The sequence below is a fragment of the Cupressus sempervirens genome, chromosome 7 (assembly GCF_028749045.1).
Source record: "Cupressus sempervirens isolate cs-2001-9-10 chromosome 7, ASM2874904v1, whole genome shotgun sequence".
NCBI classification, from domain to species: Eukaryota; Viridiplantae; Streptophyta; class Pinopsida; order Cupressales; family Cupressaceae; genus Cupressus; species Cupressus sempervirens.
The window spans coordinates 876,743,143-877,031,500 of NC_143124.1; the positions used below are offsets into that span (position 1 = coordinate 876,743,143).

At 36.4% G+C, this 288,358-nt stretch overlaps 2 protein-coding genes across 5 annotated transcripts; both read left to right on the forward strand.

The window, feature by feature from the left end:
• The first annotated feature begins 242 nt into the window (after window positions 1-242).
• Window positions 243-226,248, forward strand: LOC149550258 (Transducin/WD40 repeat-like superfamily protein). 4 transcript variants are annotated; one of them, XR_016354185.1, is made up of 12 exons: window positions 243-545; window positions 24,526-24,622; window positions 35,579-35,640; window positions 61,021-61,077; window positions 85,434-85,493; window positions 111,410-111,466; window positions 112,629-112,671; window positions 143,326-143,403; window positions 210,759-211,110; window positions 211,235-211,391; window positions 225,656-225,823; window positions 225,929-226,248. XR_016354185.1 is itself a non-coding variant. In XM_089793350.1 (11 exons), exons 1-11 carry the CDS (start codon window positions 453-455, stop codon window positions 225,743-225,745), a joined length of 1,146 nt encoding a protein of 381 aa, XP_089649476.1. In that variant the 5' UTR covers window positions 243-452; the 3' UTR covers window positions 225,746-226,248. The 4 variants fall into 4 exon arrangements, 2 of the variants coding, with proteins under 2 accessions (XP_089649476.1, XP_089649477.1); XR_016354186.1 differs by having other exon boundaries at window positions 210,762-211,110; XM_089793350.1 differs by having other exon boundaries at window positions 225,656-226,248.
• On the forward strand, window positions 67,037-69,790 carry LOC149550259 (uncharacterized). Its single transcript, XM_089793349.1, has 5 exons — window positions 67,037-68,173; window positions 68,302-68,598; window positions 68,710-68,834; window positions 68,929-69,205; window positions 69,313-69,790. Exons 1-5 carry the CDS (start codon window positions 67,250-67,252, stop codon window positions 69,697-69,699), a joined length of 2,010 nt encoding a protein of 669 aa, XP_089649475.1. The 5' UTR covers window positions 67,037-67,249; the 3' UTR covers window positions 69,700-69,790.
• Window positions 226,249-288,358: the final 62,110 nt, after the last annotated feature.

A 288,358-nucleotide genomic window follows, 5' to 3' on the forward strand; every position in this document is an offset into this window, starting at 1 on the left:
ATATCCATCAAGTTGTAATAGGGCAAATTTTATTTTCTATCATTCGTGCATATCTACATACAATAAATTTGACCAAATTTATATAAATTCTTAATTTAAATAATTTAATAAATATAAACAAATTTAAATTTAGAAGTAATAATTTTTATATTCATATATTATAAAATGAAAATAACACGCAACTGCTAGTTTATTATTATTATTTTTTATGATAATATACTTTGATAAGATTCACAAAAAATAACTTGAATCTAAATAGCTAACATGATTTTGAATTTCGACTAATTAGTAAACACAGTAAAAAGTGCACACACAGAATCCTGAGAGTGTCGTAAGAGTACCGTTGGACTGCGCTCAAAAGGTTTTTAGTAAGCAAGGTGCCGTGTATTTCAGGGCGGAGGTATTTGAATGGATATTTGAGTGGCCTTTCTATCCATGCAGTGGAGTGGGCAATGGAGGCAACTAAACTGCGAGGACATAAGCGATCCGTGCTGTGCTGTGAATCATCCCGAACTAATCCCCATTTGATAGCTTCTTCCAGCGAGGTAACCAATTAAATTACTTCTCAATTTTATTTTTAAAGTAACGGATTGTGCCTTTGAAAGAAGCCATCCATCGAATCATTTCAGTAATTTGATGGGGACAGCCGATTCTGTTCTACATATTACTTCGCATTCAGGCAATGATTTCAAACCCTGCGACCCCTGTGAACGTGTCAACATTTCTTGAATATGAAGTGCACATTTAATATATATCATTCGTGGATTTTTTCCAAGTTTTATATGAAAAATACAAGATTATTCTTAATTTTTTCCAGAAAAGTGGTTCTGGAAATAATTATGTATTTCATAGTACTCAAGGAAAATAATCCAATAAGGAAGCAGTACCCAATGGTTGTACAGGCATTTTAAACAACATAAACCCTGATTTTAAAGACATTCCACCTAGTATTTCTATAAAATGTATCCACTGCACTCCATTTCTGATATTGATTTTATCTAAGGGAAAGAATCCAGTACCTGAGTGTGTTTCAGTTGTTGATTTAATACCAATACTTGTTGATTTAATGTCCAAAATTTTTGACTACATTGAACCAATAGTTGTCACTTCAAAATTGTTATTGTCGATGATGACTATAATGGAATGAAATGAATTTCTTAATCTAAAAAACAACCAATCATGTGATGCTCACCAGCTGTACAATGATGAGTCTCCTTGTTGTACAATCATTGGTTGCACTTTTTTTGGGCTGTTTCAGACACCTTGGCAAAAAGAATGCTGATGTAGCATCATATTTGATGATGTTGCCCTGAAACCTAGTTATAAGCAAGGAGACTTTCCAAGCAAGCTGGTGTAAAAAATTGGGAGTTATTCAAAATTTGTAATGTCCCCTGTTGGACTTAACTTAGTTTATCTTATATTTCTTGATTATGTTTTGCATTTTAATGTCTCTCAATAGGATTATTTATTAATTTTATTAGATTTAAGTTATTTGTACAAAATTATTATCATCCATACCTACCTTATTACTGCTTCAACTTAATGAAGGAAGGAGTAGGTGTTATTCAAGTTGCCTAGGCACCAACTTCTCAATGGATTACCTCAGAGTTTGCAGGTCCAAGTCCATATCATGAAGGCTTACAGAACACTGATCCCTACCCTTATTTTAGGACAAAAATCCATTGCTTGAATTTATACAAGTCCCTCCTTGGTAACATCCAGACTTCCACTCAAGTAAAATAGTATATAAGATTAAATATGATCTCTCTCTCTAGAATCTATATATATGATTACAAATATTTATTTATTTATTCAAATATAGTCATCACTTATTAGTCATGGTTTCCGGCTGCAACATGTACCTGATATAATAATGGTTTTCACAGTATCATCTTTATTACTGTGAGCACTGCCAATATGTTTTACTTTTGGAATACCAAATAATAATTTTTCTTGTTCCTTTATCTTAAACATCACCTTTCTTTATTCCAGTCCATTGACTGGTATGCACTACTATTTATTCATGCATATTAATCCTTCTTATCTTTCTTTTTATAAAGAATTACAGGCACTTTATATTCTCTAATTCTTACATCACCTTTCTTTATTCCAGTCCATTGACTGGTATGCACTATTTATACATGCATATTAATCCTTCTTATCTTTCTTTTTATAAAGAATTACAGGCACTTTATATTCTCTAATTCTTTTTTCAGATATAAATAATGATTCTCCTCCAAATTGATTATATATTCCTGTTAATATAGATATATCTTAATACATATTATTAACCACCTCCATTGTGTGTGTGTCTTATCTATCTATATATATATAAAAATTAACTTTTAAGTATATTTATTATAATATAACCTCTTACATCATGTATCCTCCTTTCCAATTCTGTTTAACCATACACATTTATTTCTATATATTTCATCTTTCCTTATTCTGCAATGTGATCGATACTGAGCCTATTCTTCACCATCTCTTTGCTGGTCTGTGTCTATTGAATGCCAACTGTCTGCCTTTGAAATCATTGAGTATGCAATGCAACATCGAATAAGGTAGGTAGGAGCCACATAAGCTGTCTGCTATCAGCGATACTCAAAAAAGTAGTTTTATATGTACTCTTTGATTCCTATGTGCTCCAATTCCTTTCTATAACCTCCCTTATTCTCTCCTCCAATCTCTCTCCAAGTGATCAGGATTGAATATCTCTTTTACTTAAAGATCATGCCATTTGGGATATCACATCAAGGAAGACTCGTCTTCTATAACCATTATCTCGTAATGGGTAATTGGTCCTCTTTAAGGAGACGATTTTAGTTATTTGCTAAATTTGTATTATTTAGTGGTAAGAATTAATCTAAGCTTTGACATGTAGGGTGTTAATATGTATAATGACCATCTTTAACGTATCATGGTGACATAATGTATCGAGACTATATTGCTGAAATCCTTAATGTCTAGCATTTAGCCATGCTTAGTAGTCTCAATAGAATTATGATTTCATGGTAATCAATGTTACCAATCAATGATTTAGCATGAGCACTCATTGTTTCTTCCACTATCGCAGGCTCATCCTTTAAGCCATATCATTGCCCATATCTATGAACCATTGCGAGTAATGAATGAACCATATTTAACGATTGTAGTATCATCTCGTACATTTAATGTTCCTCTATTCTGATCTCCTCTTGAATAAAATACTATTCCCTAAAGGGCCCATTTGGTAGTCGGAATTCGATGGGAATAGGAAAATTTGATTGCTAGAATTTGGAAATTCAACATTTGGTTGTAAACAATTAAAGTAGAATTAGAATTTATTAATTCTAATTTTAGCCCAAAACGAGCATAGTGGAATTCCTACTCAAAAGGTGGAATAGGAATAGCCTATTCCTATTCCATTTTTTTAAAACCAAATTTTATATCGTGTCGGGTCCGGCCCTAGTTGTGTAAGCCAAATTATTGGAGGGAAGTTATTTTTTGGTGAAATGTGGTGAGACACGCAACGACAGAGGCATAGTCGGGGAGTTCGGACAAATTTTTCTCAAATGTATTGAGCAAGCCCAACTCCAAAAAGACTCGTTAATGTCGTTTGATGCTCAAATTATTAAAATTAAAAAAAAACTTATTCCAATTCCAATTTCAATTCTTGCAACCAAACATAGAATATGCATCTTTTGACTCCTCTTCCAGTTCAACCAAACAGGTCCAAATGAAAGTCTAGAAGTTATTTAAGAATGCAAGAATTCTAGAAGTGGGCTTATTCTGGCATTATTGAATGTCGCATTCAGCAATTCCTGCAACCAAACGGACCCTAATTGTATTTCAATGATTGCTAACATCTTTCCAACTCACAAGATTAGTGCTCATTGCTTATAGTCATTGTAGTTCACATGTTTGTGTTTAGATTTATGTGTATATAGTATTTAGTACCCGTCTTTACTCTATTATATATTGTCATTCTTATTATATTTTGATATAATAAATTATATAATAATTTGTTTTTCTTTATATGTTTATTATTTTTTCATTGAACTATATTCTCACGAGGACATCACAAAATTTCCACTTTGAATTGTGCAAGTTAGGGTGCTCAAATAGTATGTCCTCTCTCCTAATTCCTATAAACCATAATAATAAGCTAACCCAAGATAGGAAAATGATGTGGGGTAGTGCTCTAGTGGTGACATCACATCATCAAATTGATCTTTTCACCTGAAACTGTAGACTGGATTTTAGTACCACACATATTGTCTCTGTACTTGACTCTATTCCTCATGGCTTAGTCAACATAGTTATAGCTTAGTTTGTTAGTGTATGGGTCAATGGTCATAATACAATGCTGTTTTTTACATTCACCAGTTTAAACTCTCCTATCACATGTGTGATATGAGAATGAACTGTATTGATCATTACATAAGCTATAGTGTGTCTATTTTGCATCAACATTGCTCCAATCTCATCAACAAAAGCATCGCATTTTAACACAAAAAGGTAGTAAAAAACGTGGATTAGCCAAAACAAGACTTGAACTCATTACCTCCATCTTTTTAAAATTTGTGCTCCATGAGAAGGCCCTCTTCATCAAATTTGTTAATGGGATTGCAAGTTGTTAAAACTCCTTGACAAACCCTCTATAGTAGTTACAAAATCTAACAAATTACCTCAAGTGGAACAAGGTCCTAGGTCAGGGCTAATCTTGAATCACTCTCAATCTTCTCCTCATCCATGCTAACCCCTTGGGCACTAATCTTATGCTTCTAAATATAATATTTCAGTTAAAATAAACCCACATTGGATGTCTTTGCATTGAATAAATGCTACTCTGGTATGCCAAGAACCTCTTTGATGTGCTTCAGGTGATCCTTCTGTGTTTATGTGGCAATATTTCATGAGAGAAAACCAATACAAATTTCTTGAATTGCAAAATAAATATGTGATTCATGCATGATTGGTATTTGATGTTAGATTTAGGATCTCTGCAAATTTAATAACATTGTTGTAATTCTATGTGTTTCAATTGCAGATTTCCAAGATATATAAATATATCTTCTAGAGGCATGTCTTGTGAAGAGACATATCTCTATGGTTATATATATTAATTAATCATTAATTTTATATATATATATATATATATATATATATATATATATATATATATATATATATATATATATATATATATATATATATATATATATATATATATATATATATATATATATATATATTAGAGTATGTCTAATTAATGATTGCCAATAACCACAGAAGGATTAACTCTAGGACAGTTCAATCTGACAGAAGCTACAACTTAACACTCCCTCTTAGCTTAGGAGGATTGTCATAGAATACATTATCACGATAATCTTAGAATGTCATATTAAAGACATCAATATATATTTATCACACTATACGTTATCCTTTGATAATACAAAAAAAATCTTAACCATATCATAGTTGTGATCTTCCTATTTATAGTAGACATCACTTCACAAAATGTATCAGTATAAACATGCCAACAATAACTGATTCTAATAATGATATGTATATCAATTGTTTTCTATCACAACTATGAATTAAATACAATCGAGGTTATCTCAACACTCCCTCTTAAGAGATGATTTAAGTAATACCTTTTGAATCTAAGTCTTCCATGACTTTCAACAAATTTGGGACAACAAATTAATGTAGTCTTGTCATGATAATAAACTTAGATATTATGATATCCGACTTAGTTTGAGACAACACTCGAATTAATTATGATATAATTCTATCATATTTATATATCATACAAAGGGTTAGTAAGAGTAAGAATCATGACTCTTCATGAATATGGCCACATAGATCACGTCTATTCTTTACCCACTAACTAATTGATTAGTTTATTTAACATCTCCTTAATTATATCATCTTTTAACAAGATCAATCCATAAAAATACACAAGGAGTTTTATAAAAGGCTAAACAAGAACAATTTTAAGGAGAGCGATCCGCATTAATATTACAATCAAGATAATAATCTGACTGTAATACTAATGTAGAGCATTATATCCAAACTGATATAATCATGTCTAAGCATATACTTCATTAGACATTAAAACTGATTGAAACTACATTCAACACTCCCTCTTTAGCAATGAGGGTTTGAAACATCTTTATACTACTAGGTATGAGTACCACTCAAATGTGGTTGATAGAATATCCACCAGTAATTTCAATATACAGAATTGCTAACCTCCTTGATACTCCCTCTTAATCTAGGGAAGATTGATATATAACACATTATTCTCTTGAGTATATGAAGAGATATGATCTTAGAATGATATTCCTAAAATGACATATTAAGAATATCAATATAAATCCATCAACACATGTATATATCAACATATTTAACATATGGAATTTAATTCAATTCACTCAGAGGTTAAATTCCTCATTTCATTGTCACAGTTCAATCCGACAAAAGCTACAACTTAACACAAGTGCATTATTTGGCATGACCATGAGATCATAATATGCCCATAATGACATCTAAAAGTGTTTTTGTGTACATTCTCATCTTTGACCTTTATTTGATTATACCCCGAATGCAAATCCATTTAGGAGAATTACTTTGCACCATGAAGCTCATCTATCAACTTATTGATCCTGGGTATGGATACTTTTGATTTTCTTCTTGTTGAATGCTCAATAATCTATGCACATCCTCATAGCGCCATCATTTTTACTGTACATAATCAAATGCTGAAAGCTCCTATCTGGTGGTAAACCTTGAGGAATTTTACCATACAACCTTTTATGTATATCTAAGATGGATTGAATGCCAATGTGATAAGACTTGTCATTCTTGATGGACTTGTATGTGTTATCAAACTCTCTACTACTTGAGCTACTTGTTTGAAAATACTATTCGATACTCTTAGCTTAGCCAAAACAACCATGAGGCCTCCATTGGATAGGGCACCGCTAGATTTGAATTTCAACTTCATAGTCTTATAATTTTGTGCATTCACCTAGTGAGTGCCAACCACTCTCAAAACCAAATCCATCTCACCAATGCCAATCACATAGAAAGCATCTCACGTCTTATGTCCTTCTAGAGTGTTCTTCATTTGTTGAATTCTTTGATTGCACGGAATAGTGAAACCATTAGCCATTGTGTAATTAAACCCCTCAAAATCTTTTTTATCAAGCCCATTGAATCCTCATTGAACATCCATCAATGAACTTGTTGGTTCTCCTACAATCAAAGTTGTACCTTGAGAACTTGTAAAATTCGTCTAACTTGAAGAGTGTGATATCTATGTGTTTTGAAAAGTTGGCAAGCAAGCCCCTTGAAGCATCTCAACTTATCTACTTGTCATGCTCGATCTTTCATCCACTACAATCTCAAGCCGAAAGTCCGCAACCTTTATTGGATACTTTCATAGTGTAATGTGCCTATCCTTTTCTCAAGCATCTATGTCTTTGATCCCATGGCTTTGTACATGTGAAATGCAACTACTTCCTTTGAAGGTCATTCCTAATCCTCCCTGCTTAGTTTTAAGGAGGTAATCCGATGGGTTCCAAAACATCCTTTTAGAAGGTCCCCTATGTTGTCCTGATGATGCATTCCTAAAATAGGACTTGTTCTTGGTTGTTCTATCTTCCAAACTTAGGCTCAAAAGTTCTAACGAAGCCTTGAAGTCACTTTGTCTCTTAGTAAACAAGAATGTGTCCTCTTTCTAATATTTGGCACCATGGTTGAAATGTGTTGAAATTTTGTCAATCACCCTCAATTGAACCATGCTATCTCAAGCTTGTGAATGTTGACGTTTGGTAGCTTCTATCGGATTAACCTATATATAATTATATACGAGATATAATTTTTATATATAAGTTTATTGTTATATGAGAGAAATTAATATTATATATATAAAAAACAATGATTAAATTTTATTATATTAATTATCTCATTAACGAATAGACATGTCCCATTCATGACTTATTCTCAATTTAAATAAGAGGTCGCTGCCATTTGGAAAACACATACCAAATATTATGGTGGTGCTTAGTACATTTGCAACGATCCCAGAAATTCAACATGGTATCAAAGCCAAGTTGCAATCTACAAATGTAAGAAAGGAATATAGGGAGATATTCAAAATATAAAAATAGTTATTAAAGGAGCCATAGTTTTAACATACAGACACCATTGGAGATGGTTATGATTGGAAATGGTTATGTGCTTTCTAGTATGGACAAATGATTGTTTAATTCACATTTGCGTGTGTAGAAGGGTAGCGTTGGAGAATATGAATGGTCATGCCTTACGCAAGGAAGGAGCATTGGGCAAAATATATAATGGAGACAATGTTTTTGGGAGACTTGTATCAAAGGAGTTTGAAGAAACACATGTGAATTCAAATTGCTTGACGGATAGTTTGAAGTGTGCAGAGGAGTTGTGTTAATGCACTGGCAAACATGTACACTTGTTATGGAGGCAAAAGCATCACTTATTATTATTTAAGTTCTCCTTCTTACTTATGATGCAACACCGCCATCTTCAAAGAAGAGTCATATAATGGAATATGTAGTGATTATCTACCAAATTTAATATAGTCAACACTTCTATACTCCTACCGTAACACGTCAAATGAAAACAAAGAACAAGCCATGACACATATTAACTTGTTGTGCAGCGATTCTATTAAGGGTGGTGATTATATTAAGGAAATCTATCTCCTTGCTAAACTGTGATTACTTTAATGTGAGAGATCATCAATTTTTTTTTATTTGATAAGAATATCGATTGGATAATAAACTTTCCCAAATGTTAGATGGTTGAATCATGCATAGAGAATTGAAAACAGAAAAATAAAGAGAAAACAAATGAATGTTGAAGATTTGAATTTCAAGGGTGCCCACATGGAAAGTACAGAGGGGAATGTCAAAGGTTTTACAACTACATATCACCCGATGCGTATAAAGGAGGTGACCCATCATAAGGTGTAGCATAAACAAACGAAGATCTTGCGCTAAAAATTATGAAGACATCAAATTTGACTATATGGCATCCACACAACTCTTGAGTATAAGGATAATCAAAAGTATAAGGGACGTAAGAAGAATTTGTAGGAAGACAAACCATCGAACGACAAGAAACCCATGAATCGACAGATAAAGGACATGATAGTGATCGATGATTTACTATTATTTGGAGGAAAATTAAAACAACAAAACAAGAGGATCGAGTGATAATACTAAAGGTGAAGGTAAGTGGGAGGTAAGATGTTTGTCAATGCACTCTATTTCTATGAACACGAGTACTAATTACTATATGATAATATGTTATCTATATATAGTTGTTATTGTTTACCGTACGGGTAAAATAAATCAACTCATACAGACAATGGAATAGAATAGCAGAATTATATTCGCATATGCCAGACATACATTATGCTTCATAAGATAAGATCGATCATAGAAGATGCTTTACAATGATCCCAGACGGGATAGTATGGGTAAAATAAATCAATGCATACAGACAATGGAACATAATAGTAGAATTATATTCGCATATGCCAGACATACATTATGCTTCATAAGATAAGATCGATCATAGAAGATGCTTTACAATGATCCTAGATGGGATATAAATACTATCCGCCGAACCTTCCCGAAGGAGTTCGTCGGCCACAAACATTATGTTTGCTACAAACTATTTACTCGTCGGCTACAAAATACAAAACACCGACGACAATCCTTCCGTCGGCTACAGAAACACCAACGAGACCATCCAGTCGGCTGACACCATCCCCCCCAAAAAGAAAAGTCGTCTCCTGACGACTAACAAAATATCTGAGACAAATTAATAAACAAAATACATTAACGGACTAATTACAACAAGATAAATCTGCTTCTGACACATCACTGTCACCTTTGTCCTGTGCCTGTAGCCTCTGCTAACACAACACTGCCTCCTCAATGAAGCTGACCTTGATAGCCACCTGTGCTGCTTTCTTTGTTTTCAATTCCTCAGTACCCTGAGCCAAGTGTCGTTGCACTGCCTCGAACTGGATGATTAGCTCCTTTCGAGCTCTCTACGCATCCACCAAGACAGCCTCCCGGCCAACACCTACTCGTAGTGCCTCTGGTACACAGAAAGTCCATGCCTGCAGCAACTTCAACTCTTCTCAACTGGTTAGACTCCCACGACTGATATCCGCAACGACTGGGGGTCCAGGGGGCAACGCCCCCGGCGGGGTCGAGGGGCAGCGTCCTCACTGGGTCCTGGGGCAGCGCCCAGGTGCGCTCCCTGTCGCAGTACAGGGCGGGGTCGGGGGGCAGCGCCCCTCGCCGCCAAGACCAAATTAGCACTCTGAAATGCATAGAAAACTACATGGAACACATTGTTTCTGTCATTTTCTGCCGATTCCACACTCTTTTTGGCAACCACTGATGCTTCCCCTTCCCTTTGGCATCATCTGCTACTCATTCTGAACTGTTTCAATCTGTCGTCGTTTTTTTTTTGTAAGAAAACCCCTCACAACCATCTTCTACACAAACTCGAATAATCTCTCCTCTGCAAATGAGAAACAGAACTTCAATAATCTTTCGCTGAAACCTGAGCTTCAGATCTCTTGACATACAAACAAACCCTTCCTGAACTGGAACAAAAACTTTCATCCAACAATCCATGAATGTTCCCCCATGTGAAGTTTTCTTGCAACGAAGATGGCATGGAATAATAACAACAGTATATTGTTTTTTACCCACGGTAATTAGATTGAAATCCGCGGCCTACAGATAATGCCGCGGGAATAGGTCCTCCACCAAATGCAACGAAGAGAAACCCGCGGAAGATGTAGAATTCGTGGCTTGACAACCCCGCAGAACACCTCCCGCGGAGCACCTCCCGTGGATAGGTGCCAGCGGCCAGATGCCTGCAGAGCACCTCCCGTAGATTTTTTTCTTCTAATTTTTTTTTCTTCTTTTTTTTTTTTCCCTTTTTCGACAAAAATAAAAAGACAGCACCTCAATTTTGCCTCCAGGCGTTGCCATTCTGCAACGACTACGACAAAGGAATCATCTAATCATTCTGTGACGACGACGGCATCTTCCTGGCACGGTAGGATTCGTTGACTGTGTGAGGTACCTCTTGCCCATCCAACATCCCCAACTTTACCACTCGATTGTCGCCGACCTCCCGGATCTGATATGGTCCAACCCATCTTGCCTTAAACTTTTCCTGTTTGCTTTCATTCTGATCGTCGTACTTGAGTACCAACTGCCCCGACTGAAACCTGTTGAGTTTGTCATGCCACGCCTTATGCTTGTTCCGTGTCACCTACGTCGCCCACTGTGCCTGCGGTCGTCGCACATCTAGCTTATTTCCTTGCTGTTGGTACCCTTCAAGTAATTTTATGGTGCGATGCCTTCTTTTCTTCCTGTGCGGTCCGTTCACCATGTACCGAATGGTGGGATCTTTCTTTTTTCTAGGTTTGGACTGTATGTTCTTCCCCTTAGCTTCAGGCGTAACCGCCTTTCCTTCTTCCGCTGCTCTGTATTCCTTCAGAGACTCATTTTCTTCTTTTTTCTCACCCTCGTCGACCCTTAGCATATTACAACTCGGAAAGAGTTCGTAGTCTTCTATTTGCTAGTGGTAAAGGCCATTCACTGAGTCTAGGTTGTCATCATTTGATCCCCCTTCTAGTCTCAATATTCCTTCTTTGTTCGGTTCCATTCTCCTTTTTCCTTCGTCGTCATTTCCTTTGTCGTCATTGTCGCCTTCACCTTCTAAGTCTGGCGATGCTGCTTCCTCACCTACCATTTGTGTGTGCAGGTCAATTATGAATCTTTTGCCTCCGCACTTCATTGATAGGGTATTTCGTTTCCAATCATGTTTTACTTTTGTTTGCACCAACCAAGTCCGTTCGAGAATAGCATCATATCCTTTTCTTTTCAATGGAATGACCACAAAATCCAATAAAAATGGTTGCGTACCAATGGTTACCGGTTGCGCCCTCAAGGTTCCTAACGGTTTGATCCTGTGCTGGTCTGCCGTGAGCAATTGAAATGTAGGTGGCCATAGCGTCGGCTTTCCCAACTTCTTCCAAGTATCCTCTGGCAACACATTCACGCCAGACCCTCCGTCGACAATTGTGTCTGTTAGAACAGTTTCCAAAATCCCCATCTCGACGACCGTCGGATGCCGTCTGGATGTGAGTGCCAGCAGCATTGGGTCTGTTGTCATCACTTCTCTACTGTCCCTTCCTGTGTCCTCTGTTGCTTTTGAAAACGGTGTATGGTTCAGAATGGCTGTCCGTAACTGGAGCATTGTGAGAAGGAGGTCACTTATCTTGACCGGTATCTCCGTTTGTAAGATCTGCCGTACAATGTTTTGTTTTGCGAAGTTCCTTGCCAAGGTGCCGGTGATGTCCTTCAACTGAGATGTCCCTGCTGACGATGCCTTTCCAATTTCCGCTTGCGCTTCTCCCAATTTTCCTTTTTCCTCCGCCGATAGTTTTGCTTGCCTCCGCGTAATTGCCAGAACCTCCTCTCCATCTGTGCCAACAGTGATCAAGTTTACTCCAGACTTTGGGCACCTGGCATCTTCGTGGTTGCCGGGTCCGCACCATCTACATAATAATTTCGGTGTGTTTGCCGTTGTACAATGCCGTGCAAAATGACCCCACAAATTACATGCTCGGCATTGAACAATCGGCCGTCTGTTTGCATCATACTGGGTTCGACTTCGGCTCCCATTATTATTGTTATTGTTCGCATTGTTGTTATTTTGCCCTCTGTTATTATTCCTGTACCCTCCGGATGTGGCACCTGCGCTATTCGTATTTCCGCTACTACCCGATGGGGAAGCCTCTTGCGTAAGAAGCACCTGCGGAGATCCTCTGGTCTCATGTTAAAGGGGCACTCCTTTGTTGAATGGCCCATGATTTGACAAATGTCGCAGAATTGGTTCTTTGGACAGGATCCTTTAGTGTGACCGTCGCTCTTACACTCCGTGCACCACAGCTCACTGCCTTTTGGCTCCTTCTGCATGTTTTTAAACTCCATCATGCAGATCATGTCCTTCTGTAGGGCGCGAACCTTCTTACTGTTGCCTTCATCGTCACTGCTATCACCTCCGGCAGGCTCGTCGTCATCCGAATCAGATGAGCTAGTCTTTGTCTTCTTATTTGTCTTCAGCTCACTTTCGAGGTCCAATGCTTTGTTATAAGCTTCCGTATATGATGACGATGGCACAATTTTCATTTTCCTCTGCAACTTCGAGCGCAGGCCTTCCACGAATCATCTTTTCTGAAGTCCGTTCGCCGACTTACTTTCCATTTTGTTTATCAAGTCTTTTAATTTCCTGGCGTAAACATGGATGGTTTCGTTCTTCCCCTACTTAGTATTGAAGATCTCTGCTACAATTTCATTATCATCCCGCAACAGTTTAAATTCTGCCAGAAACTCTTTTTTAATGTTATCCCAATTGTTTAGCTTTTGTGGATCTGTATCAGTGAACCAATCAATTGCTACGCCCTGTAGGGTGGCCGGAAATTGCCTCATCCGGTCGTCTTCATCAGTTATCCCATTTGCCTTCCAGATCGTTTCACATGTTTTGCAATGTCGAATGGGATCAGTCGTACCATCGCCATTGAACTTCGGCAATTTCTCTTTTGGTCCTGCCATCACAATTGGTTTCTGTGGTCCTGCAACACTGGTGTTGTTCACTCCTACATCAGTGATCTGCACTCCCACACTGGTGGGACTGGTCTCCCACACCGGTGGTCTACACTCCCACACCGGCGGACTGCACTCCCACATCGGCGATCTGCTCTTTCACATTGGCGGTCTGCACTCCAACACCGGCGGTCTCAACAACTGCGAAACTTGGTGAAGAAAAAAGATCTCCTGAAGTTGTCTCCCATGGAAGTGTATCCTGGACGAAGAGTTCACTCCACGCTCTTGCTCCGTCGGCACTCCTAGCCGTGCGAGTCGATGCTCTTCCGTCTGAATTCTCTTCCCTCGGCGAACAAAAATTCAAGAACTCCTCCCGTGCTTCTTCCACCAACTCCACCCGCTGTCGAGTCTCCTCCAACAATGCCTCTGCGCTCCTGTTTCCATTGACAATCTTCTGGAATCTCCTTTGGCGATTTGCCTGCTGTGCCAGAATTAAATGTTCTTGTGCAGTACGGATTCCATTTTTTCCCTTTGCCTTATTTCGATCCTTGTTAAGCTGATTTGGCATTAATCTTCATTCCTCCCACCTTCCAGGTTCATAAGGCAACAATGCCAAATGTTTACCATACGGGTAAAATAAATCAACGCATACAGACAATGGAACAGAATAGTAGAATTATATTCGCATATGCCAGACATACATTATGTTTCATAAAATAAGATCGATCATAGAAGATGCTTTACAATGATCCCATACGGGATATAAATACTTTCCGCCGAACCTTTCCGAAGGAGTCCATCGGCCACAAACATTATGTCCGCTACAAACTATTTACCCGTCGGCTACAGAATACAAAACACCGAGGACAATCCTTCCATCGGCTACAGAAACACTGACGGGACCATCCAGTCGGCTGACAGTTATATGTGATATAATTTAATAATGAACAATTTATTAATATGATTATGTGTTATCACTCAAACTCTTTTGTGCCGGTTCATGGATTGCATGGAGATTAAGCCCTAGTGTGGGATGAGAGATGTAAAGATCTCCATCCAAAATAATTAATGTAATAAGAAAACTGTTTTCAATTACAATCATAATGTCAATATAATTAAAGATTAAATAAAAGGGTATTGATGCGCAAATAAATAATCATTATCCCTAAGTATCTTATTTATTTAATCACTATTTGTATTTATATTATAAGAGTTATTTGCCTTGATCTTTTTCGAGAATGTTCTTGCAGGAAAATGAGGGAGATTGAGATTCACAGGGAGATTGACATTTTAGGCAACCTTGAAAGAGAGGGAGCAAATAGAAGATATGATTCAGTCAACCTTTGGTGATTTCAGTCATATTGATTTAGAGGGAGTAAACCATGTTGTGATGGATTTTCCAATGATCAATAAATTTTAGCAGTCAAGAGTACTGTGATTCATGAATATATCTCGTGACTATGTGATTTTAATGTGCCTACCCCCTGTGTACATCATGAGGAAGTGACGACTTCTAGATGATGTCACTTGTATTTGCAGAAGTTACTGCAAGGGGACGATCTTACGATAACTTGTATTATGAGATCAAACAAATTGAGTATATGGTGAATGTCTTGTATCTCAACATTTTGGAAGGCCATTACTTAGAGTATTTGGTGAATATCATTGATATTTTGGGAGGCCAATACTCTTGATAACATATGTGATATCAAATCAGATTGAGTATTTGGTGAATATCATATGTTGATATTTTGAGAGACTAAATAGTCTTGATATCAAATGTGATATCAAAATGATGGATATCTTTTGTTCAAAGATATCCTTAATCTTGCTAACTTGATATTACTTTGAGGTAATTCGTGTGTTTATCCTCCCTAGCTAAGAGGGAGTGTTGATGTTTGGTAGCTTTTGTCCGATAAACCTATATATAATTATATATGAGATATAATTTATATATATAAGTTTATTGTTATATGAGAGAAATTAATATTATATATATATAAAACAATGAATAAATTTTATTATATTAATTATCTAATTAACGAATAGACATGTCCCATTATCTCAATTTAAATAAGAGGTCGCTTCCATTTGGAAAACACATACCAAATATTATGGCAGTGCTTAGTACATTTGCAACGATCCCGGAAAATCAATAGTGAACTCTCTAAAATACACCTTAAAATCCTTCCTATAAAGCCTATTTATGAAGTCTTTGTGTGATTAACCCATAATCCCACCACTTGTGTTGCACCATCGAAATGAATCATAGCAATTGATAGCTTCATCTTTTATCATATGATTGAGTGAAAGGTATGTCTCTAGTGTTTAAATCGTAGCAAATGCAGTGATATGTCCTGAGCCATCAACATTTGGGAGTCAACTTACACACCCTTTGTTGTAGATCTTTGTTAAATTATTGCATTGGTTGCCTCACTCTCGATCTACTTCTAGCATTATGGAATTGTATGAATAATATTTGATGTGTAATGTAATATGCATCCCAAAATACAACTTTGCATTGTGGGAACCCTTACTAAGTTGAACAAAATTTTCATCACAAATCACAAGTTCAAAGAATAGGAATTTGGTCAAACACTTGAATGAATATAGCATTAAAAAATCATCTTAGTTTCTAGAATGATTCTGCCAAACACTTTGCATACTACACAAGTAAATATCTGTTCTAGTTTGGAAGTGATGATTGGCTGTTATCGAATGGAAGAAGAGATAAGATAAGTTTATTAATGTCCAACAAAAGGCCAAAAAGGGTCAAAGCGACTGCCAAATACAACAAGAAGGTGGCCAACCTATAGAAAGGACACCAAATGATGTCCAAGAGAAACAACACAAACAAAAGCAGAGAGAAAGAACCAGAGGAAAGAGAGAACACTCCTAAACCAAAAAACCACTAAGGGTTCCAAACAGCCTTGAAGAACTGTGGAATCAAAGGGTAACCAATAGGGCCAGTCAGAACCTTGGGCTTCCTTAAGGTGATCCGTAGAGAGGACTATAACAGATAGACACAGTCTTGGGCCGCACAGATCTAGAAGAAGGGGCGATGTCCAGTGGTTGCTTGGTACTGCGTGCTGCATGAATTCCTTTGGAGAAGGAAGTAATAAGCTGACTAGGCAGAGACATTGTCGGGCATCAATGCTAGAGTGTGTGATCCCGAAGCTCAAGGGCTACCTGATAATACAAGGAAAGGCACCTCTAGTTCGTAAATCTGAAGAATGTGGAGAGTGCCCTTCAAGATCTTACCAGTGAATGCATCCAGTTTGCTAACCAAGTTTGTTCAGATTTTGCATATATGTCAAACAAATTATATGGAAGAACACTAATCAAATGACATAGCAATTGGCTTAGCTGTTACCTAATTCTAATGTTAACTTCTTCAATTAGAGGTCACCACATACAAGATTTCTTTCATTACAATCAATATGTAAAGTGCCTTGACAATTTTTGAAGTTTTATCCCTGTTTTTTTGTCTTAGGAATTTTGTCAAACACTTCCCTTGCAGCCTCAGTTTGCTGATGTTTGTTGTTTTGCTATGATTTTTGAATGCCAATGATATTGATGAATACAAATGATTGCAAAATAACTAATTGGAAATCAAAGTGATATGCAACTTCTTTTTATTATTTTCCAAATGCAAGTACATGAAATTCTGATGTAAAATGCACACCTACAGCCAAGAGGTATTTTCACAAACACTTGGTATGCATCCTATGACTATGCAATGAGACGTTTTTACAAACATTTGGCATACAAACTGAACAGCTGAATTAAGTTGATTTTCCTTCAATACTTCAATGTTCACAATGATTGAATACTTTGGTAACAAAAAGACATATATTACTTGTCAAATGTATCCATCTACAATTGCCAAATGTAAATACCAAAAGAACCTGGAATAAGTAGCTGAGATGACATGCTTTTTGGCTTTGCTTTTTCGGATTTTCTTTTTTGGATCTGCTTTTTCGGACTGCTTTTTTGGCTTTGCTTTTTTGGATTGCTTTTTCGGATCTGCTGCGAAAACTGAAACCTTTCTCCTTGCCAATTGATGTCAAAACTTAGATGCACGGGTTGAACAAAAATCACTGAATATTATCTCTCAATTAATCACAAATGAATTGGCTGAATACCAATTCCTCCACTTCCAACTAGGGTTGATATCTCACAACCGAAATTGGCACCTTAGAGTCTTCAAACCCTCAAGCAAGTATGCAAGCACTAAGGCTCTCAGCACAGTAGATGAATATGCAACTCAAGATGTGTAAAATGACCCCCCAAAGGCTCCTTATAAAGATTTCACAAGCAACTCCAAGAAGCTTCTAGAGGAATCCAACGCTTTATTCTTTTAAGTGACTTTTTGATATTTTATTATGTTAGTCATTTTAATATTAAATCAATTAAATATAAAGTTACTTTTTAATATTTCATTGTTTAGTAACATTATAAGTAATTAATTTAATATATCTTTTCCCCTTTATTTCTTCCTTTTTGGCCTCTGGGGAAAATAAAGGCTAAAATAAAATAAGTAGCTGGTGCCTGTCAAAAAGGGGGACATTACACAATACATGCAAAGATATGAAATTTTATAGAATAGAAGAAACTGTAGTAATAATGTTTGCACTTGGTAAATTATGACAGTGCAATTCTAGATCTTTGTCTTCTCAGAAGGAAATTCATATTTAGAGAGCTTGTGTTGCCTAGATAATGTCATGACAAGCTTGTTACAAGATTCAAGAAGTGTTGGCAGATTAACGGATTTCCGGATGATTGATTGATAAACAGAGGAACAAATGTGTTCCTTATAAAGAATTACAAAGACGTTGTTTCTAAAAGAAACAACGTAGACTGAAGACGGAATTAGAAACAAAACTAGAGATAGGATAGGAAACATTCCTATCTGGACTGAAGAAAAAAGAGACGGGATAGGAAACATTCCTATCTAGACTAAAAGACGGACTATAGACAAGTAGTTGACTATTATAGAAAGTATAAGATATTATCTTAATACCCTCCCTTAATGGTCAACGTACGGATGTTGGAACATTCTGTGATAACTGAGACCCTCCCTGGATCTACAGAATGCTGAAACCAAGAAGCTTTGCCAGAAGAGTGCTATGACTCAAAATAAGTTTCAATTACAAAACTTCGTTTTTGTGGAAAAAACGGTAAAACCCAGAACCTCACGCAACCTTGCGTATTACAGACAACTTGAAATGATTTTTGAGGAGAAAATCAACAGACCCAGAATCTCAGAAACAAAATTAGAAGGCGTAAAATGCAGCTTCGCCTTGATAAGGAAGCTCGACAACTTGTGCTGTTGGCTGGGAAGCATTTTGCCTTGCTTGGGCAGCCAAACGTTTTCGGCACTCAAATTTCATATGGCCGAACTTGTGACAGTAATTACACTGTACATTTTGCTTCGTAGAGACATCCAAGGATTGAGCAGAAGGTTGATGCTGGGAAGGATGAGAAGACTGATGGTTGCCAATGTTCTGTTGAAAGGATTTTGCAGCAAAGACTTGCTCAGTGGAGGTGGAACTGGAGCTGCTACCAAACTGTTGTTTCCACCGATCTTGCTGAAGCAGCAGGGTGCAAAGATCAGTGAACTTTAGATCAACAACAGTAGATGTGATGTTGAGAGTCTTGATAAAATGCTCATAGGATTTTGGTAAACTCCGAAGAGTGATTACCACAATATCCTCTTCCTCCATCTTGCGACCGATGGCAAGTAACTGAACACGGATTTCCTGAATCCGATTCAGGTGTGCCTGGAGCGAGGTGCGCTCATCCATGACAATAGAAAACATAGTGTTTTTCAAAAAGAATGCTCTACTCTTGTCGGAAGTCTCATGAAGACCTTTTAGATGTGTCTAGATTTCGGTAGCTGTCTTGCCAGATGGAATCTGAGAAAGCTAGTCATCAGCTACGGATAGTTTGTGAAGCATTATTGCCTCTCGATTGTTCAGATCCCACGTATCTTGATCAGGACCCGAGAAGTCGGACGCTGCGTAACACCCAGAACAAGTTGATTGGTGTTTCGATATTCGAAGATTGCGATGATGCGCTGCTTCCAGGTTCCATAATTGCGACCATTGAATTTGGAATTATGCTCGAGCAAAATATTTGTCAGAGATGCCATGGCACGTTTTTCAATGAAAAATTGTGAAAATCTGTGAAGGCACGTTCTTCGAGGCAAAAATACGAAAGACCTAGAGGAATCAGAGAATGACCTAGAAGAGAGCTCGAAAAACCCAGAAGGAATCTACTATTGTTTTTTGGATCCGCTGGCTCGAAAATTGAGGCACAAAAATCTAGGCACCCAGAAAAAACGGACAACCCAGTTGAGTTCTAAAAAAACCCACCAAGAATCTGCAAACAAAATATTTTTTCGACCCCAAAAATTAAGGTTTTGAAAAAAACGGCCCTGGCTGAAAAAGGCTTGAAAAAACTTAAGATTTCTTGATAAAAAATGGCAGATTTTTCTTCAAGGATCGATGTGCATGGACAAATGGGGCTAGAGTGTGCTGAACAAACACAGGCAGACCCGAGTTCGGGAATTTCTCTAGGTCGAAAACCCTAAGCGGGTTTTAGAGAAATTCAACAGAAATAATTTTGAAAAAATTTAAACAAATAATTTCACGAAGAAATTATAAATTTTTTCGAAAAAATTTAAGTAATAGCTCTGATACCATGTTACAAGATTCAAGAAGAGTTGGCAGATTAACGGATTTCCGGATGATTGATTGATAAACAGAGAAACAAATGTGTTCCTTATAAAGAATTACAAGGACGTTGTTTCTAAAAGAAACAACGTAAACTGAAGACAGAATTAGAAACAAAACTAGAGACAGGATAGGAAGCATTCCTATCTGGACTAAAGAAAAAAGAGACGGGATAGGAAACATTCCTATCTAGACTGAAAGACGGACTATAGACAAGTAGTTGACTATTATAGAAAGTATAAGATATTATCTTAATAAAGCTACCATTCCATGAGAGCCTAATGACAAGCTACCTTTCCTTTAAGCTCTTCCATCAATGTATGAGAGGCATGATGATGTTGTCACTCGAGACTCCGTGCTTCAATGTGCTCAACAACGTATACAATATAATCAAATGCACGAGGAATGTGAACTCGATGATGACCTGCGGGTATTAATTCCTCCACGGGCTTCTCTACCATTAATTCCTTATTGGACATGGCTCATGCAAACATCACCAAGATAATGTTTTTTCCTTGACTTTATTTGAACTTCACAATATTCAACCTTCTACAATGCATAGGAGAGCACTCAATAATGATGGGATATCACAAATTCAATGTTTAATCACAATCTTTGCCTACAACAATTTTTTCAGTGACAATATGACGAAGTGGGCCCATGAGGATTTGAGACTATAGCTAATATATTTGTACAGTAAATAATTACATTCAAGAAAATTTTGCTTCCAGACAGCAATCAGGACTATAGCTTCAATTTAATTGGACTCCATGGCTCCTATTAAGATCCCAAATCCTCTATAATAGCTCCAGACAGATAATTAGACTTTACAAATTGAAAGCCACTATTAAAAAAATGACTAAAATAAGAAAGTAATAATATGATTCCACAGAAGTTAAGCTGTCCAACTCCCTCAAATAATCATCATTAATATTAAAGTGATTGCGACTTAATATTTCTTCATTGACATAAAGTCACTTAATCTGCTTAAGTAAATAATTAAATTGTTATTAAATTTGATATAATCTGACAACTTAAAATTTAACTATCTATCTAATGTCCCAAAGACATTATTCACCACTTCTAGATTCAGTCTTGAATAGGCATCTATGCTAGTATTATAATAATTTTATGTAGGATTCAGCACTTCCTCTTCTTGTGTCTTCTATGTAACTTTTGTGTGTAGATCTGATGGAATTGTTGGAGTTATTCATGTTCTGCAACATTTGGAGTATAATTCGTGTTATGATTTTTAAGATTTGAGTTGCTACCTTCTATGCAACTTCTGTGTTTAGATCTGATGGAATTGTTGGAGTTATTTGTGTTCTGCAACATCTGGAGTAGGATTGGTGTTACGATTTTCAAGATTTGAGTTGCTGCCTTCTATGCAACTTTTGGGTGTAGATCTGATGGAATTGTTGGAGTTATCCATGTTCTGCAACATTTGAGCTACGATTTGTGTTATGATTTCAAGATTTGAGTTGCTGCCTTCTATGCTACATTTGTGTTTAGATCTCATGGAATTGTTGGATTTATTCTTGTTCTCAACATTTGAAGTAGGATTTGTATTATGACTTACAAGATTTGAGTTGCTGCCTTCTATTTAAGTTTTTTGTAGATCTGATGGAGTTGTTGGAATTTGCTCATGTTCTTCAACATTTGGAGTAGGATTCATGTCATTTTCTCATACTGTTTTGTAATTTGCTCCTTCCTTTGTGCTATTTGCTGCTGCCCCTGCATGAAGACCCTCCATTCTTTATCATTCAACATCTTATCATCCCCTCCTAGGATCACCCAAAGGCGACCTAGGGCTCTGATTGGCCCTATTTATTGTCCTTCGGCTTGGAAGTTCTTCACTGCGGTGTTGGAGAGTTTTCTCTTTGCTTTGCTTCTTTTTCCCTTCTTTTTTTTTGTTTCTTCTTCAGACACCTGTTGGTATCTTTGCTACAGGTTGGACCCTTATTTTTCGGACTTGGCAGTCCCTTTGACTTTTTCTGATCTCTCGTTGGATTTAATAATTTTTTCTTATCTTTTCTTATCTTACCTCTACCTCCATTTCCAGACCCTAATTGGTATGACTCAGCTTGTTCTCTCTCTCTCTCTCTCCATGGCCCACTGATCACTTGGGCTCTACTACACACACAACCACAATAGGCTTGCAGTTTTTCCAGCTTTGATACCAATTGAAGCAACTGCTATTCCAAAATCCTGGACTAATGGTGAATATGCCCTTTGGCATTCAAAGTTGTGTTTTTTACCACCAGAGTGCTAGAGTCGAATTCCCTTGTGGACACGTGTTCCACCCCACTAGAGGGCTAGGAGTCGAATTCTCTCTCTCTCTCTATGCCTCCTCCTCCCCTCCTCTCTCCTATCTCTCTCTCCCTCTCCCGCCCCACTCTCTCCATGGCCAATTGATCCCTTTGGCTCGGCTACACACACACACCCAATAGGCTAGCAGATTTGCTAGCTCTGATACCAATGTAAGCAACCGGTATTACAAAATCCCCAATATGCCCATTGGCATTAAGAGTTGTGTTTTTTCCCCACTAGAGTGGAAGGAGTCAAAATCCCTTACCCCACCATTTGGTTCGGTATAGGTCTGTCAGCATGATGGACATCTATCAGGTTACATCATTGCTGGGATTTTGTCCAGCAGGGGCATTATATTCATGTATCAATTCAAATTTAAATATCATACTTCAATATGTACTTTTACTATTTAGTTGTATATATTATTTCATAAAAATAAATTAATAATAATGTATTGACATTGTAGCATATTAATAATAATTAGATATTTGTAATTCTTATATGATTTTTGTATGTGTACTTAGAATAGAGTAACTTCCCAATTTGTTTTGCTATACTCACACATCATATCCTAGTACCGATACCCTGACCTGGTTGTGATTTGGTATCTCGGAAAAATCACAAATAAACCTAAAGATTTTCAACTGTTAAGCATACTGCCTGCATGGCCCTTGCTACCTATGGTGTCATCTGCTATATGCTAATCCCACTTTTGTCTGGGGAATTGAAAAGAGTGACATAGTTGCTCAATCATTGCAGCTTTCAATTGTGACAACCTGGTGCTTATAAATAGCCTTAAAGTTCAAGTTGTAAATCAGAAGTATTTTGGAGTCAGATCCACAGAGAATACATTATGTCAAATTCTTTCTGCTTCTTTTAAAACTACTAGCTCTGTTGTGTGTGTCCCTTTCTTTCACATACTTAAATCTTTCCATACATTTTCCCCATGATTGAACATTGCCTACTTTTGAGGTTGACATCTGCAAACAGTCGTTGACATGCTCTCTCTTTAAATAGGTAACAATTTTTATTTATTTCCTTACTTATGTTTGTGTAAATTCATGAAGTCATATTTTTCATTCGTGTGTACTTTCACATTTGATGAAGATATATATCATGTTCTTCCATATGGCTTCAATCGTTGTGAACTGCATCGGTTGTTTCTGATCCAATGCCTATTGAAAGAAAGATTGCTATTGCTATTGGAAATCTACAATCAGCTGTTGCTTGTCTCATTATAAAGAAGACAAACATGGTAAATATGTTTAAGTTTCAGAATGTCTTTGCTAGTTATTTTATTGTGTTGGCTTTACCACTTAGAAGTGCATTTGAGTGGAGTTGTTTGTCTGTCTTCAGAATATTTTTTTGAATTATAAAGAAACAGCTTGACTGATAATATGTTATATGGAAGTACTCTAAAATGATGGATCAGTTTGACAAATACTTTCACTATTGCTTATTTTCTTAGTAATCTAGTTATGCTATGAGATGGTTTAATCACAATCTTAGAAAACTTATAAGCAAGGCTATAATTGAATTTTGGAGAGTATGTTTTGATCATTAATAATAATTTTTGGGTTCTAGTTTCAAGCTCCTTTCTGTTTAGAAATAAAGTGTTCCTTCACTTTCAGGATTTTCTAATTTGAAAAAAGAAAATGCTGGTTCAGTTTATGGTATTAAGGAGCAAATTATAGCTTTAACTGTTTCCATTTTCAATAGTGGGTGGACTTATTTGTGTAATTATTTGTGGGCAAGATCTCACTTGGTATGAGTGGTACTTTTATAACCGAGTGTATACTATACAGGATGGGAGTGTTCGCATCTTTGATTTACGGTGCAACGAAAATGCATGTGCTATTGATCTTGGTAGTGAACCGGTTGCTTCTATTTTATTCAAGCCAGGTAATACTTAATAAAGTAATAAATGCAAGGAGAACTTGAATATATGATATCTTTCATGTTGTTTTAAAGGCATATCATTTAAGTTACTTCTCTTTTGTGAATCTTACACTATCTTTCTTATTGTTTAATAGTGTCCCACTAATACCTCCACCTGACCCTGAAACTACAAGGCTAACTCACAACACCTGCACAAACATATAATATAATTTGGTTGCCCAACATGATTGGTCTAGCTTAGCATTCAAAAAATCACAAGTTCGGAATTTAAAATTCACCAAATTCACATATTTTGTTTCATCCTTGTTAAAAAATAATAATTTTCAATGGTGGTAAAGGTTTCAAAGGTCTTAATTTTTGTTTTGCTGCTTTTTGCCTCCAAATCCCTACAAGCGGCACTGCCCCTTGACCTTGTTTGTGGTATAGACCCACATGAGGGGCACTGTCTCTTCTCATTGGAGTCTCCAGCCTAATTAGTTATTGGAACATGTCAAATAAAAGACTTGGTTACAATGAGGGAATGATGGAGAATTGAGCTTAGCTCTTAGTGTGGCTACTTTGATGTTACTATTGCACAACTTGCCATAAATCTTTTTAGATGAGGCAACTTCTATACATGACATGGCTAGTGAAGGTTGCAGGTTAATTGATTCACATGTGAACTTTTTTTCTGGTCTATTGTATGTATGAAGTTCTAATTTAGCTTTACATATGATGGAAATTAGTAATATGTTAAACAAATTAGTAATGCAATAATGATTACCATTCAAAATATTGATTATCATATGAAATGTAGATATTTGATGAAGTTGTCCTATCGCCAATAGACTAAGATTCTAAGATCTATTAAACAAAAAGAAAGTTGATAAAAAAATTGTTCAACAATATAAGAATTAGTGGGAATTTTACAATAGTGAATGTTCCATTCCCACTTGAACCATGTTTAGAGGGGAGATGTTCCATTCTCAAATAATCTAAGAAGACAATTTATGAACCTTCATGTGCAGATAAGTATTCTTATCTTTTACATTTATCTACTCATTGTAGGCTCTTTCCTATTTGTAATTCTATACATACTATAAGAGTTATTTGCCTTGATCTTTTCTTTTATGTCTGAGGATGTTCTTGTAGGAAAAGAAGGTTGGTTCTTTACACATGCTACCAAATATTGTGCAGACTCAATCTTATGATAGTATCTTCAAAGAAGTTGTGATCTAGAATTCAGTAGTCATCTGATGATTAGGCTGGATAAAGTGAGGCTCTTGAAGCGAATATCCTTGATGATTGAGATTATGAGTATTCTTCTATATAAACAGGGATTTTGACACTTGTGCAAGGAGGGTAGAAGGTTGATATCAGATTGAGAGGGAGTCTGACATTCCAATCAGAAGCAACCTTGAGCGGAAAAAGGTCAACAAATTGAGACGGAGAAGTTTGAGGTGAAATTCCTTGTAATACATTCTTCATGAGAGAGAAGCTTGAGGTGAAAGCCCTTGTTCCACCCTTTGACTTGGTTCATGGTGGATATATTTTACATATGTGGATTATGTCATGAAAGGTGACGATCTTTCATTGATGTATTTGTGAGGTCGCTATTGTAAGCTGACGAACTTAACAATGGCTTGACTTGTCATCATGATTGACTACATTAAATTGCTGTCCCGGAGTGCTGGATATCATGATAACAAACGTATCATGATAGACTAAATTAAGTTGCTATCTCAAGTGCTGGAGATCATGATACTTGTCATGATGGAGATCATGGCATTTTGATTACTTGTTATGTGATAGACTACATTTAGTTGCTGTCCCGGAGTGCCGAAGATCAGATAACTCATATTTGCCTAAGATATAACATATTCTTTTGATAGGCATCATCGATTTGTTGCTAGTGCACATACCAAAAGAATATAAGTATATGATGAACATCATAAGTTTGATGTTTCTTGTTGAATCATACTTCGGATGATATTGAAAGATAACATCTTAGTTAATGGATATATATTGATATCCTTAAATATGCCATTCCAAGAATATAATATTGAGATGATGTCTCTCTATATGCTTGAGAGCATAATGTGTTCTATAACAATCCTTCCTCGCTAAGAGGGAGTGTTAATGTTGTAGCTTCAGTCAGATTGAATTGACCTAGAGACACTTATTTTGTGGTTATTTGTAAGCAATCTGGCTTGTCTCTAACTGAAATAACTGATGGAAGTAAAGCTCTTTTTATTTTTGCAATTTTTGAAATTTTTCGACTTTTTGAATTTTTTGGAGTTGTATATATTTTTTTGAATTTTCTCCTTGGCAAAGATAAATATCGACTTCTAGAAATATTGAAATGAAAATATAAAATAGAACTATGAATTTGAAAATCCACTTTACAAACTCAATATGACAAATAGAGTTCGGAATTACAAGTTATAGTATTGGCATCTGATTTTGGCTTTTTCCTTGTAAGTCGTCCATGCAAATTCCTTCTCCCTTGAGTTAGCCACTGCTTTAATCAACACGCATACAGTCTGCAGTCAGGATTGAAACTAAATTCCAAATCGCAGCCGTGAATAATTATCTTCAGTCCCCCTCTGGATGCAAATCGATCCATAATACAATCAACCACACTTATAAATCACAGGGTATAAGTGAGCTGCGGCCAATGGGCATTAACGCTGGAGAGAGTAATTAAATTGCAGACCTCTGAAAGCAGAAGATATGGAAACAACAAACCACCAGTAAAAGATGAATGTCATTCAGACTTCTCACCAAATCTCACAGTCTCTTGTCTCCACTCAGATTCATGTATAATCATAGAGATTTTCCAATTATGTGAATCACAATTTTCCAGAGGCTACTAACTTTTTGAATGGAAATTGCTAATTGATTTTTCCCACAAGATTTAAAAATTCCAACTCCAAAATGCAACACTTCACAGTCACAGATATTACAGTAGAAAAGAAAAGCAAATTATATACCTCAACATAATTTGCAATCACCAAACTTTAGAAACCATCAGAAACCCTTAGCTAGATAATTTACATAAAAGTTATAATATTCAAGATGATCTCTCCTCAACAAAAAGCTGAATTTATAACACAAATTGAGCCATCCAGCTTCACTCTCACACCTCCCGCTTAAAGGCAACTTTATAATATAAAGTACTATACTTATTAAATATGAATTAGATCATCATTAAGTCAATAAGCATGCCGATAAAGACTTCAATAAAGACCCAGAGAGATCAAATATGTGGACCCAGAGAACCATCCTGCCTGAACTGCTCAATCCAAAATAGCAACTGACCAACAAAGACTTACTAAAAATAATAAGTCCAAAAATAGCAATCTCGAGACAAAGACCCCCAAATCCAGACATCAACTCATGAGGGTCGTGATAATGCGCTGACAAATCCACATTCTGAACACCTGCTAAATCGGGGACATTATAGTCCTCCCTCCCCAAGATTGCTTGTCCTCAAGCAATCGAAGTCTGGAATTCTGTAAAATATCTTCAAGCTCCTAGGTAGTATCCTCATCCGGAAGGTCTTGCCACTTAACCAAAAATTCACGAATGGTCCTCCGTCGCAATTGCCTTTCTTTAATATCAAGTATTGCTTCTGGAATTAATTCCAATCTCCTTTCGTCATCCAATGGAGGCAAAACAGGAGGTCTCACATGAGGACCCAATGCCCCAGGTGTGAAACATGAAACACATTATGAACTTTGCTATCATTAGACAACTGCAACTCATATGCTACCTCACCAACCCACCGCACAATCCGAAAGGGCGATAAATTAAGTTTCTTAGCTCCACTCTTCTTGATTGAAGATTGCCGATACGGCTGTAACATCAAGTAGACCATGTCTCCTACCTGATAGGTTCGAGCTGTTCTCTTCTGATCAACATACTGCTTTTGCTGATTCTGAGCCCTCTGTATGTTATCTTTCAAGGTCCTTACTACATCCTAGCTTCTTGGCTGTCATGTAGCAACTCCCCAACACTTGGTACTCTGCTACCACCACATAACAAATCCACAAAATTGGGCAGATCATAACCATATAGAACTCTGAAAGGTGACATCTGTATAGTCATGTGATGAGTGGAATTATAACAATATTCACATAATTGAATCCATTTTGCCCAAATAACCTTCTGTTGAGAAGAGACATAATTCCGCAAATAACTCTCAACCCACTTGTTTACTATTTCCATTTGGCCATCCGTTTGCGGATGATAGCTGATGCTAGGAGTCAACTCAGTCCCACACAATCTAAAAATCTCTCGCCAAAAATGGCTCATAAATCTACTGTCATGGTCACTCACAAGGGTTTTGGGTAAACTGTGCAACCTGAAGATCTCTTGGAAAATAATTCAGCCAACTGCACCGTTGAATAGGTTGTGGTAATAGGGAAGAAATGAGCATACTTTGTGTGTCTACCTACTACCACATAAATATAATCTTGCCTTTGGGCCTTAGGCAAGCCTACAATGAAGTCCATGGAGATTCCCTCCCACTTCCCTTCAAGAATAGGAAGTGGCTGTAATAAACCAACATGATAGGTGTGTTTGTGTTTGTTTTGCTGACAAACCAAACATTTTCGAACATAGTGATGAACATCATCCTTCAACCCTTTCCATGTAAATCTCTCCTGAACCTGTTTATAAGTCTTGAAAAAGCCCGGATGGCCAGCCATAGGAGAATCATGGAATGCCCGTATAATAATCTTATGCACCATTGACTCTGGAATCAAATAAATCCGCCCCTTGTAGATAATCAACTCACCTGAAAGTGAATATTTGTCATCTTGAATACTACCATCCAAAATACCTGTCGTCCACTGATCTCTGGCGTATTTAGCTATAATTAAATGCCTCCAATCCTCTGAAATATTAGAAACTACACAAAGGTGAGGTCTCCTTGAAAGAGCATCCGCAACTACATTTTGAGTCCCTTTGATATAGGAGATATCAAAATCATAAGACTATAGCTTGCTGACCTATTTCTGTTACCTTTCATTCAGATCTCTCTGTCCCAAGAAATGTCTCAAGTTGTTATGATCAGTTTTAATGCAGAACTTGCTGCCCACCAAATACTGCTTGAATTTAGCCAAAGCGTGCATGATAGCTAACATTTCTTTATCATAAACGCTGAAAGTTTTCTTAGGACCCCGCAATTTCCTGCTCTCAAAAACAATGGGATGTCGATCCTGGGATAAAATGGCACCAATACCCTCTCTAGAAGTATCACAATGCAAATTGAAAGGCCTGGATAAATCAGACAAAGCCAACACTAGACATGAAGTCATAATAGTCTTAAACTTCTCAAAACATTCCTGTGCCTATGCTGACTATTGGGAAGCACCCTTATTGGTCAAATTTGTAAGGGGTGCAGCATGTCGTGAGAAACCGGCCACAAACCTACGATAAAAAGGCACAAAGACCAATAAACCCTCTTAATTGCGTCAAGGTCTTTGGTGTAGGCCACTCCACAATAGTACGGATCTTATCCGAGTCATTACGAACTCCATCAAAATTGATAATATGTCCCAGATAAAGAAACTCTGTCATACCAAGAGCATACTTAGACTCTTTGGCATACAAGAAGGCTTGATCCAAAATACCCAAAACTGTATCCAGATGAACCACATGATTATCCCAACTCTTACTATAAATCAGAATGTCATCAAAGAAGACCAACACAAACTTGCGAAGTTGATTGTGGAACACCCTGTTCATAGTAGATTGAAAGGTGGCAGAAGCATTGGTGAGACCAAAGGGCATGACCAAGAATTCAAAATGCCCACAGTGACATCTGAATGTTGTCTTCTCAATGTCCTACTCTCTAACCTGGATTTGATGATAGCCATACCTAAGATCAATCTTCGAAAAATGCTTTGCCCCATGCAATTCATCAATGAGCTCATCAATCTGCGGTATGGGGTACCGGTTTTTTATGGTTCTCTTATTTAGCATTCGGTAATCAATGCACATCCGAAGGGTACCATCCTTCATTACTAGAACATCTAAAGAAGCGAATGGAGACTTACTTGGCTTGATATGTCCCTAATCAAGTAGCTTCTGTATGGTCTTCTCGATCTCATCTTTGAGCCTCTTTGGATGGTGATATGAGGTAATCATAATAGGCTTAGTGCCTTCCTCCAGCTCAATAATATGCTCAATTTCGCGATCGGGTGGCCTACTAGGAGGTAAATCGTTAAACACCTTAGAGTGTTTAATCCTCAATTGCTGGATATTAGGATGATATTCTGCCTCCTCAATATTCTTTTGAGTTGGCATAATTTTGCACTCTATTGCCCGATCAACAATATCCTCATGACGAACCAAGTGCTGCATATACCTAAGTGAAATTTGCTTCAGCCAATCATTACAGATTGCTTTCAAAACTTGGGGCTGCCCGTCCTTAATGAATCTCATCTCCATCTTTTCAGTGCTCAAGGAGATGTCCTTAAGTGTGTGTAACCATGCCATACCAAGGACTATATCTGTCGCCCCCATGTCCACCACATAGAAATCTGTAGTGAAACCATATGTATTAAGCCTCGTAGGAAGATCTGTAATCATCTTGTTACACTTCAAAGTGTAACCATCAGCTACTTGTACCCGTAGGCCCCCAAAATCCTCAGTCTACATACCCCTCCTGGTAACTAAATGAGCATCAATGAAATTATGAGTAGCTCTAGTATCAAACAGAGCAACAATACTCTGTCCAGCTATGAGCCCATGGATCGGAAAAGCCCCCACTTTCCTCATACTGGATAGGTAAGCTACTTTGAGGTTGGAGTCGTCCACCTCATCATCTACATCATCACTCCTATGCTGATCCTGATCACTAGCCCCAAATGGCTTCTGAAAATCAGTACTGTCTTCATCATCATAGAACCATTCCATCATCCTGTTTTTCCCCTTAGGCTTCATGGGACAGTCCTGGTTAACATCATAGGGACCCCTGCAATAGAAACACAACTTCCTCCTCCTCAAATCATTAATTGTTTCCCATTCCAAAGGTGTTGCAGCAGGACGCTTTCCCTCAATTCTCTCCTCTCTTCGGGTAAGTGTCCTATCATGGGAAGACATAGCAGGCTTTGAGGCAAACTTGCCTCTTGGCATAGAGGCTTCTAAATTATTGGCCTTTTTCATGGCCTCCTGTAACCTCCTGTAATGATGGGGTGTCTAATGACTTAACCCACCCTCTGAGTGGCTCAACAAGGCCCTTAATGAAAAGCATAACCCTCCTCTACTCAGATATGTCATACACCATCATTGACAACCTCTGAAACTCACCGATGAATGCCTCCAAATGGGTTGTCTGTCGTAACTAAGCCAACTCCCTAAGTAAACCTTGGGATCCTTCTTGTCAAAACGTTCTATCAACCTGTCAACAAACTCCTAATATAATATGATTTGGTCATGATGAAGAGATACCAAACCATGATACCACCAATCATGCGCAACTCCATCAAGGTGTAACACAACAAACCTGATGGCATCCTCCTCAGTCATAGGACGCAAAGCAAGGTAAGTATCAAGCTTGTGGACCCAAGCTTGAGCAGTCACTCTACTACTCCCATCAAAATGAGCCAATGTCATCTTACCAGCTGCCTGCTGGAGCTCAGTATACCTGGGCCGCTATCAGTTAGTAGCAGGCCTACCCCTGAAATGCTCACGTTTTTGTGTCAGATATCTGTCGAAACTCAAGTTGTCTTTTAATGCCTGAGGAAGAGCATCCCGCTAATGAAGAAATGGAGCAGTGTCAGTAGTAGTGCTAACTGTATCTAATTCAGGTCTCAGGAAAGTGGGTCTCTGTGGTCCGTCTTGAGCACCAATATAACCTGTCCTGTCTACCCTATCATCCATCCTGACATGATCCTCAGTCCTGTGCCTGTCATCAGCCCTGGGCCCCACATCCACATGTGACCTGTAGGAACCAACAGAAACATCTCGGTCTCTTTCTCTACCCCTATCCCGAGGCATAGCCAACTATTGTAAGGTGTTAGACAATTGTTGGAGAACACCTGTCATCTGCTGTTGCCCAACTGTGATATTTTGGAATGCCTACAAGGCATCTCGGTCAACCTTCGCATCCGTAGCACGTTGCCCAGAACCAATGGAACCACCCGGACTATGAACCATGCCAAACTGAATCTTTGGCTCTCCCTCTTTGGGTGATAAATTTTGATCTCGTTGGTTGTAGTGCATTCCAGGCACAAACCTTCGATCACCATACATACATCAGGAAGCAGAAATAAAGAAATATGCCTTTAATAATTTCTGAGCCCAAGTCCTATAGGCTGGCAGGAAACCGCTGTGATACCACTGTAAGCAACTTGGCTTGTCTCTAATTGAAATAACTGATGGAAGTAAAGCTCTTTTTTTTTCGCAAATTTTGAAATTTTCAGACTTTTTTGAATTTTTTGGAGTTATATATATATTTTTTGAATTTTCTCCTTGTCAAAGATAAATATCGACTTCCAGAAATATTGAAATGAAAATATAAAATAGAACTATGAATTTGAAAATCCACTTTACAAACTCAATATGACAAATAGAGTTCGGAATTACAATTTATAGTATTGGCACCTGATTTTGGCTTTTTCCCTATAAGCTGTCCATGCAAATTCCTTCTCCCTTAAGTTAGCCACTGCTTTAATCAACATGCCTATAGTCTGTGGTCAGGATTGAAACTAAATTCCAAATCATAGTCTTGAATAATTATCTTCAGTCCCTCTTTGGATGCAAATCGATCCACAATACAATCAGCCACAATTATAAATCGCAGGGTATAAGTGAGCCATGACCAATGGGTATTAACGCTGGAGAGAGTAATGAAATTGCAGACCTCTGAATGCAGAAGCATGGAAACAACAAGTCGCCAGTAAAAGATGTATGTCATTCAGATTTCTCACCAAATCTCACAGTCTCTTGTCTCCACTCAGATTCATGTATAATCACAAAGATTTTCCAATTATGTGAATCACAATTTTCTAGAGACTACTAACTTTTTGGATGGAAATTGCTAATTGATTTTTCCCTCAAGATCTAAAAATTCCAACTCCAGAATGCAACACTTCACAGTTACAGATATTATAGTAGAAAAGAAAAGCAAATTATATACCTCAGCATAATTTGCAATCACCAAACTTCAGAATTCTTAGAAACCCTCAGAAACCCTCAGCCAGATAATTTATATAAAAGTTATAATATTCAAGATGATCTCTCCTCAACAAAAGCTTGAATTTATAACACAAATTGAACCATCGAGCTTCACTCTCACACCTCCCGCTTAAAGGCAACTTTATAATATAAAGTTATAAGACTTTATAATATAAAGTACTATATGTATTAAATATGAATTAAATCATCATTAAGTTAATAAGCATGCCGATAAAGACTTCAATAAAAACCCAAAGAGATCAAATACGTGGAACTGGAGAACCATCCTGCCTGAACTGCTCAATCCAAAAATAGCAATTGACCAACAGAGACTTACTAAAAATAGTAAGTCCAAAAATAGCAATCTCGAGACAAAGACCCCCAAATCCAGGCATCAGCTCACGAGGGTCGCGAAAATGAGCTGACAAATCCACATTTTGAAGACCTGCTAAATCAGGGACATTACATCATTGGTCAATCATAATTAGACAAACCATCTTATATCTACTTATATCTATTATTTATGTATTATATATGATTATATATATAGATATAGTTATTTATATTATTGTTAATATATTGTTTAATGACAATTAACTTATAATTTACCATATAGAGACATGTCAAAGAGACATGTCTCCTCTTCTCATATTAATATGAAATTCAGATCTGCATTTGCAATGCACAAAACTAAATGGCAGCGTTATTACATTTGCAGAGAAGTTCCTATAAAAATCAACATAGAAACCAAAAAAGTGGAATTAGTGTTGGATAACTTGGGAGCCTTTTTACCCTTGTTTAGGATCAACTAACTTTGAACATGTATTGGTTCCCTTTTAATACACCTGAACCAAGAAATAGGTATATTACTTTGCATAAAAGAAGAAACAAGATTGGCCGGAGTGCCCCGCCCCCTCCCCATCAAGGCATGGGAACAACAATAAAAGTTTTAGAAGCCAAACTATATCTCCATTGTGGAGAGAAGGTGATTTAAATATCTCAGCAAAGGGAGTAGCAGGCTGATAGTATAATTGTTTTCTTTAATATACTAAATCCACGGCCACAAATTATCAAGTTATTATTTGATTAAACTCCCAACTAATTATACCATTAATTACAAAGTTCAGCAGAAAATTATGGATTTACATTATTTTGTAGATTCTTTGTATGTTTAGTCACATTTTCAATGGATAAAAACTGCACAAAAGGCTACTATCTTAGTGTTGTTAACTGTATTTTATTTTCTTTTAAAAGTCATTAGATAGGGCTAATGGGCATTCTTCCCTGCTGCACCATTGCAATTTTGTCGTGTGATGCATGTGATAACACTCTTAAATCTGGTTTTACTCATGCCATTTGTAATCATCTTAAGTGTATTTTAATGGACATTGTAGATGCCAATAATTAACTTGACATTTTGATTTTAGTTTATACATACTAAAATTTGTTTTTTCTTGATACATTTTAATTTTGTTTTGTTTTGGTAGGTTTGGACCTTTCAACATTGTAGAGTATATCACACTCTCATTTGCATCTCTTTTTATTAGTTTCTGTTATATATTGATCTAATACAATTTCTTTCCCCCTTTCAAACACAAATTATATGACATCTCACACAGGCTTTCCCGAGCTTACATCTTTCACATTTTGCATCCCAAACCATTTGACATCATGTCTCCTAGGTTTCTTTTTTTCAAATATTGTGCACTAATTGTGTCATGAAATATATTTTCTTTACATAATTGAATGTTACTCGTTTATCCAAGAGAAATGATCACCACTGTCATACAGGAAATGATGATATGCTGTATGCAGCATCTGGTAGCTCAGTAAATTGCTTGGACTTGCGAATGGTATGTATTTAACAAATTTGGTCTATATAATCTTGAATTGAGGTTGTTTTCCAGAATTGCTTATGCTGTTGTTTTGCAAGTTTTAGCTTTACTTTTTTGTTGTATTTGGGATCTCCTCCTGAGGTACTTAATGTCTAGGAGGATCTCACTTCTCAGCCACTATAATCATGGACATGCATGTAGTCTTATATGTACCCTAGGTTTTTTTGAAGCAATATTTTAATCCCATGATGAACAGGGAACTATAATTGCACCACATTCATTTACTCAACTGCTGATAAAATGTGTTTTCAATGACAAAATATAAAGCATTTAATCAAATACATATATTTGCAATGATATTTAGATGAGCATATTAATGAAAACTCAATTCTATGAAAATATCGTGACTTGCATTAAATTTCAGAGCTGATATAGAGTTTGGACAGCAATACAAGTAACAATACGCATCTGGTCAAATCAACTCAAATGACAATACAAACATACCCATTTCCTTCTGTTGTGAATAAGTCCAATATAGGACTGAAAATAGCAATGTGTAGCTATAAAGGTGTCAAAATGCGTGCACACCCTCACTGCTCTAATTTCAAATCATCACCTATGAGTAGAAGACTGTCAACGAGTAATGTCAACGAACCTTAGGTGATTTTCTCCATAGAGCCTATGTCTCTCCCCAGATGTTGTATGATTTGGCATGGAAAGGGCAGTCAACAGCCAGTGTAAAAAATTGATTCAAATTTTTCCAAATCTGGTAATATGTCCTTACAAATCTACCCAACCCTTTTTTTCTTCAAAGACTAGCATACAAACTGTAAATTCTTTTCAAAATAAGCTTTTGTGTATTTCTCAAATGAAATCACCCACAAATCAGCCAAGAAATATATTTCACTTCCATAGTTGATGTCCTTCTATTTCACAATAATGGAGATATCCTAACCGCCTATGCTATATTTCATTTGTGGTAGAGACATCATGGACTAGGGCTTGGGGTTGATCAGTGCATAGTTTGTATAGACTTCTAACTTGAGCCCCTATAGTTTTAAGTTTTTGGGACCACACTTGAGTTTGAAAACTGCCATTCAGCCCAGGGTTAGCAAAGGGATGGGCTCCCTTCCTTGCCATGTTGGAGAGATAGTGTTTGAAACATCACTTTTAGGCACTACGTCCAAGTTATCACTTTTGGACTCCTTAGTTAGAACAAAAGTGTTATATGGTTCGGTGGTGTGGGGATCCTCTCTTCTGGACTCGGATTGGGCCTTGATTGAGCGGGTCTAGACTCTCTTCCTTTGGTGTATCATTAGATGTCATCGGTCCACTCTGCACAGTGCTATTCTCACTGAGTTCAGGGCCCATCCCTTTAGACTTTGGGCCATCTTTGATTTGATCTGGTTCCTTTACCATCTCCAGGGATTTGCAGATTATACGGAGGGTCGCGATAGATACTCCCACCTGGCCTATCACTCTTCTATTGCTGTCGTCAGTTCTAACCTTGCTGCTAGGGCCACTACTTTATTGGGCTTGGTCGGGATCGAGGTGGATGACCTCTCTCTCTTCCATTTTTTGCTGGATGCTCTCACACACCTCCCATCAGAATAGGAGTTGAATAGACATGTCAAACTCAACATTTATAGACAATACATTATAACGACTTGGAGTAACTCTCTTGTGGGTTGCGCTCGTGGATGGCCTTTTATGCTAAGCACTTCTTGTATATCCAAGATGGGACTATTGTACGTCAAGGCTACTTGTCTCGACGTTGGAGCCATTCTCTCTATATCTCTCTGGGCTCCTTTAGAGTTGGCTCCCATTGGCTTCAGAGTTAGACTGATCTTCATATGGACAGAGATGATTGGATTTATCGCCTATGTACCTTGGTTGAGGTGAAAACTGAGACCCACTTCATTTTCTGCTATCCCATCTATTACAAGATTAGAGGAAGGTTTCATTGCTTGTTTAGAGAGTGCAGATCCCTTTCAACTTTCGTTAGTTACATGGATCAGCATTGGACATAGCTTCGTGACTACACTCTACAACTCCTATTCCCCCAGAGCTAGGCCTCGGATCAGCTTATCACTGCTTTTTTCTCAACCATGTCTCCTGCTTGTGGCGTGAAGTGGCTGCCCAATATTCCTATCTCTAGCCACACCAAATTTGCAAGACTCCGCAGCCGGGTTCACTCGACAATGCCACTCTTCTAGTGGTACTCTGAGATGGCTTGGGGTTCTTGGTTGCCCTAGAATTTATGCATCAGTGGTGGACTTCTTCCCACCTAGAAAGAACCTCTAGTCCTTTCCTTGGTGGTTTTCTTCTATTTTTCTCGATCACTCTTTCCTGGACATTGTTTGAGAGCAGTCAAAGTGGAATAGGTTGTGGTGGAAGATCCAGCGGATGGACTTATGGAGGCCAAAATGAAGATCAAAAGATTGATGAGGCTAGTAGTAGTAGTCAGAATTATAGGGGAAACAATTTCAATTATTTCCATGATCAAAATAACTGAGATCAGAGTGGAAGAGGAAGAGGACAAGGATTAGGAAGAGGAGGCTTTTGTGGAATATGTTTTCACCGCGAAGGTCACAGAGCATTTGAATGTGCCCAATGCCAAGGAAGGACAGATAGGAGAACTGAAGGCTAGAGAAGAGTTGTGCATGTTGATGAAGATGCTAAATCATCACATTCTGAAGATGTTGAAAGAGAAGTCCTAGTTAATATAGAAGAGTCATGTTGACTGGTGAGAATGAACTTGACCAAAGGAGGTGCTTGTTTCGTACCAGGTGCAAGTTGAAGATAGGTGTTGCGATGTGATTATCGAAGGTGGAAGCACTGACAATTTGGTGTCAGAGAAGATGGTTACGAAGTTAAAACTCAGGAGGCAAAAACACCCACACTCATACCATATTGTATGGGTGTAGTTTGACTACAAGGTCATGGTCAGTGAACAATGCCTAGTGAAGTTCAAGATTGGAATCTACCATGATGAGGTACTATGTGATATCATACCCTTGGATGCATGTCATATGTTGCTTGTTAGGTTGTGGTAGTATGACAGGCGTGTTGTACATGATGGTCATGTGAATACCTATTCCCTGACAAAGGATGGAGTGCGACATAAGCTAAAGCAATTGAAGGACATAGAAGAAAAGGTGTGTAGTAATGCTAGAATAGAGCTTTTTGATGGAAGAAAGTTCCTAGAGAGTATGAGGCATGAACATTGTGTTTTGCTATAATTCCAAAAGATGGCAAGAAGTAGAAGAGGTACCTACAAAAGTCGCAGGTTTGTTGGATTAGTTTTCGACTATTGTATCCAATAATGTGCCTGATTGATTACCACCAACGAGGAAGATCAATCATTAGATGGACTTGATTCCAGGAGCTAGTTTACCAAATTAGGCAACACACAGAATGACACCAATAGAGAGTGAAGAGTTGAACAGATAAGTACAAGAGTTGTTGCAGAAGGAGTTGATTTGAGAGAGTTCGAGTCCATGTGTTGTACTAGTAGTGTTAGCACCAAAGAAGAATGGAGAATGAAGGATGTCTACAGAGTCTAGGGCTATCAACAAGGTCACAATCAAGTACAGGTTTCCATTGCTGCAAATGATTGATATTATGGATTGTTTGAGCGGAGCTAAGTATTTCAAAAAGATAGATTTGAAGAGTGGATATCATTAGATTCGGATAAGAGGAGATGAATGTGTATTAACTATTTAACGAAGATGGTCGTTATCTATTATTTGTCATGTGATGTTTAGCAGTCGCTTGATTTTGGAATCATGGCTAATAATTAAATTCTTTTAAATGTAAATTTGAAAATTATTATGGAACTTGTTATTATTGTGGAAGTATTGCACAGGAGAAGATGAATGGGGAAGCATTGCTAAATGGGATCAACGGGATGGGATACTAGCTTAGTCCAATCATTAGGTTGACAAGCATGACCTTAAATTGCCTTGGTAAGGACCTAGCAACTTGAACTTCAGGATACAATTGAAGGACCTGCATGAGCTACTAAGTAAACATTTTAAACATAAAATAATTTAATATAATATGTACCTCAAAGGATTTTGATTGATTTTTCCACCACATAAATATAATAAATACCTATATATGTACAGATAGATATAAGAATAAAGTGGCACCATAATATTATTATTTCTTTTATAATAGTATGATGCCACCTCTTAAGTATATTTACGTGCATGTAAATAGATATAAACCATAATTACTTTCGATTTATAACCTTCAAATCTTTTTCCATCTTTTTATTTTTCATTTTCTTACTTGAAACCGATTGAAACACTTGGCATATTTATTTGACGTCCAAGAGCCAAGACACTTCTTTTATGTTACAGCTTCTTGGAAGCCAAAGAGACCTATTATCTCTTTATATTTTGAAGTCGAGGGAGACGGAAGACATCATTTTTTTTCCATCACCCGACTTCCTTGTTAAAACATCCAACTTCTGTGTTCATCACTCGTCTTCTTCCATATTACTGAACACATTTTTCATAGCACTGGATATCTCTGCAGTTATCAATTAGTAACCATTGCATTGTTCCTTTCCACGATTTCTTTATTATACTGTTATTCTGCTGACATCGGGAGCCATCTTCATATTGGGGATTAGCATTCTAGATATTTACAAGTCAAAGTGAGGTGGGTTGCTGAGCATCCAACGAGACTCCATTCCTTTTGCAGATTATTCCAGGTTATGTGGTTATCCAAAATCCAAAAATTGCAATATGATTTCCTTATTCAGTTGTTACTGAAATCCGATTACCGTAGCAGTAAATTGTAGTTCTATTCATCATAAGTATCATCGGTTAGAACCTCTTTAAGAAAGATTTATTTATGATGTTATGAAATCATGATTTAAATATGCCATTGGAAATCAGAATCAAATGATATTTCTGAAAATCTTAAAGAACATATTCTTTCAAATCACAGATTGTGATAAGCTGGAAAAATATATTATTCATGATTTAGTTGAGAATCAATGGATAGAGCCGATTGCTCTGAGATTCTGAGCACATAGGACTCACCGGCTGGTATAGCCATGGAAAAAGTGCAGAGGTGAGATGGAATCTGCATTGACATGGAAATAAAGTTAGATATGATACAATAAATCAAAATAATTTTATTTAATAGCTCATGCTCGTCCATATTGTTGTTCCCCTGTTGTCAAGTCGAGTGGTGGTGATCGGGTCATTGAACCCATCAAAAAACCTTGGCCAAGGTCGTTTAAAGGCATGTTTGCCATCTATGATCACTTGATGTCAATGGAGCTAGTTATTCAGACATGTCCGTCAATAATTGTGCGGACATTCTAAACACCGAAATGCTCAGGTGATTGGACTAAAAGTATCCCAAGCCCAATACTGGGTCAGGGAGGGCCTTCCTAATTCAATAGATTGTGTGGAGATAAGTATGGTCTGAGGTTGGGAGGTTAAGCCTAAGTGAATGCTTCTCCTCTTACTGAAAGCCGAGGCTTGCACAACCAACTAAAGACTCACCGGATATTACTTGTATGTTTTTCTTCTTTTCATGTTAAGCATTTACTTTACTTGTATGTAGGGAAAGATAGTTAATCGTTATTCCAGTTATTACACTTGATCATTGATACAGTTATTATAGTTATTTCTGTTGATCATTGTTACAGTTATTTTCAGTTAATCGTTATTCCAGTTATTATAGTTGATCATTGATACAGTTGTTTCAGTTGATTGTTATTATAGTTATTTTAATTGATCATTGTTACAGTTATTTCAATTAATAGTTATTACAGTTGATCATTGATTCAGTAATTGCAGTGAATCGTTGGTAGTTAAAAGCAGTTAATATCCCATGAAAAGCAATTCAGTTCTTTGATCAATAATTTGCTTGGGAAAACTCTTTATTGATCGACTCATTTTGTTATGAAAAACCGTTTGTTACAGAATGAAAGTCTTCCCTCAAGGCAAAGGAAGGATTGTAGGAGTGGTTACTTATGCCTTTTGGGCTAATCAATGCACTGAGTACTTTCATGTGGCTCATGAATGAGGTACTCGAAGAATTTCTGGGTAAGTTTGTCATTGTTTACCTAGATGATATTTTGATCTTCTCTAAGACATTAGAGAAGGTCAAAATATAGTTATGAAGAAATGTAGTTTTGTGAAGAAAGAGTTAGTGTTTGGGATTTGTAGTTTCAACTTTCAATAGAAGGTCTAGATTTTAACAAGGTGTTTCAAGTAGATTGTGATGCTAGTGATACTGCAATAGAAGTTGTTTTGAGCCAAGAAGGTAGAGTTGTTGCTCATATTAGTGAGGAGCTAAATGATGCCAAAAGAAAATATTCCATTAATGATAAAAAATTATATGGTAGAGTTTGCGCATTGAAGAAGTGGAACTATGTTCTTCCTAAAGAGTTTGTTTAATATATTCATCATCAAGCTTTGTAATATTTGAATAGTCAAGGAAACTTGAATCATAAGCATTTGAAGTGGGTTGAGTTTTTGTAGAGTTACACTTCGGTATTGAACCACAGGAGTAGGAAGTCTAACAAGGTTGCAGATACTCTTAGCAGGAGACAAGTTCTGCTGATGGAGATGCAAATTGAGGTGGTTGGGTTCAAGGCACTTGAGACTTTGTATCCAGAGGATTGTATTTTGGTGAAGCTTGGAAAACTTGTACATAACATGTTACACTTGATAGGACAAGGTGGTTGAATTTCATCATTCGGGATGGAATGCTATTTAGAGGAAGTCAAGGATAAGCATAGTGGAGGATTGACTGGACATTTTGGCAGAGACAACCATTTCTTTGGTTATTGAGAATTATTACATTCCACATTTGTAAGATGTCAAAAAGTTTGTACAAAGTTGCAGAGTATGTCACATGGTAAAAGGAGTGAAGCAAAATAAAGGGATGTACCAGCCATTAATTGTACCAGAGAAGCCATGGGAGGATGTCAAAATAAACATTATTCTTGGTTTACTAAGGACATAGCGAGGGCATGATTCGATTTTTGTGATGGTTTCCAAAGATGACACTTTTCATTCCTTGCAAGAAGAGTAGTGATGTTGTCATGTGGCATAGTCTGCTTTTAGAGAAGTGGTGAGACTACATGGTCTACCAAAGAGCATAGTTTCAGATCGAGATACCAAGTTTGTGGGTATTTCTGGTGCATATTGTCAAAGAAGTTGAAGATAGATTGGAAGTTTAGCTCATTACATCATCCATAGATTGATGGACAGACAAAGGTTGTGAACAGGAGTATGGGAAATTTGCTGAGATGTTTGGTTGGAGACCAAAAGGATGAGATTTGATTTTACTGCAGACAAAATTTGTATATAATAAATTTGTTAACAGGAGCACTAGTAAATCCCATTTTTAGATTGTATATAGGAGTAGTCCCAGAAATGCTTCTGAATTGATGAAGTTGGATAAACAAGAGATAAGTAGTGTTGAAGTTGAGGATTTTGTAGAACACTTGAAGAACATCCATAAGGAGGTGAGGAAGTACATCACAAAGATGAATACGCAATACAAGGCTACAACAGATGAGGCAAGAAGGTATAAGGAATTTCAAGTCAGAGATGAAGTCACGGTTCATTTGAGGAAGGAGAGATTTCCAGTAGGTACATATAACGAGTTGAAAATGAAAAAGTTTGGAACATGCAAGATACTGAAGAAGCATGATTCGGGAAGTGTTCATGATGTAGAGTTGCCCATTGAACTGAATATTTCACCAATATTTAACATTTCTATTTTGACAAACTATCATGAAAGAGGCATTAAAGATGAAGTCATAGAAGTGCATTGGAGTATTTTGGCAACTACTTCAGCTACAAAGGAGATTGAGGATATATTTGATAGTCATGTTGGCAAAAGCACAAGGAACATAACATATGAAGAATATCTGGTCAAAAGGAAACAAGGACATGTAGAAGATTCATTATGGCTCACAACGGAGGAGGTTACCCATCTGGGTTTTCCTCTGAACAACTGAGACGTGACAGGGTCAATTCTCAAATTACCTTGGGTGTCTGATGCAAGAGCATCCTGGGTGCAAGGGGAATCTTGCATCACCAAAAAACATTTCTATTTCTGTCTTTTGAATAAGGGTTGTTTAAGTGCAAAGTTGCTATTTGTGAAAGCTTACTATTTTTAGTAAGTTGGTCATATAAGCTCAGAAAGTTCTAATTTCACAGATCGAGGTTCATCTTAGATATATCAGCTTGCTAGACGAGTTTCATTGACATATCGTATGTATTGGTGAAGTTATTGCAGATTTTCAATATGATATTTTGGTATAAAAACTTCGAGCTCAGTTTTGAAGGCCTTAGAAGCTTCAAATCGAGGTCATACATTAGAAGATAGATGCTTGCACAAATAGACATTGTAGAATAGGAGTTGCTGTTTGTGAAAAGGCGTTATGATAGCCAATCGGGTCAACAATTTGGAAGTTATGGTCCCCAAAAGTTGGGCTACCCAAAAATCTTGAAAATATAATTTGTAATTTTTTTGAGCCAATTCCATGTAATAAAATAAATACAATATTAAGGTTAACCTCAGAAGTTGGGGCTAAATGTCTAGAACCTTCTGGGGTAGTGAAAAATTGCCTATATAAGGAAGACCCATGGGTTGTTGAGGGTAGTTTTGGGTGGTGGTTCACAACTTTGTCTTGCTGAATATTGTAAGGAAGGTGCCCATGTCGCTTTGCATATTGTATTTCTAAAATCTGTAATTCCATACTTTTCGAGATAATAAGAAGCCCATTTCTGTTATGTGTTTTTGTTATTAAGGGGAGTACCCTTCATCAATTTTTCTTATCTTCCGCTTGTTGTCATCGTTTAGTATCTCATTTGAAGATCAACATATTCCTTGAAGGACATGTTTGTTGCTTAGAGATCTACATTCCTCCAATCTTGCCTTAGCTGCTCTTGCAGTTTTTGGAAAGTGGGATCTCGCTCTTTGCAAGGGGCTTCAGTTCTTTGTAATAATCCCTGCTGGTTATAACTTTATCAAATACCACAGTTTAGTCTTTTGACAATACATCAAACAATTGGGACGGAAAAAACTCAAATACCAATGTCAAGAGACTAGGTGGAACCCCACTTTAGATTGGATGATATTACACAAAGCAAATTAATATTCCAAATAACTAAGTGTTCAATCAAATTTCAGAACAATTCAAGTTATAAGATTTGAAATGGGCTAATGTATTAAATTATTGATGTGTAATTCCTGAATATGCTACTTCCCTAAGGCCTCGTTTGGTTGCAGGAATTGGGCGGGAATAGGAAAATCTAAATACCTGCATTTGGCATTTTGTCGTTTGTTTGCAAAATACAAAATTGGAATTAGAATTCGCTTATCCTAATTTGGCCCCAAAATGAGCATAGCGGAATTCCTAAAAAAAGCTGGAATAAGAATAGCTTATTCTTATTCCAGTTTTTAATAAACCCAATTTGATGGATCTTCGGGTCCATCACTTTTCCATTTGATTGTATTTTGCCACTCAAATGTATTTTTAGACAAATTTCTTCATTCATCATAAGACATAAACTAGGTCAACATTATTTTGCATTTAATATGTGTTTTTTTAAAATGACAAAAAACACTAATATCAGATTTGATATCTTTTCTAAACTTTCATAAAACTATCTTTACAAATAAATCTTGTGTTTAGTCTTATTTTTTAAAACTATGTTGAAAGATTAGTTAAATAATAAATATCATATTAATGATCTCGACTTGTTTGTACTTTTATTTTCTTTAATATATTTAAAAATTAAAAGATTTTAGTTTTGATCTTATACTCAATAAAATAATTTGATTTGATTTAGAATTAAACTTATAATATACAATATAAGATGTCCTTTCAATTTTGATGAATTTCAAAGATTGTTGTATATTCACTTATAAAGTCAATTTCAAAAAAAAAGGCTAATTAAAATAATTTGGCTTTTAAAATAAATATTAAAAAACCAATTTTTATAAATAAAATAACTTGTTTATTTTAAATACTACCAAACTAAAAATAATAATTTAACTATTAAAATTTTAAAACAAAACTTATTCCAATTCCTATTTCAATTGTTGCAACCAAACATAGAATATGCATATTTCGACTCCTCTTCCAAGTCAACCAAACAGGTCCAAATGATATTCCAGAACTTATTTTAAGAATGCATGAATACCAGAAGAGAGCTTATTCTAGCATAGATGAATGTAGTATTCGGCAATTCTTGCAGTCAAACGGGCCCTAACTGTGCTGACAGATGCACATATAAATCTCCCTTTTGCTTATGTTAAGTACTTTTGAAATTCCTTGGACTTTGAAATATAGTGTTTATAAGAAAGGAACTTCATAAATAAATTTGAAACAAATACCAGTAATTCTGGACATTCAACTTCACAAAAATAATTGGCAAATGTGTGTTTTATTTGGCAATACAAAACTTCTTACATGATCAAATATTTGCACCAGATTTTTGAAGTGCTTCTCTAGTATAGATATTTGCAGCCTTCAATTCCCTTTCTTAGCCGCTGTTGTAGGTTGTGTAGACCCTGAATACAAATCACAGTAGCCCTGGGAGTGATTGCAATCCAAGAATGCTGCAATGCGCCCCCTTAAAACACAACCATGGTACTTTGTTTTGAATGCGGGCCCTAGAATATGAAACGGTAGGCCTGAAGAAAAAATCGCAGGTGAGAAATTATGTAATATCCTCCCTCAAACTGAAATTACAGGCACCCTTTCTGAAGCAGAATTGATATGAAACCCCAAATCAATCCTTGGAAATCTCAGAATTGGCATTAATTTTCTTCACCTACTTAGTCAATAACTCCAGCAGTAAATTCCCCTTAGACACAGTAAAACAGTAGGAGAAGAGAGAAATTGTATACCTCAACACAATTGCAAATGCAATCCTCAGAAATAAATCTTAGAATTCTGAAAACCCTAGAAATGCAATTTCCTTCACAATAATAATACTCCCAGCCACAGACAATATCAGTAAGGGAGATTAAATGGAATCACTTTACCTCAGCAGTAATTTGAAAACACTTCTCAACTTACCTTATACCTCAGCGAGGGCAACAAGATTTAGAACCTCAGAAAAGCCACAAAGGCAACCATAGCAAATAAATATTCAAGCATGCTTTTTTCCAATGAAATGAGTTACTATTTATAATGCTCTGTTGATACAAGTTTCCAAAAGAACTCAACTTCAAAAACTGCGAAAGTTTCCCAAAAGAACTCTGCTCTTGAATCTTTCGAACAAAACACCTCTTTAAATATTTATTACTTGTCTTAGGGATATAATAAATGACCCCTTCCAATGACCCTCAATTTAAGTGAAATTATAAAGTTAAATTATAACTTTATAATAAGCCATGCAATGATTTAATAATAATTGGGCTACTAAAAATATAATAACTCTCAAAATACTCATCATCTAAATATGTCGTTTGAAGAGGAGTCACACCTATTATTTCTCTATGTGACCAAATGCATTTTCCAAAAATAGAAAGGGTCCATCTCAATCAACACCCAACTATTCCACAAATAGTAAGTACACAAATCTAAGCCCAATGAAGTCCAATCTGAGCCAAACGAAGACCAACATGTAGCTCATTGAATTGTGGAGAAGACAAGACCCTCCCAAGCCAAGCCACTGCCTCAAAAGACCCTCTATCCACAATAATTATCCTACGAGGATCACAATAATAGACTAATCCATGAAACTATGATATTGACAAAAATGGGGGCATTACGTTGTTGGTGGAAATGGTGACATCAATAGTTCGAAGCTTGAACACTAAATGGTTTGACCTCTTTGTGACAGAATTGTCACTGTGGCCATTTCACTCTCCATTTGATTTACTTTCTACCTACTTCCATATTGTTTCCTCCATGGCTTCTTGTGACCATTCTCCTTTGATTATGGCTTCATTGAGTTGCCTTAACAATATGGTGATTGCAGCGTTGGTTTCCTTGGGCTCTTCCATGTGGATTCTATTTGTTGAGCGACAACTCCTTTTGGTGTAGACTAAGTTTGTTTTGCATCAACCCGACAGGTTGGCAAACTTTTTGGTAGTAAGTACACAAATCGAAGCCCAATGATGTCCAATCTGAGCCAAACGAAGACCAACATGTAGCTCACTGAATTGTGGAGAAGACAAGACCCTCCCAAGCCAAGCCATTGCCTCAGAAGACCCTCTATCCACAATAATTATCCTACGAGGATCACAATAATAGACTAATCCATGAAACTATGATATTGACAAAAATGGGGGCATTACGTTGTTGATGGAAATGTCAACATCAATAGTTGGAAGCTTGAACACTAAATGGTTTGACCTTTTTGCGACAGAATTGTCACCATGGCCATTTCACTCTCCATTTGATTTACTTTCTACCAACTTCCACAATGTTTCCTCCATGGCTTCTTGTCACCATTCTCCTTTGATTATGGCTTCATTGAGTTGCCTTGACAATATGGTGATTGCAGCGTTGGGTTCCTCGGGCTCTTCAATGTGGATTCTATTTGTTGAGTGGCACATCCTTTTGGTGTAGACTAAGTTTGTTTTGCATCAACCCGACAGGTTGGCAAACTTTTTGGCTCGGATATCATTGTAATGTTCTAGGTCCGTACGGTATGTAGGAAATTACCCAACCCTCTTTGTCACCACTTGTGCAAGTAGCATTAGTTGTACAGTTTATGGCCAAGTGTGGAGGAGTGTAGGTAAATTCACATCTATACGAAAGAATGTCGTATGGTGGCAAGTTCCTACCAACACGGTAATGATGTCGTACATGGAGATGGCTGACTCCTATGGTAAAATGCCCAGCCATACGATGATTGTTTGATTGCTTGCCTTGCCCTCACAACGTTTGTTATGATGTCCGTACGACCCCAATCTGCATTCTTCATGTTTGCATGGCCTTTTGTGCAGTTCTTTCTTTTTTATGTCTGCTTGATGGTATTCGACTTAGAATGCAAGAGTTGATTATATAAATATTGATTTTGGAATTTGAGTACAAACTTCAAATAAAAATTTAGGAATAGGGTGAGGAGTGCCTCCCACTATACGGCAGATGCCAAGTATGGAGGATCTTTCATCCCCAAAATGGCAGAAAAGCTGAACACCAAAGAGAATTTGCACATACAAAGAAAATACCGAATTTGCATACCTACAACAATAACTAACTCGGCCTTAGATATGGCTCTGAGAAATTTCTTGAAGGATTACAGTTGTGCCAACATGGCCAAAACATTAGCAACTAATAAATTAGAAGGGATCCAAGAAATAATAATATTAAATTTTGGGGACACAATTAATATTAAATTGATTTATTTAATTATATGGGGGACATTACACCTCAATGCAAGTTGCAAGTTAAAACTTGAAGACTTGGAATATTGAGTCCATCTTCTGGTTTATTACATATTGTCGCCTACAAGCCTGATGGATGCTTGTAATGAACCCAGCTGGGCTCACACCAACAAAACTTAGGGAATGCGTAATTTGGACGCTTTATAACTGCAACTTCCTTGTTTCTGATTTACCACACTTAAATGTTAAAAGATAAAGGCAATTATCTCTAACCAATGATGCCGACGATAAAATCAAATAGGATTCACAAGTAGAGATTTGTAGGTTATTTGTTATGCAAAATGAAACTGAATATTGAACAGAACACCAATTCTCTGACTACTGAAATTTATTGCAAATATTGTTTTTTCCAAACTAACAATGAGACCACCAATGCTAAGAGTCAACTCTGCATAGCATCTAATCATTCAATTGACTAAATCATTAAAAGTCTTTACAATAACATTTAGGGAACCTGTATGGGCTGAAGGTATCTGATGTGCATGGACTCCACCAAGTTGCAGCTCAATGATGAATATATTGGCACTGGAAATGCAGTAACAATACCGCTCAATCCAGGAGTTATCAGCATGCAATGTGGATGCCAATAGTGATGTTTGAAACCATGAATTCAATTCCCTGGACAAGACTGAGTCAACCTGAAATTTGCAGACAGAATAATGCTGAAAATGCAGTTACAAAACCTCTGTTATAACCGCCCAGAAATTGCAGAAGTAAGGCATTTAGCTACAAGAAAACACATGCCTACTAGCAGGGATTAAGACACCAAAACAATGACCTCCAGATGTCTAGTTGCTAGGAATATGCAATGCCAAATGATAGGGCCTCCAGATGCCAATGTGCAGATTAAAATGATATTGAACAGCAGATACTTAAATCTCCCACAATAATCAGAAATGTAAATGCCTAGCAACAGTTATAGCTATCACTCAGAATTCAAAACACACATACAATTTCCCCAACACAACTACGCCAGACAACAGGTAGGCATTGGTGCACAAATGCAGACCCAAAATTTAGTTTTCTTAATCACCAAATTTACATCACCAATCCCCTTTCCAACTACAGGAAGAACAGTAGGAAAAACGCAAAAGAACAGTAGGAAAAACGCAAAACATGCAGATTTGGATTCGCCCAGCAGCAGTGCAAATTGGGCTCACAAGCCAATATATCAAACACCAATATTCCTCAGCAACAATCCCCTTCTCAGCTACAGTGATCATAGTAAGAGAAGATACTCAAATCAGACTCCAGAAGCTCAGATCAAATCCACTATACTACAATGGATTGAATTCACGAGACTCAAAACCCTCACAAGAGATAATAAAAAGCATTAGACAATTGGATGATCTATTTGCTTTATGAAGCCATCTTTTTATAATGCCACTTGGCTTCACCAATACACTTTTCATTAAGGTTCCTTCATCAACACACCATTCAATATTTTAGAAGCTTCCAATTAATTCTTTTAAATAAATAACTTTTAAGCACATAGCTTCATGTAGACAATTTTCACTTAAGAGGCTTCTCAATTGCACTTTCAATTTATAACTTGAAATAAAATAGTCTCTTAATAAATTAAAGCCTCATAAATAACTTATTATATGAACTCTTTGAACATGCACAATCCACTGTAAATGAAGATCAACTGCCGGCGCCTCCACTACACTGCTAAATATAGAAACCAACTCAAAATAGACTTACTAAAAATGGAAAGTATTCCTGAGAGACCCTCCAAATATACTGTTGGCTCAGGAGGGTCGCCATGATGAACTGACCTAGCCAACTGCAAGAGCCTGCTAAAAAAGGGGACATTACAATGTTTGTAATTCACATCATTGGCTTTTCACAAATAGTTCCTTGATGTTTTTAACCCAAATATCTTTAATATATTGTGACCTTGTGATGAGAGTGAGAAAATGAATTGGGGAACCTATAGATAAGCTTGTACAAGTGGGTTTTACTAGAAATTGTAAATCACCGCTCATCGACTTCAATTATAATTGATTTGTCAAGTTCCCTCTGTTAGAAAGGCCAGAGTTGACGTTGCACCAAAAGATCGACCTATCGATGCTCGATACAACCAATAGTCTTATAGAACCATAGGAGGTGGTTAAGCCATGTCGTGAATCCTGTGAGGGATGCTGGCCCACTACCAACAATCCCCCTCCTAGCGTCACTCGTTGTAGCCTGCAGGATTCAAACCTGTGCCCAAGCTTTGATACCAATTGTTAGAAAGGCCAGACTTGCAGTTGCACCAAAAGATCGACCTGTCAATTACTGATACAACCAATAGTCTTATAGAACCATAGGAGGCGGTTAAGCCATGTCGCGAATCCTGTGAGGGACACTAGCCCATTGCCAATACCCTCATATATCTCATTTCCTTTTTATAAAAGGCATACAACGTATTTCAAAAGGTTAATTATTTGAAGCTTGTGTTAGAGGTGATGTTGTGTTGGCTAAATAGTTTGTAAGTCACTATAACCACAGCTTACAAAATGAGAATTTTAGGCAACGATATAGTGAGTCAAGTCTCTCCTCTTAGCAATAGGGGAGGCTCCCTTCTTACCATAGGTGACTACAACATAAATCTAACTGGAAATAACAAATGGGTGATTTGCGAGATTATTTTCTCTTCTTTCAAGAATGATCTCTATACTACAACTATTTGCAATTTATCAAAAGGAATCTACTGCTACTGTAATACCGGTGGCTTAATAATTGACATAAGAACAACTTGAAGGCAACAATTATTGTTGAATTTATGTGATTGATGGCAAGAACCCAAAGTGTCTTTGATCAACTATTCAGATATGAAATTATATACGAAGAAGTAAAGATCAAAGTCTTTAATTCTTAGTACTTGCAACCACTATCAAACTATATCAATCTTGTTTTTGAAATCTCAAGGTCTTTCAAAACAAACACTAAATTCTCAAATGCTTCACAAGGAAAGAAGAAACAAAGATGAATCAATCAATGCAACATAAGAGACAAAGATTAACTCCAAGTATCACAACACAAAGTTTAGGGAAAACTTGCTTCTTTATTCACTTTAAAGATATGCAACAAGAAATACAAAGCCTTCTAGTCACAAGCCCAACCTTTTCCTATAAAGAAAAAGATGATTATTTACAATGAGCTTTCTCCTTTATATAGGAAAAATGAAGATAGAGAGGAGGAAAAGTGGAACAACCTCAACCACCTTGACTTATCTCTAACTAACTACTTTGACTTTATTCAAAGTTGCATGTCTAATGCAATTGCAACTTAACTACTTGAGCTGATCATATACGTACATGTTATCCTGTATTTACAACATAGATGCTCTTTTCATGTAGCTTTCCTTCTATTATTCTACTTAAAGCATATGAAAAGTTGAAATGTTCACAGAGTCTCAACAATCTTTGCAAATTTTTGTAGTGAGGTCTGCACAACTTCGGCATTAGACTCACCGGTGTACTTAGCAACCATTATGATCCTTCGATATGAGCTGGCTACCTCTAAAATTTTCTTTTTGCTTTGTAGCTCATCTAGTGAACACTTCCAACTTGGAAATGTATTCATTATACTGTGATTGAAATAATCTGCTTCAAGCTGTAAGCGAATTGCCTTAGTGAGCCTTGTGAGAATATCCTCTTCTTTTTTGAGTTCTTCATTCTCAGTGATAACTCCACATGACAACTTCTTATAGCATTCGCTGATCATGTGTTCTTATTCACCAATCTTTATCACGGTTGCGTCTACATCCTTCTTGAGTTGTTGCAGAACTTGTTCATTGTTAATCATCAGATGCTTGTAATCATGATATGTCTCAATAAATGAGATGACTTCATAAGAACATAAACCCTCCAAGTCAAACTCCATCATACTCTTTCAAGCACCAATTTCCCCATCTAGAAATTGTAATTATTGTTTAATTGACTCTTGAATATCACTTAATTGAGCAAGGACTTCCTTTCCCTTCCTCAGTATCCTGTAAATATCACGAATGAGTTGATAACCTTGTGATTCGATGCTGGTTGCCCATTCATCTACAACTTGTGCCTTTCTTTTGATCTTCTCGGTACATATCTAGAACAGATTCAATACTCGAAGAAGATTTCTTCAGTTACTTAATGATCCCTAGGAGACGTGCATTCTCCTCCTTGAGTTTTCTCTTCTTGTCCCATAGTTCATCATTCTTCTGCGTTAGAAAGTTAACAGCCTCATGTATCCTGTTGATAACCCTGCTTGGTTTGTTTACCAAGTTCTACTCTTGCTGTAATCAATAGTTATCATGTCTTCAGTAGATTTCTCCACAAGTGGTTCGTCTACTTCAGCATACTTATTGTGATTTTCATCAACCACAACTCGAGAAATTGTCTTGGCTTTTTTATTCTTTGGAATCCTTGGCTTGGTCACTTGTTTGTTGGACTCCTCAGGTGGGATTCTGTCTTTTTCTCTTTCTTTCTCTTTTGTGTGACAATACTCAACCATGGAGGAAGATTGAAAGAAGATGTATTGGCTGAAGTGTTAGTCACCATAGTTAACTCTGGATTGCTCTGCATGACAGTAGTGACTATAGTAGGTACCTCAGTTTGAATGGCCATAGGAGTAGGGCTATTATGTGTAACTTCAGTCATGAATTGCTTAAACTGAGTTAAGTCATATCAAGCAATGATGTAGAACGAATAGTGGCAATAGGAATTGACAAAGAGTATGTATCATATTGATTCCCCCCTATTTCTAATGCAGTTGCAGTTGAGGATCATCAAGAGATGGATTCTTTGTGGAGAATACATCCATAGCCATGCCTAGGGGTGAATCATGAGATTCGTCTGATACTGGTGCTGAATTTGGAAGAGAAGTTGCAGCAAGAACCTCAAGAGGACATGAATCCAGTAGGGAAGGATCCTTTGATTTCCTCGCTTCATCATCTCTTGAGTCAACTTGAATTGATGGAGTTTCAATTCCCTTTACCTCAAGTACTCTTGAATCCTTTCCTTCTTTGATAGATAGCTTGGGCAAACTATGAATAGGAGGTTCAAATGTAGACGAAGATGTCCCATCTTTACCTTTACCCTTTATTTCTGACCTCAAACCAATCGAGCTAGTAGGATCAAAGTCTTTGCCAGGTTTTAGTTTAATGCATTTGAGACCCCTTCTTTTCATTCAAGTGTTGGTATTAGCAATAATAGACTGGAATCTATCCCAAATTGAAGTACTTTCCTGACATGACCAAGTAGGAGGAAGAATGGGTAACTTCTCCACATCACGCTCAAAATATTCAGGATCTAGGATTTGATCATCAACCTTCAAATCTAGGAGGGATTGATACCAAGTTGAAATCTACAATCTGCTTCACAGTTAATCAAGTGTAGGTCTTGTGCCATATATCTACCTCAGTTCGTACATCAATCCAGAGATTTTCCAGACGATGTATGTGTAATAATTGCTTCCTCATCTTGTCATGTAGCCCTCTCTAGTCAAAACAATTCCTGGCTGCAAATTTCTTCAACGTGATCCTTTGAAGTTTACACTCCATGTTCTTTGCTTTAGGGACAATATCCAATGAGTACCCACCAATCTTCAATGGGTTACGTAATGAGATCCCTACTCCTGGTCGGTGCAAATGAGATTGATAAGCCTGTACTTCCATGAGTTGTCTTGCCAATTCCATAAGTATAATTTTATTAGTAGGGTACCTTGGCAACGTGTATGGTTCTCCTTTGAGTATTCAACTCGCAGATATGTGAAGTTGGGAAACTGTAAGAACATACAACCATACTCATTTACCTTGTTCCACTCTTCATCAAAGACACACTTGTTTGGGAGTTCTTTATTGAATAAGCACATGAAATGCCCAAAGAAAGCATCTTGAACCCTTTGGAAGTGTTCCCAACTTTGCTTCCAAGGCAACTGCTCATTGTACTCCCACACATGAACTATAGATTTGTCGTTTTTTGTTGATAAACTAAAAAAAGTACCCAGGAAAGCATCAATATATACCACGTAGGAATTCATGTTGAACACACTAGTAGACAAAATGTTCACCAACTGCTCACATATTGAATCACTCACTAATTTAGCTCAAAACACAATTTTTTTGACCTTATTATGAGTGACATGTACCTATACATCCAGGGTTCGGAGGTGTTTGAATCCTTGAGCCTTGCCAAGTGACTGAGCAATGTAATGAGATCATTGATTTCCTCCTTGAAATCACATCGGCGCACGCCCTTCATTGGCCATCTAACAAGGTTGGGCCTCTTAGTGCTCGGCCAGTTATCATTGACGAACTTTGTAGAATAAGCTATATCCTCGTTCCACTGCTCCAAATCCTTTTGTTTTGTGATGTTGGTAACAATTGGAGTATGTGGAACATGAAAACTACAATCAATAGTTTTAGGGTCAAGACTAATGATAGTATTGCCATCCTGATCTGTGATGGTTTGAGAAGGTGCATCAAAGTGTTTAGCACATGCAAGAATGAATTCCGACTCCTGTATTGCTAAGGGGAAAGTAGACAAGAAATGAATATGATTTCGCTTAATCCATGTCATATTCTCAATAGCTTCAATATCAACTCTTGCCAAGAAATCTTCAATGTTCATTTGAGATATTTTAATATCCCACACTTTATCATAGTAGGAAGTTACTAGTGATGGTAGAATGGAATTATGATACTGATCGTATTGATACTTAATCTTCTTTTTGTCTTTGCCCTTTGCTGGAGTAGGTTCTCTTGACATTGCAAAATGGTGTCTGCACAAGCATCACATGAAAATCCCATAATATGAGAACATCTTCATGCGAATGATCCATAACAAGATTTTGGGTGTAAAAACACGGGTTTTGAACAAGATATGTAAAAGGAAAATGAATAGAATGATTAAGGACAGAGAATGAACGAATGTGTCATGCTCAGAATGGCTAAAACATGTGTAAAATAGCCAAGAACGTTTTTTTTTGGAGTGAATTGCATATGTGACCAGCAAGCTTAGAGTTGAGTGAGCAAGGAGAAAAACAACACATTGAGCATCTCATGTTTTAACAAGTGCAAAATATGAAACTCTATCCGATAAGCATGTGGGCGAAACTTCAACAATAGGGGAGCCATATGGAAGTACATGGAATGCGTAATGGTGAGATTTTGACTTGCATTCACATGTGGGGTAAAAAGGAACTTTCTTTTCCTTTAAGAATTTTACGCCCGATTGCATATGCTTGTAATATGAAATCTTGCCCATGTGACTTGGAGAAGAAGACGCAAGATAGGAGCAACTTCATATACACAAGAAATATGCAAATCTGAAAATGGAAATGAAAAAGATTTACAAGAATATTGAAAACAAATATATACAAATGCCTTTAGAAAAATAACCAAGGAAGTTCATCTCAACTCCACTGTAACAAACGGATTTTTATAACAAAATAAAGGAGAACTAATATCTGGTTTCACATAAGAATGAAAGAGTTTTCCTCAACTAATTATTGAAACAAAATATCTTGAATCCTTTTCATGAGACATTAACTGAAATAATTGAAGTAACAATCAACTGAAATAACTGAAATAACGATTAAGTGATATAACTGCAATAGTGATCAACTGAAATAACTAGAATAACGAATAACTGAAAGAATTGGAATAACGATCAACTGAAATAACTGAAACAACGATTGATTATCTTTTCTTGCAAACAAGTAAAGTAATTGCATAACATGAAATAGAAATGAGGAACATACAAGGAGTATCTGGTAAATCTTTAGTTAGTTGTGCAAGCCTCGGCTTTCGGTAAGAGGAGAAGCATTGGCTTAGGCTTAACCTCCCAACCTCGGACCATATTCATCCCTCCACAATCTATTGAATAGAAAGGCCCTCCCTACCCCGAGATCAGACTTGGCATACTTCGAGTCCAGCCACTTGAGCTTTCCGATGTTTAGAATGTCCGCACAGTTATAGATGGACATGATTGAATAACTGACACTATTGACATCAAGTGATCATAGATGACAAACATGCCTTTAACAACCTTGGCCAAGGTTTTTGGATGGCAATTACCCGATCACCACCGCTCAACTTGACAACAGGGGAACACTAAGTATGAACATGCATGAGCTATTAAATAATTTTCTTTTTTCAAATAATTTAGAATTGTTATGTCATGTCTGATTTTTATTTCTTGTTAATGCAGATTTCTCTCACCTTTTCATCTCTTCCTTGGCTATACAACCGGGTGAGTCCCAGGTGTTTGAATCTCAGAGCAACCAGCTCTTTCTGTTGATCCTCAACTGATATAAGAATATTATATGTTTCCAGCTTATCACATTTCTGTAATCTGAGAAATATAACTTTAAGACTTGTAGAATAAATACCATTTGATTCTGACATTCAATGACATAATAAAGATATGATATCATGTCATGGATACTTGGTTTTGACTCATCATAAGCAGTTTTGTCCTAAAGAGAAACTAACTGATGATATTTAAACAAAGATGATTTAGAACATATTCTAAAATTGTATCTTACTGCTGTAATTTCAAAATGCATTAGTGTAATATCCCCGTCATAAAATAGTTTATTAATCATATCTTTGTTATTGGGCCAATTGATTTAAAATATCTCGTACCCATTTTTATTTTTTGTTTCCGTTGTTTGTGTTGTCGTCAGCTATCTTTGTACACCCTTGGAAAGTTTTCCCTGACGAGTATTTAAGCACAGCTTGTAGGTAGTCATTAGGTATGCGATTTGGATTATTTCTTATGTACTGCGAATTCCCGTTGAGATTCTCTATTATTCGCGATTTTGGAAGTGAAAGATCTTCCCAACTTGGTTTGTCCGATTTCAGTTGGATTCATCCCTCACCCTATTCCGTTTGTGCTGTTGGCTCGGATCTGGAAAATCAGAGCATCTCAGTTATTTGTTACTATGATATCAACTTGGTAGTAAATTGGTTGTCTGTGCGTATTCACTATTTGTGTGTATCTATTCAGACTCTGGCTTCTGCAAGTTATTTGTGTTTAATATATTACATTTGCATTCTAAGCGGCATTAACGAATTCCTTGCATCACCTCAACTTTTCCGCACACCATCGATTACACACAACACGCAACATTACCCATTCGTATAGCTATCAAATTGTCCTCGTGCTTCACTCGTCCCATACTGTATGCCCAAGCTCATAATCACACTCACCACGGGCTGTTTCTCCTTCCTACCATACAACCTTGTACCGTATGGCCAGCCACATTCCTCCTCCGTATGGCCCATATCCTTCATTGTATGGCCCACACGCCCCTTGACACACCCTGTACGGCCATCTCCAAACTACCGTACAACCTTCAAGCCCATTGTACAGTCTTTATACATGTTTACTCACCGTACCTAGCTGCCCATCCTAGACCCTAGCTGCACATCCTAGACACCGTACAGACGTACTTCTTGTTGTATGGCTTCCCTGCAACCCCTTCTGTACGACCATCAGGCACTCGGGCAATTGGAACATTATAAGTAGTATATGAAAATAAAACATATTATAATCATTGGGATATGGGGGCAACCACATAACCTAGTAAAATTTGGAAATATAATTGAGTCCTGGCTAGATGCTATCAATTGGCCCCCTTCACGAAAGAACTTTGGATGCTGACTTAGTGCAATTTCTAATCATGTGCGTCAACAACAAAAATATATAATGAAAGGGAAGTTATCGTGGTAGAATTGTTATGCAGGGAAAGAACGAACAAAAAGATGTCAGAGGAATCCACTGTAAGAAATAATGCAGAGGTATATATCGTCTTGGTCTCTCATGGCTTCCATAATTTAAAGAGGTATTCGATAACTTCATTACTTCCAAGAAGCTGTAACTCATGAAGTAAAGACTTGGCTTCTTGATTGCAAATATTTTGGTTTCTAGTAAGAAATTGAATAAATATGGATTTGAAGGTTATAAATCAAGGATAATTTACAATATATTTATCTACTTGCACATAGATGTATCTATGAGATGACATCATATTATTTATTTTATCCAAGGTGGTATCTATTATTATGTATATCTAAATACATGCTTTATTTGGAAGATTATTTTATCTTCTTGTCTTGTATAAAAATAATATTATGGTGTCACCTTTATTTCTATATCTATGTGCACATACATAAATATACGTTATAATGTTGTGGTGGAAAGGTCAATCAAAAACCATTTGAGGTACGCATTATTTTAATTAAAATAATTAATATTTTAAATGTTTATTTAATAGCTCATTCGGGTCCATCGATTGTATCTTGATGTTCAAGTCGCTAGGTTCTTACCAAAACAGTTAAAGGTCGTACCTGTCAACTCGATAATTGGACTAAGCTAGTATCCCATTCCGTTGATCTTGTTTAGCAATGCTTCTCCCTTTCATCTTCTCTTGCAACCACCCGTGCAACATTTTCCACAATAATAACAAGTTCCATGATAAATCCAAAATAACATTTAATTTAGATAAGGAATTTAATTATTAATCATGATTTCGAAACCAATCAATTGCTAATCATCATATGACAAACAATGGATAATGACCATCATCATTAAACAATTAACATAATGAATACAATGGATGTATTTAACTACCCTTTTCACATGATTATGAAAGAAAATCTATTCAATTCAACGACTATAAATAAAGTTAAATTAGGTCAAAATTTGGGATGTAACATACCCTCCCCTTTCAGTTTTTCATCATCCCCGATGAATGCCACAACAAAACTTAGAATTAATAACTATTTAGACCATTACATTAATAAAAAGAACTAAAAATTAAAAGTTCAAGCTCTAGCCCTGGAGAAAAGATGAGGTATTTTTGAAAAATTTCATGATAGTCTTCCCAAGTAGCATTATCCTCTGCATACTGATCCTAGTGGACCTTGCATTGAGTCACATCTCGATTTCGTAAGTGTAGCTTATGCACCTCAAGTATTCTGAGTGGTTCTATTTCCACCACCCCTAGTTTTTGTACCTGTAATAGGTTCCAATCAATTATATGATCATGATGAGGGATGTATTTCTTAAGGTATGACACATGGAGGACTTCATGCATCCTTGCAAGAGCTGGTGGTAGTGCAATTTTGTAGGCTACTGGGTTCATAATTTCCAATATTTCAAAGGGTCCCACATACCTATGGGCCAACTTGGCATTCTTACTAAACTTGATGGTACTCTTTTGAGGTTTTACACTTAATAGCACCTTTTCTCCCACTAAGAATTTGCTTGTAGTTTTATTGATTGAAATTGAGACTATAAGAGTAGTCTTGCGTTATTTCTCCATGAATGTGAGTGCTTTGAGAAATTGTTCTATAAGTACCATGTGCATCAATCAATCAGTTCGGAGATGTCCAGTTTTGTCATCATCCTTACCCTGTATAGGACCTTTTTAGAGGATTTTCTGTACAGCTGTGATTTATTTGTAATCTATCTTATTGTGCAAAAGCTGATTGCATACTGCATAGTGATACATTAGATAGTTTTGGAATAAAAGGTTGGTTAAGTTGGCTTGGCCTAAGAAGTTAAGAACCATATGTACAGCAGTCAAATGATCTAATCTTGTTTACAATAAGTCCTTTGGCTTGGAGAACCAGCCTAAGAATGGAAATCCGATCACTCAACTATATATTCCATGATGACTACTGAAGGAAGAAAATTTCTAAGTTGAAAAAACTGTGTCTAATACTATATTTTCCTTCAACATTGTTAATATCTACATAAGCATCTGCTCGTATGAGTGCATATACTTTGTGAAGGTCTGTTTCCTTAACCTTCCACAGTATGGAAACATTTTCTGTCTGTCTCGAGGCAACTTAGCTTTGTCATTTCCTTATTTCTCATTTCATGAATGTGTAATACTAGTGTTGCATTATTGAACTTTATAAATTTAAATTTCTGCATTTATGTTTTTGTTAAATTATATAAAAGCTAAGAAGAACAAAAATTAAATTTTAAAAATCTATCTTTTGTGTATGCCTTGAAGGGGTCTTCGGATCAGCAATTGCAGAAGTACACATTTAATACAGAGGATATAAACCAGGTACGCTCTTTCATCGTATCAAGTCATCCGTCTAATTTGTATTTCAAATACTATAAACATATTCTTGTTTACTTTGGAAGGGTTTAAGGAAAAGCATGAAGCTATGAGCATATCTTTTCTGTTCATGTTCTACACATTGGTTTTGGATGAGCATGAAGATAGAAAGTTCCAACGTTAGAATGCAAACTAGTCTCCACTAAAGTGCCAACTGTTAATTCTTTTTTTGTTTCATTTTTGAAGTATAATATGATCTGGTTGACTAAATATGGTATATCGAGAACAACTTTCAGGAATAATGTCAAACAGCAATGCCTGCAGTGGTGCAAATTTTTGATTTAGCAATCAATATCTCATTGTGTTTGAGGATCCTATGAAGTCAATTAAATAAAAGATTAAGCTGCTAGATGATTACTCGACTATAAGTAGTGCTAATCTACCAAAGGCAGTATCAAGTGATAGCTGAAAGCTGGCTCTGGCTAAGGCATATGGCTATATAAAATATATACGTTTTCTTGCTTCATATGTTTATGTTTTTTGTAGTTCTCTCAAAAGACTATTGATTGCGCATGCAACCATGGTAGTTCCATTTATAGAGGATTGGAATTGAAAAATAAGTGTGTAAAGGGTAGTCAACTACCAAGGTTTAGAAGTTGATTTTTTTTTGTTTCATGGAAAATGTTGTGCCTAGAGATTAATTCACACATATTACATCAAAGTTGAATTTGCTTAATGATGTGAATCATAAAATTTTGTGAAAATATGCTTTATTCTAGTCCCTTAACAAGTCAGGTACAATCACAACTTCTAATAAAATAAATCAATGCAAAGATAACAGGATACAAAATAAAAAGTTGATTTCTTATTTTTGGTTTTCTTGCATTTAATTGAATTCAATGAATGCCCCATCCAAGAGAATCAAGTCTGCATGCACAAACAGCGGTTGATCATCAACTTCGATCCATTTTGGTTATAAATCAATCTCATTTTGGTCAATTGATCATTCCTCTAATACCTTGGATTATCAAGGCATAAATTGGTAAGCAAGAAATGAAAAGAATCGCAACAGAAAATACGTGACTAGGCTGTGCTGGGTAATAACTTAACCTCAATTTTTTAAAACTTGAAGCAAGGATTATGTGCTGAACGTTATATCATTCGCCTGGTCTAGGCTCAAGGGGTTACGTTTTTTGTAGTTTGTGTTCAAACACACTCCAAGAACACTAAAGAGTTGAGAAATTTCAGGGTTGGCTAACACTTTTCATGACTGCGAAAGCAATTTTGCTTCCTAACTTGTAATCATATATCTACATTAACTCCACTCTAATATTCGCCTAGGATATTTGTTCCAAATTTTTCAAAATGTACCATAGAAATTGAAACAAACATTTTGCATAGAACTGATTTCTTTTAAACCAATACAAAAAATCATGTAATATGACTGAAAAAGAGATCTGAATTGAATATGAACATGGTGTCGTCGGTAAATAGTGTAGCCGACAGGTTGATGTTGTCGGTAATTGTTATGTAGCCAATGAGCCCCTTTGGGAAGGTATATGTACACCATCCGAGATGGTGGGAATCACCATTGGAAGCACTATGTAATCTCTTTAGCATATATGCAAATAATAAAAGGAGTACTGCTGTGTTACATGTTTTTGTATATTGTCTGTATGAATTAATAAACCGTTTACCTCGTATAAACATTTGGCGCCGTTGCCCAATGGACCTGGAACAAAGGCAGAGGTGAAGACTAATGCCGAATCAACTTAACAAGGATAGGAATAAGATAAAGGGAAGAGATGAAATATGCACTGCACAAGAAATTTTAATTTTGGCAATAGGCCGAGCGCAGATGCAGGTTTCAGTAGATTACCGACGGACACCGAAGCACCAAGGAATTGTTGGAAGAGACTCGACAGTGGTTGAACTTGGTGAAATAAACAAGGGAGGAATTTCTTAACCTGTATATGCCGAGGTAAGAGAATCCACACAGAAGGGAGTTAACTCGCATGGCTCGGAGTGCCGAGGGAGCACAGGTGTGGAGTGAACTCTTCATCCGCAATACACTTCCGGAACGGACAACTTCGCTTGAGGAAAACCCTTTTTCACCAAGTAATGCGGCTGTTGGAAATAAGATGACTGTCCAAAACAGCACGGGTGTTCAAAATAGCGAGGGTGTGCAGAACAACATAGGTGTTTAGAACAACATAGTTGTGCAGAACAGCGCAGGTGTATAAAACAACACGGGTGTGCACAACAACACGGGTACACAACAAGTACCTCCAACTCGAATAGTAATGGCTGGACCAAAGGAAAAATTGTCAAAGTTTCATGGTGATGGAATGATCGATCCAGTCAGACACTGTAAGACATGCCAAACAATTTGGACGGCGAATGGCGTAACCAACATAGATGAATGGGTCCGACAATTTTCAGCAACCCTATGGGGTGTAGTAGTTGATTGGTTTGCCGACGCGGATCCCCAAAAATTAACTACATGGGCGGGAGTTAAAAAGGAGTTTATCATCGAGTTTCAATTGTTGCGAGATGACAATGAGATTGTAGCAAAAATCTACACCACAAAGAAAGGGAAAAATGAAACAGTTCGTGTATATGCTAGAAAACTAAAAGAATTAATAAATAAAATGGAAAGTAAGCAGACAGATGGACTGAAAAAGCGATGGTTCATTGAAGGACTACGTCCAAAGTTAAGGAAGAAAATGAAGATTGTGCCGCGATCATCATACACCGAAGCATACAATCGAGCGATGGATTTAGAAAGTGAACAAAAAACGAAAAAAAGAAGAAAAGTAGCTCATCTGATTTAGATGACTCGTCTTCGGAAGAAGATAGCAGTGGTGACGAAAATGACAGTAAGAAGGTTCGAGCTCTCTAGAAGGATATGATCATAATGATGAAGGAATTTAAGAAAATGTAGAGAGAGACGAAGGGAAACAAGCTATGGTGCACAAAATGCAAGACAGAAGGTCACACGAAGGGGTCCTATCCGAAAAACCAATTCTGTGATATCTGTCAGATTATGAGACATTCCACAAAAGAATGCCCCTTCAATATGAAAACAAGAGGGCATCAACAAGTGTTCCTGACTCAGGAGGCTTCCATGTCAGGAGGGAGCGGAAACAGAAGCAATGATGATGCCACTTCGGGTGGGTACAAAAATAATAGAAGAGGGCAAAACAACAATACCAACAACAATACCAACAATAATAATGGGGTCCGTAGCCAAATTCAGTACGATGCGAATGGTCGCCCGATGGTTCAATGTCGAGCATGCAATTTGTGGGGCCACTTTGCACAGAACTATACATCAACAAACTCACCAAAGTTGTTATGCAGATGGTGTGGTCTTGGAGATCATGAAGATGCCAAGTGTCCGAAATCGGGAGTGAATTTGATCAGCATCGGCGCAGACGAAGAAGTCTTGGCAATCACCCGTAAACAAGCAAAAATGTACCTCGACCTAACAGAAGAAAATAAGAGATTGGAAGAAGCGCGGGCGGAAATTGAGAAAGCAACGCAGGTGGAGAAATCACAATTGAAGGACACTACCGGTACCTCAACAAGGAATTGCGCGAAACAAAACATCATATGACAGATATTACAAACAGAAGTACCAGTCAAAATAAACGATCTGCTACTCACAATGCCTCAACTTTGACCAACACTCACAAACATTGCTACAATGGCTAAATTACCAAGAGAACACGAAAGGGAGAAGGAAAGTAGAGCAAGTATAGTAGACGAAAGGGCGAAGGAAAGTCGAGCAAGTGCAACGGACCCAATGTTGTTAGCCCTCACATTCGGACGGCATTCGACGATCATCAAGATGGGTATATTAGGAATGGTCCTTTTAGACACAATTGTGGACGAAGGTTCGGGGGTAAATGTCCTACTAGAAGATACCTAGAAGAAGTTGGGACAACCGACGTTGTGGCCACGTATGTTCCAATTACTAACGGTAGACCAACACGGGATCAAACCGTTGGGAATCCTGATGGCACAACCAGTGACTATTGGAACACAACCGTTTCTACTTGACTTCGTCATCATCCCGCTAAAGAGGAGAGGACATGACGCCATTTTGGGCTGGGGATGGCTTGTGCAAGCAAGGGTTAAGCATGACAGGAAGAAGAATACGCTATCAATGGAAAGTAGGGGATGACGATTCATTATTGATTTATACACACAAATGGTGGGCGAAGAAGCTGTATCATCTAATTCCGAAGAAGAGGACGAAGGAAAGCAGCTATTGGAACCCAATGAGGAAAAAGTCCTATGGTTGGAAGGTGGATCGATGGACGATGATTTGGATTTGGTGAATGGCCTTTTCCATTGGCAGATGGAGGATTACGAGCTCTTTCCAAGCTGTAACATGTTAAGGGTCGACGAAGGTGAGAAAGAAGAGGGAAATGAATGTCCGAAGGAATACAGTGAAGTGGAAGAAAGAAAGACAGTTATGACAAAAGCTAAAGGGAAGAACATACAGTACGAACCCAGAAAAAGAAAAAATTCCACCGTACGATACACGGTGAATAGACCGCGTAGAAAGAAAATGTTATGTTGAACCATAGATATAGTAGAAAGGTGTTGGCAGCAAGGAAAACACATCCTACGGTCTGCACAGGAAACAAAGAGGAAGGGTTTAATAAAAGCTTTAGCAGTATGAAGTGAAGGCTCTAAAATCAAGAATACAGTTATTGACAGCAAAAAGTGGCAGCTGATGGAATTCATGGTACCGAGTTTTGAGAACAAACTGGGCGATATGGAAAACTTGAGGGAGAGATCGTGTAATTGAAATAAACTTGATGAGCGACAATTGTAGGCACAAGGGGCCATGGAGGTGACGCAAAATAGGTGCAAAGCGTGGCATGATAAACACCTGAAACTGAACAAGTTCCAACCATGACAGATGGTGTTGAAGGATGAGGGACGAAACAAAATCAAACTGGTCAAGTTTAAAGTCAAATGGGTCGGGCCATACCAAATCTGGGAAGTAGGTGATAACGGAGCAATAAAATTATGGACATTGGACGGGCAGGAAATTATAGAAACGATGAACGGTTCCAAGTTGAAAATATATCATTTGCGACCTGTTCTGTTGTCGACGAATATTGAGTAGTAAAATTCAGTGGAAAAAGAAAAAATAAAAAAAACGAAAAAAAAAAGAAAAAATGAAAAAAAAAGAAAAGAAAGAAAGAAAGAAAGTCACGGTATGGTAACTTAAGTTGAAAGCACATTGTACAGGCGAACTAGTGAACACCGTACGGTGTTTGGAGTATCCTCACCATGTAGCAATGAAGTCAAGGAAGAATACTTAAACCGTACAAAGGATGAAAGCATAACAGGTGATTCATAAAACCCTTAGTTACCGGATTCGCCTGGAAAAGGCCGGATCCGATTCGGATCCGGATCCACGTATGGATCCGTGAGGATCCGGGCAGGATTCGTAATCCTGCTTGTGGATCCGTAAGGATCCGCGGCCCGCGGATCCTTACGGATCCACAGGCAGGATTACGAATCCTGCCCGGATCCTCGAGGATCCACGTGCGGATCCGCGTGAATCCGCAGCAATGAAGGAGGAGAATGCAAAAACGTGGGCCCATTATCATTTTTTAATGTTTTTTTTTTGCCCTAAAGGCCCTAAACCCTAAAAACGACCCTCTAAATCACAATGCAAGTTCATTTGCTCTCTATTTTGCTCTCTCATTTTGCTCTCTCATACTTGCTAGTTTGAAGTGAAGTGCTTGGATTCGAAGGAGATCGGTTGTGGAGCTTCAAATACCTTGCAAGAAGTGTTTAAGGTATGCATTTCAACCATATTCTTGAATTCTTTCATAGATTATTGATTTATTTTTAGTTTTCCAAATTTTCAAGTTTTTATGCAAGTGTGAAGTATGGTTTTCTTTCACTTTTTCTAGATTGCAAGAATAGAACAATGAGTAGTCAAGGCTCAGTGGGTGGGGGTGGGGCTGCATCACCAAGCTTCAAAATTGATAAGGGGTCTCCTTTATGGAGACACACAACAAGAGTTGCACAATGTCCTAGGGGTGGGGCATACATATGGAAATGTAATTTTTGCAACATACAACATAGAAGCTCCTATTCCCGAGTGAAACTACATTTTTTGGGCCCTGCGGGTGAAGGAATTCACATGTGTCAAGGTAGTGATAAGAAGGGATTACCAGCTGCACAAATAGCAGCATTAGCAAAAGAGCAAGATGATGCTGATAGAGCAGTTGCAAAAGCAAAACGTGGTGCTTCCCAAAAAACAAATATACCAACACCATCATTTGATCAAACAAACACAAGAACACATCCTTTTTTGCCTATGCCAACTACAAATGATGAAGATGAAGACCCATCTCCACTCACCCGCAAGAGAGGCCCACTAGATAGGGCATTCCAAATTGAAAAGAGAGACATTGCTGATCACAAAATTGGACGTTGTTTAATTGCAAATGGTGTTTCATTTAATTTTGCTAGATCACCTTATTTTAGGGAGATGGTGGAAGCAATAAATGATGCACCCCATGGTTACAAACCGCCTGGTTATGAGAAGTTGCGCACTACCATATTACATGATGAGAGGAAAAATGTAGAGGCTCAACTTCAACCAATAAGAAATTTTTGGGTTCAATCGGGTGTGTCTATTATTTCGGATGGTTGGAAAGATTGTAGAAACCGTCCATTGATCAATGTTATTGCTGTATGCCCTAAGGGGGCAATGTTCTTGAAGGTAGTTGATTGTGAAGGGCAAGTGAAAGATGCAGAATTTATTTCACGCATTCTCATTGATGCCATAGAGTCAGTGGGTCCTGATAATGTTGTTCAAGTGGTCACGGACAATGCAAAAGTTTGCAGGGCTGCAGGGATAATTGTAGAGTCTAGATATGATCATATCTTTTGGACACCATGCACCGTCCACTCTCTCAATTTAGTGATGAAAGCAATTGGCACCGAAATAGATTGGGTGAAAAGGATATATGAGGAAGCTGAAGAGATTCAAATGTTTGTGACAAATCACCACATGTCACAAGCAATTTTTAGGAGTTTCTCGGACTTGGAGTTATTGAAGGTAAATTTTTATATTTAATATATAATTGAATATTATTGGATTCCACAATTATTAATTTTTGTTGTTGTTTACATTAACATGTTTTAATTTTTAAATGTTTTACTAACTTGAGTTTAACATGTTCTTAGGTTGCTGAAACCCGCTTTGCCTCTCACACAATCGTCTTGAGACGACTTGTGAAGGTAAAAGAAGCATTGAAGCATATGGTCATTAGCCCCCAATGGGGCATTTGGAAGAATTCCAATACAACAAAGGCTTTAAATGTGAGAAGAATGATACTAGATGAGGATTGGTGGGGTCTTGTGAGTTATGTGTTGGAAATCACCGATCCAATAATGGCAATGCTTCGCTTCGCAGATAGTGATGAGCCATGCCTTGGGGATATTTATGATTCCATGGATAGTATGCTGAAAAAAATTAAAATGGTAAGTTTTACGCTCTTTTACAACAATTTTTTATTTGAGAGATATCTAGATTCTAAAGTTTAAATTGACATATTCACTAATTATAATTATTATTCATATTTCATATCTTAGGTCATACAGAGGAGGGAGAATGATCCTGAGGACACCCTTTACAAGAAGGTGGAAAAAATTGTTCATCATCGATGGAACAAGATGACCACACCTTTGCACCTCCTTGCATATGCTCTATCCCCGAGGTACTGTAGTTCTTATCAAATGTTTGTGCTTATTTTATCCAATGTTTGTGCTATTGATATTTGATAGTGTTAAATTGTCTTTTGTTATCCTCAGGTACTATAGTGCAGATGTACTTCGCCTTCCAGGTAGAGTGCCACCATTTAGAGATGCAGAGGTTGCAGATGGGTATAAGAGGGCACTAGCTAAGATATTCCAAGATCCAGAGATTGGGGCAATTGTGAGGAGTGAATTTGCTGCTTTCAACTCAGGTGAGGATTTCGACCCTATTGCCATAGCAGACCAAAGCAGGATGGGTGCCATCAAATGGTGGTACCTTCATGGGCAAGCCTTCACGTACCTCCAACCTCTTGCCATAAAGGTCCTATCCCAAGTAAGTTTGTAAAATTAAGCTTAAGGTTAACATTCTCAATTCCTTGAATTTATTATTTAATTTATTTATCTTGATTGTTGTATTGATAATTTTTAATTTCTCTTTAGGTTGCCAGCTCTTCTGCCGCTGAGCGGAATTGGAGTACTTACTCCTTTATCCACTCAATCAAACGCAACCGGTTGGCTCCAAAAAAATCAGAAGACCTTGTGTTCATTCACAACAATTTGCCCTTGTTGTCACGGAAGGATCCTAAGTACAAGAAGGGGCCCGAAAAGCTTTGGGATGTAGCACCCGAGACTCCTGATTTAGATATGACCATCCGAGATCTTGCTAGATCCACTTTGATTGATGTGGATGATGAGGAGGAGGATTATGAGTTAACAATCCCCTCTACTACTAGTGGTTTGGGTTCCTCTACTAATACAGATGCAGCACTTGCAGCTCACCAGTACCCCTCTGATGCGGATTTTCTTGAAAATCCATTTGATGATTAAATAAAAAACTTTAGTGTTGACTCTTGACTCTTTTATGAGTAAATCATGTTATAAACTTTAAGTTTAATGATCTATATTTTGAATGTTACAAGCTTTCACTTTCAGTAATTCAATGTGAATGTGTTGATTTCCTTTATAATCGTGAAAATAGATTAATTATCAATGTCATTGATCAAGTATACTAGATTCATACTATGAAATGATTTAGTTTTAGAATTATGTATATTTCTCTTTTTTTTAGTATATATAATGCATATATATATATATATATATATATATATATATATATATATATATATATATATATATATATATATATATATATATATATATATATATATGCACGAATCCTCCACGAATCATAATTGGGAAAAAAAAAAATCCCGAATCCACGGATCCGATTCACGTGCTCGAATCGGATTCGTGTCACGAATCGGCAACTAAGATAAAACCACCGTATGGCAATTTCAGGCAAGCTACACATCGTCAATAAGACCATACGAAAATTGCATGGTATCTGTTGGAACCATAGAAACCACTTTACGATGTAATGCTTGTCTGGTGTTTGATTTGTACTGCGTATTCCGTACGGCTCCTTCTCCGACCACTATAAGTAGCATCTTCAACACTTTTTTGTTTGCAATAAGAGGTATGGGATATGATCTGTACGTAATTGGCCAAGTTATGGTCCTGGCCAATTGAATCATGATTCTTGCTGGTGTTGATGAGAGACATGTATGGCATCAAGTAACAAGTATGCACATAGTTGGATGTACTATATTGAGAATCTAATTTCCGAAGCAGCCTAGAGCATCTTCAAGAGATCCTATGAAGACTGTACGATGCAAGGAATTGAATTAAAGAAATGAAGCCTGCACGGAGTATGGGAAAAGGAAGCAGAGACAAATAGGGGCTGTATGGTGAAATAGAAGAAAGCATAGGGCAGAGCAAGACCGTACAGCGTACGGCTCTATAAGGCAAATCGATCTGAGACCATAGGACATGTGGTATTCACCTAGTAAGGCAAATCGAGTGGCATGTGGCTAGTGCAGAGCAGCTAATAGGGCTGTACGGACGCTAGAGAAGGAGAGAAATTTGTAGAACAGTTGGTTTGTACGGAGTGATAAGTGACTTAACCAAGTCAAGGAATAAATGGAGTCTGCAGGCAAGAGGAAGTGGAAGAAAAACTTAGAGGAAGAATCTATTGCTAAGAAAAAAAAAACGACGATAGTTTAGAATGAATAACGCATGATACTGAAGGGAAGGGAAAGACATAAACAGGTAGTAAAACATAAGCAGTTGTTAGAAATAGTATGGGATCGGAAGAAAATCACAAAAATGGTGTGTTCCATGGAGTTTTGTGTGGGTTTGAGAGTGCTAATTTGGTGAAGACAGTACAGCAACCCCTCGACCCCGTTGGGGGCACCCTAGACCCCCAGTCGGTTCAGTTATCAGTCGTGGGAAGTGTGACTAGTTGACGAGACTTGGAGTTGCTGCAGGCATAGTGTGCCAGAGGTAAAAAGATCAATGGAGCAAGCCTTTGGAGAGGGATGATATGCTTTGAGGCACTTGGAGTAGTTGTTGGATGTGAAGTTGTCTTGGTGGATGCATAGAAAGCTCGGGAGGAGCTGATCATCCAGTTGAAGGCAGTACAACGACACTTGGCTTAGGGTACCTAGAAGTTGGAAGCAGAGAAAGTAGCATGGGTGGCTATCAAGGTCAGCTTGATTAAGGAGACTATTGTGTTAGTAGAGGCTACAGATGCAACGTGGTTTGGAGACCAGTTTGGTGCAGGCACGGGACGAAAGTGAAAGTGGTGTGACAGAAACAGATTTATTTTGTTGTAGTTAGGCAATTAATGTATTCCATTTTGTTAATCTATCTCGGATATTTTGTAATTGTCATTTGGAGATGACTTTTTCTTTTGGGGGGATGATGTCGTCGGTAAATATTGTGTAGCCGATAGGTTGATGTCGTCGGTAATTGTTATGTAGCCGACGGGCCCCTTCGAGAAGGTATATGTACACCATCCTGGATGGTGGGAATCATCATTGGAAGCACTATGTAATCTCTTCGGCATATATGCGAATAATAAAAGGAGTACTGCTGTGTTACATGTTCTTGTTTATTGTCTGTATGCATTAATAAACCGTTTACCCTGTATGGTAAACACATGGATCATTACAATCTTATTTTTAATATAGAAATGCAATAACTGTATTACAAATCCGCCTAACTATGAACTCAGTCGCAAATCCACCAAGAAGTGAATTAGGTTTCTGTCCAATCCACCAAGAAATACTGAAGGTTTCCATCCTCAGGTTTCAGAACTAAAAGCCAAAGTTTCCCAAAATTCTCCAAGCGAAAACAATAATCAAGCATAATCCAATCATGATAAGGACGAGCCTCTCAATATTCTTAATAGCACATCCTTGTGACTCTTCGCTTTCCCTCTACCTATCTCTTCATATTCCTTTTCTTTGTCTCTTTACTTTCCTCTTTTAAATTGAAATGACTAATATGTTTACCATACTGGGTAAAGAAATCAAGCACAGACCATAGATATGAATAGCATAACTTCTTATTATTATTCGCATATGCCAAACAGTACATTATGCTTCAATGATAATATGAATACAATGTTTCCCGAAGGGGTTATAAATACTTTCCGAAGAACTTTCCTGAAGGAGTCCATCGGCCACATACAACATGTCGCTACATAAGAAAAACCTTTCTGAAGGGACCTGTCGGCTGATACACAATTTCTACCGACGACATCATCCCCCCCAAAAAGAAAAGTCGTTTCCTGACGACTACAGAACAAAACTCAAACAACTAATACAATAATATTGATCTACCACATCACTTTCACATTCATCCTGTTGCATCTATAGCCTTTGCTAACACAATACTGACTCCTCAAGCTGACCTTGATAGCCACCTGTGCTGCTTTCTCTGCTTCCAACTCCTCGGTACCTTGAGCCAAGTGTCGCTGCACTGCCTCCAACTGGATGATCAGCTCCTCCCGAGCTCTCTACGCATCCACCAAGACAGCCTCACGGCCAACACCTACTCTCAGTGCCTCTGGTACATAAACACTCCATGCCTGCAGCAGCTCCAAGTCTTTTCAACTGGTTAGACTCCCACGACTAATATCCGCAACAACTGGGGGTCTAGGGGGCAACGCCCCCGGCGGGGTCGAGGGGCAGCGCCCCTGCAGGGTCCTGGGGCAGTGCCCCAGGTGCGCTCCCTGTCGCAATACAGGGAGGGGTCGACGATTGTTTTTTTTGTTTTTTTTGTTTTAGAAAACCTCCTGCCATCCTCTGCCATGTTACGCCAATTCCTTATGCAATAACCTGGAATGCCATTCAAAATCTGAATGCAATAACATGCAGAAGCCGTATGCCCAAACCTGTAGAATCCATACGCTACATTATGCAAAAACCTTGCACCACAATATGCAAAATCCGTACATTAGATCCCTTCAAAAAACTTTACACCAAAATATGCTAATGCTACACTGAAAAATCCGTACACCAAGCCATATGTCGAGTGCTGAGAATGGAAGCCGTACGCCAAATTGGGATTCAATGTCGTCTCCAAAATCCGTGTGACCAACTATATGAATTTCTCATTCATCTCCGTACGCTGAAGAGAACTTGCCAAAATCCGTATGCTGTACTTAGACTTGTTTCCTGTGTTACAATCTTGAAATCTGTACGGTGACTTTACCATAGAAATCTGTACATTGGCTGCTTTAGAAAATCCGTACTGAGGCTCCCAAATTTCGTACAGCAAACAACATATACATGAGGAAATCCGTACAGCGATTGGCTCCCAGAATTCGTACGATGATGGCCATTTAAGAAGCCGTATGTTAGCCGGCTTTAAAATTCGTACGGTGGCTTGGGCTGGAAAAGCCGTATGATGACCCTGACTCAAACTGCTTACTTGGAAATCTGTACGGTGCTTGGTTTCCAAAATCCGTACGGTAGCTCTTTCATTACTTTTTTTTTCTCTCTCTTTTTTTTTTTTTTGTAAATCTTACTTTTGGAACAATTATGTACAATATTTACATATATACAGTACTTATAGTCTTTCTTAGTTGTTCGTCCACGGGGGTGCGTTACTTCTTCCATGGTAGACATTGAACTTCGACTGATTCACTGCATTAGCCACTTCCTTTTCCTCTAATGTCGATAACTTCATCGCTCCATCATCACCAACTTCTCGTATCTTGTATGGTCCTACCCATTTGACGCTAAACTTCCTAAGTTTGACCTCATTCCGATTGTCGTACTTCAACACCCACTGTCCAAGTTGAAACCTGTTCAATTTCAAGTGTCTATCATGCAATCGTCGCTCATCAAGTTTATTTAGGATACATGATCTCTCCATCTGGTTTTCCCTATCGCCCAGTTTGTTCTCGAAGCTTGGTACCATGGACTCCGTTAGCTGCCCCTTCTGACCGTCAATAACTCCTGCACTCTGTGCTACTGCAACTTTTATTGAACCCTTCCTCTTTGTTTCCTGTGCAGGTTGTATCGTGTGTCTTCCTTGCTGTCGGCACCTTTTTGCTATATCTGTGGTTCGACGTAATACTTTCTTCCTACGTGGTCGTACATTGGAATCTTTCGTCTTTTTGGGTTCGTACTGTATGTTCTTTCTTTCAGCTTTAGTCATACCTGCCTTTCTTTCTTCGGCTTGTCTGGGTTGCTTCAGACATTCATTTCCTTCTTCGGCTTCTTTGTGTACCTTCGGACATTCATTTCCTCCTTCGGCTTCTCTGTGTTCTGTCGGACATTCATTTCCTTCTTCTTTGTTACCTTCATCGACCCTTAACATATTACAGCTCGAAAATAGCTCATAATCCTCTATTTGCCAGTGGTAAAGACCGTTTATTGAATCCAGATCGTCATCTCCTTCCAATCATAGGACTACCTCCTGATCAGGTTCCATACTTTGCCTCCTTTCATCCTCTTCTCCTTCGGAATCCGACGATAGAGCTTCGTCTCCAACCATCTGAGTGTGTAGATCGATGACATACTTTTGGCCTTTGCTTTCAAGTGATAAAGTATTTTTCTTCCAATTGTGCTTTGCCTTGGCTTGTATCAGCCACCCCCGACCCAGAATAACATCGTACCCTTTTCGCCTTAGGGGAATCACGACGAAGTCCAACAGGAATGGTTGTGCTCCAATCGTCACTGGTGTATGTCTAAAATGTGAGCACACTTCTATGAGTCATTATATTCAAGATTACTCAAAAATGAGGTCTCAAATAGCGACTCATAGCTCTCTATTCATGGAGTGCAAGGGTTTGTAATGGAGGCCCTCAGCTTGACCTAGTTTGTGCCCATGCAAGTACACCATGAAACAAGAGATTCAAGGGTCCAAAAATATGCATGCAAATGAAAATGAAAACTAATCTAAATGATAATAATGCAAAACAAAGCAAGATCTAATCTATGAAAGCAAATATGACTCTAAACTAATATGCAAATGCAATGATAAAAGCCCATGATAAAAGCCATGGGTGCAAGAGAGAACGAGACAAGAAGATAGAAGTTCTCCACAAAAGCTTTAGCATTCAAAACTTCTTTTTCAAAATTTACTCTCCAATCCTGTAGCATAACAATAGCATCATCCTGGGTATTCAATAATGGGTGTCCAAAATGAGGAGAGGGCTCTCCCTTATAAAGGAAAATATGGAGGTGAGAGGCTTCTCACAACCAATATGGGATAATAGAGTTTGATCCATGTGAGACAAAATTCCACTAATGAGAAAAAATGAGTGGTTGAGAAGAAAGTGGAAAAAGGATAAAGATAAGTCCCACTTAGAGATATGTGCATTTAAGTGTAGAGAAAATAAATAAAATCTTTATTTAATTTATTTCTTTTTTTCAAGTGGGTTTAATTTATTTAATTAAAAGGGAGAAAGTTCTTTTAATTAAATAGGAAATATATAATTAAATTAAAAGAGGGGTTTTTCTCTTAATTAATTAAATGTGGATGAATTATTTTAATTAAAAGAGAGGTTTTCTTTTATTTAAAATGAGGATTTATTTTATTTAATTAAAAGGGAGATTTTCTTTTAATTAAATAAGACTTAGGATAAAATGATCAACATTAGAAATGAAATAATCGAATTTGATCAAGAAAATTGATTTAAATTGATTTAATAAAATATTGCAAACCATTGATTCAAAAAATTTGATAAATTGATAAATTGAATAATGGAGGCCCATAGTCTAGGCGACCATTTTAGGGTGCATACAACTAGTTGTGCTGTGAGGATTCCCAATGGCTTGATTCCATGTTGATCGGCCATTAACAGTTGGAATGTAGGCGGCCATAATGTCGGTTGTCCCAACCTTTTCTAAGTGTCTTCAGGCAACACATTGACACCGGACCCTCCGTCCACAATCGTTTCTGTCAATACAGTCTCGAGAATTCCCATTTCGACGACTGCCGGATGGCGTCCGGATGAGAGGGCTAACAGCATCGGATCTTCTACACTTGTGCCACTTTCCTTCTCCTTTTTGTCTGCTGTACTTGTTCAATTTTCCTGCTCCCTTCCATGTTCTCCTGGTAGTTTAGCAGTGGGAACGATGTTTGTGAGTGCTGATCGGAGCTGAGGCATAGTGAGCAACATATCATTTATCTTGATGGGTATCTTGGCTTGCAATATTTGCCATACAATGTTCTGTTCTGCGCAGTTCCGTACGGGGGTACTCGGCGTGTCCTTCAGGTGTGCCGTTTTTACCTGTGTTGCTTTCTGGATCTCTGCCCGTGCTTTCTCCAGTCTCTTCTTTTCTTCCGTCGGGTCGGGGTACACTTTCGCTTGCTGTCGCGTGATGGCCAGAACCTCTTCTTCGTCCGTCCCGATGGTGATCAAGTTTACTCCCGACTTCGGACACCTAGCATCTTCATGATCACCAGGTCCACACCATCTGCATAACAACTTTGGTGTGTTCGCCATTGTACACTCTCGGGCGAAGTGACCCCATAGATTGCATGCGCGACATTGAACTATCGGCTAAGCATTGGCATCGTACTGGATTCGACTCCTCCCGCCATTATTGTTGTTGTTTTGATCGCGCTGATTGTTTCTATATCGTCTCGATGTGGCACCTTCTGTACTGGTGTTCCTGTTCCCTCCTGACGGGGATGCCTCGTGTCAGGAACACTTGCTGCGGTGTTCTAGTTTTCAAATTGAAAGGGCATTCCTTTATCGAGTGTCCCATAATCTGGCAAATTTCACAAAATTGGTCTTTCGGACATGATCCCTTCGTATGGCCTTCTTTCTTGCACTTTGTGCACCATAGGTCATTGCCCTTAGTCTCCTTGTTCATGTTTTTGAACTCCATCATCCGCAGCATGTCCTTCTGAAGAGCACGGACTTTCTTGCTGTTGCCTTTATCGTCGCTGCTATCTTCTTCTGAAGGCTCGTCGTCATCTGAATCGGATGAGCTGGTCTTCTTCTTCTTCTTTGTCTTCTGTTCACTTTCGAGGTTCAGTGCCCGATTGTATGCTTCAATATATGTTGAACGTGGCACGATCTTCATCTTTTTCTGCAGCTTGGGGTGAAGGCCTTCAATGAACCATCTTTTCTGGAGCCCATCTGCCGGCTTATTCTCCATTTTATTGATTAAGTCTTTCAAACTCCTAGCGAAGACCCGTACTGTTTCATTCTTCTTCTGCTTGGTATTGAATATCTCATTGACGATCTCATTATCATTGCGCAATATTTGAAATTCTGCACAAAACTCCTTAATGTTATCCCAAGTGTTTAATTTTTGTGGATCTGTGTTAGTAAACCAATCAATCGCAACACCCCGTAGGGTGGCTAGAAACTGTCGGACCCATTCGTTTGCATTTGTTATGCCATTCGCTCTCCAGATCGTTTCACATGTTTTACAATGTCGAATGGGATCAGTTGCTTCATCACCATCAAATTTAGGCATCTTTTCTTTCAGACCTGCCATTATCACTGTATGTTGAGGGTTTTGTTGTGTACCTGCGCTGTTTTGCACTCCCGCGTTGTTTTGAGCACCCGCCCTGTTTTGAGCTCCCGCATTGTTTTGAACACCCGCGTTGTTCTGCACACCCGCGCTGTTTCCAACACTCGCGCTATTCTGGACACCTGCGTTGTTCTGCACACCTGCGCTATTTTCAACACCGCGTTATTTTCGACTTCCACGCTGTTTGGTGAAGAAGAGGTTTCATCAACCGAAGCTGTCCATTCCGGAAGTATATCTTGGATGAAGAGTTCACTCCACGCTCGTGCTCCCTCGGCACTTCGAGCCGTGCGAGTCGATCTCCTTCCGTCAGGATTCTCTTCCCGTGGTGTATGCAGGTTTAGAAACTCCTCCCTTGCTTCTTCCACCAAATCGAGCCGTTGTCGAGTCTCTTCCAACAATTTTTCAGTGCTTTTGTGTCCGTCGATAACTTGCTGAAATCTCCTTCTGTGTTCAACCTGTTGTGCCAAAATTAAATTTTCCTGTGCTATGCGTAATTCATCCTTTTCCTTCAACTTATTCTTATTTTTGTTCAACTGATTCAATATTTAATCTTCATTTGCCTGTCATTGTACCAGGTCCATCAAGCAACGACGCCAAATGTTTACCGTATTGGGTAAAGAAATCAACGCACAAACCATAGATATGAATAGCAGAACTTTTTATTATTATTCGCATATGCCAAACAGTACATTATGCTTCAATGATAATATGAATACAATGCTTCCCGAAGGGGTTATAAATACTTTCCGAAGAACTTTCCCGAAGGAGTTCGTCGGCCACATACAACATGTCGCTACATAAGGAAAACCTTTCCGAAGGGACCCATTGGCTGATACACAATTTTTACCGACGACATCATCCCCCCCAAAAAGAAAAGTCGTCTCCTGACGACTACAGAACAAAACTCAAACAACTAATACAACAATATTGATTTGCCACATCACTTTCACATTCATCCTGTTGCATTTATAGCCTTTGCTAACACAATACTGACTCCTCAAGCTGACCTTGATAGCCACCTGTGCTGCTTTCTCTGCTTCCAACTCCTCGGTACCCTGAGCCAAGTGTCGCTGCACTGCCTCCAACTGGATGATCAACGGTAAAGAAATCAACGCACAGACCATAGATATGAATAGCAGAACTTCTTCTTATTATTATTCGCATATGCCAAACAGTACATTATGCTTCAATGATAAATATGAATACAATGCTTTCCGAAGGGGTTATAAATACTTTCCGAAGAACTTTTCCGAAGGAGTCCGTCGGCCACATACAACATGTCGCTACAGAACAAAAACCTTTCCGAAGGGACCCGTCGGCTGATACACAATTTCTACCTAATTATTCACTAAAGTCATTCTAATACTTTAATAAATAATTAAATTAGTTGTCATTACTCATCAAAAGAAAAAATTAGTTGTCATTAAATTTGATATTATTTGACAACTTAAAATTTAATTATTTAATTGACTTCTAATATCCTTAAAAGAGGACATTACATCCCCCATTAAATTTGAAGCTAAATTATATTATTAAATAATATAGGCAAATGTTTTATCTATAAAATTAATAATATAATATTTGATTTAAAATTAATATATATTTTAAACTTTTCAAATTAAAATGATTAAAAATCTAAGTTGCCAATCTTGGTTTGGATAAAGATACGGGTTTGGATTTGGGTTCCCGAATTTGGAAAAGTTTTTTTTGGGTGGCTTCTGGTACTATGAGTATACATATATATTTTCAAATATATAATATATGTATGTATGTTTGTAAATTCATAGATTTATACATTTAACATATTTGATGGTCATTAATTACTAGCTTAAAACTTCAAACATATAACAATAATAAGAAGTTAGAAGTGTGATATCCATAAATCCGAAATTGCTAATAAAATTATAAATAAAATACCTCACATATCATATTTATTCTTTGCAGAAGTCTCAAAATGTCATTACACAATAAAAATTTAAATTACAAACCATATTTCATATTTAATATTTGTTGATTTCTGAGGATCTACTGCAAATGTACTAAGCATTGCCATATTTTTTGGTATGCGTGTTACAAATGGTAGCGACCTCTTATTCATAATGAGTAAAGGATAAGAAGAGATATGTCCCTTAATGGGACATGTCTATTCATTAATTTGATAATTAGTATAATAAACATTTTAATCATTGTTATATATATATATATATATATATTTCTCTCATATAATAATAAATTTATATATACAAATTATATCTTATATATAATTATATATAGGTTTATCCGACAAAAGCTACCAAACATCAACACTCCCTCTTAGCTAAGGAGGATAAACACATGTATTACCTCAAAGTAATATCAAGTTAGAAAGATTAAGGATATCTAAATATCCATCACTTTGATATCAAGAGTATTGGTCTCCCAGAATATCAACATGTGATATTCACCAAATACTCAATAGGGTTTGACATCACATTTGATATCATGAGTAGTGGTCTCTCATAATACATGATATTCACCAACGAATCAAAAGTATTTGATATCACATATGATACCATGAGTATTGGCCTCCCAGAATATCAATGAATAGTGGCCTCCCAGAATATCATTGAGTAGTGGCCTCCCAGAATATGAATAATATTCACCAATTATTCGAAAGTGTTTCATATCACATCTGATACCAAATGACAACGACCTCGTATTTATAATGAGAAAAGGATAAGAAGAGATATGTTCCTTCACGGGACTTGTCTATTTGTTAATTTGATAATTAGTATAATAAACATTTTAATCATTGTTATATATATATATATATATATATATATATATATATATATATATATATATATATATATATATATATCTCATATAATAATAAACTTATATATAAAAATTATATCTTATATATAATTATATATAAGTTTATCCGATAGAAGCTACCAAACATCAACACCCCCTTTTAACTAAGGAGGATAAACACATGTTTTACCTCAAAGAAATATCAAGTTAGAAAGATTAAAGATATCTTTGATCATAAGATATCCATCATTTTGATATCAAGAGTATTATTGGTCACCCAAAATATCAACATGTGATATTCACCAAACACTCAATAGGGTTTGGTATCACATTTGATATCATGAGTAGTGGTCTCTTTGAATACATGGTATTCACCAATGACTCAAAAGTGTTTGATATCACATCTGATATCATGATTATTGGCCTCCCAGAATATCAATGATATTCACCAATTACTCAAAAGTGTTTGATATCACGTCTGATATCATGAGTTTTGACCTCCCAAAATATCAATGATATTCACCAAATACGCTTTGAGTAAATGACCTTCCAAAATTTTGAGATGCAAGATATCCACCAAATATTGTGAGTAATTGCATTCCAGAACATCAAGATCTAGGATATTCACCAAGTACTCTGTGTAATGGCCTTCCAAAATATCAATACGCATAACATTCACCATGTACTCAAAAAATGTTTATAAGGTATGTGCACATGCATTCTCATAATGCTTACCATATAAACATCCACCATACAAAGTGTTGTCTTGCATTTTGTCACCACAAAATGTAGGTAACAGTACAAAACTTTTCAACTTAGTTTCGCATTTCTCTGAGTTTGGTTCATTATTTAATTGGTTAGTATTGATCAATCAGTCGACCCCAAGTCATGTCATGAACTCTTCTACTAAAGGCTTTCATCAAGGCTTTTTAGTTTTTTTGTTTGTTGAGCCTAGGCTTGTGTTTTGAAGCTTTCAACATCCCTTTTTGCATTTTTGAGTGTGTGTTTGTTAGCTTTTGGTCATTTGGTTTTTCTCAAATCATTGCTTTCGGTTTTCCCTTCAATTCGGTCTATCTTAGGGCTTAATCGGAGTTGGCAATCAAAAGATATGTGTAATAACCCTTAACCGGTTATAGTTTTAATAAACGTCAATCTCCTTTATTAATCAATAGTTTGGTAGTTAATCAAACACTTGGTAATCAATAATGTTTTAAAATCTCTCACTCAATTCCAAGATGTGTAATGAACTACTCATAATTACCAATTAAATCAGACTTTAAGTTTCTTGCATAGATGAAATACCAAACCACTGATATATATCTCATTCTTATGTGTTGGCCATATATTTTTGAATGGAAAGAGTTCTTTAATAATATAAAATGCTTAATACCAAATTATATATGTAATAACCCTTAACTGATTATAGCTTTAACAAACATCAATCTCCTTTACTAATCAATAGTTTGACAGTTAATCAAATACTTGGCAATCAATAATGTTTTAAAATCTCTCACTCAATTCCATGATGTGTAATGAACTACTCACAATTACCAATTAAATCAGACTTCAAGTTTCCTGCATAGATGAAATACCGAACCACTGCTATATATCTCATTCTTATGTGTTGCTCATATATTTTTGAATGGAAAGAGTTCTTTAATAATACAAAATGCTTAATACCAAATGAGCAGGCCTTTAACCAAGTTTACCATGAATCAAGTCTACTGATAAGATTTATCAAAATAAACCACTTTGAATAATTCTCCTTTCATTTTGTTTTGCACAGTATTAATTGTCAAATGAAATTTACAAAGGTAATTGACTGAAATTCAGATTCTGGAGCAATATATAATAAAGAAAAGAACCTGTAGATGATTTTATGACCCAGATTTGCAGACAATTAATGACGTCAAATCGCATGCTTGGAAATTGTGACAAACTCCTGCAATTAAATCCAGTATCAAATCGCCTGCTTCAGGAAATTATCTTATTGCAAAATATAATCAAGAACCTGATAATTGACAGCCTGGGATGGATTGCAACACTCAATTGCAATTTGCTGATGGATGCATGCCCAAAGTGCAGACTTGGGCATCCAGAGTATTTCCTGGAAATGCCACCAATTATTTCCAGATCTCTAATGCTCAGGTTAGGATATGCAGTGTTGGTTTCTAGTGCCAATGTTAACCCAAATTCAGTAACTTGAAACACCCAGACATGTAGCTTAGCAATCAGTGTTTAGAATTGCATAACAAGCTGTCCAAGGTGGCGGCGGACTTCTTCAATTTTCTCCAAGTCAAGTGCAATTGATTTCTAAAAAATCCCAACGCCTTCTCAGTCAAAGCATATACAGAAGGAAGACTCAATCAATTCGAACTTGAATCACTCTCAGAATTAATTCCACTATACCTTAGTAGTGGAGAACACCAACCAGCATAAAACCCTTATACTTCAGCAAGGGCACAAAACCAAACATCAGAAATTCTTCACAGGGAACAAAAGTATAAAATCAATTGGATGGATACTTTACTCATCAAATGGACTCATATTTATAATCTTCAAATGGCACAAAGTTTTCCAAATGAACTTCACTTAAGAAGCTTCCCACACAACATTAAATATTATAAAGTGCCATTATAATGTAATTTATTAATTACTTTTGGCTCCGAAAATGACCTTTTCTACTATAACGTAATATTCTGACACATAAGGCCACTATTTCTTGTTCCCACTATTTAAAACTATTCATCCCTATTCCAACGAGCTATGATACTAATGTGACCAACAAACAACACCAACAAAAATAACAACCACATCATATTTAGATGAATAATAATAATAATTCTCCTGTCTTGCAAAAATAGCTAAAGAAGCACCAGAATCGAAATCTGACAACACGAAAGTGATCCTGATGATGAATGAACTTGAATGAGTGATCCCAAAATAAAAACTTAGAGCATCACTCAACTCTTCTAACCCAAGTGAGCTCATCAGAACCAACAGATTGACTTACTATAAATAGTAAGTCTCTCAAATGGAGCCAAAACACATCATAGGCTACTGAAAAGCTTATAACCATGACATCTAAATTAGCATAGTCAGGGACAAGATCCGAATTCCTTGTCATACCCTCATGGTAGTCCATTTCCTTATGTGTGACAATAGGTGAAAGTTGGAGTGTATGAAGATCAAATCCTCTTCGTTTTTGGCACCCAAGCGATTGTGTTTGAGAGATGAATGAATGATCATTAGATGACCAAATGCATTTTTTCAAAATTAGGATTTTAGATGCATTTTAGAATTAAAAAAATAAAGAATGGCACGTGGGGGTTGTTTTTGGGCACCCAGTGCCTTGAGTGCATGTGGGTTTGGCCAGATGTTGCCCAGATTCTAGCATGTAGGATCTACAGGAAATCCAAATGACTGAATTGGAATCTTGCCAAATCCAAGTGGAATCAAGATCTGGACCTATATGTAGGGATCCAATGACTTAGTTAAAAATCAAACAATTACAAATATTGCTGTAGACATAATATTTTATGGGGAATACATCAATAGTTATTAGGGGGACTTTAGCAGGCTCATGCGCTTGCAACTAGACAGATAACATATCAACTATTTCTTGACACGGAAATAGCTTCCTGAATGTGTTCAAATACTTACAACACCTGCTTAGGATCTGTAGAAGGGAATGAGTACTCATCATGATCTGTAGAAGATATACATAGAGACATTAGATATCATTTTGGATCAGAATGATTATTGCTAATGGTTATTATCAAACAGAACGACCATTGAGTGAATAATATTATTGATGGATATTATTGACGAACCTTGAACCACACTGCAGCCATACCCAGGCCCATTACGAATCGGACATGGATCTAGGCATAAACCCTGGTAACCACAAAATGATGAACACTACACACACGAATCCACCACAGATAACTGAAAGTAAACTGCTGTATGTTAGCACCAGATGGATGGAAGGAGAGTACTGATTAATCAGTAAAGCCTAACCAATAAATGCAACAGTAATGACATTGATATAAATGCAAGAACTCGTAGATTTGTAAAAATTGCTGATATAAACACTTGTTATAATGACATGGTACTATATCGGTTGTACAATAGTGACACTATTGTAAACTGAAATGCTGAAATGAAACTACTACACTGAAACACAAACCCATGGAACTTACACAAACTGGAATTTGGAGGTGCCCTACTATCTTCTCTTTGAAATGCAAATTTCGAATGAAACTGCTTCAGAGCACAAGAAGGTTTTCATCTTTTTACTCTTTCTGGGAAACCCAGAGTGTTTTCGTCGTCCAAATATTTTCAGTACAAGGAGTTTTGTTCTTAGGAGAAATAGATGAACATTGGCATGAAAGATTTCCAAAGGTCACTGTTAGCATTAAGTTTGTTTCTGTATTTGTGTGCAAAAATCATGGCACGAAACTGCTAAATTTCAAAATTTGAAATTTAGAAATCTGATACAGGCTAACTCATGCATTCATCTCATACTACATTCCTTTCTCCTTAATCTGGTTACCGTATACACTAGATGGGTAGTTTTGTTCTATCAGTATAAAATCAAGAATTTAATATGATTGAAATTTAAATCTATAATAGAAGAGTGCTTTGTAAAATTTGATTGCACCTTAGCATACAATCCAACTTCTAACAATGGTTTCTGATTCCTGATTGCTTTTGTCAATTTTTATTTTCAACTATGGCTGTGAAATTGGTTTTCTTAAAGACTTTATTTGGAATGTTTTTTATTACCTTATATATGCATGCATTTTCTTCAAGTTCGATGTAAAATCTTGTTTTTTTTAAAATTCTGAACTTGTGAATGTTCAAACATCTGATTCAGTTGTTTTCTTGATCCTTTGTTTTCAAATTCCGATGCAGATTACTTTGAATGGTAAGTCATCTTATCTGGCAGCTGCAGATGACAGTGGAGAAATAAAGGTATGCATGAGCTAGCTCCATCATCTCTTTGGTATGCTATTTGTAAATCTGAAACAAGTGATTTGATGATATCAACTAACTACATTTGTTGTGGATGATGATTTTCTTATGAGTATAGGCATTGGTTGTTTGCATTAAGTAATTTGTAGTGTGATAAAATGTGACTGTCATGTTCCTTGTAATGGACATTTAATCAGTTTGCCAGTTAAGCACGAGTTCATTTTCTATTAGGAAAAGGAATGTACACACGCAGTTTGTGTTGGGAGGACTTGATATAAATTTGCAGTATATGATGCTAAACCTAAATAGAGAAAAATGGCTAAGATTTGTTTTTTTTCTGAATACAAGAAGATAATCTGGGAGGTTTCCCAAGGTAGATAGAATAGTAACAAACATACATGTCAGTTTGTTTTCTGGGAGACTTAGGAAGCTAGGCTAGACCACAGTGTGCTAATATTAATTGTTTGATTCGGATGAGAATAGCATGAAATATTATGTGTAAACTCAACTGCATTTACGAGAGTGTTTTAGAAAGAAGCTGGTCCATTACATTGCAAATCATTTTCTTCCTTTTGAATTAGGATTTTTTTTAGGATGTACCCTTTCTGATTCCTAAAATCTTATAGGGAGTTGTTGTCTTGAACTACTTTTTCTGTTGATCATTGTGGAGATCAACAAACTGTTTACCGTACTGGTAAAGAAATCAACGAATACAGACAACGGAACATGAACAGCAGAATTATAGTCGCATATGCCAGACATACATTATGCTTCATAAGATAAGATCAATGATAGAAGATTGATGATTTACAATGATCCCAGACAGGATATAAATACTATCCGCCGAACCTTCCCGGAGGAGTCCATCGGCCACAAACATTATGTCCGCTACAAACTATTTACCTGTCGGCTACAAAATACAAAACACCGACGACAATCATTCCGTCGGTTACAGAAACACCGCCGGGACTATCCAGTTGGCTGACACAGACCTCAATTCTTGTTTCTTAAAGTACCTACATAGCTAAGGAAATATAAGTTCTGCAGCCTTTAGCTAAATTGTGGTTTTGTGTTTCACCAATAGCAGAAAATGAATGTAGAGGGACATTGAAGTTACCACCTCTGTGATTTCCTTAGCTGTTACATAGTTATTATTTGGACTGAAATTTCATTTTCAGACCTCTGGTTTGGGTGTTGTTTCTACTGTTTGAAGTGTAGGTAAGTTGGGACAGGTGGAGAATAACCTAGTCGGCTGGACAACTTTCTATAGTCTGCTACAGTCATTAAATTATTAGCTGGAGATTTATTATAGACCTTGTTGACAGTCGGTTTATTCTTTTCACTTTGATTATTATCAGGAGTTTTAGAGCTGTTGAGTTGATGTGTGGTGTTGATATATAGCTGGGTACTTCTGTTTGAAAGATTTTGATATTCAAAAAGGGTTAAATCAGTTCCACACATGACTGATAGCTATAACAGACCTGTAATCACCTTTTCTTGTGAACCTATAATTGTTTGTGACAGCCAGAAGTTAGTTGGATTACTACATCCTTTGTGATGATTTCAATTTGTTGGAGAATGATTTGGACACCTTTTCAAGGTAAGGGGGCCTGCTAGTTTGTGAACAGCTGTCATGTAATTTCTCCTTCATGCCATTTTGATGTATGCCAACTTCAATTTATTCTCTGTAAATTCAGGTGCTTAATGGAATGTATTGGTTTATTGCTATTTTATGAAACAATGTCTTATGTGTGACTTCCAATCACAGAAACTTAGCACAACAGTCATGCATTTTGAAAATGTGTGTCAGCATTAAATGGCTGCAATTAATCTCCTTGCACTATTATTTTGTTAGTGTTCCTTTTGGAAAGAGTAAAAAAACGAGAGGGTGTATCATATTTCGGTATCCGAGCTAGTGATCTTGCTAGCCTATTAGAAAGCTAACAATATTGCAGATTCTTCAGTTGTGTGTTTATGGTCAGCAGTTACTTGACAAAGTTGGAAATCTGTACAATTGATAAGCCTTTGTGTGAGATGATCCAAGAACTGGTTAATCTGTTGAAGGACCCATATATTAAAAGGGAATATCTAAAGACTGTTGCAAAACGTAGACGTGGAACCAAGTATGCAAGAAGATGAGCATAAGACTGCATCAAAGAACTCAGGGGGACCCTAAAATTGCAATAAGTGAAGCAACTAGCAAGACAAACACAGTATAAAAGAAATTTGCTTCCTATTTACGTAACTAGGGAAAGCGGTCACAATTGCGAAGAACAAAGTAGGAATGGTGATTGAAGAGGTGAAGACATCAACTACTGAAAAGGAGGTTGAAAAGAAAATGGTACAAAAGGATTAAAGTGATGCATGAGCAAGTGAAGTCTTGCATGATCTCCCCGATAGTGCAAAGTTGGTAAGTATCCTGATTGGGAATTTGCTTAATCAGCAACTGTTTATAGGGCATTCGAAACTAAAAAATGAATGTAGCTGATGTTGAGATAAAGAAGAATGTCATGATGCCCTTTTTGAGTTTAAAGCTAAATATTGAAATTTTCAAATGAACAGCTAGTGATGAGTATATTAATCTTTTTGATGATGAAAGATTATAATATGACTGGAAAATGGCCAAGAAAGATTGAACACGATTGAATTTCAGGCTGAACTTGTCAAGAGAAGTGTACTTTACGAGTGAGTTGATTGTAGTTTTGGTTAATGCGTGATGCATATCAGCACATGTTTAATAAATCAGCCGCTCATTTTGAATTAATTGAGCCTTCAATTCCAAGTCAAGGCTAACTATTCGTAAGACTATGGGATCCAGGCTTATTGATATTTGAACTTGATTATGAGTAGGTTGTTTGAGCGTGGGAAGGGTTTATGTAATGTCCCCTTTCTAGCATTCATAGCATGATGTTGTCGTTAGCCTATTTCCCCACAGTCCCGTAGGCTAACTAGGACATTAAAGGGGATTAGAGGCCATTTGGCCTAGACAGTTTCAGTTGCAGGTCTTTCTGAGGGGTTCTGGGGCAACTTTGGGCATGGCCGGACATTCAGTCACAGTGGTATGTCGATGGTAATTGTTTAAAATCGACAGAAAAATTTATTTATCATTGATAAGATTTGTTATGCATTGATAAAGCCATTTTATAAAGTTAAATTTAAATATTTAACTTTATTAATGCATAGACTATAGTTTGTGGGAAATATTTAAATTAAAAGAGTTCCCTTTATTTTTATAACACATTGGAGACATAAGGTACATAAAGGGAGTTATGTTTTATCCTACATTGAGAAAACGAAGGATTGTTCTCTTGTGAGAACACTATAAAAGAAATGGAAGAGCTTTTTTTTTTGTATGCTTGGATGAAGATTAATGTTATGTTGCTGGATATCTAATTATCGGGCTTGGAGGACGAAATCCCTCTTTGCTAGCATTCTCTTCGCTGTTGGAAGACACAGTCAGGAGGATCAAGGGTGTTTTCACTTCAAGAAACACACTGGGTTTCATTTGGGGCGTTCGCATAAAGAAATTTACAAGGGTTTGAGGTGCAGATCTGAAGTTAGTTATTGCTATAGTGCCGCATGAACAGTATTTTGCTACAGTCGGCATGAACAGTATTTTGCTACAGTACGACGTGAATAGTGTTGGTATCAAGTTTACTTGTTTTTTAGGCTGATTAGAAGTTTGGAGGGCTGCCGACTATATTTGCAAAATACTACGGCAACTAATTCCAGGTTTCTTCTGTCAAATTTTGATACTTTGCATAATAATTGTTGAATACAAGTTTGAATAGTTGTTGCAGCCTTTAAGGCAGCTGTAAGTGCACATCTACATTCAAAAATCACCCTTTTATCAGCAGATTGAAAGAGTTTCCAGATTTTTCATATACTGTTGAATGTGTGCCAAGTGTTTGTGAAAATGTTATGATGTGTATTATGCATTTTAATGTCACTTCATAGTTGTTCGTAAATCTACTCATTGGAAAGCAATTTATTGAGGAAATCAGCTTTATGAGTTTGCATACAAAGTGTTTGACAATATTCCTTAAGTTAAATTTCTACAAGTCAAAGTTCAAATCAGGGGGGGGATATTACAGTGGTATCAGAGCTATAAGTCCTGCCATCCTGTGGAGGTCTTATAGGAAATTTGGAACTGGCGGATAGGGGGAAAGTGTTTGATGAAATGTCAAAACACTAAAATCAGGGCATTTATGTTTGAGCATGCGACAGGGGCCTTATAATTTCCGCAATACCAGAGCAAGACAACGTAGGAGTTCAGACCTGCAAAGCAAACAGTCTAGTTCATCGGTACAGGGGGGTATAGAATCCAGTCATACAGACACAACGGAGGTATTCTTTGATCAAAACAACAATATGGGTGACCGAGATGACAGGAATACAAGATTAGGTGGAGGCGGGAATGCCGGTCTAGAGCCTGGAGAGGAAAGATTCTTACAGTTATTAGAGACCTTGGTACAAGGTCAGCGAGTAGCAGAACAAAGGGCACAGGAACAGAATTAGAGATTGGATCTTATGATGTAGATGATGGCTCGTCAAATGGGGTTGAATGCTAACATGGGTGGAGGAAATAATCAGAATGGTAACAATCAGAATGGAAATGATCAGGGTGGGACACATAATGGAGATGAACAAGTTGGGAACAATTTCGGTCATGCACCCCAGCGAGCTAGGACAGTGAGTTCAAGGCCCATGATTCCTACATTTCCTCCTAGAGCTCCAGAGCAGCTCGTACCAGAGCCCCAGATTACTAATATACAGGACCAGTTGAGGAGAGATTGGGAAGCCGGAGGGCCAAATTTTACTGCTGCAATTACCTTTAGGGAGTATATGGATGTGCGGATGAAACATATGCCACGTGGACATGACAGGAACTAGAGCTATGAGCTACGGAAGAAAGTAGGGAGACTTGAGTTACCATATTATGATGGCTCAGGAAAGTCTACAGCAAGAGCTTGGGTTCAAAAGCTTGACACATACTTTCAATTGAACCCTATGCCCAAGGAATAAGCTATTAAGTACGCAGCAATTCATCTGGATGGGTTAGCACACGAGTGGTGGCATCATGGTATGGTCACTATGGGACATGCACACATTACCTCATATGTGGAGTTTACAGAGAGGCTGATTGAACGTTTTGATAGGAAGGATCCAGAACTCCATTTCAAGGAGTTAGCTCAGCTTAAACAGTGGGGATCATTTGAAACATACATTTCAGAGTTTCAGAAACTTGCAGTGCTAACAGATGTATTTGAACGGAGGCCACTAGTTCTATTTATGGATGGGTTAGCTGATCCGTTGAGAGGGTGGATTAAAGCTCTCAACCCTCCCACTTTGCAGGAAGCCATTAAGAAAGCTCGTGACATGGATTCCTCTTCATCTTCAAAAAATAAATTCCAGGCAAAGAGTTTCCGACTCCTTAACACTAGCTTCCACCGTTCTCCTGGCGGCATCTCCCTTGGAAATTGGGATCCTAAACAAGTGTGCATCCAGAAAATCATCATTGATCCCTTCCGGCGGCTCTCTTGACTTGATTCGAGAGAGTTGGTCGGCAATGGCATGACTTTTTCCTTGGTCGCACAGTAATGGTGAACTCAAGTAGGAGTAACAACCATCTACTAATCCTTCCTTGGATGATCGGTTTGTTCACCAGGTACATTAGCGCCTGTTGGTCCACGTAAAAGGTGAATGGTGTAGCCAAGAGGTAATGCCGAAACTTTTGTACAGTGTACACCATTTTGAGGCCCTCCCTTTTAGTGGTGCTGTAATTCTTCTCGATTTTTGAAAGTAGTCAGCTTGCGAAATACATTGGGCGATCAAGGCCATGGTCGCCAGTTTGCGCCAATGTTGCACCTATGGCGAAGTTAGAAGCGTCCACATGGATATGGAACTCCTTGTCCCAATTTGAATATGCCAAGATAGGCACCCCCAACAATCTATTCTTCAACTCTTTGAAGGAAGTCTCTTGCTCGAAGCTCCAAACGTATGGTTCTGCCTTCCGTGTCAACTTGTCGAGGGGAAGAGCAATTTGGGCGTAGTTCTTTATGAACCGTCTGTAGTATCCAATGTGCCCAAGAAAAGATTTCACTCCAGTTACCTTTGTCGGGGCTCCCATTTCCACAATCACCTGCACTTTGTCCGGGTCGGTCTTCAATCCTGTCTTCACACAATGTGCCCAAGTAATTTGATTTTCCTTGAGGAACCATGAACTAGCACTTTTTAGGGTTTAGTGCCAGCCGTGCTTGTCGACACCTTTCCATACATTCTTGGAGTACCGCCAAGTGGTTGTCCTGTCCATTGAAGATGGACCGATCATCCAAAAATGCTTGGAAGTTGCCTACTGACATTTTGTCAAAGATGTGTAGAATGATTCTTTGAAATGTGGTAGGGACAATCCGAAGGGTATCTGGTTGTAAGCGTATACTCCATCCTCCACCAAAAAGGTAGTTTTCAATTTATCTTCTTCAGCAATGGAGATCTGGTTATAGCTAGAGAATCCATCCATGAAGGAGTGCATTTCATGTCCTGCTACTTCTTTGAGAATTGTGTCCATGAACAGGATGGGTAAGGGATCTTTTATCATGACAGAATTCAGGCACCGAAAGTCCACACATATCTGGATTTGGTTTCTGTCCTTCATGGATATCACGATTGGTGACACCCACTCACTTGTTTGGACTTTGAATATCATGCCGACTTCCAACATTTGTTATATCTCCTTGCCTATGAGTGCTGCGTAGTTCTTATTCATTCTATGTGGTCGCTTCCGCACAGGTATGGCTTCGGGCACCAAAGGTATGCGATGAATGCACATCTCTGGCGGGACCCCTTTTAAATCCTTATAAGTCCAAGCAAATACATCTTTATACTCCATGAAGATTTTAAATGCTGCAGCCTTCAGTACAGGGTTCTAGTCGTCTTTGACAAGTATGTTCCTCAAGTTTTCCGTATCACCAAGATTGATGGCCTCCACTGATGACTCTTCATATCTAATGGCTTTCCCTTTAAAGCGATGGGTGGGACTCTCGTTGATCTCTGCGTTGCCTTCTTTGTATTTCGCAAACTCTAGTGGGAATACCTCCTTCTAACCTTCAGGTTCCTCGATGCCAAGCATGTAAGAATGGAAGATCTCATAGTCTTCCATTTGCCAATGGAAAAGTCCATTCATTGAACTAGTATCATCTCTTGAACATTCCTCCAATTCCAAAATGACTTTGTTGTTCGGATCCATGCAGGCTCTTCCCTCATCCATCTAATGTTCCCCATTTGACTCAGACTCCAATGACAATGCCATTTCTTCACTTACTATATGTTCGGAGGTCAATAACGAATTTCCGTCCTCCACTTTCCATAGACAGAATGTTCTTTTTCCAATTGTGATTCACCTTGGCTGCCACCAGCCATCCTCTTCCAAGAATGGCGTCATATCCCTTTTTCTTCAAGGGGATCACTATGAAATCAAGCACAAATGGTTGTGTCCCGATGGTTACCTATTGAGCCATCAGGGTCCCTAGTGACTTTATCCCTTGCTGGTTGGTGCCGAGCAGGTTTAATGTGGTTGGCCACAGGGTAGGCTTGTCGAGTGTCTTCCATGTCTCCTTAGGAAGGACGTTCACCCTAGACCCACCATCCACAATGGTGTTCATTAGGATGGTTCCGAGGATTCCCATCTCAACCACTGCCGAGTGACGACCATTGCTCACTGTCAGCAACATGCGATCTATGGCTGACCCTCCTGGTAAAGTTGTCTGTTCATTCTTCTATGGTACCAGTGGTAGGTTTGTGTAAGTGTTTAATAATGTCGTCCTTAATTGTGGTACTGTTTGTAAGAGGTCTTGAAGTTTGATGGGGTCCATTTGCAACATCTGGTTCAATAAGTTGTTCTCCACCTCCGTTCGTCTAGAAGTTGTTCCATTGCTATCTTTTCTATCTTTCATTGCCCTTTCTATTTCTTCTTGTTCCTCTTGCAGTCTTTGCTTCTCGGTGCAAGGATCTGGATATGTTGCCTGCTTGGCTTGGTTGCGGGTGAGGATGAGGACCTTCTCCTTCTCAATGTTAAGGAGGTTCACTTGTTTTGGGTAGTTGGCGTCTTCGTGGTCCCTTGGACCACACCATCGACACAATTTCTGAGTGTCACCCTTTGGGCAATCTCTGGCAAAGTGGCCCCATTGGCTACATGCATGACATTGGATTATGGGCCTTCCCTTGGAGTCATACTATATCCGATTCCTATTGTCATTTCCACCCTATCCCCGTGCGTCTCATTATTAGTGCCAGAGGTGGATGGTTGTTCTTGCGTGAAGAGTATTTGTTGGCTTGATGTCTTTGTTGATGTTAGTTTTGTACCACTACATAACATATAGGAATTGAATACTTGATACGGAATATTAAACACTCAACCCTCTCTTGAAAAGTAAATACTCATGAAGAACATGAGAAAAAATCCAATGTACCTTACACCTGTGGATACTAACTCAGTTATATTAATGTGATTTTCTGGTTAATCATGTAGGCGGGCTTATGTTATTCATTCAAAGATGTTCGACTTTTGCTGTGATGATGAAATCTACCTTTGCAATGTATACTAGTGTCAAATGATGTTGATGATGATGGAGGGTATGTCTGCCAATGATGCTTCTCCTTTTCTAACTTTCTTCTTAAATGAACTCCAACTACTAAAGTGCTTGTTGCTTTACCTCTACTCCTATGAATGTAAAGATTAGCAAATGGACGGGGATCAAATCTGATGAAAGCTTACCAGGGGCTCTACGCCCATAGATGTAATTATTCAAGGGAAAAAGACTAGATTACCACACAAGGCTTTCTAACCAGCCGCTAGGATGCTAGTGACCTAGTTTATAAATCCCTATCAAACATCCACTAATATCACCATACAACTATCCATCTATTCATACTCTTTCTTAACAACCTTCTTGAAATGAAATCTACTTTAACAACTTTAATAGAATTTAACTCTAACTATTGGAAGTAGAAACTATGTAATAACACCAAGTGTTCTTAATCACCATGCAAGTCACAACAATGATAAGAGAAGCAATTTTGGTATTATCTTAAGCAACAATTTTCTTCAACCCTTTACAAATGAGAGCAAGTGGCCTTATATAGAGGCCAAAATTACAACCAATGGTAGAGATTAAGAGGCAAAATCAGTGATCTAGATTGAATCCCAGAAACCCTAACTAAGGTTGCCACCCCATCGACCAATGAGAAGACACCATCTCATCAATAGACCAATGAAAAAAAGGAAAAGTGGCAACTAATGAGAAGGCACCAAAATGGTAGCCAATTAGAATCAAACACCTATCCTACCCAAGAAGGAGAATTTTGCCGCTTGGGCGTACATCAAATGATCCTCTAATATAATTCTACCCTTTTCTTTCATCTTTTTAGCCAAGGCAATGAACTTGGCTAGCCTGTTGTTGACTTCCTTTATGGAAGGGCAAGGCGTGTGCTTCATCTTGAGCTTAGCTATATTCATCATGTTGCTTGCTGCTTCCAGTGTTTTCTCATGATCCTTCTTATATTCTTTCGCATATCCGATAACGACATTGAGGGAGGCAAGGGTGCCCAAATGCTTCTTCTTGATGGCAACCTTCCCCAACTCATCCAATCTCGACCCAAACTCTGTCTCATTGACGTTCTCCTCTTTGATAGCTTCAAAATCAAGTGCAGCCCCAACATCGCTCATCATGGTTAAAATGGAAGTGTCAACGTCTGGGCTGTGTTGTGCGATCTCATTTCGTATCTCTTCAAGTATCCTTGATCTGATGGTCAAGGCAACATACCAAGAGTCCATCGTACTCATTCCTCCTTAATCCACCAACTTGATTCTTTCCAGATCCTTCCACTCCCCTTCAAATGTTCTGAATTTGTCTCTAATAGCCACCAATGACTTGAATGTCGAGATAAAGGAAGGCAAGAAATTTTGCCCATCTTGAATTATATCATTTATCCAATCTTTGGTTTCGTGCAGTTGAGCCGATATTTCTTCTATGTTGCTCCCATTGTCTTGCGGAAGGGCTGCCTGATGCAATTGTTGGATAGGCTGACAATCTCTCCAATACTTGTTTTTGGCCTCCGACTTTACAATCCTCTCATTTGCCTTCCTCAACCTTTCTCTAATTGAAACCATGCCTTCCCGGATCTCCTCACATTCCATGTCATCTGTGATTCTTCCCAAGTTATGCTCTACTAACTCATACTCCTGGGCTACAATCTCATCCATTGCCTTGCTAACCATAGGTATAACAATCTGAACTTTTTGGTGACTTTCATCATCACTCCTGATTACCTTTGCCACCATTTTTGCAATTTGTTTCTATTTCTCACTATCTTCCTTTTCCACTAACCCTTGAATATCTTCAACTATTTGGACAGTCACCACCTCGTCTCTTGGCATAAGCATTTGCCTTAACCATAGCGGTGCAGTGCATCTCCCCAAATTTGAATTCAATTTGACTAGCAAAGCATCACCAATGGCCTCGAGCGCCTGGCTTATTTCGTTAATATCAATTGGCCTATCCTCTTCTTCACTAGTGACTGTCATATCATCTCCATGTTGGTTCTCCGAGAGAGGAGAGTACTCGGTACTATCACTGTAACCGCTTGATTCCGAATCAGAGCTCACCTCTACCGCGACCCTTTGTCCACTTGTATTATCCCCTTGGCTTCTAGCCTCAATTATGCTTTCCCTTGACGGTGCTGCATTCCATCTCTTTGCTGGAGGTTCCTGATGTTCTTTACTTTTCTCTACCTCCAAATTTCTCTTCTTGCTCTTAACTACTCTTTGTTGCTGGCTACTGCCCCTACCTTTTTGTTTGACTGATTCTTTTGGACCTTCCTCCGGTTTTATCTTCTCATAAGTAAGGCGTACCTTCCCACTTTGTAATTGCCTTAACTTCTTATTGTACCATGACTAGGTGTGTAGATCAACTGTCCTTGTAACTGCCTCTAAGGAAGGATCTTGATGATCATCTCAATCCACTGGACCCAACTCTATTCCATCCACTATATCATAATCTTCTCTTAGCACATTTTCATCATCTTCCAATTGATTGAGAATATCAAGGCCTCTCCATCTAATGGCCCTTATCATGCCTGTTGACAATCTTGACAAAGCTAGCTTCCTCACATGAAAGTCATTCTGTGCATTGGCCCAAAAATCTTCTATAGTAGGAATATGTTTGAATGTGTTTTCGTGAGATGCCTTGATAAGACCATTAGGATCGAATCCTTGTCTTGCTCTATACCATCCTAGATGATACCATTCTAACTCCTCCATAGTTGCAAAGGCGACAGGATTGGGGCAAGTATCATTACCTATTTCCAATGAGAAAGTAATCCCTGTCTCACCTTTAAGTTTCATCATTTTATCATAATGCTCAAGTTGCCTAACCAACTCCATCAAAACTATCCTATCGGGTGGGTACCTTGGAAGTCTCTTGGGACAAACTGTACTTCTTGCTACTCTAATATATGTGAATTGCGGGAATTGGATGAACCAATTCCCATACTTCTTAACTTTTACTTCCACTTTTGTTGAGAACCTTCTAGCAAGTGTCCCTTGTAATATCCTTACTGTCTTCATGGCGAAGGCGTCATAAAACATCTTATAATCTTTGGTGTTGTGCAAATGAAGCTGTGGATAGCACTCATGCACCAAACATTGCCCCGGCCCATTGCCAATCACTCCTAAGGCCTTAAGTCCAGGATTTTTATATAATCTCGCAATCAGATAGAAAAGATAGGACCCCATGTAGAATTGCTTTTGATTTTGCACTGTCCTAAGTTGCAACTCTAAATTTTCACTTATAATTCTAGCCCAATCAAATTTTCTCTTTTCATTTTCAATTTCATCAATAAAATAGTACATCCAGTTCTCAAATTGCATACCTTGAGCCATGCCCATGATTCGGTTGAGAAGCACAATAAGGTTGCCATACTCTGATTTGAAATCTGAGTTGGTGAGCCTTGACGACCTGGTAGTACCTTGCCTTCGTGTAACCAATTTTGCCTTAGATGAATGAAGTAGGCCTCTTGGCCGCCTGATCCATCATTACCACTGTCATGCCTTTATGTTGGGGAATATTGAGTACTTTTTCGATCACTTGTCCACTGATGTTAGCCAACACTCTCTTCCCTTCATAAAAAATGATGTACTTGGTAACAATATCAAACTGGGATGAACACTCCATTACCAATTCCAGACAAGGCAAGGTAGGAGGGAAAGTCGCCGCATGTGCAATTCTGCTCTTGTAGATCTTTTCCATGGGGGATTGTCCTTCCTTCAATCTATCCTTCAACTATACCATGTTCACCGTGCTGATATTGGTATCACTTATTCGCCTCACTTTCGAGAAGAAGGTGGTCTTAGGCATCATGTTTTCCTTGTCTTTTTTGGCATTCGTTCCCTTTGGGTTCTTGCTTGTACTAACATCCACCATCCTAAACATTTATTTCTGCCCCTTCGTTCTAAATGACATGAACTACACTTATCAATCTCCAACCTTCTTTCTATCGATGGAATGTAGCTTATTTCTGCCTCTCCAAGTCCTATCTCTATACTTATCAATCTCCAAACTTCAATCCTAAGGGTGGGACTACCACTTATTTCTGCCTTTTCGTTACCTTAGGATGGACTACACTTATCAATCTCCAAACTTCAATCCTAGGGTGGTCTAGTTTATTTCTGCCTCTCCAAGTGTCCTATCATAAAATCTTCACTTATATCTCCCAACTTCAACCTATTAATGGAAATGATGAAGTGGTGGATGAAAAGTGCAATAAGAAGATAAGGGAAACGAATCAAGCAAGAATAAGGAATAAAATCCGCTGTTAAAACCAATCTTCACTTCTAAAAATGAATGAGAATTTTATCTTAAATCTGCCTTTACCAATAACCAGGCCTCTTCACATTTAGATCAGATCTTTGAAATTTCAATCCTCCTCTAAAATATGATGCCCTAACAAATGAATTGCTTGTAAAAATCTGCTCATGCCACTGAATTTTGACCTTCTTGCCAAAATTGCCCAAAATGAAAGAAATCACTGCCCTAGGGCAGAAAAATCTGCTCTAAATCAGAATTTCGGTTCTCCAAAATCACCCAAAATTGCCAAAATTCAGACCTTAAATTGCCTTACCAATTCACCAAATAAAATCGCCAAAGGTGAAGAAGAAAATTGGAGGCCAAAGACCTTGTTCATGGTGGATTGAAAAGTAGCTAGCGCATTGGTCAGCCCAAATGGCATGACCACAAACTCAAAATGCCCACAATGACATTTGAAGGCAGTCTTCTCAATAGTTTGCTCTCTAACTCTGATCTGATGGTAGCCGGATCTCAAATCAATCTTTGTGAAGTAACATGCACCATGAAGCTCATCAATGAACTCATTAATCCATGGAATGGGGTACCTGTTCTTGATTGTCCTTTTGTTCAGCACCCTGTAATCAATGCACATCCTTAATGTACCATCCTTTTTCTTCACCAACACGACCGAAGAAGCAAAAGGAGACTTGCTAGGCCTGATGTGACCCATTGCAAGAAGCTCCTTGATGGTTTTCTCGATCTCATCCTTGAACCTCTTAGGATGCCTGTATGGTGTAATCATCACGGGTTTAGCACCCTTCTCCAACTCAATGATGTGCTCAATACCTCTGTTTGGTGGTCTGCCTGGTGGAATGTCACTGAAGACTCTGTCATACTTCACTCTCAACCTCTGTATGTCTAGGTCATACTCTGTCTTATGTTGTCCCTCTTGTGTAGGCGTGAGAGTACATACGACAGCCCACTCAATGTCATCATGTTTGGTTAACCTCTCCAGCCGTTTGAAGGAAATAGTCCTGATGTCTCCACTCTTGATAACTCTCAAAATGTGTTGCTTCCCATCCACTTCAAACTCGATCTCCATGTCCTTAATCTGAAGGTGACCTCTTCCAATAAGCGCAACCACTCCATTCCAAGAACAATATCTAGATCACCCATGTTGACAACATGGTAGTCCGCCTTGAACTTATAGTTGTTCAGTCATAAGGGCAAATTTCTAACCATCTTGTTACACTTAAGAGTGTAACCATCAGCAACCTGTACTCGTTGTCCCTGAAACTCCTCAGTCTTAACTCCACGACGTTCAACGAAACGTGCATCAGTGAAATTGTGTGTGGCACCTATATCAACCAAAGTCATAACTCTCTGCCTTGTTAGAACACCATGCAGTCTAAAAGATCCTTCCTGTTGAATGCTAGACAAGCGTGCCTCTTGAAAGTGCAACTCAGGCTCCTCCTAAGTCTCTAGAGCTTCTGCTTCTGACTCGAGCTCTGCATCACTATGATCAACCTCATGTCCAGAATTATTAGAATCTAAACCCTCGTAGTAAGCCCACATAACCCTGTTGGCTTTCCCCTTAGATCTCATAGGACAATCATGATCTTTGTCGTAGGGACCCTTGCAGTAAAAACATAGCTTCTTCCTATGCAAGTCATTCAGTGTCTCCATATCCAAAGGTGTAGTAGACTTATCCTTGGTGTCACCTTTTTTGCCCTTGTTTTTATCAAACTTCTTATTGTCCTTGAATGAAGAAGTGCTCCTGGAGGTGAACCTACTGGAGGGTGCTGTGAGCTCCATGCTCCGTGCCTTCCTCATAGCCTCCTGCAATGAAGGGGGATTGAATGCCTTGATCCACCCCTTTAGAGCTTCAGACAACCCCTCTGTGAACAGTATAACCAACCTCCTCTCGAACACATCCTGCACCATCACTGATAATCTTTGAAACTCATTGATGTAGACCTCCAAACTGTCTATCTGTCTCAGCTATGCAAGATCACAGAAGAAGATCTCCGGTTCTTTCTTATTAAAGCACTCAATCAATCTATCCACAAAATCCTGATAGGATGTCACCTGATTATGCTACAATGTGACCGCCAATCATGTGCTACGCCCTCTAAATGCAAAGTGGCATACCTGATAGCATCTGTCTCTGACATAGGCCTCAATGCTAAGAATGTATCTAACTTATGGATCTAGGCTTGTGTTGTCATCTGTCCACTGCTGCCAAAAGATGGTAAGATGAGCTTGCTAGCAGCTCGCTGCAACTCATTGTCCTAACCTCCTTTAGGCCTCCAGTTCTGCTTGCTACTCCTCATGTGCTCTCTTCTTTGACTTAGGTAGCGATCAAAATTCAGCAACTCACGAACATGTGGAGGTAGTGCTTGCCATTTTGCATCTGCAACTCGAAGATCATCCTGAAAGTCCTCTGGCATATCGTCCTCTATTGCCTCTTGGGTCACCTCTCTAAGGAATGTAGGACGTGTAGGCCTATTTGCAGTCCATGACTTATGCCTAGGAGCACCGTGTGAACCTGCTACACTCCTGTTATCCTGCTCTGGTGTCCCCCTACCTTGTTCCTGATTCCTCGGCTGAGCAACTCTTTCCATCATAGTAGTCAATGCACATATAGACTGAACTATCTCCTGCTGTCCAGTAGCCATAGCCCGGAAGAAGTTTCTAGCCTCATCCTCATCAGTCCTGGGGACTCTAGGTGGACTTTGTGATTGTCTTTCACCCATAGTAAGCATATCTCTGAATTCCTGCTCACCTTTAGGTGCTGCTCTCCTGCGTGTATAATACTTATGATACCCAAAAGATGAAGAATGCATAAAGATTCTTTACCCAACAGGATGGCAAGAACATCGCTTTGATACCACTGTAATGGCTCTTACCAATAGGCCACTAATAACCACTAATACTACACTGTGTAATTTCGTCAAACACTTGTCATGCAAACTAAATACATTGATGAAAGTAAAAATGCTGAATAAAGGAAATTGTTGTGCAACAAATCTACTCAAATAACTGATGTAAAATAGTGCTAATATATTTATTCAATGATAACCAAATGCTTTTACATATGATATGCGATTTTTAATTCAAAGCATTACAACGTGGCATATTAAAAACAAACCCTCACTGGCTGAATGCAATTGAGAATTTCTTGCAACTACAAACTGGATTGAGCAAATGCTAGAGATTGAAAGCCGAAGACGAAATGATGAATATGCAACTCCAACTTGCCCTCAAACTTGCTGACCATACGACTTGCAAGTACAACAGTACATGTACGGACTGGTACAACACCTGGCAAAAATAAATGCTGGGCTGAAAGGTGCCGAAAAATGCTATGGAAATAATAGCCAGGCTCCAAGGAAGATTCTCCCAGAAAATAAAAATCAAACTCCTAGCCAACAGTGAGATATGAGCAAAAATGTATGTCCAGGTTGAAAATTGAACCCTGCTGGAAATGTCCAAATAAGCCCAACTTGAAGTAGCTGAATACCATTTCCAAAGTGCAACCCTTCAAAGGATATTTCACCTCCTCAGTTATGCAAATCCTTAGGAGACTCCGTTCCTAATGATCAAATGACAATTTGCAGACCAAGATGGCGCCACAAATGCTCAAAGAGGAAAGTAGTGTAAACTCAAGTCATAGGATGTCCAAATGAGAGGCCAAGCGCTCTATTTATGCACTTTTTAAAGAAGCCACTAAGAACTTCTAGGAGTATCCATAAAATATTCTTATGAAATTCCTTTATAATGCACTTTTATATAAAAAGTAACTTTATAAAATAAAAAGTGCAACTCAACTCAAAATTATAACATTTTGGCCCCACATAACACAAAATAAAAATATGATAAACTCCATCTCTCCAAGAGCAAAATAGACCATCCAATCCCTAAATAACCATCAGAATGACTCTCTCATCAAAATCATCTGCCTACGAGAGTCCGTGATAGGCAAATTCACTGAAAATGACATGTCACTAAAAAGGGGACATGACAAAATCCAAGAGATGTTCGAATTTTAGAGTTTCCCAAACCAAAACTTAATTAGATTTCGAAATCCTCATTACATCGTTCGAATTTGGGACATGTGGATATGGTTAGAGAAATGTAATGCCCAAAATGTGTAACAACTTTTGACCTAGCAACTCCAAATGCAAAGGCATACAAAAATGACATCAAGGGCAAAGATGAGCTTGTAAAATGATGAAAAGCAAGCTTGAAATTAAAAACCCTTATCTAAGATAGATTTTTGAAAAGATTTGGTAAAAAAATGCCTTGGAATTGCAAGGTATTTGATAGAAATCAGACCCAAAACAGGCTGTTTTTGTTCAAACGCTATGAAAATAACATATGTAAAAGCTCCCAAAATCGCCACCTATGAGAAAATATGACATTTCTAAGACAAAATGCATTTTTTGAAAGTCATAGCATCAAAGAAATTTATGCGATCTGGGAAAAAATCGCCACTTCTCTTAGAGAGGGCAAAACACATTCTTGAAAGAGAAATACATGTGTTTAATATAACATGTAAACTCTTTAAAAATCACAACTTTTGGCTTGAAGACCAAAACACAATTTAAGAGGGTAAAGGCACATGTTGTTTTTAAAGTATATGCAATGCAAAAGAAAAATGCCACTTTAAACCTGGACGCATTTTAAGAAGGCATTCACATATATATCAAACATATGCAAAAAGATGGAAAAACACCACTTTTTCCTCGTGGACTTCTCAAGTTAAAACACATTTCTCTCTATCATTTACATATATCCAAAACATATGTAGTTGACTCAAAAAACACCACTTTTGCCTTTAGTTTTAAAAGAGAACATATTTATAATTAAAAGCATATATATTTGGGTCCAAAATCTTAAATTAAAATGAATAAAGAGCTCATTTTAATTTAACATTTATATGTAAATGAGATTCGAAAACCCACATAAATGATAATTAAAAACACATGCATTTAATTATTAAAAATAAACTTTAAACATAATCACATATGTAATCATATTTAAAAAGCACACTTTTAATAATGTTGGGACTTAGAATTTATTGAAAGTGGATTTTCATGGAGTATTTTGCATGTGGATATATGCAACATGAAACAAAAATTCCACCTATACAATTAAGTTGTCTTATGTAATTATATTTAATATTTAACTATAGTTTTTAATAAAGTAACATGAAAAATAGTCTTGAAAAAAACTATTTTCATAAAATATAAAAAACTATGGTCAAATCAACTCAGATTGAGGTGAAATTTTAAAATGGACCACAAAATCCACTTTAAATATCAAATATAATCTTATATTGTGCAATTGTAAATAAAAAGCCACCTTTTATGAGGTTTTCAATAAAAATATGCAGTTGACTTGAAAAACCCCATTTTTTCCCTTTAACTTGAGCTAGACAACTCCGATTTCAACCTAAGCTCATTTCAACCTAAGTTAGCTCAAATCGAGCAAAATTCCAAGGGCTATTATCCTAAGGAAAAAACAAAACCAAAGACTATTTACAACACAAAGAAAATAAAATAAAAGACTTGAAAGTTCACCAAAAATTTAGTGTTTGAAGTGTAAGAAGGAAAACTCTTACCTACAAACAATTGGGGATGATCTCGACGGAAAACTCTCAAAAGAATGCATAAATAAGACTACACAAAGAACAACTCGGGGATAATGAATCATTTTCATGATGTCTCATTAATGCATTGAAGCAAAAAGGATGCTCCTACGAATCCATGAGAAAATTTCATAGGGTTGCCTCAATTGAGGACAACAGATAAAAAGGATGTTGAAGGCTTCAAAAATCAAGCATAGACTCAAAAAATAGAGAAACTAAAAAGACTTGACGAAAACCTTCAATAAAAGAATTCATCATATTAATCAGAGCCGATTGGTTGATCAATACTAACCAATTACATAACGAACTAAACTCAGAGAAATGCGAAATTAAGTTGAAAAAGTTTCATACTGTTACTTGCATTTTGTGGTGACAAAATGTAGGACAACACAGTGGACCAAAAGTCAAAGGATGACTTAGAATATGATTGAAGTGTTTGGGGTTGACATTAAGGAAGTTGTATTTATGGTTTGATACACTTGCTTGTATAATTGAATTGCTTTTGGAGTTGACTTTGGTAACACGTTTAGAGTTTTTCCATCAACATGAAAAAGTTGTATAAATGGGGTTGTAAATCCAATTGTTGGGTTGTGATGAGTTGTGCATGAAGGTTATTTGGCAAGCTAGGGTAGAAGTGTTGAAGTAGTGTGGAAGCAATTCATAGAAGAGCTTTGAATATATGAGCATTGGATCTGTCAAGCAGTAAGTGCTAATTTTAGATCACTTTACATGTTGAATTGTAACAAGTTCTTTGAGCTAAATCCCTTAACAAAGTCACTCCTAACAGGGCGAGTACGATCCTAACAGGTCTAAAGATTAAACCCTTTAATCGGGTGACTCTTAGAAGGAGTTTTCAAATCCCTTATCCAGATAACTTCTAATAGAGTGTTTGGTTAGTGCTTTTAATTGGGTTATAGATACTCTTAATCAAATATGCCCTAACAATGTGATGTAATGCCTAACAGGGAAAATCTTATTGCTGCTGTAATGAGATTTATTGGTACTAATTCCCATTTTGGTTTTTCCCTATGACCAATGATTTCGACATGAAAAATCTTGGTTTTTGTTGTGTTGCATGTTGTGGATGTTTGATTTACTTTGCTTTTAATGTTTAAGTTCTATTGCATGTTATTGTGGAAGTTAGTTGTGAAAAGTTGTAGATCTGTGGTTGTATTAGTTCAACCTACCTCTTACTGTCTTATAAAATTAACAACCTGAGCCTAGGAAGCAGGGTTCGCTTCTAGAACCACCAGAGTCCAAGTGTTGTCCAAACTAGACTCTAGTCCATAACCAAGACATTAAAGGAGAAGAAGAGATTATGTCAAATAACATCAACCAATGTTCCAGTTCTTTCGTTGATTCGATCAACAATGAATCCTAGCAAGTTAAAGCATTACAATTCATACATAGTCAATGTATGCAAGAATTGTCCAAGCAATTCATAGAAGATTTATAACAAATCATATCAAAACTCAAAAAGCGACAATCAAATCCTGAGAAGGGATAGAATAAAATGTAATCCGAATGACCTAGGATGTTTAGTTCTATCACAACATTCTTGATTAAGAAGTCAAGTTTATCGTTTATGTGGATTTGAAGTCTCACATGTTTTATTTTTTATTTAGCAAGCCATACAAGATAGACCTTACACAAAATTGTTAATGCTTTTGGTCTTCAGTGCAAATGCAAGGATGAATTGGAGGAGAGTTCTATATGGCTTTTCAGTCATCAAAATGGTCTATCAGTTAAAGAAGCCATTATATTGATGTGGTGGGAGCAAGTGTTTGGGCCCAAGAACAAGGTGATATGCACGATGGAGAAATATATGCTAGGCTTTTAACCCCTGTTATACAAGTCTTTGGAGACACCATGTGGGGTGTGAGCATGGGAAGAAGAGTCACTTCCCTAGCAAACTACAATGTTGTATTGGACAATATTCACAACATCAAGGTGAAGCCCACTCAGGGGAATTGATAAATCTCTTTGACCTGGAAGCAAAAGACAAATGAGAAGATGAAAAAGGCTTGAAGCCTAATTAAGCGGGTAATTGCCAGGAACATGGAAGAGATGCATTTGTGATATCCCCGATATCCATATAATTAACTATAGATAAATAATAAATAAGTAAAAATAATAATGAAATATTAATAATGTTATAGTTATAATTTACTATATAATCAATTCATAATATATTAATATTAAATATGAGAATTAAAATTATAGAATATAATATTTAGATTAATAATCTAAATATATAAAGTAAATATATTGTGCATTATAAGTAATAATATTGATATTAATATATTTGATAGAATCTATTGTTAATATGTTATTAATATAATTATTAATATAGTTATATTATCAATATAATATAGTTATTATTTATGTAAAGACAACTCATAGAATGAAATTGTGTATATATAGAATAAAAAACTTTGAGAGATCATCATGGAGATATGGAGAGATGAAATGAGATATATAAAGTTGGATTTGGAAAAGTTCAATTGATGAATCTCATTTAAATTATGACAAATCCCATAGGGGACAATATAATTGGTAGCAAAGCATGTTCTTGCCAGTCGAAGGGAATAAAATTAAAGATTTCAAATGACAATATAGTGCAATGTGCCATAATAAATAAATTCTGGAAAAAAAAGGCTTAGGACACCCATCATCGTTGACTCGTACTTGTGATAAATCACAAATGAAATCCCAGATCGATGGTAACATTTAAGTTATGTGGTAGGTGTAGGTAGGTCCTTGAAAAAAACCACCACTCTATTTCTTGAGATAATAATAATAACATATTACCATCAGATTACGTTGAAAAAGAATGAGTTTATAAACTTTGTTGAAAAATCCATGTGTGGGAAGGTAAGGAATAAAGTATGGATAGAAAGAAAGTACAAAACGAAGGAAGCATTGGCAGCATAGCAAGGTCAAGGATAATTAAAGGGATCATTATACGGAGAACAATTAACTACATCAAATACAAGATCGAACCGGTAAAACAAATTAGTTCCAAGCACTCCATGCTTTACAATAGTAGACGACACTGCACATTTGAATACGAATGGTCGTTACCCATTCTTAGCATGGACACTTGTAAACATGATTTTCTAAATTTTTCTTTCTCGTTCATAGGTAAGAAGCGTCTGGAAATAGCACAGAGACATTATTTATAACAAAGTTCTATTTATTGGAGACAAACAAGGCAATAAAAAAATATTGAACACCAATAATATGAGCACACTAGAAGACATTCATAAAAAAAATCAAAGAAACACTTAATCAATGATGAATAGAGGTGCCACATAATAAGGTTGCCATGTCATATAAGGAAGATGATACCAGATTTAATATTCAGCCCGATAATCCATAAGTCATTGATTTGTTTTGTTAAGTCAAAAAGGGCTTGGATCCATAGAAACCTTGTGGAAGACCATTGAGTTTGGTGTCAAAGCGACCTATTGTATCTCAGCAATCCTTCTAGGCTAGAGTTATAACCAAGATAGTGTGGCATTTTCAATTGACATAGAGTTTATTGCTTATTTATAGGCCTCAGGAGAGAGAACAAAGGTGTGTTCAAGGAGAGTTTAGTGTAAATTGAACCAATCGGTTATTCAAAAATGGGTAAGGATCAACGTTCCTATAAGAGGCCTTAAGGACTTGTCCAAGATGGGATCAAGTTGCCTTGAGGATTTGCCAAGATGGGATTAAGGGCTTGGATCCCCAGAAAGCTTGATGGACACCATTGAGTTTGGTGCCTAAGCAATTTGTTTACGTCCTAAGTGTTCTTCTCAACTAAAGAATGACAATAAATACAAAATAAAACAAGCATCCCCTAGTAGGCCACCTTGTGTGGAAGTATGGGATTAACTTGGAATAAATTATCTTTTTTCATATTTTCTTGGAACTTATACATACACGTATATGCTAATCATCATTTGTGGTTGCATGATTGTATTGAAGGAGTAATTTTTTGTAAATCTTTTCCTTAACCCGAGACTATTGCAAATAGTAAGTCATTAATCAAGAATGCATGTGTTATATGTCTGCACTGTCTCTACTTCATGTTTTCATGCATTCATATGTCTATTTCATGTATGCTTTGTATATACTAATCATCATTTGTGGTTGCATGATTGTATTGAAGGAGTAATTTTTTGTAGATCTTTTCCTTAACCCGAGACTATTGCAAATAGTAAGTCATTAATCAAGAATGCATGTGTTATATGTCTGCACCGTGTCTACTTCATGTTTTCATGCATTCATATGTCTATTTCGTGTATGCTTTGTGTTTACATGCATTATGAAATATACTAAAATCTTCTTACATCCAATTATATGCTTCGTATGATGTTTCTATATAAAAAAACTTATGAATAAATGGTTTTTGCTTGAGGACAAGCATGGTTTGAGAGGCGAGGACTAAAATATCCCCGAAATCCATATAATTAAATATAGATAAATAAGAAATAAGTAAAATAATAACAATGTTATAGTTATAATTTATTATAATCAGTGCATAACATATTAATATTAAATATAAGAATTAAAATTATAGAATATAATAGTTAGATTAATAATTCTAAATATGTAAAGTAAATATATTGTGCATTATAAGTAATAATACTAATATTAATATATTTGATATAACCTATTATTAATATGTTATTAATATAGTTATTAATATAATTATAATATCAATTTAATATAATTATTATTTATGTAAAGACATGACTCCTAGAATGAAAAAGTATATATATAGAATAAAAGAGCTTTGAGAAATAATCATGGAGATATGGATAGATGAAATAAGATATATAACGTTGGATCTGCAAAAGTTGAATTGATGAATCTCATTTAAATTATGACAGATTGTCATGTCCCCAATTTCTGTCTTTCCTTAGTGACAACATTTCTAGCAGGGTTGGTCTATTATCTGGTTCCCATAGCCCAGCAGAGCGTAGAGGGAACCAACCCTAGGGCTTTGAGAGTCATGCACGAGCTTCCCAAGTAGTTTGGAGCAGTAGACAACAGTTTCCTACAATTTAGGAGGGATTCCTAATTTGTAGGGATTGACTAGGAGTGGTCTAGGAGGCATTCCTATTTTTTAGGGATGGACTGCTAGTTGACCCATCTTGTCCGGCATCAGTCATAGAGAGGTGACAAGGTCAGATTCATGTTTGATTGGTCATTTTGGGACCATTTGGGAAATATTTTAATATATTTAAATATTTCCTAAGTTGGTGATTAAATAAATTAAAATAAGGTTAATAATATAACCATTTTGGAGTAATAAGGGGATTCTGGCTTCAGTTGATCAGGTACACCTATGTGTTATAGCTCATTGGAAAGGTCTTGAATTATTATACATGATTTTTACTATCTGTAGACTTTTTGGTGCCTTCAGCTATGGAATTTTAATAAAGTAATGTTTTTCCTATAGCATGGACGACTTTAATTGGGAAAATGTTATTTTATTATATTTTATTTAAAGGGCAAAGTGTAATTTCCCTTTAGGGTTCGATTTATAGTTGGAAGAGGATATAAGGAGATGGAGACCTAATTTCTTATTATCTTTTGCATATTGAAAAAATTGGTTTTGTGAATTGGCTCTGAGAGAGCAATTCTTCATCCGAGACGCAAACCCCAGGTTCTAGATTGGCTGGGACGTAGCCCTCAGTAGTTATTGGCATTGGATTCTTCAGACAGTGTGCGTTGCTATTAGGGATAGAGTATGCCATTCTTTATTGTGGATTTAGGTTGCAGATTTATGGTTTTAGCGTTGCAAATTGATTCTTTCAGCTGGGACTTGATCCTTGCAGTCTTAGGGCCACCATTTGCGGTAGTTTGGCATCATTGTTGGATGTAAGCTCCTTGGAACTGCATTGGATTATTATTTGGCTTTATAAATCAGAAATCTGCCTGGTACGATTTATAGCAATTTTGATGTGGCTCTATGCTCTTATTTATTTTCAGTCTCCTTTCATGTTTATTGTTCATTATTCATTACTATTGTGAAAACTATCAAAAAACACAAAACAAAAACAAAACCTTCTGCAACTTCTGTCTATTCTCAAAGACCATCAAAGAAATCACAGGAAAATATAGTTTATTAATTTAAAAACTAGTGCAGATCAGCGAGGACATCCATCAGGGATCTTTCACAGATCCTGGTAGGGGACATTACAGCATTCTTTTTTGGCAGCAAATGGAAATCTTTTTACTCCAATTCAGCTAGTGATGGTTTTTGAGATTAGTGGTGGGATTAGATTCTTGTACCACGAACTATGATTTTTTATGCATCTTTTATTATTCACTAATATAGGGAGCTACCCACTATGGTAGCATTTTCCTAAAAAATAAAATAAAGTTAATAATATAAATTTAAAATTGACGAACAAATAAAAATCATATGATAATTTGACATTTTTTGGTTTCAACTTAAGAGGTTGCCAAAATGACTTTCATTACCGAGGTCAATTTTATGCACAAGTAACCATCAAACTAGTGATAAGGGAATTCAATTCAATATAATCAAGTTTTGTGTTGGGTACAAAACAAAGTTAATTACATGTTTTCCACTCTTAATAGTTTGAGGTTTATTTTCTTTCAAATTTCACACTTTAGGAAACAGTATGATTCTCCTACTGATTAAGGAAAAGTCCTTTTCTATTAGGCATATCTTGTAATGTGACATCTCAAGAAGTACATCCGTTTTTAAATTTGTTTCTGCAAAAGGAGAAGGATTAAAGAACTTAGATACAAATGGTGATTTTGTTAATGTCCTTTTTGGCCAGGTTGCTATTGTTTTCTTTCTTGCATGCTGCAATGTGACATATTAATTTGAACTTATGTATGTTTCTTCCTTGAGCGTATTAATTATAAGTCGTTTTGTTTATGTTTTAGTGAGATTTTGAAGCACAAGAATCAGTAATTGTTTTATTTTAGTCCTAGGGCCCTAAAAATTTCCCAACTAAGGTATTTTAATTTGGGTCTCTAGTAGTTCTGCTTCCATCTTTTCACACATTGTCATTGGATCCCTGTAAAGTTTGAACTTATTAACAAATTTCAGAATTGAATTCAGTCACCAGTATCCTTTTATTCACTTCTTGAATAAACTCTAGTTGGAAAGTGCTTCTGATTCCTTGTGTTTCATTGTCTTCATGATTCTTCTCATTCAATGATGCCACTTCTATATATTAAGGGAATGAAAGATAAGTGCAAACGGTTTCCAATTGATTTAGAGGTTGCCAAAGATTAGAGAGTGGATGATGGATATTTTTGAGGATGTCAAAAACATCTCTGGTTAATAACTGAATTGCATTGAAAGCTTTACCAAATAAAAATGTGTTAAAAGGTACTGTAACCATGTTGATCTATCTAATTTGACAATCTTGGTTGCTTTATGACAGGTTATTGACATTCATCAACACTGTATTTATAAAACACTGAGGGCTGTACACACAAATGTATCCTTTTTATGTGGACTTATTGTGTATATTTGTTTCCAACTATGTCTTGGATTGGATGATGGTTGGAGCTACTTCAAGGGTTTCTTGCAAAGAGTATTTCTTCTCGAGTTTTGCTGGTTTATTGAATGAATAAATTTGATTGTTAGCCTTATGGAGTAATCACTGTTCTATCTGTTGAATTAAAATATTTGTGGATTTCTGTTCCAGTAACACATGCAACAAAATAACACTCCTCGTAATTCTCCTTTATGTAGTAATCACTGTTCCAGGAATTCTTCCAATTAAAATATGTGGGTTCCTGTTCTATCAATCACTGTTCGGTCAACATGTGTAACAATAGAACTCTGTTCATATCAAAGTAACAAGAATCGGAATCGGCAAGGCCGAATCAAATCGTGAATCAGCCATGAATCGGCAAATTAAAAAAAACCCTTGAAATTTAGAACTTATTTCATAAACTCTTTTATCGCTGATTTGATTCACCGATTCACAAAAAAGCATTTGGCTTGAATCGAATTGCCGAATTGCGTGAATCGTCGTGATTCTTGGAACTATGGTTCATATATCTCCTTTCGTGAATGCAATACTCTTTCAAAATTTTGCAACTCTTTATTGTTATAAAAATGTCAGGCAGTGCTGACTCTTTCTTTCATGTCAGACCTATCCTCTTCTGTTTCTTTGTTCACAACAAGTGCATGATGTGTGACTTTGGATTCCTGTTCTAGTAATCAGTGCTTGATCAACACATGTAGTAAAATATCTTTATTAATAAATCTCCTGTATGGAGTAAAGCTGTTCTACAAATTATTTGAATAAAAAATATTTGGATTCCTGTTCTAGTGATCACTATTTGATGAACATGTCCATTTGAAAATTTTGGAACTGTATATTGGTATGAAAGATATCATGTGGTGCTGATTATTTCCTTCATGTCAGATCTATCCTCTTCTGTTGTTTTGACAACTGCGCTTTGTTCTCAAATAGTTATTTAATACTGTTGTTTTTTAAGATATCCTGGAGACGAGAGTTTTTTGCTTGTATATTTGCTCTATATTTTTCCTGTGTTATTTTCTTTGATGCATCTCATTTAGTTGCAGTTTAATCATACACTGGGTAATGGTCACTCAGAAATATAAGTCCTTAAGGATTTTGACATCAGATTTGTAGCTGTGTGCAGTTTCATCCAAGGAAGCCATGGGAAGGTAATAGAAATACTTTGTTGAAGCTGTGAGCTTTGATTTAGATGTCATTTTAGGCAAGAATAGCTTGGTAGATTATGCCCTACTGGTAGTTGTCTGTGTAAAATACAGAGATTTCTTTATCAGTTGTTTGATTTGAATTTAATTGAACTCTCTCATCTTGATTGATTTTAATTGGATGATACAGAAATTGTTTCTTAATGTTTATGGAGGATTTGTACAGCATATGAAAATCATGCTTTAACTGATTAAATGTTTTGCAAGATCAACACGCAATAGCTTAAGCGTTTATGGATTTTCTAGTGCACTCTAAAGCTTGCTCACATTGTGCTCATGGGAATAACATAATCAATAAAGCGGGATAATATGCATGGTATTTGTTTATTCCTGGAACTTTATTCAAAGAGCAGAATAAATTTGCAGTAAAGTGAGAGAAGAGATTAAACATTCCACCACTCATTTAACAATATTCAATATTTTGCCAACAAAATATGGGATCTTTAAATATAAAGTTCTAAGGTTATTATCATAGTTGAAAAACTTGGACTTGGCAGCTAGTTGCCAAGGCCCTCCAAAAAAAACTAGGCAAAAACCTGGCAAGAAACTGAACAAAAAAAATTGCTTAGATTTAATAAGAAGTGCATTTTTTTTGCAAAATTGAATGAGGACACACATCTAATGAGTTAGTAAATGAGTAAACAAAAGAAACAAGCCAAGTCTAAATATATTAAAATGCAAATAGGGTGCAAAATGACATCCTCAAAAATATGTTGATGGTTGGTAGCCTGATAGTTTGAAGAAGATTTAAAAGAACAAATTGTCTTTGTAAAACTATAATTAAATACAACATCAAAACAATCTAAATCTTCATCTTCCCCTTCCCAACAACTGTAGTAAAATGGTAGAAGGTCTAGTCTTGTGCCCCCTCACTTGGCACAACCGACTATGACTTAACCACCATCCTAGATGTAGATGGTGTTGGTACTGACAGTGACAACTCCTGATCATCCTCAACCTTCTCATCCTCGGTGTAATCCAATCTAAATCAAACAACCTTCTCCATAGCTTGTCTCGCCGAATTATAGATCTCATCCTTTGTAAATAAAGAAGGTTGTTCTCGTGATTTTCAATTAGTATAAGGATCTATATCATCCAAATCAAGTGGACCAGCTGGTATTTCATTAACCTTCCTTGTGTGCAACCGAAGATTATAATGCACAGCCAAGGTCATTGAGGCGTTTTTGAGGTAACTTGTCATGCATTTTCGCTGCCAAACATCTAAAAAACAAAATATTGGAGAGTTAGAAAGCAAGGTGAAAACATATTTTATTTTTTATCTACTTAATGTGAAAGACTCCAAAATCCCATATATTTATAGCTAGGTTTTGAGTGGTTCTTCCTCTCTCGGTCAAGTCTGAAGAGAATAACTTACCTCATGTATTCTAATAAATTTCCAACTCAGAGACAATGAGATCTTGCACCTCAAGCATGTGTATCATCCTTTATGCACATAGTGAGAATTCTTCATTGGGATCCGAGTAGAATGTTGAGAAGCAAAACCAAGGGTTGAGGATGTACCCTACTATATAAATGTGTTGGTGGAGCTGATTGTTCAGCCTTCTATCAACAATTTCTTATATAGGGTGTATTTGGAGGTTGTCCCCCTTGTAGCAATATTTGATAGACTCCTTGGCCCTATCCATGGCCTCATAAAGTACCCCATTGGGGTTTGATCCTCATCTACCAAGCAAAGAACTTTAACCAAGGGCTCCGATACCTACTACTAGAAAATACAGAAGATTAATCATTAAGTTACAAATTGATAATGAAAGACATGAATACAAAACAATTAAATATTCAAGTTTTCAAATTATCTTCAGAGTCTCTATAGCACTTTGTGCAGATAAGTTATTGAAGACAATTTACACAAGACACTTGCCTTCGTGCTTCGTAGAATAACTTGAGTCTCGCCCATGCTTGACTTACATATGTTTTCTTCAAAGCAATCAATGAATTAAGAATACTTTGCTACTTTAACTGAATGACAACTTGCTCTAATATTGTAGCCAAAGTTTTAGTAGTTTCACCTTGTTGGAGACATTCACGGATTTCAAGAACATGTCATTCTTGCAAGAAACCAAAAAATTAATGGTGTGATTTTTATCATTCATCCTACCATTAGAAAGAATGTTGCAGTTAATTTTTTTATTCTATTCTTGGGCATTCCAACACATTTTTTGCTCTATTGACTACATCTATGAGCAACCTACAAATATGAAGTGAAATTAATGTTAATAACAATTTTGAAAAAAAATAAAAAATTTAAATTCAATAAAAAATTGTTATTAATTGTTATAAATAATAAATAAGAACATAAATTTAGTCTAAACTCTTAAAATCAAAAGCCAACATAAGCTATCAAGATTCAAAATTAAAAGTTAAAAGTTAAAAATTTAAAACCTAAATAAATTGGACTTGCTTCCCATTCAAGTTTGTACCAGAAGGCACCTTGTAGTCTTTTCCCTCTAGCAACCATATTAATCTAATATAGATTTTCTGCCATGTTGAAAAGGATGTTGTTCGACTTGAAGTACTAGAAATCAACACATGCTATGTTTACTTGCTAATGCACCTCCCTATTCCACCTAGTTGCCTCTAATGATTGTTGTGCTCTAAGTTTGTATCCACAAAATATTTAGCTATAGATTGTGCTTGCGGCATGGTGGTTCTCTACTATAAGTAGCAAAAATGATGGCCAAGGTGATTGTAGATTGACAGAAATGTGGTCCATAAAGGGAGCCGACTATGCCCTCAATTGTTGCTTCTTTTTCTTCTTCAACGTTCACTTTAATACTTTGACAGTCAACTATGTGTACTTTCATGGCTAGTTTCACCATTTACCTTTGCAGATTTTTTTTTTGGGCCAGCAAGAACAATATTAATTTCACTTTTATTTCATTTGTGGTCTTATCAGATGTAACATATCATTTTTTTCTACTTTGAAATTAAAGTACATATTCTAAAATTATAACCAAATATTGTAACGGAATGACATGAAGTAATTTAGAAACAATACATCATGAAAACTATTTCTGATCTATACAAGCTATAAATCCAAAACTTAAGTAACAACTATCCCTTTCATATGAAAGACAACTAAATTAACTTCCATTACTGACCTCTATGATTATATTTTAAAGAAACAAATCAGTTTATCCATTTTTATGACTACATTTCAGAGTAATATAAAGGTACGTACAAGTAAAAGATTTAGAATTTCATACATGAACAGAAATATTTGTCAGTGTGTTGTGCAAGCATTTGCATTTGGCAAAGAGGAGAAGCATTAACATAGGCTTAAACACCCAACCGCGGACCTTAACATATTCCCACACAATCTCTTACGAGAAAGGCCCTCCTTACCCTAGGTTAGGCTTGGGAAACCATAGTCCTACAATCCTGAGCATACTGGTGTTAGACTGTTGACTAAGCAGCAGACAACGCTGAATAATTCCTCCATCAACCTTCCCTCTGTCAACTAGGACTCCTGACCTCTAGTAATTATTTATGGCAAGCGTGCCTCTATTCTACTTGGCCAAGGCTTTAGGTGGGCATTAAACAACCTAATCACTACCGCTCGATTTGACAACCGATTATATCTTGGACAACAATGAGATGACTTGGACTTAAGTAGTTTCTTCCTTTAAATGATTATAAGGTTAAGACATTGAATAATAGTTTATTTTTCTTGCAGGAATACCTCTCCTCTTCACCCATTTACACTTGGCTCTTCCTGCCTTGGGTGCATCCTAGGAGACTGTTGATATTGATGGGATCCTTATTAATCAGATTTGTTTGTGAGAGCCTTTTTGAATTTAACCACAACTGGTAAATGTCAAGTATCATAGAAATCAGAAGATACCTCAAGCCAAAGATACAACAAATCTTACAGAACATAAAAAAGTGCTATGCATTAACATTGGCTGAGCATTCCTTTTCAAAGGAATTGTAGCAGTTCCGTCCTTATGGGCATATACCCAATGTATATAGATAGGGACTTGTCATACATAAAGATAAAGAGAGTAGAGCTGATGCTTCTTAGATACGCAATCGAGCTTATGCTACTACTAAATTCAGAAAATTATGATTATAAAAAGTTCTTGCATTGTAAAGGCATAGCATAAAATGTGAATAACGTGCGAAAAGATACATGACCTGAGAAAAAGAAGAACAATGCAATCGCTGATGTGGTAGCAACCACTATGCACGTTATGGTTTCCACCCGTGTGCCTCAATATTGTAGAAGTAGTGTGGTATTATACTCTAGATTATCAGACGGAAAGGTGAGAGAATACTTGGTTTATAGAGAAATTGTAAAAAGAAATGAGATTTTGAAAATGCTCCTTCAATCATGGGGAAGGAAAATATAGCCTCCCACTTTCAGTTACAAAAAGGTCGATTATCAGTTACAAGAAGTCGATAAATTCAAATTTAAAAATTGATGCCGATAAAAGGTGGCAACGCTCATTGTTTTGGAGTCATAATAAAGTACATAATTTATATTTTCTCCATGGTTTTAAACAAATATATTATTTATATATATATATATATTATGTCATTATGCTATTGAGTTCTATCTATAATTGTACCTGTTACTCAATTTTCACACATGTTCAAATGGAGTAAAGCATACATGCTTACTACTTTCAAGTAATACTCAGGATTGTATTAAAGGAAGGCATTTTATTCATATTGGAATAATATACAATGCTTGTATGATGGAACAAATCATGTTTATAAGTATGGAAAGAAGATGCTGAAAGTAAATTTCTCCCACACATTTGACTGTGAGAGTAGTCTCTATTTGCTGCTATACATCCGTACTCTACTGAAATAAATAACATGAAAGAAGAATAAAAGGAGAAAAAGGTCATGGCCACCAGTCATTGCTTGTAATGACTGGTTGAGTTGCATCCATCCGCATACATCTTTTTGTTGTCCTAAATCTTGTCCTTTCCATGCTTCCAATTCCTGCATTCACAAAAGGAATAGGTTAGATCTAATGGATCTAAGCAATGTTGATAACTCACTTCACCTCACATTCATCATCCTAACATGCTACTCATCTCAGCAAAATAAAGACGTACATCAGTGGATAGAGAAGCCAATCACGAAAAGTAAAAGTATTAAAGGGACAAATCACTTCGATTTGAAACCTTTTGCTGATAATAATTGAAGAAAACAGAATAAACGTGGCAAGTGGGATTAATATGTATATCAGGATCAAGAAAATGAAACATTAAAGGGACAAAATAAACAGTTTCGAAACCTTTTGTTTCACAGTGATGTAAGAAAGAAATGAAAACTCAGCACTTGCAATTTTCCTTGAAGCACATTCAAAATCATTCAGATCTGATTAAAGGTGAATTATTCAGCAGATTCCAAGCAAGCTCCAGCAGAGACCTAAATATAAAGAAGCATATTCAAGTAAATGAGGTCAAAAAAGAAAGAGATGCGAAATCAGATCAGAAATTACCAGCAGACATGGCAAAATTTCCAGAGATAAAGTTCACAGAGCAAGAATTTAAAAATAAAAATAAAAATGATATTGCTGTAAAGGTTCAACGTTCTGGAGTATAGGAACTTATGATGATAGATATCCAGAACTTGAAAAGTTTTGCTGCTTGCTTACAAAAAACAGAGCCCAAATTTGATCTTGTATCTGTTGTTCAGGAAATAGAAAAGCAGGATTTTTGATTGACAGTCTTGGTGACTATTCTGCAATATTTCAAAGGGTCCTTTCTGTGAATCTAAGCATGAGGTGGATAAAATCTTACAATGAAAAGAAGATGTATGCTCGTTTGGTGGAACCTGTGATTGAATGGATTGTAAAATGCATTTTCTATCATGCGAATCAGGAGAAGACAATTCATCTTCTTAGATGTTTTGGTATGCAGAAAAATGATTTCAATCAAGCTCAAAATGCTCATCTTCTTTCTGTTGGGGTTCATTATTTGCTAAAGCAGCTACCTGCACTAGTTGTTAGTAATCATGCCATGGTGCTGCTTAAGCTTGTAGAAAATGCTGTGGACCTTTCAATGGCCCAGGTTGCTTGGGTTCAAATTATGTGTGGACCTCCAAGAGAATTTTGTCATGCTGTCTTGAGTGATGTACTGTAGGTTATCACACAATATTTAGATCTAAGGTTGCATTATTAGATTATGGACAAGTGAAGGAGCCATACACTTATAGCAGAAACCCATAAAGAAAAAGATGAAATATGGCGCTCAGATTATGACAACTTCTAGCAAAAAACAAAATTGTAATCTCCAGGCATCCAAACAAGAAGAATAAAGAGAAGAAGAGATATGGCATGCACGGTTGGCAGAACCCAGCAGGAAGAAACATGACATACAACTAATATGACAACATAAATCCATGAGTAAATATGGCATCTACATTATGACAACAACTTATTTCAAAAACAAGCACTTACCAGCAAATAATCTCATGCCCACGAAATAAGAAGAATCTGGAGTAGTGACCAGAAAAGCTCATGCCATGAAGGAGCCATGCACTTAATAGCAAAAAGCCTTCAAGAAAATGTGGCATGAATGGGATTTAAACATCATAAATCCGCAGCCAAGAATCTGTAGTAAATATGGCGTCCAGATCTAAACACCAGAAAAAATACTACCTCCAGGCATCCAAAATATAGCAGGGATGGAGTTTCAGACATCATAAATCTGCAGCTAAAGAGAAAAGAGATATGGCGCCCACGACTAGCAGAGTCCAACAAAAAGAAAACCCACGAAAAGGGCAGATGTGGCTTCCAAATGAAAACAAATAGCCAGTCAACATCCTTAGAAAGTCACTATATTTCATGTCAGGAACCTGTGAATGCTCCAGGCGTCTAAACAGGCAAATATCCGAGTGTAGTGTCCAGTCAAAGAAGAAATCGCAGGACCTTCATGGCGGCTAGGGTTTCAAAACAACTCTGCCGTGTTTTGCCTTAACACAAAACACTCCAAATAACCAAATGACTCTTGCCTTTCCTTTTTTATCCATTACTTAATTGTCTTCTATAAGATTTCGTATCCATAAACATAATAAGGATGTTTAATATTTTTATTAAAATAATGATATAGATTTTATTCATTTAATGTCTATGTAATTATTTTAATAACTTATTATTATTGCATTTCAATTAAATTGTAAATATTATTATTTTTAGTTGATAAATTATAAATAAATTACTAAATGATAATAATTTTAAAATGTAATTAAATAATAAGTAACAAAAAGGGAGAGTTTGATTTAAAAGAAAGCTTGCATTGTAATTTCAAGTTTAACTAGAAGTGTTAAACGGTTGAGAGGGTCTTAACGTTTTTAATGCCAAATTTCAAGGGGGAGTCTCAGTTGCTATTTTTGGAAGCCTAGTTCAGACTCAAGAGTTTGGAGTCAATTATGGAGTTATTTGTGACAGTTTTGGGGTCTTTTTTAGACTTTTTATATGCATGGGTGGTCAAGGCTCAGTTTGAGGTATAGGAGACATATTTTTGGAGCTGTTAAGGGATCTTTATAAACAGTTAACTCATTATTTCGACCCAGAGTTACTGATTTTATGGAAGGTGGTATTGTTTTTTGAGATTGTTATATACCCCTCTTGTTTATCAAGAAAGGGGTTCAGATTTTGGAGAGGAGGATGCTCATGTGATTTTCGTCCTTGGTATTTTTTTTCTCCATTATTCTGAGCTATTATGCAGAGATATTGTTATTTGGGCCTTTGATTGGAATACAGTTTTCATTGAATCAGCTTTGGAGTAAAGAATTTGGTTGTATGCTTTGAGGTGATTGACGTTATTCAATTGTGTTTTATTGATAGACCTTCTGAATTATGTCTCGTTATGCATCTTCCTTATCTGATATCTATTTTCATAGGTTTTGAGCTGTGTTTTCATTATTGATATATTCGATTTTGATTAATTTCCTTTCGTATATTTTCAAATTCTAACCTTCTCTTAAAATATTGATATGAATTAGCAGATCTTTCAAGCTAGGGTTTTGTGATTATTTGTCAAAACTTTCATTGTGTTTCAAGCATAACAGTATTTTGCGTTATCAGTTCTGGTGTATCACCTTATTTTAATCTATTAGCTTTTCATGTTCAAGTTTGTCTTTTTACCCTTTTCCATATAAGTTTTCACGTCTCCATTAGCATAAGTAAGGTATCAAATATATCAGATAGGAACCGGCCTAGAATCTGGATGTTCAACCAGGTCATAGGTTACTCACAACTTTTGGTTGATCCAATGTTTATCCAAAATCGCTGAGGGTTTTAAGACTTCAAGCAAATTAGGGTGTTGATTTTGGAGATAACAGTACCTACATATATCTATACGTGTGTAATTTTGAGAGTACGTATAACTTCCTTTTATCATTATATTCTCTTTAGATACGCACACATATATTTATATATACATATAAGTGCAATTCATAGACATTATTGGAGTATCATGGTGGTATCATATATATATGTAAAGTTTATAATGTTGAGCATGTTGGGTGGATATTTTGTGACTGACAGTTTTGGGTAAAAATTCAATTACAAAATAAGGTGACTAGCCACAGTGTGTGAGACAGAGTCTCTCCTACTTTAAAGGGAAGGCTCCCCCTTCTTATTGTTCCTTGGATCAACTCAAGGTAAGCAAGAAGTTGAGAGATTTTGTAAAAAGGGTGTTACCAATAGTCTTTTTTCTTAACTTTCAAGAAAGAATCCACTTACTCTTGGGGCGAGTAATGGGTAGGGTGAAATCTCTAACTACACTTCTATCTAAAGCTGGAAATGGTGATACCAATAAACTAACACTAACTCAAAGGCTACCTGAAAGTGTACTGGTTTGGCTCTAAGTTTGGTCGTATTTCTATAAGGAAAAAGCTTTACTAATAGGGTACAAAGACTTCTAAAAGTAAAGATATCTTAACTATTTTGCGAATTAAGAAAGAAATATAAGCTACAGACAAAGCTTCTAGCTATATATTTCCACAATTGCTTCTAATCAAAGCTTCGACTCCAATTGCTTTTGAAGAACATTTCACATGACAGAAGAATGTCACATGAGACCAATGCATCTAGATCAAATTTTGCAATTTCATCCCAATCATTGAGGATTTCCTTCAAATCATCTGCTTCTCGAGTCAAAGAAGAGATCAAGTTTTGCTCCATTTCATTTATCTCTTTGACACACCTAAGAACTACAAATGTTTCTGTGATGGCTTGAATTCCTTCAGAGATGATTTCACCTATCCAAGACTTAGCGGCTTCAATCAACTTTCTTTCCTTGGATGTCTGAGACATAATAACAAAACTTTGAGAAGATTGTTGCTGAATGACCTCATTCAAGTGAGAAACCTCCTGTTTAAGTTGATTTTTCTTCTCCCATAATTCGTGATTGCTTTTCGATACATTAGCTAATGCATCTTGAGCATCTTGCAAACAACTCAAGTATGATTGCTTCTCGATTTCAACCTTAGTGAACCTATAATCAAAACAAGTAAGTTCTTCAACAAGTTTGTCCACCAATGGCTCAATAACTTCTACAAACTTGGTTTTATCCAAATCAACTAAGATCCTTGAGACAATCTTATCTTTCAAAGATTTGGACTTAGTTTTCTTTACAGGGCTAGGTGGTGTTCCCTTTTAGGCTCTTGATCTTGGAGAGACTGATAATTCTAGTGGCGATGAGTTTCAACTTCGAACCTCCATGGGATGATTATTGATCATTAATTTGGTATTTTGATTTGGACTCTTGGAGACTTGTAGTTTTTGTTTGCATTATATACTTATTTTGATATCATGATTCATGGCACATGATACTTATTGTAATCATCTTTATGTTATGACCCATATGAATCTTCATTACTATTAGATAGTAGAATCTAGATACTCATACTATTGATCTGAAGACTGATATATAGACTAATATTTATTATTTGCTGATGTTCAATGTTCAATGTTTGTTTGTCATTTGATCACGAATCATGATGTTCCAGTTGAAAACTTCAATGCAATGTTCAATGTTTAAGTTTTTTACATCTTTGTATCTTATATTGTATAATTGTAGTACATCTTTTGATAACTAGCATTTTAAGTTCCATATGTATAGTATATACACCCCTGCTCGCTCTGCCACCCCACCGTCCCCGGTCGTCCCCCTGCCATCCCCAAATCAAGGCTCCTCTGTCCCCCCATCTCAGAAACTTGTCCTCTTGTCCCACCGTCCCCCCATCTCCCAGGGTGGTGCAACTATGCAAATAAGTCATCAATTCTAGGAATTGGATACCTATTCTTAATGGTAACCTTGTTAAGAAGACTATAGTTTGTATACAATCTCACGGTACCATCCTTCTTCTTGACAAACAGCTGATGGAAGAATCGTCATTGATGTCAAAAGGCTTCACTAGTAACGATCAGATTGTTGTTACAAAAATTATCAATGTCAAAGTGATGAAAAGATAAAGCTATATTTAGAAGAATCTTGGATTGATAAGGGAATCATAACTAGCAGCATCTTTATTTCTTACCAACATGAAGGTGTCAAGAATGAAGGGATATATGGAAACATTTATCAGTGTCATTGAAAAGTGTTTTGCAGCATTCAAGGACAAAGAGTATCCATAACGTAATCAAATAAGTCGTCATTACAAACTAATGAGATCACCATGTTTTCTGAGTAAGGAATCTATGTAATTAAAGTCGACAAATATCAATTGCATATGAAGGGTGATTAATATATCCTAAGGCGGCAATATTTAATTACTTGGAACTGTCTTTTATGATGCTCACCCAGTTAGCATGAATCGGCATTGAGTCGTAATAAACCAATACATGTTAGCAATGTTGAAATAGAAAACAGTGATTCAACGAAAAAATAAAACAGTGACAATAAGCATCCTCAGCAATGATTAAAGTGAAGGCCTGATAACAAAAGTCTTCATATGAAATGATATATATTACAAAGAGCAGTAACTACATTGACGGTAGATACAATTCAGTTGCATGGATGATATAATGATTGAAATGGAGTGGCAGATCAAATATACTGACATTAGAACCATATACTGAACATATGTTGAAACAATATGAGTAGTGCCCAGGAGATAATGATGTTCTAAGAATCCTCAAGTTTCTGATTTCTGATTAAATATCTATATGAAATTAAAGAAAAGACGAAAAGAACAATAACATACAAGCATCATTCCTAATTTGCTCTGAATATATATTTAATAGTGTCAATGGTCAAAGTATATGAATCGCCTTCATGCAGCGAACCAGTGTACCTACTCACGTGTCTGCTGGAGTCACTGAATTACAATGAATGTACACATCATTTCAGACAGTCTTCAAATTTCAAAGGTGGAAGTGATATAAAAGCAGCGTAGACACCACATGAAGAAGACAAAGTACTAAAACAATAAAGGATACGTGATCTGGAAAACAAAGAATGATTCATTATGTATAATTATGATCCATACAAAAGCCTTGTAATATGAAGCACTGGTGTAAATTTAATCAGTGAGATATAAATATGCGATAAATGACAAAACAGAACAGCGTACATATTTCTTACATAGCAGCAATAAAAACTCAGTGATGGTAACACAGGAAACCACCTGATAAGGACAGAGATGACTGGTCAATTGGCAAGTTTATTTAATAAATTTGGCTACAGCAGTAATCAATTCTACAGACAGTGATATACATACATGCAAACTCAGAAATGATAGCAATGGAGTGAAGACATCAGTTGAATGCATACAAGATGAGACAAATACCATGATAGAAGAAGATTAATGTTAAGGACAAGAATTTGTTTAAAGGATTGGATAAACTTCTACGATTATGACTACACAATATTATTCATGATGTTTACCGTACTGGTAAAGAAATCAACGCATCCGGACAATGGACCAGAATAGCAGAATTATATTCGCATATGCTAGAACATACATTAGGCTTCATAATATTCGCAATAGTAGATGAATGATGCTTTACAATGATCCTAGACGGGATATAAATACTACCGCCGAACCTTCCCGAGGGAGTCCGTCGGCCACAAATATTCTATCCGCTACAAACTATTTACCGACGACGTTGGCTACAGAATACAGAAACTCCGCCGGACATCACCCCGTCGGCTACATAATACAAAATACCGCCGGAACCATCATACAGACAATGAACACGAACAGTAGAATTATATTCGCAATAGCAGATGAATGATGATTTAAAATGATCCCAGACGGGATATAAATACTACCGCCGAACCTTCCCGAAGGAGTCCGTCGGCGACAAATATTCTATCCACTAAAAACTATTTACCGACGACGTCCGCTACAGAATACAGAAACACCGCCGGACATCACCCCGTCAGCTACAGAATAAAAATACCGCCGGAACCATCCAGTCGGCTAACACACAATATTATTCATGAGAAGGCATAATCTTTATAACTTGAAAAGTCACATCGTTTTATATTATATAAATAATGAATGATGTGAAGTAAAGTTAAAGAAGGTATATCAGAGATATAAGGGTAAGTAAGCGGTGGAATGAAAGAAAAGAAGAAAGTAAAAAGATTAGAGCAAACTGTGATGTGAAGTGTAGATAAAAAGAATTTGAGCTAAAACTAAAAGTATATAAAGATTTTCTTCTGTGGAGTGAAATGATAAAGCAAGGGATATATTGGATTTATATATTGAATTTGAGCTAAAACTAAAAGTGTTGCTCTATTGAAGACAATATAAAAAAGGCTATTGTGTGGATTCAAAGCATATTTACTTATCAGTTTGAAGAGAAGAGATTGTGCTAAAAAGGCATCCATTATCAGTTGAATCTAGTGACATTTTCAAGGTGGAAGAACAGTTTGTGCAGCGGGTCAATGCTCACAAAAACAACATCGTGGGTTGGTGCTTCTAGTAGGTGAAAGCCTACGAAGTGTTGGAGTTGGAGCTTCCAGTGAGTTGGTGCTCATAAACATAGAGGTCGTAACCTCTAGAAGTTTGGAGCGTACATATCATTGTAAAAGAATTGTTTATATAAGAAAGCATTTATTTTTGCGGTTTTCTCCCGTATTGGGTTTCCATGTATATCTTTGTGTTATTGTGTTATGTGCATAATAGTTGATTCCAACATTTAAAGTTATTTGGATAAAAAGTTTTGAATTGGCAAAAGTTTTTATTATATTGATTGAACAACCCCCCCCAAGTATAACCGTGTGCTCTTCAACAAGACTGGAGCTCCCCAAGGCGAAACACTAGGTTAGATAAGTTTCTTATTTAATAATTCTTGTAGCTCGATTAACTTGATAGTGGTCATTCAGTAAGGTGCTCTAGATATAGGTTCTGCCTTAGGTACCAAGTCTATGGTAAAATCGAATACTCTAGACATAGGTAATTCTGGGAGTTATTTTGGAAACACATCTTGAAAGTTTTTGAAATATGGATACTTCTCAAAGGATTCCCTCAATTTTTCTCTAGTTTCTACATCTTCGAAGATGTAGTAATCACCATAAGTAGTATCTACAGTTTCTCTCAAGTCTTCAATTTTTATTGTGAAGATTTCACACCCCTTCTTTCTGCATCTTATAAGCTGCATGGCCAATATCTAGTGTGATTTGACCTCATGCTTAATTCCTTTGATAGTAATAGGGTTGCCTTGGTCATCTAAACATTCTATTGTTTTGGCGAGGCAATCGACCTTAGCTTATATTCATTAAGCCAGTTTATACCCAAGATGATATCATAGGACCCAAGAGGTGCTACATAAAAATTCAATTTTGTTGAAAAATTCAGAAAGTCAACCCAGGCCTCAAACAGGCACTGCTCTACCTTAGCCCTTGACTGGTTTGCATGCTCAACAGTCCATGGATTTGCCATAGAACTATTTCTTATAGGGAGTCTACTTAGAAATTTTGGGGATATGAAACATTTTGTCACCCCTGTATCGATTAATATAGAAATAGGATTTTTGTAGATCTTACCTAGAGTTTCTATTGGGCCCAGTTGCTGTTTTGCTTGCCAATTGTCTAGTGCTGCATGAATCCTCTGTTGGTAGACGATCTCTTGTGGCGGTATGGGGGTCGAGTTGACTGATTTGTACTTGACTTTTTAGGGCACTTGTTGGCATAATGATCCACCACAAGTGTAACATCCTAATGGCGGTCCCTTCTCATTTCTTTATTGCCTCTGTTTCAGTTACCCTTGAATTCTTTACCACCATTTCTTCTAGGCTCTGGTTTATTGGGCTTAAAATTTTTAAAATGCTTTTTATGGGATCTTGAATTTGAGGATGCTACCAAGGAAATAATAATTTGAATGTTCAAATATTCTATTCTTGGGTCTTTTGTTCAGTTTCAATTCTGTGCTTATCCCGCACTATCCAAGTTTTACTAAAGATCATGAGAGGATCAGTTTGTCGGGCATTCCATGTCTTGATAAGTTTGTCCCTTAGTATTACCTTTCTAGTAGGAGTCCATCCGACCCTTTCCTTCTTCATTTGTTGCATGGCCTGAGCTAGGGTTTCATCATCCTGGGGTATGGAGCAATAGGAATACTCATGTTTTGACATGTTCTTTATCAAATAAAAGAATATGGGATGCATTTTTTTTTTACGAGGGAGTCTTCTTGTAATAACCCCAACTGGTTATAACTTCGTCAAACACCGAATCTTTATAATTTAGTTGTTTGACATTTTGTCAGACACTTTGCAAGCAAGCTCTGATACCACTGTAATAACCCCGACCGGTTATAACTTCAACAAATACCAAATTCTTTAATAATTTAGTCATTTGACATTTCGTCAAACACTTTGGACACAAGGAATATATAAATGCCAAACTTTAATTGATACAATTGCAAAACTCCAAACAACCAACAACAAATGTTTTTGTATTTTTTTTGAACATATAAACATTGGTTACAAATGAGAAAAACTGGGAGTAGTTATGCTTCAAGATCCTGACAGCCTCTCGAAGTGCATGAACCTCTACTAGAGAAAGAGTACTATCACCATGCTCATCAACATAGGAGCACCCCAACCAAATGTAGCTAGCATCTGACAGATAGCATCATAATGCTCAAGAGCTGAAGAAATGTCACTATCACTCACCTTTAGCTGACAAGTCACATGATGCCTCTATAATCCCTGACTCCTATGCAAGCTCTTTGTCTCACTAATTGCAATGAGATAGGAAACTGAATTAGAACTCTTCACCTCAAAATCGCTCATATGTGTGCTATGTTCCTTGCACAATTCTATATCCGACATACAACTACCATGTACCTCAACCAACTCCTCATCTGAAGAAATGGAAGCCCTTTTCATATCAATCTCCTCACATGTCTTAGCTTCCACCTCAATAGTAAGATCTAGCAAGCATCGATCCTGGGACCCATCCAAAACCTCCTCGGAGTCATCACCCAAGATCTGACAAGGGGTGTCATACCAATACATCTCATAGCATCATCAAATGGATCTGCATATGTGTCCATACTATTTGCATTGACAACTCCTGACAAAGCCTCAACTACGGACTCCTAACTCTGCACACATAACTAAACGCCAGGCTGCGAATCAGTAACACTAGAGCATAAACCCACATCTATTGACTCTGCTTAAACACCCACATCACCAACATCATAGCTGGGTGACTATACGTTTGTTGATGTGAGTTTTTGTACCACTACATAACATATTAGTAATTGGATATTCGATACAGAGTATCAAACATACAATTCCTCTCTTGAAAAGTTATTGCTCATGGGATATGAGAATAACTCCAATGTTCCTTACACTTGTGAATACTCGCTCAGTTTTATCGATGTGATTTGTTGGTAATCACGTAGGCGGCCTTATGCTATTCATTCGAGAATGACTTGGGTTTTTGGTGAGATGGTAATGATTTTGTATGAGTGCCAGGTGATGTTGATGGTGATGGTGATGGTGGAGGATGTAGCGCCAGGTAATGTTGATTGCGTGAGGAGGCGATAATGGTTCTAATGACTTCTACCTTCCTAACTTTCTTAGAGTGAAATTCGATTACCCAACTACTCACTATTCTACTCCTACTCCTTCAACTACTCACTATTATACTCCTACTCCTATGAATGGAAAGGTTAGCAAATGGACGGGGATCGAATCTAATGAAAGCTAAGTAGTGGCCCCACCTTCACAGATGCAATGATTGAAAGGAAAAATAAACTAGTTTGCCACACAAGGCTTCCCAACAAGCCGCTAGGATGCTAGTGGTTTATTATTGATCCCTATCAAACATCTACTAACATCAGCATACAATTAGCCATCTACTTCTACTCTAACAACATGAAATGAAATCCTACTTTAATTTGAGAGATGAGAATCATGCAATACACCAAAATGATCATCTATAGCCACCATGCAAGTCACAACAATGAATAGAGAACAATTTTGATAGTATTTTGGCAACAATCCTCCAACATAACTCCCTCACAAATGTTACTCTAACTATTTGGAAGTATAAACCATACAATAATACCAAAGGCTCTTAATGACCATGCAAGTCACAACAATGAGAAAGAAAGCGATTTTGGCATTATCTTATGCAACAATTTTCTTCGACCCTTACAAATGAGAGGAAATGACCTTTTATAGATGCCAAAATTACAATTGACGGTAGAGATCAAAAGCCAAACTGACGATCCAGATTGACTCCTAGAAACCCTAATTAGGGTTGCCACCCCATCGGCCAATGAGAAAACGCCACTTCGTCAATGGACCAATGAAAAAAGTGTAAAAGTGGCAACCAATGAGAAGGCACCAAAATGATGGCCAATCTAAAAGACACTTGTCCTATTCTAGGAGAAAGAGAAATTGCCACTTGGGCTTACATTAAATGATCTTCTAATATGACTCTTCCCTTTTCTTTTGTTCTTTTAGCTAAGGCGATGAACCTAGCTAGCCTTTCATTGACTTTCTCTATAGGAGGACAAGGTGTGTGCTTCATCTTGAGCTCTACCGATTTCATCATGCTGCTTGCTGCTTGTAGTGACTTCTCATGATCTTTCTCATAATCCTTTGCGAATCCAATGAAAGCATTTAGGGAGGAAACGGTGTTCAAATGTCTTTTCTTGATAGTAACCTTTCCTAGCTCATCCAATCTCGATCCAAGATTTGCTTCATTGATGTTCTCTTCTTTGATATCTTCAAAATCAAGTGCTGCTCCGATGGCGCTCATCATGGTTGTAATGGAAGTGTCGATGCTTGGGTTGTGATGTGCAACTGCCTTCTGTATCTTTTTTGCCAAGGGGAATTGTCCTTCCTTTAGTCTGTCCTTTACCTGTATCGTACCAACATTGGTATCGGTTATTCGCTTCATTTTCGAAAAGAAAGGTGTTTTGGGGCATCATATCCTCTTTGTCTTTCTTAGTGTTTGTCCCCTTAGGATTTTTGCTTGTACTAACATCCTCCATCTTGTCGCCCTTATATGGGATGGTAAAGTGGTGGACAATTAGACTAGCAGAACCAAGGGAGGCAATCCTTAGACTAGAATGAAAGAAGGAAGTTAGCTTAACGACCCCCTTCAACTCTAAATGATTAAAGTCACCTCTACCAATAGCCGGAGCTTGACTCTTTTGGAATTTAGGATCAGACCTTGAGAATTTCAAACCCTCTTGCAAATCAGAGATTTAAACACTTGAAACTGTCCACCATTTGTCCACAAAAATTTCAGAGCTTTGATCTCAATAATTTCCCAAATAAAATCGCCCAATTTAGGGCAGAAATCGCAGCTTCCTCCACAAAAATCAGAATTTGCAAAAAAAATCTCCTAACACCATGAAAATCTGCCTTCCAACAAAAATTGCCCAAAAGAAAGAGCCAATTCTGCCCTAGGAAAATTGCTTATGAAGGAGAAATTTGCACTTGCAAGAAAAATCGCCCAACAATGGAGAGTTGCTCCAAGAAAAAATTCGCTCAAAACAAGAGAGGACTGCCTGTAATGCCCCCGTTCTAACATGTAATATAAATAAAAATAATAAATTAACCATTATATATAAAGTGTTATTAATAAAATATTAAAGTAATAATATTTTATGTGTAAAATTATATATAATATCCTCGCATTATAATAGCAATGTGGAATTATGAAATTAATTAAATGATAATCTAATATAATTAAGATATGATACTATTAATATAAAGTATTATAATATAGTAATATAATTTATAGTTGATATTTTATTAGTATAATATATATTATAATACAATTATTATTAATATAATATATCAAGCTTATTAATATGAGTATATAATTAATATAAATATATAATTAATAAAATAACTATATTATTGTTACTAATATAATTAATGAAAAGACGTGACTCCTAGGAATGAAAACTATATACATAGAGAAATTTTAACATGGAGGGATATATCATTAGTAAGGAAAAATATAAAGGGAAAAAAGAGGAATGATCCGCAATCTGAGAGCAAAAAGGAGAAAATATATTTACAGTAAGGATATAAACCCTAATGTCCCAAAAGGGGACATTATACTGCCCTTGCCAAAAATCCCCAAACACCAAAGAGGAGAAGATGAGAAGTGAGGAGAGAAGAGGAGAAAGTTTCCTCTTATACTTAACTCCACATGCCTTCCCCAGCTGGCCGACTTGGACTTGGAGGGGGAAAAAAACAAAAATGAAATTATAAATCTCGCCTAACAATAAATGCTTAACCAAAATTAACTTTGCCATGATGAAAATTAAATTTTTTAAAATTGCCAATTGGACCAAAATTACAAAAACAAAATAAATAATGCCTTGGAGGTGCTAAATATTTCCATTTAATGAGGATTTAGTAATTAATACGTCATTAAAATTGGATTTTGGCTAACCAAAAGCCATTTTTCAACATTAAATTACCAATTTCAGTAAATGGCAAAAAGTTTTCCAAGTAATTTTAATCCATTAAAGCCAATTTTTGCAATATTTTGTCCAAATCGATTTTGCTATGTTATTAAATTTTTTGACAAAAGTAAAATCACTTCTAGAGCCTAAAATCGATTTTGTAATTTGGCTTCATCTTTACAAAATTATTATTTTTAAACCAAAGAAAAATTTAAGATTTTCCAAAACTCAAATCTAACAAAATTTCCCTTTTGAAAATTATTCAAATTTACATAGTTATATCCATATTTTCAATAGAAATTGTCTAAGTACAAATTTTACAATTTTATCCTGCCAATGTTACTCTTTGAAATTTATTTGGCCTAAGGATGAAATTGACCACTCTGGAAAATCAAGCTAAAACTCGGGTGAAAATAGATCTAATCTTCTTCCCTCTGGCTCTGAAGGTGTCCTATCACTTAAAATTTTCAAAAATTGAATCAAAATTTTTGGACAACTCAAAAATTTGCCAAGGCGATCAAGAAAAAGGGGGTCCCCAAAGTTTTGGGGCGATGGTGTGAGAACTTCACAACAACGTGCCTCGGTTCCATCTAAGGAATCCACTGCCTCCTGCATTAGCGCAACTCTACGATAGTTGACATATAAGTCTCCATTAACAACTCCTTCCTTAGGAGAGTTTGAACAGCTAGTGACAACTACATCAATCGCCCTTGAACTAACTGTAGTGACTACTTTGGGAGCCTCAACCTACTCAAGCTCAGTGTTGCTATCCACCAAGGGCACTAACACGTCCACATGTCCTTGTGAAATAAGTCCATCATCAACACTATGGATATGACTAGCTGGTGTTGTACTGAATACAGGTACATCTGCATCATGGACACATGTCGGTGAAAACTCAAGCTTCTTTCCCTGCAACCTCGATCTTGGCCTTATAAAGGCAGAAACCATATACCTCACTGTCCTCTCAACTATCTCTAGATCCAACAAGCTTTTTGCCAACCTCTGTTGATGAAACTTAAGTTTCTCCATACTTTCCTCTAAAGCATTCATTTTCGTGCTAACTTCATCATTACTCCATCGACTTCTACAATTGTGAGTCCCCATATGTTTCTCCATCGCTAGAAAATGCTAGAGTGCTACTCACTCCACATGTAGCAACAAATCTGAAAATAAAATAACTTTCCCACCCCACAGGATGGCAGAAAACAGCATTGATACCACTGTAATAACCCCAACTGGTTATAACTTTGTCAAACACCGAATCTTTATAATTTAGTTGTTTGACATTTCGTTAGACACTTTGCAAGCAAGCTCTGATACCATTGTAATAACCCCAACCGGTTATAACTTCAACAAATACCAAATTCTTTAATAATTTAGTTGTTTGACATTTCGTCAACACTTTGGACACAAGGAATATATAAATGCCAAACTTTAATTGATACGCTTGCAAAATCCAAGCAACGAACAACAAATGTTTTTGTATTTTTTTGGAACATATAAACATTGGTTATAAATGAGAAAATATGCATCTACATCAATAAGACATTAGGGCAACAAATTTTGATGTAAAACTCTGATATAAATCAAATTACAAATAATTTCTAAATTCTTACACATGCATTAAAATATTCAAATCTTTTCTCCATGCAATACAAATGAAATATATAGGAACCTGGAAAATTGCTTTAGGAAATCTAGATTTTTACTGTAGCAGCAACGACACTGTAGCGAATTACTGTAGTAGATCACTGTAGCGACGACACTGTAGTAGCGTTACTGTAGCAAGTTACTATAGCAGCAATACTATAACAAGTTAGTGTAGCAACGTTACTATAGCAGCGATACTGTAGCAATATCCAACTTATTCCTTCAATCTTACTCCATGAATCTAGCCCTAGGCCACAAATTTGACACAATGAAAAGACTGATTTGTCTTCTCCAACAATTGCAGCCCTTTGAAGGATCTTTCACCAATATGCTCAAATAGAACACTTGTATGACGTCCTCCCAATACCAAATTCACTGGGTATTTCACTAGCTCAAATGGAGAAACACAAAAGAACTTCGTTCTCTAATGACAAATGTTGAAACCCTTGGCTCCACACAACTCATCAAATGTAAATGACAATAATCAGATGATAAGGAAAGAACTTCTCATGCCCTTTTATTATTTCCTTGCAGGAACTCACTTTTTCTCCCCAATGTGGGATAAAAGATATAGTTCCATTTTAAAATTTTTTCTTAAGTGACTTAAGTTATAATATAATTAATTATATTATAACTTAATAATATAAGCTTAAAAGTTAATATGTATTTTGGCCAAACAAATATTAATATCTCCATTATTACTCATCATCTTCGCACGTTGTCTGAAGTAGGGGCTGACATGACCAAGCCGCATATGACCATACTTCATTTCTAAAAATAGGAGAGGTCCATCTCAATGATTCAACACTTACGAAAAATAGTAAGTAGAGCAAATGATGTCCGAATTAAGCCAAACAAAGACCCATCTGAAGCTCATTGAATTGTGGAGAAGATAAGACCCTTGCAAGCCAAGCCACTGCCTCAAAAGACCCTCTACCCACAATAATTAGCCTATGAGGATCACAATAATAAGCTAATCTCTGAAATTCTGATGCTGCCAAAAAAAAATGGGGACATTACACTTCCGGATATACAACCTGCTACATTTAGATATGTATTTTCAATTATACTAACTTGTTAAGTCATGAGCCCAAGGTTTAGAGTTGAACCCAACGCTCTGATACCATATGTAACATCCGATTTTTTACTACGCTAAAATTAAAGTATATATTCTAAAATTATAACCAAATATTATAATAGAATGACATGAAATAATTTAGAACCAATACATCATGAAAACTAATTCTGATCTATACAAGCTATAAATCCAAAATTTAAGTAACGACTATCCGTTTCATATGAAAGACAACTAAATTAACTTCCATAATTGACCTCTATGATTATATTTCAAAGAAACAAATCAAATTAACCATTTTTATTACTATACATTTCAAAGTAATATAAAAGTACGTACAAGTAAAAGGTTTAGAATTTTAGACATGAATTGAAATATTTGTTGGTGTGTTGTGCAAGCCTCAACATATGGCAAAGAGGAGAAGCATTGACATAGGCTTAATCTCCCAACCGCGCACCTTAACATATCCCCACACAATCTCTTACAAGAAAGACCCTCCCTACCCTATGTCAAGCTTGGGACACCATAGTCCCACCATCTTGAGTATACCGGAGTTAGAGTGTCGGCTAAGTAGCAGACAAGGTTGAGGAATTCCTCCGTCAACTTTCCCTCTATCAACTAGCACTCTCGACCTGTAGTGATCATTTATGGCAAGCATGCCTCTATTCTACCTTGGCCAAGGCTTTTAGGTGGGCATTAAACAACCCGATCACCATTGCTCCACTTGACAACCAATTAAATCTTGGACAAGCATGAGCTGACTTGGACTTAAACAATTTCTTCCTTTAAATGAGTATAAGATTAAGATATTGAATAATAGTTTATTTTTCTTGCAAGAATTTCTCTCCTCTTCACCCATTTACACTTGGCTCTTCTAGCCTTGAGTGTATCCTAGGAGACTATTGATAATCATGGGATTCTTATTAATCATATTTATTTGTGAGAGTCTTTCTGAATTTAACCACAACTGGTAAATATCAAGTATTAGAGAAATTAGAAGATACCTCAAGTCAAAGATACAACATGTCTTACACAACATAAAAGTGCTATGCATTAACATTGATTGAGCAATCCTTTTCTATGGAATTATAGCAATTTCATCCCTATGGGCATACATCTGATGTATATAGGTAAAGATTTGTCATACATAAAGAAAAAGAGAGCAAAGCCAATGCTTCTCAGATATGCAATCGAGCTTATGCTACTACTACATTCAAAAAATTATGATTATAAAAAGACTAAGTTGCCGGTTTGGTTCCAAGTTCAAAGTTCGAGAGCCAGTTCACAAGTTCGACAAAATTTTGGAAAGGGGTTTGGGTTCGTTTGGGTTTGTTAGTACAAAAACATGTAAAATTTTTAAAAAATAAAAATAAATAAATAAATAAATATATATATATATATATATATATATATATATATATATATATATATATATATATATAATTTTTTTATGAAGCATGAGTTAAAATTACAATGTAGCATAGTAGCATAATCACATTTAAACAACAAAACTTTAAAACACCATAAATAGTTAAACTTGTAATCATAGTGATCATACCATCATATAGTAACATAGTTCAATCAAGTTCAAGCATCATTGTTTCACTTTCGTTGTTTAACTAATGGAATGAAAATCTATTAATATTCTTAGTTTTAAGTTCTTCAGTCTTCATCTTCTTCTTTATATTCATCTTCTTCTTCTCTAGTATTACTTGCACTAAAGCCAATGGGATTAGCAGCAAAATCAATAATGGTATTGACATCAAAGTCATCAAAATCATGAGTTGTAAGCCAAGCAGTGGAAGCATCCAAGTCTGCAATCTCTGCACCTACATCCCACTTCTTTGTCTCTCCCTTCTTTGTATTCTTGACTCTTCTGTGAAAGAAGGTGCAAGTTATGCACAAATACTAGGTTCTCTGCTTTTTTCTATTGCAACCTATTCTGCTTCATCGAGTGAATGGAAGAATAGGTGCTCCAATTTCTTTCTAATGCAAAAGAACTAACAACCTATAAAGACAACATAGGGTAAGCAATTAAAAAAGAATTAATTCAATCTTATAAAAAATTTAAAATCACTTTCTAGTCATGATTCTTTTGAAGATAAAGTGAGCTAATAATTTAAAAATAAAACTTAATTGTGATATAACTTTGATTGCAAGGGGCTGCGGATTTTGGAATTTTTGGCCATGGAGGAACCACCAACCATGAGCATCATTACTTAGACCTCTAGCATTGACAAACTCTATGAACTCATCCATGATTACATCTCATATCATCATCAAGAAATAGTCTTCTAAATGTTGCCTAGTACCCATCAGACACTTCCATGTGGAAACCTTCCTACTAGATTACAATACTGTGAGCTATAGTATTTGGGGGTCAAGGCATAGGCAAGCAAATGTAATGGAGTGGTCATTTTGTTCCATCTTTCAAAAATAATTTTTTGCACTTCTTTGAAAAAGGTCTCTTGCAGATCTTGCTCCTTCTCATTTATAACTTGCTTGATCTTCTCAATCATTGAGTCTATGACATCATAGATCTCTCCAAGGCAAGGCCTATCCATGTTAGTGTACCTAAGCATGCTCATAATTGACTCAGTGATCTTAAGGAGATAGTCCACACGTTCCCACCATGACTCAGCCAATAGCTTATCCTTTATTTTGTTTTCCCTTTCAGTGTTCTTTTGCTTCCATACACTCCAATTGTGGCTGATTACCATATCTTGAAGTGCATCTTTCACTTGCATAAGTTGTCTTAAGACGATTACATGTGATGCAAAACGGGTCTCAACAACCTGACATAAATTAGAGCAAAAAACAACTATTAGATACATATTTTAGAAAAGTATACATTGTGCACAAATAAAATATGAAAAATCAGAAATTGTCAAATATTAAAAATTAAATTACTAACTTGAGTTCAAGTTCATTTACCTTCAATAACTCCAATTTTGAGTAGTTTCTGAAAAGAGATTGAGTCATGTGGTGGTTTGTGACTATCATTTGTATGTCCTCAACCTCTTCATACATTTTTTTGATCCACTCAATTTGGTTCCTAATCTTTTGTAGCATAAGCTTGAGTGAATAGACTGCACAAGGTGTCCAAAAGATATGTTGATATTGTGATTCAACCAACAAACCTACTACTCTACAATTCTTTGCATTGCCCGTTATGACTTGGACAATGTTTCTTGCACCCACTTGTTCAATGGCCTCAATTAGGATATTAGCAATAAATGACCCATCTTTTACTTTGCCCTCACAATCCACCGCTTTCAAAAACATTGCCCCTTGAGGGGACACCACAAGGACATTGATCAAGGGATAGTTCTTGGAATCCTTCTAGCCATTTGAAACAATTATCACCCCTGTCTCAACCTATGAGTCCCTTATGGGCTTCAATTTATCTTCAATCTGTTGGACCTCTTCATCCAATAAGGTGGTGCACACTTTCTCATACCCAGGGCCACAATCCCCTTTTGGAGCATCATTGGCACCCCTCAACATGTTCTTCCAAAATGGAGAGCGGACAACATTAAAGGACAACCATTTGCATACAAGCATCTTCCCACCTTGATGTCAGCAATTTCTCGGCGCTTATTTTGCGAAGCAATTTCTAGTGGCCCCTTTCTTTTGTGTACAAGGGGGACAGATTCAGTGTCAGTGTCCGCTGCGATACTAAAGAAGGGGTGGTCTTGTACTAAAACATCTAGAGGGTGGGGCTGTATTTCCTTTGCTCTTTTACTTTTATTGCTACTGAGTTCTGTTACCCTGCATCATTCTCTCTCTTCTACTGCCTCATGCTCTTCAATATATTTTAACACAATTTGATTTGGTATAGGGGCACCTTTTTTGCTAAGGCATTTCTTGACTCCTCTTCTAGTTTAACCACATAAATGACCTACCACACGATAATAAGAACTATTTCTTTCTACACCACATCTCCGACATTTCCAACAGAATGCACCACCTCTTGGAAGGGGTTTTATAATGTCTACATACTTCCATAGAAGAGAATCAGAGTTGGGTTTCATTCTTTATTTGGTGTTGCCTATTGATGAAGAGGTAAATGACATTCCTTTCCCTATGGCAAGAAATTAGATACATGGTCATAATTTATATGCAAGAAAATGACAAATTTTGGAATAATGGAAAAGAACATATATGAAGATTGGAAGAGAAATCGAAAAATGAAAAAACTAGAACAAAAAAAATAGAAAATGGAATAGGATCTTACCTTTTCTAGCCATTGCAAGCTTGCAAATGTGTATGAATGATGCACAAACACTTGAAGAACACCAACAAATCAATCTTCAAACTCCTCCTTGCACAACTAGATGCTTGCTCAAAAACTTATGTGGTCTCCCTTAAGACAAAATAACTTGTTTAGAAACATAAAATGGCAATGAGAGGGAAAAAAAAAAAATTCATAACAACTTTTAGGTTTTATGGACGCCAAAAAACAATTAAATTTTTGCGCAAAATGCACTTTTCCAGCCGCCTGTAGGGCCCAATTTGTTGCTTGTTCGAAAATATGGAGTTGGTTCGCCCGAGTTCGAACCAGCAGTGCAAAAATCGCATCTTGGTTGAACCAAGTTCGAACTTTCCTAGGTGCGGAGGGGGGAGGTACCTGTGCAACTTAGTAAAAAGAAGTTCTTGCATTGTAAAGACATAGCATAAAATGTGAATAACGTGTGAAAAGATACATGATGTAATAAAAAGAACAATGCAATTTTTGATGCGGTAACATCCACTCTGCATATTATGCCTTCCAACCGTGCAGTTCAGTATTGCAGAAGTAGTGTGGTATTATGGTATTATACTCTTGATTTTCAGACAAAAAGGTGAGAGAATGCTTGATTTATAGAGAAATTGTATGCAAAAATGAGAGAGCATGAGAATGCGCCTTCAGCCACGTGGAAGGAAAATATAGCCTTTTGTGTTCGGTTATAAAGAGCTCGATTATCGGTTACAAGAACTCCATAAATTAAAATTTAAAAACCGATACCAATAAAAGATGGCAATGCTCATTTTTTTGAAGTCATAATAAAGTATATAATTTATATTTTCTCCATGGTTTTAAACAAATACACACACACACACACATAAATGTTATGCCATCATGCTATTGAATTCTATCTATAATTGTACCTACATTTACATAGATCTATATGCGTGTCTAATTTTGAGAGTATGTATAACTTCCTTTTATCATTATATTCTCTCTAGATACACACGCATATATTTATCTATACATATAAGTGCAATTCAGAGACATCATCAGAGTATCATAGTGGCATCATGTGTATATATATATATAATAATATTAAGTTTATAATGTTGAGCACATTCACAGTCTTAAAAATGAAAGAGAGGTAATAGTTTTTTGCATGATATTGAAGGTTTAATATTTCTCTTGTTATAAAAATTGACCAAGTAGCTCATGATTGTCCAAGTTCTTCTTTGTTGCCTAATTGTAAAATCGTTCATCAAGGTTGTTAGAGCCCATACCTGATGGTCTAATGAGGGACTAAATTGATGCTCAATTTCCTAGAATCTCGTTTAGCAATCTTCCCCCCCTTTCACCAGCTTTTGCAACCAAAAATGCATATTCCACAATAATAACACGTTCCTCCAATTTAAATTGAAATATCAAAAAAAATAAATAAATGATAACTGTCACAATGGTTAACTACCACTAACCTTTATCTTAAAATATAAGCATTCATTTTTGTCGAAATAACAACAATCAACTAACAAGTCACTTTCTCATGAATCAATTCAGTTATTCATAACTTCTATTTCGTATGATCATGATATCAGAGAGTTTCTAACCAACTATTACATCGGCTATAATATTGTTTTAAAAGATCAAAAATTTGAGATGTAACACTAGACCCTTGTATCATGCTTCGTTATGCCTACAAAGTGGTATTTCAAGCGGTTTATGCATCCATAAATTATTTTTTCACACTTGATGCAAATTACACTATTATGTTCGGGTCCTTCAAAGCATACTTCCAAGGCCTATCTCTAGCCCCTTTAGGATGTGTATCTACATATCTAGATGGATGTGTCTTTTGACACACTAACAAATGCTAAAGCTGCCCCAATTGTAGAAGAATCTCTATTTGCCATTATTAATCAATTATCAACCTACACATACAAATTGAAACCATATGTTAATATTTTAATTAAAATGTTAGCAAACAAACTAAATTAGTTTAAATAATTTTAAACATAGTTGAAACTTAAAACAATGTCGTAAGAGTTTGAAGTTTTTAGGACTTTTGCTTTGAGTTCATTCTTGAACTCGGAAATGCATATGTTTCATGGATGGTGGGCAGAGATAGAACCTCCAAACTGTTCACAATTTTCATGAAAATCTTAGGAGGTCCTAAGAATGCTCACTCACCATAGTAGAATGTCTCTTAGAAATGTCCCTAAAAGGGGACCCCAAGGCAATGCCAAGGTGTCCCCAAAACCCTTTTGATTTTGTAATTCCTTAGTGGTTTGCAAAGCTTGTAACTTGAAAAAAGTACTATCCATCCAATTTCATGAGATTACCCAACCAATTCTATGAGATTTGGTGAATTAATTGCACGTAGAAGTGATTGGTTTAGATGGTGCAGAAACCAACATCGAGAGATGAGAACATTATGCCATTAAAACAATTGTGAAAGCAATGAAAGTTTTTAGACAACTAACAAAGTGAATTACAAAAGATATTGTTGTTGAGATAGTCACAACTTGGCTTATGGCAATAAGACTGTTGCAGAAGGTATCACGCTGACATATTGGGGATTATAACTTATTGATTGCATATATATTAGCAATGGTAATTGTACTGTCCTAAAAAGTTAACACCTATAATTGGTTGCTATATTAGGCCCCATTTTAGTGATTTGAGTGTTTGATGTTCATTATACTTGTTCTTGGATGCTTGTTCTTGGTAGCTTGATGTTCATTTAGCAGTTTGCATGTAGGCACTATCATTGACATTCTACTAGAAATAGAAGTGGTGGATTTCTTTTGGATACGTGAACCACAAAGAGAACCCACTATGCTTTGAACTGTCTCTTCATTTGATTCAAGATTGAAGAGAGCACCTTGGAAAAAACTATGGATATCTTTGCCCTATCCCATTGCAATTTTCTCTCTCTTTTGAAGCTGCAAGTAGGGTATTTATTTCTATTTTTATTTTGTAGATGGTCCTTGGAGGAAAATCCTTAGCAGCATGATAAGTAATGCCTGCAAGATGGTATTCGAGGTGGTTTGTGCCTTCACAATATGTTTTTTCACATCTGATGCAAAAGTATATCTAGGTAGAGTTTGTAGCTCTTGCAAGACAAGGGAATGATGGTGTTGGCACTAATTGTGTAGGATAATTCATTGTGGCAAATACATAAGCTTTTGCACCTAGCTCTTGCAAGACAAGGAAATGATGGTGTTGGCACTAATTGAGCGGACCTTGAGGTTAAGTTAGGTGCAAAAGCTTATGTATTTGCCACAATGAATTATCCTCCACATACAAAGTGAAAGTACAAATTATTATTTTTTATTAAAAAATTAAAAAATGACCTAAATTTGTTTACAACAATATAGACTTGTTTGAAGCAGATAAAGATTTGGAACCTTTAATTAAAAAAGATTTTATTAATAGGGGTAAACTGGGTATTAATAATAATTAAAAAATAGTGAAAAATAATTAAAAAATTAGAATATTTGACAAAATAGGGCGAGGAACCTTGTTATGGGATTTAATTCTATTTAAACTACTTAGTATTAGCATTGATGATGTTTTTGAACCTACAGAAAACAAAAAATGAAGTCAAATCTTCATGAAACAAAGAGCCTTTGAAATTCACTAAAAGAAGTTAATCTAATCTTCTCTCCTTGATGCCAATCATTTGAAATGTTACGCTTAATGGTTGGGAGGGTTTGGTTACCTTGGACAAAATAAACAAAGACCAAAATTGAAAATAAAATGCCCTTTTGTTGGCTTAGGTTTAAAATTCTGAGCAGTCGAGTTTTGGCCAAAAATTCGATGTTGGCAGAAAAACTTGTCATGCAGACAACTCAACGAGTTCTCATTGACTCAACAAGTAGTCTAATTATGTGACACACTATGTTGTTGGGTTTCTCTTTTGTCAATTGAAGCTGATATTAGGCAAACATTTTTTTTTGTACAATTAATAGTATGCGTTGAAGCTTGAGTTTTCATTTCTGGCATGATTATGTGAAAGGTCATTATTTTGAGAAGTTTACAAAAAGACATTTCAAATACACAGGAAATTTGTGTGGTCCTCATCAAGTCATGTTATTTTATGTACCAATATATGTCCTCAAATGATTTCCTATTTTTGATGTGACTTGTTTTGATGGCTATTTGATTCAAGCTTTAGTTTTGGAAATTGCATTTAATTAACTTATTTAGTAAGAAAAGGACTGTAAATTTCCAACTGCTATCTCAACTTTTGAAACTCATTCAATGAATGACTCCTCATTCTTAATGTATTTGATTGTAGCTACCACCCAAATTTACAGCTATGATTATTATGTAATTTTGTAGGAGACATCTTTGAACTAGATTTATATAATATTAAGTATTTATAGATGCTTGATGATTGGAATATTATTTGAAGAGATTAATGGTTGGTTAAAAGAATGAAATTGATGGCTTGAAATAGTATAGAAAATTGTGATGTATATTAGGTAGTAGATTAGTAATGAAGATTAATAGTTCATGCATAGTGTTCGAAAATCATATGATGTTTACTTTATATTGCAATCCTACATAATTTATCTAAAATTGGGTCAATCATTTAGAAACAGAGTAATCCACAGATAAAAAATCTAGTTTAGCTGTGATGAAGCATTTGGTATGCCAACAACTTTGGGAGATAATTCAAGAGTTGGACTTCTTTCGATATTGTCATATTTTAGCTTTTGGATTTCATTAATATTAAATTAGTTTCATGGTGCAGTTATTTCTGGGGGACTTGATTCAAGAATTTTGACATGGGATTTCTCAAGAGGAAGGGTGCACAAGATGATAGATCTGGGTATGTAAAATATCTTCCTGCTTTCCGAATATTTCAAGTAATCTAGGAGGATGTCCTAGTTTCAAATTGTTCTCTGTGACAGTATATTCTTTGAAAGTGCTAAATAGTGACTTTTAGTGAATAACTCTATATGAAGAAAAAGGACACATTAAGATTGACACGTAGAAAATTTATTTGTATGTAGTAATAGAATCTTTTCCCAGTAGATTTGTTGTGAATTACACAGAGAATCACATGCAATACCTTTCCAAACACCTTCCCAGGACAAGATTTTGCAGTAAATATAAAGACTTAGGTGATATTGAGGCTTAGAACAAATTCAAATGGTAGAGGCATTCTCTACTATATAGTTCCATTTATTTAATGGATACATGTCGAACCTTAGAAGCATTCATTCTCTAATTTCTAAGAACTTTCAAAAGATTTAGGAAATAAAATTAGTTGTTAATCATGCATTACCTAGGCATCCTAAAGACCTAAGTTACCGATTTTGGTTCTGATGCTGGTGCAGGTGCAGGGTGTTGATGAGTGGATGCACACATTTCTTCTTGTTGGGGATTTTGGATGCATTTGTGTCCATACATACATACATACATATATAAAAGTTGTTAACTATAATTTATGTATGCAAAGAAATACAAGAAATATACAAAAATAAACCATTCATTGAATCATTATCATAATTGTAAGAATTTGGCTTACACCAGAATTCACCTAAGAACTAAAGAACTCAACACAAGCACACAGTAGACCAAAATAAACAGAGTATGATCAGAATGGCGATATTCATTCAATATGTCAGCTTACTATTCAAAAGCATGTACATACACACTAGGAGTGCCTGTATATAAAGGCGTCTCAGGGAGCACCTAGAATGTCTCTAGAAACAACTAGGAGATAAGACAACTAAGCACCTTATCCAACATTGTAGATGAATGGATAAGAATGATGAAGTATCATATGTGTGTAGAAAATTCCTGTGTTGTAGACAACATGTGCTTAAAAGAGGTGCGGACCCCTGTGATGTCATCATGACAACTCACAAGAGTGCACATACTCCTAGGTGACTAATAAATAAATATTAATATAATGCATTAACCTAAGTAAACTTAAGTAACTGTAATAAGTAAAATACTTATTTACATCAACACCCCCCCTTAAGTGCAACTTAGGGGAATGCCCTTAAGCTTACGAAATCTAAGATGAAATGCATAATGGGCCCCGACTACTAGGCCATGTTAGGTACCCATGTACATAAGGAAGAGAGACAGGATAGGCTCCCCCCCCCCCCCCCCCCCCAAAGAAGAATGCCGAATAGTGATTGCTCCGATGAAGAAGCTGATCCAAGACTGCAGAATGGTGTTCCTCCCCTTAGGAAGAAACAATGCCAAGGGTACAAATGAGATGCTTCCGCTGTGTGTGGAAAGAATCTCATGGATAAGTGATGTCTCTGAAACTTGCTCAACTGGCTGAAGAACCTGTCCCAAAGAACTGCTTGTCTCTGCAATTGATGAAGAACCGTGCTGCAACTGTAGATCATAAGTATCCATAATCACTTCAACCTGTAAGGATCGATCATGTAGAGAATGAACAAGAGATTCGGATGGAACCCTCATGACAACTGAAGAAGGTACTTCTGCATCAAGAAGAAGAGGCAAATCATCAATACTATCCCCCAAATCTGTCACCGAACCTGTAGCTGGAAGACTGGATGTACCCTGCTATCCTGGACCTATCACTGTGGCGATGTATGCATGCAGACTGAACTGATGAAGTGACCTCTCACTGCAACTGTCAATAGAACTCCACATGTTTGAGTCTGTTGAAGTACTATCGCTGGTGTCACTATCAGTTTCCACACTGTATGATGTGCGGAGAGGAGTAGAGGACAAGCTTGGTGAACTTTCCTCAAAGTATACATCCTTCTCCACAAAGATTTGATGTGTCTTAGGATCTAGAAGTCTATATGCCTTTACACTGTCTTCATAACCAATGAAAGTACAAGGCCGAGATGACTGTGCCTTGCATCTCCTGGAAGATGTGTTTGCCCATGCAGGACAACCGAAGACTCTGAAGTGTGTCACAATAGGTTTTCTGTCGTGCCATGTCTCAAAAGGAGTTTTTCTATCTAAGGCTGGATGAGGAGAATGATTAAGAATGTGAGTGGCACTAGAGATTGCTTCGACTTCTAATAATGGATCTAGAGACTTGGCATGAATCATGCAACTTGCCATAGACTTAAAAGTTCGGATCCTCAATGCTGCAACGTCTGTCTTATGCGGATTGAATGCTGGTGGAGTCTGAAGATCAATTCTCTCATGTCTACAAAAGTCCATAAGTCTTCTGTTCACATACATGCTTCCATTATCCATTCAGAGTATTTTGATGGCTTTCCTAGATTTCCGTTCTACATAAGTCTTGAAGTCTAGAAACTTGTCCAACACTTCATTCTTGTTATGAAGAAAGTAAACCCAAGTAAACCTTGAAAAGTCATCAACGAAGGTAAGTATGTAGCGACCCTGGCTGAATGCAAAAGGACCTGCTAATTACAAGTGAACCATCTGTAGAACACCTATTGTTCTTGAAGACTTCCCTCTCTGTAACTTCCCCTTTGGATGCATATCTACTGAATCTGTTGAACATTCACCGTTAGAAAAGTTGATTTGAGGTAGACCTTTGACCATTTGATATGCGCAAAGTTGCTGAAGGTAGCGGAAGTCAAGATGACCATACCGCTCATGCCATAATTGCATGTTTGAATCGGATTGTGTTAACAATGCCTTTGAAGGAGACTTGGGCACAAAATGAGAGAAAGAGTACAAACTCTTGTTATGATTCACTTTCCCCACTGCAACCAAGGAATCGTCTTTAAGACTGTGCACCTTTACTGAGTCTGGAAGGAACTCAACTCTATGTCCATCTCCGAGGTGAGTGATTTGGTAGATTGATAGAAGATTAGAACTTAGGTAGGTTTGGAACATAGAGAACATCTTGAAACTCTTCATTTTCCATCTCCACGTTTCCTTTTCCTTCAACTTCCATTTTACTATCATTCCCCATGAAGATGTGCAGTACCCTTGATTGCTTCATTGAAGAAAAATCTTCCTTTGAAGAACCCATGTGATATGAGGCACCAGAGTCAAATATCTATTCCTTTGAAGAGTTTGCATTTGCCATGAATGCTTGCCCTTCGCCCTTTGAATCTGATGAAGATTCCTTCTCCTTGTAAGCATTAGGCAAGGGAACATTATGTCTCTTCATGATGTTGGTCAACTCATCAATCTTCTTGAGATATCACTCATGCTCTTCATGACTTGATTTTTTGCAATAAGTGCACTTCTTTTTCTCCTTATTGTCCCCCTTTTTGTTGGAATTTGAAGACTTGCCTTGTTGATTGGATTGAGGTGTTGTTTTTTCTGCATCCTTAGATTTGCTCTTCCATTTCTTCTTACCCTTTCCTTTATTTGAAGATTGTCCAGCTGAATTTTGAGAACCCTCATTGGCTACCAATGCGTTAGACTGAGGTGATTTGAGAATCCCCATTGATTTCAACTTCTTTTCTTCATCATCCAACAGTTTAGTATATTCATCAAAAATGACTTTCTTGTAAGTAGACCCTAAGGTAGTCTTTGAGGTGTTAAAAGAAGATACAAATGTGGAATACTCCGATGGCAACTTGTCATGAATGAGATATATTAGTTCTTCATCTTGATAGAACTTCCACAATCAGTAAGCTTCGTCCTTAGTTCATTCACCTTGATGATGAAATCCTGTATGGAGTCATATGACTTAGGATCTAAGGAGACAAACTCATCTTCAATTTTGAAAACATCCTCTTCAAACACTTTACCATAAAGGCTTTCGAGGGTATCCTAAGCTTCCTTGGATGTAGAACACTTCTTGATTTGATATATGAGCTTATCATCAACCCCCAAACATATATCACCTAGGGCTTTCCTATCCATTGCTACCCAAGCTGAAATATCACTATCTGAAACTTTATCACCTGCTGGTTTAGGAAGAGTACCATCTACATATTGTGAAACTCCATTATGCATTAAGTGATACCACATTTTTATTGACCACGTAGCATAGTTATGAGGAGTTAATTTAGGAAACTTAAAGTTGCCCATAATGCAGAAAATGAAAGAAATGTGCAAAAAAGAAAGAACACAACACCAAGAACACCCCTCCTTTTCACTAAATCAAGAAACCCCCCCCAAAATAGATGCTTTGGGCACTTTATCAGTAGTGCGATTACAATGGGCCACTTGCCAATTTTGGCCTTCGTGGACTTCTGATTTTGCTTGTTACAACCTCTATAAGGATTACAAATCTGGAACTTTACAATGCGCTACAATTCTGAAGCATTACAAAGCAAAAAAAGACCCTATTGTTGAAAGTGACACTTTTGTCCACACAACCCTACAATTTGATACCAGATCTGGAAAGTAGACGAAAAATAATGCACTTTCAAAAAAAAGGAACCTATTTTCGACTCCAAATGTGCTCGTATGGAGCGTTTGAAGTTGCAAAATGTAGGATTATGCAGGTAGTCGCCAAAAAATGCAATTTCTGAACAATCTGAGCACCAAAAATAGAAAATAGCTGCACCACTGAAAAGTTTAGGAAATTCTACCTAATTTCAAAACAATCGCACCTGATTTGGAGTTCGGATGTTTGAGTTATGGCCTCCCGAAGTCAGATTACAAAAACAAAAATCAATCTGGAGAGGGGTTGCATCAACGAATGAAGGGGTTAAATTTGACGGTCATATGGTCGTCGCAGCAGTTGAGATTTGGCCAGAAATGATGTCCAGACGGGCATCAAATTTAATGCATCAAAATGATGATGTCAGCAATGCGCAGGCTTGTGATGATGTCAGCGGTATGGAATGTATGGACCGTACAGATATGGATGACGTCTCCTGCTGACGTAGGCGTACGGTCGACTGATTGGTCGCTGTGCTATCTGATTATTAAGCTGCTGACTGAATATATAGGGTGGTAGATGATGTGGAGTACATCCATGTGGTGGATTTTAATTGATCCACATGTTCTCTGTTTGCGGAAATTGGGAAGCCACGTGGCAGAACCGTAGGAAGCCGCGTGTCTTGGAAGATCCAGCGGACGGGAGACTGTGGATCACCGGTTTTTATTTATGCGATGCTAGAATATTCCCTAAGCGGTGGTCGGGATCCTTGTTGACGTTGCCAGGAAATCCTTTAAACAACGGTCTTCGCGAAATGCAAAAATGGGGCCAGAATGCAATTTTTCATAGCCGATCACCGTGCTAGACTTTTCTTGCGGTAGCCGGATTCTCAATAGTGATGCCGGTTTTACTGCTGGTCGCCGAAGGTTAATTTTATAAATCCCACATTGATGGGATAAGCGTAGTCTGCACTTTTTAAAATGAAACTGCCGCAAATACCAAACAAAGTTGAAATACCGGATTTTGGAGGGTCTCAGCCGGATGTTGGGCTTGGGCCGCTGGGCCAATGCTCGCCAGATGTATTGATATGACTGGACTTTGTGTGGCCAGCCGAGAGCTATGACCAATGCCGATGCCAGAATTTTTAGGGGTGTACGGCTCGGCGATAATGCCCAAAAAAATGCAGAGATGCCCCTCGTTTAATAACCCTGCAAATAATAAATATTCCGAAAATATAGAGCCAAGCCAGGGTGTCACTGCCTAATTCAGCCAAAAAAAAAAAAATTTCTCTGCACGAGTAATTCGAAAATAAAATTCGAAAAAAAAATGCCCAGAATTGCAGAGATAACAATAATGTAGATCTGAAAATACAATAATCAGATCAATGAAACGATCATACCCGAATTGCAAATTGGGGCCTCCGGGTTCCGATTTGCAAAATTTTTCTGCCTCACGATCAACTTTCACCCAATATAGGCAAATTTATAGTCAATCTTCATCGAATCGATGCTCTGGATGCAACGGTGAGGTCAGATTTGGCTCTAGACGCTCCCAATTTCTGCGGATCCTCCGGATTTGTGTCGAGGCGTTGAAGCATGAACGGTCTCGAACGGCTATGTGTAGAGAATCTTCCCGAGGTTTGATACCATGTAAGAATTTGGCTTAGGCCAGAATTCACCCAAGAACTAAAGAACTCAACACAAGCACACAGTAGACCAAAATAGACAGAGTATGATCAGAATGACAATATTCATTCAATATTCCAGCTTACTATTCAGAAGCATGTACATACACACTAGGAGTGCCTATATATAAAGGCCTCTCAAGAAGCACCTAGAATGTTTCTAGAAACAACTAGGAGATAAGATAACTAAGCACCTTATCCAACATTCTAGATGAATGGATAAGAATGACAAAGTGTCATATGTGTGTAGAAGATTACTGTGTTGTAGACAACATGTGTTTAAAAGAGGTGCGGACCCTTGTGATGTCATCATGACAACTCACAAGAGTGCACATACTCCTAGGTGACTAATAAATAAATATTAATATAATGCATTAACCTAAGTAAAATTAAGTAACTGTAATAAGTAAAATACTTATTTACACCAACAATAATCAAATTGAAACAACAGTAATGTCTAATTAGTAAATTACTCAAGTTCAAAATTCCAATGCAATTCGAATTACAAAGTCAAAACATAGTTCATGGTTCAATGTTCATTAATCAAGAGTCAAGGCTCATGATTCACAAATCACATTCAGTCATTCATAATCATAAGGATTCTCAAAAAAATCCACATTCTCATCATCTCCTGCTGCTGCAGCACTTGCAAGTTCATTTGAATCATGCACGGTTCCAATTGTGCTAGATGCACGTGCTATGATGTTATCAACATCATCATCTGTCATCACAGTAAGATCCCGAAGTGTTGCATCCAAGTTTGCACATTTAGTGGCTACATCCCAAAGCTTGGTTGACCCTTCCTTATACCCATCCTCACGTGACAAAAGACACAAGTTAGTATGTATATAAACCAAGTCCTAAACTTTCTTGAGCCCAACTGGTTGCACTTCGCTAAATGGATATAGGAGTATGTACTCCAATTCCATTCAGCAAAAGAAGAACTTGCAACCTGAATAGTGTTCATAAAAAACTAAAATTAAACATACACATGAAAAGCAAATTAGAGAATGTTAAACACTAAAGTGTAGAATACAATTGCTAAATAAACAAATAAATGAAAACTTACTTGTGAGAGAATCATAATTGCAAGAGGTTGTAGATGCTTGAATGGTTGACCATACATGTACCACCATGTGTTAGCTTCCATGTCATTTTGGTCCTTTATTGCATATGGAGTAAGTTTTGATCTTGAAACAAATAAGCCAAATTCTTGCCTCACCTTTTTGTGCATTTCATCATCTGGGAAGAGTATTGCAAATGCAATGTAGCACCTAGTAGCAACTTCTTCATTTGCATATGGTGCAATTCTATCTGGCATAGCAGGTATTTCCTGGCTATAGTACCTTGGAGATAAGGCATATGCAAGGAGGTGCAATGGGGTAGTCATCCTCTCCCAATGATGATGGATGATATCCTCCACCTTTTTGCACAAGGCTTCACATTTTGTGGGGTTAGTTTCATGTTCTTGTATGGAAAGCTTTACCTTCTCTACCATGGTGTCCATATCATCGCACACATCCCCCAAGCGAGGTGTATTTGTATCAGCAAAGTGTAGCATAGTTATGATAGGCTTGGTGAAATTCAATACAAATTGTACACGAGCCCACCAATGCTCATCCAAGATCATACCCTTGACCTTCAAGGCTCTATCTGAATTTGAAGCCTAACATATAGCCCATTGGTTACAAATAACCATTTCGTCCAATGCTGATTGCACCTTGAGGAATCGTTTCAAAACAATAGTATGAGATGCAGATCTAGTCTCAACAACCTATAAGAAAGTTGACAATATGACATCAAATATAAAACAAAGTTATAAACAAGAAATTTGGTAATTGAACATGAATATAAAACTTATTCAAAATAAATAAATAAATGAAACTAAGTAATTACAATTTTAAATCTACCTTCAACAACTCCAACTTGGAGAATGATCTGAATATAGATTGTGACATGTGGTTGGTCACAAACATTTGTATCTCCTCTCCCTCTTGGTATATTTGCTTAACCCAATCTATTTAGGTGCCAATATGTTGCATGAACAAGTTGAGAGAGTGTACGGTGCATGGTGTCCAAAAAATATGGTCGTATCGAGACTCAACCAAAGCACCTACACCCCTGCAATTTGTGGCATTATCTATGACCACCTGGACCACATTCTCACTACCCACCATCTCTATTGCCTCAATGAGAATTCTAGAAATGAATTGTGAATCCTTAACTTGTCCTTCGCAATCAATAGCCCTCAAAAACATTGCCCCTTTGGGGTACATTGCAATCACATTTATTAATGGTTGGGTTTTTGCGTCTTTCCATCCATCAGACACAATAGTTATGCCAAAAGTTTTCCAAGATGTCCTAATTGGTTGAAGAGCTTTGTCTATAGAAATCTTTTCTTTTTGCAAACGAGTAGTACGGACCTTTTCAAACCTGCGGGTAATGTAATCAGCTGGTGCTCTAAGGATGGTTGCAACCATTTCCTTCCAATATGGCAATCTTACCAAATTGAAAGGAAGACCATTGGTATAAGGGCAACGTGCAATTGCTTCATCGGCAATCTCTTTTGCCTCCATTTTGAATGCTTGATCCAACGGACCTCTTTGGTGGATAATAACTTCTACTTCATCATCTTCCTCTCCCACTTCCAAGAATGAATGTTTGGAGGATGCAACATGATCAGTGGGCACATTCACTTTGCTCTTTGTAGATGAAGGTTTGTACAAACTTGTTTTTGATTTGCTCACTAAACGATCAATAGCCTTTTGTTTTTTTATGAATCTGCCTAACTATGCATCGCTCAACCTTTTTCCATCTTTACTTCCCTTGCACAATGCTATTCCTTTACTAGTAGGGCCCATAAAATGAGCTTTGACCCGAGCATATGAGTTGTTGAATGGTTTACTATGACATACACTGCATCTTAAAATATATGATCCACCTCTGGAAACCTGCGATGATCTTGTGGTGTGTCTCCATAATGGAGATGCCACATCAATATTGAAGTTATCACTTCGTTCTTGCCCTGTTGCTGAACTTTGACTAGTAGTAGTGGCCATTCTTGCACAATAGAAACTATGAATCTAATAAGAAAATAGAAAAAATTAACTTGGAAATGTTTAGAAAAACTATGAACATGAAACATACAAGTGCAAATATACAATACAAAAGTACTAAAAAAAGATGGCTATACTTATTCCTTCATTTCTTCGAAAAAAAAAAAAGAAATCTTGAAAAAATTCTTCTAAAACTTGAAAAATTCATGAAAATCTAAAAAAATCACTAAAAACGCTCATGAAATGGATCAAATGCTTACCTTAGATGCGTAATCGTCCTTTGTGGAAGCTCAATCGACACCCTACGAATGATCCTCCTCAAAACTAATGACTTTGCTTTCAGAATGCCACAATGGAGACCAAATGAGAAGAGAGCCCAGCTGCAAACAAAATGGGAAGAATGGGCAATGAATGGCCTCTTTTAGGGCCGTTTTAGCATTGTGAGGCAAATAGGAGAAAAAAATATAATAAAAAAAATATTAAGCTCATGTTTTATTAAGTCACTTAAGTGACTGGTCGCTCAAAGCATCCAGATGCTCACGGGATGCGGTCGGATGCTTTCCCAAGCACCCCACACGCATCCGCAGGAGAAGGAAGTGCTTCCTAGAAGCATCCCCCACGCACTAGAACGCATCAACATCTGCATCACGCTCTATCCTAGACGCATCGGTAACTTAGCTAAAGACTATAGAAGGGTAAGCATAAACAATGTTAAAAGATAAATCCTTTTGCCATCTCTTATAAATACTTGAGTATGAGAAACAACTCGATATGAACAATTAATACATTATCGAATAACCGATATTATAAGACATAATAATAGACATTGTATGCTCACTACAAATACTGTGATTATGATCTGTTAGCCTCTTCTGAGGTGACTTTCTATATCTTCAAGATTGTCTGTAGAATTGAGTTAATAGTGAAATTTTTTTTCACATTATTCACTTGAATTTCCTTAAAGTACATGTTTATCAATTTTATTAGGTGATGATGTATATGTGTTTATGACCCATCATCCTCTTTGGAGGTGGTTTTCTAAATTTTCAAAGTCGTCGTGCTGATTAAATTTAAGAGTGTTGCTCTAGAATTGAGTTAAAGAGTTTTAACTGATCTTTCACGTAATTTATTAACTCAAGTTTTGTAAGAGTAGAGATGTTTTATTTGATGTGGGGATGACATTGTGATTAGAAACAAAACCAATTGGGCTGAGTTCATTTAAGAGTTTTTGTACAATTATGGAAGCTTTATTTGCTTGTAATAACTGTTGTTGGTTATGGCTCAAACAAACTCCAATTCAAAACTAAACTAGGTTTGACTTTTTGTCAAACACTTGGCAAACAATCTCTAATGATAAGTCATCCATGAAATTGAATTTATTGCTTTGCATTTTAAAGCCATAGACTGAATTTTCAGAATATTAATTTAGAAGTGATAACTTTTGCAAAATAACACAACTCGCAGAATTTCTAGAATTTTATTTGCCAATGGAAAAATAACTAAATTTGACAATACTTGGATACAACCAAATTCAATTTGCAATAACATTGGAACCTGGTTATTATTTGTTGCATCCAGTATGGGCGTTGTGAGCCAGTTCTTAATAGAAATACCACATGAAGTAATGCCTAAGTGTATGCGATAGGTGGATGTGACCCTTGAAATGCCAGATGTCTGCCTTAATGCAAAACGCAGCCCAATGCACCAAATTGCAGGCCCATAGTGGAATCCATTGGTCCCTAAAATGAATCCGCAGACCTAAATATGAAGTGCGGCCCTAATAGGATCTGACACATGCCTTTCCAAATGCCCACACACTGTAATAACCCCAATAGGGTATAACTTCTTCAAACACCAAAAATCTTTATACTTTAGTGGTTTGACATTTCGTCAAACACTTTGCAAGCAAGCTCTGATACCACTGTTATAACTCCAATAGGTTATAACTTCATCAAACACCAAAAATCTTTATACTTCAGTGGTTTAACATTTCATCAAACACTTTGCAAGCAAGCTCTGATACCACTGTAATAACCCTCCTCAAATCTGCTCTCAAAAAATGCTGATGAAGGCTCAAGGAATTTCATCAAACAATTCACATGCAAGGGATGTATGACTGATATAGTATTTCAGCTGGCTTTAAATGACTCTTTTTACAATTTTGCATCAATGAGAATCTTGTGCTAGAAGACTATAATGGACTACACAATGACCTAACATGAGTGTGCTACTAATTTTGACAATATTCAGTGCATATATATGATCTAAGAATGAGAAATGAACACCTACAGCCAACTGACATTTTTACAAACAGTTGGTATGCAAACTAACTCGCTGATAAATAATGATATTAAATTGCTTAAATGACACCAGCAACTATTATCTTCTTAATTGCAATGAAAAAATACAATGCTCATGAAATATGGCCAAGACTTTGGCATTTGCATGGATTACAAAATGATAATGCTGGTATAATGCACACTTACAGCTGAAACTTATAACACCCTAAAAAAACAATACTAATAAAGGAACCTCGTTGTAGATGGCTGTAATAATTTTCTTCAATGTTGCCCCTTCTGTTTTGCTTTTCCGATTTGCTTTTTCGAATTGCTTTTTCGGCCTGCTTTTTCGGTTCCGCTTTTTCGGATTGCTTTTTTCGGCTTGATTTTTCGGTTCCGCTTTTTTGGGCTGCTTTTTCGTATCTGCTTTTTTCATACTGCTACCCTATTGAATCTCAAGACCATATCTTTCAATGGCGTCAAGATTTTCAGCTTGAAGGGATTTCGTCCTTAAAACTATTGAAACATGATCTCCAGAAAATTTTCCAATTTATTTGATTTTCCCAAGCATGCTTAAAAGAAGCTCTTTCCATTTCTTTTATAGTGTTCTCACAAGAGCTCCGTCCTTCATTTTCTCAATGTGGGATAAAACATAACTCCTTTTATGTAACTTATGTCTCCAATGTGTTATAAAATAAAGGGGACTCTTTTAATTTAAATATTTCCCACAAACTATAGTCTATGCATTAATAAAGTTAAATATTTAAATTTAACTTTATAAAATAGCTTTATCAATGCATAACAAATCTTATCAATGATAAACAAGTCTTCTTGTCGATTTTAAACAATTACTATCGACATATCGCTGCCCCTGGATGTCCGACCATGTCCAAGATAACTTACTATAAATAGTATGTATGCCCAAAGTTGCCTCAAAACCCCTCAGAAAGACTTGCAACTGAAACTATTTAGGCCAAATGGCCTCTAAGCCCCTTTAATGTCCTGGTTAGCCTACAGGACCGTGGGGAAATAGGCTAACGACAACATCATGCTATGAATGCTAAAAAGGGGACATTACAGTCCGCCCTTCCCAAAATTGCTTGTCCCCATGCAATGGCCGAACAACAACCCAATCAATCCACCTGGATCCCAAATGTAGTCATGAACTATATTGTTGTCAGTCAACATAGGCTCCTGCAACAACCTGTGAAAATTAACCAAGAGGAATCCATAAATGAATCGTGAATCACGGTGCAACTGAACTCCAAATCCACTACTGCTACAGTCAGGAACCCACGAGGCACAAACTCTCAAAATATTAGACCCCAAGTAGAGTAGATCACCCAAACTGTCAACATAATAAACACCATCCACACAACCCACCGTGTTATGTGGAATGCACACTCCAACTCTACTACAATAGTGACCACTCCCACATGAAACTGCACCAAATATAGAGAATCCACACACTGTACATCTGCTGCAGTTAACACAACTCTGCAGATTACCGACCACTATCTCATAACCATAACACCCATGCACTACTGATGGTGACTAGTCATTACACGGTAGATAGCAAAAATGAGAGCCCAGTCCAAACCTGTCTGCCATCAACTCCTCAACACATGGATCAAAAGCAAACCGATGAACATATCCTTTAGTAAAATGCCGGTAAAAAGAACCAATCTTAGTCAAAGACTCATCATGCAGATGTGATATGACCAACTGTGACTGATCATCAGCTAAGTCAGAGGATGATATAGCCAAGAGTGCAGAATCAACAACAACATCACTAGTCTCTGTGCCCTCCAAGTCAAACATATCACAATGCTCAGCTGCAGCGCCCAACTCAGTTGAACCTGCCTCCAGTGGAAATGGATCAAATATGCCAATAGTAGTGTCGTGGATAGATATATCCTCATCTCCACTACCTCTATCAACCTCAACCATGGACATCCACGGATCACCAGACACCACGGTCTGTGATTGTACAAAATCTGGTAAAGACTGAAGTCGCTCTAACTCCATGGTCACCTTAGCCAAATGAAATTGTGACTCCTCGAAAGCCAACTGTGTACTCTCAAGAATCTCAGAGTTCAGCTCGAGCTGCTGAGTAAGCTCACTCACCTCATCTTCCTTGGCCAATAATGCATCGTATGCTGTACTCCCCCACTCCATAAGATAATCTCTGTCGGCTACCAACTGCATATAATTTTGTCTCAGAATCCGGATAGCCTCCCATAAAGAGTGGATCTCTGTCAAGGAAAGATAATTGCCTCCCTGCTCATCACTAGTAGGAGAACCCCATCCATAAACTACTAACAACTGACGAGCAGCATCGAAATGCTCGCAAGCGATAGAAATGTCTCGCTCGCCAACTCTCAGCTGACTAGACACATGATTGTGCCGACTGGTCAAACTCCTATACTCTATCCCTGTTACACTGTCCAAAGGAGTAACCTCGGAATAGCTATCATCTGTAATACTCAGATCCTGGGACTCTTCTGTAAACTCTGTCATATCTGAGAGATCATCAACCCATTCCAACAAGAATGGTCGACTGGATATATGAACAATGCCCAACACAGGTGTGTAAAAACTAATTCCAGCATCAAACAAGTTGCTGGCATGGATGAGAACTACACCTTGCAAACTACTAATCAAGGCCATGATGATGCAATAGATACTACTACTAAAGAATGATAAATATCTCCGGTCAAAACGATCCCAAGTACTAAGATAAGGATCCCAACATCTAATCCATGAACGGAAATCGACTGGCAATTCAAGTAAACTTCTCACCTAAGTAATGTGAACAATACCAACTGACTTCATGCACCTGTCTACAGTCTCTGAATCCGGAGTGTGAATGCTAGACATACTCATATCATCATCAATATGTGACCCGACTGTAAAAGGAAACTGAGTCCCTGCTATATGCGCTAACTCCCGAACTGAACTCACCTCAAGACAACGCTCGTCCACATGTCTCTCAGAATCCTGGAGAGCCAACTTCATTGCCTCCATGCTTTCGTTGATCTGCTGTAAGTCGTCACAAGAAGAACCTGTTGTGACTCCTTTCTGTCTCTCCTGCAGTTGAATCATCCAAATGTGATTCTCAATCAATCCATGTATCCTATCATGATGAGATAAAGCCGTGACAATATTCTTGTCCCTTGTCTTCAACTTGTATGCCAAACCAAGTAAAGAGCTACTAGCCTCTATCTCATGTGAAGAAGCATCCAACTGTGCCTGATACTCACTTTCTGCAAAGTCCTGAATGCTCACTTTCTGATCAACTGTACTATCCTCAAACTTGATAGTATCCTCAACTGCTGTAACTTCATCCAGCCCAACTGTACTGAAATCACTATCTGTGTCAATCGCACAATCCGGTGTGCCTGTGATATCACCTTCTGGCTCAACCTGCACAACGTCTATAACCCCTTCTACCTGTGAAGATGATGCAGATAAACCATTACCTGAAGATATGCTAATGTCTCCCTGTATCGAATCAGCATGTCTGTTAAACTCCTCATACAAGTTTCTGCTTGTCATAAGGAAGGTACGATCCTTAGGCCTATCAAAACGTTCAATCAGTCTCTCCTTAAACTCCACATATGAGGTAATGTGTGCATGACCCATAGTGACCATACCATGATGCCACCACTCGTGTGCTAACCCATCCAGGTGAATTGTTGCATACTTAATAGCTTCTTCCTCAGGCATAAGGTTCATTTGAAAGTATGTGTCAAGATATTGAACCCAAGCTCTTGCTATAGACTTCCTCGAGCCATCATAATATGGTAACTGAAGTTTCTCTACTTTCTTTCGTAGCTCATAGCTCTGGTTCCTGTCATGTCCAGGTGGCATATGCTTCATCCGCACATCTATATACTCCCTAAAGGTAATTGCCTCAAACTCACTATCCTAGCTTGCTGGGGTGCATGACCGAAATTGTTCCCAACTTGTTCACCTCCATTACGTGTCCCATCCTGATTATTACCATTCTGATTATTTCCTCCACCCACATTAGCATTCAACCCCATTTGACGAGCCATCATCTGCATCATAAGCTCCAATCTCTGACTCTGTTCCTGTGCTCTCTGCTCTGCTAATCGCTGTCCCTGTGCCAAGGTGTCTAATATCTGTAAGAATCTTTCCTTTCCCTGATCCGGACTGATATACATATTGTCAAACATTTTTTTCTCTCTATCTGGCTATTCCAAATGAGACCTCCACAGGATGGCAGGACTTATAGCTCTGATACCACTGTAATAACCCCAATAGGGTATAACTTCTTCAAACACCAAAAATCTTTATACTTTAGTGGTTTGACATTTCGTCAAACACTTTGCAAGCAAGCTCTGATACCACTGTAATAACCCCAATAGGTTATAACTTCTTCAAACACCAAAAATCTTTATACTTCAGTGGTTTGACATTTCGTCAAACACTTTGCAAGCAAGCTCTGATACCACTGTAATAACCCTCCTCAAATCTGCTCTCTGATGAAGGCTCAAGGAATTTCATCAAACAATTCACATGCAAGGGATGTATGACTGATATAGTATTTTAGCTGGCTTTAAATGACTCTTTTTACAATTTTGCATCAAGGAGAATCTTGTGCTAGAAGACTATAATGGACTACACAATGACCTAACATGAGTGTGCTACTAATTTTGACAATATTCAGTGCATATATATGATTTAAGCATGAGAAATGAACACCTACAGCCAACTGACATTTTTACAAACAGTTGGTATGCAAACTAACTCGCTGATAAATAATGATATTAAATTGCTTAAATGACACCAGCAACTATTATCTTCTTAATTGCAATGAAAAAATACAATGCTCATGAAATATGGCCAAGACTTTGGCATTTGCATGGATTACAAAATGATAATGCTGGTATAATGCACACTTACAGCTGAAACTTATAACACCCTAAAAAAACAATACTAATAAAGGAACTTCGTTGTAGATGGCTGTAATAATTTTCTTCAATGCTGCCCCTTCTGTTTTGCTTTTCCGATTTGCTTTTTCGAACTGCTTTTTCGGACTGCTTTTTCGGCCTGCTTTTTCGGTTCCGCTTTTTCAGACTGCTTTTTCGGCTTGCTTTTTTGGTTCCGCTTTTTTGGGCTGCTTTTTTGTATCTGCTTTTTTCATACTGCTACCCTATTGAATCTCAAGACTATATCTTTCAATGGCGTCAAGATTTTCAGCTTAAAGGGATTTCGTCCTTCAAACTATTGAAACATGATCTCCAGAAAATTTTCCAATTTCTTTGATTTTCCCAAGCATGCTTAAAAGAAGCTCTTTCCATTTCTTTTATTGTGTTCTCACAAGAGCTCCATCCTTCATTTTCTCAATGTGGGATAAAACGTAACTCCCTTCATGTAACTTATGTCTCCAATGTGTTATAAAATAAAGGGGACTCTTTTAATTTAAATATTTCCCACAAACTATAGTCTATGCATTAATAAAGTTAAATATTTAAATTTAACTTTATAAAATAGCTTTATCAATGCATAACAAATCTTATCAGTGATAAACAAGTCTTCTTGTCGATTTTAAACAATTACCATCAACATACCACTGCCCTTGGATGTCCGACCATGTTCAAGATAACTTACTATAAATAGTAAGTATGCCCAAAGTTGCCTCAAAACCCCTCAGAAAGACCTGCAACTGAAACTATCTAGGCCAAATGGCCTCTAAGCCCCTTTAATGTCCTGGTTAGCCTACGGGACCGTGGGGAAATAGGCTAACGACAACATCATGCTATGAATGCTTAAAAGGGGACATTACACACACCCTGTGGTTTGATGCCAGTTCTCATCGAAATGTAAATCACAGATCACAGTAATTATGTTGCCCAGCCGCCCAACACAAATTGGTATTGTAATTTATCAATTGGTGCCTAGAATGATGGTGTCGCTGCCTCAAACAATGAATCAACAGCCTATACTGAAATCATGGCTTCTAGAACCAAGTGCACATTTGCAATTAAATTTGGAACCCAAATTTACTGATTACCTTCAGCAATTCAATCACCAAAGGCACAGTAAATACAATAGGAGAATGAAAGCAAATTATTTACTTCAGCATAATTTGCATACACCAACTTGGAATTCTCAAAAATATAATTCCAATTTTCCAGACATAGATAATCATAGTAGGGAGATTCAACCAATGAAACCACTATACCTCAGCTATGACTTCAAACAATCTTCAGAAACTCAGAAACCTTTATACTTCAGCAAGGGTACACAATTCGAAAAATTCAAAAAAGCCACAAAGGCAACAAAAGCAAATAAATCATCCAAGTGTGCTTTTTACAATGAAATGAGCTCCTATTTATAATCTTTTGTTGGTCAAAGTTTCCCAAGGAATTCCACTACAGAAATTGTGGAAGTTTCCTAAAATAACTCAACACTAGAAACTTTGCAACACATTCTTTTAGAAATATGTCTTAATGCCATTATTACAATAACATAAATATTATCTTATTATGATTATGCAACTTAAATAATTAATTAGTAAATAAGAGCTCGTACAATTATTAACCTCATCCATTGTAGGTGATGACCAATTGCCAGAGCCACCCATTGCATTGCCAAAAATAGCAACTACTAAAAATAGACTTACAAAAAATTGACTAGGTGCTCTTGGTCTTGTAAGCATTGCAATGTTTCTTCGCCTTCAACGACTAGGCTTCACAACACCTTTTCCCTATTGTCCATTAGATGCAAGGTATTGTAGTACATTACTGAAAAGAAAATACCATAATCACACAAAACATTTAAGTCAACTCATAGTCTTCCACACATTTAGGTCCATATCAAGAGATTTAAGTTGTTGATGAATGAACCAAGAAGTTCCTTCAACTTGGCTGAAAAATCTCTCCCATGTCTCAATATCTTGAAGCTACCTCTAATCACATCCACCCCTTGGTACACCAGACAATCACACCAGTTGTCCATGGCTCTAGCTTTCTTTGCAATTTGCACTACATGTTCTTAAGATTCAGCTGTTAGAGAAGAGGCCTTCATTTTGTCAATAATATCTTGTAGTTTGGCAATATCCTCCTTAAGCCTGTTATTTATTTCCAACAACTTATCATTCTTTTGTGTGAGCATGTTGAGAGCATCATGTGCATCTTGCTGACAAGCCAAGCGAGATTGTTTACTAAGTTTAATTGTTGTGAACTTGTAATCACTAGTTTGTGTTTTCTCTGATGGCTTTTCAACAAGAGGTTCTGAACCTTTGCATATTTGGTGTTGTTAGTATCCACTACAATCCTTCATACTACCTTAGCCTTCTTGGTCTGAGGATCTTTGACCTTTGCAACCACAATGGAATCATGGTCTTTAGGTGGAAGTTCCTACTTCCTAATTTGAGTAATTGCGGTGAGCCAAGGAGGAAGAGTAAAGAAAGTGGATCCTATGGTAGCGAAGCTAACCAAAGTTGACATTGGATTAACCTGTGCAACTATAGCTACAATAGATGGGGACTCCAACATAATTGCCACTAGAGTAGAGCTACTTTTTTGACCTCGGCTATGAGTTGCTCGAATTGTGTTGATGAGGTATCCATCAATACTATGGACGAGACCACAACATTTGGGATAGATATGGTGTAGGCATCGAAAATGGTATCAAAGTTCTATAGCTCCATTATTAGGACCGCTAAAACGACTGGAGAGATAGGCATAACTAGTGTGATTGGAGTTGTACCTTCATAGAATGGTACATGCTTAGAAGGAAGAGTCTCCATAGCAGCATGCAAGGGTGAATTTGTCGACTCATCCAAGGGCAGCTCAAAATCAGAAAAGGTGGTTGCAACCAAGACTTCTAGAGGAGGAGGTCTCCTTGGGGAGCACTTTCTCGGTGGAGGAGGAAGCTTATCATTACTATGAACAATGTGAGTCTTCTGAGGTTCAACAAATTTTACCTCAAGCACTTGTCCCTTTCCTTTTTCACCCTTGATAGTGAGCTTTGGATGGTTGTTATCGAAGACTTTGTGCCATCTATTTACTTCTCTTTTCAATCCTTATACCAATTGGACCAGGATTGAAATCTTTTCCACACTTCGCCTTTATGGTCTTAAACTCTCTTTTCTTTAGCCAAATGTTTATGTTGCTAAGAGTAGGCTGAAAATGATATCATATGTAGACTCTCTCCTTGTATGAATAAGATGGGGATGGGATAGGACACCTATCAAGGTGATGCTTAGTATACTTTGGATCCAGGATTTAATCATCACCTTCAAACCCAACAAGATCATTGCAAGATTGAAGTCTATAATTTTCTTAAGGGTCAACCAACAATAATCCATTTGACGTATACCAATCTTTGTGCACAAATCAACCCAAAGATCTTCAAGAGGATGAACATGAATATAATTTATTCTGATTTTATCCTTCATTCCTCACCAGTCAAAGCAGGCATGTGCCTTGAACTTCTTTAAAGTGATCATTTGTAGCTCAGACTTTATATTCTTAGCCTTTGGCTTCTTGTATAGTGAGTATCTACAGATTATTAAAGGATTCTTTGATAAAATACCAGTGCGTGACCTATGCAAAGAAGACTGTTATGATTGTACGACCATTAACTGCCTTGCTAACTCTATAAGAATTGCTAACTCTATAAGAAATATGTTGTCGGTAGGATTCTGGGGAAGAGTATATGACTCGTCTATGAAATAACCAACTCTTTTGTAGGTAAAGTTGGGAAACTGGAGGAACAAACAACCATATTCATTCACGTTTTTCCATGCTTCTTCAGACACCTTTTTAGTTCCTTATTGAATAAGCAAGTATAATGCCTAAAGAAGACACCCTGGTCATCATCTTTCCCCAAAAGATTTTGTTTTGTTTTGAACAAACGATGAGAGAGATATACATGTACATCCATGACTCAAAGACATTGGATTCTATAAACCTGGCTATGAGACTAAGCAAAGTGATGAGATCATTGATTCCTTCTTTGAACTTAGAAGGGTGCACTCCCTTTGGCCATCTAAGAAGATTTAGCCTCTCGTTTATTAAGTAGTTGGCATTCACATGCCTATTGCATTCAGTCATACATTGTTCCATCTCTTCAAGGCCTTTTGTTTAGTGATGTTATTCAGCAATGAAGCAGGTGGAACCCAGGCCATTCAGTCAAGAGTTTCAGGATTCAAACTAATGATGGTCTTCTTATCTTGATCTCTAATTGTTCTTGATGTAACATCGAGATTCTTGGTGCAAGCAAATATGAACTCAGACTCATGGCAAGCCAAAGGAAAATTATAAACTAGATGATTGCCTCTTTGTTTGATATACAACGTATTACTTGTGGATGTGTCATCTAACCTCTTTAGGAAATCCTCAATATCCATGTGTGAAATATCAGTATCCTTGATGCCTTCACAATAGGAAATGACTTGTAAAGGAGGCACATAGTTATGATATTGATGATACTAGTACTTCATTATCTGTTTCTATTTATCTTTATGTGGAGTGATATCCTCTGTCATGACAGGTGTGTATACACAAGCAATTGTGACATGAAAATTCCACAATATAAGTACATCTTCAAGAAGGGGATCCATGGTGAATTTTTTATTGTTCAAGCATTGAATATGGGACTTCTATATGGAAGGTATAGCTTCAAGTTATTGGGACAGCGGATGTATGCAAAAGCTTGAGGTAAAAAACATGCATATTAATGATGGAATACCCAAAAACAGGTTTTTAGAATGTGAAAGGATGTGCAGACAGCAATGGTGGTGTATAGAAAATACATGGAAAGAACAGTTACTTATAATGAGATCTTATTTTTTATTATTATAAGTAAATGTGTAAGAACATGCAAGCAACCACCATCATGAGTTTTTAAGTCATGCAACAACATTATATAAGATGTAGATGGAGTATATGAGAGCATTAGAGTGAGATTCTTGGATGCAAAAGCATGTGGTAAATAAGCTCACTTTATGAGAGTGTATTTGAGGAACGGCGTTTTTAATCCTAACTATACGTACAAGCAAGATGAAGTCTTTGGACATGCAACTTAGAAAACTTAGAAGGAAAATAGGAGCACACCATATACATTACGCAAATCTGAAAATTGAAATGGAAAGACTTGCATAAATAAGAGAACAACTATATACAACAAAGCCCTATGAAAATGGCAAAGAATCATACCTTTTTCCTCAAGAAGCAAGGGAAGAGGTGTTTTAATCTCTTGCGAAAAATCTAAAAATGAATCCAAAGATATTTCCTAGATTTATAATGATTTCAAGATGGGGAGTTAAATAGACTTTGAATCTTGATTTAATCTTTGCAAAATTTGAGTGGAAATTTGCAGCTTGTCAAGTGTAGGAAGTTGGAGATTAAAATTGCATCATTCTAGCAACCATTTTGACCAAGCAAAATCTATCAAGTATTGACCAAGATGTGAGTGATTCTTTGCTGCAAATCACCTTTTTGTCAAAAACACCCAATTTGGTAGGTTTCTTCAAGACAAAATCATTTGTTTTTGGTCTAAAATTCGTCATTCATGCTTGGACAAACAAAGTTCCTTACAAAAGTGGGTTAAGACGCATTTTTGAGTGCTCAAAACTTGTTTTTTTCAAGCCCAAAATTGCCACCGTTCAAAAATGCATGTAAAATGGAGTAAAGACGTGCTTTTGAGAATGAAAAGAATATGCTTCTAAAGGCAAAATTGCCACCCTTAAGGCTAATGGTTATAAAATTACAAATGACACTTTTTGGTGACCAAAGTACATGCTTTTAGTCTAAAATGGCCGCACATATGCTTTCCGCTCTAAAATGCTTACAAGAAAAGTGTTAAAGTTGATGAGTGTTTACCGTATGGGGTAAATGAGTTAATGCATACAGACAATGAAATAAGAACATGTAACAACAATACTACTTTTATTCGCATATATGCCGAAGAGGTTACATAATGCTTATGATGATGATTACAATGATCTTGGATGGTGTACCTTCTCAAAGAACCTTCTTGAAGGGGCTCGTCGGCTACATAACAATTACCGACTACATGCTAATCTACTCGTCGACTGTTTTATAATTTTACCGACAACATCATCCCCCCCAAAAGAAAAGTCGTCTCCAAATGACAATTACAAAATATACACCAATGCCGCTTTCTTTGCTTCCAACTCCTGGGTACACTAAGCCAAGTGTCACTGTACTACCTTCAACTAGATGATCAGCTCCTCCCAAGCTCTCTATGCATCCACCAAGACAGTGTCACATCCAACACCTACTCCAAGTGCCTCAAAGCGTATCACCCCTCTCGAAAGGCTTGCTTTGTTGTTCTATCCACCTCTAGTACACAGACACTCCATGCCTACAACAGCTCTAGGTCTCATCAACTGGTCATACTTCCTGCGACCGATAATAGACCAAATCAGCACCCTCAACGCCACACAAAACTCTATGGAACACACCATTTTTGTGATTTTCTTCCAATCCCACTCTTTCTGGCAACTGCTTATGTTTTACTACCTGTTTATGTCTTTCTCTTCCTTTGGGCATCATGCGTTATTTATTTTGAACATCTTTGATTTGTCGTCGTTCTTGTTTTTTTTTTTTCCTTTTTTGCTCCTTCCTCTAAGTTTTTCTTCCACTGCCTCTTTCTTGTAGACTCCATTTGTTCTTTTGCTTGGTTAGGTTAGTTATTTCTCTGCACACACAAATTTTCCTTTGCTTCCTTGAAGTCCGTACGAATGCGTATGGCCCTCTCTTGGCTTCTACTATACGGGTACAATCTTTCCTTGCTGAATGATATCGCCTCCTCTTGGTTGTGTTCGAACCTATGATGGCACGTGAGACATTAACAACTATCTACCATTTCACCAATGGCTCTTCGTTTATTTCGTGCCTTGGCCGTACGCTCCCCCCTTTCTTTTCCCTTCTAATGGCCGTACGGTACTTGTTTTACCTCTTCTTATGGCTATGAGATATACAGGAGCGGCTTTAAGAAACCTGGTTATACGCTCAACAGGAAACTGAAGCCCAGCCTTTGAATTCCTTGAAACAGCCTTCTTTCCTTCCTATTGTACGGTCTTTCAGATGTCGTATGGCCTCATTCAGGATGCCACCACACTGATACCCTTTTTATCCTCAGATCAGCATACATTCTTGCCTTAGGGTGTTTTGAAAACCGTACCCTATCTTGTCAAACGGTGGTTTCATCAACTCCTCACCTTCATCTAATTTCTGTACGATGCCAACATATAACAGAAGATGGCCATACAAAGATTACGTTTTCCACCTTACGTCACTTTGTCGTACGGTGAAGGCATTTAAAACATCGTACGGGGCACATAAAACACTATACGGTGGGGCACATAAAACATCGTACGGTGGCCATTAGTTTGCTGTATAGTGGCTGTACGGTAATCTTTAATGATTCTCTTTTTTTTTCCAATTGTTCATTGACAGGGGACTATTCCCTTCATGATAGATTTTTAACTTTAACCCATTCACCGCGTCTGGTACTTCCTTCCCGTCAAGCGTTCATAACTTGATCGCCCCATTATCACCAACTTCCCGTATTTGGTATAGTCCGACCCATTTGACTCTAAATTTTCCGGGTTTGATCTCATTCCGCCCATTATACTTAATTACAAACTACCCCGGTTGAAATTTATTCAATTTTAAACGCTTCTCATACCATACCTTCCGCCTGTTTCGTGTAACTTAAATAAACTTGATGAGCGACGATTGTAGGCACAATGGGGTAAATGAATTAATACATACAGACAATGAAACAAGAACATGTAATAGCAATACTTTTTTTATTCGCATATATGCCGAAGAGGTTACATATTGCTTATGATGATGATTACAATGATCTCGGAAGGTGTACATATACCTTCCTGAAGGGGCCCGTCGGCTACATAACAATTACCGATTACATGCTAATCTACCCGTCGGTTGTTTTATAATTTTACTGACAACAATAAGAGATCAACCCAACAACTCCCAGGAATCACTTGTCATAGAAAGAGAGAAGCAAAAGCTATATGGGGGCTGGAATTCCCAGATCCATAGAAGAGACATTTTTGATGAGCAAAAAGAGATATTGCTATAATCAAAAGTGAATGAATTACTAAGAGAGATCAATCCTTATAAAAGGAGATCAAAAACCTAAAAGGAATCTAATCTAGGTTGCATGATAATAATTAATAAAAGAATTAAATATTAGATGCCTAAAGTTTAGCTTAAGTAGAATAGAGTTAATTAGAAAATATTTAATTACTCTAACACCCCTCTTTAAGATAAACTTAAGGAGTAGCTAAAAACTTAGAAACTACTACTAAAAGTAGATTTGGGTCCCGACAAACAAGGCCTGATGAGGTACCCAAGCACAACCAAATCTCTGTAAAGAGGAGAAATAGAGAAAACCACATGGGAAAAACCTTACTCCAAAAAGAGATGGAAAATTGCTGAAAGCATTAGTGGAGGACTGAAGAAGCCTCCAAATTAGAGAATGTCTCTAAAGATAGGAATAAAAGATGAGACCGTGTAGAACACCATTGGAGCATGTAGAAGCTGCAAAGTTCTGTCAAAAGTAACTGTTGATATGAATAACCTCTGTCAAAATAAAGCCTAACCAGGTAGAGAAGACTATAATCTGTATCAGTGCTCTTAGAAAACACTATTCTAATAAGAAGGCACATAAAGGCAAACAACTAAACTCAAAGATAAAGATGACATGAAACACCAAAGCTTGAAAAGTTGATCAATTCAACATGGGAGATTGCAACCAAAGTAGGAACAAAAAGAAAAGTGTCTATATGGTAAATGATTCATCTCACTGAAATGAATAGGTACCCAGTCATTGCATCCGCCTAGTACATAGGAACAAATACTGAATACATAGCTCACTCCATCGAACCAAGGAAGCATGAGAAACAACAGAAGAACCCCCCCAATGCAAACAAGGGTGAGGTGACACGCAACTAAAAAAGTGCCAAAAGATCTTCATGTCAAGGAACCACGATCAAGATGCTGTATGAGTGTTCTCAGATGACATTGCTCGAATTAGAAGGCAAAACAAGGCAAAATAACTAAAACGAAAATACAGATGAAATATGACACTTTATCTCAATGTGGCTGCAAGGATGCATACAATGATGTCTAAATGGACCAGAAGAGACATAAGAGTGATACAATAGATAGTACAACCCATGACGAATCATCAGATGGAACAAAATCAATCCTCAGATCTGAAACAACCAAGATATCCAACAGAATGCAAAAATGCAAAAAAATTAATAGAATGTTTTTGGAGTAGAATTTGGAAAAACAACCAGCGTCAATGGAAAGAGCTCTGAAAGCCCTTTCCAACGATATAAAGAATTCCCAAATAGGAAATCAAATGCTCAAGATATGTCTTCCAGAGTGCAAAAATGAAATCTTGGCTTTGACAGCAGAAAAAACCACTAAAAAATATCAAAACTGATAATTACCTATACCACTATGAGGAGCTCAAAACCAGCTTTTTGACGATATCTTGTTGGCGGAAAATGGAGTCTGTATGCTTGAGATATGAGAAAAATCGTGAAGGTAGGTGCAAATAGAGTCAGAAGGGTTTATAGGAGTGTTGATGTAGTGCTGATGTCAGCAAGTGACGAGCACAAATTTGATGGTCTAATGGGCTGTTGAGGCAAACAAATGCTAGAAAAATGACCTAGTAACTGGAAAAAAAAATCCAGTGTGATGGAAAACCACTATCACCAAAAACACATTGTCGGAGAAAAGGTAGTTGGTGCTGGAAAAATAAATCCGGTGGCCTTAAAATGCATGTGAGAAGAAAATTGATTAATTATTTTTCCAAATTGCCTTGAAATTCGTGAAACCGCCGAAAACAAAGAGAAATTCACCAATAAACTATGGTGTGATATTGGCAACAAAAAGGGCTTCTGAGATGCCAAACCACAAAAAATGTTGTGGTGATCATATATGCCACGTAGTGGCTCAAAAAGTATCATGCATCGTGCCTTCCCCAAAGCACAGTGCTAATTCCAAAGTGGTCGGCGTAAGTATCTGTAAAAAGAAAACCACTCCAATAAAAAAAGGGCACCAATAAAGTATGGGGCCAAAGTAATTTTCAGCTAAAAACAACACGCGTACATGAATATGGTAGGCTACCAAATCAAAGGTGAGGTTGGCATTCCTTTCAAGGTGCGTGACAGGGCCTCTTGGTACTACGCATGCATGGGTGTCTTAAACTACTGTTAGTGTCAGCGTTGACATGGTACGCCGCCCCCCAAACTTTAAGTGCTCCCCAAAAAGAAAATCACCTCCAAGAAAACTAACTCCACAGAAAACAAATTGCAGGTTGCGAAGGCGAGAGAGCGCTCAGACCAAGGGAAGCGGGTGTGGCCAAAAAAATGCCTTGCATCAAACCACCATAGAAAGAAAGTGGTTGAAAAAGTCAAAACCACCATGCCTAATCTACTACAAGCATGCGGAAACAGACACAGGGAACTCCAAAAAACCATGTGGCAAACAATCTTGCCATGTGGATAGTAGAAAGGCTTGTAACCCCCAATAAAATCACAAGGTGCTTTAAAACACGTGATTGCCAAAATCAACCAATGCTAACTGGCACTGAAAACAAATTCAAACCGCCAAAAATCTTGCGTGGGTGTTGAGGTGAGCATGGACCCAAAATCAACTTGGGCAGAGAGTGACGGGGCTGTGGAGCCAATAAGGAAATGCCAAAAGGTGCAAAACTACTAGTCGGAAAAGTGGGCAGCGGCAAGTCAAAAAATGCTTCCTCCAATACAAAAAAACTCACCCAAGTCCACAAAAACTGCCTTGCAAATCTCCATACTGCCCAAAATATATGCATGTGTGAGAATCGAAGTTGACTTCCAATGATGGGGGTGTAAAAGAAAGACATCACACAATATAGGAGAGCAGGGCTGACATGTGAACAAAGTGCGCCAATCATGTACCGCTAATGTGGGTACTGATCAAGGTGCCGACAGGGGTACCATGTTCTTGCATATGTCAAGGCTGTTAGACCTGCAAGTCGCAAGCAGAGGGGCTTTAAAACTAGTTGGAAATCATACAACTTCAAATAAGGCGTGGGCCCACATTCATCAGCGCAAAAACCAAAGGGCTCTATAAAACAACACAGGTACAAGGGTTGAACAAAAAGCCAATTGCAATCTTCAAAATCTCATGTGTGCAATGTCTATGAGGAAGGCTCGCACAATTTTTGTTAAAAAATAAACAAAACATTAAAAAAAATTGCCTACTTGATTTTCAAGCCAAAGGTCAAACTGGCCTGGGTGCAAAATTATTCTGCCTTTGAATCCAGCAATCTCCAAACTAGACATATTTCGTATGGAAATGGGGGTTTTCAAGCGCTTTGAGCTCAATAGTGATGTCTGTTTGGCCTCAAAGTGCTCTGAAAATAGGTCCCCCTAGATCCAATACAAAATCCTCTGAAAGTCATGGATTTGAAAACCGATTCCAAATCTCTCACAAATGGAATAGGGCATGACGGTCTGGTGCTCTGATGCAACGTTAAAGTTGATGAAAGATCAACCCCACAGCTCGCAAGAATCCCCTACATGCAAACATAAGTAACGATGCGCTTTTTGTGGTGTTTTATAGACCAAAAAGCCCACCATATGGATTAACATATCAAAAACTCTTATTGATTCATGTGAAATTGATCTATCGGTAAAGTTGTTGAGATATTTGATTCTTGTGAAATGGAATTTCGGTTATTAGTTATTATTTCATGTGACATGTTAGTTAGTGGTTATGATGGAACTTAAAAAATGAATATCTTAGAAATTGAAAATGATTATGTGATATTTTACTATTATTTCAAATTATGGAAATATGTTATTACCTTGGAACCATTTCCTTTTTGCAAGAGCACGTTGAAGGGGGGGGGAAGTGTTGCCAAAATGGGAGTTAGGAATGCGACACCCAAATCCACTGTCAAACCATCAGGTATGAAATCTAACCACTTGGATCAAGGATGAAACAGCTAGACAAGCAAGAAAGTACAGAGGATGACCATGAGCTAACCATTTAAATAATAGCATTATAAACAAAGGCAAATAATAAATATTACCTTCATTATATGGATGATCTTAGTATATCTTGCAAATTCTATCATGTCTTAGTATAATAATATCATGTCTATCCTCATACTTGTGTGGGTATAAAATTTGTACTAATGTATACACACACATATAAATATACATGTATAATGTGTGTGTATATATATATATATACATGTTAAGGCTACTCAAACAAGCATGAACATAAATGGGTGATATTAATACTAGGTTGCCGGTTCGTGGTTCGGTTCTGGGTTCGGGTTTGAGAACCGGTTTGCTGGTTCGACGAAATTTTGGAAAGGGGTTTGGGTTCGTTTGGGTTCGTTAGTACAAAAACATGTAAAAATTAAAAATATATATATATATATATACACATTTTTATGAAGCATGAGTTAAAATTAGAATGTAGCATAGTACCATAAACACATTTAAAACTTTAAAACAGCATAAACAATAACATATCAATGTATCATGGTGAGCATACCATCATATAGTAGCATAGTTCAATCAACTTCAACATCAAAGATGAAAGATTCAAAACATTTAAAATGGTGCCATTGTTTCACGTTCAATGTTTAACAGTAACTAATAGAATGAAAATCTATTAAAATTCTGAATTTCTAGTTCTAAGTTCTTCATTCTTCATCTTCATCTTCTTCTTCATCTCCTCCTTCGCCTATGCTATTACTTGCACCAAGGCCAATGGGATCAGCAGCAGAATCAACAATGGTATTGAGATCAAAGTCATCAAAATCATCAATTGTAAGCGCAGCAATGGAAGCATCCAAGTCCGCAATCTCTGCATCTACATCCCACTTCTTTGTCTCCCCTTCTTTGTATTCTTGACTCTTGTGCGAAAGAAGGCGCAAGTTGTTATGCACAAATACCAGGTTCTCGGCTCTTTTTGATTGCAACCTATTACGCTTCACCGAGTGGATGAAAGAATAGGTGCTCCAATTTCTTTCTGATGCAGAAGAACTAGCAACCTATAAAGACAATATAAGGTAGGCAATTAAAAAGGAATTAATTCAATCTTATTAAAAAATTCTTTTGAAGATAAAGTGAGCTAGTTAAAAAATTAAATAAAACTTACTTGTGATATAACTTTGATTGCAAGGGGCTGCAATGTTTGGAATTTTTGGCCATGGAGGTACCACCAACCATGAGCATGCTTCTTGAACCGATGGCGAAGAGCATCATTACTTAGACCTGTAGCATTGACAAATGCTATGAACTCATCCATGATTAGATCTCTTATATCATCATCAGGAAATATTCTTCTAAATGCTGCCTGGTACCCCTCAGACACTTCCATATCTCTATATGGTGGCAACCTTCCTGGTAGATCACAATATTGTGAGCTATAGTATTTGGGGGTCAAGGCATAGGCAAGCAAATGTAATGGAGTGGTCATTTTGTTCCATCTTTCATTAATAATTTTTTGCACTTGTTTGAAAAAGGTCTCTTGCGGATCTTGCTCTTGCTCATTTATAACTTGCCTGATCTTCTCAATCATTGAGTCTATGCCATCATAGATCTCTCCAAGGCAAGGCCTATCCATGTCAGTGTACCTAAGCATGCTCATAATGGGCTCGGTGATCTTAAGGAGATATTCCACACGTTCCCACCATGAGTCAGCCAATAGCCTATCCTTTATTTTGTTTGCCCTTTCAGTGTTCTTTTGCTTCCATACACCCCAATTGTTGCTGATTACCATACCTTGAAGTGCATCTTTCACTTGCACAAGTCGTCTTAAGATGATTATATGTGATGCAAAACGGGTCTTAGCAACCTGTGACATAAATTAGAGCAAAAAACAACTATTAGATACATATTTTAGAAAACTAAGAAAAGTATACACATTGGCAATTGCACAAGTAAAATATGAAAAATCAGGAATTGTCAAATATTAAAAATTAAATTACTAATTTGAGTTCAAGTTCATTTACCTTCAATAGCTCCAATTTTGAGTAGTTCCTGAAAAGAGATTGAGTCATGTGGTGGTTTGTGACAAACATTTGTATGTCCTCAGCCTCTTCATACATTGTTTTGATCCACTCAATTTGGTTCCCAATCTTTTTTAGCATAAGATTGAGTGAATGGACTGCACAAGGTGTCCAAAAGATATGTGGATATCGTGATTCAACCAACAAACCTGCTGCTCTACAATTCTTTGTGTTGTCCGTTATGACTTGGACAACGTTTCTTGCTCCCACTTGTTCAATGGCCTCAATTAAGATATCAGCAATAAATGGCCCATCTTTTACTTTGCCCTCACAATCCACCGCTTTCAGAAACATTGCCCCTTTATGGGACACCGCAAGGACATTGATCAAGGGACGGTTCCCAGAATCCTTCCAGCCATCTGAAACAATTGTCACCCCTGTCTCAACCCATGAGTCCCTTATGGGCTTCAATTGATTTTCAACCCGTTGGACCTCATCATCCAACAAGGTGGTGCGAACTTTCTCATACCCGGGGCCACAATACCCTTTTGGAGCTTCATTGGCACCCCTCAACATGTCCTTCCAAAACGGAGAGCGAACAACATTAAAAGACAACCCATTTGTATAGAGGCATCTTCCCACCTTAATGTCAGCAATTTCCCGGGCCTTGTTTTGAAAAGAAGTTTCTATTGGCCCCTTTCTTTTGTGTGCAATGGGTATAGATTCAGTGTCAGTGTCCATTGTAGTATTGAAGAAGGAGTGGTCTTGTACAATAACATCTGAGGGGGCCTGCATTCCCTTAGCTTTTTTACTTTTATTGCTACTACTACCGAGTTCTATTGCCCTGCGTCCTTCTCTCTCTTCTGCTACCTCATGCTCTTCAATATATTTTAACACGGTGTGATTTAGTATAGGGACACCATTTTTGCCAGGGCATTTCTTGACTCCTCTTCCAGCATAACCACATAGATGGCCTACCACACGATAATAAGAACTATTTCTTTCTACATCACATCCTCGACATCTCCAACGGAATGCACCACCTCCTGGAATGGGTTTTATAATGTCTACATACTTCCATAGAGGAGAATCGGAGTTGGTTTCCATTCTTTGTTCGGTGTTGCCTATTGATGAAGAGGTAGATGACATTAATTTCGAACCTTTCCCTATGGCAAGAAATTACTAATTAGATATATGTTCATAATCTATATGCAAGAAAATGACGAATTTTGAAATAATGGAAAAGATTCAAGAACTTAGAACATATGAAGATTGAAAGAGAAATGGAATTTTTTTGGAAAAACTAGAACAAAACAATAGTAAATAGAATAAGATCTTACCTCTTGGTCCTTTTCCAGCCATTGCAAGTTTGCAAATGTGTATAAATGATGCACAAACACTTCAAGAACACCAACAAGTATTGCTTCAAACTCCTCCTTGCACAACCGGATGCTTGCTCAAAAACTTATGTGCTCTCTTTCAAGGCAAAACAACCTATTTAGAAACATCAAATGACTATGAGAGAGCAAAAAACCAATTCATAACACCTTTTTAGGGTACGTGGACTCCAAAAATTATAAAAAAATGCAAATAAGTCACTTTATTTCCGCGTCCGTGGGCAGGTTCTTGGTTGGGTTCGAACCTGGTTCGATTTTCCCAGCCTGGTCCGCCCGGGTTCGAACCATGGTTCAAACCAGGATTCGAAAATCGAACCCTGGTCGAACCGGACCAGAATCTCGAACTAGTTCGAGGTCCGGAGGGGGGGGAGGGGTACCCGTGTAACTTAGTTAATTAATATATTAAGGCATGAATGAAAATTTTGTTGCCACCCTTATTCTTTTAGATCAAATCTTGGCTACGATTTAATAATTATATATGTAATTGCCTTGAGTGGCCACCTTTTTCATGTCTCCTTTTATGGCATTGAGCTATATGTCTTTCTTTTTATTCAATATAAAATTGGAAGGCCTGCACAAACGTTTTTGCCACCTCAGTCATTCTTGTGTAACAGATCATGCACGCAAGTGTCTATTGCTTATCCTGCTCGCCTCTTTATGGATGCATTATGTTTACATTGCCTCTCACCCTCTTGAGTGGTTCTTTCACACATTTTGCTTCCATATAAATTCTTTCCTATTCATGCTACTCATTTCAATGAAGCGTGTGAATATAATCGACGATTGCCTTTGAGTTTGCCAAGCTTGTGAGATATTCCAGTATTCATTTTTTCTAAACGGAATTGAAAGCTTTGATAGCGTAGGTGGTTGGCATCTACTTAATGCCAATACCATTCATTTTCCCAAATCGCGCCTACAAAATCATGTCATGCATTAAATTTATATATTGTTTATTGTGATTAGTCGTGCATTCTGAACTTGCCACCTTGCCTCTTAGAGAAGGCCTTTGTAATTGTTTTCCCTTGAAAATCCAGATTTGGGATGTGTCATTTGAAGTATTCTTCTTCTATTAAAAACTTGTTACAAGAGAGGAATTATTTGATTGCTGCAAGGCTTTACCTGTGATAGCTTTTGAATTTGAAGCACATATTTTTTCTATCAAAGAGTACTATCCCACATAGATGAATGATCAATATATCTCTGAGATGGGGTGCTGCTCCATATGGTAAAGGAACAATCAGAATGAAGGCTTAACTCATTTATGATGCCATAGGTCAGAACTGGTATGAAAGATGTCAATGTATAAGTTCTCTTTGACCCATATATCATATAAGAAAACTCCCTAGAATTCTTCCATGAGGATCGACATGGTCGAGATGAAGGGAGATAGCGGGAATAATCCTGCAATGAAAGGAAAATATAATCAGTTATTATACTCAAAATCAGTAACTAAGTTAGCTCATGGAAATCTTTTGTATAAATTCTTGTTGTCAAGTCGAGTGATGGGTGATCGGGTATCTTAGCAGCCCATCCGAAATTCTTGGCCAAGGTAGGTTAATGGCATGATTTCCGCTATGATCACCAGATATTAGAGTGCTAATAGTTGTGAGATAGGTTGATTGGAAAGAGTTCACAACCTCGTCAGTTGAGTAGTGGGGATATGTAAGGTCCACGGTTGAGAGGTTAAGCCCATGGGAATGTTTCTCTTCTATTCCAGATGCCAAGGCTTGCACAACACAGGGACCTCATTCGCTTATTCTCTGGTATCTATTTCATGTTCTCGTATTTCATTTGATGAAATTAATGCTATCATGTATTTTAAATATTTCCTAATGTCAAGAAATTAGTTTATGAAAGGCAAGTGAAATGGTTGTTAGTTTCTAATTATTTGGAAATATAAATTACAATTAACTCGTATTTCCCCTTCATGTGAAAGAATCGAATAATCGATTTGACTGCATCTCCTTGCATTCGATTAAGACTATGATGCTTTTTCTTTTATTTAATTGGTTAATTAGATTTCAGATTTCAGCATGTTACACAATATATATTGTGAAGTTATCCATAATTTCAAATTTCATAGATCATAATCAGAAAACAGTTCTATTAGTTTTTTCTGAAGTGTACTTTGCTGGAAGCGAGAACCCGAAAGATCAACAAACCAATATATTCCTCGAAAGAGATGGCAACTTTATTCAATAAGATTTTAGTAGTAACTCTGTTGAGGGAGAAGACTCAGAAGGAAATGGCAGATATGTTTATTGCAAATGTATTAATCATTTCAAAGAAAACCTTTAATTTCAGATGGCATCAGGCCGTTGGATGTCAGAAGATTTGATTGTAAACCTAACAAGTAGTTCCCAAAGCTTTCACAACTTGTACCAAAGTTCCATGGAGAATGGGATGAATCAGCAATTCAACATTTGGATGCATTTTATACATTTGTAGAAGACTATGAGATTTGTGCAGAAGATCACGTGATGAAGCTATTTGTTAGGACATTAAAAGACAATGCAAGACAAACATATGAATCATTATCTACACTAATTATCTCATCTTGGAAAGAATTTGAACAATGGTTCTTATATGACATGTGTTATGAACAAAATGAAAATCAAAATTGCAAGATGGAAGAAGATCCTAACATGTCTCTACTTGATGACTTTCTCAGTTTTGAGAGATTTGAAGGAGTCTTTTGCATGCTTATTCATGAGGATGGTAAATATGTATTAGAGGATACTTGCAAACATTATGCCTTCACAAAAAGAATTCATAAGAAAGTTTAAAGAATTGGGAATGTTGCCAGATGACCCTGATTCAAATCTTCTTTTTTAGATACTAGAAGAAGATGATGAAGATGAGGAAAGACAGACCAAAGCGAGACAAAAGTATAATCATGTTTCAGATTGAAATGGAGAAGAAATTTTTGGTTAATTTGAAGAAGAATCTGCCCATGATGATACTCGCATGACAGCAAATATGAGTGAATGTGAAAACGAAGAGGAGGATTCTTTCAGCATGGAAGAAATTTCAGCCTCTTTAGATATGGAATATTAGAAACATGTTGAGAAAAATGGTCCAATTTTTTTCTCAATCCACCAAAACAAACAAGTTAATGAATCAATGCATACTTAGGGGGTATCAGATGAAGGAGATGATAATTTATGGGAATCATATAGCGAAGATGAAATAGAATAGCATACGACATTTGAATAGGAGGAAGTTTCAGATGAAAGCTCTCATGGAGATATGCCTGAATTCTCTATGTTCTTGGATCCATTGTTTGAAGAGGATCTTCTATGCAATCAAATGCATTAGCATCATGATAAAGATAATATGCCTAAAGATGATTTTGAAGTTGAAAATACTCATGATATGCATTTAGAAGGTGAGACATCTTCCAGTTCATCCTATGAGCAAGAAGTACATCAAATACGTGAAGATAAGATGAACTCATATGAGCATAGTTATGAAAACTTTACAAGTGTCTTATTTGGTCAATTTTTTGATGAAAGAGAAGTAGTATGTCCTAAATATAAGTTATCTACAAATCCTTTTTGTGAGGAGAAACATCTTGAGTATAGCGCAGATTGTGTGCAAGAAAACAACCTAGCAAAGAAGATTCATTCCGATGCTTGTATGATTGTTCCATTGCATGACTCTATGTATCATCCATTCAACAAAGACCACAATGCACCTGATAATTTGTAATGTCCCCAATTTTGTCGGCATTAGAGTTTCAGGGATTAGCCTATTATTGTGATCCTTGTAGGCTAATTATTGTGGATAGAGGGTTTTCTGTGGCAGTGGCTTGGCTTGGGAGGGTCTTATCTTCTCCACATCTCAGTAAGCTACAGGGTGGTCTTCGTTTGGCTTAGATCGGACTTCGTTTGGGCTTAGTTTTGTGTACTTACTATTTGTGGTAAGTTGGTGTTGATCGAGATGGACCCTTTCTATTTTTGGAAAGTGCATTTGGTCACGTAGAGAAATAATAAGTATGACTCCTATTTTAGACGGTATATTTAAATGATGAGTATTTTGGGAGTTATTATATTTTTACTGGCCAAATTATTATTAATTATTAAATGACTTATTATAAAGTTATAATTTAACTTTATAATTTCACTTAAGGTGAGAGTTGAGTTATCATTGGAAAGTGTCATTTATTAATTAGTTAAGCCAAGTCAAGTGAGAGAATCTAGTGGAAGCTTCTAATTAATGTTGTGTGGTGAAGCTTCTTGAGTAAAGTTGCATTTTGGCAACAAAAGAGAATTTGGAGGTTATAAATACAAGCTCATTTCATTGGAAAAAGCATGCTTGAATAATCTATTTTCTTCTATTTTCTTTTGTTGCCTTTGTGGCTTTCTCTGAGGTATGAATTTATGAGCCCTTGCTGAAGTATAAGGGTTTCTGAGTTTCTGAATATTGCTTGAAGTCATTGCTGATGTTTAGTGATTTCATTGATTAAATCTCCTATTTGTGATTATCTATGTCTGGGAGATTGGAATTATAATTCTGAGAATTCTGAGTTGGTGTATGCAAATTATGCTGAGGTAAATAATTTACTCTTCCCTCTTCTACTGTGATAACTGTGTTTAAGAAGAGCTGCAATCCGGTGTCTGAGAAGTGCATTCAACCACTACTAAGAAGCTCCATTCTGGAGGCTTGTGATGTCAAGTCTGGAGGTTGGGAGGTGCACATACAGTGCCTGCAATTTGTTGTATGAAGTCTGCAAGCCATTCTATTGAGCTGCGTGACAAATCTTGGGGCCTACGGTTACATTTAAGGCAGGATCTGTCATCTACAGGGGTGTCTGCAAATTGGAGTGGCTGTGGCAATTTATTGAGGGCCTGTGAACTGATATTTGTACCTGTGTTTGAAGTTCTGAGGCTGCGATTTATTATTTAGGGGTTGACATCATTGCTCAGGTGGCTGAAAATCTGAAGTTGAATGCCCAAACTTCTACAAATTACATGGGCAGCTTAATTCTCAGTTAGCATCTGCGATTTGCTCCAGGAAAGCAGCTTGTGCATGGGCATTTCATCTAGCTGATAACAGCAATATGCTGTATTTGCTCAAGGAATTTGACTGGTAAAGTAATAATAAGTTTGAGGATTGATTTTGTTTTCCCACAGATTTGTATTGTTGAAGGTCAGAATTTAGTTATTAACATTTTCAATAAATTTTCAGACTTAGTGTGTGTTCAGAAAATTCAATAATTTGGTGTTCATTTGGCATAATGAGCAATCTGTAACTCTTTCCTTACTATCTAATTTGGCTTTGGCCATTACCCATGATATTATTGAAAGTTGCCTTGCCTCTATAAGTGTGGGAAAAGTAATTGAGAATCAGCAAACTTTGGGAGTTCATTTCATTGGTGTTAGAGCTTGCATGCAAAGTATTTGACGAAAAGTCAAACCACTATATAGTCAAGGAAACTGAAGTTTTAATCCAGGAAGGGTTATTACATGATCTCTCGATGAGTAAACAAAAGTTAGCTACCAAAAACCATATTGATAAAGAAAAAAATATTGTCCATAAGGATGATGCATCTAATACAACAAGGGATAAGATGTTGGGGTTCTGAAATTAGTTTCTTTTCAAATACTTCTATTGATAGTAAAAGGGCAAATTCTAATCCTAAGCAAGTGATGAAGAGAAAGTATACCATGATCAGAAGGAAGAATTTGTTGCATGATCAAAATCAAGCGTTCGACAAGGTAAGAATCAATGTCCGTTTGGGGGGGGCGATGGCCACCCAATTTCACTTCGCATCATGATAAGTATAGTTTGCTTCTCCAGAGATAGTTGGAGCCTCATTATGCCTGCAAGGGGCATATGTCCCCAACAAGAGGCACTGATGGAGCCCTATTTTTTTATTATTACAGCCTCCATATTTTACTACTTATATCTAAACAATTTGCTTAAAAACACTGGGAGCCATTACTAGAATGTGAAAAACAAGATAAATTTCATTTAGACTAACATCGAATTGCATATAAGAGTTAGCTTCTGCATTTGGAGTATAGGAGTAATTGATGATATTTTTGTATATATTGTCTCATAAAGTTGTTCATAATAATCTTCATTGTGGTTGACTTTATTGGTAGAAGAAACAAGGCATTGGTCTTTCAAATCAATGAAATGATTTTTGGATTCATAGTTGAAGTTAAAGATTCTTTTCTGTATCTCCTCGTTACAAGAATCAACTCAGTTTTTCAATCATATCAAAGCATTCATATAATTTAATTTTGAACAAATTTTTTACATCGATAAAATGACAAAATCAAGTTTCTCAAGGAAAACATATTCATCTAATGATATACTAGAGTTGGTTCATACTAATCTTTGTGGTCCTATGAAGTGCAAAGCTATTATAATGATCGGTATTTCATTTTGTTTGTTGATGACTACACTAGAATGATGCTTGTAATGTTTTTAAAGGACAAATCCTATGCATTCCAAATGTTCAAATGATATAAGGCAAGAGTTGAGAAGGAAAAAGGTGGGCAATTGAAATGCTTAAGATCTGATAGAGGAGTTGAATTTATTTCTGATGAATTGATTGTCTTCTGCAAAGAATTGAATCAAAAGACAATTATTTACACGAAGGACTCCAAACAGAATGACATAGCTAAAAGAAGGAACAAATCTATAGTTGACTCTGCTAGAACATTGTTAATTGAGAAGGGAGATGCACACACATCTTGAGAGAAGCCATTAGTACTACTGTGTACGCCCTCAACAGAGTACAATTGAAGAAAGGTACAAATAAATCTCCTTATGAATTGTGGTATGGGCTAGCTAATGTTAGTTACTTTAAAATCTTTGGAAGTAGGTGTTCCATGCTGAAAGATGTTAGGAATGAAAAGTTTTATTCTAAAGAAGATGAAGGAATATTTCTACAATACTCCACAAGAAGTAAAGCTTATAAATGTTTGAATAAGTCTATTGACAAAATTGTGGAAAGTGCAAATGTAAGGATTGATGATTTTGCAAATAAGAATGAAGAAGAAAGCAAAAAGGAACCTAAGGACTATCAAAGATTTGTATATGTTTAGGAAGGAGTTCCTGATACTTTGCTCGAGCCACAACAAGCTGAAACCAAGCTACCTATTGAACCCCCACCGAGTGAGGAAAATGCTGAACAACAGAGAGTCGAGCCTATCTTAGCAAATTATGTCAGAAGGAATCATTCACCAAATTAGATAATTGGAAATAAAGATGCAAGAGTAATGACAAGAAGTAAGTTAAGAGAAATGTTCAATTTCTGAATATGAGCCTAGATTAGTCAAATATGCACTAGATAATGAAGATTGGACTCAAGCAATGAATGAAGATTGACCAGATTGAAAAGAACAACACTTGGTCATTGGTATCGGGGCCTAAGGACAAGAATGTTATTGGTACTAAATGGATTTTCAGTAACAAGTTGAATGAGAATAGAGAAGTGACAAGGAACAAAGCAAGACTATTGTGTAAAGCATATGCTCAAGAGGAAGGCATTGATTATGGTGAGACATTTGCCCCTACTACTAGACTAGAAGGTGTGAGAATTCTACTTGCATATGTTGCTTATAAAGGATTCAAGGTTTATCAAATGGATGTTAAGTCTGCATTTCTAAATGGAATATTGGAAGAAGTATACATTGAACAATTAGAAGGATGTGTTGACAAAGACAAGAAGAACATGGTATGAAAGACTCCACTCTTATCTGATGAGGGCTGGTTTCATTAGAACTAGTGAGAACAATATTCTATACTTGAAAACTGAATCTGAGGATAAGGTATTATTGGCTGAAATATTTGTTGATGATATCATTTTTGGAGGAAATGAGCTGATGTGTAGAACATTTTTTGATGAAATGAGAAAGGAATTTGAACTGTCAATGATAGGTGAGATTAAATTCTTCAGTGGCTTACAAGTTCAATAGACCAAAGATGGAATATACATTACATAGTCAATGTATATTAAAGATATCCTGAAAATTTTTGGAATGGAAGATTCAAGACTAGTTGGTACACCGATGATAAGTAGATGCAAATTATCAAAGGAAGATGACTCTACCGAGGTAAATGAGACCTTGTACAAGGCACTATATGGTTTGAAACATGCACTCTGAGCATGGTATGAAAGACTCCATTGCAATTCAATAAGGGTTGGTTTCATTAGAACTAGTGAGAACTGTAATCCGTACTTGAAAAGTGAATTTGAGGATAAGGTATTATTGGTTGAAATATTTGTTCATGATATCATAATTGGAGGAAATGAGCTGATGTGTAGATCATTCACTAATGAAATGAGAAAGTAGTTTTAAATGTGAATAATAGGTGAGATTAAATTCTTCATTGGCTTACAAGTTCAATAGACGAAGGATGGTATATACATTATGTAGCCAAAATATATTAAAGAGATCCAGAAACTTTTGGAATGGAAGACTCAAGACCAGTTGGTACATTGATGATAATTGGATGCAAATTATCAAAGGAAGATGAGTCTACCAAGAGACCTTGTATAGATCAATAATTGGTAAGCTACAATATGTGGTACATAGTAGACTTGATATTGCTCATGTTGTTGGTATAGTGGCAAGATTTTCTTCTAATCCTAAAGAGACAAATATGATTGCTATGAAGAGAATCTTTAGATATATGAAAGGAACTGATGTTTATGGTTTATGGTAGAGAAAGAGTGGAGATTTTGAACTAGAGATATATATACTGATGAATTGGGTGGGTAATGTGGATGATAGAAAAAGAACAAGTGGAGGAGCTTCCATTTAGGAGAAAGATTGGTGACATGGATAAGCAAAAAACAAAGTTGTATTTCACAATCTATTGCTGCGGCTGAATATGTTGTCGCTACAATCAATTGTTCAAATGTTGTGTAGACTAAACAGTTACTTGAATGAATACAAGAGGAAGTAAATAGTCCTATGACAATTTATTGTGATAATACTAGTGCTATTAACAAATCAAAGAATGTGGTGACGCATTCAAAGACAAAGCATAAATCAATCAAGTATCACTATTTTAGAGAACAAGTTCAGGAGAAACAAGTAAAGCTAGAGTATGTGAAGTCAAAAGAGCAAATTGCTAATATCTTTACCAAGCCATTACTTAAGTATACTTTTGAGTACCTAAGAGGTAAACAAGGGGTCATTCCCCTATCTGATGTTCATTAAGAGAAGATGCATGATGCATCAAGTCATGTTTTATCATAATATCTATCTATGAGTTGATGTTGATGTTCACTCTTTAGGAACTAGCTAAAGTTGTGAAGGAGAAAGGTGTATGGAAAAATAAGTAATCAATACAAGCAAGCTATAAGGTATAACTCCACAGAAGATTAGTTTCAGTTTTGAGATATCTTGGGAAATACCTTTGGCAATATTGTCGAAGGAAGAGAGAATGACTGATAGTAAGGTGAGTAGAATGAAGATGGAGATAGATGAGTACTTGGGAATGAATAAGGGAGGGGAATACTGGTGAAGAGAATGAGAACTTGAGGATGAGAAGATGAGAGAGATGAGCATAGAAGAATAGATTGAAGATGAAGAAAGTAGGAGAATGAGAAGATGAGAGAGATGAGCATAGAAGAGTAGATTGAAGATGAAGAAAGCAGGAGAATGAGAAGATGAGAGAGATGAGCATAGAAGAATAGATTGAAGATGAAGAAGGAAGGAGAAGTATAATTAAAGGGGGAGACTTCATAACAAAGAAGATGTGTTAAGATGTGTTGTCAAGGAAGATTACAGTTGATGAAGTTGATGAAATTGGTATTGGGTGGTATATTTCGGATGTGTTGCCATCCATGCCAAATGGGGAGATTGTTACTACAATTGATAAATTGATATTGATAATGAACAAGGTTAGTGGTGTCCTACATTTTGTCACCACAAAATGCTGGTAACAGTTTGAAACTTTTTCAAACTAGTTTCGCGTCTCTCTAAGTTGAATTTGATATTCAATTACTTAATGTTGATCGATCAATCAACTCCAATTTGTATATTAAATTCTTTTACTGAAAGTTTTCATCAAGTCTTTTTCATTTTTCTGTCCGTTGAGTCTATGCTTGATTTTTGAGGCCTTCATCGTCGTTTTCTTTGTTTTTGAGTGCGCGTTTGTTGGTTTTTAGTCCTTTGGTCTTGCTCAAGCCATGGCTTTCGGTTTCCCCTTTGATTTGATCTAACCTAGAGTGTAATCAGAGTTGTTAGTCAAGAGATATGGTCGTTTTAGTGCCCAAAAAGTGGACCTTTTTGATGCAACACAACAAATTCAAAATATCATGTTATATTTCTAATTTGATATTCAATTTTTGAAAAATATAACTTAAATTCACTTTATGTTATGTTTTTAAGTTACTTTATTATTTAAATTTTCACTTAAAATAACTATAGTGCACTTATGTTATATTTTTAAGTTGAGTTTACTTAAATTTTCACTTAAGTGACCATATTAACTATACAGTTCAATTTAATTTTTACATTTAAAACAAATGCTCTAGTAAATATTACTTTTTAAATGATATTTATATGTTATATTATTAATATGATATGTAAATGTAATTTATGTCTCACTTAAGTAATAATTTAATGAATTTAAATTGACATGTGCTTATTAAATCACTTAAAGTCATCAAAAGTGAACCTTTTATATGTCATTACATGTAAAATCTATCAAAAGTGGACTTTTTACATGCCATTGCATATAAATTTCAACTTAGAAACATAAATCCATCAAAAGTGGACCTTTTTCATGTCTTTGCATGTTAAAGTCATAAAAAATTGACCTTTTTGATGTCATTGCATATAAACTCACTTGAAATGTGCAATGACATCAAAAAGGTGATTTTATAACTTAAATATGCTATTGCATCAAAAATGTGAGTTTTCACTTAAAATATGCAGTCACCTCCAAAAGGTGAGTTTTCAAGCTAAAAGCATGTTTTAAAATATGCAATGACCATGAAAAGGTGTGTTTTGCACTATGATGAGTTTTTAAAGCATACCATTACTCCTAAAAGGTGCATTTTGCACTATGGAGAGATTTTAAAATATGCATTGGACACCAAAAGGTGCATTTTGCACTAAAGTTCATGTTCATGCTCTTGAAAAACATGTTTTTCGAGAAAAGACATGCAAAGAGCCTTCAAGAACCCATTTTTGAAGATTGTGGTTGATTTCCTTCATGGTTTTTCATGAAATCTTCTCCAATAGGGTTATTTTTGCCTATCAATGGGATTTCAAACAATGAAAATGTATTTTTCTTGCTAAAAAATGTGATTTTCAACTCCTTCTAAGGGCACGTTTTTGGGAAAATCTTCAAAAATCATCATTTTTGGCTCATGTTTTGGCCCAAAGAGGAATCGATTTGGCTTGTTTTGGTATTCACATTGCATTGTGACTAACGTTTTGGTGTTTAACAGCCAAAACATTTTTGTTGCTCACCTTGAAGAATCACGTTTTTTACTAAAACATCCCATGTGCATGCCAAAGTCAAAAACGTTGGTTTCTTGAGCTTTTCTAGGGCACGTTTTTGGCATTGGATTTTGGAAACACCTCTTTTTCTGGCTTCTACGGATTCCCTTGACAAAGTTTGAAAAGGTCCAAGTTTTTTGAAGAAATTTTCAAATTTGGAGCTTCTCCTTCCATCATTTTTGGCATTTAATCCTCATGTAAGTGGACATATTCTTTCTTGCTATTTAATTTGTGCTGATTTTATTCACATTTTTGCTTGATGATTGTCACTTGTTGAAATTGACGCCATGGAAAGTGCATTTTTCCTTTAAAAATGAAGAAATGGTTCATTTTCATGTTTTTGGTTTTTCCCCAAACTCCAAATTTGAAATTGCATATTGAAGTGCTTTGCTTGTTGACATGTTTGAGTCATTTGCTAAAGGTACGTTTTTCTTTTGAAGTTTTTGTGTTTTGTGTGCTTTCTTTTTGGTTTCCTCCACTTTGGAGAAGTTAAAAATTCTTTCCCAAGAACTTGTTCTTGTTTCATTTCATGCGAAAGCATCATCACATTCCATTTCCATCTTCCATGTCACAACACTTCGCATCTCACCCAAAAAATGTGATTACATGTTTTCCATCTCATTTACCATCCACACATGCATTTAATCTCATTTTCTGTTTCCATTTCACTCATCTCAGTTTTTGTATCCACTCTCACGACACGATTACATGAAAAAGATTTATGTGTAATTGCATCTCCAAAACCCGTTTTCTACTTAAAGTCACTTTTTGAAAAGTAAAAAATGCTATATGCATGTTTTCCCATGTATTTTGACTTCACTTTTCCATCAAGGCGACTATAAAGCTCATTTCACTTCAAGTTACATTTCATTTTCATCTCTCCATATGCACTCGTGCCTTCATAAGAAAATACATGTATTTCCATCTTCCATGTCTTTCCACATTCTGCATCTCATCCATTACCCGCACGTACATGTAAGCTCATCCTCCATTCGCATTTGCATCTCATCTCACTTTCTATCCCTTATTAAATGTTGCATTTACATGTAATCATTTTTCATGCAATAACGTCTTGAAAACCCTAAGTCACATTTGAAAATCAGCAATCGTCATTTGCATGAATTCTCATGCGTTCCACCTTCACAGGTATCCATTTCTTTTCGTTTCATTCCATCTTCCATTTTCCACGTTCATTCCATTTTTTATTTCACATTTCATCTCCATTCACTGCATATGTAGATGATTTCTCTTTGAGATCATTTCATTGGATCCACTAAGTTTCCAGTCTGTATTCAAACCTTTGTTGATCAAGAATCAACTTGTATGGTGATTCCCTCTGATGATGTGTTTATGTTTTAGGATTTTTGTGTTGCAACACAAGTGCAAGAGATATCCTCACCATCAAAATCCAAAGGCAAGATGAAATATCAATTGGATAAAGAGTTGGCTCATGCAACGCCATCATCAGTTGCATCTATTCTTGAGAACGTACTGGACACAAAGATCGGTCATGTAGACATGGCTGATTTTCTACGGAGAGTAGAAACTCTTGTTGGCCACGAGATGAGGCGAATCAAGAGAAGTCGCATTCACTTGGTATCTACATTTCCTATGTTGTCATAGAACCTGATTTCATTTTTGGGTGTGCAAGACGTTTCAGCCTGAAATCGAAAACAATCAAGGATGTTGATGGCAAGGTTATCATTAGTCTTGATCCAAAGGTTATTGAACAAATCTTCAAGGTACTACATAATGCAAAGTGTCCAGAGTTCACCAAAGAATCATCTTTAGCAAGCTGGAATGAGAAGAAAGGTGATTATAAAAAGTACGTTAACCAATACTGGTTAAGTAATAAAAGAAATAACTTTTCAAGATGGCCAAAGACCGTTCACCGGTCTAACTTCAAGCAAGAAAACAAAGACCACATCATTTTTCTCAGTAGAGTTTGCAGTCCTAAAGATTCCACTGACTTGAAGCCATAGATGTACAAATTCATCTTCCAAATCATGGAAAACAAAGAACACATCTTTTGGGGAGAGTTGATTGGTACTGCACTTTGCCAGTAGTTGCTCAACGTAGGAACTTCGGCGTCTTTTTATATGAACTCCTACCTCGTCTACATTGTTGCTGCTATGGGATCTTTCTCTGATCTCTCAACCAAAGGAGATCGTCTTCAGATTCCAGTTTGGGATTACTATGATCAGATTCTAGCTAATAGTAAATTCATTACAGAAGAGTCCAAGATGCTTTCTTTGTGCATTTCTGGTGCATGTTTGATAGACAATTGTCCATCAAGAGGGTATCAGATGAAGCCTGTGAAATGTCCCTTTTTCTGATTTTATATGATATTTCAAGCCTCTAATCAGATTTTCAAAATCAAACAACCAATATTACAAAGATCCACCAATTTCTCAATAAACCCCAAATCGGGTATGTCCGAAATAGTGCCAAAAACTTCACAACTTCACAAATTATTAATAAATCTGAAAATGGACATTTTTACAGAAATTTCAGCAGCATAACGGCCTACAAAATGACATTTCCAAATCTGTATAGCATTTACACAACAACTCACAAACGTAGGACAAAAACTATGCTCATCGGGCTCCCGAAATTAACACAAAAATGCCCGGAAACACCACAAAAACACTAATAATCTATCTCAAAAGTTTAATCACGTCCCAATACATATATTCAGCTCTATTTTAACATATTAAAGTCTGAAATACAGCAGCAACCCAAACTGATATGAAATACTCAACTGAAAACACCAAACTCTTACAAAAAAATACACCTGAAAACCCACAAATCTGCACTGTTCAGCACAAAGGCAAACTCTGCATGAGCTTGCACTTGGAATGGCTTTAAACTCCCATCTTTAGCCTTCCTGGAAACCTGCAAACTCCCGTTCTTGGGTCTCTTTCTCCACAGGTTTGGCAGCCTCTGAAGAACAACAAAGCAATGCGCAAAAATCAAGTTCTGGAATCAGCCCAAAATGCCTCCAAACCCCTTAAAAGAGGGCATAACCCTAACTCACGTCCAAGAGGGGTTAATAAAACATATTTTAATAATAATTTTCATTTATTAGTCCATTAGCTTCCAAAGATTATCCCCTTTTTGGGCCTGCCTGCCTTAGAAAAGATTATTATTTTTAATTATTTGAAAAGGGGGCATGATAAGTCCTCCCCTTCCAAATATTGCTTGTCCTCAAGCAATGGTTGAACAATAAACCAATCAATCCACTTGGATCCCAATTGTAGTCATGAACTATACTATTGTCATTTTACACAGGCTCCTGCAATATCCTCTGCAATATAACCAAGAGGAATCCATAATCAAACTGACAATTATTGCTCAACCAAACTCCAAAGTCACAACTTCCACAGTCAGAAACCCACGAGACACAAACTCTTAGAACATCAAAACCCAAGTAAAGTGGACAAATCAAACTGCCAACACAGTAAATACCATCAACGCATCCCACTGACTTATACAGAATGTACAATCCAACTCTGCAACAATGGTGAACGCTCTCGAATGAAACTGTACCAAGTATGGAGAATCCACACACTGTACAACTCCTGCAGTCAACACAACTCTGCAGATCACCGGCCACTGTCTCATAACCATAACTCCCATGCACCTCTGATGGTGAAAAGCCATCACAAGATAAATAGCAAGAAATGGAACCCAAACCAAATTTGCCTGCCATCAACTCCTCAACACAAGGATCAAATGCTAATTGATGTACATACCTTGCAATATAATGTTGATAAAAAAAACCAACCTCAGTCAACAGCTCATCATGAACAAGTGATACATACAACCCATTGTGACTGATCACCAGCTAAGTCAGGAGATGTCATAGCCAAAGGAGTAGAATCAATAACAACACCCGTTGAAGCATCAGTCCAAAACTTCTGCTCTAAGTCATGTATTATCAAGCTATCAATTGCAGAACCTATCGCCATGTCATGCCCATCACAACTCTCCTCCCAAGGTGTCAAACTATCCCATAACTGATGATAAGCACTAGGAACCAAAGTACATCTCTGTATCATCATCTCATCCACATGGTCATCAAAGGTGAATTGATGAGCATACCTCACAATGTAATGTCGATAGAATGCGCCAATCTCAGTCAGTGGCTCAGACTGCAATCCAGATGTAACTAACTGGAATTGATCACTAACCAAGTTGGAACTGACTACTACCTCTGAAGACATCACCAAGGGAGTAGTATTACTAGCAGGAACCATGCCAACTGTCAGCTCACCAACATCACACATGGTCTTTGATACAACATCTCTAGTCTTCGTGCCAGTAGTACTAGAGGTCACCACCATGTCAGGCATACCACAACAATTTGCTGCAGCACCCAACTCAACTAAACCTGACTCTAGTGGGGATGAACCCAATATGCCAATGATAGTATCAAGGATGGATGCATCCCCATCTCTACTGTCTTTGACAATCTTGACCATGGACATCCTCAGATCACTAGACACCACAGCTTGTGACTGTACAGAATCTGGTAAAGACTGTAGTTGCTCTAACTCCATGGTCACCTTAGCCAAATGAAATTGTGACTCCTTGAAAGCCAACTGTGTACTCTCAAGAATCTCAGAAGTCACCTCAAGCTGCTGAGTAAGCTCACTCACCTCATCTTCCTTGGCCAACAATGCATCGTATGTTGTACTGCCCCACTCCATAAGATAATCTCTATCAGCTACCAACTGCATATAATCCTGTCTCAAAATCCGGATAGCCTCCCATAAAGAGTAGAACTCTGTCAAGGAAAGATAACTGCTTCCCTGCTCATCACTAGTAGGAGAACCCCATCCATAAACTGCTAACAATTGACGAACAATATCGAAATGTTGGCAAGCAATACCAATGTTTCGCTCACTAACTCTCAACTAACTAGACACATGATGGCACTGGCTAGACTGTATCCTACAAACCTCCTCTGACGCACTATCTAAAGGAGTATCCTCAAGGTTAGTGGTCTCTAGAGTATTACCATCCATATCATGCGAATCAACTCCAAAGCTCATATCAACATACGGAGTATCAAAAACTGTAGCACTACCATCCAACTCCTCTGTACCAAAAGAAACCACCAAGGAAACTAAGTCTTCAAAACTGCCCACTGCATCCTCCTGGATGTCATCAATGCCAATATGATCCTGAGACTCATCTATACACACTGCCAAATATGAAAGATCATCAACACATTCCAGCAAAAATGGTCAACTGGATATATGAACAAAGCCCAACACCGGTGTATAAAAACTAATACCAACATCAGATAAGCTCCTGGCACAAGAAAAGACAACACCGTGCAATCTGCTAATCAAATCCATGATAGCACACAAACAATCACTACTACCAAAAAGTGTTAAAGATTTCTAGTCAACTGAATCCCAAATGCCAATATAACAATCTCGAGTCCATATTCGTAAACTATAATCAGCTGGTAACTCAAGCAAACTCCTTATCTGAGTAATATGACCAATACCAACTAATTCCACATACTTGTCTGACATTGTCCCTATATCCTGGATGTGAATGCAAAATGAACTCGCAACATTATCAATGACCACATATGATCTACCGTTCACAAAAAGCTGAGTATCAGGAGTGCAAGATGAAACTAAACTCAATTCCATGCCATGCTTATTCCCATGTCTCTCCTAGTCTTGTAATGCCAATGGAGTATTCACCAAAGAAGCTCGAGTGTCCTCAAGCTTGTGAGAAAGCCTGTCAACTTCCTCCTTCCTCCTCAAGGCATCTGAATAGTCTCCAACTAGGCTAAGAAGATGGTCACAATCTGATAGAAGATGTAAATAACTAAACTTCATCATTCCCATTCCTTCCCTAATCGCTTGTAAGTCAACACAAGAAGACTTTTCCTGAACTCCCTTATGTCTACCTTGTAACTGAATCATTTGAATGTGATCCTCTATCATATCCTGCATCCTGTCATGATGAGATAATGAAGTCACAATACTATCTTTGTTCACCTTCAGCTGGCTGGACAAATCATGTGAAGTACTACCTGCCTCAACCTCATGTGATGAAGCATCTAACTGTGCCTGGTACTCTTTCTCAACAAAGTCATGAATGCTCAATGTTTGCTCATCTCTACCAGGTATCTCACTATCATGCACAACAACATCCTCATAATCATCATCTAAACCCACTACCTCCTGTGGCAGAGTAGAATCTGAGACCTCTGCCTGGCTATAAGCTAGTTTCTCAAACTCCTCATGCAAGTTCTTGGTAATTGTGTCATCTGCCCTGTGAGAAAATCTGCCAAATAGAAATCCAGCCAACTTATCCACCTTAGCTGGATCGGACAACATGTCATTCATCATACATTGGTGCTCAACCAACTGTTCAGACATGTCATGGCTTATTTTCCTAAGTTTATCTCGAATGTCTAAATAACCATCCTTTCTATTGTTCTGACTCTGGATATCAATTGTCCAAGATCGTGTCCTTTGAGACTCTGTACTATACCTGTCCATTCTGGATAAAGTAGAGTGTAACCTCAATAGGTTATAACTTCTTCAAACACCAAGAACCTAACATGCAAATGATTAGAAGTAGTATGCAACCATAGATTTTGACATGCAGCTGATTAGAAGCAACATGCAACCACCAAATTCACCAAGAACTAACATGCAAATGATTAGAAGTAGCATGCAACCATAAATTTTGACATGCAGCTGATTAGAAGCAACATGCAACCATAAATTATGACATGCAAGATTTGGGTAGTTGTCAAAACTGACATAAAAACTTCTACAAACCCTCAGGCTGGCAAGATCATAGCTCTGATACCACTGAAATGTCCATTTTTCTGATTTTATATGATATTTCAAGCCTCTAATCAGATTTTCAAAATCAAACAACCAATATTACAAAGATCCACCAATTTCTCAATAAACCCCAAATCGGGTATGTCCGAAATATTGCCAAAAACTTCACAACTTCACAAATTATTAATAAATCTGAAAATGGACATTTTTACAGAAATTTCAGCAGCATAACAGCCTACAAAATGACATTTCCAGATCTGTATAGCATTTACACAACAGCTCACAAATGTAGGACAAAAACTATGCTCATCGGGCTCCCGAAATTAACACAAAAATGCTTGGAAACACCACAAAAACACTAATAATCTATCTCAAAAGTTTAATCACGTCCCAATACATATATTCAACTCTATTTTAACATCTTAAAGTTTGAAATACAGCAGCAACCCAAACTGATATGAAATACTCAACTGAAAACACCAAACTCTTACAAAAAAATACACCTGAAAACCCACAAATCTGCACTGTTCAGCACAAAGGCAAACTTTGCATGAGCTTGCACTTGGAATGGCTTTAAACTCCCATCCTTAGCCTTCTTGGAAACCTGCAAACTCCCGTTCTTGGGTCTCCTCCACAGGTTTGGCAGCCTCTGAAGAACAACAAAGCAATGCGCAAAAATCAAGTTCTGGAATCAGCCCAAAATGCCTCCAAACCCCTTAAAAGAGGGCATAACCCTAACTCACGTCCAAGAGGGGTTAATAAAACATATTTTAATAATAATTTTTATTTATTAGTCCATTAGCTTCCAAAGATTATCCCTTTTTTTCGAAACTTCACCTTTTTGGGCTTGCTTGCCTTAGAAAAGATTATTATTTTTAATTATTTGAAAAGGGGACATGACAGCCTGGGAAAAGGTGAATCAATACGGTTGCATCTTCATTAAGTTTCCAACTTTTACATACTTGAGAGTTGGGTATTTTAAAGGTGAGTTGTATACCTTACCTAAGTATGCTACTGATAGGATTATCCTGATGGAGTTAGCCAGATAGCTCATGGAAGTGCAAATGATCAACATACTTTGCATAGGCCTGGTTTTGGTATCACTTCTGCCAAACCCTTGGCAATTGGTAACTATTCAATCAACTTTGTACACAAAACAAAGAATATGGAAGCAGAGTTGCAATTGATCACTTTGAAGAAGTTCAAAGCCAGATTTGACTTTGATTATTGAGAAATGAATTCTCAAATCAAAAGGGCTTTTACACATATTCATTGCATTAAGGATGTCTAGATTGATATGAGATCAGAGTTTGATATAATGAAGATGGACTACTGCAAATTGACATTGCAGCAAATAATCGATCTTAACATGCTGGAGATCCCTTCAGATTTCCAAATTGAAGATGACGGCAACATCCTTGATCCGGAATTTCATTAGGCTAGTTTCCATAAAAGGTACCCTTTTCCCATTCAATGGCAGCAGAAAGAAGATGCATCTATCTTGGATAGATTGCAATCCATTTTGGCAAACACGAACAAGTGGCTGGAAATTAAAGGCCTAAAAAGAGTTAATCCTAAGTTGGGTTTGGATTGTGGAAGCTTTGGCCCTCCTCGAAGGAAGTCACAGCTAGAGATTGCAAGAAAAGATGGAGCTTCCTCTTTTGATGTGAAGAGTTCCCTCAAATTCAAGTTAAAGGGTGGAAAGGGATCTAAGTCATCTTAGATCTCTGAACTAGATCAAGAATCAGAGAAGGAATTGGAGACAAAATCAGATGAAGAAGATGAGGAGGAAGAAGGGGAAGTCGTGATCATATCTCCCCCAAGGCCTGCACAATCTCAAGCACCATCCATGCATGAAGCACCTTTTCTCGATGAAGTAGATGATGATGTGGATTCATTCTCCATTGTTTATACACCTTTTATTCCAGTTTCGGAAGTCAATACAATGGCTCTTCCTATTTCTTCTACCGCTCCTCTCATCCTGGCAAACGAACAATATGAGCACTTGGGAAGCGTGTTTGAGGATTTTCCAACTCTTACAAATGGTCAAGTTTCTCAACTTGATACATCTTTGACGGGTTTTGAGCTTTTTATGATGGAAATATCTCATCGTGCTCCTATGAATTTAGATGTGCAAACTGAATCTTGTTCAGTCACAACGGAGATACAATCTAGATCAATTCCAATGGTCTCCATTGTACCTTCTTCCATAGATGAAAGTTTCAGCTTGCCTGCATGGTTGAGCAGAATCACAACAAAGAGAAGAAAAAGCATTTGTAGCTCGAGATAATCTCCCTGTCAAGAAAACTGTCCAAATCTTTGAAAGGTAAAATTGTTTCGAGGATCTTAGTTGATTCGGATAAAACTAAGTTTGTAGATGTTGTTGAGCCATTAGTGGACAAACTTGTTGAAGAACTTACCCATTTTGATTATAAGTTCACTAAGGTTGAAATCGGAAAACAATCACATTTGATTTGTTTGCAAGATGCTCAAGATGCATTAGCTAATGTACCAAAAAGCAATCATGAATTATGGAAGAAGATAAATCAATTCAAACAGGAGGTTTCTCGCCTAAATGAAGTCATTCGGAAACAATCTTCTCAAAGTGTTATTATTATGTCTCAAACATCTAAGGAAAGAAAGTTGATAGAAGCTGCCAAGTCTTGGATAGAATAATCATCTTTGAAGGAGTTCAAGCCATCACAGAAACATTTGCAATTCTTAGGTGTGTCAAAGAGATGAATGAAATGGAGCAAAACTTGATCTCTTATTTGACTTGAGAAGTGGATGGTTTGAATGAAATTCTCAATGACTGGGATGAGATTGCAAAATGTGATCGAGATGCCTTGGTCTCATGTGACATTCTTCCGTCATGTGAAATGTTCTTGAGATTTCAAGGACTTATTGGCAACAAAGAGGAAACATTAAGGAAGCTGATTACAAAGTTGCAGGCAGCCCTTGGAGATTGCCAAGCAGTTGAAACAGGTGTCACTTGTGATTTCAAACAAATGGGATGCCAGGTTCTTGATGAACATGGTAATGTGATTGCAGTTGAAAGAGCAAGTTCAAAATATACAATCAGGATTAATGCCGATTTGGATTTTGAAGACTTTGGTTCTCACACGATGAACAAGTTTGTCTTGTATAAATCATCTACAAAGCACTTGTTAGATTCTCTGGCGAAAAATTCCAAGGTTGTACAATCAGCATATGCGGATGCAGTGAGGATTGAAGCCATATCAAAGACAATGGAGATTGTTGATCTTCCTATAGTGCGTGATGTCATCAAGTTCAAGGCACTGGAAAAAAATCTTTAAAATTGTTATTTTTGTTTTATTTTTGTTTATAAGTCTGAGAGGATGCATTACATCAAAAGATGTAATTTCATGTAAGGTGAATTACATGTGCATGAAAAGATGTAATGCGAGTTGCATGTAACCCAATAATTTCTCTTTAGTTAGACTAGGTCAAAGTTGATTGAGTTGCTCCCACTTTTTTCCATCTTTTTCTCAACTCCTGTGCCTATAAAAAGGAGCGCCCCCCTCATTGTAAAGTCACCATTTATCTTATATTGTATGCAAGAGAGCTCTAGAGAAATTGTGCCAGCAGAACTTTGTTTGTGTAGCACTATTTTGAGAGAAAAGTGAATACAAAGGAGCAATTTAGACTTAACTTTGATTGCGTAAGATTGTTACTTGTGTGAATTAGAAGCTTTGTCTGTAATTCGCATACGTTATCTTTGATTCATGTTGTGTTCTTGATAATTGAATATAAAAGAGTTAAGAAGCAATTGGAGCCGGAGCTTTGACTAGGAGCAATTGTGGAAATATATAGCTAGAAGCTTTGTCTATAGGTTATATTTTTTTCTTAATTCGCAAAATAGTTATCTTTACTTTTAGAAGTCTTTGTCCCCTATTAGTAAAGTTTTTTCATATAGAAGTACGACCGGACTTAGAGCCAAACCGGTACACTTTTAGCTAGCTTTTGAGTTAGTGTTAGTTTATTGGTATCATCGTTTCCAGCTTTAGATAGAAGTGTAGTTAGAGATTTCACCCTGCCTATTACTCGCTCCAGGAGTAAGTAGATTCTTTCTTGAAAGTCAAGAAGAAAGAATATTGGTAACACCCCTTTTGCAAAATCTCTCGACTTCTTGCTTGCTTGGAGTTGATCCAAGGAATGGTGAGAAGGGGAGCCTTCCCTTTAAGGTAGGAGAAACTCTGTCTCACATGCTGTGGCTGGTCATCCTATTTTTCGACTGGATTTTTACCCAAAACTGTTGGTTGCAAAATATCCACCCAGTAGTTAGCAAACCGAGCACTAAAAGGAATGTAGAAGAATTGGATCAGTTGTTATTTTTTCATTGATGTCAAGCATATTGGCTTACGGAGCTGGATACTGATTTATGTAAGTTGCCAAATCATCTAAAGGACGTGATGTTGACAAAAGAAAAAGATGGTAAAGTTAGAAGATGTAATGATGAAGTAATGTTAAGTGTATGAGCTTCAGTGGGTAATAGATGAATCAATATTTGACAAGGTAATATTGGTTTGACTGTTTTACATGATTTGATGAAGAGTCGAAAAGATGTAAAAGTTAGTTATCCAACAAAATCAACTCTTGTGTTGCATAACATTGCTTAAATTCTAGATGAATCATATCTGCAATAAGAACTAATAATTGTCCAATCTAGTATATTCCAAAATCATTGATGTCTACAAAATGTTTGATGGTGTGGTTGTAGATGCTCAGTCTGCAGGATTATATTGTTTGTTTTATAATTGAAATTATTTTGCAATACTTGTGCAAAGCTTTAAATATTGATGTCTGAAAACATAATTAAATTTTGAAGAAGGGAAAGTGTATTGTTGTATCTAAATTTGTTGTTCATATATTGATTCTATTCTTTCTCCCACTCTCTTCAATATTTACATTGATGAGCTCGAGGCTTTCCTCTAGGACTTTTCACTCCCTAGTGACAACTGCTACTTAAACCAGGTTTTGATATCTAAACTATTATTTGCTAATGATGTGGTTCTCTTGACTTCTTCCCTGAAAGGGCTTTAGTGACTTCTTGATGGGTTAGCATCCTTTTGTGACTCACGACAATTAGCTATGAACTTGGGCAAGACCTGGTGATGGTCTTCAACTGCTTGAAGACCTCATGTAATAAAGGGTTTTTCATAACAAAACAAAGACGATCAATAAAGAGTTTTTTTGAACAAATAACTAAATTCGTTTTCATGGGACATTAACTGCTTTTGACTACCAACGATTAATTGAAATAACCATATAATAACTATAATAACGATTAATTGAAAATAACTATATCAATGATCATCTGAAATAACTAAAATAACAATTAACCGAAATAACCATGTTATAACTATAATAACGATTAATTGAAAATAACCGTATCAATGATCATCTAAAATAACTAAAATAACAATTAACTGAAATAACTATATCAATGATCAACTGTAATAATTAGAGTAACGATTAATTATCTTTTTCTACATACAAGTAAAGTAAATGCTTAACTTGAAAAGAAGAAGAACATACAAGTAATATTCGGTGAGTCTTTAGCTGGTTGTGCAAGCCTCGGCTTTCAGTAAGAGAAGCATTGACTTAGGCTTAACCTCCCAACTTCGTACCATACTTATCCCTACACAATCAATTGAATTAGAAAGGCCCTCCCTACCCCGGGATCGAGCTTGGGATACTTTTAGTCCAGCCACTTGAGCATTCCGGTGTTAAGAATATCTGCATAGTTATGGACGGACTTGTCTGAATAACTGGCACCACTGACATCAAGTGATCATAGATGGAAAACATGCCTTTAAACGACCTTGGCCAAAGTTTTTCTGATGGGTTCAATGACCCAATCACCACTGCTCGACTTGACAACAAGGAAACAATATTATGGACAAGCATGAGCTATTAAATGAAATTAATTTAGGATTATTGTATTATGTTTGACTTTATTTGCATGTCATTGCAGATTTCATCTCACCTCTTCACCTTTTCCATTGCTATATAGTCGGTGAGTCCTAGGTGCTTAGGAACTCAGAGCAATCAGCTCTGTCCATTGATTCTCAACCGATTCATGAATATTATATGTTTCCAGCTTATCACAATCTATGACTTGGAAAAATATGTTCTTTAAGACTTGCAAAAATATCAATGATTCTAACTTCCAAACAGTATATTTAAATCATGATTTGATTACATCATAAATAACTCTTTCTTAAGAGAAACTAACCTATAATACTTATGATGAGTATAACTACAGTATATTGTTATGGTAATCGGATTTCAGTAACATCTGATAAAGAAATATTTAGCAATGCTTGGAACATGATTGACCACATAACCTAATATAATCTAGAAGATAGGAGTCTAGCTGGACGCTGTGATTCGACTCTTCCTCGAAATTATCTTCAGGCGCAATAACCAGTACAAAATATATCACGTTTTCAGCAGGAAGATTAAGGCAGAAAAGAGATTGGCAATAGACAAAGAGATATATCAGATGGTATTTGCAGAGGTATCAGGTGGTAGATGGAAGTCGGATGCTTGGAAAATATAGAAGTCGGGTGCCTAGAAATATATAAGTCGGGTGCTTGAAAAAATATATGTCTTCCACCTCTCTCTTGACTTCTTAAATAAAAAGATATTGTGTCTCTTTGGCATCCAAGAAGTCGTAACATAAAAAAAATGTCTTGGCTCTTGAACGCCAAAATAAATATGCCAAGTGTTACAATCAATTTCAAGTAAGAAAATAAAATAAAAAAAGATGGAAAAAGATTTGAAGGTTATAAATCAAAAATAATTATGGTTTATATCTATCTACATGCACGTAGATATAATTATGGGGTGACATCATACTATTATAAAAGAAATAATAATATTATGGTGTCATTTTATTCTTATATCTGTGTATGTATATAGGTATTTATTATAATTATGTGATGGAAAGGTCAATCAAAATCCTTTGAGGTACGTATTATATTTTAATTAAATTATTTTATGTTTTAAAATGTTTACTTAATAGCTCATGCAGGTCCTTCAATTGTATCCTGAAGTTCAAGTCACTAGGTCCTTACCAAAGCAATTTAAGGTCATACCTGACATCATGATGATTGGACTAAGCTAGTATCCCATTCCGTTGATTTTGTTTAGCAATGCTTCCCCCCTTCATCTTCTCCTGTAATCACCCATGCAACATTTCCATGATAATAACAAGTTCCATAATAATTTTCATATTAACATTTAAAAGAATTTAATTATTAACCATAATTCCAAAATCAAGCAACTGCTAAACATCACATGACAAATAATGGATAACGACGATCTTCATTAAACAGTTCATACAATGGGTATAAATAACTACCTACTTCACATGATTATGAAAGAAAAATCCGTACCTCACTCCTCGTTGGACTCATGCCCTCTGCATCGTGGGATCTCATCAGCTACATATACAAACTAAGCACTAGATCGACAAAGAGGACAAGATTTGCCACCTTGCCTTGCACCCTTGGGGAGGCAAAAACTAAGATTCATTTTGTCTTCCATTACCCCATCTACTATGAGGTTAGGAGGAGGTTCTACTGCTTGTTCATGAAGTGTAAGTCCCTTTCTTCATTTTTTAGATACATTGATCAGTGATGTCTTGCATGTTATGTCCAAGAGGCCTTGTGGCTTCAGCATCACAATTTGCAACTTTAGTTCCCATCCAACAAACTTTAGACCAACTCGTCACCTCCTTTTTCACACCTCTGTCTCTTGCCCCAAGGACGAAGTGGTTACTCTTCCCTCCTTTGGCTCACACCAGATTTGTGAAGCCTTGCAGTGGACACGCTTGGCAAAATCACCCTATCTCTAGTGGCTCCTTGCGACAATCTAAGGCACACCATCACCTCGGTTTGTACCCTTTTGTTCTGGACTACTTCTTGTATGTGAGGAGTATTTAGTCTTTCCTTGTTTGTTCTTTTTCTTTCTTGCATGTTCTTTCCATAGACATCGTTCAGTGCTACTGTTGTTGGTGTTTTCCTCGTTGTACTCTTTTCAGTCCCTTAGACCCTTTGTGATCTCTTGCTGGACATTGATAAATTTATCTTATCTTATCGTATCTTATCTCAAGAATCTTGATTTGTAAAATCAAAAGTTCACATATATCACATACACCTTTAATTTGAAAAAGTAGTCTTAGACTTGGTGCTCAAGAGAAATTTGGATTCGGTGCTTAGATTGTTAAGTACAGTTTGTGTTTTAATAGGGGTTTGGAGACTCCTTAGGGTTGGAGTCATTAAAGACTGTAATTGGTTTCAGATTTTTGTGGCTGGATTAAGACAGTAGATCCTAGCAGCATACCATGGTTTTCCCATATGGGGTTTCCATGTCACATATTCGTGCACTATGTTCTTGGTCTTATGGTACTTGTGTTGTGTTTTATTTGTTTCTTTAATTATACCATGCAATCTGAAGTTAGTGATGATAATTTGGAATTGGATATACTACTATTTCATCCCCCCTCTTAGTGGTAAACCTACGTTCTACAATTTTGATGTGTTTGAGTCCAATAAACTCATTTAAGATCATTTGAGTCATTTTGGTATCTGTTGATTTGAGTTTTGCTCCACTACAACACAGAGAATCGAATACATGATATTCCAAGACAAAATATCAGATTTCCGACTTTCTCTTGAATAGGGATGTTCGTATGCTAAACAGTGTAGAAGAATTGTGTGATCAAAGAGACAACCTCAAGGTGCTTTCTTAATCATGCATTTTCACTTAGTTATAATGATGTGATATGTTGGTTATCACAAAGGGACTTATGCTATTCATTCAATATATAACAACTTGATTTTAACTTCTTTAGTTACTTCCAACCAAATACATTACAAGGGAGAAAGGGTTAGGAAATCTATCTAACTCTAAGAATGCAAGACAATCTTCATGATGGGGTGAGCCTCTAACCAATCCTTGCTTCACCATGTCAACTAGACATGGAAAGGTGCTATCTTTGATGGATGCAGGAATGATTTTCACATTGTCAATGCTCATCCAAATACCTTATGGAGGTGCAATCTAAATGAACATCTCGAATAGAAGTTAAACACTTGCAATTTAGGCCCAAACTAGCCTTGCATTGTTACTTATAATCAATAAGTACCAAAAAGTATGGACACCAGCTCCATCATTAATCACCATTCAACAAATATAATCCATCCATCTACTTCTACTCCTACATAACATGAAATGAAATCTTAATCTATGTGTGAGAAGCAAAGAACCATGCAATACTCCAAAATGATAATTTATATCCACCATGCGAGCACAACAATGAACAGAGAAGAATTTTGGTAGTATTTTGGCAAAAATTCTCCAACATAACTCTCCTTACAAATGATGTCAGAAAGCCTTTATAAAGGGGATCAATTACAATGAATGACCAAGATTGACTTGAAATCAATGGCCAAGATTAAACCACATATGCCCTAAATAGGGTATTCATAATTGTGGCCACAACTATTAATTGCCTGCCCAATTACAATTAAGCACCACTATGTGGGCCAATATAAAAATTACATTGCCTTCATAGGCCAATGAGAAGAGAGGTTAGATAGAAGCTTGTAGAAGAAGAAAACTTGGAGACAAAGTCACCTTTTAATGGACCAATAAGATGTTCCACTTGTATTTACACCAAGTCATCTCTAAGAATATTTCTTTTCTTTATCCCTTTTCGATCTTGGCAGATTCAATGAATTTAGACACATTATGGCGAAGTTCTTCCATTAGTCCACTTGGCACATTCTTATTGATTAAGTAGCTGCCACCTCAGCATGCTCACCTTATAAATTTGATAAATACCTCTTGTTTGTTGATGAGAAATCATTCTTAAGCCTTCAATTGTGATGGCTCACAGTATCAATTGCTCCATATTCTTCGCCTTTTGGATGTTTTTGAGCCTTTCTCTTGCCTTGATCATCTAAGTTGCTGCAACAAATGGATTTCAACTCAGCCTTTCTTCCAATGCCAAATCTGTGTTGGTGTAATGAGGGAGAGTTTGCATACCACAAACGCTTTGATCTTCTAAGTTGTTTTCTTAGATGTGTTGATCCTTTTCATCTTATTAGTAATGAATCATCCATTCTTTGTCATCATCTTATACATCAATACTCCTTTAACTTTTGATTCTCGCTCTTTTTGCTTTAGCATTTTCAATTGTCTTGGACCCCTTTCATTTAGCTGCTTGTTCATCTCCCTCGTCTTGTGCTGGTGTTTCCTTTCTTTCCTTGGTTTGAGGCTTTGGCCTGGGATTTCAACTCCTTTCTCTGTACGTGGGCTTACAACAATCACAGGGTTAGGATTTAGCTTTATTTAATTAGATTTGTACTAAAGTCGGAGAGTAATGCTAGCTGAAAATTCAAAATCAGAACTCGGCACATTTGCATCAGACTCATGAAGTTGACAGATCTAGGACTGCGACACTATAGGAAACTGATTTATTTTCACTCCTAGTGTCCAATCACTCTTACTAATCTGGTCCCACTTCACTGTTAGTCAAAGAACATGACTAAGATCCAAAAGTGAGGTTTGATCTAAAGTTATGCATTCTGGAACTGACTGTAGACCTCTGCAAACAGTGGTGTAATATCACGGGAGGATAAAAAATCAGCATTTGGGCTGCTTTTATTGGATGTGAACCCTGGAATTTACTGTAAATAATCAGATTTAGACCCTTATCTGCTGGTAACTAATGGAATTCAGGGTCTTGTCTACTGATAAGTGATTATAATCAGATGCAAAATCACAATTTTATTGACTGACAAATACCCTCAGGTGTCCAAAATCGGAATTTTAGTGTTGATAGATGTTTGGAATTGGGGTCCTTGTGCTGGCAATTGATTGAAATCAAGGCACTATCCTGGCTGATTATTTGAATTTGGACTCCTATTTGCTGGTAAGCAATGGGGAAAATAATTTCAACCTGCAAATCCAAGTAAGGAGTGTTGCTGACTGGGTCTAAACGCCTTCAGTTGATAGCCTTGTAAAGAAAATGATTAAGAAAGACACCACAATCTGCCTTCAATAATAGTTCGAAGCCTCAGCTGTACCTCCAATTACAATTAGAAAATGATCTCTAGACTGTGGCAAATTGCATTGCTTATATAGAAGAGACTTTGGATTATGGTTTTGATACAATGCAACTATTTTTTAAATGTCTCCAACTGATTATTTAGTGGCAGCCCTATTCTTGCATTGAATCCATGGCCTCCATTTAACTTGACCCTTATTTGATTGATTTTCCTCACCCCATTGTCATTGCAAAATTTGGTTAAATGCTAGGTTTCTTTTGGTTAAGTTCGAGGCAAATTTGAAATGCCTTGCATTAAATGTGGAAGCTCTTCCCTGTTTAGTTGGCATTGCATCTATTTTTGGTCGATTAATCATCCATTCATTGGCCTTAAACTCAAAACTATAGTTTGAATCAACCCTTTGCATTTAATTTGCATTGAACTTTGAGCCTTTGATACGAGATGGGGCTGCATGTGCATTGAACTTAACATATAGACTTTGTTTGGGGCCCATACATCAGATTTAGAGCCTAGATCTGCCGCATGCTACATAGATAAGATCACATGTTTCATTTTGGAGTAGGCCCTAATCAATTTTAAGTCTGGTCTATTGATCTTAAGGCCACACACGACCATTTTAGGCCTTATTTAATTGAGTTTTGTGCCCAGATCTGGGCCTAATCCGACACGCTAGACTTTAGGCCAGATCTGTCATGATTTTAACCCAATCATTCATACGCTAGGTCTGATTTTAATTTATGGGCTCACACGTTGCAAGTCCAAGGTCTCCAGCTCGAACTTTGAGCCAGATCTTTGAGTTTTAGGGCCCATGTGACGTTTATCCTTGTTATTCATATCTGGACCCCCATTACACCTATGCGTTAGCATTTGGGGGCCCAATTGAACTAATATCTGGTCAGTTAGAACCAGGCCCACACGTTTATAGGGCTATTTGCGTTGCCTTTCAAATGTCGTTCATAGGCCCAAGGCCACACATTTCAACGATAAGGTCTTATTATCTAGAGTTTTGAGTCCTTTAGATTTGCATCTCAAGCTCCTTGTATCAAACCAATGCACAATCTCTTTCTTCCTGTATCCAACATGAGACGAAGAGGTGCTTCCTCTACTCTCTATTTAATGCAAAGAGATGCTTCATCTACTTCCAATTTCAGACCACACATTTCAACGATAAGGCCTTATTATCTAGACTCTAGAGTTTTCAGACCACACATTTCAACGATAAGGCCTTATTATCTAGAGTTTTGAGTCCTTTAGATTTGCATCTCAAGCTCCTCGTATCAAACCAATGCACAATCTCTTTCTTCCCTTATCCAACATGAGATGAAGAGGTGCTTCCTCTACTCTCCATTTAATGCAAAGAGATGCTTCATCTACTTCCAATTTCAGACCAAGAGATGCTTCCTCTACCCACCTCTTTTAGATGAAACGGTGCTTGCTCTTAAATCTACTTGAGACAAAGAGGTGCTTCCTCTCACATCTACTTGAAACGAAGAGAAGCTTCCTCTACTCATACTTAGGCAAATTTACACATTCTCAACTCAAAATTTTACTTTAATTTCTCACTTCCAGACGTTAGCCAAATTTTGCAAATTTTCAAGTTTATTCTAAGAAGGCTTTCTAAATTTTAGACTATTGCCAAACTTGATCTACTAACTTAACCTATGAGCAAAAAGAGGGGATCCCCATTTGCAATGGGGCAGTGGCGCAAAAACCTCACAACAAGATCATTTTTATCCATTTTGGAACGTTAAAGGTCAATTGGTTAAGAGTTGCAAAAGTTGGACAATGTTATATTGTCCAATGTTATCATATTGCAAAAAAAGTTGTAAAGCAACTCTGTCAAAGTTCTCAAATTTGTTGTAATTGTTAAGTATATGGTTAGGTGGTCAGTTGAAACATTTGGAATGGATGGTAATGCATATATCTGGCCTCCAAACTCAAATTCCAAGGTTGGAGAGGAATAGAATGAGATAAACTTCATTTCGACACATTTTCCGGTTGCATTTTCTATGCATGACAGTCTGTAGTTTGATTTCTACGCCCTTGTACAGTACAGCATGGACATAAACCAATTGGAGAAGTTGAATAATTCTCTTACCTTTCCTATTCACTTGGTTTGACTGAATCCCATTATGTTTTGTAAAAGTATGGAAATTTTATTGCTGGTAGGTTGAAACCCGGCCTAGGGTTTCCAGTGTGACAAAATAAATCATTTCTCTTGATTGGTGTGGTGGAAAATGCTAAAAATGAGTGGATAGGTCTGGGATAACATATTTTCCAAGTCCCCAAAGTTGTAGTGCCTGAAGACACGGTTTGCACATGTTTTGAAGTGACTGTTAGTCTGAAAAAATGCATAACAGACTGTTAGGATGGAAAAAGCTAGAATTTGATACACGAATCTACACTTGATGTTACTTTGTTGGAGTTTTTCATAAGAGCGCATGTTAAAAGGCTTGGACTCCTGTTATAAGTCATTTGTCAAGTTCATAAATAAAAATGACAGTCCAAGTATTCTAGGCAAGGACAGTGTGTGACATTCCAGTGGGGCAGCATGTAATATCCCCGTTTTTAGCAGGTCCCTGCAGCTTGTTTGGTCAGTTCATCGTTGTAACCCTCATGAGTTGACGGTGGGATTTGAAGGTCTCAAACATGGACTTGCTATTTTTAGAAAGTCTATTTTGGCAGTTGACATATTTGGCAGGGCAGTTGGTAGTGCTAGCACTTGGTCATCATCTGCATTGAATTGAGTTATTTAATTGATGTGTTCATAGTTATTAATTATTTAATGAGGTTACATTATTATAAAGGGACTTTTAAGTAATTTAATGTTATAAAGTGGAATTGTGAAAATGAAGTGTCTTAAAAGTGTGAAGAAGAAGCTAAGTGCCAATTTGTGTTATAAATATGAACCCATCTGGGACAGAAAATAATGCAATCGTCTATTTGTTTTTTATTGTCTATTGTGAGAGTTTGTCTGAGTTGTGAATTTCAATCCATTATTGAAGTATAACAGATTTGGACTGAGTTATTCTTGCTTTCTCTTACTGTTGCTACTGTGGCTGAGAAGTGACTTGTCTGTTGAGGTCAAGAGGGTTTGATAGTTGAATTCTGGAAATTATTTGGCATCTTCCATTACTGTGATAATTGTGACTTGGAAGAAATTATTGTGTTGAGCACCAATTGTTATTGAGAGGGTTCGAATCTGCTCATAGGCCCCAGAAGTCGTGTTTCTAGGTGTAGCTTGTGCTTGCACAGGATTGGCGATTATATTCTGAGAGGAATTTGGTAACCAAACCCCCATTATTTGGAGTTTTCTGAAGAGTTTGGGTTGCACATTTAATATTTTGAGTGCCCAGCTAATTTGCTAACAGGCAGGGCCTGTTTACTAAATCATTTTACACCTGCGATCCCAGATTGAGCTTTAAAATTGAAGCTGGGAGGCTTCTATCCACAAGAAAAGGCTGAAGTGCATGTTTACAGGGGCTGCGACCAAGTTTGCAGACCTGAGTTCTAATTCTGACGGCCTTCATTTAATTTTCAGTGGCCATGGAGAGGCATAAAGGGCAATGCAGCTCACTCTAGGGACTGCGATCAAAGTTTGGAAGGCAGTGAAAGCCTTAAGACTACCTGTGTGGGTATTCGGAAGAAGTATCAGCATCAGCAAGGTATCGTGGAGGCTGCAGCAAGGATGTGCATGGTTGGAGGAGACTTATCTGCATTCTAAGTCATTCAAGGCTTGGGCATCTCATTATGCTGCAAGCAACTGTGGAATTTATCAGGTTCCCTCTATTATAAATTGTAATTATCTGTTGTGTTTGAAGCAAAATTTTGAATTTCCATAAATTGCTAGTTGGTTCAGTCTTAAGTTTATTGCATTTCCAATTATAAGTTTATTGCTTACCTCCAGTATTAGATATTCTCTCAGGGAAAAATTCAAAAAAAACATAACATTCAAAATACTAAAAACTGAAAAATATCAAAACTTGCAAAAACACATATTTTCATCTAGCTTGAGCAGGGAGAGCCGGTGTGGGCTCATTACACAGAAAACATGAGTTTTGAACGAATAATGCCATGATGTGTAATGATCATTCAGAGAATGCCATCAAAGGTTGTTTATAGAAGTCTTTTGAGTCTCTGTTTAACATATTGGAAGAACATTTTCTGTTTGAATTCTCTTAGGCTACAAGTGCTGTCCTCTCTAAATTAAAAAGCCAATGAGTGTTGTCTCAATATATTGTTGCATTGTTGTAGACCACAGAAGGAAATTACCTGTATTCATTGATGCTTGAAATAGATTTTTAAACCTCATTTGTGTCTTTTATGCAAATATGATAAGGATACTCAAATAGCTCCAATGGTAAAGGTCTAGGGATGAAGTGCTCCCTTGATGTATTGGTTGGATGGTTGAGGGTCACTTGATTTAGAATCTTATTTGCAGTCCTTTCCTCTGCATCATAAATCTCTAGATCAATAAAAACTGATAAATCTGTATTATAACCATATGAAACAAAAGCCCCATACTTGTAATAAGTTGAGACCAGAGGGAACTCTAATTAGTACTGGAGTTTGGAAGTCATTATCCTTATCCTTCATCATGAAAGGACTATTACTGTAAGTGTAAAAGAGAAGAAAGACCTGAATTATCTGTGCTGGAGGGTAGTTGACTCCTGCACCATCATTTGTGTTTGTAGGAAGCACTCACAGAGAACTTACATGTCTAATGGTTGGACTGAGATGAGACAAGGTCGAAATTTAGCCAGACTCTCCATAAAGTCCAGTGTCTTGACCAAAGTTAAAAGGACAAACAACTTTATTGGGATTATGGAAAAGGGCATCTATGGAGCCACAAAAGGTTTTTTTATTAACAAATGGTATTTCCCAAATATCATAGTAGGTCATGCTTCTAAAAATAAAGTGGCCCTCATCTGGGCTCCCTCGAAAGTGAAAAGACTACAAATCGTGTTATCTCATTGTTTTGGTGGTATGTGGTGACTTGCAATTAGTGGCAAAGTTATGCTCAATAGTCAATAAGGAATTCTGAGGTCCTGTGTCTTCATGTGTCTAACAAAATTGAAGACAGTTGAGACACATAATGTTTCCTTAACACTTCACAGAAGTGAGATCCAACATCTGAAAGAAACTAGGGTGTTGAGGCAACATGTTCAATGGTGCTGAATCTGCAGGACAAGTGATGGTGCCATCTACAATTTCTTGGAAATTCTAAGAATAGAAGGGTGCCTTAATCAACAGGCTATTACTGATTATCAGTTTAAACTAGTTTAACATCCAATTATTGATTAGTGATTATCAATTTGAACTAGTTTAGTGTTCAATTTGTAAGCTATTAGTGGACCCTGCTATCCTGGTTAAGTGTACATTTATAGCCTGTTCAACAAAAATCTAGAGTTGATGAGATCTAACTTATATTCTGTCTTACGATTAATAGGATATGAAGTTAAGATCCAAGTGAACAATTTTTGATGTCATGTTTGAATTACGGATAATCAGTTTGAACTAGTTTAGTGTTCATTTACTGTTTATCAATTTGAATAAATTTAGTGATTAATCTATAAGCCATTAATGGGCTTTGCTATCCTGGTTTCGGGTGGTTGTATAGCCTGTTCAAGATAGTGAAGATTATGAGATCTAAATTATATTTTCCCACTATTCCAGTCCGGACCCCATTGCTCCACAATTCCAAATATTGCCTAGACTATTAGTGATTTGAAGTAGGTCAGAGTGGTGGTCTAGCACAATGATCTATTTAACAGAAACATTTGAAACCTTCCAAGTAGCTTGAACTTGCAGATTCTAGAATACCATGATGAAATAATCTGCCTCAAACATTTTGAAATTTCTTCCCTTTATTTGTAACAGTTTTGCTTGAATGAATATTCTATAAGATTTCTATGCTGAGAGTACAAAATCTGTAATATAGTTTCTTTTATTTGTTTCGAAAGCAATTCACCTTGTATATTTTTGTATCATTTCTATGAATAATTTTTTCTCCTTTTCGATTGGACTTTAGCAGGGGTGGCTGTTTCAAGTAACACAAATAGTGACACAAGCACCAATCAAATTTGTAATCCTCCATTTGTTCATGCTTTAGCTGTTCCTGAAGGAAATCTAGAAAGAGGGGATAATCAAGTTGTTGCTGTGGCAAGAGGAGATGGGACCATTGAAATTATTGACCTTGAATATGAAACACATATGGGGGTTTCAAAAAATAAAAAGTCGCTACATACTAACAAATGTTCTCAGGCTAAATTGGCTAAAAATGTAAATGCTAAAGCAATCTTTACAGCTGAAGGGACAGAAAAACAAACGAGGATAAAATTACATGCTGGTCTGGGAGGTCACACAGCAGCTGCTTCTTGTGTGTAAGCTTTTTTTTATAGATATTATATTTTTCATTCATAACATTAATGACAGGAACTGGCTGATACGCTAAATGAGTGACAACTTTCCTAAGACATTTGCTGAGGATTAAGGTAATGTATGCAGGGCATTCTCAAAGTTTGGTGAGGCTGGGAAGTTCCTTATTTCTGGAAGCAATGATGCATCTATCAAGATATGGAATTGGACTAGAAATATAGAAACCATTGAAACATGCAGCAGAGATGAAGGTCCCTTGAGCTGCACTATCAACAACAAAAGAAAAGTGAGTATACTATCTCACTAGTGAATGACAGGTTCATGGATTACATTAAACATATTCTGGATATTGTTATCAACGTTCATTAGAAGAATCTATTTGAACTCTGAATTGGCCTATAGAATGCTACTATGATAAGCGATTTGATCTGGTCAAGTACTCACTTTGGAAACTAAAACTGAAGGAATAGTTTCTCAAGTGTTTGTAAATTTTAAAATAAACAAAAACCTTAGCATAGAGCATACACAAAACTTGAAAGGGCTATTTCTAGGCTTAGTTACTAAATTTGGATTTTTGACACTGGATTGTTCAATTCAGCCTGGACGTCTCATTTTCTGGAGAAAATCTACTGTTCTTCAAAACAAAAAAATGTGATGAAAATTCTAGGTTTCCAGTTTCTTTTTGTCATTGTGAATGAATAGGATTTTCAAACCTGTTTGGTACCTATGTAGTTCTAGTTTAGGACAATATGTAAATTAGAGTTACCCTTTTTGTGAGCATTTATTCACCATCAGTGCAAAATTGCATTAAAATCTCTCCGAGTGGTAGAAATTCCTTCAAAATATTTTTCTTTATGATAGTTGAGCTGTAATATTCTCGATGGAAGAGAATTGCCAACAACCTGGAGAAGTGACTCTTGTAAGGAAGATGGGTCCAATGACTTAACCTGTCCACAAAGTGGCTCAACCAATCCCTTTATGAGCAACATCACTTGTCTACTCCTTGATATATCATAGACCATTAGTGAGAGTCTCTAGAACTCACTGATGTAACCCTCTAATCTGCCAAATTGCCTCAGCTGAGCGAGCTCTCTAAAGTACACCTCTGGATCCTTCCTGTGAAATATCTCAATTAGTCGATACATGAACTCCTGATACGAAGTGATCTGATTATGATGAAGCAAAATGAAACCATTATATCACCAATCATGAGCAGCTCCATCAAGATGCAATAGACCAATCTGTCATCTAGTCGGGATCGCTCTCTACTCTTATCTCTAGGGAAAACAATGTGTTGCAACATGTTAGAAAGTTGTTACAACACCTCAGCAACATGGGCGTTGTCCAACTGCCAAATCTTTGAATGTCTTCCTAGCCTCTTTGCAAATCTTGGAACCTGTGCCAACATCTTTGTATCTCGTACCAATAGAACCACCCGGACTATCAGCACCCTTGTCGCCAATAGAACTAAACTGAATATTAGGCTCTCCATCTCTAGGTGAAGTATGCCCTTTGCGGGTATAATGTCTACCTGGAATAAATCTCCTATCTCCATCCATTAACACTGAATACCAATCACCAAGTCAAATGCTGACAAAATTTGAATAAAACACTAAACACAATAACTTTGAGCCCAATTCTTGTAGGCTGGTAGGAAACCGCTTTGATACCAGTGTAAAGACCTTGTCGGTTTCAACTTGAACAACACTTACTATTCAGATGTTTGACACTTCGTCTAACACTTTGCAAGAAAACTATGCTTACACTATTCAACTGGAAATTGATGTCAAAAAGTTGATAAACAATTAATAAGCAACACCCCACTTTACTAATTGCTTAAGCACAATTTTTATTTATTGAACGTGACACAACTATGTGTGTGTTGAAACAATGAACCTGGTGATGGAAATACACATTAACTAACCAACTTCACAAAACACAGCTTGGGATGCAATGCTGGGTTTGACACTAAATCTAGGAATTTGTATTGCAGCAAAATTAATACTTGAAAGAAATGTTGGAGTAGGTCCGACCAGGTAGATTGCAGTCGCCAATGATGATATTTCTCCTCTATGATATTCACAGCCTAAACAGAGGTAATGACAACGACCAAATATCAGTACAGGTAGCATTGAAGAATGTAAGTTTGGATGCTCAGAATGTTCCACGCCAAATACAACAGACAATGGCGCTCAGAATGATAGGATGATCATAGAGAGATATGCAATTCTCATTGAATATTAAGTATATTTGCAAACAAGGATAGTGCTTTGATTTGCTAGATCTGAGCAAAGTAATATAGAGAATAGAATTGTAGTATTCTCTGCTGGAATGAACAATAAAGAACACCAGGCTGTTGGGAATTTTGTCAAACACTTACAATGTAACCAGTATTACTTTGAGAAAACATAATACAGTTTCAAGATGTTTTACTGTTTCATAGACTAACACCCAGAAATGTTTACTTCAATCAATGACAATCAATTGACACTAGTACTATCACAACTCGGAGCTAGAGGAATTAACTCATAACTCAATACTAATGGCTTACAATCAGATAAAGAATTAATAACTTTTTAACTGTAGTTCTGAGAGTGCAGTACAATTTTAACAAAATATCCAATGTAAGCAAATAACAGGGATAAGGGAGTGAATGTACACAGACCCGTACTGTTAGTGCACCACTAAGAAATCGCAAATGCAGAGAGTTTAGTTACTTCACACCCCTAGACAGCTTAACTAGCCAGCCGGCTCCCACTCTAATTTGCTCTTACCTTCTGTGATGCTGGAGAATACTACCCTGTACTGGAAGTAAGTCTTCTCTCACTGCAGTGGCCCAGTACTGATGTCGTGAGTGCCTATTTCATCTGCCGTCCAACTGCATTACCATAACCTGTGGTCGACTGTGATGCCCGTGAGTTATCTGTGACTCTCCAATGTTGTTACCTTCTCAATGTTACTGGTGCACCCAACCTATAGCAGCAATTTTGGAGTGCACTCTACCTGTATGAAACAGTTCTCCTGCGGCAGATATCTATAACGTATTGCCACTGTTAAGAGCACAACATGTTACCAAATGCCAAAGTCTGGAAAGAGGATTAACTTACAGATTCGTATTTTGTCTTGAGGAGTTTATTCACTCAAACTGTCGCTTCACTATTTCATGGTATCTGCAGTGCTAACACTGGTTTCCTGAGTAGCTTCCTCACCCTTATTCGTGTGCCAAGCTGATATAACTTCAATCACCTATTTGAGTTCCAACTGGAATGTAAATATCATATGAAGACTATGTGTCGTACCAACCTGTAGATATCCAATACTAAACTGTGCAAGTTCGATAATCTTCAAGGAATCTTGGCTATCCAATAATCTTCAAAAATCTGATGTAGACTTGAATAAGAAGACTCGGGCTACGTCTAGCTTCTGACTCCTCAAGGGTTTTCGTCCTGGAGTTTGCTCAGTCACATTTAAGCAACTAGAGTTTCCATATATTGAGTTCATAAAATATCGTGCATTCAAATCCCAAGGCAGAACCTCTTATTTATGACCTCGGAGAGAGGGAAAAGTGTTGGAATAAGAGATGTGGGATAAAACAACAATTTCGTCTTGTAGTCACTTAAGTCACTTTATAAAGTAAATGACTTTTAAAATAAAAGTAACTCATCAAAGAACTTTTTAATTTAATAAAAGATGAACCCAAGATAAATCTCCCATGTGACTAGTAAGCATCCTAACTGATGATGCTGTTAATCTATCCGGATGTGGAGATAGATTAACTCAGCACCATAGAACTAGTGCAGGGAAAGGGACATGACAAGAATAGGGTGAGGGTTGAATCCCATTGAAGTCGGAATAGCCAAGTAGGGTAGATCTTCCCACTTACAAATTGACAAACAACATTGAACCCCAACAGGAATTCGCGGTACAATCAATTAAACCAAAATCTCATACCTAAACAACTCAACCCAACAGACATATATACCTCACTACGAAGAAACTGTCAAAAAATACGACGACAAACACCTACTAAACTAAATAAAATAGAAATAGTTTTGAGATATACTAAATCAATCGGTCCCATAACAAATTTCAAATGTTTTATTTTATTTTATGATAGAAAAATTACAGTTCTTCCATCCCAAAAGTTGCTTGTCCTCAAGCAAACACAATGTTGGGTGTTGTAGATCTTGTTCTCCTTGCCAGGTGGCATCATCGAGCGGCAAATGCTTCCAACTTACCAAGTATTCCTTTATTGTTTGATTCCTGTAATGTCCCCTTTCTAGCATTCATAGCATGATGTTGTCGTTAGCTTATTTCCCCACAGTCCCGTAGGCTAACTAGGACATTAAAGGGGCTTCGAGGCCATTTGGCCTAGACAGTTTCAGTTGCAGGTCTTTCTGAGGGGTTCTGAGGCAACTTTGGGCATACTTACTATTTATAGTAAGTCATCTTGGACATGACCGGACATTCAGTCATAGTGGTATGTCGATGGTAATTGTTTAAAATCGATAGGAAAACTTATTTATCATTGATAAGATTTGTTATGCATTGATAAAGCCATTTTATAAAGTTAAATTTAAATATTTAACTTTATTAATGCATAGACTATAGTTTGTGGGAAATATTTAAATTAAAAGAGTTCCCTTTATTTTTATAACACATTGGAGACATAAGGTACATAAAGGGAGTTATGTTTTATCCCACATTGAGAAAACGAAGGATTGAGCTCTTGTGAGAACACTATAAAAGAAATGGAAGAGCTTTTTTTTTGTATGCTTGGATGAAGATTAATGTTATGTTGCTGGATATCTGATTATCGGGCTTGGAGGACGGAATCCCTCTTTGCTAGCATTCTCTTCGCTGTTGGAAGACATAGTCAGGAGGATCAATGGTGTTTTCACTTCAGGAAACACATTGGGTTTCATTTGGGGCGTTCGCATAAAGAAATTTACAAGGGTTTGAGATGCAGATCTGAAGTTAGTTATTGCTATAGTGCCGCATGAACAGTATTTTGCTACAGTCGGCATGAACAGTCTTTTGCTACAGTACGGCGTGAATAGTGTTGGTATCAAGTTTACTTGTTTTTCTGGCTGATTAGAAGTTTGGAAGGCTGCCGACTACATTTGCAAAATACTACGGCAACTAATTCCAAGTTTCTTCTGTCAAATTTTGATACTTTGCATAATAATTGTTGAATACAAGTCTGAATAGTTGTTGCAGCCTTTAAGGCAGCTGTAAGTGCACATCTACATTTAAAAATCACCCTTTATCAGCAGATCGAAAGAGTTTCCAGATTTTTCATATATTGTTGAATTTGTGCCAAGTGTTTGTGAAAATGTTATGATGTGTATTATGCATTTTAATGTCACTTCATAGTTGTTCGTAAATCTACTCATTGGAAAGCAATTTATTGAGGAAATCAGCTTTATGAGTTTGCATACAAAGTGTTTGACAATATTCCTTAAGTTAAATTTCTACAAGTCAAAGTTCAAATCAGGGGAGGATGTTACAGTGGTATCAGAGCTATAAGTCCTGCCATCCTGTGGAGGTCTTATAGGAAATTTGGAACTGGCGGATAGAGGGGAAAGTGTTTGATGAAATGTCAAAATACTAAAATCAGAGCATTTATGTTTGAGCATGCGACATGGGCCTTATAATTTTCGCAATACCAGAGCAAGACAAAGTAGGAGTTCAGACCTGCAAAGCAAACAGTCTAGTTCATCCGTACAGGGGGGTATAGAATCCAGTCATACAGACACAGCGGAGGTATTCTTTGATCAAGACAGCAATATGGGTGACCGAGATGACAGGAATACAAGGTTAGGTGGAGGCGGGAATGCCGGTCTAGAGCCTGGAGAGGAAAGATTCTTACAGTTATTAGAGACCTTGGTACAAGGTCAGCGAGTAGCAGAACAAAGGGCACAGGAACAGAATCAGAGATTGGATCTTATGATGCAGATGATGGCTCATCAAATGGGGTTGAATGCTAACATGGGTGGAGGAAATAATCAGAATGGAAATGATCAGGATGGGACACATAATGGAGATGAACAAGTTGGGAACAATTTCGGTCATGCACCCCAGCGAGCTAGGATAGTGAGTTCAAGGCCCATGATTCCTACATTTCCTCCTAGAGCTCCAGAGAAGCTCGTACCAGAGCCCCAGATTACTGATATACAGGACCAGTTGAGGAGAGATTGGGAAGCCGGAGGGCCAGATTTTACTGCTGCAATTACCTTTAGGGAGTATATGGATGTGCGGATGAAACATATGCCACGTGGACATGACAGGAACTAGAGCTATGAGCTACGGAAGAAAGTAGGGAGACTTGAGTTACCATATTATGATGGCTCAGGAAAGTCTATAGCAAGAGCTTGGGTTCAAAAGCTTGACACATACTTTCAATTGAACCCTATGCCCGAGGAAGAAGCTATTAAGTACGCAGCGATTCATCTGGATGGGTTAGCACATGAGTGGTGGCATCATGGTATGGTCACTATGGGACATGCACACATTACCTCATATGTGGAGTTTACAGAGAGGCTGATTGAACGTTTTGATAGGAAGGATCCAGAACTCCATTTCAAGGAGTTAGCTCAGCTTAAACAGTGGGGATCATTGGAAACATACATTTCAGAGTTTCAGAAACTTGCAGTGTTAGTAACAGATGTATTTGAACGGAGGATACTAGTTCTATTTATGGATGGGTTAGCTGATCCGTTGAGAGGGTGGATTAAAGCTCTCAACCCTCCCACTTTGCAGGAAGCCATTAAGAAAGCTCGTGACATGGATTCCTCTTCATCTTCAAAAAATAAATTCCAGGCAAAGAGTTTCCCTTCAAGGAAAGATAAGGACAGGAAACCTTTTCATAAAGAGGTTCAGCCAGCTAAGGAGGAAAGTAAGAGGTTGGACAATGAGACACTTAATGATCTTAGGAAGAAGAAGCTTTGTTTTCATTGTAGGGAGCCTTGGGATTTGTCACATAAGTGTCCATTGAAAGCAAAAGCTAAGCAGATGGAGTACTTTTCAGCCGAAGAGTCAGTAGATGGAGATTCAGAGCAGTCATCCGAATCAGATGGAGATGATGATAGTTCTTCATAGGAGGAAGCACGCGGTGATAGCACGATAGCTCAGTTGTCAAGTATACAGGAGACCGTCACTTTCAGAGTTAGGGGAACCTTGGATGGACAAAGAGTTGTGGCACTCATTGATACAGGGGCGACACATAACTTCATTGATGAGAAGTTTGTGACACGCAGAGGGCTACATACAGAGGAGCATAGGGGATTTAAGGTGATGGTTGCCGATGGCTTCAAAATTGAATGTACCAAGAAAATCTCCAACTTGCAGCTTCGTTTGGGAGATTATGACATGACAGGAGATTTCTTTGTGGTCAACATTGGTGATCAGGATATGGTGCTTGGGATGAAATGGATGAAGTCTCTGGTAGAGTTTACATTTAACCTTGAGAAAATGGAAATGAGGTTTGAGGCAAATGGTAAGAAGATAGTGCTCAGAGGTTTTTCAGATGGGAGACTTCGAATGGTGTCACTCAAGCGGATGCAGAGTTTCTTTAGACATGATCAGGTGCAGTGGGCAGCAGGGTTTAGAGTAATGCCTGAGATGACAGAGCAGCATAAACAAGAGTATCCACCTGATGTACCAAAAATAATAACCAAACATACTAACGTGTTTGGTGAGATACCTCCAGGGAGACCCCTGGATAGGGGAATTGAGCATGCTATTGAATTAGAGGAAGGGGCTAAGCCAGTTATCATCACACCTTACCGCCATCCGAAGAGATGTAAGGATGAAATAGAAAAGGCAATTAAGGAGTTGATTGACATGGGGCACATACAGCCAAGCAAAAGTCCTTTCGCTTCTTCAATAGTATTGGTGAAGAAGGACGGTACAATGAGGATGTGCATTGATTATAGGGAGCTAAACAAGAAGACAATCAAGAACCGATACCCTATCCCACGCATCGATGAGCTTATTGATGAATTGCATGGTGCATGCTACTTCTCCAAGATTGATTTGAGATCCGGCTACCATCAGATACGGGTTAGAGAGGTGGATGTGGAGAAGACAGCTTTTAGATGCCACTATGGACATTTTGAGTTCTTAGTCATGCCCTTTGGGTTGACAAATGCCCCTGCCACTTTCCAGTCCTGTATGAATAGAGTGTTCAGAGATCAGTTGAGGAAGTTTGTGTTGATATTTTTTGATGATATACTGATATACAACCGTACTTGGGAGGAACATTTGAAGCATATTGATACAGTGCTCAGTATTCTAGAGAGGGAGTCATTATATGCCAAGATGAGTAAATGTGAGTTTGGGATGACAGAGTTGCTCTATCTAGGGCATATTATTAGTGCAGGAAGTGTTCGGGTTGACCCAGACAAGATGAGGGCCATTCTGGATTGGCCACCACCGAGGAACACTTCACAACTCAAGGGATTTCTCGGGCTTTGTGGGTTCTACCGCAGATTTGTGAAGGGATTTTCACAGATAGCAGCACCACTTACAGATTTGACACGGAAAGATAGTTTCAAGTGGTCAGAGAGGGCTCAGGATTGTTTTGACAGGTTTAAGGAGCTGATGAGTACATGTCCTGTTTTAGCCATTCCAGATTTCACCAGGCCCTTTGAGTTGCAGTGTGATGCCTCGGGAGAGGGCATAGGAGTTGTTCTCATGCAAGACAAACATCCCATCGCATATGAGAGTAGAAAATTACGAGGTGTGGAGAGAACCTACAGCATCTACGACAAAGAGATGCTAGCAATCATGCACGCGCTAGCTAAGTTCAGGCAGTACTTAGTGGGAAGCCGATTCACAGTAAAAACAGATCATAATAGCTTGAAACATTTCCTTGGACAGAAGGACCTTAATGACAGGCAACAGAAATGGGTGAGTAAATTACAGGCCTATGATTTCGACATAGCCTATGTCAAAGGGAAGAAAAATATTGTTGCAGATGCTTTATCTAGAAGGCCTCATTTGCTTGCTGTTGGGATAGTCATGGATGATTGGAGAGAGATGACCTTGGCAGAATATGTTAAGGATAGTTGGGCATCTAGCATTATTGAGGGAGCTATTCAAGATAGTCGATACACTGTCGTAAATGATCTGATCATCTACAAGGAAAGGATTTATTTAGTACCCGGGTCTGCTATGAAGCAGAAGATTTTGAGGGCATTTCATGATTCACCAATGGCAAGACATCCCGGATTCTTTAAGACATCGGCAGGTGAGAGAGCGCTTCACTTGGAAAGGACTCAAATCAGAGGTGCTTCAGTTTGTGAGGGAATGCCCTGTGTGTCAGTAGAACAAACAGGAACATTCTTTTCCGGGTGGTTTACTACAGCCCCTACCCATACCAGAGAAGAAGTGGGAGAGCATTTCCATGGATTTTATCACAGGCCTCCCCAAGGCACAAGGTCGGGATTGTATCTTTGTTGTGGTAGACAGATTGACGAAATTTGCACATTTCTTTGCAATTTCGTCTACATATTCAGCAGCACAAATAGTAGAACTATTTTTTCGAGAGGTATTCAGACTACATGGGATACCACGGAGCATAGTCAGTGACAGAGACAGCAGATTTATGAGCCACTTTTGGCAGGAGTTGTTTAGGTTATGTGGAACAGAGCTCACTCCGAGTACCAGCTACCACCCCCAAACTGATGGGCAGACAGAGATAGTGAACAAATGGGTTGAGGGGTACCTTCGAAACTATGTTGCAGGAGAGCTGAAAGCTTGGGTGAAGTGGCTACATCTAGGGGAGTACTGCTATAATACCTCTTTCCATATGTCTATTCAAATGTCCCCTTTTATGGCACTGTACGGGTATGATGCTCCTAATTTTTTGGATTTTTTATTTGGGGACAGCAGGGTGCCTAAGGCCAAGGATACTTTGCAGGAGTGTCAGGACATTATGCGATCCTTGAAGGAAAATTTGCAAAAAGAACAAAATCAGCAGAAGCAATATGCTGATCAGCACAGGGTTGAGAGGTCTTTTGAGGTGGGAGATATGGTGTACCTCATGTTACAGTCGTATAGACAGTCCTCTCTCAAGAAGAGTGGAGCAGAGAAAGTGAAACCACGCTACTATGGACCATTCAAAGTAATCAGGAGAGTGGGCGAAGTAGCTTATGAGTTGGAGTTGCCTGCAGACAGTAAAGTGCATAATGTGTTCCATGTGTCACGCCTTAAGAAGGCATTGGGTCACAATGTGGTGCCTTCAGTAGTATTGCCACCTCTTGATGATGAGGGAAAGCTTATCTTGGTTCCCGAGGCCATACTTGACTCCAGGGAGAGGGTGCTTCGCAGGAGGACTATCAGGGAGTATCTAGTGAAGTGGAGTAACCTACTTGTCGAGGATGCTACTTGGGAAAATGAGTAGATATTGCAGCATCCAGAGCTGAAATTGCTTGAGGACAAGCAATTTTGGGAAGGGCAGACTGTAATGTCCCCTTTCTAGCATTCATAGCATGATGTTGTCGTTAGCCTATTTCCCCACAGTCCCTTAGGCTAACTAGGACATTAAAGGGGCTTAGAGGCCATTTGGCCTAGACAGTTTCAGTTGCAGGTCTTTCTGAGGGGTTCTGAGGCAACTTTGGGCATACTTACTATTTATAGTAAGTCATCTTGGACATGGCCGGACATTCAGTCACAGTGGTATGTCGATGGTAATTGTTTAAAATCGATAGGAAAACTTATTTATCATTGATAAGATTTGTTATGCATTGATAAAGCCATTTTATAAAGTTAAATTTAAATATTTAACTTTATTAATGCATAGACTATAGTTTGTGGGAAATATTTAAATTAAAAGAGTTCCCTTTATTTTTATAACACATTGGAGACATAAGGTACATAAAGGGAGTTATGTTTTATCCCACATTGAGAAAACGAAGGATTGAGCTCTTGTGAGAACACTATAAAAGAAATGGAAGAGCTTTTTTTTTGTATGCTTGGATGAAGATTAATGTTATGTTGCTGGATATCTGATTTTCGGGCTTGGAGGACGGAATCCCTCTTTGCTAGCATTCTCTTCGCTGTTGGAAGACATAGTCAGGAGGATCAAGGGTGTTTTCACTTCAGGAAATACACTGGGTTTCATTTGGGGCATTCGCATGAAGAAATTTACAAGGGTTTGAGATGCAGATCTGAAGTTAGTTATTGCTATAGTGCCGCATGAACAGTATTTTGCTACAGTCGGCATGAACAGTATTTTGCTACAGTACGGCGTGAACAGTGTTGGTATCAAGTTTACTTGTTTTTCCGGCTGATTAGAAGTTTGGAGGGCTGCCGACTACATTTGCAAAATACTACGGCAACTAATTCCAGGTTTCTTCTATCAAATTTTGATACTTTGCATAATAATTGTTGAATACAAGTCTGAATAGTTGTTGCAGCCTTTAAGGCAGCTGTAAGTGCACATCTACATTTAAAAATCACCCTTTATCAGCAGATTGAAAGAGTTTCCAGATTTTTCATATATTGTTGAATGTGTGCCAAGTGTTTGTGAAAATGTTATGATGGGTATTATGCATTTTAATGTCACTTCATAGTTGTTCGTAAATCTACTCATTGGAAAGCAATTTATTGAGGAAATCAGCTTTATGAGTTTGCATACAAAGTGTTTGACAATATTCCTTAAGTTAAATTTCTACAAGTCAAAGTTCAAATTAGGGGAGGATATTACAATTCCTCAGTTTCCTTTCCCAAATATCAAGGATTTCGACAGGTTCCAACACCAAGTTTCCTTCTTCATTGAGAGGTGGCAAGTTAGCTAATACGATGATATTTTGGCCCACTACTTACATGGAAGACATTGTGGATGCGGCTCTCCTTCAATAGCTCAAGTTCATAGGCAACTTCACCTATTCGGCGGGTTACACATTAAGGACCGTAAAAACACGGCCTTCATTTTTTTGTGCCCTTTGCCTTCAATGATGATTCCCTGTATGGCTGAAGTTAGAGGTAGACCAAATCACCAACATCAAAACTTCTCTTGATTCATTGTCTATGGACATATATCTTTTTCTGATTTTATGCCCTGTGCAAAATTTCCTTCAAGAACCTCAAAATGTCTTGTCCCTCTTGTAGGCAATCTTTTTCCCTAGGTGCACGATTGTCCCTCAAAATCATGTCCACAAATGAAAGTTGCTTGTATCCGCATAGTACTTTGAAAGGGGCCATCTCGATCAATATGTGATAAGTTGTGTTGTAGCAATACTCCCTAAGACAACCATTTGACCCACGCCTATTGTTGTGCTAAAACATAGTTCTAGAGGCATCCCTCCAACCACTTGTTCACAATCTTTGTCTGCCCATTGGTCTGGGGGTGGTAGTTGAGACTTGGCCACAATTCTTTTCCATCCAACCGAAACAATTTTGTCCAGAAGGTGTTGAGGAAAAGATTGTCCCTATCGCTAACAATGTTTCGAGGTAATACCTACAGGTGGTAAACCTCCCTGAAATAAGTTCGCCACCTGTGTAGCCTGAAACTCTATGGGAATAGCAAAGAAGTGTGTGTACTTCATCAGCCTATCAACAACCATAAAGATGCAATCCCTTCCATTTACCTTTGAAAGTTTGATGATGAAGTCCATGGAGATGCTACCTATTAATGTGAGTTTTATTCCACTACAACAAACAAAATCAAACACTTAAAGTTTCGGAGTGGAACACCAAATATTCAATCCTCTCTTGATATAAGGTCATTTCTCATGCTAAGCTTGCAAAGTAAGATCATGAAATTACTTCAAGGTTCCCTTCAACGATGGATACTCGCTTAGTGAAATAATGTGATTTGTTGGTAATCACTTAGAGGACTTACCCTATTCATTCAATGGGAATCAACTGCTTGCACTTCTAAAATTTAGCTTCACAATGTGCAATGAAAATATGTTTTGACTTTTCCACTTCAGCTCTAACTTAAAATTCTAACCTCTATTACTACTTCTACTATGAATGCAAGGAAATGTGGATGGACTTGGACTCTACTAGATGTAGCTTACTTGCCGACTCCACCTACCTTGTGCGAGCTTCTAAGGATATACTCAAATAGTATTAAAATCAATATCGACCCTCTTCAATCCCATCATTGGATGCAAACTAAAGGTTAAATATCAATTGAAGTTAAGTATTTTCCCTAGCTCACCACACAAAGCACTCCTACCATCAGCAAGAGGCTAGTGGCCTAGTTTATATTCGAGTCAAACAAGTAAACATCCACAATTCTTTCATCCAACTAAACTACTTATAAACAACATCAAATGAAATTCTAAGTTAAGTGAGGAAATATGGATCACCATGCAATAATGCAAACTTGATCACAACTATTCACCATGCAAGACACAATAATGAAAAGTAGAGCAAATTTGGCATTATATTAGCAACAATTCTCCAACAAATCCTGCTTTACAAATACGAGGGGTTGGGTTTATATAGGAGTCCCAATTACAATGAATGACCAAGATTGATATGAAATTAATGGGCTAGATTAATCCATTACAAACCCTAATTAGGGCAACCAAAAGTAGCCAATAGAAATGAAGCACCACAATACGTGCCAATGAAAAAATTCAAAGGTTTGGGGACTCATACGCAACATCCCAGTGGACAAGAATGTTCTAAGAAAACAATAACTTCCATTCACAGCCATCCTCCTTTTTCCTATATTACGTCAGCGTGATTGTTGTTTGACCTTACCTTATCCATGTGCGACAAACTTCCAACCTTGGTGTTGGAACACGTGATTAGAAATTCTGCCTTAGGTCTTCTTTCTTTGTTCCTCTATTTATATCCCTCGTGAGTCCTTTATGTATCCTTTGTTTTGTTGTCTTCTCTTTCCAATTGATGCCTAATGTGACCTTTTGGCCCGCCTATAAATAGGCTTGTGTAGGCCTCCAAAAAGTTGTGCTCCATGTGCTGATGTGACATTTCATAGGCTGGTACAATGTTTGAAATGGTCGACGGTTAGAGGATTATTTAAAATGCTCTCCAATAAGACTATAGTTAATATGCTAATAGGTAATGTGATATTATATTAATCATATTATCACTCATGGCTAATCTTTGATTATAGAAAATATTAATTGTTTAATTAGCTATATATATATATATATATATATATATATATATATATATATATATATAGATCACATGTAAATCTAATATTATAACAACAATAGCATATTTTATTTGATCAAAATAAATGTGTTCATTATTATTATGTTTGATTATTACATTTGTATATACATTTTTGGGGATGGAGGTATGACATGGTGATGATTGGCGTAGCACTTACTTCGAACTCGATAGTATGCTCAGAAACGCCTTATTAACTTTTTGACTTTTTGATTTGGCCATTACCCCTTATAACTTCTTCACTTTTTGATTCTGCTGATATAGAATTGCTTCCCAATTACAAAGAAAATTTTAGAGCATTTTAAATGGCAATGCCGTTAAAAATTATTGTAATTTTCATACCCTTCAGATTATCAGGTGGCATATGTTTTTTTGGTGTATGTGCAGGTAAATTGGCTGTGCACCACTTCACACAATTCAGAAAATCTCATTGTCTGTGATACTTCCAGAGTTATTAAGGCGTACAGTATTCAATGATGTATGTAGCCCCTGAAAGACTGCCCACAGATATCCATACAAACGTCTTATGCGTCATTCCCACCACCTTTACCCGAGGTAACAGTCTTTTAGAATAGGACGGTGTTTAAAAGTATAATTACTTGCAAAACGAGTCTCCAACATACTTTTTAAAAATCTGTAACTTTATTTTATGTTTTTTAGGGTGTAGGAGTCTCGAACTTTTAATGAACGATATCCTACTTTTAACGAATAAGTGTATATAGCTAGTTTTGTTTGAGACGACTTAACTCTGAAGCAAGGCATTTGCATATCAATGACAACCTTGTAGTATGAATTTGACATAACTTTACAGTAAGGAATGTTCATCCTACTTTGCTGCTTTAATGGATTTGTCCTAAAGAAGAGAAAATATCTATTTTACATGTAGCTCCATGAAGACGTCTCCTTCAACTCTACATGTAGAAATACATTCAAATTATTAGTTTCTAATTCATTTTGGACACGACATGTTTGTGTAATTATCACAATTTCTCCGTTTAGTTTTTAAAACTGGAACCCTTCGGTTGAACATTCAATGGAATTTATTACATCATTCATTATATGTGATGAAAATCTACATATATAATGTATTAAGATATGGAATCTTACAATGAAAGATTCATTAGGAAAGTCGCTTGTTAAAAAGGTTTTTCAATCTGAAAAAGCAAGCTGAGTTGATTACAAGGAAAATTGAATGATAAATGTACTTGAGTCAAAAGTATTGTTCGTATATGAAAGGAAGTAGCGTCTCACCTTTTTGAGCATCTTAGAGCAACAAAAGTTCCATGGATTATCATGTTTATTAGAAATGAGTTGTTATGAAATAATAATCAATATAAAATTATTTAAAATTATGAAATTAAAATTTTAAAAAATATCATATAAATTGTATTTTTAAAATGATAAAAAGACCCATTTAATATGAAGTGTGGGATGCTTTGCTAAAGTTGTATGTATTCTATTGATAAATGTCAAAAGAATGTCTTTAATCTAACAACTCTTCAAACTTAGATTCTATTAATTTTTTATTTCATTTATTTAATCAAACCTTTTATTCTAAGTTTAAAAAAAATTAAATTAATCCCTTGCTTAATCCTCAGTTAAATGGTTTTATTTTAATGATTTTATAATCAAGGCCATTGTTGGAGATTGATCAATTGAAGTGCTAAGAGTAAGACTAAGAGTTTTAGCTTCTTTAAAGATGCAAAGAGTTTTCAAACTTTTAGTTATTATTTGACATTTTATTGATTATAATTTTGAATGATGATCTTTATTGTGTTAGAATTTGACACCATTTTTTCAGATTATAGTCCTTGATTAATCATATAAGAACTTTAGATTAATGTATTATGCAGTCTATATGATATCAAGAAGAGGTGGAGGTACAATATTTAAAATTGAAAAAAAATAAAGATAAAGTAATAATAAAAACAATTTTAAAGAAAAAATGAAAAAGGTGAACTCAAAAGCACAAAGTAATGACTTTAGGAGGTAGAGGGAGGGGCTAATTGTAGTGCTTTTTTCACATGCCAATTATCATTTGAGACTTCGAAAACTAGGAACTCTTTTGCCTTTGTATGGATATCAGTGAGTGTCCCTAATTTTTTGGTGGGGTTTACATGTTTCTTATTGTGTCATTTTCTTTTCACTTGATTTTACAATTACTTCATTTTTTGTTTCCTTAGTTTATTTATGCATGAACGTTGCCTCGTTATATCCCTAAAATTCTACACATTTCTAGTTATTTCCTATTTAGTTTGGCTGTGTTGTATTTATTTCTATTTATAATTTATTGGCTTTAAATTTCAAATTTTATTATTTGGTTTATATTTTATATGTGATTGTGATTGCATTTTTTCATAGCTCTTTTCTTATGTCTTTTGGGTAGATTGAACGGAACATGATATATTGAGGGGATTTGTGAATCAATATATCCCAATTTTATCTTGATTGAACATTAATTTTCATTAATAAGTTCTCCAAGCATAAATCTTAAATATTTTAGTGAGCTTGTTCTCTCTTCAGTAGTGGGTGGCTAGGTGTACTGAATTGTCCAACTCTATTGGCTTGTGGCCTATTTCAACTTCTTGGGGGCATTCCTCTACAACAAGAACCTATCTTGGGGTTGAGGGTGGTTGGTTTGGTGCTATTATCGAATTAATGGTTCTCATGCTCATGTTGGCATTGTGGCTAGATTCCCTTTGTGGTATTCTTCCTAGTGATTTGAACCCACACTCCACAATCAATTCCACCCTATTTCTTTATGGCATTTGGATAAAAAAGAAAATAGTATTCTATTTTTTCATCTCTTCTTTTTTTCTTCCAAAATATGAAGTTCTACTAGTTTATCCCAATTTTATCTTGATTTAACATTAATTTTCATTAATAAGTTCTCCAAGCATAAACCTTAATATATTTCAGTGAACTTGTGCTCTCTTAAGTAATGGGTCACTAGATGTATTGAGTTGTCCAACTTTATTGGCTTGTGGCCTATTTCAACTTCTTGGGGGCATTCCTCTACAAGGAGAACCTATCTTGGGATTGAGGGTGGTTGGTTTAGTGCTATTATCAATTTAATGGTTCTAATGCTTGTGTTTGCATTGTGGCTAGATTCCCTTTGTGGTATTCTTCCTAGTGATTCGATCCCACACTCCACAATCAATGACACCCTATTTCTTTATGGCATTAGGATAAAAAACAAATAGTATTCTATTTTTTGTCTCTTCTTTTTTCTTCGAAAATAGAAAGTTCTATTTTCACTATGTTTAATGTCGCTACTTTCAAGAACGTATCTTGTGATAGTAATTGGTCTTTTAAGTTAGCTAATTATTTGTTTAATTTAATTAGTAAGATCAAATTTAGGGAATCGTATTCATTAAAAATCCTAAATGATTTAGCAATTAAACAAAAAATTAAAGCAAGTTCTTCATTACCCTTGATTTTGTCAAATGACTTGAAGGCTTATCATTGTAGCAACATATCTGTCTTTTGGATCTATGCATGCTACCCTAAAGCCATTGCTCTTGGTAAGGTGTATACAAGTGCTTCAACATGTTGGTGTACACTTCACTCTTTATTATGCTTTGTGCACACACCACAATCAACTTTTGTAGTCAATTTTGTTAGGTTACTCAACAAATTGTTCCTTATGCTTTATAATTTGTTGCATCAGTTTTTTTCTATGAACTAACTAGCATAACACAACTCGCAAGGCTATTTGATTCTCATTGCCTTGACTCTCTACATGTCATATTGAACATAACCTTACCAGGCCAATATAGTTATGCTATATATATTTCCTATTTCATATGTTGCACCAAAGCCCTATAGTATGCTCACTTTAGTGATCTTTTGAGTGTCTTTCTTGTTCTCCCAACCTATAGACAAAGAGGGCCAATCATGTTCTATTTAATGTCATATTTTGGCCTACTTCATACACCTTCATACTTGTTTTGGTGTTCCATTTTCATATTATTTAACTACTTTATGTTGCATATAATTTGATATAAATAAGTATATTTAATTTAGTTTTAGATAAAATAAGTGCATACAAATTATTTGATTGTATTTTTTAGCATATGTTCTCCTTATGTTAAGAAAGTATATCATACAACATGTTGATTGAAAGAAGAGAATACATACTTTCTATGGCATTTCGTGTCAACAACAAACTTCCCACCACCAAATCTCTAACAATAGAGTCATAACATAATTTATGCCAGCATGGGGTGTGCACAACAATTTAATTCTAACCATAAAATTATTCTCATAAAATGATTTGGTTTATAGTTATAACCAATTAATACTTTTAATTTTATGGATGATATGTCCTCAAGTAAAAATATTATTCTATTTTATTGAAACCATGAGCTAAATAAGCTCTTGCATTTTAGGATGGGTCGTTTTAAAAATATAATAGCTAAATTTTAGCCACAAAATAATAGCGAAGTGGCATAAAAATAGGAAACTATGTGCACCTATAATTCGTTATAAATATGAGCGATGTGATAGAAAAATATATGTAGACTTTGTATTATTTTTTTAAAATAAAACTCAACATCTTTATGTGACAAAAGTAGTGTAATTTTTTTTTCATTTCAACACTAGGCGGGCTAAGGAGGAAGAACACCCACTTCTTGGAATGTCAAGTATTTTTTAATTTTGTAGTGTGTGTTTGTTACTAGTGATGTGTTTATTTGCCATAGTATGTTAATTTAAAACAACTTGTTTATTTATATCATTGTTTAAATCTATTAATGTTTACTATTTATTTCTTTTATTCTAATGATTGGTTCAAACAATTATCTTTGTTATTAGTATTTTGTAAATTATATAACATTGTGAGTTTAATTTTCAAAACTAATATTGTTGGTATTCCTCACAAAAATTGATGTTTTTTGCTCTTGTCACAACTACTGCAACAATTATTGTCACAACCAATGCAATAGTTCCTAACGCAACCATTGCAATAGTTCTTGTCATAACCATTGCAACAGTTCCTATCACAGTGTTTTAACAACTTTAACTTTTTTAATGTAAATCCCTTGTTTTTTAATCCCGCTCATGGCGTTTGAATCTGCCCACCCTAGTGCCAACTAGCCATGGCGCCTGGGCCTGTTCCTACGCTTGCCTCCACTGTTCCTGCATCTGCCTCCAAGGTTCCCCACACTCCTCCAACGCCCTCTGTGTTGTCTGCCTCAACGTACTCGCTTAGGAAGGGCTCTTCTCTGACAACGATTATTGCATCTACTCTTCAGCGTGATGCCATAGTTGGGGCTCTTTCCCCATCTGCGGCCTTTGGGCCTGGCTCTGGCATTTTGTTTACACTCGGTGGGTTGTCTTCTCCATCATGTGGTGGTGTGGGATCGGTTGAGGCTCATGTTCATGCCCTATCTTATGTGGATGTAGCTCCCTACGAGGCTAACTTAGGTGGTCTGAATGCATGTTCGAGCTCCTAGGGCAGCTTCGGGGATCTGAATAAGCGTTTGGGGTCCAGGGTTTCTGAGTCGATTGTTGTTGGCGACTTGTTGATCCTGAAGCTTGATCCAGCTGTTGTTGAGGATGTTAATGAATAGTTGGTTGATTTCTCATCTATTGCAGCTATTTTTTGCTTCAAGGGTTTTTGGCCGTCCCTGTTGGACTTGCATGCTTGGATTGGTCGTGTTTGCGAACCCTTTTTGTCAGGCATTGCCCAGATTTACCCTGTTGCTAGGGGTTTTTTCATTATGAAGTTCGATTCATTTGAGGATAGAAATGCTATCCTTTGTCGGGGTTTCTCTTGGGATGAGAAATTTCCCTTGATGGCTAAACCCTGGTTCAAGGATTTTGACCTATCTACGAAATCTTTTAACAAGGTCCCTTTATGGGTCAAATTGTCGAATCTTCCCCTTCACCTTTGGGTGGATTCGGTACTGGAGGCCATGGGGTAGGCCATCGAGGATTTCTTGCTTGTGGATAATGCTTCTTCCAATGTGTTTTGCACCACTTATGTTCAGATCCTAGTTGAGGTTGACATCTCCAAGGGTCTCCCAACGAAGATTTGTTTGGCTTCTCCAATTGGTACTTGGATCCAGAGTCTCGATTATGAAGGTATCCCCTTCCGTTGCCGGAAGTGCCACTTGACTGGTCACCGTGCTGCTCGTTGCTCCTCTGATAAATCCAGACCAAAAAAGTCTCCTTCTTGGTGGAAGAATGTTTCGGATGATCATTACATTGTTCTCAAAGCCCCTTCCGTTGGGGATGGTGACTCTTCTCTGGACTCTCAGGTGGCTGCCACACCAGCCAGCCTGGTTGGCTCTCTTGCTTCTTCGAACCCCTCCTCTGGTCCTCCCTTGCTTGCGGATGTTTTGTCTGTTGATGGTTCTTTGCCGGAGTTGGAGTTTGTCCCTGGTCCGTCTCCTCTTGGTCCTGTTGGGGGTTAGGACCCTGCTCCCCCTCCTACCCCTGCCCCTGTTCTAGACTTTCCTCTTGGTCTTGGGGGTGGCCAGTTGGCTTCAACCTCTTTTCGGGAGTCCGCAATTTTTTCGGCTTCCCAAGGTCGTTTTGTTTCCTCAGGGGATTGGTCTGCTAAGGTAGCTAAGGTGGAGCATGGTTGGACAACTATTAAAGGAAAGAAAACTAGGCCATCTGCTCCCCCTTTAGAAATGAATCTCTGATCATGCAGGGAAGGCTCTAAATCAAAGGGCAAATCATGATGTATCTGGCCCTGCCTCCTTGCTGGATCTTTTATTTTGGTTGGTGATAGGCTTTTGTCACCGTGGTTACCCTTTGTTTGTGGGGTTACCAGTTTTGCACTTGTTTGCACCTTTGGTAAATGCGCTCATTGAAAATCTTTAGTCTTGTACAGGGTTTTAGGCTCCCTTCAAAACCTATTTTACTTAATCAAAAACAGTTCCTATCACAACTCCAACTAGAAAAGAAAAACATTAATCTAATTTTCATTTAGGTAGTTGAGTGAGATTAGGAATGCATTTCATGCCCATTCATCTTGCTACCTGCAATCCTTGTGCAAATAGCCACAACACATTTCGAAAGATCACAATATCTAGAGTAACACTTAGAACAAGTTGAATCTAGTTTATTCCTTGCCACAATTTTGGGTTATCAGTTTCCCACCAAGACTACTTAGTGCCCTAGTTGTAGCACTATTGTCATGCTCACTTTAGTGCACTTTTTAGCACCTTTCTTGTTCTTCCAACCTATTGACATCTCACCAAGACTACTTATTGCCCTAATCATAGTGGACAATGATACTAGGTGTTATACTATAAACAGATTCATAAATGATTTGGATTGTATAATGGTGAGGAAATGGAGAATATGAAAATGATTTTAATTTTTTTATAAGGAAAACAAGTTTTCAAGGGGCCCTAAAACCCTTTGACATTCCCAATACATCAAAAGATAGACAACAAAGCCCTTAGACATAATGGATCCTAAAAAGACAGGTCTGGCATCATAGAAGATCCAACCCATTGACAAGATGACAAAGGAATGAGTTTTGGACACAAGGACTTGTTATTGGAAATATAAGAGGAGTAACTAAGAGGGGAGGGGTGAATTAGTTACCACTAATACAATTTCAAATCCCTTGGATGTCAACACAAACTTCCTTTTAACTCACAGCTCGATTAGAACTAGATATTCATTATAACTTGGTTATTAAAGCAATCTTAGGATAATGATGTGTATTAACCTTCAGTAACTTAGTTGTAGAAAGATAAAGTAATAAGAAAATAACATGAAAACATGAGACACCAAAATTTAATGTGGAAAGCCAATTTGGGAAAACCACTAATACAACTAGTTACAACTTTTCACTCTTCTGAAGTGAGCCCAGTTAGGAGCCAAACATTGAGGTTAGGTGTTTGTCCAGATAGTTCTCTGTTCCATACAACAAGGTAGGTACTAGGTAAGGTAAGTGTCTCTGGGAAGACCCCACTATGAATAGGAACTGAGATTTGCATCGAAACTGGACCAAGATTTGATATTGAACCCATTCTTGTAGAAGAAACTCAATTTATTGCCTATGCAACTTATCCTTTAGACCTTTTTAGGTGCCACCATGTTGGGAAAGGTGATCTCAATCTTAAACTACACTCGATGGATCTCAATCTTGCCCCCAAACAAATTATTGTTTGTCTATTGCAAATTATTGTAGGGGTAGGGTTCATTGATCCCCTTCAATTATCACCCAAACTTCAACATGGAAGGTGATGCCACACTAATCTATACGTCACATGAGTGCTTCGGTATCTGGTTTAGAGGTTAGGGAAAGGAGAAACAAGATCTGTCAAACTGCCTGACAATATGCCATCTAAGGCTTGTTAGGGTAGTGGAAGTTTTCATGGGTAGGTTGTTCCCTTACTTGGCCTAGAGGTCTCCCTTTAATACTAGGGGGTCATAGCCCCCCTGCCCCGCCTATATAAAATTGAGGAGACATGATGAAGAGTGTTATGTATGGTTGCTTTGAGAAGGGTGTGATACCACCACCTATCCGACTCGATGAGCGGTCCAGGGAGCTGCATCCTTACTGACCCAGTCTATGTACTTAGAATAGTAGGGCTATGGGCATGCCTATCCTATGCCTATATATAGTAGGGCTCCCTACTATGGGCCCCTTGCCCATAGTTCTTTATTCTAGCTCATCAATCAATTCCTATTTTCCTAGGGGGGTGGGTAGAGATGCCTACTATACCATACTTTCTCTTTTATGTTGCCCCAATAGATGAAGCCACTTCCAATATTCATGTCATTTATATTATTCCTCTTTCCAACATTAATTTATGTCATTTCTTGAAATAAGGAGTTTTTATGTCTCGTTATTATAGACCTCGTGTAACAGGCACTAACCAAAAGGCAAATAGGGGCAGCCATTACACTATCAATTCTACCCATGCACACTAGCAATTCAATGGTTAATACTAGCAAGTCAATGGTTTAGGTCCTTGTTGACTGGTGAATGACCCCCAAAAGTTTCCAAAAAATATTGTCAAGTATATGTTCAATTCTTTGAATTTTCAAAATATTTTTGATATGAGTAGAGACCACTCATAATGGTAAAGTTGACCACACCAGAATTTAAAAAGAGAGTTGCTCATTTGGGTGGAGAATAGAGTGATTTCAAGTAGATATCTATGTTTGTACAAGATATTTTATCTTGGTCATTCTACTAGTGGAAAATAGATCGGAATTAAGATTTTTTTTTTAAAGATAAGAAAAAAATGAAATAGAAACAACTTCGAGTTATCATGTATTTACTATATATAAGTATTTCGGTTTCAAAATAAAATCCATGCCAATAAGTTTTAGCATCATAGAGAAGAAATTGTTATTTAATACAACTATTTGTGCAAGTTTTCTACGATTCGTAAGCAACTACCTTTTGTTAAAAAATTGTATAAATTTATTATAAGAGAATTCATTAGCACAGGATGCTGCATTAATCCAAGTAATCCACAATTGACAAAAATATCTCTTCCGCTTAATTATATTTCGACAATGCATCAGTTGAGAGGAAGGAGAAGAGGATTGGTCGGTTGAGGTAGGAGGTAGCAACATATCCGCCAGTAGCAGATCCTTATATTCTCTCAGTAGAAGCAATAGAGGCAGGGATAGGTGCACCAGTAGATACTACAGGGACAACATGAATAGTCATCTATAGATTCACAAACACTTCATCCAGGATTCCTTCCTTTAGTCGTCTACATAAACTGTTGCAGAAGGAGTTCAACCAGTGTTGCATCATCCCTCGGGCTCTCCCCATACCTCTAGAGGGGGCAAGAAGGAGCCTATATACACAGGGGCCCTCTGCATGCATCTTGACATTGCCTCTCCCACCAAATTAATAGGTCTGCAAACTAAAGGCCATGAGATCTATATAGATAGTGCCCTCTACCTATGTCTACTCATCAATTGGTCAAGCGGGTGGTGGTTTGCCATCTTCGTCTGCACCATAAACTAAATGGCCCATCTCTTCCCCTACCATTCTATAGGCCCCGCCCTAAACTTATATGGGCTATATTTTTTGGTAGTCAGCAAACACTCCACTCCAGAGCTTGAATGTCACATGTAAATAATCCTAGGAACATTACAGGTATAGGTACCACTAAAGGTACTAAGGAAACAAGAATGACAACTACCAATTTGTCAGCTAACTGAAAATGGACTTCATATTAGTGATCGTAGTCTTTAATTTTTATGCAAGGCAGAATAATTAACTCATGGAATCAAAACAAATAATTGCTGAGATTCATGCAAAAAAAAAAAAAAAGTTTAGGTACCACTAAAGGTACTAAGGAAACAAGAATGACAACTACCAATTTGTCAGCTAAATGAAAATGGACTTCATATTAGTGATCGTAGTCTTTCATTTTTATGCAAGGCAGAATAATTAACTCATGGAATCAAAACAAATAATTGCTGAGATTCATGCAAAAAAAAAAAAAGCCCTTTAAAGAGAAAGTAAAGAAATATATATTCTGGTCTGACAGGAAAAATGCACTGGAATATCCCTATGCCACTAGACTCGTATGTTATAGATCACTTTTATGATTCAAAAGAACTTTGAATTAATGCTGATAAATTTTGATATTTTGAAGTAAAAACAATTTATTCTAAAATGGGTGAGGGGGAGTTGGGTAAAGGCTGCCAGTAGTGGGAAAAGAAGGCGAACAAGCTAATCGAATAGTAGGGCGTGAGTAGGGGAGTTAGAGTCGAGAAGAGGAATTCTCCCTTCTCTCATTCAGAACCATGCATAAGACTCTCTTCTCACATGCCTCCTAAGTGATAAATTTTTTTTGTAGAATCATTTGATTCTTTTTTTTTATTACCTTCCTTGTGTATGTCTAAGATTGAGAAAAAATCTCTCTATAAATAAAAGATTTAGATCTAGTTTTAAGGAGACAAGCCTAATATCTATTTGAATCAAAATTTCATCTTTAGGTCATAATAAGTTAATGAGAAAGCAAGTCTTGTTTGGGAATCGAGGTAAATGACCACGAAGGTATCAAATGTGAAAAACAAGGGCATAGTTCGGTGGGGGTAAGCATCCAATGGTACTAGTACAATGACTAACTGCACATAGAAGATTTGATATATTCCACAGATGGATCGGTACCTATTGATTAGAATCAACTTTATCGATTGACTCGCTTGACTTAATCACTCGTACTCTTAAATTTGTTTGGGCTCCCTACTGCCCCTACCCCATCTAACTATAGAGATCTAGGTGGGCAACATAGATAGTTAGTTCGTTTAGGGGAGCAGTCTCCACTCGAAGAGAAAGACCCAACTAAGGTGGTGAAGAGAGTAGCAGAGCATGCATCACCCATATAGACATAGGCATAGGTTGGGATAGAGGCCCTACAATTCTAATGGGGTGTCAGTGGGGCGAATTAGTCATATCACGTATAGAACCTATCGATAAATCTACAACTACTCCTCCAATACGGAAATAATTATGGAATGGGTTAGATTTCTTGTTGTAGCATACTTGGTAAAGTATTCATTTGATTTTTTTTTAAAAACCATTATTTTCAATGGTGCATATGTAGAAAGCCTCTTTTTTTTTTCTTTTTTGTACTAAACAAATTCATTCTATAGTATAGATAGCCACACATAATGACACATCAAGGCCTCGGTGCAGCTTGACTATAGAGAGTGCGATGGGTGGTAGTCAAGCCCCTACTATTCTAAGTGGGTGTTTAGGGGGATAGGCCCCCTCTTTTATATTATTGCAGTTGACTTAGTAGTTCCATCCTATTCATATGAGAGAAGTGAGGACACACCATCAGCACGGAGGTGGTATGGGGGCGATAAAGAAACCATCATTGAAGTTAGATGGATTAGATTCGTCTATCAATATTTGTTCCCCATTGATCAAACATTACTTAAATGGGTTGGGCGCCATACTATTCTGTGGGTGAAACCTAAGAACAGTGTTGCTAATTGTTTAGACCAATGTTGTGGCAAAGCTTACCCAAGGTTGTTAAAGGTTACAAAACACACTATTAGGTGTGACACTATTAAATGATTTGAATCACCTTGTTAGGAGTGGCCTTGTTAAAGGTCTTAAGACACTTCAATCTACAAATTCCACCTGGTTAGAGGATTTACAAAATGACTATTAAGTCAACTCTGTTAAGAGATTCTTCACTGTTATAATTGTTAGAGAGTAACAATGATTGACCTGATTAACTAAGCTACTAAATTGCATATTCAAATCACTATTTTGACTTATCCTTTGGATCCTCCCTAATTAGAATATTCTTTGCATCTCCTTGGATACTCTACTCTAAATTAGATTTTCTTCTTTATTCACATCTTATCTTCTTCTCCACTTTCTCATATTGCAATCCACAACTTGACCTTTGACATAGATGAAATCCAATGTCAAGTCAGCTTGAATACACTTTCAAATAAAAAATAACATCCACTAAGTCGGCTTGCATAAACTAATTAATAGTTAAAACTAATCTATTGAAGTTCGGCTAAAACTAGGTCACTCGGTTACCATTGAGTTCCTTGGTAACCGACTTGACTCAGTTTACACTGAACTCCTTTGGTAACTAACCAAACTTGGTTTACACAAAAATCTTGAACTTGCTTCTTCTAAACTTATGCTCAGCTGATACTAGAGTCTTCTGAACTCAGTTCCAACTGGAAGTGTTTGGTTAGAGTATAACATTTGTGTAACATCAATGACAATATACAATTGAATAATTGTTATCAACAATCTCCCTCTTTGGCATTAATGGCAACACAATAGGTCATTAAGCAAAGAAAACTTAGAGCAATCAAAATGATTTATAAGATTTTATAATATCCTCAGTTTCGTTCTGATTCTTCATCCATCCATGAGAACTCCCTCTGAGATTCTCCCTCTGTCATTTTTATCTCCAAACTCCATCAGATCAAGTTCTCCCTCTTGTAGAATATTGGCTTTGATTCTTCTCTGAATACATCAATCTCTCCCTCAATGAATGTATGACATGATTCTCTCCCTCTTTGACATCAATTGCCAAAGACTTGATGTAGTGATTTTTTACAATGTACCTAATGTATTAATTCATATGCAATGAGGTTTGACTTCTTTGCATCAACTCGATCTATCTTCAAAGTAGTTTGGTTGATGCATCAGTAATATATACTTTACAGAGCATTAGACAGGGGAATAACGCCTATCTTTCCTCTTAGAAACAAAAATGCATCCTTAGGTAATGGTTTGGTAAATATGTCAGCAACTTGCTCCTTTGTGTTAACATATTCTAATCTGACCTCTTTATCTTGAACTAATTCTTTCTGAAAATGATACTTGATTGCAATGTGTTTTGTCTTGGTGTGCATCACTAGATTTTTAGATATATTGATTGCACTTGTGTTATCACAACAGATAACCATTGGATCCTTGATTTCTTCCTTCATTCCTAATAATAGATGCTTGATCCACATTATGTTGGAGCAATTAATTGTAGCAACAACATATTCTACTTTTGTTGTAAACTAAGAGATGCAATTCTATTTTTTGCTTGTCCAAGATACTAACCTCTTTCCAAGAAAGAATGCTCCTCCATTGGTGCTCTTCTTGTCATCAATGCTTCTAGCCCAATCCGTATCAGTAAAGGATTTCAACTCAAAGATTTCTCCTTTCTTGTACCATAGATCATAGTTGATGCAAGAGCATTCTAGGTGTAAGAGCAATCTTGCATCACCCAAAAATATTTGCTTTTCAATCTTTTCTATTTTAATAAGGACTAGTAGACAGGGTGGTTACTATTTATAGGAACTTGCTATTTTTAGTAAGTTTTTCATATGAGCTTGGAATGTTCTCATTTTCTATAGGAAGGTTGATTTTAGAGTTGTAAATCTACCATAAAAATCTCATTGCTCCAGCTTAAGTATTAGAGAAGTTATTGCGGATTTTTGGTGGAAAATTTTTGTCATGCCCTAAGTTTACTAGCTCAAAATGCAATTTTTAAAATTTTTTTTTTAAAGAATTAGAGGTATCAAGTATTAATCTCTACATCTCTACGTTTATATGTCATGTTTACTATTCGTATAGCAATATCACTTCATTTCACACTATACTACCCAGTGTGTATGACAAGTATTTTGAATGCTAAGGTATGTGATAAGAGTAGTGTACTACAACTTAAACATTAAAACCTATACATCTAATTCCAAAAGCTACTCTTAAATTTTCAAATCACATTACGCAATTAAACTTTCTAAAGGTTACTAATTAATAAAAAGATGCCACCACTAAACTTCTTACACACTAGCATGAGTTAAGTTATCAATCTATTAGCATTTAAACTTATTATTTTACCATCCCACTTACAAATTCATTTATACCATACTACTATAGACTATATTGTAACAACTATTCTATCTTTGTTTATTTCCAACACAAAGTATTAACATTAACAATTATGGTTAATAACACCTAGTCTCCATCATTACTAACTTGGCAATCATATCAACTTACATTCATTATCATTAGAGTGCTCACTCTAACCCACAAATTAATGCTAATCTATGAAAATTCAATTATTTTATTATAATGTCTTATGAACTAAATGATTAACATTGTTCTAATAAACATGTACCTTTTTACTAATATCTTAATCCTACATACTTATTTCACATGTTCCTCATCTTATTAACTTCAAGGTCCCTTACTCTAACAAAACTAATAATACTACCCAAATTATTATCCTACACCCAACTAGATAACATCTACAATTAATTAACTACTAGCATCCTATTAACCCAACTCGCCACAATGTTACTCCACTAACCACCTTCACTAATCTATTTCCTAAATCTCTAACTAATAAACCCACATACTCGAACTTGCATTCCTACAGGTCGACCTCACCATGCAAATCCTATTTCCCCCTATCTTAGGACACGTGGTCACCTCCAAGGCTGACCCTTACTCCTAGTCCTCCCCTTCCACACTCCACACGACTCGAGGTCCCCAAATCTCAATGCAGAGGTGGATGGCGCATAGGTAGTACATCCCTTGGGTAGGTGTTGAGTATGTGGAGGCGCTTAGGAAAGTGGAACGAATGTGCCATCTTTTCAAGTGCCTTTTTGGTCAGCGCACCTATTTACTCCCCTTGCGAGTTGTTGTGTGATGGTGATGGATCAAACATGTGATCCCACGTCCTTGGCTAATCCAAGTGCCTAGTGTCCTCTCTGAGAGATAGATGATGGAGTTACATCATACGTTGGGGCTTGGGGTATGATTATAAATGTATATTTTATTTTATTATATATTGTTTTTAAAACTTTCTCAACGTGACCACTTTTTTGGTCGATGGGGATGGGTTTAGAAAAACGTTATTTTATGTGTTTGGGGCTTGGGGGTAGGTTCACATGAATGCCCATTGTCACATCTTTTAACATAGACCCTCCTTCCAAGAGATCCACCCGTTACATGGGTACACTAATATTTATATATATTTGAAGGTTCTTTTATTTTATTTCTAAAATTATGTATTAATATAAGTTACTGTCAACTCTTGTGACTATGATGATGGCTCAAGGGGTTATCTAGTGTAATTTCTAAGCTTGCAGGTCCAACTAGGAACTCAAGTACATGTTCTAATTATTATATTGGTCTATATTCTTGGGAGGGCATTACTTTTTCCTCCCATACATTTTCCAGAGAGGAAAAAGTATGCCTACAGTAATATCTCTCATAGATTTTATGTTACACATTTTCTCCTTTCAAGCCAACTCTAATTTATTCTACCATAGAATTTTAAGGATTGTTTTGATGATGTGAGGATGTTATCCAGTCTAGGAGTTTGATTAGACTTGAATTCTAAATGAAAAATTATTCAAACATGTATCAAAATTAATAACTTTTCTTCCTTTGAATTAAAAGAATAGCCTATTTACATTGCAATCCTCCCATAAATTCAACTATATAGAAAGAAATAGTATCCACAAAACTATACACTAAAACATATTTAATCAGTTATAGACCATTAAAGGAAGAGGATATCATCTCAAAACTTCTCTATGATACATCAAATTTCAAAATATGAAAACTCATAATGAAGCTTTCCTTGCAAGATGTCTATACACAACTTCACAATCTTTCCTTAATATTTTCAGCAATATACATTAATAGGATTAAAATTTCTCTTTTCAATACATTAAGAGCAACTTTAAAAAAAAAGATTAATCTTTACAACATTTTTTTTTTTGATAACATAGAAAGGTTGGTCCTGCTACATTCTTGAGCTTCCAATATTTTCAAGGGTGAAACCCTATCCTCTGCAAGGGATCCACTTCACAAATTCCTGCAACACAACACAAAACTGGAACCATGGAGGCTCACCTCCCAACCTAGGCTTCCATGAAGCCACCCACCGAGAAGGGGAAACAAGATCCAAACCAGGTTTCATTCCAATCTCACATATGCATGAACATCACATTTCAACACTCAACACTCCCATCCTAAGGTCTTTCACAAAGGTTCACCAATGGAACCTTGAACATAGGGTGAAGGTGTGCTTTCAAGGAGGTTTGCCATATCATATCATATTTGCCATAACACAACTTTCATACCCTTTCGGGGCTTCACAATTCAACAAATATCATGCCCTTTCGGGGCTTCACAAATCAACAAAATATCATACCCTTTCAGGGCTTCAAAAAACGTCTTCCACACACACTATTAGCAACTTTAGTTTTCTTGAAACCCATACTTCATTTACTTCATTTCTTCTCCATTCTTCCCTTACCACCCTCAAGAAAAATATGAATAAAAATGGCATACAATGGAGCCCACACTCCAAGGTCCTCAACTATGCAAGCCCAACTATGCCCTTCACCCTGGACTTCTCTTCCCTTCCCACAAGGGTGAGTGAAGCCCTCACACCCATGATCACATTCACATTCAAACAAGAAAATAGAAATCAAGACGGCAACAAAAACCCAAAAAGAAAATCTTCAAGGAACACATAACACATTTACATCTCCATAATACAATGCCAAGCCCATAACACAAGATCTACCATGCAATGCATACTCCATTGATAATCCTTCACACTTTCAGATTTACTTATCCATGCTAAAGGAAAGAATGAAAAAGAAGCATATTTTGAGACACCAACCTTGGTCCAAGCTAGGGTAAAGATAGTTGTAGTAGAGCTCCCTTAATCTCCCTCCAAAGCTAACTGTCTCTAAAATTAGAGAGTGGATGAACAACCCACTAACTTGTCACCCCTCCACTAAAAAGACTCTCTACCCCCCCCCCTTTTTGGTAGGAACATCAAGCCTCCCTTATCTTACATTGTTGCTCCTCCAAAATAAGAAAGTTGACCAAGTGGAATTGTGAGGGTGCTTTCATGTGGAAACTCAAATTTCGAATTGGTTCAAGATGGCTTTGTTTAAGAGGTTCCCTAAGTTAAGAAATAATTAAAATAGTTGAATTTAGGCCCCTAACATGTTATGCTACCATAGGGGTGGCTTTTTATCAATAAAATAACACTTTAGGGTCCCATTTAGGCCCCCGAAAATCCTTAACAAGTCTGAATTCGAAAATCAACATGATGGTGACCCATCCTAACACTCTCTCCCAAGTGGGTGTACTTAAACATTACTTGGAAGAAAATAAAAGGACTAAGATCAAGTGACCTTGTTCTTAACACTCTAAGTGACATGTCATCCACACATAAACCACCACAAGTGTCAAGTGACACATTAAAATACATTACACTTCACCTTTACATGTCCTTAATGCATCTAATTTATGATTAACATATTCACAAGCAAGCAACCATACAATTACGAAGAAAAGTAATTTCACAACGAGGCTTTTGAATCTTCCAAGATTCGCTTTGGTTAAACTGTGTTCACAATGTTTGGGACTTGTTTCCCCCAAGAATTTCCATGGTTCCTCTTCCTGCACATTAAACTCAAGCATCAGTAGTCCAAGGAATCACATAACATATATATCATAAATACATATAATGATATCCATGATTCAAGTAAATCATTCGAAATGTTAGAATATCAAATCTGTATATCATAAACTATCAAATTAACATCTATTTGTATTTAATAATCATCAAGATCATTTATCTGCATATCATAATCATTCATCACATAAAGCATCCTAATCCAATTATCATTTATCTACGATCATAGATTACCATAATCAAAACATTGTTAAGCATTGCATCAAAATCCCATAATATCATGGCATTAACTACGTCCACATGTGTTTAAACATTTCTTACACAACAACAGGTCCATGGTGCATATAATAATGTAAAACACTACTGAAATATCAAAATCCATAGATGAAACAATCTCCTATCCATATAAGTCTCGAATAATTTTTAAAATATCAAGGTCTCGAATATCAGAAAGTAACTAAAATATCCATGCTATGACAGATCGGGGTGAGGCCTCACAATTTTGTAGAAAAATCTCCAAGCTCACTGTTGGAGGCCTTAGAGTGCTTGGATGAGGTCCAAAAACTTGATGAAAGGGTGCTTGCTTAGTTTTGTGCCTATAGATCAAAAGTTGGCATTTCCAAAAAGTAGTTATAATAGCCAATCACAGCAACGGTTCGAGAGTTATGGCCTTCCAAAGTTGGGCTACTTGAAATATCTAATATAATTGTCAAAGATGTATTTGGCCGACTCTATATGTATTATTAGGGTCTATCAGCCCTAGGTATTAAGTTTGAGCATCTAGAACCTTCTTGGGCAGCATAAAATTTCCTATTTAAGAAAGGCCCAAACATTGTCTAGGACAACTTTGGGTGATAGTTTGCAACTTGTCTTGCAAATTACTGTAATGAAGGCACCCATGTGGGTTAGCATATTGTACTTATGAATTCTCTAATTCTGCATTTGCAGTGCAAATAAGTTCATATTTTGTTCTCATATTTTCTGTTATTTCTTTGTTTCTATTATGAGTTTATGGTATTAAGGGGAGCACCCTTCATCAAGTGGTATCAGAGCCAAGTTTTGGAGTGTGTGGATAGATCATGGACTGTGAGGTAGTTCACATCAGGACCATGGTTTGGGCTGAGTGTGTAGATAGATCATCAATTGTGAGGCAGTTTACACTAGGGTTTTAGTGGAAGCACAAAAATGCCTCCACGAAACCTCCACGATGAGAGCATAGCAGAGTTGCAGTTGTTACACCTGAGGGTTTCTGAGCCCTCCAAAGGAAAATGCAAGCATTGGAAGAACAAATGTGCAAAGGAATAAATCTTCCTATAAGAGATGAAAGTGAGGATGAGGATGAAGTAGAAGAAAATGTTGAAGTTGAGGCAATTCTAAACCCAAAGGAAGAGAGGCTTTTTAGGGCCATCTCCAAGATTGGAAAAAGACCTAAGTTTGAGGTTCCCACATTTTTGAGAAATCTTAACCCAGAGGAGCTGATCAATTAGATCAATGAATTGGAGTACTTTGAATATGAAGATATTGATGATCCTAATAGGGTCAAGTTTGCAAAGGCAAAACTAAAGGGACATGTAAAGATCTGGCGGCAGGAGGTTCTACTGGAGAAAAACAAAAAGGGAAAGGATAAAATCACCAGATGGGATCAGATGATAGCTAAACTAAAGCGACCATTCATTCCCATGGATTATGAGCTTGATCTGTTGATGAAGATGGAAGGGTTGAAGCAAGCAGGAAAATATGTTCAAGAGTATACCAAAGAGTTCTACCGAGTTCTCATTAGGACCGACCATGTAGAAGCTAATAAGGAGAAAGTTGTTTGTTATCTTAATGGGTTAAGGCCAAACATTTAGGATGAGTTGAATCTAGTTTGAATGAACAATATTGAGGAGACATGCCAATTTTCCCTAAAAGTTGAGGAGAAATTGAGCAAGAATTTTAACAACAAGAATTGTGGAAGAGGTCATAGTGGAAGTTCTAGTGGATGATCTTATGGTGTTTTTGATGATGATCAGAAGAATGAGGATGAGGCTGGAAGCAGTAGTCAACACTAGAGGGGAAACAATTCCAATCATTTCCATGATCAAAAGAATAGATATTAGAAAGTAAGAGGCACAAGACAAGGATCTAGAAGAGGAGGCTTCCGTCTAAAATGTTTTCACTATGGAGAAGAAGGGCATAGAGCATTTGAATGTACCCAACACCAAGGAAGGATAGCTTGAAGAACCAAAGGTTAGGCTAGAGTTGTAGATGTTGATGAAGATGTCATATCATCACATTCTATAGATGCTAAAAGAGGAGAAGTCCTAGTTAATAGAAGAGTCTTGTTGAGTGGTGAGAATGAACCTAATCAAAGGAGCTTGTTTCATACAAGGTGCAAATATGAAGATAAGTGTTGTGATGTAATCATTGATGGTGGAAGTACTAACAATCTAGTGTCAGAAATGATGGTCACCAAGTTGAAGTTAAAGAGACAAAAACACCTGTGTCCATACCATATTGCTTGGGTGCAAGATGACCACAAGGTCATGGTTAATGAGCAGTGCTCAGTGAAGTTCAAGATTGGAAGCTACCAGGATGAGGTACTATGTGATATCACACCTATGGACATATGTAATATGTTGTTGGGTATGCCATGGTAGTTTGATAGGAATGTTGTACACGATGGGCTAGCAAATACTTACACTCTGACCAAGGATGGAGTGAAGCATAAGTTGAAGTCATTGAAGGATAAAGAAGAAAAGGTATGTAGTACTGCTAGAATATGTTTTGTTGATGGAAAAGAATTTCTCAAAGGTATAATGCATGAGCATATTTGTTTTGCCATAATTCCTAAAGAAAGTAAAGAAGTAGAGGAGGTACCTGTAGAAGTTGCAGATATGTTGGGAGAGTTTTCTAATATTGTAGCAAATAATGTACCTGATGGATTGCCCCCAATGAGAAAGATTAGTCACCAAATGGATTTGGTTTCGAGAGCTAGTTTGCCAAACAAGGTAGCACATAGAATGACACCAGCAGAAAGTGAAGAGTTGAACAGACAAGTTAATGAGTTGTTGCAGAAGGGGTTGATTTGAGAGAGTTAGAGTCCATGTGTTGCATCAGTTATATTACCACCAAAGAAGAATGGAGAACAGAGGATGTGCACAAATTCTTGTGCTATCAACAAGATCATGATCAAGAATAGATTTCCATTGCCAAGAATGGATGATATTATGGACTGTTTGAGTGAAGCTGAGTATTTCAAAAAGATAGATCTAAAGAGTGGATACCATCATATTCATATCAGAGAAGGTGATGAATGGAAGACTGCTTTCAAGACCAAAGAAGGATTGTATGAGTGGTTAGTCATACCTTTTGGGCTAACCAATGCACCGAGCACTTTCATGAGGCTCATGAATGAGGTACTAAAGGGGTTTCTAGGTAAGTTTGTCATTTTTTACCTAGATGATATATTGATCTTTAGTAAGACATTGAAGGAGCATTTGATTCATATTCGCAAGATGTTTGATAAGTTGAGGAAAGAAAAGTTGTTGATAAACCTGAAGAAGTGCAATTTTGTAGAGGAGTTGGTGTACCTAGGATTTGTATTCTCGGAAGAAGGTCTGAAAATGGACCTAGAGAAAGTGAAGTCTATCCTTGAATGGCCTACTCCAAGGAGTGCGACTAAGGTAATATCTTTTTATGGGCTGGCTAGTTTTTACAAATTGTTCATAAGAGGTTTTAGCAGTATCTGTGGACCCCTAATTGAAAAAATGAGAGGGGATAGGAAAGAATTAAAGTGGAATGTAGGAGTAGATAAGAGTTTTAATTTGTTGAAATAGAAACTTACTAAGCAGCCTATTTTAGCGCTTCCTTATTTTAACAAGGTGTTTCAAGTAGACTATGATGCTAGTAGTACTGCAATAGGAGCTATTTTGAGTAAAAAAGGTAGACCTGTTACTTATTTTAGTGAGAAATTGAATGATAAAAAAAGAAAATAGCATGTTTATGATTAGGAATTTTATGCTATAGTTCAAGAACTGAAGAAGTTGAGATGCTATCTTCTTCCTAAAGAGTTTGTTTTGTATACTAATCATCAAGCTTTGCAATATTTGGATAGTCAAGGAAAATTGAACCAAAGGCATTTGAAGTGGGTTGAGTTTTTGTAGAGTTATACATTTGTGTGAAACACAAGAGTGGGAAGTCTAACAGAGTTGCAAATGCTCTTAGTAGAAGACAAATTTTACTAACATAAATGCAGATAGAAGTGGTTGGGTTCAAGGAACTAATTACTTTGTATCTAGATGATCCCAATTTTGGTAAAGTGTGGAAGGCTTGTAAAGAATCTGTTACACTTGATAGGAAAAAGTGGTTGGATTTTATGATCCGGGATAGTATGTTGTTCAAGGGAAGCCAGTTGTGCATTCCAAGAAGTTCAATGAGAGAGAATCTCATTAAGAAGAAGTATAGTGGAGGATTGGTTGGACATTTTGGCAAAGATAAAACCATATCTTTGGTTGCTGAGAATTATTACTAGCCATAGTTGCAACAAGATATGAAGAATTTTGTATAGAGTTGTAGATTATGTTAGATGATGAAAGGAGTAAAGCAAAATATAGGGTTGTATCAACCATTACCTTTACTAGAAAAGTCGTGGGAGGATGTTAGCATAGATTTTGTTCTTGTATTATCGAGGACTCAGTTTGGGCATGATTTTATTTTTGTGGTGGTTGATAGATTTTTAAAGATGGCACATTTTAGTCCTTGCAAGATGACTAGTGATGATGTTCATGTGGCAAAGTTTTTAAGAGAAGTGGTGAGACTACATGGTCTGCCAAAGAGTATAGTTTCAGATTGAGATACTGAATTTTTTGGGCATATCTAGCATACATTATGGAAGAAGTTAAAGACAAATTTGAATTTCAGTTCATCACATCATCCCCAAATTGATGGACACACAGAAGCTGTGAATTACAAATTGGGAAACTTGCTAAGATGCTTCATTGGAGATAAACCAAAAGGATGGGATATGATTTTACCACAGCCAGAATTTGCATATAATAATTCTATCAATAGGAGTACTACTAAATCACCCATTCCAGATTGTATATGGGAGTAGTCCCATAAATGCTTCTAAATTATGACAATTGGATAAAGGAGAGATAAGTAGTGTTGAAGCAGAAGAGTTTGTTGAACATTTGAAAGGTGAGGAAACACATCATAAAGATGAATACACAGTATGCAGCTATGAAAAGGAGGTATAAGGAATTTTAGATTGGAGATGAAGTCATGTTCCATTTGGGGAAGAAGTGTTTTCCAATGGGTACATATAATAAGCTGAAGATGAAGAAGTTTGGACCATGCAAGATAGTGAAAAGGCATGATTTTAGAAATGTGTATGAAGTGGAGTTGCTTGCTGAATTGAATATTTCACCAGTATTTAACATTTCAGATTTGACAAAGTATTATGAAGGAGGTGATGGAGATGAAATTGTAGAAGCACAGTGAAGTATTCTAGCAGCTAGTTCATTTATAAAGAAAATTGAGGAGATACTGGATATTTGTGTTGGCAAAAGTACAAGAAATAGAACTTATGAGGAATATCAAGACAAATGGAAAGGGAGGCCAGCAGAAGACTCATCATGGCTAGGAAAGGAGGAGGTTAACCGTCTTGATTTTTCTCTGAACACCTGAGACATGACGGGGTCACTTCTCAAATTACCCCGGGTGTCTGACGCAGTAGCATCCTGGGTGTAAGAGTAATCTTGCATCACCCAAAAATATTTTCTTTTTAGTATTTTCTCATGTGCCATCTTTTCATTATCCTCATCATATGATTCATCTTTTATAGCAATGTATACCATTTCATCTTCATCATCACTATTAGAATCTTCAGCACTATAACAAAATTTCTTACCTTTGTCTTTGTAGTCTTTATAGCTCTTGAAATAATTTTTGCCTTTGAACTTGCTAGATTTTTCTAACATCTTTACTTTCCTTGTTTGGACACTTAGCAACAATATGACCAACTTCTTTAGAAGAAAAAAAAAATCAATAGAATTTTGCCTTTATATTTACCTTTACCTTTTGGTAACCTTGAAAGTAGGGTTTCAATGGCTTCAAGGTCATCATTAGATTCTTCTTCTTCTTCATTACTAGACTGTTTATCTTTTGAGTTTCCTCCCTTTCTACCAAGAGTTAGTTTGGCTTTGAATGTTGATTCTATGCTGTGAGATCTAGGAAGATAGTTATCAAAGTTATCCAACTCAAAAGTTGTCAACCTTCCCACTAGTGCATCCAAAGTTATATAATTTTTGGGATCACATCTCATCTCTTGAATAGTCGAAACTCTAATTGCATAAATAAGAAGAAGATTTCTTAATACCTTGTTGGCTATTGTTTCATCTTCTATTGTTCCTCTTGAGGCTCTGATTGCACTCACACTTGCTTTGATTCTCTCACTGTATTTTGTAATGGTTTCATATTCTCTCATCATCTAACCAAACTAGCCTCTTAGACTTTCTACTTTAGCTCTCCTCACATTGTGATCTCCTCAAATCTTTTGCAACTTGTTCCACATTCCATAAGTAGTAGGAAAAACTTTGACTTCATGAAATTCAACATAATTGAGATCAGAAGCAATGGCAACCATCATTGTGTTGTGATTCTTTTTATATACCATTTGATCCACAGTGAAATAATTATGAGGTGATACATATTGGTTATCTGGAAATTTTAGGCATGTATCTCCAATGGTTCCCAAATGCAGCTTCATGAGTTCCTGCCATGATTTGAAGTTATCTATGTTCAACTTAATAATCTCTCTTTTGTAAGACATCTTGATCTTTAGCTTAGGTCCTTAAAACCTTTCCTATAAGCACCAAAAACTCTGATACCAATCATTGGAAATATAAGAGGGGTAACAAAGAGGGGAGGGGTGAATCAATTTCCTCTAATACAATTTCAAATCTATTAGATGTCAAAACAAACATCCTTTTAACTCACATCTTGATTAGAACTAGATATTCATTGTAACTCGGTTAGTAAAGAAATCTTAAGGTAATTATGTGTATTGACCTTTAGTAACTTAATTGCAGAAAGATAAAGTAATAAGAAAATAACATGAACACATGAGACACCAAGATTTAATGTGGAAACTCAATTTGGAAAAACCACCAATGCAACTAGTTACAACTTTTCACTCTCTAAAGTGAGCCCTATTAGGAGCCAACCTTGTCAAAGGTTACAAAACACACTGTTAGGTGTGACTTTGTTAAATAATTTGAATCACCCTATTAGGATTAGCCTTGTTAGAGGTTGGCTCCTAATAGGACTCACTTCCTTGCAACTTGGTTAACAAAGAAATCTTAAGATAATGATGTTTATTAACCTTTAGTGACTTAGTTGTAGAAAGATAAAGCAATAAGCAAATAACATGAATACATGGGACACCAAGATTTAATGTGGAAACCCAATTTGGGAAACCTACCAATGCAACTAGTTAGAAATTTTCACTCTTTTCAAGTGAGTTGCATTATGAGCCAACCCTGTTAAAGCTTTAAAAATACACTATTAGGTGTGATGATGTTAAAGGATTTGAATCACCCTATTAGGAGTGGCCTTGTTAGAGGTTTTAAGACACTTCAATCTAGAAATGTCAATTAGTTAGAGGATTTACAAAATGACCATTAATTCGACTCTGTTGAGAGATTTCTTCTCTCCTAAAGTTGTTAGAGGGTAACAATGATTGACCTGATTGGCAAAGCAACTGAATTGCAATTTTAGATCGTTGTTCTGACTTATCCTTTGAATCCTCCCTCATATAATATTCTTTGCATCTCCTTGGACACTCTACTCTAAATCAAATATCCTTCTTTATTCACATCTTATCTTCTTCTCCACTTTCTCATATTTCAATCCATAACTTGACCTTTCATATATATGAAATCCAATGTCAAGTTGGCTTGAATACCCTTTCAAATTAACAAATAAAATCTATTCAGTCAGCTTGCAAAAACCAACTAATAGATAAAACTAATCTGCTGAAGGTCGGCTAAAATTAGGTCACTTGGTTACCACTGAGTTCCTTGGTAACTAGCATGACTTGATTTACATTGAACTCCTTTGGTAACTGACCTGACTTATTTTACACAAAAATCCTAAACTTTTTTATTTTGAACTTATGCTCAGCTGATACTGAAGTCTTCTGAACTCAGTTCCAACTAGCAGTGCTCAATTAGAGTATAACATTTGTGTCACATCAATGACAATATATGATTAAATAATTGTTATCAACACTTGCACCCCACAAATAGAAACTAGTAGTAATAAAAAAGTGAAAAAATCAAGCACCTACCACCCCTAAATAAGAAACAACAACATCCCTATGATTTCCCCTTAGATCCCACCTTGTGAGATCTAAGGGACATGAAAAAAGGAAGAGAAGGCTTCCTTGAATGTTTACCTTTGAGAGTAAACCATCCATCTTTAACCTTCCTTGCCTTGACCTACCAAGCCAATAAATCTTTAGATCCAACAGAAGTAGATAAAACCCCAACATAAATAACTTTCTCGTCGCCACTAGAGACAAAAATCACCCTAGGGGGGCTAGAAATAGCTAAGTCCACACAAGAATCCTTAAAGCAAGGGAAGAACCAGCAATTTGAATTGGAGTGACTGGCCAAGAAAAGTCCACCCCCCTTGGTAGAGTTGAGCTATCAAGATGAGCAGTAGAAGAGGACACCTTCAACAAACCCATACCAATATTGACAGGGTCATCTGAAACACAACCAACAACAACAATCTGACTAGGATCAACATTCATCAAATGATCATGGGAAGGGTCAACATCACCTACTTGACTCTGAACAATATAGTAATAAAATCTGGGGGATCTCTCACTTCTAGTATATATTTCTTGACCACTGTATAGTGTTGCAACAAAGCACCCTACCACCATGAAGAGGGTTTCTTGGATTTGGACACCTCACACTTAGCTACCACACGTCCAATAATATAACATTTTCTACATCTGGATGGAAGATCTTTGTAATCCAAAGAATGGAGAATATGAAAATGTTGTGTATATATCCCTTTGAAATTATCAACATGTTTCATGATGTTTACTTTCAAAAGAGGACCACATAGGCAAGGAATCTATCTCTCAATAAGAAATCAAGCAAGCATTTTAATCATTTTCAAGAAAGTGAAGGAGATCTAGCATTGAAAGATTCAACCTTTAAAGATGACATCCACAATTAAGTTCATATGTTTCCTCCATGAGTGAAGACATGCATGACTCCCATCTAGCATCATCACCCTTTCATGAAGGCTCTAAGGAAAAGAGAATTCATAGAAAATGTATAGCATTGTTGATTAAACATTCTTTAATTTTAGATTCAAGGATTCTTTCATACAACATTGCTTACTCCTCCATTTTGGCTTAGCACATCGACCCCAAATTGCACAACCTAAGTACAACCTCTTTTGCCAACTTAATCTGCATTGCTAACCCCACCATTATTTTGTACATATTGGCTCCTAACTCCTTCAAACCCAACATATTATGGTTTCCATTTTTCCAAGGAATCAAAAGGATAGAAAAATAAGTTTTTCTTTATATTTCAAAGGTTTATTTCATCCCAAGAAAAGAACTTAGCTTCAACTCCCCTACTAGGGTTAGTTTCAAAAATTCTACCTCTCGTGTCCCCTATTCCTATTCATCCTTTGGAGACCCTTTTATGTCCCCCTACTAAGGCTAGTTCAAATAATCAAGAAAAAGCCCATCCAATCTCAATACATTTTGTGCCTTAAATTACCAAAAATTAATTTTTGGTGCATTTAACCTCTATATGGAGCTCTCTAAGTGGTAGATGGTCCCATTGTAGAGTCCAAGAGAAAAAAATGTAGCACATATATTGGTGTTTAAAAATATATAGGAAGGAATCAAACCAATAAAATGGCTAATAACTTTGAAAAGTGCATTGATTTAGTGGGGTATTTAATATAATAAAAATAATTTGTATACAAACAAAAATAATTGAATTGATATGGAGATTACAAATTTAAAGTAGAATTAGGAAGAGACTATGAACAATATGCAAGAAATTATAGATAGTTGTAGGGAATCGTTGGAGAAAATAATGACTACAATCTAGGTCTTTCAATGAGAGCTAGCGAGAAAGAAAAGATACTACAAAGAGAAGCATTGCTCACAACCATGACCAAAACAAATAATTCAAATTCTTGGCTCTTCTAATCAGGTTGATGTCATTATGGATTCCTCATATTTGGTCAAAGAGACATCATTTGAAGAATTTCTAGAGCTTTTCCAAAATAAATGATATGCTTTAAAGTGCATGAAACTATTGGAACTTCTAATATCATTGATGAGAAAGAGAACAGTCATAATAATCCCCTAAAGATCACTACTACTTTGTAATTTCACCCATTAAAAAATTGATCAAATATAAAAAATAAATTAAAACCCACTAAATCTAAATAATCAAAGTAAAAACTTTGCAACTGATGTGTAAAATCTGAGATAAATAAATTGAAATGATAATATGGCGAGAGCTATTCAAGACTAAAAGACCTTCATCCTTTAAGTCTATCATACTATATTGAGGGGTATAGAAAAAAGCATAAAGAGTTCCCCCTCACATAAATACTAATAAAAATTATGCAAAATGAGATAGGAAAGACTCCCATCCTTTTCCTCAAATTCTCAAAAATTGTTCTAGATAGAGATTTAGTAAAAAATATTTACAACCTATTCTTTAGTTGAAATGTAGTCCAAGGAACTTCATTTGCTAAAGCTTTTTCACAAAGAAAGTAATATTGAGTTAATATGTTCAATGCGAGAATGCTCAATAGGGTTTTTAGAAACATTGATAGCAATAGTATTATTACATAATATATTCACTCGTATAGGAACATGAATTTGAGTTTTGTTCAAGGTTTGACCCAAAAAACCTAATTACAACAAGAAACTACTAAATATATTCAGCTTTAGTAGTAGAAAAGGTGATAGATTCTTGTTTTTTAACTATGTCAGAACACTAATTTATTTCCAATAAGGAAAGCACCTCTAGAGGTATTTCTTGTTTCATCAATAAAGCTTTCCTAGTGAGCATCAGTATAGGAACAAAGAGTGAAATCATCATGTCTTTGATACCAAAGTCCATAGTCAAGTCTACCAACAATATATTTTAAGAATCCATTTAATAGTATTTAAATGTGAAACTTTTGGAGATAATTGAAATCTTAAAGCCAAGAAAATAGAATGCATTTTATTAGGTCTAATGGCAACCAAATATAATAGACTACCAATGTTTGATCTATAAAGAGTGTGACCTATGTCATGTTGATCAACATTTTTTTGAAGCTTACATTTAGTTTTCATAGGCGCATTTTCTAGTTTACACCCTTTCATTTGAAATGTTTGTAACATATTCTTAGCATACTTAGTTTGAGATATAAAATGTCTTAATCAAGCTAACTAACTAGCGAACCCAAGAAAAAGAAAGTTCTCCTGTCATTAACATTTCAAATTTGGATGTCATAACTTTAGGGAATTCAGAGCATAAATCACTATCATTTCTACCCAAAATGATATCATCTACATATACAACCACAACAAAAATATATCAATTTTTTACCAAAAAAATACAAGTTGTTGTCCACTGGTCCTTTTTAAAACCATGTTCTTCTAAATGTGCATCTAATTTAGAATACCAAGCTCTTGGAGCTTGTTTTAATCCATAAAAAGCTTTTCTAAGTCTATAAAAATAAGTCTATTTTCCTTCACATACAAACCCTTTAGGTTGCTCCATGTAAATGTCTTGTGCTAAATTACCCTTTAAGAGAGTTTCTTTTATGTCCATCTAATGAACCTTAAAAAATTTAAAGAATCAATAAGATAAAAACATCCTAATAGCTTCAAGTCTTGCTACATGTGCAAATGTTTTATCAAAATCAATACCCTCTATTTGAGAGTTTCCTTTGCATACTAATCTAGTTTTATTTTCTTTTGTATTACCTTTATCTTCAAGTTTATTTCTCAAACCCCACATACCACTAATGACATATTTATTTGTAGGTCTAGGAACAAGTTCTCATGTATTGTTGAGTTCAGTCTAATCTAAATCTTCTTACATAGGCTTAATCCAAATATTGTCAGAATTGACTTTGGTATAGTTTTTAGGTTCAAATTGAAATATTAAACAAAAATGTCCTTGTACTTGAACTTTTCTTTGAGTTTGAATTACATCCTTTTTATCTCCTATTATTTTCTCTTGTGGATGATTTTTCTATTGTAACTTTGAGGATCTTTTTGTTATAAGTGTGGTGGTCATTGCACCAAAAGAGTGACATGTCAATATCCAATTCAACCATTAGATTTATAGAATCTATAGGAGGTAGTTAGTCCCTTGTCACAAACCTCAAGGGGACATTAACCATTTTTTCTACAATCACCCTCTTAGTATTACGTGGGGGGATTTGAACCTATGACCAATTTCAAATTTGTGAACATTTTTTTTTCTTTCACATCCTAAAGTATAGAAGAATATCAAGGTAAAACTACAAACACATCTCACACTTTAAAAAAGGAAAAGGCTAACAATGCCAAAATTATTCAACTTTATTGACATAAAAGTGATATTTATCTTTAGAATGTGAAGATGATATAAACTAATTAAATGTGTAAAATTGGATGAAGTTAATACCTATTATTTATAACAAAATAGTGAACAAGAATTCATATGTTTCTTTTTAATTTTTAAGTTTCAATTTTCAATTGCTAAAGAATACTACAAATATGGGGGTCTACCTCCTGCAAAGCAACTATATGTAAATAATATTTTTCCCTCTAATTTCAAAATATGTCTTAGATGACATGTATAGCCAGTGCAAAAAAAATAAAATGGTTTTTGATGTATATTTTATGTGTTATAACTATTCAAAGTCTAACTTATCCCAAATGGAAAATTTTGTCTCTCACCTTATCTCTTATGTCAAATCTATATTGATCATATATATATATATATATATATATATATATATATATATATATATATATATATATATATATATATATATATATATATATATATATATAGGTATGTATGTATGTATGTATGTATGTATGTACATATGTATGTATGTATGTATGTATGTATGTATGTATGTATGTATGTATGTATGTATTCTTGAAGAGGAATTTGTCCTCTAGTGTTCTAGATAATTTTAAATTTTTTCTGATATGATCTATTTTTCTTGTTTTTCTTAATCAACATCTTCTCTAATGAAAATATACCTACATGTACTATTTTTTAATTTAAATATACTAGTTCTAATCGAAATACTATAGAAACCATATGATAATGTTCCTTACTTTGAGCTCTACAAAAGGGCATTTTTAGTTTTTTCAGTAAAGGGAGTTTTAATATAGAAATCAATTGTAGAAGTCACAAGTTTTTCAATTCTAATTTTGGGGACTTGGATATCACATAAGATGATTGAAAACGTGTCGGTATTGGCCAACTTGTGACCAATTTCATGGGCAACTAGTTATGTTATCCCCATATATATGAAGAGTTATTTTTCCATTTAAGAAAACAATAAATCAAATTAAATCAATTCTATTGGGGCTTAACAAGTATGAAGGTGATTTTTTTTGGAGTATGAAAGTGATTTTTTTCCAAAGAAGTATGAAAGTATTTTTTTATGAGGGATTATAAAGAGATCTTTTTTCAAAGGAGTATTAAAGTGATGTTTTCTTGCATTGAATTGAAGCTCTCAATGTGAATGCTTTGTACAATGGGGAATAAATGGAATAGATCAAGAAAATATGGTCAAGAAAGGGATAACAAATGAAAGGTCATACAAAATGTAATAAAGAGAAATTTTTTGATATTGAACAACCTGTTGATGTTGAGGAAAATGCAACTCAAGGAGTGAAAGAAATTTTTAGTAGCCAATATTGAAATGTTTCTTTTGGCATGGAAAAATTGATGGAGATGAATGAGAATTATCTTTTTAATCAAATTTCATCTCAACATGTGATTCATTAAAGAAAAATTAAATTGCATCTCAAAAGTGTATGGAAGGAATATTTTGAAAATAAATCTCTATTTGGATGAGCACAATTATTCTTTAGGTTATTCAAAAAGAGAAAATGGATTAGACTATTTTGGAGTTTTTGGGCATTAATAATAGAAAAAATTTAGAAGGTCAAATAAAAGAAATAGTAATTGAAAATTTGTGAAATCCATTGCACCTTGTTAATAGCACAAGTTGAGGAGTTGAGTCAAGTCTTGCACATAGAGAGTTGATAAATATGGTTTCTAGTAAGAGGTTGTCACATAGAAGACAAGTTCAAGAAATTTATTAATGTATCTAGATAAGATAAATTTATTAATGTCCAACAAAAGACCACAACTTGGGTCTATGGAACTAGAACCTTACAACCAAGAAGATAGCGACAAACAGAGCACCAAATGGTGTCCACAAAAGAACAAGCACAATAAATGAAGAAGAAAGTAGGAGACATCATGAAAAATATTAGGTATCCATCTTCAAAGGGAAAAAATTCAACAATGACTGATATGGCCGACAGCTACTAGGGACCCTATGGTGTAGCTAAGTGCTACGAGAGGGGTGTCGCTAGCGAAGAAGTCCACTATGGGGTCTCACTGATTTGGAATGGCCTATGTTAGGGAGACTACATAGTCACTTCACACCCCAAGCTAGAGCTAACGATGAGAAGAAGGTTGTGATAAGTTGTGCCTAAGTCTAACTCATGGGGAATGATAAATGTAAAGTATAGTTGCAAAGTTGTAAGAACTCACAGAGATAGAACACAATGCAATGTTGATCTGTGTACCTAAAGAACTCCAAGAGGGATCTAAAATCTCTAAATAGACAATAAAATCTCCCTCTAATCTCGTAGCATATTAAGCATTTGAAAAAGAAATTGGTCATAGATTTTTCCTTTGCTAAGTTACAAAGTCTACAAACTCAATCCTCTCTAGCAATATGGTGATTGACTTGGATCTAGGGTCAGTGCAAGCCTACCTTGAACGAATCAAGGGAGATACATAGGGCATGTGTCCAATGTCTATATAAGTAGTTAGGGTGTACAATAATCCCATCCCAAATATCTAAGAAGTGCTTGGTGTAGAATGCCATCCTCAGATGTAGACCCCCAGGAGGATCAACCCAGGTTTGTATAATATACTGCCTGTAGATGTCAACTTTGACATGCTCATTCAACTCCTATTGAGAGCGGAGGAGATAAGTAGGAGTGTCTAATGAGAACTAGTAGGGAGGGAGATGATCAATGTTGATCCCAACTGATCTCAGTAGGATAGTAGCTTGAGCATATCAACAACGAGCTCTAGAGGTTGGATCAAAGTCTGCAATAGCAACTGAAGAGAAGTAGGCGAAGTAAGGGTTTTTGTGTTTTCCTTCAACTGAGTCAATGAATCCTTGAAGATGATGGAGAAACTAGATTAGGTCAAAAATGATAGCAAGCCTGAATGAGTGAGCTCCAAACTCAGCCAAAATAACACTGTGGGGGTTAGATCTATGACATTTGAAAATCTGACCTAGGATCAAAGTCTAGGTGCACTTGATCATGGCCCAATTCAATTCCAAAAGAGAAGGCCCCTATACCATTGAACCATAAATCATTATGGGTCTTACTAAGGAATCTAGGAGGAATAGCTTAGATGATGTGTCTTGAAAGTGGTGTCTGAAGCACTATCTCTCAAGCATGGAAAGGGGACCCAACCCTTTGCTAGTCTAAGGCAGAATGACTAATCTCAAGCTAAAACATGATCCAAAAACTTAACCCCAAGGTATGTCTAAGATGATGTAATCTCAACTTCTTGACCCTAGAAGTAAAAATGGAGATGTGATGTCTTCAGATTGTTGAAGACCATAATGTTCACGAGTCTTCTCCACATTCATGACTAGTTATCTCATGTCACAAAAAGACACAAGTATATCTAGAAGCCTCCAGAGACCCTCAAGAGAAGAAGCAAGAAGAACCATATCATCAAAAAAGAGAAGGATGGAGATCAATGCCTAGTGTAGATGACAATTGTCACCCAGAAGAGAGAAGTCACTAGGAAAGGCATCCAACTCATCAATGTAGATCCTGAACAAGGTGGGTGAGAGAGGGAAGCCCTACTTCACCCCAATGGTGCTCTGCTAGGGTCAGAGAGGCCCTTGGTGGTCCTAAGTCTACCAACCACTATTTCATATAACCTCATGATAGTCATCAGTAGATCTCAGAAATACCAATATCTCTAAGTCTCTGAAAAAGGGCTACTCTAGGGATGGAATCAAAAGCCTTAGAAAAATCCATAAAACAATAATATAATTTCTTCAAGTGGTGTTAGACCTCCTTAATAATAGCCTGTAGCATCAAGATATGATCCATGGTCTAGTAGTCTACCCTGAAGCTTGCTTGGCCCTTAGCCTTGCAATTTCTCATGTCAAGCTCACTAGATAAAATAGTATTCAACGTTGTGGCATAAATTTTTACAAATGTATGCCCAATCATGATGGTCCTATAGTTTTTGAGATCCAAAGCCAACCCAGCAACCAAAATAAACCACTCTATTAAAGAGTGTAGAGAGAGAAGGGCCTAGGATCATGGTACTGATATTGAAGAGCTCTGCCTAAAAACCCTCCTTATCAGTTGCCATGTTGCATCTCATAAGTCTGATGGCCTCATAAATGCTAGAGGTGGAGAACAAGTGACAAAGGAGGGGTGGAATGGGAAGGGGAGCAAGTTGACTTGGGATGTCATACAACATGGAGACATGGGAGGTGAGGAGGTGAAGGTTAGGGGTGGATAGGGGTTAGAGGCATCAGGGGAACTTGATGCACCAAAATGTCTTGGGATACTAAATAAGGGTGTCATAAAGGCATCTTCCTTGTGAAGTAATAAATAATTGCTTCTTATGGTGAAGAAAGTGTTTGTAAGAGAGTTGTATGTTGGTGAAAGTGGGGGAATTAGTATCGAAAGCCAAGTGCAAGGAGCATTGGAAATTTTTATAGGTATCATCAAACCAATGGTTCATGGGGCAAGTATTTTTGTCAAGTAGATCTAGGGGTGCTAGGAATGGAGTGGTGGGGGATAGAGAGGAGAACTAACTCCCAAATTGTTGTGGCTAGTGAGTGAAACATTATGGACACTTGACTGTGATATGTGAAGCTAGCAAGATAGAGAAGCCTTCTCAAATTAAAGATAAGGAGGTCTTGATGACTCTCATCAAAAAAAAAATGGGCATGAGGGAAGATCTGGGTAGGGGGACTAAAAGTGGGTGGTAGAGGGTGGGAAGAAACACGATCCAAATAGCTAAGGATAGCATGATCATCCAAGGGAAGATGGGAGATGGTAAAGTTACAGATGGAGGGGAGGAAAGAAACAACAATGAGGATGTAGTCAACCACACTCACACCCCCACTATGAGGCCAACATGTGAAAAGCTTAGAGCCTGGTAAGCAAGAGAGGCCATTTAGAATCACCAAGTCAAAGGACTCATAGCTGGAGAAGAACTGTTCAAAGTTATATTAGGAGGATAAATATGGTAGATGAAAACATTGAGAATAATAGATGAAAAGATATAATTTCTAAAGATATAAAATGATGTATCATTGAATATTTGACTAGATACTCTCATGTTTATTACAATAGAAGGGGCACTAGATAGATGAAAGATGAAGAGACTAGAATGAATTTTTTGCATCCAAAATACTTTGTAAATACAACACATTGTTTGAAGCATTCAAGAAAGAATTCCCAAATATGAAAAAATGTATAAGAATTTTTGAGAGGTTGTGCCCTTGTTTGAAACATATAAATAAGGTGAGTGAAACTTGTTGTCAAAATCATGTTGATTTTCATCTATTCTTGAAACCATAAGAAAAAGCCATGACAATACTTATCCAAATATGGTCATCCCTGGAAATACAACACAATTTTTGTAAGTCTATTTTATGTGATAAATTAGAAGATTTAGGTGAGTTCAATGTATAGTATATAAAAACTGCATGCGTTGATTATGGATATTTGTAGGAATTTCCTTTACAAATAGAGAATATTGATGTTTTAATGTCATTTTTGTGGAAGAGATTTGAATGTGGCACATACCTAACTAAGACAAGAGATGAGTCCAAAAAATATATATTAAAGGTGAGTGAATTGCCCTATCTTGAGTTTATGAAAATATTTTGTACTATCATTTATCCACATATCCAACATTGTCATGGTGCATGACGGAAAACCAAACTATTTTGTGATTCCAAAAATTATTTTCTCCCTAGCTATATTATATCAAATGTAAACTTCTCTAAGTATATTTTCCCCTCAATCACATATTCAATCTCAATATTATCATTTTGTTAGTTTTAATATTTGTCAAGGTGATCTAGATGTTGACAACAATTGGTTGATTATGTATTGTCTTTGATGTTACACAAAATGTCATGTCTTTACTAGTTAGTGTATGTCGAGCTCACTTAGGCATTGAAGACAGTTTCCTGTGTTTGTCAATCATTCTAGAGTTTTCAAAGTTTAGAAGGTAGTGTCTACCGAATTCACGTAGATGACAAAGAAAAGTTTATAGAAGTTGAGTGTTAACCAAGCTCACTCGATTAATGAAGGAAAAGTTGGATGGAAACAATGTTAATGGTTGTCACTTGATTACCAAAGGAATATTGTGAAAATGCAGTGTTAATCAAATTCACTTAGTTAACATAGGAAACTCATTTTTGAGTTAGTGTCTACTCAGCAGGGTCGACTAACAAAGGATTTTTTTTTTTTGGTATATTGAGTTCAATAGTTTTGTTTGTTGGTTTTAGCTGACTAAGAAGATGAATACTAAGTATTTTAAGTTGTATTCAAGCAGACTTGAAAATGTGTATAATATAAATATAAGGTCAAGTTGAGGATTGAATGTGTGGAGGGAAATAGAAGATTTGAAGATGCTTAGAGGAAGCGAATTAGAAAGATAAGTAGGATATCCTTGTGGAGCTGCAAAGATACATTCAATAAAAAAGGATCAAGTATTCAAGCCAAAATTGAGATTTGTACGCAAAAATTCAATTGCATCATAAATCAAACCATCTCATTGTTACTCTCTAACCATTGTAGTAGTGATCTAAATCTCTTGATAGAGTTGGCTTAACAATTATTCGTAAATCCTCTAACAAAGTGGCATTTCTAGATTGAAGTGTCTAAAGATCTTTAACAAGGTCACTCCTATTAGGGTGATTAAATCCTCTAATAGGGTCACACCTAATAGTGTGTTTTGTAACCTTTAACAAGGTTGGCTCCTAATAGGGCTCACTTCAAAAGAGTGAAAATCAATAACTAATTGCAATTGGTTGTTTTTTCCAAATTGGGTTTCCATGTTAAATCTTTGTGTCACTTGTGTTCATGTTATTTCTTTTGTGTATATGCAACTAAGTTAAGTAATGTTAAAAATAGATAATATCTTAAAGATTTATAGTTTCTATTTTATTGATTGCTAAGTTACAACATTTTACTAGTGCAAACTGAGTGCCTGTGTGTTTACCAAGCATTAGTGTATTTAGTGAAGTTTATACTAACATCTAAGGGATCTAAGATTTATTTTAGTGGTAACTGATTTACTCCCATCCTCTTAGCTACTCTTCTCATATTTCCAACAATTGGTATTAGAGCTTCTTGATGCTTGCTGAGAAAGGTTTCAAGGACCTAAGCTAAAGATTAGGATGTCTTATAGGAGAGATTCCCAAGCTAAAAGAAGATAACTTCCAAGCATGGCAGGAACTTATGAAGTTGCACCTAACAACCATCAATGATTCAAGTTTGAAATAATTGGAAAATTCTTACAAGGCTCCTATTAGGACATTGGCTATGGAAGATATTGATGAAAATAAAAATCATAATATCATGATGATTGACATTGCATAAACTCTTAGCTATGTTGAGTTTTATGAGGTAAAAGGATGTGCTACTACTCATGACATGTGGACCAAACTGAAGGATATCTATGGAGGTGATGATAATGTAAAAAGAGCCAAAGCAGAAAGCTTGAGAGGTTAGTTTGATCAGATGAAAATGAGAGAGGATAGAAACATTGCAAAATATGTTGAGAGAATCAAAGCTAGTGTCAATGCTATCAAAGGCTCTAGAGGAACAATTGAAGATGTAATAGTGGTAAGCAATGTACTCAAAACCCTTCTTCATATATATGCAATTAGAGTATCTGTTATTCAATAAATGAGATGTGATCCCAATAACAAGATAACTTTGGATGCTCTAGTTGGAAGATTAACTGCATTTGAACTAGATAACCATGATAATTATACTTCTAGTTTTAGCAATCTTGAGTTTAAATTTGAAGCCAAGGTATCACTAAAGAAGGGAAAAAAAAATCTAAAAGTGAAGAGGAAGATAGTTGATCTTGAAGCCATTGAAGCATTACTTGCAAGAAGATACCCCAAAGGCAAAGGAAAGTATAAAGGTAAGATTCCTTTAATATGTTTCTCTTGTGAAGAGGTTGGACACATTGCTACAAGATGCCCAAATAGAGAAGACAGAGATGAAAAGAAGAACATCAAGTACAAAGGCAATAAGGATTTCAAGAACTTCAAGGACTACAAGGACAAAGGTAAGAAATCTTTTTTCATGGCTAAAGATTCAGATAGTAGTGAAGATGATAAAATAGTTTGTATTGTTGTACAAGATGAATCTAATGATGACGGAGATAAAATGACACTTATCTCTCATGTTAGAAAAAATGATAAATGGATTATTGATAGTGGTTTCTCACATCATATGATTGGTGAAAAAATCAAGTTTGAACATATGGAACATTATGATGGTGGACGTATGAGATTTGGAAACAATGAATCATGTTGCATAAAGGGAAAATGTTGTATCACACTAATTAATGAATGTAGATGTGACAATGCTTGTTGGGTTGAAGGACTAAAGCATAATCTACTAAGTGTGAACAGTTTATTAACATTTGATTCAAGGTAGAATTCATGAATGGGAAGGCCAAGCTACTAGATGGAAAAGGAAATCTAGTTGGGTTTGGTAAAAAAACAAAAGGTAGCCTATTCTACTTAGATCTCAGTGAAAGTTCATGTTTTATTGCTTAAGTAGAAGAAAATTGGTTATGGCATAAAAGGCTATTTCATGTGAACTTTGATAATCTGATGAAGATAAGCAAGAACAAAAGAGTGAGAGGTATTCCTAGTCTAAATAGACCTAATATGGGCCTATGCAAAAATTGTCAAATTGGTAAGAAGAGCAAGACAAGTTTCAAAAGCAAGAACTATCATTATGACAGTCTTAGAGCTAGTTCATACAGACTTATGTGGACCTATTGGAATTGAAAGCTATAGTGGAGATATGTATTTTTTTTTTAATGGTTGTTCTAGAATGATGACTGTTATGTATCTAAAAGGTAACTCTGAAGCATTTCAAAAGTTTAAGTGGTATCTAGCAAGAGTAGAGAAAGAAACTAGAAAGAAGCTAAAGTGTTTGAGGTCAAAAAGGGGTGGCAAATTCATTTCCAATGAGTTTAATGCATTCTACATTGAAAAGGGAATTAAGAAACAAGTATCAGCCCCTAATACACTACAACAAAATGGTATAGCTAAAAGAAGGGACAAATCCATCATGGATTGTGCAAGAACTTTAATGATAGAAAAGATTGTTGCAATCAAATACTGGAAGGAAGCAATTAGTACTGTAGTGCATACCTTGAATAGAGTGCAGCTAAAGAAAGACTCAAGTCAAACCCCTTATGAACTATGGTATGGCTACAAACCTAATATAAGTTACTTGAAAGTATTTGGTAGAAAATGTTATATTCTGAAAGAGTTTAGGAAAGGTAAATTTTATGTCAAAGGTAATGAAGGCATATCCTAGGATACTCCTGTAGAAGTAGAGAATATAAATGTTTGAACTTATCAACTCATAAAATCATAGAAAGTGTAAGAATTGATGAGTTTACAGAAAAGAGTGAAGAGGAGAGTAGCAAAGAACTTAAGGATTATAGGAAGTTTGTCTATTATGAACCTGATACATTTCCAAATCCAATTAGAAGTCAATAGACTTCACCTCTCAAATCCCAAAATCTTCAAGAGTTATCAAGTTGCAACCAATGCAACACAATTCACAGTCTAAAGGACCCAAGTCGTAGTTAGAAGAAATTAAGTTGTTGCCAGAGAAAACCAAGTCTAATGGACCTAAGTCAAAAATAGTGGGACTCGAGCTAGATATAGAAGATAATGGTGAGGCTAGTGGAACAAGTTCTAAATCCAAAGTACCCATGTTAGCAATATATGTCAAAAGGTACCATGCACCTGACTAGATCATTGGAGAAAGTCAAATGGAACAATGACAAGAAACAAATTGAAAGGTACATGTTTGCTTACTAAATTTGAACCTAGATTAGTGAAAGATACTTTGGATAATGAAAGTTGGATTGAAGCTATGAATGAATAGATAGAAAATATAGAGAGGAATAAGACTTGGACTCTTGTTCCTATACCCAAGGATAAAAATGTAATTGGCACAAAGTGAGTTTCTAAAAATAAGCTGAATGAAGATGGAGAAGTTTCCAGAAATAAAGCAAGGTTAGTATGAAAAGGATATTCTCAAGAAGAAGGTATTGATTATGGTAAAACTTTTTCTCCTGTTGCAAGATTAGAAGGTGTTAGAACTTTACTTGCTTATGTTGTACATAAAGGATTTAAAGTTTACCAAATGGATGTAAAATCTACATTCTTGAATGGAATTATTGAAGAGGAAGTCTACATAAAACAACTTGAACATTTTGTAGATCCTAGCAAAAAGGATATGGTCTATAAATTGCACAAAGCATTGTGTGGTATCAAACAAGCTCCTAGAGTTTGGTATGAAAGACTTCATAACTAATTGATAAAGATTGATTTTCAAAGAACAAATGATGACAGTAGCTTGTATATCAAAGAAGGACCAGACAAGAAGATTGTGTTGGCTGAAATCTTTGTGGATGACACATTATTTACTAGAAATGATGACTTATGCAGAGCATTTTCAAATGAAATGAGTAAAGAATTTGACATGTCTATGTTTGGAAAGATAAAATTCTTTGTTGGATTGCATATTCGAAAGAAGAAAGATGGTAACTACATTACCCAATCCAAATATATCAATGAGATACTAAAGAAGTTTGGAATGGAAGAGTCAAGACTAGTTGAAACACCTATGTCTACTAGACATAATCTTTCCAAAAATGATGATTCCAAGGAGCTAGATCAGACCACATATAGATCAATGATTGAAAAATTGCAATATGTAGTGCATACAAGGCCTAATATTGCATTAGAAATTGGCATGGTGGCAAGATTCTCAACAAATCCTAAAGAAAACCATATGATGGCAATCAAGAGAATCATGAGGTATCTAAAAGGTACTAAAGACTATGGATTATGGTACAGAAAAGGAGGCATTTTGAATTTGAAAGCATTCATAGATATTGATGAAGTAGGAAGTGTTGATGATAGGAAGAGCACCAATGGTGGAGCATTCTTTCTTGGTAAAAGACTAGTGTCTTGGACAGGTAAGAAATAGAATTGTATATCTCATTCTACAATGGAAGCAGAGTATATGGCAACAACAATTAGTTGCTCCAATATTGTTTGGTTCAAGCAACTATTGGCAGGTATGAAGATAGAAATCAAGGATCCAAAGGTTATCTTCTGTGATAACACCAGTACAATTAATATATCAAAGAATCATGTGATACATACCAAAACCAAACACATTGTTATAAAAATATCATTTAATGAGAGGATTGGTGCAAGATAAATAGGTAAGATTGGAATATGTAAATACTAAAGAAAAAATTGTAGACATATTCACTAGGCCATTACCTAAGGATGCATTTTTGTATCTAAGAGGTAAGTTAGGGGTGATTCCCCTATCTAAATCTCACTAAATGAAGATTAGTGATGCATCAACTAGAGCATGTTGAAGATCAGTCAATTGATGTAGTATTGAAAAGGGCATATTGCATATGATTTAGTACATGAGGTATATTGATATTCTCTAGATATTTTATTTGGCATGAGATGTTAGAGAGGGAGAGTTTGTTGTCATATTCATAGAAATTTTATAAAGGGAAAGTTTTGTGATGAGGGAGAATTATTTGCGGAGATGTCAAAAAGGATGAACTTGGTTTGATATCAAATAGGCGGAGTTTTCTATCAGAAGAAGATGTTAAATATAGAGTTTGTTGTATAGAGCGAGAAATTGAAGGTAGAGGGAGTTCACACTAATACATGGAGTTCTCATGGATGAAAATCACAATGAAACTAAGGATATGTTCCTTACTTTATTCTTGCTCTATAATTTTATTGAATTATGACATGTTGTGTTGCCATCAATGCCAAAGAGGGATTGTTGAAAATATTTGGTTGATTGTGTATTGTCTTTGATGTTACACAAAATGTCATATCTTTACTAGTCAGTGTATACTGAGCTCACTCAGGCATTGAAGATAGTTTCCTATGTTTGTCGAGCATTCCACAGTTTGTAAATTTCAGAGGATGGTGTCTACCGAGTTCACTCAAGAGACAAAGAAAAGTTTGTAGAAGTTGATTATTAACCGAGCTCACTTGATTAATGAAGGAAAAGTTGGATGGACTTAGTGTTGATCAAGCTCACTCAATTACCAAAGGAACATTGTGAAAATGTAGTGTTAACTGAGTTCACTTGGTTAACATAGGAAAATCAAATTTGAGTTAGTGTCTATTGAGAAGGGTTGGCTAACAAAGGATTTTCTTGTTTTGGTATATTGAGTTCAATAGTTTTGTTTGTTGGTTCTAGCTGACTGAGGAGATGAATACTAAGTATTCTAAGTTGTATTCAAGCAGACTTGACAATCTGTATAATATAAATATAAGATCAAGTTGAGGATTGAATGTATGGAAGGAAATAGAAGATTTGAAGATGCTTAGAGGAAGTGAATTAAAAGGATAAGAAAAATATCCTTGTAGAGCTACAAAGATACATTCGACTAGAAACAATCAAGTATTCAAGCCAAAATTGAGATATGTAATCAGCAATTCAGTTGCATAAAAAATTAGGTCATCTCATTGTTATTCTCTAACCATTGTAGCAGTGATCTAAATCTCTTAATAGAGTTTTCTTAATAGCTATTTGTAAATCCTCTAAGAAGGTGATATTTCTAGTTTGAAGTGTCTAAAGACTTCTAACAAGGCCACTTCTAATAGGGTGATTAAATTCTCTAACTAGGTCACACCTAACAGTGTGTTTTGTAACCTTTAACAGGGTTGGCTCCTAATAGGGCTCACTTCAGAAGAATGAAAATCAGTAACTAGTTGCAATTGGTGGCTTTTCCCAAATTGGGTTTACACATAAATCTTGGTGTCACTTGTGCTCATGCTATTTCTTTTATGTATATGAAACTAAGTTAAGTAAGGTTAAACATAGATAATATCTTAAAGATTTATAGTTGTTATTTCAGTGCTTGCCGAGTTACAACATTTGACTAGTGTAAACTAAGTGCCTGTGTGTTTATTGAGCATCAATTTTTTAGTGAAGTTTATACTGACATCTAAGGGATCTGGGATTTATTTTAGTTGTAACTGATTCACCCCTCCCCTCTTAGTTACTCTTCTTATATTTCCAATTGTACACGCAATTTGATTTGGATGAGGTAGAAAGTATTAATCCAAATAAACACATTAGCATCAAGGACCTTCATTTCTATATAACTAATTGTAAGATTCATGATAGGGAGTTGTGTATGTAAGTTTGAAAAAACCTTTGATTAATCCTAGGAAAATTTAAGTCTACAAAAGCCTTTAATTGGCTATCCATATAACATGCTAGATACAATGTTAGGTTTTTGTGAAACTTCATTAAAAGTGGACATGGAAAAGGAGAGAACAATGGAGCAAGAAAATGTGTGAAGCATGCACCTTTCCAACATGAACTTACATGTACATCTTCTGTCCAATATTTATATATATTTCTTAATATAATCTCAAAGGAGTACACACACATACATACATACATACATATGTATACATGGAGCTTGAATCTTTTCTCTTTAAATCAATAGTTGTTTTATGTAGGTAGTGTGTCATCCTAAATTGGAAGAACTTCAATTTAGTGACTATTTAACTCATCTTTAGTGTGTTTGCATTGTACACTTTCACCTTGCAAACACTTGGTTCAATTTCCCTCTCTCTTTCCTAGGTCGAATTGGGGTAGGATCTAATACACCCTCCTTGATTTACTTTTCTTTCTTATACACAAATTAATGTAGGACATAACTTCTATGTGTCCTTCCCTTTTGTCACTTTACCCTTATTTTCATGCTTTAATCATTGTTTCCCACTTATATGCTTAGTAAATCCTAATTGAAGTGCACATTTGAATCACAAAGAATCTCCAATAATGGGTGCATCTCAGGGTTGAGGTCAAGAGATGCAAAGTAGAGTAGAGGGAAAAAGTGGACTCAACCCAATCTAAATTGTCCTTCAATAATAGACCCAATATTGGATGAGTTGATCCTCCAACTCAACATGTCCTTACACATACAAAGGCACCACACTAAATGTGATTCTTTCCTTTTATGATCTTAATCAATTCATTGTATGAAGATGGGATCAATGCAAGATTCCCTCTAATCCTATCTTTGCCATTAAGTGTGTTTCAACCCCAATACCTTGACAAACTCAATTTTGGATACATCCTTGACACTAGTTTCTTAGGGAATAAAAAATATTCTTCCACCTTAGAACATCATATCATAACCTTCCCAGGAGATTTCAACAACCTACAACTTCTCCAAGGTCACAAAGCACAAATTGACCTACTAGCCTACTAGGGTATCTCAAAAAAGTAATTTTTTTTGTGGTTGTTTTGGAAAACTGTGGAGAAATAGACAAAAAAAATGCATTTTTGAGGCCTAGTTAAGGAAATATGCAGGTGCATAACCCCAAGCATACCTCTCAAGTACTCAAATGTATCTTTAGGAAATGACTTTGTAAAGATATCTGCAATCTAAATTTTTAGCCCTTTAAAACTTGCTTTTGGGGAATAATTTTTTTAAGTTCCAAAATACTTGCCAAAAAAATTAGGATGTAGATACCCTTTTGTTATTCCATTAAGTTCCAAAGATCCAAAACCTATGTAACACGCCACCAGGGAACCCAAAAGAAATTAACCTAAAGTTTCACTAAGTTTGTCAAACATTTTTTTTGAAAGATAATAATATCAACAAATAAAATAGTGGAAGTAATAACTCACATACATACAACCATCACAAACAAATTACACCTCCTAAGGGTTTCATGATGTTGAATCACATGTATAAGTTTTATTAATATTAAATCTAACACATAACCAAAATCCACATCATGGAATAATCACAAGTATGAATCTAATTAAATAATATACAATTACAAAGGATGCCACTTGGCATAACTAGAATGTGTAATCATCCATTGTACAAATCATAAGGTATGAAAATCTCAAAGAATATGCATCATCTCATAAGATCTCTAATTATTAAGTATAGTACAATAGAATATAATCATCCAATAAAAATACAAGATAAAAAAGAAAGGTACAACTGCACAGGTACATCTAGCAATGACATCCAATGGTCGAATCTCAATGGTATAAGAAAAATGCACTACCACCCAACCTTGTGGAACCTAAATGGCCCACTCTCACTATGTTGAGGAGATAATCTCAAGTCCCATATGGATATCAATCCTGAAAGTCAAATCTAACATCTAGGTCAAGGAGAACATGAGAGCAATCTATCTCAAAGGTACCAAGACACAAGTATCATCCAAACCCAAAGGCAAAAAATACACGTAGGAAATCTACTATGTAAGTGGACAAGTGTCATTGCATGAGCCAAATCTAAGGTTACCCTAGCAACTTCTCTGGACTCTAGCCTCCTAGTGTCTCTATGCGGCACCAGTATCCTTTCATACAGACAAGGCATACTAATGAAGCAAGGTCGCAACCAAACATCCTCTCTACTTCCATCCTAGCATGTACTAGCACTTGAGGCATGGGCGAGGGAAAACAATGACTCTTATTAGTTCATTTTAAACCCATTTAATGAAATGTTATCACTTATTAAAACAACTTACAATGGGTTACCCAGGTAGCCACTTAGGGCTCCGACCTCCATTGAAAGCCACTTCCCAATGTACACATAGATTACCTACCCTGGGCTCATAAAAGTATAACTCATTGAATCACATTTTTAACCTCATCCCTTTACAAGTGACTAGAAAATACTTATAGATAAAAAAAAGTAATCACCTAAGTCTTTTACAAGCAACTGAAAAGCGCCTAAAGACAAATCATAACATTCACCTCAGTTTTATGCAAGCAATTGGAAAGCACCACCATACAAATCACAATAATCACCTCAGTCCTATACAAGCAATTAGAAAGAATCCTAAAGTCAACTAAACAAAACTCAAAGGTTCCATCAGGAAAACCCATACCATTCACCTTAGTTCTATACAAGCAACTAGGAAAGCATTCACAAACAACATATCAAACTCATCATAGAAGATATGCGACTAGATCACAATGGTCGGGTATAAAAGATTATAAACATAACATCATCAAAAAATATAACTTCCCAAACCTTTGGTACACATCTTGAATGGTCAAAGTACTAAGTCAAACCTAAACCCAATAGCAGTGATTCACACATCACATAAAGTACAAAACAATGTAACTTTCATAACTCCTTAAGTTTTGAAGACACTAAAGTTCAATATTTTCTAAACTTTTTCAAGTTTTCATTTTCATTTTCAAGTATTATAGGTTGATAGGGTTTTCAATTACAATCCAAGGTTCACATTTTCATTACCAAAGTATCAAAGCTACTAAGGTTCTCAAATTATCAAAAGATGTAATCAATTTCCCCTAATAATAGAAATTATTTTTGTATAAAATAAAATCAGTCAAGTAAAACCCAATTTTATCAAAATTATTACTTTCCCAATTACAATTTTCAAATTTACTTTCCAAATATATTTTAACAATAAAATCATTAATTTAAAAAAAAAAAAATAAATAAATCATTAAATTACTAAAGATTATTATTATTGATCTATTAATAAAATAAATTATATTAAATTACTTATAAAATAATTATTAATCTAACAAGAAAATAATAATTATTAAAAATAAAAATAATATTAATAACTTTTAACATTAAATAATTATTAACATTTATTATATTTGATTTAACATATAATAAAAATGTTAATAAAATTTAATAAAACTAAAAAATATTAAATAAAACTTACCATAAAGTTTTAAGCTTGTAGGCTGACGAGGATGGCACGATAGCCCTGCTACTTTGGTAGCAGGCCTATCGTGTGCAGCCAAACTATTGTCGGCTGATGGAGAAAGGAAGAAAGGGGGTGGGGAGTGGTGGCCCCCACCCACCTAAAACATTTTTTTTGAAAATTTATTTTTGTAATGCACAAAAAACCACACTCCCCTCCCAACAATGAAATCACTTCATTTTAAAATTATAATTACCATAGTAATTAGGAAATTACTATGGTATATGTATGTATGTATGTATTTCCAATTTAGATCTGATAGGGCAAAAATAATAAAACAACCAAAAATAATAAATTAAATCTGGTTATCTTTTCCAATCCTATCCCGAAACACAATTTCTAAATCAATTCAATCTATGAATTACCAAATTAATCAAATGAGAGTTTCAGATATTAAATTTATTCACATACAATTCAATAATGAAAATCAATTTTTCTTAAACAAGGGTTTCAACCCAAATGAATTTTGAAATAGATCCATCAATCACAAACAAGACATAATGATTTCATAGAGGAAACTACTACACAAAACTCACAAGATCCTACCTAGATCTAATGCTAAACAACTAAATGCACATATCTCGCAAGCAATTCCCTTTTTCCTTCAAAACCTTCTTCTCAAAAATTGGCTCCTCCAAACCTGTATGTGGAGAAATGAACTCTACTTTCCTAATAAAGAGCTTTCCCCATATTAGGGCTTTGATTTTGCAATCACACAAAAACCTTTTTCTTTTATTATATTTTAATTTCATGTGCAACCTTTTTCCAACTTTAATTAAAATAACTTTATTAATTCAATTCATTTCTCTCTTTTATTAATTCACGAGACGTTTTTGATGAGATATTTATTAACTTAAATAATAACAATATTTAGAGTTTATTATAAAAAAAAATGAAACTTCTAAATATATTATTATTAAATTAAATAAATATGATAACGCCAAAAATAGAACTTTAACTATATCTTTGAATTTAATTCTTTTATTTAATTAATTTTCTCAATCAATTAAATATGATTAAATATTGAATTTTTTATAAATTTTTTTTTAAATTAAACCATTAAGTTATCTTTTAATTTGATTTAATTATAACTAAAAATCACAACAAACCCATAAGACTAAATACGAAACCCCAACTAAAAGACAAAACCATAGATTTAAACTCTAGGGTCAAATCATGAATTCACATCACTTGACGAATTCAAAAATGTAAACAACTCAGATACTTGTCCTACATTCTAGGACAATTGCCTTAGGATTAGGATTTAGACTCAAGAATTATCTCCCCTCTTTTACCATTGAGATAATACAATAGAGCATGCTCATCCTGGCAATTCAGGGAAGTCGATGCCTGATACCTGAAATTTGTATAATATATGAGCATGTCCATACACATATAATCTAAACTAAATAGGCAATTAGGGGAAGTGGTGCATCATGTAGATACTAACTAACAGGTGTCTATGACTCCCTCTTTAACCATATCAAAAATGCCAATCATAAAGTAAAACATACAAGTACACCATACACGTGCAAGTATGGGTTAAGTAACCATAAAAATTGCATATAAATCATACATATAACTATCATCATGAGATAATTGGAATCACTATATGTACATACATGTATCAACATCAAAGAATAATCATGAACACATGAAATAACCATGTATCAAGTAACCCATCACATAAATTAAATGAATATGAAATCACATGAAATCACATCTAATCAAATTTAGTAACCAAGTACCGCTAATCATAAAACATAATCATTAAAAAAATGGCCTAAGAGAATTGAACAACATAACAAGAAAAGTCAACTAGGGGTAGGCATTACAACCTAACTCCACTCTTACACCCCTTAATAGATAGAGATTCTACAGACCTAGAATGCCTAATTTAAGCTATTTCACAAAGTGAATGCTTAAGAATGGGCACATAGAATTTAATCCAATTTTCATGGGGTCTTCATGTCTCTTGTCTCAACCATTTTCATCATTATTGGGTCTAGACACTATCTATCTTGATTGTGCATTCAAATACTCTAATTTTAGGACAAACACATGAGCTTATTTAACCTAGGGCTTGGTGGTAAAAATCCTTACTCAACTCCTCCAGTCATGTCCTTCTGGAATCATAACATACAGGTCCCTAACTTGCATTTACCTCAAGTTCATTGAAATCCACTAGTGAAATTGCAAGTTAGGACCACATTTCATCAAAACCCTTATGAAGCAAGGGTTTTAGATCAATTTCTATAAAACTAAGTCTAATTTTGACCAAATCTCTTCAAATTTCTTCAAACAAATTGAATTCAATAGGTAACGCAATCCTCTAAAAAACCATGTCAATTTATCTTTTTAAACAATCTTCCCAAGGTCATACAATTAGGAAATTTCAATGCAAATAATAAAAAATATAGAGTTCTTTATTCAAATTTCCACCAAACCTGTACAAAAACATTCAACCCCCTTCTTCTTTTATTTAAAATTGCTTAATATCCTTCCTCCAATGTCCATAGATGGAATTCAAATGGTTGTGACCATTTTTTTTCATTTTTCAACTACTCAAGGAACTTTTGAAAAGTAACTTTGCAATTGTTGTTGACAAATTTTCATGTTTTGTTAGCAATTTTTACAATTTTTGCTCAAAACTCTTCAAACTAACTCCTAATATTGTCTAATCCTTCAATGACTCAATCTATACCTAAAAAATCATCAAGCACTATAATTGACCCTACTATGGCTTCTTATGGACCCTAGGTCTAATTGGACTCTAACTTTATATGAACATCTAAAACCCATTAGCCTTACAAATTGGGTCATTATTACATATGTGATGATTCATATTGATCCAATCCAATCCCTTATACCCCTGGTATCTACTTGCATATCCTTTACACATCCTTGTTTCTATGAAGATTCCCTCCACCATACTTTGAGGACCAAAAGGAATTCGAGTCCCTTGGTTTTCAAGTTTGCAACCTTCACATGAGTCTTCTTGATGGCTTCAAAAATCATCCATGTGCCATCTTCTTGGAGTTTATTCTTCCACTTAACTAGGTATTCATAGTAGGTGTTCCTTCTTGTTTTCTTGGCTATCTTTCTATCAAGGATACATTCAATCTCAAGGGGTGCTTATTTGGATGACTCTCCTATCCATTCATCCTTTCTCTCCACTTGATCACCTATATCACAAACATCATTCACCAAACCTTTATATGCATAGAGGTCAGAAACATTAAAAATTGGTGAAATTCCAATGTTAGGAGGAAGATCAATCTTAAAGGCATTTTTGTCATGTTTCTTAAGGATTTTACAAGGGCCTATTTTCTTTGTCATTGGTTTTGTATGCTTTTCTCTTGGAAGTATCTCCTTCTTGAGATGAGCCATCACTATGTTTCCAACCTTAAACTGAGGTTCTCCCTTCTTTACTTCTGCCTGCTTATACTTATCTATTGTTTGTGTCAATTGTTCTTTGACCTATTGATGAATATCCCTCATCACTTATGTAAATTCATTTCCCTGTGCACTCCTCTTTTATGTATCCCTCATATCTCTCAACTCCTAAACTCCTTCAGGATGAATGCAATACATAATTTGGAATGGGCTTCTTCCAATACTCCTATTGATTAAATAATTATAGGATAATTTTTCATGTGGCGAGATGGTGTCCCACACTTCTCCATGTTCTTTAGTTAGACATCCTAACAAGTTCCCCAATGACTTGTTGATGACTTCTATCTACCCATTTGATTGTTGGTGGTAAGCTAAAGAAAAGGATAAATTTGTGCCCAACTTTTTCATGGAGTTCTCCAAAATTTCCAATCAACTTAGAATATTTATCTTATACTCTGGATAGAGGCAATTCATGAAGAAGATGCCTTTTATATGAGATGTTGTCATGCCCAAAAATTAGGGTAAAAACACACCAACAATTTTTAAAAAAATTTAAATTCTACTAAGTTAATATATAAACATGGAGATTTTCATTGAGTACATTGCATAAGGGTAATAACATGGTACAATTAGTTTTCAGGTTACAAGATCTGGGTACATAGTTGAGTTTGGATTATATTGCATGAGGATGTAGAGTTAGTATTCCATCCTACTGCATGGGTTCAAAACCATAGGTTCTAGTGCTACAAGAACACCTAGGTTGGGTTGATTAAGTTAGTTGATTAAACCTTAGTTTCATGTTTAATAAAGTGTGTTATCATATTCAAGGAACATCTAACTAGTAATAAAAGTTATGTTAGGTTGGTTTGATACCTTCTTACTAATTCATTTTACAAAATAAACCTATAGGTGTACTAAGATGAATTTAGATTGGACTAGAAATACCTTAACACTTCATCCTAATTATAACGTAACCATTTAGAACTAAGTCAAACATTTAAATATTCATTATTAAATTGATTTCAGCATACATTTTACCTTACCATAAAATCATATACCACTATCACTTATGAACTACAACCCTTTTATACTTTATTAATTTTCCATTACATACTATTGCACTCACTTTATTTCTATCACAAAAATCTATTGACATTAAAACTAAACACTAATCCTATTATAGAACACTAATATATTAACTATCCATATGATAACAATTACTAACTAAAGTAACATTGCTTTCCTAAGCAACTAACATCGTCACTACACGTTTAAAATATCTCAATTCAAATGCACCTTTTTACCAAATATAATTTACAAATACTAAACATAATTATTAATTACCAAAAATTAATTTAGTAACCTAAACCCTTTTTCTAACACCTTTAACTAATAACTAATACTACCTTAATAATAATATTCATCTATCAACTATAATAAAATTACTAATTATATAATCCTTACTAACATTTATAAATTCTAAATATATACTAACTCAAATCACCATAAAATACTAACCATCATTATAATTTACTAATTTCTAGATAAAGGATACTAATTAATACTAACTTAAACCTACTAACTAATTCCTTAACTCTATTTACTCCCAAACTTTACTTACAAATGCTAACATTATTAAAATTATCCTAACTAACATCTAACCCTCTCTAACCTACCCATACCAACTTTCCCTTTCCTTACACTCTTAATTCTCCTTTATCCTCCCTAAACCACGTGCTAGGGGTAAAGTCAACTCATAAGGGAGGGTAGTTTCCAAGGTGAGTAGGTCTCCCAAAACATGGAGTGCTCAACCAAGAGGGGATGTGGTGCATAATAAATGAGGGTGGTGGTTGGGCTGTCCACCCAACCAATGGGTGTCCCAAGAATTAAACAATTTAAGTATGAATTTCATTTTTTTGTTTTAAGAAACAACAAGTTGGCATGGCAGCATAGGAATAGGAGTTGGGTGCAGGGCCCAAGGCCTATGTGCCAAGGAAGGCGCCCACTTGTAGATACTTGAAAGTGGAGGGAGATTGTATTTTTAGAGGGATGTGTGACAATATCAATGTGTGTGTGTGTACTTCCTTCCCGCATTCCCAAGACCTGCACTAACTTGGAGGTAAGGATGGATGTGAGTTGGGGGCGGGGACCATGTGTTGTCCCATCCCCTTCTTTTATTTTCTCACGCAACCTATTAAAACAAAAGGATAAATAATAGGCCAATGAGTACCATAAAGACTTTCATGTCTATATTTAGTGTACCTCCTAATATATTTCTATTTTAATTTTGAAAGAGATAATTTAGAGGATATTTCCTATGATTTGACTTTTGATGGAAAATAATATTTTCCCATACATTTCCCAAAATCTTGTATGTGCTCATTTGGATTTCTTTTCATATGCATTTTCTTTTTAGTTTGTAAATGTCCTAATATATTTTAAGGGTATAATTCTAACTTGCATAGAATGTGTTCAAGTGCATTTTCTATTTTATTTAGGAGGCCAATTGTGGGAAATAATAATGTGCTCTAGCTTGTTTATTTATTTATTTATTTTATTCCTTGCTTACTATTATATCTATTAAACACATTTATGATGCAACTATAGAAGATGTATCCATTATGAACATTTAAGCTTAATTTAGAAACTTAGGGAAATTTACATACTTTTCATTTTACTTTCTCCATGCAATGTCATGCCTTTACAATAATCAAATCTATTTACATTCATAATTAAATCCAAGGTTACAAGAGGTTGAATTATGAAATAATCTAGCATTTTGAATCCAAAGAAAAAAATAGGAATGAACTCAATTTGAAATCGTATCACCATTTTAGACAATTGCTCATAAAATAATTTCCTTTCTTCTCATTAAAAATGAAATCAATAGCATGGAATATATTTCAATAAGTGAAAAGGAAGTTATGAATTCTTTCCTTCAACACTTAAATGCAATGATACAACAAGAAAGATGAGACAGTGGAGAAGCCTCCAACACAAGACCTCAAGAACACCTTCAATGCTCCAATTCCAAAATGGCTCCATCATAAGGCCAATCCAAGATCTGAAAAAACATACATAACTAACCATGGAGTGCTGACTTCCCATCCTAGGTCTCAAAAGGCCAACTACTAAGTTGGGAGAAACTATAACCAACTAGGTGACATTCAGAATCCAAACACCAGGACATAACTTAACATACAATCCTCATCCAAGGTATGCACAAGAGGTTTCATCTTGAACCTATGACAAGGGTGAAGGTAGATCTTTCATACAAGAGAAGCCAATTCCAAAGCATATAGAAACATACCTCTTCTAGAGCTAGAACCTCACATGGATTCCCATCTTTCATACTCATTTTCTCTCCAAAAAAAATCAACATGTAGTGGCATGCAGGGGCCCATACACCTTGCATCTCATCCCCCTTCTCATCATGAGAAGGGACTTTGCACTAACATGAAATACAATTAACCCCTTCCCCTTACATGGCCACTTCTACCCTATCTGAGGGTGAGTAATGCTAACACTCTCTTCACATTTTTTCCAACAAACAAGAAAAGGAACATGAAAAGAAAAGCATGTAAAAATTCACAATACTCATCCCTCACATGATAACAACACAAAACACAACTCCAAACATGCAAGAGATTTACACGCACTTAAGAAATGAACAAAATAAGCATATTCATAGCAATGGAGAAATCTGTCTTCATAAAGTTTATGGCAAGAATGAGTTTTGAGATGAGCTTAATCCTTTACTCCTTCCAATTTCAAAGCTTGACTTCTCTAAAAATAGAGAGTGGGTAAACACCTTCCAAGTCTTCAAAGGGACTCTAAATAGTTTCTAAACTCACCCACCCAAAAATAGTAATAACTCCAACTTGACTCTAAGCCTCCTTTGGTCTCCCCACTTACCTCTTAGAAAGAGTGTAAATTTGGGTAACTTCATGGAGATGATCCATTTTCGAAACAAAGGGAAATTGGGATATTTTTGGTGTCATAAATGTTGCTAGGAAGTTCTAGAAGGGTGGAAAAGGTTCGTAATCCATACCCCTACCACTTGGGCACTTAAATTACATTAAATTTGGCTTCTAGGATCAATTCATGACCTATACAAGTGGCTTGAAATATTTGAACTCCAAAATATAAGGGTGTAACCTTTCCACTAAACCCTAATCAAGGGGAATTAATTTGGGTTGCCAACTAAATTAGTCTTAGGTTAACGGGTTACATTGCCAACTCTAATTGATATTTTAGTATACATATGCATATAACGAGTTTCAAGTGACACCATAAGATTTACTTTTACATAAAATTTGACACGTCACAAAATACAAAATGATACACATACATGTAGATTACGATACAAATTAAACACTTGACAACAAGGTTCAAATCACTTTATTAGATTCAATGTTGGTCTTAAAGTTTGCACATAGGCTTAGTTACTATTTCTCCAATTAATTCCATGGTTAAATTTCCTACACACTCAATGTGAATATCAGTAGTTTGATAAAATCATATATATATATATATATATATATATATATATATATATATATATATATATATATATATATGTATATATGTACATATATATATATGTATATATGTATATATATATATATGTATATATATATATATATATGTATATATGTATATATATATATATATGTATATATGTATATATATACATATATATATATATATACATATATATATATACATATATATATGCATACATATATATATATATATATATGTATATATATGTATATATGTATATATATATATATATGTATATATATACATATATACATATATATATATACATATATACATATATATATATACATATATATGTATATATATATATATATATATATATATATCTATGTATATATACATATATATGTATATATATATATGTATATATACATAGAGATATATATATATATATACATATATATGTATATATATATATGTATATATATGTATATATATATATATATGTATATATATATATATATGTATATATATATATATATAATCAAATTGATCAAAACATTATAACTTTCATTTAAATAAACTTTTCCCATTTATGCACATAGATTAACATCACTAATCTCATAAATGAATCATCAATAGAGTGTACTAAACTATTTGAATGCATATAACCTAACTATCAAGGTACCATAAATAAACATCATCATTATAAGGTGAAACACCTCATAACATCATTAGTACAAAACAATGTTTGAACAATCAAATAATGTAATAAGTCTTGGATCACAAGGTATCAAAAACATACACATATCAACCAATCTCAATTTCTATTAGGACACCTAAACCATAAAACCTTAGTTCATATTAACCATCATAATCATCTAAGTCCATAACGTTCTATCACTTAGTTATGCTAATATATCATAAAGAACGTACATAATGTTTATGATTCAAACCATAATTTTGAGAAATTGAATAACTTGTTCAGATACAAAAGTATAACCTCTTGTACACGATACCCTAACAACCTTAACACATCATAATGTACTTATAATATTTAAGATTAAGCTACTTAAGGGCATTTTTAGAGAATTGATAATCTTTTTCTTCAAGTTTCAAATGATTCATAAGAAGGTATGTATTACATTATATTATTGCAACAATCATCAAATCATTTTACATAAGATAGCCATAATCATCATAATGTCCTTTAGATGGTTCCTAGAAAAAACAACAATATTACCCCATACCATTGCCTTGTCATACTCAAATATCCATTCAAATCTCCTATAAAGGAATTAATAGAGAAATTCATATTTTTCATAAGTACATATGAGGAGGAGTCTCACAGATGTATCATGTGTTAATTTACAAGGTAAGAAGTCAACCATCTTGGACAATTTTTCTACCACCACATAAATGTTTTCATGACCCAATTTGGTCCTTGGGAGTCCCAAAATAAAAATAAATACTTACTAATTCCGATGGTTTACTACGAATGGGTAGAGGAGTGTACAATCCTGCATTTGAACTAGTCCCTTGGGCCTTTTGGTAGATCCCACAAGTTTCTACAAACTTTTGGATGTCTATTTCCATCTTAGGCCAAAATAAGAACCTCCTAACCAATTTTGGGGTATTATCAATCTCAATTTAACTTGATAGGCTTCCACAATGTTTCTCCTTTATAATATTTTCTCATAGAAAATTTAGGGATGTAAAGTTGACTACCCTTGAGAATTAATCTTTCTTGTAGAATATAATTAGAAAAACCAGTATGATACTTTTCCTCTATTTTAGCACATACCTTGTATGCCTCATTAAATTCCTCATCCTCTTGGTACATGTCCTTGAGTAAATTGATCCCCACACTTTCCAATTTAATTTCTTGCACTATTAAACTCTTCCTAAAAAGTGCATTTTTTACCTTATTGGCTACACTCTTTTTGTGTTTGATGGTGAAGGTAAAAGATTGTAATTATTTCATCCACTTCATGTGCCTATGGCTTAGTTTCTCTTGCCTATTCAAAATAATCATTGCACAATTATCAGTATACATTATAAACTCCTTTGGCAGTAAATATTGTCTCCATTTCCTTAAGGATTTCACCATAGGATAGAGTTGTAAGTGATAAGATGAATACTTCTTATTTGCTTCATTACACTTCTCAATAATGAAGGCAATTGGCCTACCTTCTTGGCTCAACACTACCCCAATGACAACTTTCTTGCCTCACATTATATGGTAAAAAATTTATGAAAAAAAGGGAGAGTTAGGAATGGTTGGTTTTCTACCCTCCTTTTTATGTGTTCATAAGACTTGTTAGCCTCACTAGTCTAAGAAAATTTACATTTTCTCCCTCCTTTTATAGTGTCAATAATTGGTGCACATACCCCACTAAAATTCTTAAAAAATTTCCTATAAAAATTTTCAAGACCATGAAAACTTCTTACCTCACTTGTAGTTCTTGGTGTTCGCCAGTTGAGGATTGCATCTACCTTGAAAGGATCTATCTTAAGACTACCTTTGGAGATCACAAAATAAGGGAATATCAATTCCTTATGCATTGCACCATAGCATAGAGTTCTAAATCATAAGATGAATACTTTTTCTTTAATTCATTAAGCTTAATAATGAAGGTAATTGGCCTATCTTCTTGTTTCAACACCACCCCAATGTACACATTACTTACGTCACATTATAAGGTAAAAAATTGATGAAAGTCAAGAAAAGTTGGGATTGGTTGGTCTAGTACCCTCCTTTTGAGGTATTCAAAAGACTTGTTAGCCTCACTAGTCTAAGAACATTTAAATTTTATCCCTCCTTTAATAGTGTTAATCATTGGTGCACATACCCTACTAAAATTGTTAACAAATCTCTAATGAAAACTTGAAAGACCATGATCACTTGCAATTCTTGGTGTTGGCTAGTTGAGAATTGAATCTACCTTGGAAGGGTCCATCATAAGACCACCTTTGGAGATCACAAAACCAAGGAATATTAGTTCCTCTTGCAAGAAAATACATTTTTCCAATTTGACCTTCAATTGTTCCTCATGCAACCTCTTCAATACCATATCAAAGTGTCTTAAATGTTCATCTTTTCTCTTACTAAACACAAAGATGTTATCTAGGCACTCCATAATAAAATGGTTGATGAATGATTTGAGGACCTCATTCATCAGCCTCATAAAAGTACTAGGGGCATTTGAGATGCCAAAAGGCATTACTAAGCACTCATAGAGGTCTTCATTTTTTTAAAGTTGTTTTTGTTGAAATCTAGTTGAAAAAGAGGGAGATTATTGAAGAAGACTATGTGTTTCAATCATTGTTTTGTCACTAATGTTAGACCTATTATTTTCTAGTGAGACAATTGCTTATAAGATTCAAGTGTATATGAGCAATGTTAGTATGCTAAGAGAAACTAAATTTAAATAAAGCTTCTACAAACTAAACAAAATTCATAAACTTCAAGATAGACTAAGATGAACTCTCAATTGAGAACATGAGCCATTAATAGACTCTCTCAATGAGAAGCTCTCTTGTTGAGTGGCTTTGTCTAAGTAGATAGGATGTATGCTCAATATGCTTTCAAAGGCTTCAATGGATGATTGTGGATTTTTGGTGTGGATAGATGGCTTTAGTATGGATTTGGCTCTCAAAATAGCATTATAACTTTACTTCATGGATTGTGTTATTTTGCAAAGGGGAAGGATCCAATTTATAGGCAAGAGGCTTGAGGGATCAAAGGCTAGGATGCAAGGATGTGAAAAAGCTCATGGAGGGCTCAGATTGCATGAGAAGAGAGCACATGGATTGTGCTTCCTTATAGCCAATCAAGGAGTGACACATGTCACATGGTGAGAGGATGGAGGAAAGGGGAAGGATGAGTCAACAAAAGAGGCTCAAGGGATAAAATCTTCATAAAGACCCTCATAATGACTTGTAAGAGCAATAAAAGGGCTTGTAAGAGTCATTTATGACCTAGTGGACTTCATAAAGTTTTATGGTTGAGATATTTTGAGGGTGATGAGAGAAATTTTGACTTGGGCTTGATTAGGAAGGTTTTAAGCTTGTTTAGGCTTGTGCAAATGATTAGAGGATGGATTAGGATGGTTTAGGATTAGCTTAGGGATAAGCAAGTGGATGGCAATTAATGAGGGTGGGTGAAGGAGGAGATATTTGTTAACTTTGGCTTGGGTCAGTAAGTCTTAACCCATTTTTAGGGAATGTGACAAGGTTAGGAGGGGATTAGGATTAGGGTTAAAGACATCTTCTAGAAGAGTCTAGACTTTGGATGAGGATAAAGACTTTCTAGAATAGTCTAGAATTTCCTAAGATGAGGATGAAGACTTTCTAGAAGAGTCTAGAACTTCTTAGGATGAGGATAAATTAGATTTTTAGGAAATAAATAAAGTTTTATTTATTTCAAGGGTTTGGGTTGAGGAGATATTTATTAAAATATTTTTAATAAACATGAGGATTAATATTTAATCTTAATTAAATATTTTGAGTTGGGATTAGGGGTAGGAAATGATGGGATTAGCCTTTAATCAAAATTAAAGAAGGATTAGAAGATTTTGGAAGAGGTTATTAGTCATAAGGAATTTGGCCAAGATTTTGGGCAAAAAATAAATTTTTTATTTATTTTAGGATTTTTGTCAATTTATTAATTAAATAATTAATAAATAAGGAAATAATGTTTAAATAAGATTTAAACATTTTTGGGAGGGATTCCTTAATTAAATATTTTTAATTAAGATAAAGGGATTTAATGGCATGAAAATTAATTAATTAATTAAATAATTAATTAATTAATAAATGATGATGTCATCAGGACTTTTTCAAAAAATAAAAATACTTTATTTTCTAAAGGTTTTTAGGTGTCTACATTTTGCCCCTCTTTGATGTGATGCCGCAAGTGGCATGGCATCAAAGATAAGAAAATAAGATGCCCAAGGCTAGAGCAGAAGAGGAGAGAATGGACTGTGAGATGCCCCCTCAAGAAGGTAGCGAGGAGAGAAAGCGAGGCTTGGTGGCTTCTTGAAAAATACAAGAATCTAGGATGAGCAAGGAGACTCAGATTGGCAAAGAGAAGGGGCTGAATTAGCTCAAACTCTCACTATGGGAGAATGATAAAGGAGAATCAGATGCAAAAGAGGAAGCAAGCTTAAGACTTTAGGGAAGGTGGAGGATGAAGGAGCGAAGCGCTATAAAAAGGAATCCAAGATAGGGAGATGGATGAGGGTATTATAAAGCTAATGCAATAGGATTTCAAAGAGTCAGATTGGCGGAAGATGGGTTTCGGAGATCCCTAGGACTAGGATTGTGGATCTCGAAAGATGAGGCTTGGTGGATTGATTTGGATTGGTGGATCCCTAAGACTAGGATTGTGGATCCCTAAAGCTAAAGGTGAGGAGTGATTCAAAGAGATACTGATGCATAAGCTGGGGTAGGAGAGATGGATGTTGGATATGGATGGGGGATAATGGAGATGAAGGAAAACCATTGAAGCTTTTTGAGTAGGGGGATACTTCAAAGAGAAGTACCACCATGTAGTTGAGCACTAGATTTGCTATAGGACTATTGGTTAATTGCCAAGGTTACCAAGAACATCAAGGCCTTTTCACCAACTATCCAGAGGACTGACAGACTGACTCAAAACAAACACGCAAGGATTGCCCCAGTATCACACATGAATCCTAGAGGAAGCAGCATGGAAACGACACTGGAGAACCCACAACCAGAAAAGAAAAACAAACGAAAGACCTGATCAAGACCTTACGCTCTAATTGCCCCATTCGCAGCATACCATGATATGGAAGATCGTGGCAACCTTGAGGGAACAAGGAGATTGCTTGGAAAAGATACTTCAAGACCCAAAATGGAAGATCCCAAATCAAAAGAAAGTGAAAATCCAAAAGAGAGCCGTTTGCCAACGAGATGGGTAGGACAAGGTACTAACAGACTAAGATCAGACATGAGGAAAGCTATATCCTGCAAGGACCTATCGGAGAGCACTGAAGCTGGTGGATTTGGATGAGTGATGCGTCTGGCAAGCTGAACTAAGAAAGATAACACTTTGGTGACAGGAAATCTAGCTAAAGGATGCGTTGGAATAGCTAACCAAGATGTGTGATGGGTGCAAGATGCTAATCAAGGATGAACTGACACGAATGCTGGATAGATACAATGGTACTAAGCTAAAGAGGATGTACAAGCTGATGGACCAAGATATTTACAAGATGAAGCTGATCAAGATAGTTACAAGCAGGCAAAAGCTCAGGATGATAGGATAGCAGGATGGTTCGATGTTGTGCAAGATGCGAATGCTAAGGGTGGGGTGATAGCGAAAGATATGGATTTGGCAAGATGCATCCAATGATGATGAGAAATTTATTGACCAAGGATAGCTAGAGGAGCAGGATGAGATGGCTAGACAGGATGGTAGAAAACTAGGATTATGATGGATATAAAGAGATGACATTGGGTTTGCATGAGGATAGCCTAGAGCTAGATACCAATGACAAGGGAGGATGGATAAGACAAGATCTCCAAGGAATACAATGCCCCCAGTCATAAGATGACATGCGGAAGGAGGTCTTATGATGGATGTCATAGGATTGAAGCTAGGATGGAAAAAGCTGAAGGGGCTAGGGAGATGGATGATAGCTGAGATGATTGGCTGAAGCTGCATAAGATTAGTGGATGGTGTGAGATGGAAGCTGGAGGATGGAGGATAGGTGGATAGATTGGAAGATGGAGTTGGATGTCAAGAGATGACCAAAAGCATGAGGGTGATAGGCTAAGCTAGGGATGGTGGGCTTACGCATGACGCTTGTTTGCCAAGTTTTCATCATGGTACTTGTCCAAGGCGCTTGAATTGCCAAGTTTTCACCAGTGGACGCTTTATTTTTCTTTTCTTTTTTGACTTTTTGATTTTGGACTTAGCTGGAATGATTTCGGCTTTCATCAGCTATTTTGGCTTTTTTTTTTGGGATTTTTCACTCGCTGTTAGAATGTTCAATTTTGTTGCTAGCTGTTGGTACACCAGATGTGTGATTTATGCAATAGATCGGATTAGATGGGATTGATGGTAGGAGATGGAGGGATGAAAATGTTGGAAAGGAGCATGAGATGGGGATGCTTGCAAGAGCAACATTGGCACATGTTGGAACGGGTGTGAAAAGAGCATATGGGGGATAGATGGTAGATGCGGGCGTGATGGAGGATTTGTGGAAGTGTGCTTGGGGATATAGGCACCCAAGATGGAGTTAGGAGATGGGGGACATGAGTCACTAGATGGGGGATTAGCAATGGTGGATGCCATTATGCATTGGGTTTCAACTTTTTTCTTGGGGATCCACATGGTTTTGGATTTTCTTTTCATAGGCTTTTGCATTGTTTTGCATTCTTTGATTGGATTTTTCCTTTTTGGAGTATGTCTTTTAGAATAGACATATGATTGCCTAGGATGTGGATTTTTAGCTTTATGCATTTTCAAGTTGGCATTCACATTGTTGTGGTAAGCTTTGGGAAGATGGTTAGGAGAAGCTTTGTGAGATGGAGAGGATATGAAAGAGCATGTAGGGGGATGATGATGGATGATGTGCCCTGATATGTGCCTTTGTTTATCTTGCATAGGAATGGATGGAATAGGATTTTTATGATGGCTGATAAGAGGATGGAGGATGGTAGATTTTGGGACATAGGGACCCAAAATGAATTTAGCGGATGAAGGGGGGATATGGTAGGTTGTTTTGGGTTGCAAAGATGGTGGAGGGGGGATGACATAAGATTTCTTGAAGGAGTGATGGGAGGTTGGCATGGTGGGCTTGGAGATAGGCTT

Coding starts and splice junctions, on each gene's coding strand:
- LOC149550258 (XM_089793350.1), top strand. CDS start 453: ATGGAGGCAACTAAACTGCGAGGACATAAGCGATCCGTGCTGTGCTGT. Junction 85,494..111,409: donor ATGACAGTGGAGAAATAAAG/GTATGCATGAGC, acceptor GCTTTATGACAG/GTTATTGACATTCATCAACA. Junction 111,467..112,628: donor TGAGGGCTGTACACACAAAT/GTATCCTTTTTA, acceptor TTTTGACATCAG/ATTTGTAGCTGTGTGCAGTT.
- LOC149550259 (XM_089793349.1), top strand. CDS start 67,250: ATGTGTCAAGGTAGTGATAAGAAGGGATTACCAGCTGCACAAATAGCA. Junction 68,174..68,301: donor CGGACTTGGAGTTATTGAAG/GTAAATTTTTAT, acceptor ACATGTTCTTAG/GTTGCTGAAACCCGCTTTGC. Junction 68,599..68,709: donor TGCTGAAAAAAATTAAAATG/GTAAGTTTTACG, acceptor TTCATATCTTAG/GTCATACAGAGGAGGGAGAA.